The sequence below is a fragment of the Saccopteryx leptura genome, chromosome 7, assembly GCF_036850995.1.
Source record: "Saccopteryx leptura isolate mSacLep1 chromosome 7, mSacLep1_pri_phased_curated, whole genome shotgun sequence".
NCBI classification, from domain to species: Eukaryota; Metazoa; Chordata; class Mammalia; order Chiroptera; family Emballonuridae; genus Saccopteryx; species Saccopteryx leptura.
This window is the reverse complement of record NC_089509.1, coordinates 86565307-86853664: the sequence shown is the minus strand read 5'-3', so window position 1 is coordinate 86853664 and position 288358 is coordinate 86565307. Positions and strand designations below refer to the sequence as shown.

Below are 288358 nucleotides of genomic sequence, written 5' to 3'. Positions count from 1 at the left end.
GTCTTTCTTGAGGAAGCCTGACAAATCGATGATTTTCTACAGATTTTATATTTTTGAAGGTTTCTGAAGTAATTAATTCATCAGCTTTTTTTTTTTGTATGGATCCTTTTTTTTTTCCAAGCATTTGAAGTGCTTTAATAGATCTTATCATGAGTTTTTCAGCCTTTATTATGTCTATATTTTTTTGCTTGCAGCACATTTGAAAGAAGAGTAATTTTGTTTAAAATATCAATCATCAATGCCAAATCAGTTATAAAATATATACTTTCAAGATGGGCAGCCATACCTAAGTACTTTTTATTTGAATAAAAATAGTGATGTATCCCTGAATAAGCAGAGCTAGGCTTGACCTTAAACTATACAGCTCATCTTGGTCCCAAAACTCAAACAATCTTTATAATTTCTTTTTTTTTTTTTTTTTTTTTATTTTGCTTAATCCCTTTACCTTCTTTTTTTTTTTTTTTTTATAAATTTTTATTAATGTTAATGGGATGACATTAATAATTCAGGGTACATATATTCAAAGAAAAACATGTCTAGGTTATCTTGTCATTAAATTATGTTGCATACCCCTCGCCCAGAGTCAGATTGTCCTCCGTCACCCTCTATCTAGTTTTCTCTGTGCCCCTCCCCCTCCCCCTAAATCTCTCCCTCCCTCCCTCCTGCGTCCTCCCTCCCCCCCACCCCTGGTAACCACCACACTCTTGTCCATGTCTCTTAGTCTCGTTTTTATGTTCCACCAATGTATGGAATCATGTAGTTCTTGTTTTTTTCTGATTTACTTATTTCACTCCGTATAATGTTATCAAGATCCCACCATTTTGCTATAAATGATCTAATGTCATCATTTCTTATGGCTGAGTAGTATTCCATAGTGTATATGTGCCACATCTTCTTTATCCAATCCTCTATTGAAGGGCTTTTTGGTTGTTTCCATGTCTTGGCCACTGTGAACAATGCTGCTATGAACATGGGGCTACATGTGTCTTTACGTATCAATGATTCTGAGGTTTTGGGGTATATACCCAGTAGAGGGATTGCTGGGTCATAAGGTAGTTCTATTTGCAGTTTTTTGAGGAACCACCATACTTTCCTCCATAGTGGTTGTACTACTTTACATTCCCACCAACAGTGTATGAGGGTTCCTTTTTCTCCACAGCCTCTCCAACATTTGTTATTACCCGACTTGTTGATAATAGCTAATCTAACAGGGGTGAGGTGGTATCTCATTGTAGTTTTGATTTGCATTTCTCTAATAACTAATGAAGATGAGCATCTTTTCATATATCTGTTGGCCATTTGTATTTCTTCCTGGGAGAAGTGTCTGTTCATGTCCTCTTCCCATTTTTTTATTGGATTGTTTGTTTGTTTGTTGTTGAGTTTTATGAGTTCTTTGTAAATTTTGGATATTAGGCCCTTATCTGAGCTGTCGTTTGAAAATATCAGTTCCCATTTAGTTGGCTGTCTGTTTATTTTGATATCAGTTTCTCTTGCTGAGCAAAACTTTTAATTCTGATGTAGTCCCATTCATTTATCTTTGCCTTCACTTCTCTTGCCATTGGAGTCAAGTTCATAAAATGTTCTTTAAAACCCAGATCCATGAGTTTAGTACCTATGTCTTCTTCTATGTAATTTATTGTTTCAAATCTTATATTTAGGTCTTTGATCCATTTTGAATTAATTTTAGTACACGGGGACAGGCTGCAGTCGAGTTTCATTCTTCTGCATGTGGCTTTCCAGTTTTCTCAACACCATTTGTTGAAGAGGCTTTCTTTTCTTCATTTTGTGTTGTTGGCCCCTTTATCAAAGGTTATTTGACCATATATATGCGGTTTTATTTCTGGGCTTTCTATTCTGTTCCATTGGTCTGAGTGTCTATTTTTCTGCCAATACCATGCAGTTTTGATTATTATGGCCCTATAATATAGTTTAAAGTCAGGTATTGTAATGCCCCCAGCTTCATTCTTTTTCCTTAGGATTGCTTTGGCTATTCGGGGTTTTTTATAGTTCCATATAAATCTGATGATTTTTTGTTCCATTTCTTTAAAAAATGTCATAGGAATTTTGATGGGAATTGCATTAAATTTATATATTACTTTGGGTAACATGGCCATTTTAATTATATTTATTCTTCCTATCCAAGAACAAGGAATATTTTTCCATCTCATTGTGTCTTTTTCTATTTCTCTTAGCAATGCCTTGTAGTTTTCTTTATATAGGTCCTTTACATTCTTTGTTATGTTTATTCCTAGGTATTTTATTTTTTTTGTTGCAAACGTGAAGGGGATTATTTTTTTGAGTTCGTTTTCTAATATTTCATTGTTGGCATATAGAAAGTCTATGGACTTCTGTATGTTAATTTTGTATCCTGCGACCTTACTGTATTGGTTTATTGTTTCTAGTAATCTTTTTGTGGAGTCCTTTGGGTTTTCGATGTATAGGATCATATCATCAGCAAAAAGTGATACCTTTACTTCTTCTTTTCCAATATGAATGCCTTTTATTTCTTTGTCTTGTCTGATTGCTCTGGCCAGCACTTCTAGCACCACGTTACATAAGAGTGGAGAGAGTGGACACCCCTGTCGTGTTCCTGATTTAAAGTGGAAAGTCCTCAGTTTTATGCCATTTAATATGATGTTGGCTGATGGTTTATCATATATGGCCTTTATTATGTTGAGATATTTTCCTTCTATACCCATTTTGTTGAGAGTCTTAAACATAAAATTGTGTTGTATTTTATGGAAAGCCTTTTCTGCATCTATTGATAAGATCATGTGGTTTTTGTTCTTTGTTTTGTTGATATGATGTATTACGTTAACTGTTTTACGTATGTTGAACCATCCTTGAGATTCTGGGATGAATCCCACTTGATCATGATGTATTATTTTTTTAATATGTTGTTGTATTCGATTTGCCAGTATTTTGTTTAGTATTTTAGCATCTGTATTCATTAGAGATATTGGTCTGTAGTTTTCTTTTTTTGTGCCATCCTTGCCAGGTTTTGGTATGAGGGTTATGTTGGCCTCATAAAATGTGTTTGGAAGTATTGCTTCTTCAATTTTTTGGAAGACTTTGAGTAGAATAGGAACCAAGTCTTCTTTGAATGTTTGATAGAATTCACTAGTATAACCATCTGGACCTGGACTTTTATTTTTGGGGAAGTTTTTAATAGTTTTTTCTATTTCCTCCCTGCTGATTGGTCTGTTTAGGCTTTCTGCTTCTTCATGACTCAGTTTAGGAAGGTTGTATTGTTCTAGGAATTTATCCATTTCTTCTAGATTGTTGTATTTGGAGGCATATAGTTTTTCATAGTATTCTACAATAATTCTTTGTATATCTATGATGTCTGTGGTGATCTCTCCTCTTTCATTTTGGATTTTATTTATTTGAGTCCTGTGTCTTTTTTCCTTGGTGAGTCTTGCCAAGGGTTTGTCGATTTTGTTGATCTTTTCAAAGAACCAGCTCCTTGTTTTATTGATTTTTTCTATAGTTTTTCTGTTCTCTATTTCGTTTATTTCTGCTCTGATTTTTATTATCTCCTTTCTTCGGCTGGTTTTGGGTTGTCTTTGTTCTTCTTTTTCTAGCTCCTTAAGGTGTGAAGTTAAGTGGTTTACTTCGGCTCTCTCTTGTTTGTTCATATAGGCCTGAAGTGATATGAACTTTCCTCTTATTACTGCTTTTGCTGCATCCCAGAGATTCTGATATGTCGTATTTTCATTTTCATTTGTTTGTATATATCTTTTGATCTCTGCGCTTATTTCTTCTTTGACCCATTCATTTTTTAAAAGTATGTTGTTTAATTTCCACAATTTTGTGGGGTTTTCCCCCTCTTTTTTACAGTTGAATTCTAGTTTCAAGGCTTTATGATCAGAGAATATGCTTGGCACAATTTCAATTTTTTTAAATTTGCTGATTTTGTCTTTGTGGCCCAACATATGGTCAATTCTTGAGAATGTTCCATGTACACTAGAGAAAAATGTATACTCTGTCGCTTTGGGATGAAGTGTCCTGTAGATGTCTATCATATCCAGTTGTTCTAGTATTTCATTTAAGGCCACTATATCTTTATGGATTCTCTGTTTGGATGACCGATCTAGAGCTGTCAGCGGTGTATTGAGGTCTCCAAGTATGATTGTATTTTTGTCATTTTTTGTTTTAAGGTCAATAAGTAGCTGTCTTATATATTTTGGTGCTCCTTGGTTTGGTGCATATATATTAAGGATTGTTATGTCTTCTTGATTCAGTGTCCCCTTAATCATTATGAAATGACCGTTTTTGTCTCTGAGTACTTTTTCTGTCTTGTAGTCAGCATTATTAGATATGAGTATTGCTACACCTGCTTTTTTTTTGGGTGTTGTTTGCTTGGAGTATTGTTTTCCAGCCTTTCACTTTGAATTTATTTTTATCCTTGTTGCTTAGATGAGTTTCTTGTAGGCAGCATATAGTTGGATTTTCTTTTTTAATCCATTCTGCTACTCTGTGTCTTTTTATTGGTAAGTTTAATCCATTTACATTTAGTGTAATTATTGACACTTGTGGGTTCCCTATTGCCATTTTATAAATTGCTTTCTGTTAGTTTTGTATCTTGTTTGATTCTTCTCTTTTGTTTTTCTATCATTTGTTTTTGTTTGTTTGTATTCCATACTTCTTTCCTCTGTTGCTACCTTTTTTAAGTCAAGTGTTTTTGTGGTGGTTTTTTCAAGGGTGGTTACCATTAAGTAATGAAAAGGGTACCTACCATATTCATTGTAGTACCCTTTCTTATGAGTATTTCTGCGCTTCATCATCCTTTGCTACTGTTAATCTTCATCCTTTCTCCCCTTTTTTTTTTCTTTTGTTGTCACAGTTTAAGTTTGGTTTTATTGTTTTCTTCGTGGAGCTGTTACTTGTGGTTATGTTTTCTTTTGTTCTTTGAATCTGGTTGGAAAACCCCCTTTAGTATTTCCTGGAGTGGGGGCTTTCTGATGATAAATTCTCTCATCTTTTCTGTATTTGTGAATATTTTTATATCTCCTTCGTACTTGAAGGATAGCTTTGATGGGTATAGTATTCTTGGCTGAAAGTTCCTCTCTTTCAGGGCTTTAAATATTGGGGTCCACTCTCTTCTAGCTTGTAGAGTTTCTGCTGAGAAATCTGATGATAATCTAATAGGCCTTCCTTTATATGTTGTATTCTTCTTTTCCCTGGCTGCCTTGAGAATTTTTTCTTTGTCATTGGTTTGTGTCATCTTCATTATGATGTGCCTTGGAGTGGGTTTGTTGTGGTTAAGAAAACTCGGTGTTCTGTTTGCTTCTTGAATTTGAGGCTTTAATTCTTTCCACAGGCTTGGGAAGTTCTCATCTATTATTTGTTTGAGTATATTCTCCATTCCATTTTCTTTCTCTTCTCCCTCTGATATACATATTATTCTTATGTTATTCTTTCTGATGGAGTCAGACAATTCCTGTAGGGCTTTCTCGTTTTTTATTATTTTTGAGTCTCTTTCTTCTTCTCTCTGTTGTGCCTCAAGTTGCTTGTCTTCTATTTCACTGATCCTGTCTTCTATCTGGGCTGTTCTATTAGCTAAGCTTGCTACCTCGTTTTTCATCTCTTGAATTGAGTTTTTCATTTCTGTTTGATTTGTTTTTATAGTTTCAATTTCCTTGGTAATATATTCTTTGTGATCGTTGAGTTGTTTTCTGATTTCCCTAAATTGCCTTTCTGTGTTTTCTTGTATATCTCTGAGTATTTTTAAGATTTCTATTTTAAATTCTCTGTCATTTGGCTCCAAGGCTTCCAATATGTTAAATCTTTTCTCCATAGATTTTTCCACATCAATTTGCGTTACCTCTCTGTCTTTTGTATCCATAATGTTCGATTTCCTTTTTCTTATTGGCATCTGAAGGTGGTCTTGATGATAGTGTTAATTAGAATTAATAAAAAATAAAAAGGAAAAAAAAAAAAGAAAAAGAAAAAATGAAAAAAAAAAAAAAAGGAAAACACTCCACAAAAAAAAAGTAATAATTTATTATTTCCCCCTTTTTTCTTTCTTCTCTTCCCCTCCTCTCACCTCCTTAGGGAAATATCGTGATGACCTGTGAATTATATTATGCTAAATGGAACAAAAACTGCCTATAATGGACGGCCTGATTTGGGGTGAAGAGTTCAAGGGGCAAAAAAGGGATTAGGGACCTACTAAATACAAAAAAAAAAGGGGGAGAAAATCTTAGACAAGCATAAAATGATTTGCTTGTAAGTGATGGTCGACTAAGAGATATAATGAGAGGGATGAGAGGGAAACAGAAAAAAGGAGAGAAAAACTATAATTAAAGAAGAAAAAAATAAAAATAAAAATAATAAGTAAAAATCTGTTGTATTAAGTGGAGCGAAGACTAAATACAATGGAGACTTTGGGTTGGGAGGAATGCTAGTGAGTTAAAAAGCAATGTAAAAAGTGCCCAAAATGCCACAAAAACAAACAAATAAAGAAAAACCAAGAACAAAAGCAGAAGAAAAAAAAGAACAACAACAAAAAACCCACAAAAACTTGAGTCCCAAATTAAATAATTTGTTCGTGATTGAGGCTTAAATGGGAGGAAAAGTAAAAGGAGAAAAGAAGAAATGAATAGAAAGGAAAAAATAAGAGTAAGAGAGAAACAAAGGAAGAAAAAAAGGAAAGGAAAAAAAAACAAAAGGGGAGAGAGTGAGAGTTAAGGGTTTTGGAGTGTAACCCTAAAGGAGAGTTAGGATGAAGAAAAGAAATAAAATGTAACACTCATGGGTAGTGTAGTTCAAGAAAAGGGTAGCATAAGATGGGCAGAGAGTAAAAGGACTGAGGTGGAAGAAATAGAAATAATAATAAAGGCAATAAAATAGAAGAAAGAAACAACAACAACAAAGAATTAGTGGAACAAGTTATAAAGCCTGTGGATTTTTCTTGATTTTGAGAGGTTAACTTCTTCCTTTTTTCTTTTCTCTCCCTCTTTCTGGTCGATGACTCTATACCCCAGGTTCTGCCCCTATGTCACTCTTAGGTAGGAATTTGCAGTTGATGGGATTCTATGGCAATGTCATATAATTGGCTTTAGTCTCGCTGGTAGTCAAGGCTTGTTGGCGTTTGCAGAGTCCAACAATGAGAGAGTTTGCTTTCCTGGAGTCTCCTTCCTAGTCTCCCCTTCCTGAATTAGCAGCCTGATGATCCAGCTATGAGGCTGCCACTGCTTCTGTCTGGGGAGTAAGAGGCTCAAAGAGCTGGGAAATCCCCACTCTATCCTCACTCAGCGCAAGGCTCTGGGTAAGGCTTTGGCAGTCAGAGCCTCCAGCGTAATCAGGTGGGGCTGGGAGTCAATTGTTGTCAAGGTGACTGTTCAGCGCCTATCATTCAGTTGGACCACTCAACCCAGGCTTTCCACACTTGGTAGCCTGTTTTGGCTGGGAAGAAGAATCACTAGTCGCTGTTTGCTTTATGGATCTTAATATCTGCCAAGTCCCTCTTGTTAGGAATATCCCTGAATATGGAGGCTCTGTCAATCAGAAGTTGCCCCCGCCCCTTTAGCGAAAGGCACTGAAAAATATCACGCCTCTTGTCTTGGATCGCTGAACTGGGAGAGATCTTATCAATTAGAGCCCCGTGGGTGCGTAGATTTCGTGGGTTAAGCTAATTTCAGTGATTGGATCCGCAGCTGTGCTCCAAAAAGAATTTCAGGCTGCCTGCGCCTCCCCTCCCCCAACGCTTGATTGTTAGCTTGAATGGCTGGGTGAGGTGCCCCGCCCCCGGAGAGAATCTCCTGACTAGGAAGGACAGCCTTGGCGCCCGCGCGGCACGGGGCGTGCGCCCGGTTTCTCAGCACGCCAGTGGACGGGGACCACGGCACGGGGCGCGCGCGCGCAGTCTCCCAGCACGCCAGTGGACGGGGACTGGGCGCGCACACGGTTTCTCAGCACGCCAGTGGACGGGGACCGCGGCACCGGGCGCGTGCGTGGTTTCTCCGCACACCAGTGGCCGGGGACTGCGGCACGGGGGTGCACGCGGTTTCTTAGCACGCCAGTGGTCGGGGACCGCGGCACGGGGGTGCGTGCGGTTTCTCAGCACGCCAGTGGACGGGGCCTCTCTGGATCGCGGCACCGGGCGCGCAGTTTCTCGTCACGCCAGTGGTCGGACCGCGGCACGGGGGGCCGCGCGCCGCGGCCTCTCAGGGTATGCTGGGATGGCCGCCAGTGCCCAGGCTGCACGTGTGGGTTGACTCACCACAGGTGTACTCCCTCCTGGGCAACAGTCCCTCTGCTTTCAGTGTGTGTGTGGAAGTCCGGAATGCTCCAAGGATAAATTTTTCTGTTTCTAGTTGATAAATTTGTTGAGATTTTGGGGAGATCTGTCGGACGCGCTGCTCATGGCGCCATTTCCGTGACGTCACCTCAATCTTTATAATTTCAATTCCAAGTTGTGGATATTTTGGTAAGTTCTATTTGGTTGTCATCAGATTGATGAAAATAGTATATATTTATTAATAAATATTTTAAAATGATATACTTGCTTTATTCCCATTATTGAATCATCTAAAACAAGATGGAGGCAATGGTTTAAACAGTGCCATGTTATTATGTGTGGAAACTCTTTTGCTATCCTGGTGCTCACTCCAGGTCTTCTCCCAAGCGTAACGCTGGCACCATCGGAGCAAAATCCTAGTAAATTTTTTTCTACATACTTTTTAGTAAGCCCAAGATTATTTAAACTTTCCATAACTGAAGAACATATGGTCTCTGCATCTTGTTTTCCAGTTCAACTAGCTCAACAAAAATTGTTGGTGATGTAACTAAATCCTCAACTTTTAAGAAAAGTATAATAACTGGTTTGCAAGATGTCATTGAGGCTTTTCAATAATCAAACATTTTCAGATTATTTTCAATAATTTTAGTAAATATTTCCTTTTAAATTTCTTTTGCAATGAAATCAGCTACTTTCACAGCAGCTTTGCATGAATGTAATTCTGTTCCCATATCTAACCCATTTTTAATTTGCACTTCTATCTCATCTTGTGTGTCTAAAAATGGTTTACATCAGTGGTCCCTAACCTTTTTTGGGCCATGGACCGGTTTAATGTCAGAAAATATTTTCACGGACTGGCCTTTAGGGTGAGATGGATAAATGCACAAAATAAAATTATGCGACCGGCGTAAAAACTGTGGTTTTTAAAATATAATTGTCGAACTTATGAGATAAGCATCAACAGTGAGTCTTGGACGAATGAAACAGAGGGAATCTGGTCATTTTTTAAAAATAAAACATCGTTCAGACTTAAATATAAATAAAACAGAAATAATGTGAGTTATTTACTCTTTCTCTGTGGACCGGTACCAAATGGCTCAAGGACCGGTGCCAGTCCACGGCCCAGGGATTGGGAACCACTGGTTTACATCATTTTGCCAGGCAGTATACTGTATTAAATAGTCTACAAGTAGTACTTCAATATTTTTCATTCATTGAATTTGTTACTTTGTTATTAAATCCTGCTCACAATTTTTTTTAAAGTTCTCTTTACAAATGTTATGAGATTTTAATGGAAACTGTTCTCTCATTTTTTTTTCTTAGAGAAGCTTGTGCTTGTTGTGCCTCTTTATTTTTCCCTGATGCCTCAATATGAACACATTTCCATTCTTTTGACACATAAACACTTACTTTCTTCTTTTATAAAGTCATATTTTGCACAATATTTGCAACCTTTTTGTTAGAAATTACCAGTCTGTCATATTTTTCTTTAAAATTGTTATATTGTTGCACTGTCCAGCATTCAGGGAGACTATATTCAATTTTAGAGTTATTATTTTTTATTTCAATAACTGACATGCTGTTTTCTTCAAGTTGGAGTGGTTGTACTTCTGTTTTGTACCATCCAAGGCCAATTCTGATATTATAGATTCTGATTTTCCTTTCTTATTAAAAAAATCTGTCAAACTCTGTTGCCTTTTCTTCCTTTTAAGGACTACTACAAAAAATCACTATGTTTTATTTTAATATATTATAATAATAATATTTATTTACAGGCATTAATATTCTTTACTGAAGATTATAAGATATTGTACAAAAACTTATTGAAAAATGCATGCATCAATAACCAAGTAAGGACATGTAATAAAGAACACAAAGTTTTATAACATAGTTCTACAATCACCAGAGGAAATTACAGAATAAAGAGTAGGCAATAATTATAATTGGAAGAAAAAGAAAAAATTGTAAAAGATAAGCCAATAGCTGGGACAAGACAAAAATATCACAAAAATAGGCTGTTATTGCTCATGTAGAAAAAATATCATCATTCAAACAATATGTATAAACTACATCAGTATCAGTATTTAGAAATATGTTATTTCAACAATAAAGGAGAAATATAAAGGGAACAAAAGAATATATAATCACAGATCCTGCAAAAAAAATAAAACATAAAAATATAAAATACCAACAATGGAAGTTACATGGCAACAGATACATAGAATCACAATAGAAATTAAATTTAAACATAGACAAGAAAAGAGTACAAATTATTAAGACATTACACAGACAATAAAAAGTAATAAACAATAAGTATTATAAAAGCTGCATAATGATAAATTATTTATATTGATATCAAGAGGCAGTTTGTTATATTCCCTCATCATTCTCTTTATGGCACTAAAATAACCATAGTTTCTTCTACAGAAAGTCACGTTAAAAACTTTCTTTCTCTTGCTATGACTTTAATAACATGGAAACACAGGGTCTCAAGAAGAGCAGGACACCCAACAGGATTATTACACAGTTTTTATCTGAAATTTAAGTTAATGATCCTTCTCCTATGCAGTAATGTTGTAGGTTAAGTACCTGAATAAAATCATCATAAGGTACATCATAAGTAACATGGCCACGTTTATAGAATACCAATTTTAAGAACTTGTGTTGTACTCTTTCGATGCTATTTTGATGATTCTTGTAATATGGGTTCCAAACTCTTGCATTAAATTCCGAGGTAGATCAAATCAAGGAACAGTACAGGATTCTTAGTACATTAATGTTCCAAAAATCCTTTGTGAAGTGATAAACAAAACCTAACATTTTGATGCTTTTGTTAACAATGCCTTGAATGTGCAGTGCTTTAGAGCATTTCAGCTTGATCTTTATTGGATACATTTTGTTTGCAAGCTGGTTTACTCAGTCGATGACCTGTAATCTCAGATACATCGTCAGAATCCATCTTAGGAGCAAAAGTTTTACTTGTTCAGTGTCCTCCATTTGATGTGATGGTTCCCCAAAAATAAAAATTATTACCTTGTTTGCTCTCAGATGTCTGACTTCAAACTTAGGAGAACAATTTATCTACATGTGGTCATATCATAAACTTTTTTTTTTTTTTTTACAGGGACAGAGAGAGAGTCAGAGAGAGGGATAGATAGGGATACAGATAGGAATGGAGAGAGATGAGAAGAGAGAGGGATAGATAGGGATACAGATAGGAATGGAGAGAGATGAGAAGCATCAATTATCAGTTTTTTGTTGCGACACCTTAGTTGTTCATTGATTGCTTTCTCATATGTGCCTTGACCGGGGGCCTCAGCAGATCGAGTAACCCTTGCTGGAGCCAGCGACCTTGGGTCCAAGCTAGTGAGCTTTTTGCTCAAGCCAGATGAGTCCGCACTCAAGCTGGCGACCTCGGGGTCTCGAACCTGGGTCCTTCCACATCCCAGTCCGACACTTTATCCACTGTGCCACTGCCTGGTCAGGCCATATCATAAACTTTTATAAACAAAGCATTGTGCTTATACTATTGATAAACATCAATCAGAACATACATTATCTTCATTTTACTGATACAAAACTAAATTTTCTAGGCTGAATTAATAAATGACACAGGCTATGCAAATTAAATAATATCAAATAATGTGTATGATAAACCTGTTTCCCATACCTATTTGCTCACGGGAAAGTTGTGAGCATTCATCCATGGCTTCCAAACTAGGTGATAACCCTTGAAATCTATATTTCTATTGGCTCATTGTTTCCTGGCTTTCTATTGATTTCACAATTCAGGGAACACCAGCACACTCATAATATCTCAGGGGAATTTTGAACATAACACAAAGCTGAAACAAATGACAGCTTGTCACCTGCCGGTTACTTGGCACCTTTTGTCTTTATGTTATATGTTTGTTTACTAAAGTAACAAATATGAGGGAACTAAAATGCAGTATATCATCAAAGATATAATAAGTTTTATGAAATGAATAAAAAAAATATTATAGGCACAGTTTTATCAAACTTTTTTCACCTATGGACAGAATGAACATTACTATATAGGCACTAAGAATACACTGTTGCACAAAAGAATGTTAAAAAAGAGTAAGGAATATAAATTTGTGACTTCCACATTGGGTGTCTGCCCAGGCACCTATCTTAGAGAGAACCCTGATTACAAGTGCCATTTTAACAACCAGTTTGCTGAACTCAACAAAACATTAGGTATTGGTTCTGCCCAGCTGGTGCAAACTTGCTAAATCTCACCACTGGGTGTAGGGAGCTCAGGGAAGAAGTGATAATGGAAAGTCTTTCCCTTTTTTCAAACAGAGCTATAGCAGTGATAATGAACTACTACTTGGAGACCAGATGACATGCTCAAGAGGAGGCAACAGCCCTGGACAGCAGATCCAAGGACTGAAGCTCTGTCCCCAGCCTTACTCAGATATTTATTAGCCAGTACAAATAACTCAAGGAAGCAGACAGCAGAAGTTTTCAGGGGGTAAAGGACAAGCAACATGCTGATTCCTAATCTCTGTTCTGAGAGCCTAAACATTTCTGTTACTGAATCGTATCCTGCTATTTTCCTGTTTCCAGCAGAGGGCCAGGGAGGCCCCTGAACTCGAGTCTGCTCTGGGCTTTTGCCCTAGGACGCCTTGCTGTCTCTGATTGTTTACCTTAATTTTTCAAGTCTTTACAGCATATTCTTACATATCCCCCTTTTTTATTTTGGTAAAAATTAACAGAGAGTAAGGTGGTTAGGTGGTTGCAATGGAAGGTGAAGGGCAAACATAGAGAGAAACAGGTGTTTAAGGGTTATAGGCATGCGTGTAGTTTGCAAAACTTCTTCAGCAAGCCTGGTTAGAAGTTTTAAAGTGTCCCAGGTGATGTCAGGCACACCCTGAGTGCTTGGGAGAGAGTTAGGTCTCCTCCTTTTTTTTAGGTTCATTTCTGGAGGTGGATTCACTATCAGCTTCTGAATCTCTGGAACCAGTTTGCTTTCTAGGGGCTGGTACCAATTCATCATAAGGCTTCATGTTTCTCACTGGTATTCAAAAAAGACCTATTGATGACAAATTGCAACATTCCCCTCACCCCCAGGTTAGTAATTTGACTGGACTCTGCCACTCAGGGCCAGCTAATATATCCCAGTCCAACAATATGAGAGGCTTAGGTTGTTGCTTGGCTGGTACAAAATTTTTCTCAGCTGCAATAAGTCTAGATGAGGAAATGTTCAAAAAATTAGGAGTAAAAAGAGACTTGTACGATTGTTCTTGTGGGGTGAGTCTCTCTTCCTGACCCCAACTTTTTTTGTTTGTGTAGTTGGGGCTTAAGAAGGCTATTGGCTCCTTCTGTATTGCTTATAAGTTTGAAAGTTTGGGTGAATTTTTCAAGCTTCTAAGGCCCCTAAGAATGTTCTAATGTTCTCTTTTATTTTTCTTTCATGACAATCCTTTTTCTAAATCCTTCCTCTTTTCCTTTCCTCACCTTTGTCTATTTCTCAGTTCCCTCTCTCTCTCTGGTCATTTTTTGTTTGTTTGTTTGTTTGTTTGTTTGTTTGTTTGTTTGTTTGCACAAACCATTTATAACCTGCACAAATCTTCTGCAATTTACACAAAATTTTTTTTACCATTCGGAAATAACCAACTTTCAGGACAATTTACTTTCTTCCTTTTCTGTCCAAAAGTACCTCCATACCTTATGGCTTTTATCATTAAAGCCCTACAATTTCTTTCTAATTAATCAGAATTCTCAACTTCTAATAGCTTTAACTTTCAGTGAGGGCTAAGTTAGAATTTGCAATTTTAGATTGATACTTTAATGAACATGTTTTATGACCTATAGAAACAGACTATTTTATTGGTAAACTGATATTTTAGAAGACATAACAAAGATAACAGCAACTTTTTTTAAACCTAGGGAAAAGAAACATATTTTTTGTTAAGAACTTCGAAAGACATTAATTAAGTTAAACTGGTAATGATATAAAATTTTAAAAAATTTAATAGCTCTATATTTTACAGTATTAATAATAATTGAAGATAAGGCAAGACTATTTGTCTTTGGCAGCCTTCCAAGATGACTGAAGAAAAGGGAGGAGAAGGGCTAGAGACCCACTTGGATTTTAAAAGTGTCCTCATTTATTTTCCTCTTTACATTGAGGTCCTGGCATGACCCCTTCCATTAAGAGGTGTTAATTCTCCTACTCTCTCAGGATTACAGTAGTTTCTAGGTCTCTAGCAGAAGGCTTTAAGATTTTTAAAAGACCTGGTTTCTCTTGTTTCTTTCTCCTTTAATTACCCTTAGTTATTTTTATTTTTTTCAAACACCCAAATTAAGATGATATTAGTTACAGTATTAAGTCTAGTTTGAACTTGGCCAGGTAATTTGTGTAAATGCAAGAATAGCAATTGATCATATTGGCTTTTAACAATCTGATTTGCTGGAACTTTATAAGGAATTTTTAGATTGAGTTTTAATTAGCCTCTCAAGGGACACACAAAAACCAAGCTGTAATCTTTCTGAAAACGTCCTTCTTTGCCACAGTTGCAACAGGTTTATGGCCTTGGTCACAAATTGTCTCCTTTTCCCAACCCCCAGGTCCCTCCTGAAGGCCTTGTCTCAAGGACACTTCCCAGAACCTTCTCAAGGCGGGGGGCCTTGCTTAAGGGTAGAAGAGGGTTAGATGAGGGGAAGGTTAGTTTTTAAAGGGGCTCTGGATTTAAAGGAGCCCTGGACCCAAACCAAACATTCCAGCCTTTTATTGTTTAAGGAAAAGTGGTGAAGGTCTCTTCTTCTGTAACTACTACCTGTTGGTTAGGGTCAGTGAAATATATAGGGGGAGGGGCTAGCCTGAGCGTCAGGCTAGGTGGTGAGAACAGTTTTTAAAAGCTCCTTCCAATCCTAAGGAGTCATTTCATATCCTATCTCAATTTCTTCAACCACCCTCTTGGTAAAATTGCTTTCCAAATTTTCTAAGTTTAAACTTCCTTCCTTTGGATACCAAGGGCATTGTTTTCAGATCATGAGCAAGAGGGCAGTTAAATTGTGATCCGATATCTTGCAGCTTGGAGGAGTCCCCATAGCTGTAATTTCTGACTCTGCTGCTCAAGGGGAAGGTAATTCCCCATGATGAAGGAGAGATGAAGGGAAAGGGAAATCCCCTGGCCTGATCCCTAAAAGTGACCCCCGGGGCAAACATTCAAGAGCTTTCCCCTGCTAACTGTGTCCCTTACTAAATGGGATAAGCAGACATCCTTTTCCTTTGTCAGGCTTGGGGAGGTTATTATGCCTGGTTCCCCAGGTGGAAAACAACTTGTCACTGTGACAATGAATGTGTTGGAGTAGCGAGCCTTACAGTTGGTTCCAGATCCTCACACAGGGCACCACTTCTCAGGATGACAATGAACTACTCGGAGACCAGATGAAATGCTCTGAGGGACTGAGGGGAGGCAATAGTCCTGGACAGCAGATCCAAGGACTAAGACCCCATCCTCAGCCTTACTCAGGTATTTATTAACCAGTACAATAACTCAAGGAAGCAGACAGCAAAGTTTCCAGGGAGTGAGATAAAGGACAAGGAACATGCTGACTCCTAAACTCTGTTTTGAAAGCCTAAACATTTCTGTTACTGAATCTTATTTTGATGTTTTCCTCTTTCTAGTACAAGGACATAGAGTCATATGGACTCTCTTCTGCTCAGGGCTTTTGCCCTAGGCCACCTCAATATCTCTGAGTATTTGCCCTAACTTTGCAAGTCTGCACAGCACAGTCCTACACAGAGCTGCTTATTTTCATTTAGTTATTCAAGATTTGGAGACCTGAAGATGGCAGCAGAGTAGGCGGACACACAGACCCCCAGCTCTCACCACCAAACTGGAAACAAATCAATTTAGGAAAAATCAGTGTGAAAAACCAACTCTGGACTACAAGAACAGCTCTCAAAAACCAAGGAGCAAAGAAGAAGCCACAACAAACCTGGTAGCACCTGAATCTCCCCAGCTTACAGGAACGGAGGGGGGGGTATGAGGCTGAGAGCCCAGAGGGGATCTCACTCCAGGGAAAAGAGCAGAAAATACTGCTCACAGCCACTTGCCTGGCGACCAGGGAGTGAGTTGTGTTGAAAATAACAACTTATCTCCCAAATGGAAAGGAGAGAGAGAGAGGGACAGACTGTGAGGAGCTAAGGAATGCAGGAGACGAACTAAAAAAGCTGACTCATCCGTGCTGAAGGTGGCCATAGCTGGGGGAGGGACTGACCCTTCCACAAAACAGTACTGAATTGCTTCCAGATCAGAGATCTCCAAACATCTCTCCAGCTCCAATCAGCACAACAAGACACAGCTGTAAACAAGAAGTGGGGAGAAGGAGCAGTAACTCAGGTCTCCATGGAGAGCTGAGATACACCTCCCCCTACTGAAGCTGAGAAAACATCCTGCCCCCAGAGAGATTAGTTGATGGAAGAGGTCTTCAGAGTCTCAGGTTATACCCATCACATTCCTGGATACAGTTTCAAGGAAGCCCCCTGCTGAGATCAGTAAACAAGACTATCACCTGTTAAGAAAACAAACAAATCAAGACTTCAAAGCTGCCCAAATCCGAAAGTGGATTACAAATAATAGCTGATACCAACCCAAGAAGACCTAGAAATAACACAATTGAAAATTGGAGGCAGACAACACCAAGCCTAGACTCAACCAACTGTACAAACAAAACACTGACAATAAGAAGACAAAAAAGTACAATCCAAATGAAACCACAAGAGAATCCTTCAGGAGATAAACTGAGTGATATGGAAATAATAAAACTTCCAGATGTGGAGTTCAAAATAATGACTGTAAGGATGCTTAGGGATCTTAGAACAACAATGGATGGTCATTATGAACACCTAAATAAAGAAATAGCAAGTATAAAAAAGAATCAGTCAGAGATGACAAATACAATATCAGAAATAAAGACCACAATGGAAGGAATTAAAAACAGGATAGATAGAGCTGAGGATCAAATCAGCGAGTTGGAGGACAACTGGAACGAAGGCATGAAAGCAGAGAAGAAAAAAAAAAGAGACTCAAAAAAACTGAGGAAACTCTTAGAGAGCTCTGTGACAACATGAAGAGAAATAACATCCGCATCATAGGGGTTCCTGGAGAAGAAGAAAAAGAACAAAGGATAGAGACTTTGTTCAATCATATCATAGCTAAAAACTTCCCTAAATTAATGCAGGAGAAACTCTCACAAGTTCAAGAAACACAGAGGACTCCATTAAAGAGAAACCCAAAGAAACCTACACCAAGACACATCATAATTAAAATACCAAAGCTAAGCGATAAAGAGAAAATATTAAAAAGCTGCAAGAGAAAAAAAAAGCTATCACCTACAAAGGAGCTCCCATAAGGATGACATCCTACTTCTCAACAGAAACACTTGAGGCCAGAAGAGAATGGCAAGAAATATTCAAAGTAATGCAGAACAAGAACCTACAACCAAGACTATTTTATCCAGCAAGGCTATCATTTAAAATCGAAGGAGAAATAAAAAGCTTCCCAGACAAAAAACAACTCAAGGAATTCATTACAACCAAACCAATGCTGCAGGAAATGTTAAGGGGCCTGTTGTAAACAGATCAAAGTGGGAAAAGAATATAGCAAAAAAGGAATACAGCTTTAAAGAATAAAATGGCAATAAACAACTACATATCAATAATAACCATAAATGTAAATGGTTTAATGATCCAATCAAAAGACATAGGGTAGCTGTGTGGATAAGAAAACAGGACCCATACATATGCTGTCTACAAGAGACACACCTTAGAACAAAAGATACACATAGATTGAAGGTAAAAGGATGGAAAAAACATTTTATGCAAATGGAAATAAAAAAAAAGCTCGGGTAGCAATACTTATATCAGACAAATTGGACTTTAAAACAAAAGATATAGTAAGAGATAAAGAAGGCCACTACATAATGATAAAGGGAGTAATCGAACAGGAAGATGTAACTATTATAAATATCTATGCACCTAATATAGGAGCACCTAAATATATAAAGCAGACTTTGATGGATTTTTTTGTTTGTTTGTTTGTTTGTTTTTGTATATTTCTGAAGCTAGAAACAGGGAGAGACAGTCAGACAGACTCCCACATGCGCCCGACCGGGATCCACCCAGCATGCCCACCAGGGGGCGACGCTCTGCCCCTCTGGGGCGTCACTCTGCCATGACCAGAGCCACTCTAGCGCCTGGGGCAGAGGCCAAGGAGCCATCCCCAGCGCCGAGCCATCTTTGCTCCAATGGAGCCTCGGCTGTGGGAGGGGAAGATAGGGACAGAGAGGAAGAAGAGGGTCAGGGGTGGAGAAGCAGATGGGCGCTTCTCCTGTGTACCGTGGCTGGGAATTGAACCCAGGACTTCTGCATGCCAGGCTGACGCTCTACCACTGAGCCAACTGGCCAGGGCCGACTTTAATGGATTTAAAGAACAAGATCAACAGCAATAATATAATAGTAGGGGATTTCAATACCCCACTAACATCACTAGATAGATCCTCAAGAAAGAAAATTAACAAAGAAACAGCAGACTTATTGGAAACACTAGATCAACTCGATTTAATAGATATCTTCAGAATCTTTCACCCTAAAGCAGCAGAATATACATTCTTTTCAAGTGCTCATGGTACATTCTCTAGGATAGACCACATGTTAGGGCACAAATGTGGTCTCAACAAATTTAAGAAGACTGAAATCATATCAAGCACCTTCTCCGATCACAACGGCATGAAACTAGAAATGAACCACAACAGAAAAGCTCAAAAATTCTCAAACACATGGAAACTAAATAGCAGGTTGTTAAATAATGAATGGATTAAGAATGAGATCAAAGAAGAAATAAAAAAATTCCTAGAAACGAATGACAATGAGCATACAACAACTCAAAATTTATGGGACACAGCAAAAGCAGTACTGAGAGGGAAGTTCATAGCACTACAGGCACACTTTCAGAAGCTAGAAAAAGCTCAAACAAACAACTTAACCCTGCATCTAAAAGAACTAGAAAAAGAACAGCAAGTAAAGCCCAAATGTAGTAGAAGGAAGAAAATAATAAAGATCAGAGCAGAAATAAATGACATAGACGCTAAAGAAACAATACAGAGGATCAATGAAACTAGGAGCTGGTTCTTTGAAAAGGTAAACAAGATTGATGAACCTTTAACTAGACTCACCAAGAAAAAGAGAGAGAGGACTCAAATAAATAAAATTAGATATGAGAGTGGAGAAATAACAATTGACACAACAGAAATACAAAATATTGTAAGAAAATACTATGAAGAACTGTATGCCAAAAAACTCGACAACCTAGATGAAATGGACAAATTCCTTGAAACATACAATCTTCCAAAAATCAATCTGGAAGAATCAGAAAACCTAAACAGACCGATTACACCAAATGAGATCGAAACAGTTATCAAAAAACTCCCAACAAAGAAAAGTCCAGGGCCTGATGGCTTCACAACTGAATTCTACCAAATATTCAAAGAAGAACTAACTCCTATCCTTCTCAAACTATTTCAAAAAATTCAAGAGGAAGGAAAACTTCCAAGCTCCTTTTATGAGGCGAGCATAATTCTAATTCCAAAACCAGGCAAAGACAACACAAAGAAAGAAAATTATAGGCCAATATTTCTGATGAATATAGATGCTAAAATCCTCAACAAAATATTAGCAAACTGGATCCAACAATATATGAAAAAAATCATACACCATGATCAAGTGGGATTTATTCTGGGGAGGCAAGGCTGGTACAATATTTGTAAATCAATCAATGTGATTCATCACATAAACAAAAAGAAGGAGAAAAACCATATGATAATTTCAATAGATGCAGAAAAAGCATTTGATAATATCCAGCACCCATTCATGATCAAAACTCTCAGCAAAGTGGGAATACAGGGTACATACCTCAACATGATAAAAGCCATCTATGAGAAACCCACAGCCAACATCATACTCAATGGGCAAAAATCAAAAGCAATATCCTTAATATCAGGAACAAGGCAGGGGTGCCCCCTTTCACCACTCTTATTTAACATAGTCCTGGAAGTCCTAGCCACAGCAATTAGACAAGAAGAAGTAATAAAAGGCATTCAAGTTGGAAAAGAAGAAGTAAAACTATCATTATTTGCAGATGATATGATATTGTATATAGAAAACCCTAAAGTCTCAGTCAAAAAACTACTGGACCTGATAAATGAATTCAGCAAAGTGGCAGGATATAAAATCAATACTCAGAAATCAGAGACATTTTTATACACCAACAATGAACAGTCAGAAAGAGAAATTAAGAAAACAATCCCCTTCACTATTACAACCAAAAAAATAAAGTATCTAGGAGTAAACTTAACCAAGGACACTAAAGACTTGTACTCAGAAAATTACAAAGCATTGATAAAAGAAATCAGGGAAGATACAAACAAATGGAAACATATACCGTGCTCATGGTTAGGAAGAATAAACATCATTAAAATGTCTATATTACCCAAAGCAATCTATAAATTCTATGCAATACCAATTAAAATACCAATGACATACTTCAAAGATATAGATCACATATTCCAAAAATTTATATGGAACCAAAAAAGAACACGAATAGCCTCAGCAATCTTAAAAAAGAAGAATAAAGTGGGAGGTATCACACTTCCTGATATCAAGTTATACTACAAGGCCATTGTACTCAAAACAGCTTGGTACTGGCATAAGAACAGGCATATAGATCAATGGAACAGAACAGAGAACCCAGAAATAAACCCACAGCTCTATGAACAACTGATATTTGACAAAGGAGGTAAGGAAATACAATGGAAAAGACAGCCTCTTTAACAAACAGTGTTGGGAAAATTGGACAACTACCTGCAAAAAAATGAAACTAGATCACCAGCTTGCCCCATTCACAAAAATAAACTCAAAATGGATAAAAGACTTAAATGTAGGCTGTAGGCTGACATCCTTAAATGTAGGATGTCATAAGCATCTTAGAAGAAAACATAGGCAGTAAGCTCTCCGACATCTCTCACAGCAATATATTTGCTGATTTATCTCCACGGGGAAGTGAAATAAAAGACAGGATAAACAAATGGGATTATATCAAATTAAAAAGCTTTTTCACAGCTAAAGACAATAAGAACAGAATAAAAAGACAAACTACACAATGGGAGAACATATTTGACAATACGTCTGATAAGGGGTTAATAACCAAAATTTATAAAGAACTTGTAAATCTCAACACCAGGAAGACAAACAATCCAATCCAAAAATGGGCAAAAGAAATGAATAGCCAGTTCTCCAAAGAGGACATACAGATGGCCAATAGGCATATGAAAAAATGCTCAACATCACTAATCATTAGAGAAATGCAAATTAAAACCACAATGAGATATCACCTCACACCAGCCAGAATGGCGCTCATCAACAAAACAACACAGAATAAGTGCTGGCGAGGATGTGGAGAAAAGGGAACCCTCCTGCACTGCTGGTGGGAATGCAGACTGGTGCAGCCACTGTGGAAAACAGTATGGAGATTCCTCAAAAAACTGAAAATTGAACTGCCTTTTGACCCAGCTATCCCACTTTTAGGAATATACCCCAAGAACACCATAGAACGGCTCCAAAAGGAGAAATGCATCCCCATGTTTGTGGCAGCATTGTTCACAATAGCAAAGATCTGGAAACAGCCCAAGTGTCCATCAGAGGACGAGTGGATTAAAAAGCTTTGGTACATATATACTATGGAATACTACTCAGCCATAAGAAATGATGACATCGGATCATTTACAATAACATGGATGGACCTTGATAACATTATACGGAGTGAAATAAGTAAATCAGAAAAAACTAAGAACTATATGAATCCATACATAGATGGGACATGAAAATGAGACTCAGAGACATGAACAAGAATGTGATGGCAATGGGGGTGGGGGAGTGGGGGGAGGGGGGTGGGGCGAGGAAGGAGAGAGGGGGTGGGGGAGGGGAGGGGCACAAAGAAAACCAGATAGAAGGTGACAGAAGACAATTTGACTTTGGGTGAGGGGTATACAGCACAATCAAATGTCAAAATAATCTGGAGATGTTTTCTCTCAACATATGTACCCTGATTTATCAATGTCACTGCATTAAAATTAATTTTAAAAAAAAGAAATGAAGACCAATAAGAAATGAAAAAAAAAGATTTGTTTGAAGTCAAGGTTGTGGTGCTAAGGAGATGTTTGAAAAACGTAGGCTAAGCGATGCCCGGGGCGAAGATGAGAGGAAGGGCTTTCCATCTGAACCTACTGTTTAAGCTAGTTGTCTAAACTTTCCATTTTTTTTCTTCCTCTTCTATCTATTGGGGCTACAATAATTTTAATACTTTTTCTCCCATCTTTTTAGTTTTTCTAGGCTGGGCTAATAATTAAATTAGCACAGAGAGATTAACAGGAGAATATCAAGGTATAATACCTGCATATGGAAAAAGCACATAAGCGTGAAAATTCCAAAGACAGAGGCACCACTGGGTATGTAAGACACTTTGGACAAAGATGAAGAAAGTGAAAGGGGGTTTTAAGATTTCAGAAGTGAGAATGGATGATTTACAGATGGTTGAGGATAGTGGAACATACAAGGCAGGAGACTTCTTGCTGGGCAACTCAGAAAAAAGGGGGCAGAGGGGGTATCTAGCCAACAGACCCCTGTTTGAAGCCCTTTATTTACCATACTTAATTCAAATTAGGCTGAGGTGGCATCTTAAGATCTCCTTCCTGAAGCAGGTTTCTGTCTGAATCTCTTGGGCAGAGAAAGGGGAGGGTCAAAGGCTCCCTCTGAGTCTAGTTTCTTAATAAACAGCTTAAAATCAATATCCTAAGAAAACAGCTTCAGCAGGGAAAACATTGATTCCCTCATCTCCTTTCTGTCAACACCAAGATTTCAGGTCAATCTAAGCACATTCTCCTCAATTTCTGAGTGCACTCAGGTGTGCTACCGCATTGATTGTCCGAGGCTGAGCTGGGAGCTGTGGTGTGAGCAGAGCCGGGAAGGGTCCCTCTCGTGCAGGCGGGTGGAGTGAGGCTAGGGCGGGGCAGGCTTGCTGGTCTGCAGCACAGTCCCAGTTTGGCTGATGATGGTTGGAGGCCAGGAAGCTAGGACTCCTGGATGGCAGTGATGGAGCCAAGGCAGGTCCCCTCCGCTGCCCACCACTGACCCCACAAACACACAGTGGCTTGCTTTCAGTTCAGTCACCCTCCCTGTCACCTAAGTTCAGGAAGTCATTGTTATCACTGCATCCCAAATTCAAGATCCTGACCAACTCATTCATTTGTTGTCGTTGCTGGTTTTCCCCAGAGAGGTTATGTGAACGAGTGGAGCGGGCTGGGTGTAACTGGAGAGCTCACGCTGCACTTTATCTAGGGGACTAGGGACAGTCCCCACTCACCTCTAAGCAAGACTGTAGCCATCCAGGAATAATTATCTTCACATAGTTCATGAGAAGCCAGAAATCTTGTTTGTTTGTTTTTTATAATTTGAGATTTCTTAATTTCAAAACATTGACAACTAATGAAAGACTGTGTGGGCTTTTAACTAATGCTTGTGTAGGAGACGATTCCTTCATTTCTAATTTCTTTTTTTTTTTAAAGCTGTCCTGAACAATGCATCAGATTTATCAACTGAAATATGTTTGCCATGATGAAGACCTAAATTTCAGAATATAAGGTCCTGGCTGGTGGCTCAGTTGGTTGGAGTGTTGTCCCAACATGCCAAGATTGTGGGTTCAGTACCTGGTCAGGGCACACACAAGAGTCAGCCAATGAATGCATGAATAAATGAAACAACAGATTGATGTTTCAGTCTCTGTCTCTCTGTCTCTCTCCCTTTCTTTCTCTCTAGAAATCAAATAATTTTAAAAAAATTATTTTCAAAAAAATAGAATTGAGAATATAAAACGGTGGTGGAAAGTCTGCTGTAAGAAAAGGATGTAGGAAAAGGCAGTCTTTTTTTTAAAACAAAGTCTTTCAGAATCTGAAAAATTTGGTTTCTCTCCAGGGCAGAGGTGTGAAACACAAGCCTGTATTATATAACTACTCTCCTGGGGTCTGGAAGGCTCTAAAACGGGTTATTAGTGCTGGAATAAAAAGCTTAGCCTTTCTGGGTAGAAAGTTTCTTACTCTGGTGCCTCTGAGACACCTCTAGTGGGGAGTACGTTTGCTGACATCAGGGATGATAGAGTTGGTGGCAGAAAGGGGAGGTGCAGAGGGCTGAGAGATCCTGGAAAGGCCCCAGGGTAAGCTGGCATGGCAGAGGAGCTGGAGGTGAACCTTGCTGCCCCAGCTCAGGACCCAGGGCAGCTTTGGTGGAACAATAGAATTTCGCCCTCCCTCATCTTAAAAAGTGGGATGTTTAGCACTAAAAGCCATGGAGGGACCTTGCTTGGCAGTTCCTTTCCATTTGCTTATTTGGGGATATTTCCTTTGACTTTATATTGGGGTGTCCTGCAAACACCTCCAGCCATTCTCTTGCACTGGAGGAAAGAAAGATACAGCTAATCATGTTAGGTTCTTCCATTCTCTCCAGAAGAAGAACATGAATTTGTGTAGACCTCAAAGAATAAAACAGTACAGGAAGATGCTTTCAAGTGAAGATATTAAAATTCAACAGCTTTCTGGATCCATAGGGGGATCTTAATCAACACAAGAAGAAGCCCCTCTTTGCCAGCCACCTCAGGTCCTTTAAAACGTCTACTGACAATATGGTTGGATAATACTTTTATTATCTCTCTGACTCCTATTCCCACCACACACACCTATATTTTCTCCAGTTTCTGACTTATTCCTTATTTTAGTTGCAGCCACTTCATTTTGGGCTTATGCTCACAGATGATACGGAACAGAAAATAGAGGAAGAGGAAGGACCTCTGAAGTCTAGGGCAGTGGACAAGTGAGTAAGGCCCAGCGCATAAGTGATCGTTTTGGAAGGATGTATTGTGGCTGCTGGCTGTGAAGACTGGATTCAGGATAGAGGGTGAGAAAAGGGAATTCTATGGACATGACCAAATTCCAATCAGGTTTGTGGGATGGGAAGGATGAGGGGCCCTGGAGGACAGCGAGTGAAGCCACCTGCTTTGGGAGCTACAGAATGGTCCCACTGAGAAACAGATAGGGACTCAGGAGAGGAGGGGGCCTGGCAGAGGACAGAGAGTTAACTAGTGGCCTGATGGTGCGGACTGGAAGGGAGGATGACAGGGAAACTAACAAAGGGAGACCCCCCTCTCTTTGTCATATAGGTTTCTCTTGAAAATTAACCATAATCCAGGGAAAGAAGGTACTCAAAACGGACTGCAATTACATTTCAACCAATTCTGTATAACAGAGACACAACAGAAGAATTAAGTGGATTAAGAGGAAAAAATGAAAGCTCTATTTCTTCTCCTTCTGAATTTGAGGATCAAGATACGCTGCTGGAGCCTGACCAGTGGTGGTACAGTGAATAGAGCATCGACCCGGGAGATTGAGGTCTCAGGTTCGAAACCCTGAGGTTGCCAATCTTCTTTTCCATTAGATCCAGACTTGGATTCTGACCCCCTTGCTCCACAGAGCTCTATCAGAATCATTCCTAATCAAATGCAGTTGGAAGCTTCCAAGTGTTTTTATAATTCTAATTCTTAAGTGATAATGGATCCCAAAAGTTAAAAATTTGGCATCAGTACTAGTAACTTTAATTGTAATGAATAGGGATATGTAAGGGTTAGGAAATAGTTCATCTGCTTGCTATTCTCTCCCTTAATGGCTTCCTGGCCTTTACTTTAAAATGTAGCAAAAAGTTTACCTTTGTAGGAATGTCAGGAAAAGCTTATATTAGGCAGGGACCTGACAATTAAGGAAGTTTAAATCACAAGAGTTGTTTATAAAAGCTTACCCACAGGATTTACTGTGAAAAGGTAAAGCCTATAAATTAATTAGATACTCAGTGCACCAATCTTAAATCTTTACTTGGTTTCCTAAGAGAACAGGGAGACTTTTCACGGAAATCCCCAGAGGCGGATGGTCTCAGAGGCTTCAGGTCCTGGCTGATCCTGGGATACGCCTGACACCAACTGTCCTGCAGATTTACCAAGGACACTAGATGGGACCATGCTCATTGGGTCTGTGCTACATCAAAAGAACTTGCAGAGGAGATGTTTCTGCTGCTGAACCCCACCTCTTCTTGCATGTTATGTGACTTACTGCACGGACTTTTCTCCTTTTTTTCCTGAACCCTTTAAAAGCCACCAGCACCAGGAGAGGGTTAAGGCAGTTCTTTTGGACAGGAGTCACCTGCCTTCTCAAGTTGCTGCAATTTGATGACACACCTTATATCTACTTGGACCTCATCTCTCTTTATTGGCATTAAGGGCAGCAAATAATCCCGAATTTAACTTTGTTTTCTGGTTGCTTAAGTTCTAGGCATACCCATCTTCGTGCACCTGTGCAGATGAGTGTTCATATATGTGCATGTGTTTGTGCATGTATGTGGGTCTTTCATATGTGTTATAATGTTGCTGAATAAATCCACAACACGGTTATGGGAAGAGAATCTGAAGATGGTGCTGTGAGTAAGATAGGGCCTCAGGTCAGTGTAGGAATATGCTCTGAAAATATGCAGAGTTAGGATGACAATTAGAAACAGCAAGGTGACCTAGGGCAAAGGCGTGAGTGGAAAAGAGTCCAGGGGCCCTTCTGACCTGCACTAGAAACAGTATGTGCTGGAAACAGCAAAACAGCAGGATAAGATTCAGTAACAGAAATGTTTAGGCTCTCAGAACAGAGATTAGGAGTCAGCATGACCCTTGTCCTTTATTTCACCCCCCGAAAACTTCTGCTATTTCCTTTCTTGAGTTATTTGTACTGGCTAATAAGTATCTGAGTGAGGCTGGGGACAGGGCTTCAGTCCTTCAGTCTGCTGACCGGGGCTTTTACCTCCCCTCAGCCCTGTGGAGCAGTTTATTTGGTCTCTGAGTAGTTCATTGTTGCCATGACAGGTCATATATTTTTTTTAAGCTATTATTTATAAAAAATAATCCCAGTAGCTCTCTGAGGCCTAGAACATGGAGACCAAATTCTTTTGCTCAGTGTGCAAAGCCCTCCAAAATCTGGGTCTGTTTCTGGTCTCTGTTTTGTTCTTCAAAACCAACTCCTGCTCCAACCAAACTACTCTTCTCATCATTCTTCTGTCTTAATCTGGCATTTCTCCACTGGACACCTTCCACTGGCTTCCCATAACAGAAGACAAAATCCATAAGCTTTACATGGAAGGCCCTTGGGGTCGGCACCACCCCTTCTCTGAGCACATCGTCAGCCACTTTCTCCCTTGCTCACAATCTCTGCCCCATTGACCCTTTCTGTCGGGAGCCGATCCACTAATGCTGGCTAACTAGGTCACAGCAGGAGAAGATCCACAACTGCTGGTTGACAAAGTCACAGCAAAAGAAGATAGAGTCACCGCAGTAAAGACCAACAGCTGCGGGTTGACAAAGTCACCGCAAGGAAAGGCACAACGATACTTCCCCCTTTAATCTTTTGAATTAATCTGGCCTTATATTCCCCCCTTTTCTGGGTGTGTGCTATTATTTGTGGCACAGGGATAATAGTACCGTGCTTTCCCTGTAGATTTGTAGTAATTTCTTTGGAAATGAGACAGAAGGTGTAAGTTCCACAGAAAAGCCTGTAAGCCCCTTGATCTGGGCTCGTAAACATAAGAGGCTGGCTATGATATCCCTCATAAAGGGTTAAGTTTGTAGGAGAATTTCTTCTTAATCATGTTAGAAAGAATAGATTGTGACTTGTGTATGGGTAGAAGGCAGTGGCTGTGCAGAGCACCTTTCGGCCTTCACTTAATTCATCATTTTTCCTCCCTAGCCTTTTCAGGTGATAGAGTAGAGAAACTTTCCTTTCTTCTTGCTTACCTGACCTGCAGATGGTGGAACACTCTAAGAAGAATATAGTTAGAACTAAACTAGTGTGTGAATATAGTAAATGAATAAAATTTGACTAGACAATAGAATCTTAGGTAAGGTGTTATGGAATGGCCCATTGCATGGCCTGGGATGGGAACGCAGTCAGCAAGAAAAGAATGTTTTGCTAAGAGAATTGTTTTATGACTGAAGGCAGTTGCTGGGCTTTCTCAGTGAGACACTTTCATGAGGTTTGTATACCTCCCCAAAAATTTCTTTCTTCAGATAATGAGAGGTATGGGGGGGCATCCATAGAAGCAATAGCAATTAATGTCTTCTGAAATTATGTTGCTACTAAACTATCTTGCGAGTGCACTCTATATATCTTTAAGTAAAAGTTACTCTTAATGTTATGTCAATTTCTTAATGGGCAAGCCTTTTGTTATCTTGTGAGAAAAGTTAGGACACTGCATAAACTCAAGGCCATTTGCCTGAGCAAGCGGTGGTCCTTTGCTAGTCCTTAATGATTTTGTCTGTTAATCTCTCTCTGCCCCTTGACTCACAACAACAGTAAAGTTGAGTTATTAGTTAGTACTAATCCTTTAAAAGCTTTTACCGATGTTATCGCTATTCAAGTTATTTTTTAATTGTACTTTGAATGATTTTCCACCTGATTTGTAATTTATAGATATAAATTAACTGTTATCTGGAAACATGTAAACATAGTGAAACAGAAGCAATGATTAATACCATGTAATTGTAACTTGGTATGTGTGTATAAAAAAGGAGCTGTACTAGCATTTGGGAGAGATGCCTGGCAGTAAATGCTAACTAGAGAATAAAGAGAAAGAAAAGAATTCGGCTCTCTCACTCGAATTTCGCCGACGCTGTCTCCTCCTGTGGGACCCCTGGATCCCCCCCGGGGCTGGACCCCGGCACCTTTCCCTGTGTTTTGAATGTGCTGATTTTTTTTCCTGTCCCAAGTCCTTGGTGCATGTTATGTATTTTGCTTGACCTTTTTTCTCAGACTTTGGCAGTATTGGTGCCTTCTTGTTATTTGGGTCTGAGCTCTTCCTTGAAGATGAAGTCACACCTCCGCCATGCTCTCTTCTTCCACCCTGTCTCACTGTCTTTGTAGCTTTCATTACCGCCTCACATGGTAGTACCTTATTCACCTTATGTGCCTTTTCAACCGGAATGTAAGCTCCAGGGACATTTTTGTATCCCTGAGTCTAGAATGGTGCTTACCACATAGCAAATGCTTAACAGATATTTGTTGAATGACTGAAGAGGCTCTTCCATGTCTGTAAGGACAACCCTGTTCTTGTCCTGCTGTGATTGCCCTTCTTCTCTCCCTCAAAAAACAGCATCAAATGCCCCTTCTGTCCTTTTCCTCAATGGCAAAACACCTGCATATTCAAACAATCACTTCTTTATTTTTTATTTAATAAACCAGGAAACTAGTTCATAATATTTTTAATGTTTCTCATTTTTCCAATTAAGTAATATGCTCCTGGAGGTTAGAATAGCTAGTTGTATCTCCCACAGTGGAGAATGACAATTTGTTAGAATAGCTAGTTGTATCTCCCACAGCATGAATGACAATTTGTTCTTTGCAGGAGTTAATAAATGCTTGAATGATTATCTAAAATACTTTAATGAAGAAGGTATTGCTCCCTCACTCATTCACTCATTCATTCATTCACTCACTAGATATTGAGTGTCCACCTTGCACCAGGCAGTATGCTGAGTGATAAGGAAACAGTAGAAACAAGATCTACAGGGTTTTTTTCCTCCAGGGAGTTAATGGTTAATAAGAGAAAAAATGAACTTTAGATTAAATATTTACCATTGTGAGAGGAATGGATTACAGAGAGGAGATATGTTTCAGGAAAGGAGGTCAGGGAAGGCCTGAGGAAGGGACAGCTAGGCCTGAAAGATGAGTAGGAGTTGATTCGGTGAGAACTGGGAATGGAGGAGGGACAGGCCTGGGAAGGAGAGAGTGGAGGTGAAGGCCCTTCTTATAGCTGCTTGTACTTAGGGGAAAACGGATACAGGGACTGCCTTAAAGGATCCACTATCTCTTCACCATCTCCCTTTGCCCCTTAACAGAGGGAAACCAGTGAGCACAAAAGCACAGACTTCCCACTTACAGTAGCAGGAACGATGCCAACGAAGAACATGGATCGTGGTGTTTCACAGTATTTACAGGAAGAAGTCTTCCAGTGTCAACATAAAATACAAGCATTTAATGTAGAAGAGTACTTTGGAGTTCTATAATCAGATTATGGTATTAGAGTTAGAAAACATAAAAGTACTTTAGATTAAGGGAACTAAATATGTTAATTTTTGGGAAACTGAACACTGACTTTGAACTATTTTTAAGAATGTTTTTAAACCGGAACAGAGCAGAGAGACCAGAAATAAAGCCACAGTTATGATCATTAATCTTTGACAAAGAAGGCAGGAACACACAATGAAGTAAAGACAGGTTCAATAAATGGTTTTGGGAAAATTGAACAAGTACATACAAAAAAGGGAAACTTGACCACCAACTTACACAATACACAAGAGTTCTCAAAATGGATAAAAGACTGAAATGTAAGTCACAAAACCATAAATATCCTAGAAGAAAACATAGGCAGTAAGATCTCAGACATCTCTTATAGCAATGTATTTGCCAATACATTTTCTCAGGCAAGGTAAACAAAGGGAAAAATAAACAAATGGGGCTACCTCAAACTAAAAAGCTTTTGAACAGCAAACAAACTATCAATAAAATGAAAAGACAACCCACTGAATGGGAGAACATATTCACAATGATAATCTGATATGGGGTTAATATCCAAAATCCTAAAGAATGTATAAAACTCAACATTAGGAAGACAAACAATCCAATTAAAAAACAGGCAAAGAACCTTAATAGATACTTCTCCAAAGAAGACATACAGATGACCAATAGACACATGAAAAAATGCTCAATGTTATTAAGCATCAGAGACGTACAAGTTAAAACCACCATGAGATACCACCTCATGCCTATTAGAATGCTTATCATCAATAAACCAATAAATAACAAATGCTGGTGACAATATGGAGAAAAGAGAATACTCATGCACTATTGGTGGGAATGCAGAAGCATGCACCACTGTGAAAAACAATATGGAGTTTCCTCAATAAATGAAAAATGGAACTGCCTTTTAGATAGTGATTCTACTTCTGGGAACGTACTCTAAGAATCCCAAAACACAAATTTAGAAAATATATGCACCTCTATGTTTATTGCTGCATTATTTACAATATCCGAGATCTAAAAACAGCTCAAGTGCCCATCAATAGATGAGAGGATAAAAAAAGCTATGGTGCATTCAGACAATGGAATACTCTGTGGCTGTAAAAAAGTAGAAAATCTAACCATCTGTGACAACACGGATGGACCTGGAAATTATTATGCTAAGTGAAATAAGCCAGTGAGAGAAAGACAAATACCATATGATCTCACTTATATGTGGAATCAAATGAACAAAGTAAACTGATGGACAAATAGAAACAGACATAGGCACATGGAACAGACACAGCTGTCAGAGGGGAGGGGAGTGAGGGAACTGGATAACTGGATTACCCAAAACACCTACATGCATAGCACATGGGCCTAGACAACAGTGTGCCGATGGCCAGAAGGAAAGGGGGATAAGGGGTAGGTGGAGGTGGGCAAAAAGGGAGAAATGTGAGGATGGAAAGAGACTTTGCTTGGGTCAAAGGGTATACGATGTGGTGTGCAGATGGTGTTTATTGAGTTGTACCCTGAAAACCCGTGAGATTTTCTGAACCGATGTCATCCTAATAAATTCAATCAATAAAAATAAAGTTTTCAATGTTGTTTCAACCAGGGAAACTTTTATTTGAATGGAATCTTATGAGGTGTGTGGAAAATGAAATAGAAATGTTACTGCTTAGTTGAGTGCACTGGAGATGAGGCCTGAAGTCCTCGGGTTTTCTCTCCTTCAGAAACCCCAGGGTGTAAAAATCACTCATGGCAGAACGAGCAAAGGGTTGACCACAGTAAGAAGGCAGGATCCTGTCTCTGCCCAGTGTTTCTCTCAGATCTTTTCAGACATTGGAAGCATACAACCATGGCTTTCTTTTTCTCTTTAGTGAAAAGGGAAGACTGAATTTCTTCACTTTTAAATGGATAGTACTGGGGGACGGGAGAAACTCCCATCTATTGACTCAGGAGTTTGTTCATTTGTATAAGAAAGGTCCTATGAGTTAGTTACATCAAAGAACCTTGTTACTCTATGACAGAATATTTGAAAATGACACTGCCCTCCCCCACAACTCAGTCAAACCTATTTCTGGAGAACACAGTGACAAATCCTGCTTGCTGATATAAATGGAAAAGTACTGGCCACTATTTCCATGTCCCTGGTTCTGAGTTCTTCAAAAGCTGCACATAAAACACAGGTGAGCAGTCTGAGAGTGGGACAATTTTGAGGCTCTTGGTTTGGTTATTAAATATCCACTCCAGACACTCCATTCTCAACCTTTTGACCAAGAGCCTTCTTCCCTCCCCTCCCAGCTCTAAATGTTCTGCCTCTGCTGAGCCAAGTGGCAGTTGGGCTTATGGGAAGCTGGGTTCCTGTGAGGCCTTGAGTCCTCTCCAGTGTCCAGAAATTAGCACCCTGAAAACTGTGAATCTGGAGGAAAGCTTGGCCCTTTCGGGTGTCAATGGGGCATGAAGAAAGTTTGACATTTGAGTGTAGAGGAGGGCAGGAGTGCCAAATGAGTTGCCGAACTCCCTCCTGCCCTGGGTCTGGGTGAGTATGAAGAGTGGGCCTGGAGGATAGAATATCTGGCCAGAGAAGAATGTCATCAAGCCTTAAAGAATTTGAACTTGCTTGAGACCTGCAATCCTTTTTTTCTATTCTATTTCTCCTTTTGCAATGCGAATGTGTATCTTATGCTTGTCCTACCATGTATTGTGGAAGCCCATAACATGTTTGATTTTTTAGGTTCATAGTTGGAAAGCAATTTGCCTACATACAAGGCCATGAATTTTGGGGGGGTCTAGGAATGGAATGTTGTGGTCTGATTGCTTGTGCCCTTCCCATATTCATGTTAACTCTTAACTCCCAACGTGATGGTATTAGGAAGTGGGGCATTGGGGAGGCAATTAGATAGAGAAGACAAAGGCCTCATATATGGGATCAGTACCCTTATAAAAGAGACCCTAGAGAGCTCCCTTGCCCCTTGCTCCAAATCAGGGCACAGTAAGAGCATTGCAGTCTGTGAACCAGGAAGCAGGTTCTCACCAGACACCAAATCTGCTGGCAATTTGATCTTAGACTTCCTGGTCTTTAGAACTGTGAGAAGTAAATATTTGGTTTTTTAAATAAGTCACCTAGTAAATGGTATTTTGATATAGTCCTAAATAAACTAAGATGAGACCCCCATGATGCTGTAGATCTTTAAAACATTGCAAATGAAAAGAATAATTTTGATTCTTTATTATAACTTTTGGTGAAAATTTACATCCTAAAACATGATCTGAAGTGACCAAAACCAGAGAATAACTAAAAGATGCTAAAATTATTCTTGACATTTGAGAGCCAACTTATATATTGCTCTGGTTTGAAAATTTTAAGGTCAATCATTAACTCTCATTTCCTAAGGAAAACATAAGATTAAGACACACGGATGGACCAAGGTGTAAATGTCGAAGGATCATCTCTGGGAATCTGAAAAAAATCAAAAGAAGTAAGAGTTTTTAAAAAATGTTGTTATATTGAACAAACAAAATAGACACAGACTCGCAGAAGTAGAGAACAAAGTGATAGCTTAGATGAGGAGGTGTGGGGATGGGTGAAAAAGGGGAAGAGATGAAAGTGTACAAATTGGCAGTTACAAAATAGTCATGGGGATGTAAAGTAGAGCATAGGGACCATAGTCAGTAGTGTTGTAATAACTATGTATGTTCTAGTTATTACATCTAGTTTCATCTGGGGACCACTTTGTAAGTCATAAACGTCTAACCACTGTGCTGTACACTGATATAATATTGAATGTTAACTATAACTAAAAAAATAAAACAAAACAAAACAAAAACTTATTAAATAGGTCAAAGAAGAAAATCTGTTTAATCATTGCTATAAAATGAAAGTTTCTACAGTTCAGAGCCATTAAAATTGAGAGTCTCTTGTCCCTGTCCCTTTATAGGGCCTGGAACCTGGTCATGACCCCTGAGGTGCAGCCAGCCTCCTGTAACCATGAGCCGGGAGCCACACCCAGGGGGAGTGGAGCAGGAACATGGAAGCAGCCTAGGTCCCTCTTGGAGTCATTGGACCACCCTGGGCTCCAGACCTTCTGCTTCTTTCAGGAAAATAAATTCTTTTTTGTTGAAAAAAATTGTTGTTATATGAAAAATGTTGTCATTCAAAAAAAAGATTTTTAAAAAGGAACAAGTCAATGTCCACTTTATTCTTACCAAAATTATATAATTTTCTTATTTCTTTAAAACCTTGAGTCATAAATCTCCTCATTCTCATAAAGTAATGCTTGGGATAAAATGCATCTTATTCAGAAGCCGTGTAACTTCAAAGGCACAGAGTGCAACCTAAATTTATACCAGACTCATCGAGGGCTGCAGTGAGCAGTGAATAGAGGAATAGTCTCCGGTAGAACTTCAAGACGCATCTTTAGCAGCTGGACAGTGGAATTATGTTCTTTCACTGTGTGCATAGTGATATTTTCATTTAAATTATTCTTATTAGTGTGTGTAACAGACACTTTCAGAATAATTGTCCAAATTAGATATCTATTTAATCTAATTTGATTTTTGAGGTAATTAAATACATCAACCACGTTTTGACCAAATGTTTAAAGAAATGACCTACCAGGCCCATGTGCAATTAGCACTGACTCAAGTGAGTGTGCTTCTCTGTGGGGCTGGAAAGAATCAAACCATCATATAAAGAGGTTCCCTCACTTTGCAGTTGCTTCAAGACATACAGGAAGTAGCAAGTGGAGGAAATATGAGATTTTTCACTAGACAAGATGAACCTGCCTTCTAATTTTGTCACAGTTATCCAATTCAGACCAAGAAGTGAAAACCCACGTGAGGGGATTCCAACAGGAGCCTCTCCTCACCACACTTACCATGTCAGTAAACTGATCCCCACAAGCCATCCTAATGGACTCAGCAGTTGCTGGGCTATTTAGGGTGAAGGACTTGGCCAGCCCCCTCTCTCTTCGGGCAGCAGTCACTGCATCACGGATGGCGAAAAACACGGAGGATCCCATGAACATTCCAGCCTCGCCCAGTCCCTGAGAGGAGGGCAAAGGCCATCAGAAAGGCATGGTTCATTTCAGAAATGCATGGTTCATTTAGGACTACTAATTTGTGTTCACACGCACACACACACACTCCCCCCCCCCTCAGGAACACACATCTGACTTGAGAACTCTCAGAATGGAGTGCATCTGAATGGCCAGAATCTGCCCCCACGTCGATCTGCGTGCGGGAGTCCTCTTCTCCTCTTCAGAGCAGTTAATGAAAATGCCCGAGGACATCAGGACAGCAGAGTAGCTAGAAATATCTGTACCTCTCACCAGGTCAAAAATATCAAAGGTCTTGGTGCCATCTAGAGCAGTGGTCCCCAACCTTTTTTGGGCCACGGACCAGTTTAATGTCAGAAAATATTTTCACGGACCGGCCTTTAGGGTGGGACAGATAAATGTATCACGTGACCGAGACAAGCGTCAAGAGTAAGTCTTAGACGGACGTAACAGAGGGAATCTGGTCATTTTTAAAAAATAAAACATTGTTCAGACTTAAATATGAATAAAGCAGAAATAATGTAAGTTATTTATTCTTTCTCTGCGGACTGGTACCAAATGGCCCACGGACCGGTACCGGTCCGCGGCCTGGGGTTTGGGGACCACTGCTCTAGGGAACTCCAACAGCCTCTAGACCAGCAATTTTCAACCAGTGTGCTGCTAGAATTTTTAAAACATGCAATAGCTATGACCGGGCCAGTGCAGTGGATAAAATGTCGTCCTGCAGTTCCACGGTTGCTGGCTCCATTCCTAGGGCACAAGCTCGACTCTGAAGGTGCCAGTTGGAGCCCCAGTCAGGGCACTTGTGAGAAGCAATGAATAGCACAGCTAAGTATAATAAAGAGTTGATGCTTTTCTCTCTCTATTTCTCTCTCCCTCTTCTTCCCTTCCTCTCTCTCAAAAAAAAAAAAAATGCAATACCTGACTATTTCACTAACCTCTTGCTGCAGTGCCCCTGAATAAATAGTCAGGTATAGAATGTTTTAAAGTTTCTGTGGCACACCAGTGTGCCATGGCATATTGGTTGAAAATCACTGCTCAAGACCATTTGTATTTAACCCAAACCAAAACAAAAAAGCGTCAATCATTGTAACTGAGCTTAAAAGACAGTGAGGTGGTTGCCTCTGGAGGGTGGGATGTTGAAGTTCTCATACGTGCTAACTCCTCTGGCCTGTGTTTGAAGCTTTTGAATGACCAGTGTGGGAGGCATTATATTTTGAATAGTTCACCAATGCTGCTTGTACTGATTTTTCTTCTTTCTTCCTTTAAAGTAGTCCTGTCCTTAGTCTGTGTCTCGGGCCTTAGTAGAGAGATGGGATAAAGCAGATAAACTTTTTACCCTGAAGCATATGTGGAGGAAAAGGTGGAGCTGGCAGAAGGTGGGTTCTCCTCTGAGGTGAGGGAGAGGGAGACACCTCTGAGGTGAGGAGGAGGGAGAGAGCAGGGCGGTCTCATGCCCTGTGTGGAGCAGAACTGGAAGAAAAACAGCTAGACCCTGAGAGGTAGGATTTTGTCAGAACAGTCTTTAGAGAAATCCCTGGACAAAGTCTGGTGCAGAAGTGGAGATGGGGCCATTCATGTGGAAAGTCTCACCTTCCTCCCAACATTGACCCACTCCTGAGAAAGAGAGGTAATTCCCTGAAAACCTGAGGTTAGATTGCCATCTGTCTGGCCAGATGTGGATTCAGAATAACACTTAAGTTGGAGAAGTTGTGGTTTTTTTAGACTTGTATTTGGGAATTTTTGCCATAAGTCTATATGGGTCAGTTTGACCCCATGGTTTCCAGGAAACATAAGTCAACACCTCATATCAGTGGATACTAGTATCTCAACGCAAATCAATCTTCATTGAGAAACTAGTCTGAAAGCCCATTCTGACTTGGGCGGGGTGTAAGGAGAGGCTGCATGAGCAAGAAAGACTTGAGTCTGGAGGACATGCAGGGAGGGAGCAGAGAAGGCGCTGGGTGATGAAATTTGCCTGCAGCTTCAGCTGGATCTCACCATGGTACGTAACCTCATGAACCTCATTACTTCTTGTTTGATTTAAATATGTTTCACGATCACTCTCAAGAGTGAAGATGCTACTTGCGCTGCTGAAGGCAGTAAGCACCACTCTACGGTGAGTTAGCTTTTCTTTTCCCATCCCCTTTGTGAGCTGCAATTCCAAAGAATAAGCGAATTCAGGGAGCAGTTTCATTATTTCTCGATGGAGTTGGTGGTTATGGGATAAACTGTGCTCCCCTCCAATTCATCTGTTGAAATCTTAGTCCCGGTACCTCAGTATCTCAGTATTTGGAAGTGTCTTTAGAGAGATAACAGTGAAAATGAAGTCTTTAGGGTTTCTTATAGGAAAAAGAAATTAGGGCATGCACAGAGAGACATCAGACGTGTGCGCACAGAAGGGTGATCATGTGAGGACACAGCAGGAAGGTGGCCGTTGCAAGCCAAAGAGAAGACTCTGCAGAGATAAGACCTTGATCTCCGACTTCTAGCCTCCAGAACTGTGAGCAAATACATCTCTGTTGTTTAAGTCATCGCATCTGGTATTTTGTTATGGTAGCCCTAGCAAACCAATAGAGAGGTCTTGAATTCTTACCTTGGATGAGTAGATGGCGATGGGATTTCGGGAACGCACAAGGGTGACATAGAACTCTTCTGGTATTTGAGTGACAGTGGGGATTTTGTAATCATCTGGACTCCGAGAATAAAGCACACCTTCTGGGGAGTATTTCAGTTCTTCTGTGGTATAAAATCCCATGCCTTGGGTAAATGCTCCTTCAACCTACAGGCAAAAATTTCACAGTATAGTATAAGCATATGATGTTGGTTGAAAAAATATTGCAATGTGATGGAAAATGGAGCTTGGAAGCATAATAAGCCATTCTTGAAGGCCTTATGAGGAGCTTGACAAAGTGTTCTTCAGGATCTGGCCCTTGTCATCCAGCCTGGCTTCCTCCTTAGCTCTTCTGGCCCAGGTACCAAATGGTCCAGGGATTCAACACTTGTCAAAGTTTTGGGTAAGTCTCCAAGCCCCCTAGAGGCGTTCAGACCTTCAATTTTTTGTAAAGACAGCTCCTGCTGACTGTCTTCACTGTTCCCCACCTCTGTTTGTCCACTTGGTAAACCCCTATCCCTCCCCAAGTTCCAGCTGAAAAGTAACTGACACTTTGGATGCCCTCTAGGGTACTGCAACAGCCTCTAGACCAGCAATTTTCAACAACTGTGCTGCAAGAATTTTTAAAACATGCAATAGCTATGACCTGGCCAGTCATGGAGGGTGAATCCTCCCACTTCCAGCCCCACACGGATTTAAGGACTGCTTCCTTCAGGCTCAGTGTATTTGAACCCCTATCAGGTGGCACTTAGAGGATATTTTCTTAGTTCACATCTTTCTCTCTCTCTCTTGCTCTTGTTTCACTCTCTCTCTCTCACTGGTTGGTAAGATTTCTGATTCCTGGCACCTTGTATTCTGTTTCTAGCATGGTGCCTGGTATATAAATTCTCAATAAATGTTCATTGAATTGGATGAAAAAGAAGCTAAACTTAAAGAAATGTGAACTAGAATAAATGGAACCAGGACACTATACTTATTATAATATCTGGATTTATTTACTTTTTTATATAACTTATGATGAAGATTAGATCAATCTTAACATGGTGGGTTGGAAGAAATATTTTAAATAAAAGCTATGTTGAGTCCTATTTATAGTCTATTTTGCTCTTAGGGAAAAATATTTAAGGTTCCATTTAAAGGGGTATCTGCCTCACCTGACCAAGCAGTGAAGCAGTGGATAGAGTGTCGGATCGGGATGTGGAGAACCCAGGTTCAAACCCCAAGGTCGCCTGCTTGAGAGCAGACTCACCAGCTTGAGCGAGGGGTTGATGGCTTGAGCGTGGGATCACAGACATGATCCCATGGTCGCTGGCTTGAGCCCAAGGTTGCTGGCCTGAGTAAGAGGTCACTCGCTCTGCTGCAACCCCCAAATCACAAACATATGAGAACACAATCAATGAACTACTAAGGAGACTGAGGAGCCACAACTAAGAATTGATGCTTCTTATATCTCTCCCTTCCTGTCTGTCTGTTCCTATCTGTCTCTCTCTCTGTCTCTGTCACAAAAAAGGGGGTATCTACTTCAAGGTTAAATCATTGAAGGAGAGTTACACTTTGCATTTTATTGAATTGTAAAGTTACAGAATAAAATAAACAAATTTAAATGCTAAATTTGGATATTTCCAAATGCTTGTCCCCAAAGAAAAACATCAAAGTCCAGGAGTTCCAGTCTAACACTGGTTTTCTTTTCTTTCCCAATGGGACAGATGTAGTGTTTTCCTCATTATAACATTCCCCTTTTTGCTTTTACTTAAGCAATAAAGAGGCAGGAACAAGCTGGTAGGAGGGAACAGGAAGGGGAAGGAGGGTGGGGCTGAGTCTAGCTGGGCTGATCTCACTTGACAGATTTAAGATGAATGTCAGGTGACGTTCAACATGCAGATTCTAAGTCCCAGCCCAGCAAACTCATGATGGAGCAGTCTGGGCCTGGGTGAGCACAAGAATCCACATTTCTGGTAAACATTATAGATGCTTTTGTTGCAAGAGTCTGAGGATTGCATTTTGAGAAACACCAAGGAACCTAAAAATTTGTTCTTTAGAAAGCTTATCGGTCAATCCAGGCAAATCAGTTCCTTAGGCCTTAGGAAGGTGGGACACTGTTGGCAGATGAAACCAACATGTCTGTTGGGTTTGATGCCAAGCTCCTCAACCTGTGCAGCTATGCTGGTCAACTGTGGACCAGCTGCCTCTCCTCACCTGGGAGCTGGTGGGTGGGTGTGGGGTGAGCTGATGCGGCTGGCCATTAGTCCCACTTTGAGTAACAAAGCTAGGAGGGAAAAGAAAGCACCAACAGCTGGAGAGGTTTTAACTTAAAGTTTAAAATTTTGGGTGTGTTAAAAATATATTTACTTATGAGATAAAAATCAGAAATTCAGCCAAAGGGGAAAATTGTTTTTAAGCATTTTTTTCCCTTATAATTCTCTTAATTGGTCAGTTTAAATTCAATATTAGTAGAAATATTCATGTAGCTTTATTACTATGTATGTATGTAATATTCCCTAATTATAAACATTAATTCATTATCACTGAAGAAGAAACAGAAGACATGGAAAATTATAAAGCAGAACAAATTTTACATATTTCTGCCACATAAATACAACAATTATTAACTTCTCTTTTTTTTCTTTTTAGCAGAGAGAGAGACAGACAGCAGACAGAAAGGAAAGGAGAGAGATGAGAAACATCAACTCTTAGTTGTGGTACCATAGTTGTTTGTTGATTGCTTTTTCATATGTGCCTTGACCAAGGGAGCTCCAGCCAAGCCAGCAACCTTAAGCTCAAACCAGAGACCTTGGTCTTCAAACCAGCGACCGTGGGTAATGTCTAAGATCCTATGTGCAAGCTGGTCAGCCTGCGCTCAAGCCTGGTGATCTTGGGGTTTCAAACCTGGGTCCTTAGCGTCCCAGGCCAACGTTCTATCCATCACATTATCTACTGGTCAAGCATTAACATTTTCCTGAATTTTCTTTAAAATTTTTATCTTATTTTTCTCTGTGTAATATATGAAATGTATTGCAGAATACTTGTACCAGGTATAAACATTAGTGGAATTCTGGGAAATAACATTCTGCATGGAATTGACCGACAGTCCCTGTGAAGTTCTCTGATACCACGCACCTGCCCAATGTCCAGGGCTGGGTTTATGCTGAAAGCAGCATCCATGAAGATGTCAGTCCTAAGGAGCTGTACCAAGAGAAAATATATGATAAAAGATATTATTTATTTAAAGTAGATCTTCACTACAATTATATACCTGTCCCTGGTTTTTTCACAGGCAGGATCACGTTGATTATTATTTACAGCATAGAAATATCATGTCTATGTTTTTATTCTGTGAATACAATGAACACTGGAGATGGTGAACACCAGTGTGACCCTTACCTTGTGAGCCCCAGTCAGGCAGTCGACCTCAACCTCAGAACAGGATGCTCCATAAACAAAATAGGGGTAAGGATTACCTTCCTCCTTCTCCCAGTCCATATATGTCTGGTAGCCTCTGAGAAGAGAAATCAGGAGTGAAGGAAAGGCACTTCCCCACTAGTGGTCTGATCACCTGTGGCGCTGTGGGTCCTAGAGATGACCAGAGCTCCCGTCCCATGGCTGAAGGCCTCTTCCCCTCCCTACAAGGGGGCACAGTGGTCAGAGGTGTAGGAGGACCGGTGCTCACACGGGAGAAGGTCCATTGGTGTCTGAGCGCTGCCCTGCAGCACACAGTCATTGGGATGGGTCAGAGGTGGTATCACTCTTGGTTGGTAAATACCTGTGGCCCCAAGGAGTGCCCGGGTCTCCCCCAGATCTCCTCCCACACCCAGGACCCACAACTGGAGGGTTAACACAGGGCACAGCAGAGCTCCAGTGCTCTGCAGGTGTCTGTTCAGATCGACGAGCATATGCCACCCCTGCCCAGTGTACTCTACCCCACAGTGAAAGCGTCCTTTACTTGAAATATCCAGTAGTTGACAGGTTGATAGATTCTTCGTAGGCTGTTGTGATCTGGAAGAGATGATTGGTTACAAAGTCAGATATGTTTAGGGAAAGTGATGAAAAATCCATGCTGAGCTTGCCCCCTGTTGTTGGCACCAAGATCTGCACATTCATCTCGAGTGAGGTTTATGCTTTGTACAAGCCTCAGGTCATGTTCAAGAGCAGTGCTGACGGCAGCTGCTAGCTGTGCTCTGCGCACCTCTACTTTTGGAGTTGCACGGAGTCAAGGTTATTATTTTTAACTTTTTTGGCTTTTTGCATTAAGGAGGAGCCAGGCCATATTCATGTACACAGGTATGTGTGTATGCACATACAAACACACACATGTGTATGTACATATATATATGTGTGTGCATGCATGTATGTATGTATATATCTTGACCCTGCCTTTTCCCCCCCAATTTATTCAATTGGTTGTCTCGGTATCTTATATCAGCTTCCCTGGGTAGAGCTGGAAATAATAACACTAATGGTAATTGAAATAATAATTATTAAAAACAGAGTAATCCTTTGCTATTAGGACTGCTATTATCTCCATCGCCCTGGTGGGAAACCCAGGCCCTGAGGCGTGGGGGAAGTGCACTCCCACAGCGCGGGGAGCCACAGAGCTGGGCCAGCAGCCCGGGGGGGCTGTTCTCTAGAGCCAATGCTGTTATCATGCTCTGAGAAGTTAAGCTCTTAACGAAGCCTCTTAATGAACACAGACATCTCTGTCGCTCTCGTTTGGAAAAGCAGAGGTAAATGCTAAGGCATGCTTTGTGTCTTGAATGAGCACCAGCAACCAGATCACAGGCCTAGGACTTGGGCCTGTCTGATGTGTTTGCGTTTCCCTGGCAGGGCTGACGGGAACACTCACCCAGTCCTCCCATGTCCCCTTCGGGTTTTTCCTGATGACTGGCTGAAGACGGTCCCTGAGAATTTGGCAGGCATTCTAAAAATAAATGTTTGAAATGATATCATAAATAAAAGGCACAAGGAATAGCAAATTGTTCAATATTTAAATCAGTTCAAATGTAGGGTTCTTAAACTTGAGCATTGTCTGGAACCCCTTTAAGTGAAACAAATATTCCTGTGGGTCTTGCATTGTTAAAAAAAATTTTATTTATTTAAAAAAAATTTTTTATTTATTTAGAAAATTAACTTTAATTTTCTAATTAAATTGAAAATTAAGTAGGGTGACATTGATCAATAAGAGTACATAGGTTTCAGGTAAACATTTCTATAGCATTTGAACTTGATTATGTTGTATACCCATCACCCAAAGTCAAATCACTTCCTGTCACCTTGTATTTGTCTCTCTTTATACCCTTCCCCAGACGCCCTCCTCACATCCCTCTCCGTCCAATCCCCCTCTCCCTGAGAACCACTTCACTTTTATCTATGTCCATGAGTCTCAGTGTTTTTATTATAATGTTTACATACATGGTAACATAAGACTAGGTAGAGCCTTTTAGAATTATAGCTCTTTTATGACTATAAAACAAAAAAATCAAAATGACAAAGTGTACAGACCAATCTACATACCAATAAAATTCAAAATCACATTAATTTAGTTGATTGACAATGGTGTTTTTCTGAAGCTACACTCCTGCTTGGAATGTGGAACAGTCCTGACCGCTGAGGCACACATACTTCTGTGTGCAGCGTGCCTGTTATGGGCCAGTTAAAGGGTCGTTTCTCTCCACCTTTGTTGCCATTAGATTTTCATTTGCACTTTATGCCGTGTCACCACCTACTCTTTAAGAAAACATCATTTCCGTGTGAAGTCCCGCTTATTGCCTTGACACAAAGTATACTTCATGGTCCCAAATGCAGACAAGGACAGCTCATGGTAGCACTTCCCTTATAAAGGGGTCATTCTGATATTGCAAACGTGCTGGTCTTTATTGAAATGAAAATAAAAATTCACGATGAAATCTCGATCCCCTGAGATTACATCTGCAGACCGCTGGGTGTCAGTGAGCCCAGCTTGGCTTCCTCTCTTAATTTAAATACAAATCTCATTACATGTGTACCCTTACCTTAATCATCTCAGCTTCTGAACACCCTACATGCCCTCTCTTGGTTTCTGTGTCTTCTGTTCTATCATTGCCTCTTTGGGAAATGGTCTATGGCTTCTCCCACAGGAGGGATGCCCGCACCCATACATCTATCTCTGCTGCTTCATGCAGTCGTCAGTGACTGAACTCATTAGAAATGGGCACTTTCCCAGACAGTGCCACATCCAAGGCAAACTCAAGCAGCACCGTTCCTGCCTGTCCAGATACCAGATGTTCCTCCTCTTATCACGACCTGACAATATATTCTTGTGCATAACTTCATGCTCAATAGCCTAGTGGTCTCCTAAGATATCTTCTCACTTTAGGAGAACATTTGTCGTTCTTTTGTGACATATGAACTCCTTTTTGTGTGTGGAGTATCTTTCGCCTTATATTCCTTAGAGAGTTGTTTTTCCTTGTTGAAATAAAACTCCAAGTGTCATACACTATTTTTTGTGGCTTTTTCTGCGTTATAGAAAATTGCAAAATACACAGAAGTAGAGAGAATAGGACAATTTCCCCCTAAACCTTTTATCCAGCTTCAACAGTGAGCATTTCTAGCCCGAGCAGCCTGTCCAACCTCTTCTTCCACCTCCCGCCAGTGCTCCAGCCACACTGACCCCTTGCAGCTCCTCAAGCACAGGGGGTGAGTTTCTGCTACTAAGTACCCACACGGATGGCTCCTTTTTTTGCTGCATTGAGGACCAGGCTCAAGGGTCACCAATCAGTGTGTGGCCTGGTCTCTCTGCTGCCCCAGCAGGCCACGCTAACATTTGTACTTTCTCTTTTCATAGCCTCTATTATTTTGATTCATGACCCCTACCATTATATATTTTTTAAATTTTTCTTTATTATTATTTCATGCCTTATTAGTTATTGATGGGAGATTAAAGGACTCTTTCTGACTTTTACGCTAAGGATGAGATTGGCACAATAGGTGACAAATAGTCCCTTATTCCAATGGGGGTTCTCTACCTTCTCAGCAGATCCTGCAAATAAACCCACAAGCTGTTCCTCACCCACCTCAGTGGTATCAAAGGGTTGAAACTGAGGAGACTGAAAGGTTAGAATTAGGGAGAAGATTCCACCGGAAATGGCGGTTGGTGTGCCGGGATCAACCTCTCAGGGAGGAGGGGCAGGAAGGCTTTCTCCATCTCAAGCCCAGTGAGAGACACAGCAAAGCCACCCAGAGAGCTTGACAGGAACCCCCTGGAGTTGGGGGACCCTACACACCTGCATCATCTTTTTTTTTTTTTTTTTTTGTATTTTTCTGAAGCTGGAAACGGGGAGAGACAGTCAGACAGACTCCCGCATGCGCCCGACTGGGATCCACCCAGCACGCCCTCCAGGGGCGACACTCTGCCCACCAGGGGGCGATGCTCTGCCTCTCCGGGGCTTCGCTCTGCCACGACCAGAGCCACTCTAGCGCCTGGGGCAGAGGCCAAGGAGCCATCCCCAGCGCCCGGGCCATCTTTGCTCCAATGGAGCCTTGGCTGCGGGAGGGGAAGAGAGAGACAGAGAGGAAGGAGGGGGAGTGGAGAAGCAAATGGGCGCTTCTCCTATGTGCCCTGGCCAGGAATCGAACCCGGGTCCCCCGCACGCCAGGCCGACGCTCTACCGCTGAGCCAACCGGCCAGGGCCCTGCATCATCTTCTGAACACAAGACTATCGGTGAGAGACAGCCTGCAGCAGCGCAGGCTGGTCGAGGACCATCTCTGGGGGGAGGGATGCTGTATCCCCACTGACCGGACGGCCTTCAAAGGGACAGGTGTCTGAGCAGAACCTGTGGGGTGGGTGCTGTGTGGGCTAAATTTTTCTATATTATTGAATCCTCTATATTTAACCATTTCAATTTAAGAAAAATTTATGAAGACAAAGCCAAAATGGAATCAGTTTTTTTTTTATTTCCTGCTCTCTTTACTTTGTGGTGTTTAATACTTAGTTTTTAGACATAAACATATTAATGCTTGTTGATTTACCTGGTCCATTAAGTGTTACATTTGATTTGGAATTATTTCAGATTTTTCTAAAAGACATTTTTCTTTTATTGACATATCCTGGTCTTTACTCCCACATAAATGACTTAGAATTTAAAAGAATTCTGGGATCTGAAATTAACATCTTCACCTTCTTCACATGATGGACAGTCTATGTCAAGGCTGGAGCCGCTGTTGTCTTTGCTGTCATCAAGACCTTAGCATGTTTCCTTTGGAAATCTGCAGCTATGGTTGACTGACAAAGAATCTAGAGCCTTGGGAAGTCTTATGGAGCCTCAAAAGCTCTTCATAATTAACCCATCACGGAAGCCCATTGAAGAGCTGCAGGCCTGAAGGGCGAACAGAGGACAAGCTGTCGCTCCTTTCCCTACAGGGAGCACTCTCTGAATTTGCTGGACACAGCTTTCTCCAAACCAGACTGTGGAAGGCAGTGTGTGGAAAGGCTTCATATTGAGATTTTCCACATTTTTAGACTTCAGATGAAGAATTTTATGTCTCACAGATGGCCTAGTGATATTTACATTGTCCTAAAAGAAATTTTTATGTTGTTAAGTTGAACTTTACCCATTGACTTTGAAACAATCTTATTTTTATACATATTTTTTTATTGTGTGCCACTATCACTACTATTTCCAAAACCGTTTTCATTACTCCAAACAGAAACTCTAACCATTAAGTTATAACTCCTCATTTGCCCCTCCTCCTGACTGCTGGCACCCTCTAGTATCCAAGTTTTGAAAATTCCCCACCTACAAGGGCTTTCTGCAAGGGGTGAGGTACCTCAGTAGAAAGAGGCTGGGAGTGACCTGGGGCTTAGGGTGGGGGTGGGCAGGTTACAAGTGGTTAAATCCATAGGAGAGGCACCGCCCACATCATGGTTGTTCTGAGAGACTGTCTAAGGAGCTCACAATGGCATCCACAAGGGAAGGCGACAAATACAACAAGGCCAAGTGACACTGAGCCAGCCAAGAAAGTTCTGCCTTTCTTCTGTGCTCTCTTTCCTGGACTTTAATGATTTTATTTATTAATTTTACAGAGAGAGGAGGGGGAGTGAGAAGTACTAAGTATAATATTAGTTGATTCAGGTTAGTTGTTCATTGTTTACTTGTCATCTGTGACTTGACCAGGCAAGCCCAGGGTTTCGTACCAGTGACCTCAGCGTTCCAGGTCAGCGCTCTATCCACTGTGCCATCACGGGTCAGGTTCTTTCTTGGATTTTACAAGGAGCTGAAATGAAGGCTAAAGAGCTTGTGTGTGTGTGTGTGTTTGGGGGAGTGCAAGGAAGGAAATGGAGAGAAGGCTCCCCACCCCCTTTCTACCTGCAGGCCCAAACTGTTAAGTAGTAGAGACACTGCAAGCTGAAATATGTTTTGGAATTTAGGACTAGACATTTTAATTATTGAATGAGATGTTTATGCAAATAAATGTGATCAATGGGGTTTTAATTATCTTAGAGTGGTTAGAGCAATGCCAAGTAGATTTTATTTAAAGGGATAGACGAAGAAGCACACACAGGGAGCTTCAAACACTTGAAGTCTCAACCACTTAGCAGAGTGACCTAAAACCAGCCACTTGACCTTTCCTGGCCTCAGTTTCAGTTCCCGTATAAGAAGCAGTGGGACAAGGTTATTTCCATCACTGTCACTGGATGACTGAGACATGAAAGAAAAGTCACCTGCACCGCTCTCCCGAAGATGTCTGCTCCCATGGATGCTGCTGTGAAGGTGGCATTGGGCACCGTGACAGTGCTTGTTTCTGACAGGTGTATATACGACATGGGGATGTTCAGTTCTCGACTAGCCACCTGCCAGAAGCAGAAGAGAAACACTGTTGATGTCATTGACTCTGAGTCTCCCTCCCCGCAAATTAAAAACTTTTACATTCTCTCTGTCTTTTTCTCTTTTCGGAAGATGGGGGGGGGGGGGAGACAGACATACAGACAAACAGACAGGGACAGATAGACAAGGAGAGAGAAGATAAGAAGCATCAATTTTCATTGCAGCACCTTAGTTGTTCATTGATTCCTTTCTCACACATGTCTTCACTGGGAGGCTCCAGCTGAGCCAATGACCCCTTGCTCAAGCCAATGACTTTGGGATCAAGCCAGCAATGTTGGGTTCATTCCAGCAAATTTTGGGCTCAACCTGGTGTCCATGATCCTACACTCAAGCCAGTGACCTCAGGGTTTCTACCCTGCTTTATGTAGTGTGCAACTACCTGGTCAGACTACATTCTTTTTTGAACAGAGTATAAAACCTGCCATTTATTTAGGATAAACATTTAAGGTAGCATCTTGGGTCTTATATGTAGACTATGAGTTTAAAAATTTTAAACAACACTGTGAAAGATACCTTTTCAGAGACAGGTGGCCAACTATTTGCTTACTTTCATACCAGTTTCATAGAAGCCACATGTCAGTACAGTCACTCTGGGACATCTGGTTTAGTATGACGCATACAAGCCAGGTCCCAGTCTTACTGCTTTACCTTCATCTTCTCCTCATGGTTTAGAGACACTTAGCAGATTAGGTTTTTCATGGGATACTTTGTAGAAACAAGGGTTTTGTTTAAAAGAAGCAAGATCTGGCCCTGGCTGGTGGCTCAGTGGATAGAGTACTGGCCCAGCATATGGATGGCTGAGCGTATGGATATCCTAGGTTCGATTCCCAGTCAGGGCACGCAGGAGAAGCAGCCATCTGCTACTCCCCCACCATTCCCCCTTCTCTCCTTAACCCCTCTGGCAGCTAGTGGTTTGATTGCTTCGATTGTGGCCCTGGTTGCTGAGGATAGCTCCATTGGAGCACATCAGCCTAAGTTGCTAAAAATGGTACTCAAATACTGGCTTCAGATGGGTTTGCTGAGTAGATCCTGGTTGGGGCGCCTGTAGACGTCTGCCTCACTATCACCCCTCCTCTCATCTAAAACAAAAAACAAAACAAAACAAAACAAAAAAGAAGCAAGATCTGTTCAAAGAAGACTGGATGTTTACAGTTTCCTAATTTCAAGTACATTATTAAATAATATTATTTCCTTAAAGAAAATATCTTCTGCCTGACCAGGTGGTGGTGCAGTGGATAGAGCATTGGCCTAGGACTCTGAGGATCCAGGTTTAAAACCCATGGTCACTGGCTTGAGGCCAAAAGTTGCTGACTTAAAACCCAAGGTCACTAGCTTGAGCTCCAGGTTGCTGGCATAAGCAAGGTGTCACTGGCTCGGCTGGAGGCTTCTGGTCAGGGCATGTATGAGAAGCCATCAATGAACAATTAAAGTGCCTCAACTACAAGTTGATGCTTCTCATCTCTCTCCCTTGCTGTCTTCCTCTTTCTGCCTCTCTTTCTCTCCATCTCTCTCGCTAAAAAAATAAATAAATAAGGTAAAGAAATCTTCTATTTCTCATTGAGAAAAAAGCTTTGTTACCACCTACTCACATCTTTTATTCAAATTTCATATTGAATAAATTTTTATATAGTATTAAAAAAAGGGAAACTTTCTTATTGCAAATAATCTCTTGCGCTTTCAACAGTATCAGAAAGACTTCATTGAATTAACCCACATAATGGCCTATCATATGGTGTTTCTAAGAGGTTTATGAATTCTTTTTTTATATACATAAATTTTTATTAATTTTAATGGGGTGACATCAATAAATCAGAGTACATATATTCAAAGAAAACATGTCCAGGTTATCTTGTCATTCAACCATGTTGCATACCTATCTCCCAAAGTCAGATTGTCCTCCGTCACCTTCTATCTAGTTTTCTTTGCGTCCCTCCCCCTCCCCCTTCCCCTCTCCCTCCTTCCCTCCCCCCCCCCCATAACCACCACACTCTTGTCCATGTCTCTTAGTCTATTTTTATGTCCCACCAATGTATGGCATCATGCAGTTCTTGTTTTTTTCTGATCTACTTATTTCGCTCCGTATAATGTTATCAAGATCCCACCATTTTGTTGTAGATGATCCGACGTCATCATCCCTTATGGCTGAGTAGTATACCATAGTATATATGTGCCACATCTTCTTTATCCACTCATATATATATATATATATATATATATATATATATATATATTTTTTTTTTTTTTTTTTTTTTTTTTTTTTACTGTGATTAAAGCCTTTAAGCAAACTCTTGGCCAATACAACAAGAATCCATATGAATTCTGAGAACATAATTTCTCATCCTATTAAACACATTTATTTCTAATGAAGATTTGAATTAACACTGTATAGCTTTCAGCAGTTGCCATAAAGATAAAAATAGTTTATCTTTGAAAACTGAAATTACAGTTTTCAGAAGACTTATGGACTTGGTGCTTCAGAGTGCAGGAAGGACACTATAACATATTTTCTCAATTCTAATACCCACTTTCATCAGCTCTCTGTATTCTTATGTTCCTGATATTAAAATGAGTCTTACAATTGACCTGTGCATTTGGTGTAATGGTATTTCTACTGCTCAACAACAACAACAAAAGCCGGTAAAACTGACTGTACAGTTTTACTCTTCCACAGTAGAGAAAACGGATACTTATCTCACCTGGGCCATTTTGGTGTAGAGGCCTTGTCCAATTTCACAGCCTCCATGAGTCAACAAGACAGAGCCGTCAGTATAGATGTGGACGAGAGCAGCGGCCTGTTGGGGATAATTGTAATACCACTGTGGAAACCCATACAGCTAGATGTTGCCGTGCTTTTAACTTAGGTTGCCAGATGAATGGTTTGCTTCACTGAGTCACCCTCTTATTGTTTATACTGGAGAATAAAGCCATTATTGTTGGCCATAGACAACCCTTTTCAATGACCCCAGACTTGAACACCTCCACTGTAGGTCAAAGTGGTGGCTCACCTCCACTCCCACCATCTCCTGCTACTGGAGGCCTCGTGTGGTTGCCTCGGAAGCTACCTCCCCAAACACCACTCATAGAATATTTTATTATTCATTCTCCTTGAACTCAAAAATTAATTTAAAAGCAAATGGAACCTGAATATGTAAATTTCCAGGCAAAGTCTCCACTGGATCCTAAAGGGAGCTGGAAGAAATTTGAGATGTTTTAATAGTTTACAAATGCCGCTTGCCTTCAGAACCAAATTCCAGTTTGGTTTAAGGTTGGAGGTGGAACCACAATACCAATTTTTGTGTGTGTGACAGAGACAGAGAGAGACAGAGAGAGGGACAGATAGAGACAGACAGACAGGAAGGGAGAGAGATGAGAAGCATCAATTCTTTGTTGTAGCACCTTAGTTGTTCATTGATTGCTTTCTCATATGTGCCTTTACCGCGGGGCTACAGCAGACTGAGTGACCCCTTGCTCAGTCCAGCAACCTTGGGCTCAAGCTGGTGAACCTTGCCCAACCAGATGAGCCCATGTTCAAGCTGGTGACTTCGGGGTCTCGAACCTGGGTCCTCCAATCCCAGTTTGATGCTCTATCCACTGTGCCACTGCCTGGTTGGGCCTAACACCCCCTTTTTTAAGTTCCCAAGTGATTTTGATGATTCACCATGTTTGGAATCAACAGATTTAGTCCCAATTCTTCACGTTGTATGTGAGGGAATAGAGGCCTAAAGAAGAAGAGGCGTGGCTAAACCCAGTGCCTAGTTTGTGGTAAAGTCAGGAATGGAGCCCGCAAGTCCTAACTTGAGCTCAGAGTCCTCCACATCTACGCTCTGCTGCCTCCTTCAGATTCACTGCTCTTTTCCCCTCTATGCGGCTGGGCTGAGGCTCCAGCAACCAGACTGATTAGAAAGAGAAGGAGGAGGCTGCACTATGTCCAGTGGTTCTGAAAGTCTTTAGAACTTGTCTTTAAAAATCCCATCACATGCTCATGCGCATGGCCCAGAACCCTGCATCTCCCCTCTGGGAACCTCCATCCTCCTGGTGATGCCTGTGTTCTTACCACTACAAATTCAAAATATCAGCTAGTTTAGCTACACCCATCTCCTGGGTGTGAGACTGTAGTCTCAGGACCAGCAAGGTCTCTACAGGAACTTTTAAACTTGGTATTTTCATCTCATGATCACCTAACAAGAGTAATAGATGAGCATATTTACCGGTAATTGCCACATCCTTTCAGAGCCCACGTTAGACTTTATGTAGATGATTGTATAAGTACCTAGGAGGACTACTTTCATTGGCGTCATTGGCGGAGCATATTAGAGACCAGAGCTAGGACAGCGAGTCATCACACCTTACACAAACACTTAAGATTAAGACTTAGAATCACTCAAACTGCAGCAGCAGCCAGGACCACTATCCTTTGTGAGTGAGGGTTCAGTTTTGGAAAAGTAGCATCACCCACCATATTAAGTTAATGTTACTATATTGAAGACTACTGGCATTTTTATACTACTTTTATTTAATTTCCTAATTCATTAGTGTTTTGTAGAGTTATGAGAGCTAAGAAACTTATTCTTTGTTATTATACATAGCAGTAAAAGAACATTAAAATAAATAATTTAAGCAGTGTTGGGAGTCCACAGAAATTTTCTTTTCACTTGGGGTTTGAATGTTATTCTGGCTTCAGAAATATTCCCGGGTGGAGAAGGACTGATTATCTGCTCCGGGCATGAAGCACTTCTGACCTCGCCCACCCTCCCTATCATTTTGCTTTCGACCTGGTTAGTGGAATCCAAGGAGTGACCAGAAGGTAATTTTGATAAGAGACAGCTTAGGCATTTCTCACTGACACCATGAGGGGACCTGTATTTATTCTTTTGTGTAGGTTTATTTATGGGGATATTTCAAAGATTGATGGCACTAGAAATAAGTAAGTAAGTAAGTTAGTAAATGGTAGAATCAGAAACAGGAACTCACAATAAACTGTTTAAGATAAAACTAAAAAGAAGGCACAGTTGTCATGAAGCCTCAGAATTATAATTCCATGTTTTTGCATAAACAGAGAAGCTCTGTAAATAGAAAAGCTCTGTCTTCAAATGACCTTACTATTGTCACTAAGGAATTATGAAAGAGAGAAAGTGATCCTCTTTTCCCCAAAATCCTTTCATGGACCCCATACCTTAATGCTCATGTTTGGGGCCCTCCCCAAGGCCAGACCCCCCTGAGCTGGACTGTATCAGATGATTGCTCTCTGAGGTCCCTGGCACTGTGTCACACCAGGTCTTCCCTGATACTAATGGTCTCTGATGTTTGTCTGAACCCGTTTTGTTTTCTCTCATAAGAAACTCTCCTAGTTTTTTCTTTCTCCAGAGACGAAGACACCTTCATTTTCATGTCTGGTGGTCATGTCTGCTAGTGGCTCATAACAGCCTTTTTCTAACAGCTAACCATGAAGAGAAGAAGAGCTTTTTCTGGGAACTCATCTCTCATAACCTCACCTGATTGTAGTAGGTCTTGAGCATCGCAACAGTAAATTTCATGGGGACCACAGCAAGTCCCCTCTTCTTCCAGTAATTATTTTTGTTAAATTCCTCAGCATCCCTTTTCCTAGCATAGAAGGAAGATTTCTCCAGACACTCTTTCCAGCATCTTCGCAAGGGCTCTGGATTAAATATTTCCTTGTAGGCTGTTCTGCTAATTCTCTTATACATGTTTATTTCTTTAACCTGTAAGAAAAAAAAAGCATTTCAAGGATATAGGCTATTCCATATGTGAAGCATGTGTTTTTGTTATATACTTGATATAAAGAAAGTCTTTCTTAAAAAAGAAACAACTATTTAAATGGCTGTAAATATGCAAGTGCAGATGTAACTATGTAAATTGAATGATAACAATAACAAAACTACTACTGAACACTATATATGCTCCAGGTTGTATACTAAGTGTATGATCTCAATCAACCTTATAATTACCCTGAGAAATAGTAGGTATTTTATGAGTGTTGTGAAAAATTTTGTTAGTGTTGAGACAATTTTTTTGAATCAAACGTTTTTTTTGTTGTTGTTTGGTGTTTTTTTTAGTGAGTGAGCAAGAGTCACAGACAGAAAGAGGAAGAGACAGGGGCAGACAGACAGAGAGAGAGAGAGATGCAAAGCATCGACTCATTGTTGCAGCACTTCAGTTATTCATTAATTGCTTTCTCATCTATGGCTTGACTGTGGGGCTCCAACTGAACCAGTGACCCGTTGCACAAGCCAATAACCTTAAGTTCAAGCCAGAGACCTTGGGCTCAAGCTAGTGACCTTGGGCTTCAAGCCAGCAACTTTTGGGCTTAAGCCAAGGGTCATGTCTATGATCCCATGATCAAGTCAACAACCCAGGGCTCAAGCTGGTCAGACCATGCTCCAGCCAGATGAGTCTGTGCTCAAGCTGGTGACTTTGGGGTTTCAAACCTGGGTCTTCTGCATCCCAGACCAACACTCTATCCACTGTGTCATTGCCTGGTCAAGCCTGGCTCAAACTTCTACACAATGTTTCTTTATTCTTTAACAGTTTTCAAATTGGCTCCGCTTAAATCTGAACTGTGGTAGAATGTTTGCACAAATGGCTGTAATAACACCAATCTTCCAATACATGCTCTTGAGTGTTTGCACACTAACTCTGGAATTGGTGCGGTGACTTGCTTTGGCAATAGGACAACACATGCAATGCAGGCGTAGACTTGAAAAGTGCTCATGCATGAGGACTTGGCATGTTCTTTCCACTCCTGGAAAATCTATGAATCACCATGAGAACTAATCTGGGCTAGCCTACTGAAGAATGAGAGACCCTGGGGAGTAGATATTAGCCTTCCTAGCTGAGGTATTGTTTAGACTAATCAGTCAATGACCATCAGACATGAAAGTGAAACTGTCTTAAACCATAAAACTCTAATTTAGCTGACTCAGATTAGAAAAGCTACGCATTTGCTGACCCAGAGAATAAGAAATAAATACTATTTGTTATTTTAATCCACTAAATTTTGGTTAACTTGTTAGATAGCAAAAGCTTACTGATACATAAATAATCTACTTTATTTCTTTGAATCTTACAATCTGACACAATTCTATATGTAGGTGCTCAAGATATACTTGAACCAATAATGTTAGAGTTTTGTTAGGGGATTTCACCCGATTACCTACCTCTTCAGGGAGTAAGTCCAATTGAGAAGCCACAGCAGTGATGTAAGTTTCAACTACCACTGAAACTTGGGGAAAGCCAAATCCTCGGAAGGCAGTGTTGGATGGCAAATTTGTTCTGCAAGCACTACCTCGGCACCGGTAATTAGGAATATGATATGCATTTTCAGATCTCAGCACGATAAAGTCTATCACCTAAATTAAAACAAAACAAAACAAAATTTCACATCTATCAAATATTCAAAACCACTTATCTAAATTTTATCTCTAATGCAAACCTTTCACAGAATGTATTCAATTTATAAGATAAGCCTGACCAGGCGGTGGCGCAGTGGATAGAGCATCGAACTGGGATGCCGAGGACCCAGGTTCAAGATCCCGAGGTCTTCAGCTTGAGTGTGGGTTTATCTGGCTTGAGCAAAAAAAGCTCACCAGCTTGGACTCAAGGTCGCTGGCTCGAGCAAAGGGTTACTCAGTCCACTGAAGGCCCACGGTCAAGGCACATATGAGAAAGCAATTAGTGAACAGCTAAGGTGTCGCAACAAAAAACTGATGATTGATGCTTCTCATCTCTTTCCATTCCTGTCTATCTGTCCCTATCTATCCCTCTTTTTGACTCTCTCTCTGTCTCTGTAAAAAATAATAATAATAAAATTTAAAAAATCAATTTATAAGATAAATATTCATGCAAATCAAGTATGGCACACACAACTCAACTGGTAACCTACAGGAAGGACATATTTCTTATTTACCGTCTCAGACTCATCAGGAGTGCACCCTCCATTGATATAAAGTTCAAGATCAGCAGCCTTGATTACTCCATTGTTCATGAATCCAATCTGCAAAGTGATATAATAAAACCATTTTCTTAGTAGTTTTTACACCAGACCATGTTGTATACAAATACATCTGATCAGAACTGTCAGTCCGTGCATAGCTTATGAACATGACTCGATGTGACAGTGAACAGAGGAACACTGAGGATGGTACCCAGGCTGACCATATGATCCCAACAGAAAGTTCTAATTAGCTTTAGTAGCATCCAAATATCCTCTTCAATTGTTATGATATTTAGTAATTGCCTTTACTATTGGTTGGTTATCACTGGACAACGTTGTAGGCAATTTCCTGGAATTTTTGTTCTCACTCACTTTGTATTTTCCGAGGAGTGGGTGGCGGCCAGCAGTTATCAGCATGTCATCACCACGCTCTAGAACAAACCGGATTGGGCGGCCAGTCCTACAGGAAGTGACTCTGTTAATACACTGGATGTTTCTTAAAGTTGTAGAAATATGGAGAAGGTGAAAGGGGACTGGAAATAGTCTAGCTTAGTGGTTTTCAGTGGGGGAAGTAACATCTTAAACATTTTGGAAGTTTATTGTGACATTAAAATATAAAAAACAAATAATTACTATTATCATCTACATTAGTTGTGTCTGAGAATTTTGATGTTGAAATAATTCATTTTTTGCTTACAAGTTACTTTATTTTTATTTTTTTATATCACATTAAGGCATTATTATATTATGATGTCATTTTGGATATTAAAGTGGGCATTAAAATACTGGCCATAGGGGGAGTGTGAGGCTGAAAGGATGGAGAACCAATGCTCTGTTGAGCTCTGCCCCCTCTCGTTCACACTCCCCTTTCATAAAGCCCACCAGGGACTCCCTTGGCTTCTGCGGGAGTGCTCCCAGGGCCTGCACTCCTGCACTTACAGCTCAGTCTTTGTCATTGTTGGAAAGCGCCAATGAACTCAGATGCTCACAGGTTTCCTTTTCATAGCTATAGCCTAGGATGTGTTAAATTTTTCCTGAACATACTTAATGAACTTTGGAATGTAAAAGGTTCACAAAATCATGGCTTTTACTATGTCTGGTTATTCGATCCGGATGACGTAGAGGCTAAGTGAACATTCCCAGGCAGCAGCAGACCCTGCTGTGTTTCATGACAAAATGTGTCCCATGTAAGGCTGGGGTTTTGACTCTCCCTCCATTCAGCCACCTCAGCTTGATTTATTTTAACAATTTGAAACAGACATTTTAAAGAGTGAAAGCCAATGCAGTTCATGAAGAAATAATACATAGTTATATCTGTGCAACCAGTCAACATTTATAATGATTACATTTGTTCTACACAACTATCTTGTGAAATAGGTAGATATTACTTTCTTCATTTGATAGGTGAGAGAACTGAGGCGACTTGTCTACAGTAACCTTGTGAGTGAGTGGGAACTTGAACACAGGTCCTCTGGCTCCAGGTCCCGTGTTCCTTCACCCACATGCTAACCACACCCTTTGGAATGAAAGGCTATGACCAGTGGAATAAACACTGGGCTGTAGTGCTGGAAGGATGTGAGTGGTCCCCGCCCTGCTAGCACTTCTGACATTGATAGCTGTCACTGCGGCTCTTACTTGTGGGCAGCCACAGCACCGACAGCTCCTAGCAGAGAAGGCTTAGTTGCTTTTCCCCCAAATGCTCCTCCGGTTCTTTTCATGTGGCAGGCGATTCTATTGCTTGGGACATTAAGTGCTGCAGCCACAAATTCCTGAAAGAGGTAAGTCCGCAAAGCCACGTAAGTGCAATTGAATAGTTTACTTCCTCATCCATATACTTCCCTCTGCCTAGTAAAGGAAATTCAGTAAATCAACAAATACAGTATGGACAGACTGTGCAACCATCATCACAATATAATTTTAGAATAGTTTAAGCATTCTCAAAGAAACCTTGAATTTATTAATCAGTCACTTCTAATTTCTCCCAAACTCAATTCCCACTAATGCCCCAGCACTAAGCAACTTCTAACTTGCTTTGTGTCTCCATATATTTGCCTGTTACTTAGCATTGTTTCTGAGCTCCATCCATGCTGTAGCAGTACTCCATTTCATGTATGGCTGAATAGTATTCCATTGTATAGATAGTATCACATTTCTTATCCATTTATTAGTTGATGGACATTTGTTTTGTTTCTACTTTTGGCTACTGTGTATAATGCTTTTATAAGATTTCACGAGTACATTTTTTTTTTGGACATATGTTTTCATTTCCTTTAGGTAGATACCTAGTCGTGGAAATGTGGGTTATAAGGTCATTCTGTGGATTAAAAAAGAAAATCCAACTGTATGCTGCCTACAGGAAACTCATCTAAGTAACAAGGATAAAAACAAATTCAAAGTGAAAGGCTGGAAAACAATACTCCAAGCAAATAACATCCAAAAAAAAGCAGGTGTAGCAATACTCATATCTGATAATGCTGACTACAAGACAACAAAAGTACTCAGATACAAAAATGGGCATTTCATAATGGCTAAGGGGACACTGAATCAAGAAGACATAACAATTCTTAATATATATGCACCAAACCAAGGAGCACCAAAATATATAAGACAGCTACTTATTGACCTTAAAACAAAAACTGACAAAAATACAATCATACTTGGAAACCTCAATATACCGCTAACGGCTCTAGACCGGTCATCCAAACAGAGAATCAACAAAGATATAGTGGCCTTAAACAAAACACTAGAGCACCTGGATATGATAGACATCTACAGGACATTTCATCCCAAAGTGACTGAGTATACATTTTTCTCCAGTGTACATGGATCATTCTCAAGAATTGACCATATGTTGGGCCACAAAAACAACATCAGCAAATTCAGAAAAATCGAAGTTGTACCAAGCATATTTTCTGATCATAAAGCCTTGAAACTAGAATTCAACTGCAAAAAAGAGGAAAAAAATCCCACAAAAAAGTGGAAACTAAACAACAGACTTTTAAAAAATGAATGGGTCAAAGAAGAAATAAGTGCAGAGATCAAAAGATATATACAGACTAATGAAAATGACAATATGACATATCAGAATCTATGGGATACAGCAAAAGCAGTGATAAGAGGGAAGTTTATATCACTTCAGGCATATATGAACAAACAAGAGAGAGCCCAAGTGAACCACTTAACTTCACACCTTAAGGAACTAGAAAAAGAAGAACAAAGACAACCCAAAACCAGCCGAAGAAAGGAGATAATAAAAATCAGAGATGAAATAGAGAACAGTAAAACTATAGAAAAAATTAATAGAACAAAGAGCTGGTTCTTTGAAAAGATCAACAAAATTGACAAACCCTTGGCAAGACTTACCAAGGAAAAAAGAGAAAGAACTCATATAAACAAAATCCAAAATGAAAGAGGAGAAATCACCACAGACACCATAGATATACAAAGATCTATTGTAGAATACTATGAAAAACTTTATGCCACTAAATTCAACAACCTAGAAGAAATGGATAAATTCCTAGAACAATACAACCTTCCTAGACTGAGTCAAGAAGAAGCAGAAAGCCTAAACAGACCTATTAGTAGAGAAGAAATAGAAAAAAACATTAAAAACCTCCCCAAAAATAAAAGTCCAGGCCCAGACGGCTATACCAGCGAATTTTATCAAACATTCAAAGAAGACTTGGTTCCTATTCTACTCAAAGTCTTCCAAAAAATTGAAGAAGAAGCAATACTTCCAAACACATTTTATGAGGCCAACATAACCCTCATACCAAAACCAGGCAAGGATGGCACAAAAAAAGAAAACTACAGACCAATATCTCTAATGAATACAGATGCTAAAATACTAAACAAAATACTAGAAAATCGAATACAACAACATATTAAAAAAATAATACATCATGATCAAGTGGGATTCATCCCAGAATCTCAAGGATGGTTCAACATACGTAAAATGGTTAACATAATACACCATATCAACAAAACAAAGAACAAAAACCATATGATCTTATCAATAGACGCAGAAAAGGCTTTCGATAAAATACAACACAATTTTATGTTTAAGACTCTCAACAAAATGGGTATAGAAGGAAAATATCTCAACATGATAAAGGCCATATATGATAAACCATCAGCTAACATCATATTAAATGGCACTAAACTGAAGCCTTTCCCCCTTAAATCAGGAACAAGACAGGGTTGTCCACTCTCTCCACTCTTATTTAATGTGGTACTAGAGGTTCTAGCCAGAGCAATCAGACAAGACAAAGAAATAAAAGGCATCCATATCGGAAAAGAAGAAGTAAAGGTATCACTTTTTGCAGATGATATGATCCTATACATTGAAAACCCCAAAGAATCTACAAAAAGACTACTAGAAACAATAAGCCAATACAGTAAGGTCGCAGGATACAAAATTAACATACAGAAGTCAATAGCCTTTCTATATGCCAACAATGAAACAACTGAGAACAAACTCAAAAGAATAATCCCTTTCACAATTGCAACAAAAAAAAAATAAAATACTTAGGAATAAACATAACAAAGAATGTAAAGGACTTATATAATGAAAACTATAAACCATTGTTAAGAGAAATCGAAAAAGATATAATGAGATGGAAGAATATTCTTTGTTCTTGGTTAGGAAGAATAAATATAATCAAGATGGCCATATTACCCAAAGCAATATACAAATTTAATGCAATGACATTTTTTAAAGAAATGGAGCAAAAAAAATCATCAGATTTATATGGAACTATAAAAAACCCCGAATAGCCAAAGCAATCCTAAAGAAAAAGAATGAAGCTGGGGGCATTACAATACCTGACTTCAAACTATATTACAGGGCCATGACAATCAAAACAGCATGCTATTGGCAGAAAAGTAGACACTCAGACCAATGGAACAGAATAGAAAGTCCAGAAATAAAACCACATATATATAGTCAAATAATTTTTGATAAAGGGGCCAACAACACACAATGGAGAAAAGAAAGCCTCTTCAATAAATGGTGCTGGGAAAACTGGAAAGCCACATGCAAAAGAATGAAACTGGACTACAGTTTGTCCCCTGTACTAAAATTAACTCAAAATGGATCAAAGAACTAAACATAAGACCTGAAACAATAAAGTACATAGAAGAAGACATAGGTACTAAACTCATGGACCTGGGTTTTAAAGAACATTTTATGAATTTGACTCCAATGGCAAGAGAAGTGAAGGCAAAAATTAATGAATGGGACTACATCATTCTAAGAAGTTTTTGCTCAGCAAGAGAAACTGATAACAAAATAAACAGACAGCCAACTAAATGGGAAATGATATTTTCAAACAACAGCTCAGATAAGGGCCTAATATCCAAAATATACAAAGAACTCATAAAACTCAACAACAAACAAACAAACAATCCAATAAAAAAATGGGAAGAGGACATGAACAGACACTTCTCCCAGGAAGAAATACAAATGGCCAACAGATATATGAAAAGATGGTCATCTTCTTTAGCTATTAGAGAAATGCAAATCAAAACTGCAATGAGATACCACCTCACACCTGTTAGATTAGCTATTATTAACAAGACAGGTAATAGCAAATGTTGGAGAGGCTGTGGAGAAAAAGGAACCCTCATACACTGTTGGTGGGAATGTAAAGTAGTACAACCATTATGGAAGAAAGTATGGTGGTTCCTCAAAAAACTGAAAATAGAACTACCTTATGACCTAGCAATCCCTCTACTGGGTATATACCCCCAAAACTCAGAAACATTGATACGTAAAGACACATGCAGCCCCATGTTCATTGCAGCATTGTTCACAGTGGCCAGGACATGGAAACAACCAAAAAGCCCGTCAATAGATGACTGGATAAAGAAGATGTGGCACATATACACTATGGAATACTACTCAGCCATAAGAAATGATGACATCGGATCATTTACAGCAAAATGGTGGGATCTTGATAACATTATACGAAGTGAAATAAGTAAATCAGAAAAAAACAGGAACTGCATTATTCCATATGTAGGTGGGACATAAAAGTGAAACTAAGAGACATTGATAAGAGTGTAGTGGTTACGGGGGGAGGGGGTAAAGGGAGAGGCAAAAGGGGAGGGGGAGGGGCACAAAGAAAACTAGATAGAAGATGACAGAGGACAATCTGACTTTGGGTGATGGGTATGCAACATAATTGAAAGACAAGATAACCTGGACTTGTTATCTTTGAATATATGTATCCTGATTTATTGATGTCGCCCCATTAAATAAATAAAATTATGGAAAAAAAAAATAAATTCATTTATAAAGTTAAAAAAAATAAATAAATAAATTCATTTATAAAGTTAAAAAAAAAAAATAAGGTCATTCTGTTTTAACATCCTGAGGAACAGCAATCCATTTTCCGAAGTAACTGTGATATTGTGTATGCCCAAAAGCAACATAGAAAGGTTCTAAATTCCTACATCTTCACCAACACGTTATTGTCTGTCCTTTTCATTATAGCTGTTCTAGGCGGTGTGAAGTGGCATTGTTATGGTTTTTATTTGAATTTCTTAGTAATGATATCGAAGATTTTTCATGTGCTTATTAGATATTCACAGGAAATCTTGGGAGAAATATCTATTCAAATCCTTTGCTGAGCCTGCTTTTTATATTGCTCCGGGTTCTGGGCTGTGAGCTGTGGGTACCAATGTCCTGATTACCCCTGGAAAATGCCTGCTGGTCTGGAACTGACTGGTTGTGCTCTAAGACATGTTGATGGTCGATATTAATGGTGACCTTAGGACGTACACATTATCTGTCAGAGCCTCGAGACACATACTGTCTACTAAAAGGGACATCAGGGGTGATTTTTGTCAGCTTCCAAAATTTACAGAAAATGATTGGATGTAGATCATGTAGCTGCTTAGGGGCAAAACAAGTATCTCCTTACTCTTCTGTTCAGCTAAGAATTTGCAACTACGGAAGCTGCAGCCACTTCCCTGCTTAACAACAGTCCACTACCCTTTCAGGTTTTTTTTGAATGCCAGTTGCTAATTTCCTCCTCCCACTGAACTGACCTACTTTTTTAGGACCACATGGTACCAGCTCACTGTGCTCTACCAGAAAACCCCCAGCTTCTCCTTTCAGTGAGGCTTGTCCTCACTCCTCTCGCTGGTGGTAATTATTTAAGTATTTCCCTGCATCTGGCACTAGTCTAGGACCTACCACTCCACATTTCAGGAGGGAATATCAATAGATTTTCTTTTCTTGCCTCAGGGTGACAATACTTTATCATTTCTTTCTCTTTTTTTTGAGCAGTTTAGTCTTTATTAGTAAAGGTGACCACATGTGGATGTATTTATGTGCAAAGTCCAAAATGTAAAGCAGTAAGGTATTTGACAAGCTGCACATGAAATTCAGTTTTCAGAGTTCCTGGTCGTGTAACCTGTACATAACGTAATATAGACATGGTCTTGTATAGTAATGCATTAAGAAGGAATACGTAGAAATGTCTCAACAAAGAGCTACAGGGCTGGACAACATCACAACAGCCAGAGATAAAGTGGACCATGTCACACCAGACAGCTAGAAGCCGGCCAATATCACAACAGGCCAGGAAATGTCACAATATGCAGCTAGGGGCCAACCTGTACCACAACAGGCCCAGAAGTATTGCCAGGCAGCTGTGGCCTGGCTGGTATAGTGACAGGCCAGGGGATATGCAATAGGCTACTAGGGGCCAGCCAGTGTTGTGACCAGCCAGAGAGTGCCAGGATAGCTGGCCTGTATCACGACAGACTTGGGAGTATCACAATGCTTTGTATGCCAACTACCAGAAAGGCCTGGCATTCACATGCTATTGTGCTGGAATAAAATATCTTAGAAATGTAATGACCTTACAGGTGCATCACATACATGGACACATTCGTAGAGAGGAGCAACATAAAGGAGCCATGAAGAAAATTTAAACACACATGTACTACCAATTCACAGAGAAAAACAATGCAGATGAACCACAAGGGGACATGTAGATGTCACACTAAGGTGTTGACCTCCCTGAAATTAAGTTTTACATCATCAATTGTTATAGGGTAAGATGAACTTTGCCTTGTATTTGAAAGGAAGCAAATATTTCATATATTTTTAAAAGGTCTGCCCTTTTAAGAAAATGTTCGCCCACTTTTCTCGTTCTGGAGGTCAGGGAGAGTCAAGTGCGCAGGGAGTGTGAGACGTGGGAGTGGGAGAGATCACAAGGTCCCCGGAGCGCAATGCCTGGCTCTAAGGGCCTCACCCGCAGAGTCATCTGGAGTCTCATTTTCCAAAACACCCTATTACCTGCACATTGGTTGGATGCTGTGTTCCAACGTGTAACACCATTTCTTTATCTTCTTCTTTTGGGATAGCCAGGATACTTTGTGTTTCCATGTAAAAATGTTCCTGTCCTTCCACGTGGACCTCGCCTGAAAAGCATAAGCAAGGGACAGTGTTTACTTGGAAGTCCCACATTGGAGACTCTCAACGGTGTTTGGTTTATAAAGAGCAAGTTGTTTCAGCTTATGGAGAACTGGACTTTATATCATTTGGCTAAATCTCTTTTCCTAATTAATCCTCACTATGCCAATCAACTGTGTAACCATGAGTAATTCATCCCCTTCTCTTGGTGTCAGTTTCTTCCTCTGTCTAGTTGGTGGTGAGATCCGTGATGTGCTGGACCCAGACAAACAGACAACCTGGCACATATTCAGGCTCTGTCATCTCCTTGCTCAGGGAGTTTACCAAGTTATTAAAGCCTCGTTTCATCTGTAAAATGTGGGTAATAATAATAGTTACCTCCATTAGGACACATTAGGATCATTGGGTCACACTGAGGATAAGTAGCTTGCTAAAGAACATAAAGGTTTGCCTGACCAGGCGGTGGCGCAGTGGATAGAGTGTTGGACTGGGATGCAGAAGGACCCAGGTTCGAGAACCCAAGGTCACCAGCTTGAGTGCGGGCTCCTCTGGCTTGAGCAAAGCTCACCAGCTTGGACCCAAGGTCGCTGGCTCCAGCAAGGGGTTACTCGGTCTGCTGAAGGCCCACGGTCAAGGCACATTTGAGAAAGCAATCAATGAACAACTAAGGTGTCGCAACGAAAAACTGATGATTGATGCTTCTCATCTCTCTCCATTCCTGTCTGTCTGTCCCTATCTGTCCCTCTCTCTGACTCTCTGTCCCTGTAAATAAATAAATAAAATAAAAATTAAAAAAACAAAAACAAAAACAACAAAAAAAAAACATAAAGGTTTAAAATGGCAGAACTGTTCCCTACCCATTTTATAACCTGTTCTTACTGGTTCATCTGAGATTTTTGACTCGTTTAAAACAACCTAATCATTTTGCTGGCTGTACCAAGAGAGGTATTTGGACTTAGTTTTAAATACTGGAAGACAATATTTTTATTTTAAATCTAACCCAAAGATTCCTGTATAGTTAAAATAAGTGAATTGTTTTGCCAGGATTCAAAGGATTTCTTGAAATTATTTCTTGGGTCAATGAATGTGAGTCATGCAAAAATCCTCAAAAAAACACAACCTTTTGTTGTTAGTAGGTAGATACTGACTTTAAACCCCAACTTATTTAACAATTTCATAGTTTTTACAGTATACTAGGTATTGTTCTAAGGTATAGCACTTAACAGATAATTAATTCATTTTATCCTTATACAAGTCCTATGAAGCAGGTATGAGAAAAATGAGACATAGAAAAGTTAAGTAAGCTGCCCAAAACAACAAAAAATAGTATCAAGATTGGAAAACATAAATGAAACTGTTATGATATGCTTGCATACATAGAAAACTCCTGAGAAGGTATGAGACTATTAAAATAGTTAATAAAGCAAAGTTCTTGGATATATCATAAATATACAAAAGTTGTGTTTATATATATTAGACACAAAAAAGTAAGAAATTAAATAAAAATATCATTTCCAGAAGCATCATAAAACATCAAATGCTAGAATAAATACTAAGGAAGATGTGCAAGATCATTATAGTGAAAACTAAAAAATTACTGACAGAAATAAAAGGAAACCTAAATTAAAGGCAGGGTCAGATGTAAAGAAGAACAAAAAATAAAAAATCCCGAGAAAAACAACAAAAAACTAAGGAAAACAAAAGTCAGGTCTATTATGTTCATGGATTATAACTTAATATTGCTAAGATTTAAATTCTCTCAAATTTATGTTTTTTCAATGCAATTTTAGATAAAACTCCAATGAATTATAATTTGTGGAAATTAATGAACTGATGATAAATGTATATAGAAATGCCAAGGACTGATAATAGCTGAGGTCATATTGAAGAAAGCATATCAAAGGGCCCTTATACTATCTGATTTCAAGACTTATAATAAAGTTACAGAAAGTAAGATAGTGTGATATTAGCACAAAAATATATAAAAAGATGAGGAAGATGTAATAGAGTTCAGAAATAGAATAACGCATATATAGAGACCTGAAAAACAATAAAAGCTGCATTGCAATTCAATAAGGAAAAAATATGGTCTTAAATAAATGGCTAGGTTAATTGGATATCCATTTGAAAAAAACCTAAATGTTGACTTGGCTTACACAATACAAAAAAATTAATTTGAGGCCCTGACCAGTTGGCTCAGCAGTAGAGCATTGGCCCAGCGTATGGAAGTCCCAGGTTCAATTCCCAGCCAGGGCACACAGAAGAAAAGCCCATCTGCTTCTCCACCCTTCCCCCTCTCCTTTTTCTCTATCTCTATCTACCCCTCCCACAGCCAAGGCTCCACTGGAGCAAAGTGGGCCTGGGCACTGAGGATGGCTCCATGGACTCTGCCTCAGGCACTAGAATGGCTCTGATTGCAGCAGAGCAACAGCCCAGATGGGCAGAGCATCACTCCCTGGTGGGCATTCCGGGTGGATCCCGGTCCAGTGCATGAGGGAGTCTGTCTGTTTGCCTTTCCTCTGCTTCTCACTTCAGAAAAATACACACACAAAAAAATTAATTTGAGATGGATCATAGACCTCAATGTTAAAGCTAAACATTTTTTCAAGCTTCTGGAAAAACCACATGTAAATATCTTCATGACCATTGGATGCGGAAGTATTGCTTCATGTAACAAAAGTACTAACCATAAAGAAGACTGATAAATTTGATTTTATTAAAATTAAGAGCTTTGTTGATGAAAGGAACCTTGAAGACAATGAAAACATAATCTTCAGGGTAGGAAAAGATATTTGCATTATCCATACTAACAAAGAATTTATATCAAAAACATAAAAACCTCCTATAAATCAGTATGTAAATCAATTATTATATTATTGATCATATCAAAATTAATTAGATACATTTATAATTAATGATTCATTTTACTTTTATTAATTAAAAACAGGAAATAGACTTGAGGAAACACCTCACCAAAGAGCATGTAAAAATGTCAACATACACATGAAAAGGGTTCGACATCATTATTTTTTTTTTTTTTTTTTTTCATTTTTCTGAAGCTGGAAACAGAGAGAGACAGTCAGACAGACTCCCGCATGCGCCCGACCGGGATCCACCCGGCACGCCCACCATGGGGCGACGCTCTGCCTACCAGGGGGCGATGCTCTGCCCATCCTGGGCGTCGCCATGTTGCGACCAGAGCCACTCTAGCGCCTGAGGCAGAGGCCACAGAGCCATCCCCAGCGCCCGGGCCATCTTTGCTCCAATGGAGCCTTGGCTGAGGGAGGGGAAGAGAGAGACAGAAAGGAAAGCGCGGCGGAGGGGTGGAGAAGCAAATGTGCGCTTCTCCTGTGTGCCCTGGCCGGGAATCGAACCCGGGTCCTCCGCACGCTAGGCCGACAACATCATTATTTATCAAAGAAATCTAATCAAATCCAAAATGAAGTACTACTATACACTCATCAATTACATAAAATTAAAGATATTGACAATAACAACAGAACAATGAAACTTTCATAATTGTTAATAAGAATAAAATTGAAACAATTTCTTTTAAAATTTGGCATTAAATACTAAAGGCAAATATATAAAAACAGTAATATTTGGCAACTCTATTCCTATTTCTATTGGAAATGAATTATGTTCACTAAAAGACATGTATAACAGTGTTGACACATTCAACCTGTAGAGAAATTTTATGAGTTTATTGGAGCAAAACTGATGACATTGTTGGGAAGCAATATCTCTAATGCTCCAGAAATAACAGTTTTGGGTCCTGGCTGGTTGGCTTAGTGGTAGAGTGTTTGCCCAGTGTGTGGATGTCCTGAGTTCGATTCCTGTTCAGGGCACACAGGAGAAGTACCATCTGCATCTCCAGCCCTCCCCCACCCCTTCTCTCTTTTTCTTCTCCTTCTTGCAGCCATGCTTGATTGGTTTGAGAGCACTGGTCCTTGGCACTGAAGTCTCTGCCTCAGATACTAGAAATAGCTTAATTGCAAGCATGACCCCAGATGAGCAGAGCATTGGCCCCAGATGAGCAGAGCATTGGCCCCAGACTGGGTTTGCTAGGTGGATTCCAGTTGGGGTACATGAAAGAGTCTGTCCTTCTATCTCCCCTCCTCTCACTTGGAAAAGAAAAAAACAAAGAAATGACAGTTTTGCAGTTTCTTATATACATTTGGAATTAAGAATGGAATGTAAATAAAATTACATAAGAATGGGAAAAAGCAAGGAGGAGATTGATTACAGCAGGGGTCAGAAACCTATGGCTTGCGAGCCAGATGTGGCTCTTTTGATGGCTGCATCTGGCTCGCAGACAATCTTTAATAAAAAATAATAATAACGTTAAAAATATAAAACATTCTCATGTATTACAATCCATTCATTTCCTACCACTCATGTTCATGGTTGCAGTTGGCTGGAGCCAATCACAGCTGTCCTTCGGAACAACACCAAATTTTTATTGGATAATGCGTAACTTACACGGGTTGTTGTATGGCAATCATGGAATTACATTTTGAAATATGTGGCGTTCATGGCTCTCTCAGCCAAAAAGGTTCCCGACCCCTGCATTACAGGCTAGTTAACAAGATGTGCTTTCTTGAGGGTGTTAAATATCTGAAGGGTCTAGAAAATCCCAATGCACGAAAACATTGGATAGGGCTTGCTTAAGGCAAAGATAAAACTTTTACTAAAGAAGGTATATGCCTGGGTTATCACTACTCACCATGTTTGGAATTTACAATCAGATCACCCTGTGAGATTACTTTTGGTTACATTTATTATAGCACCCTCTTTTTGACCACAACAGTGTTTTTGAAACTTTATTCATAATAATCCCTAGTTGAAACCAACTCAAAAGTCCATCAACGGTAGAATAGATAAGTAATTTGTGGAATATTTATACAATGAAATGCTCCTGAACAATGAAAAACAACTACTGATCTATGCAACAACATGGATGAATCTTCTATACACAATGTTGAATAAAAGATGGCAGCATTGTTCACAATAGCGATGATCTGGAAACAGCCTGTGTCCATCAGTGGACGAGTGGATTAAACAGCTATGGTACATATATATACAATGGAATAGCATGAGGCCATGAAAAAGAAGTAAATCTTACCTTTTGTGAAGACATGGATAGACCTGGAAACTATTATGTTAAGTGAAATAAGTCAGGCAGAGAAAGAAAGATATCATATTCCTCACTCATTTGAGGAATCCAATAAACAATGTGAACTGAGGAATGGAATTGAGACATAGGATGGATCAAAGGGACCAGAGGAAAAGAGGACAGAGGAAAAGGGGATGATAGGATGGGATAATCCTGAAAGGAAGGGGGACAAGGGAGATGTTGAGGGGAATGTGGGGGAGGGGGGATGCATTTGGGGTGACACTAGAATCTATGTAAACACAATAAAATAAAATCAATAAAAAAAGAAGTAGACACAGAAGAAGTTACACTCTACTTTTCATTTATATGAAGTTCAAAACAGGTAAAACTGATCTACAGTGATGATAGTTAGAATAAGACCTTTTGGAAGGTTACTGAGTGAGAAGGGGCACAAGGAAGCTTTCTAGGGTGCTGAAAATGTTCTATATCTTGAAGTGGGTAGTATTTGCATAGATTTATATATATATATAAAATTTCATCAGGCTGCATTCCTTTATTTATAAGTCTATTTAGTTAACTTTATTTAAAAATCATACTAGGGTTGAGAAGTTCTGCCTTAGATTTTCAGTGTTACTTTTTGGCTCAACATCACTTACCTTCAATGATTTGATCAACATATTTGAAGGCTTGCTCTACGTTGCCTTGCTCAATTTGTTTATCAGTGAAAAGAAATGAATTGTGTTCTAGGGCTTCCTGAAGGGAAGAAATAAACAAAAACTATATAAATACACACACACACACACACACACACATTCTAACAAGCCACTCAAACCCATCAAAATGCCATGCTCCTGTTCTATCAGATCTTCACACACACCAAGACAATCTGAGCAATCTGGAGTCACAGAAATTGGGTTACAATGCTTTACAGGCATTGGTGACTACTTAGTCTTGTGCAGGGCGTGGAGGAAGAGCTGGGGGGGAAGCAGGGCCAGGAACAAGGATTTACAAAACACAATCCTATCCTCTGGTTTGCTGAGTGATTACCTCAGGCAGTTTGGTATTAAGGTGCCAACTTTGTGGAGAAGGGGCAGATAACAGATCAAAGAGAGACCGAAAAGGAGGAGCCTGGTGAGGCAGGGAATGCTCTGGAATGGCCTGTGTAGGTGACCTAAATTAGGTGCTGAACTGCACAGGATTAGGACAGTTCAAGAAGAGACGACCAGGTATCATTTGACATCAAAGGCACCTCATATGTAGTTTGAGGTTAAAGCTCAGCTGAGGGGCCAAGATGAGAAAAAGGCCAGGCTGGCTGGGGAGAGGTTTTCTAACAAGAAGCAGTAGGATGAGCTTCAAAGGTGAAGTGAGGTTAGATATAAAAGACCTTGAGTTCCATAGATAAGAACCTCATCTAAGGGATAGTGTGTGTGTGTGTGTGTGTGTGTGTGTGTGTGTGTGTGTGTCTTTTTAAGTCATGTGATGAACTTTGTGGCTTAGAAAGTTAATGTGGTAGGTAAATATTTTTAAATAAAATCCAAGAGCTTCTTTAAGTGATTATTGTAGTAAATCTGACAAAAAGGTGGTAAGGTCTGGGCTGGAGGGTGGGAAGGGATAAAAGTGAGAATACAAAGAAAGGGACAACTTAAGAGGCATTTTAAAGATAGCTGGAAAAGACTTCCCAAATGTTGGGAAGAACAGGGGAGAATCAAAGAGGTTGATGGAGACTGTATCCACTTGGCCGGTTTCATATTGCTTATGCATGCATCTATCCCTCCACCACACCATTTACTGCATACTTACTGTGCATTTAGTGCTTGGCTAAGCACCAGAGATATAACACCATGAACATGCTTTTGACCTTATTAATAACAACAACTAAAACAAAATAACAGCTAACTTTTATTAAAGCATCGCACATCCCAGGTGCTGTTTTAAGCATTTTATGTGTATTCTCTCATTAAAACCTTATGATGGTCTTTTGATATAGGTACTTTCATAGTTCCCATTTTACAGATGAGAAAGCTGAGATATGATGAATTTAAGCAACTTGTCACAGCTCTGATTTACTAGCCTATTAAATGAATCTGAGTATTCTATCTCCAGAGCTTGTGCTCAAGCAGGAATTAGGTAAGAGACAGAGAAGGCCCAAGCTGTAATTCGGTAAATGTTCTGAGTTTCACAGTGAGGCCATAAGGACCTTCCTCTGGAATTATCTATCTGTACATGAGCCTATGCTTTGACAAAAGCCACGCGAGGAAAAGAGGACACAGGAAGGAAAGGAACACCAGGCAAGAAAATTCTCAGTATTATGTCCAAGGTACAGAGTGCGGAAGCTTTCTCCCTAAAACTGTAGGTGACTCTGAAAAAAGTACAGTATAGACAGAGCCCAACTTATACTATTTTGTGACTCCCCGGATTCAATTCTGCCCAAAGTACACCACCCTAGTCATTCTTGAAGATACAAAGCAGCCTGAATACCTCTATTGTGATAATCTTAGGTTCTATGTCTTCATAAGCAATCTTCACTGTTTTAGCGGCGTTTTTTGCATGCGCATAGGTATCTGCAGCCACGGCACAGATGATCTGACCCACGCAAATGACCTGCAGAAAACCCACATGCATGTAATTAGCTAAAACATAGAATCACTAAAATGGACTTACTGTTTCCAAATTTTTACATTTACCCACTGCGTTCCTGTGACTAAAAAAAACATTATTTTCAGATCTGGCCGGTTGGCTCAGAAGTAGAGCATCGGCCCAGCATGTGGAAATCCTAGATTTGATTCCTGGCCAAAGCACACAGGAGAAGTGCCTATCTGCTTCTCCACCCTTTACCCTCTGCTTTTTCACTGTTTCTTCCCCTCCTGCAGCCAAGGCTCCATGGGAGCAAAGTTGGCCCGGTCGCTGAGGATGGCTCCATGGCCTCTGCCTCAGGCACTAGAATGGCTCCAGTAGAGTGAAGCAAAGCCCCAGATGGGCGGTGCATCACCCCCTGGCAGGATGCAGGGTAGATCCCAGTCGGGTGCATGCAGGAGTCTGTCTGCGACCTCCCTGCTTCTCACTTTGGAAAAATAAATAAATAAATAAGTTAATTAATTAATTAAAACATTATTTTCTAACTACAGAATAAATTTAAAAGAAAGGCTTGAGTACGATTAAGGAGTAAAAGAATTGAATGCAGATATAAGCTATATCTGGCCTTTGATTGTCTTCTGCTGCATTCTTCCCCATTCCCAGATCACCCATGGTACTCCAAGTTCTCCTGAAATTCTTGAAGTTCTGAAGGTTCTTTTATTGCTTCTATGTTGTCCTATATTGCTTCTCTGACTTTTATAACTTTTCTTTAGAAGCCTTCCTTGAGAGGGATTATGGTTTTTGTTAGAAGCTCACAAGGGTCTACAATTCCAAATAAATTTGAGCATCACTGAGGTGGAGTCATTGGTTCTCTGAATGTATGACATGCCATTTTCAGCAAAGTATTTGAATCACAAGCTGCATACAAATCACACACCTCATTCTGTGCATAGAGAACCTCTCCGTGATAGTTGTTATCTCCCGGAACATCGTCTGCGGTGATCACATCAACAACACCTGGAAGTGCCAGGGCTTCTGAAACATCAATGGATCTAGGAGAGGAAATTTTAAAGTACACATTAAAGTTGCAAAGGTAGGTTCAGGGTAACACACAAATGATTTCTCAAACATGGTAAAACTACAATGGACCTCATATAAATCATGGGGCAGTATTCTACGTTGGTGTTCTGACTCTTGGTCACAAGTTTTCTTGTTTTGTTTTTATCTTAACTACTTTCAAAAGACTGAGTCCCATCCAGAAAAAGAAATAAACACTCTTAAATTGACATAAATATTCAGTAAGTTCTCAATTTGTTTATAACATTGTTAACGCATTTCAGTAACTTCTAGGAACATCTTTGATTTCCTTACGTGATCTTTGCGTGAGCTCTGGTGCTGGTAACTACAGCCAGGAAGAGTTCTTGGGCGATGGGGGGCATGTCATCAACGTACACAGCTTCCCCGGTGGCGTGTTTAATGGCTGACTGGTGCATGATTGGGTGGCCGATTGGATCTTGTGGGGGTTGGTGGGGATCCACACACTGTTAATGAACAGAGCATGTTATTTTACAGCCGGATAAGCTCCTGCACTGAAAATTGGGTCGGATATATCTGGTTTAAATGTAAGTCATGAGAAGCTAGAGGCAATTGTGTATCCATATCCATGAGTGAGAGTTAACAAATATCCATTGAGAATTACAACAAAGACTATATTCTTGGTTACAGCCTCTTCCCCTCATCTCTCCAGGCCCCCACTTCTCCTTCCCTAAAGGAGACATTGTTCCTGTCCTCGAGAACTCTACAACTTTGTTGTGAAATAAGAACACATACATTAAAATAATATGATCGGTTTCACAGAGTACTAGAGAATAATGCACATAACTTATATGGTGCAAGGTAAATACAGTTTCCTGGGAGACTCAGGGTGGCTGTAATAAAACAGGGAAGACTTTTTAGAAGTAGTAAATGTTGAGTCGGGTTTCAAAAAATGGACCAACACTGGCTGGGAAAAGGAGGAAATTTTAAGCTACAAAATTGAAATTAGTGAAGAAGAGATATTCACAATTGAATTCTTTGTTTAGTCCTAAGTAAAAGCATAAAAGCTAAACCAAAAATGTTGTATGGATGACATTGGGTAACATCAGCTTGGGATAGTAGACTTTATCTTTACAAGTAATACAAAATATAGCTATTGAAAAAAAAGAAGTACATGCATAATGTATACATCTGAATGAATAAGCAGATTAGAAAACCAAAAACGCTACCCACCAACCTGGAACATCTGAACTCCTTGGGGTGTTTCTATGGGGAAATTTTCTAGAGCACTCACGAACTTTTCTGAAATATCAGGAAACTTCTGGGGATCCTTAAAAGAAGATTATTATCACATTTAATTTTACAATCTGAGTAACTATCTTAAAAAAACGTATATAGAAATAGGGTTATCTGAGAAATTAGATTCCAGTTCTGCTGGGAGAGAGCCCTGAGCTTCAAGTTTCCTAGGTCGGTAGCAGTTGTTTGAAGAACACTACATCTACGTATGCACACCATAAAGTGAATGTTACATCCAGGAAGTAAAGAGTTTCACATCACAACAAGGTCACCTTTTCTAATGAGTGGAAGTATGCACACTTTTAAATAGACTCTGTAATTTCAAATCCACACCAATCTCCTGGGCATGTATCTCAAAGACACAACCGAGGGAGTGGACAAAGATGACTTGTGAGCCATGCACAAGGATTTCTAATAACAGATGATTTGTGATAGTGAAGAAACTAAAATTAAACTAAACACCCAACCACAGGGAAATAGCTAAACAAATGATGATATATCCACAAGATATAATATTCTGCAGTCATTAAAAATGATTTTATAGAAGTGTATTTATTGACATTGAAAAATGCTCATGAAATACAGTTAAGTGAAAGAAATAATTACAAAACTTTGTTTACAGTATGATACTTTATTTAAAAAATATAAAAGCATACATTCAAATGTTAATCATAAGATTACTAAATTGGTGTTGATTTTTTTTAATTTTCCTTCTCTGTATTTTAAATTATTTTCTAATGATAGAATATATAACATAACAGAATATGTGATATGTTAGAGAATATATGATAATATACAATAGATATAAAAGAAATATATATTTAATAGATTACAGGGTGGGGCAAAGTAGGTTTACAGTTGTGAGTATGTGAAAGTTTATTCTTGTATTATTACTTTTAAATTATTGTATTATTTTTATATGAATACCTGTAAACCTACTTTTACCCCATCCTTTATATACAATAATATATTAGATACATACTGATTATATTTTTAATTGTGGCTATTAATGTTTTTTATTGTTATTGGTCACCCAGAATTGGGGACCTGGCTCCCTCTCCAGTGCAGAGAACTGAGAAGCCACAGCGAAGTCTGAATGTGCTTTGGGGAGGCTGGCGGGACCTGTGCTGGGTGGGTGTCCTGGGGGGTGCAGCCCTCGGAGCTTTCAGGGAGGGTTCGGCGTGGGCCCATCCTCTGTCTTCCTCCCCTGTCTGGGTCCTCAGGCTGAGAGTTCCTCACTGCAGGGAGCTTCTCCTGTTCCCCAGTATGTCCTGTCACCTGTGGTGTCAAACTGGGAAGAACTGGTTTGGAGCTAAGCAGTCTGGCACCCCGTCTTGACCTTGACACTTGTGTTACGTCTTGGACAGGTGGCACTTCTCTCAGCAGTGGCCTCCTCATCTGTGAAATGGGGTAGTAATTGGCTTTCTTGGACAGCTTGTAGGCCAGGAGAGGAGGAGGCACACAGTCACAGACAGGACATCCTGCTCTCAGAAGCTCATACTTTACCAGAGCAGAAAGACATGGAAACCAACACTATATTGTGAAATTAAGTAAAACAGTAAGAGCCCTAAATCCTTTTAGTGCACACCAGGGACTCAGTTCCTTTCTCTCACTTTCTTTAAACTTCAAGAATGTTTTTTCCCCAATGAACTCCATGTCACTGGCTTGGGAAGTTGCTGAGGGTCAGTTTGAGGGTTGCAAAGTTCCTTCTTTCTTCTATCAGGGAGGCTGCGGAGCTCAGAGGTCCTTGTGGGCAGAGCACGGACTCTCTGGGCAGAGATGCCCAAAGCTGCCTCTTCATGGGGTCTGTGTTCCTATCGCTGCCCATGGACGCTGGGTGTCACAAGGCCTTGGAGAAGTGGTGGACCGCTGTGGGCACCTCGGCCCTCCTCTTCAGGAGCCATTCATTCATTGATTCACTCAGCCATCCAGCAACCTATGGGATGGTTCATTTTCTGTCCACCTGCCTGGGGTATATTATATCCACAGAGCTGGTCAAACATTGTTTCTGGGTATGTCTTTGAGGTTTTTCTTGATGACAGATTAATATGCTGAAATATTATGTAACACATAATAGAATATATAATAGAATAGATATGATACTACTAATAATAAATAATTTTAAAAAGGACTGACTGAACTAAGATAGTAGAATTCTCAGCCATACAAGAAATGTGGCTGTAGTCATTTTCCATTTTTGAGTCAGCTGATAGGGGTATCAAGGGGACACTCAGTCATGTGGCCATATTTTAAGAAACTACTGTGGAAGTCACTTTAAACTAGGCTAGGAAAGAAAATAGTTAACAAAAATCTGGAAACAATCTAAATGTCTAAAAATAAGGAATAGAGCAAATAATAATCCATGTTTCCATAAACTTGCCATGCAACCATATGTCATGATGTCACTGAACAATATTTAATGACATTGAAAGATGTATATGTTACTAAGTGAACTAAGCTATACTAAACAGTTCTATTGATGGCTGTATGTGACATATCTACATACACATCCATAGGGAAGGGTTTAGAAGGATACACACAAAAATAATAATAGTGGTTCACTATGGGGATAGGATTACAAATTACTTTTCTCCTCTTTTTTGGCTTATTCACATTTTCTAAATATTAATATTGGTATTATTTTAACAAAAATGTTATTAAGTGAGGAAAGATGTTATAATTAAGGGTGGTTTTTTTTTTGCTACTGCAGGTCAAATTGCATATTAATATTATTCACACCAATTATAGGGCAAATGGAGTAAGGAGGTGGCCCCCTTCTCAGCCCAGGAGTGAAGGAGAAGGGAAGGAGAGGAACGCAGGAGGGCGAAGAGGAAGCTGCACACCACGCTGAGGACACAGCCCCGGTACCCACGCTGTAGTATCAAAACCAGGCAGGGGAAGGCCTTCATGGGCGGACTCGCACTCGGAACGGCAAGGCACCCCGAACTCCAAGAAGTCGCTTACCATTTTATGCAGTCCTCGCCTCACTTTGAGGTAGAATTTGAAGAGTAAGCTGATGAGGAGGGTTCGCTTATATTCTACCATGCCGCCCTCAGCGTCCGGTGGAATGTGAATCTCATCCAGGACCAAATGGCACGCATCACTCAGCATCTGGTCATCCCACTGCCTGGAAGGAAAGATGTCAACATTTCACAGGAGCGGCAAAGACAGACTCAAGTGATGGAACATAGGAAGGTGGACAGCAATCTGTATCCATCTTTGAACTCAACTCAAATGTTTCACTAGCTTTCTTTAGAATCTGATGCAGTGGTTCTCAAATTTCCTTACCAAGTTCCCCTTTATTATTTAAATCTTTTTTTTATTATTTTTCCTTTTTAATGGAGATATACTTGACATATAACATTATATTAATTTCAGGTATATAATATAATGATTTGATAGTTGGATACTATATAATGATCACCACAATAGGTCTAGATAACACCCATCATCACACGTAGTACTAAGTTTCTTTCTTGTGATTAGAACTTTTAAGATCCACCCTCTTTTTACAACTTTTACATACATAATAGTGTTATTAACTATAGATACCATGCTATACATTAAATTCCCATGAATTATTTATTCTATAGCTGAAAGTTTGCACTTTTACCTCCTTCACCCATCTTTTCCCCCTCCCGAGCTGCAACTACCAATCTGTTCTCTGTATCCATGAGTTTAGTTTTTGGGTTTTTTGGTATTCTATATATGATTCAGGTTATGTGATATTTGTTCTTCTCTGTCTGACTTATTTAACTTAGTATAATTTCTTCAAACTCAATTCATATTGTTGCAAATGTCAAGATTTCCTTCTTCTCATGACTGAATAATATTCCATAATATTGATATAGCACATCTTTTAATACATGCATCTATCAACAGACACCTAAGTTGTTTCCATATCTTGATTATTCTAAATAAATGATGCAGTGAACACGAGAGTTCATATATATTTTGGGGTAGTGTGTTTATTTTCCTTGGAAAAATAGCCAGAATCACTGGATCATATGGTAATTCTATTTTTAATTTTCTGAGGAACCCCTATACTATTTTCCACAGTGACTACACCAAAATACATTCCCATCAATAAAGCCTAAATGTTCACTTTTCTACACACTCTCTCCTGCACTTATTAGTTCTTGTCTTTTTGATGATAGCCATTCAAATAGGTGTGAGTGATATTTCATTGTGGTTTTGATTTGCATTTCTCTGATAATTAGTGATGTTGAGCACCATTTTGTGTACCTATTGGCAATCTGTATGTTTTTTTGTTTTGTTTTGCTTTGCTTTAGTTTGTTCTGTTTTTGGAAAAACATCTATTCAGATCCTCTGATGATTTTTTAATTGGATTATATATTATTTTTAGCAGGAGAGAGAGTGAGAGACAGACGGACAGGAAGGGAGAGAGATGAGGAGCATTAATTCTTTGTTGTGGCACCTTAATTGTTCATTGATTGCTTTCTTATATGTGCTTTGACCAGGGGGCTCCATCAGAGTGAGTGATCCCTTGCTCAAGACAGTGATCTTGGACTCAAGCCAGTGGTCTTCGGCTCAAGCCAGCGACTGTGAGGTCATGCCTATGATCCCACGCTGAAACTGGTGACCCTCTGTTTAAGCTGGTAGCCCGCACTCAAGCCAGATATGAGCCGGTGCTGAAACTGGTGACTTTGGGATTTAGAACCTGATTCCTCAGCATCCCAGGATAACGCTCTATCCACTGCACCACTGTTTTATTATTTTTTAACTTCATGGCCTGGGAATGTTGATTTACCTCAAATAGCATGGGTAACAAAAGTACTGAAATCAAGAATCCCAAGGTCTGGGACTTTATCTTGTTCACTGCTGTATCTCCAGCAACTGGACCGCGTCCGGCACACACACTATGCAGGTAATGACTGGTAAACGACTGAATATTGATTAGAGTTGTGAGGTTTTTCACAAATAAAAGTTTCTATATCATGCTTTGGAAGCATCGATTTATTTTAGTAACTGAGAAAAAACTGATATTAAGTTTTAATTGTTGACAATGAATATTATTGGTGAACAAAAATTATTGTGTAAACACTAGTTAGGAGAATTTTAAAAATTTACTCTCCAAATGAGAGTGACAAGAAGACAGCCATTTAACCATTTGGACAGCCATTTAACACATTCATCCTTTTTATGTGTTTAAGGAGATTTTCAGGACTCTTAACACTGTTATAGAAATATTTACTTACTTTTCAGGTTAATTAAAAATGAAAATTTGAAGGTTATATCTATTTACTGTATTTCCCCATGTATAAGATGTATGCACCCTTTTCAGAAAAATTTGGGGTCTAAAAACTGGGTGCGTCTTATACAGTGGTTGTAGGTTATTTTACTTGCATTTCCCACTTTTTCGCGCTTGTTGCCTTTTTTCCAAATTTCAGGCCTCCAAATTAAGGTCTGTCTCATACATGGGAGCGTCTTATGCATGGGGAAACATGATATAATAACTAGTATATTGATCTTATTACAGAAACTGCAGTAAAAGAATCATTGTACCTTAAAAGACATTGGTCTTGGAGTTATTTTTATTTTCTTTATACTTTTTTGCAGTACTTACATTTTTAAAAATAACTATTTATGTATATTTTATAATCATAGAAAATTTTCTTAGTGCTAGTTCATTCAAATATTAAAATAGAAATGTCTGACTCTATGTTCTAGACGTGTTGTGACATACCTCCCAATGAGCCGCTTGCAGGTTTCATTTGCAGAGATCACAGTGGGGCCGACACTTCCATAGAATATTTTAAGGTCCTTGATTGTGTCTGTGCCATCTTCAAACCTCACACTCATCCCGGCATTGATACTGGCAAAAGCATTCTGACTTTGGGGCATTCGCTGTCCCGATATAAAGTGCCACTGGAAATAGAAAAGCCCTCAGAACGTTTAATGCTTAGCTCTCCTGTCTGACAAACAGAAACGGCTTAGATGATTCTTATAATGAAAAGGATCCTGTAAATGCACTTGAATTCTCATGGTTATTTACTCTAGTGCTGACTATATGTGAGTGCGGGCCTATATGTTTGATTTATATTAATATTTAATCTTTATTAATATTTAATTGTCATAACAACTAAACTATTTCCAAATACTCGTGAGGAAACTGAGAGGTTAAGCAACTTACACAAGGTTGCATAGTTGCATAGTTAGTGACAGCTGGGGTTCAAACCCAAGCAGTCTGGCTCTACAGTCTACACCAGGGGTCCCCAAACTACGGCCCGTGGGTCGCATGCGGCCCCCACCACAATTCTGGAAGGGGCACCTCTTTCATTGGTGGTCAGTGAGAGGAGCACATTGACCATTTCATTAGCCAAAAGCAAGCCCATAGTTCCCGTTGAAATACTGGTCAGTTTGTTGATTTAAATTTACTTGTTCTTTATTATAAATATTATATTTGTCCCCATTTTGTTTTGTTTTTTACTTTAAAATAAGATATGTGCAGTGTGTATAAGGATTTGTTCATAGTTTTTTTATAGTCTGGCCCTCCAACGGTCTGAGGTACAGTGAACTGGCCCCCTGTGTAAAAAGTTTGGGGACCCCTGGTCTACACTATCTACTTCCAACTTCAAATCAGCACAGTTGGCCTAGGGCAAGTGACTTAAATGCTTGCTGGGCCTCCTCCAGCCACCTTGCCCTGCTGCTTGGTCTCTAAGCCCCCACCTCCATGCTGTCCTCCCACCTTCTTCCCTCCTCTGATCTATGCTGGATTCCAACTGCTTTTCTTCCCCTTTGAACATCATCAGGGGAGGGCTCGCCTCATCCCTGGAACTACTCCAACTAATTGTCCATTTATTTCCTAAGATGATTGAATATTTCCTCTTTCAAGCCCTCCCTCTATGATTTAGAGAACTTTGAAGAAGGACTCTGTCTCTTAGAAACCTGGGTAGTGTCTTCTGGATTTAGCCCTGTGCCTGGTTTGCAGAGTGGGAGTGTGATAAGATGTCAAGGAACAACAAAACTGTTGATACTGGTATTTCAAACAGAAGAGCCAGGCCCTCATACTCTTCCTTTCTTTAAAACAAAAACAAGCCCAACCTGTATTCTGTAACATTTTATATGCTTTCTTTTTTTAACAACTCTTTTTTTTTACTTTTTTTTACAGGGACAGAGAGAGAGTCAGAGAGAGGGATAGATAGGGACAGACAGACAGGAATGGAGAATGCTTTCTAATAATCATCTTTCTGAGCACTTAGCTTCTCTCCTTATCCTAGAAACTAAACATAAGTATTTCATTTCCCACTAAGGTGGCGACAAAGCAAATACCCTAGGAGATCTGGAAATGTCTTTGATATGTAAAACACCATTTATCTTTACTGTGTTGATATGTAAAACGACATTTATCACTACTGTGTTAGTATGTAAAACATTTATCACTACTGTGTTATCTTGTAGTCTTAACATGTAGGAATGTTTTTCCTTTTAATATATCCTATAGATAAATGTTGCAAGTTTATCAGTAAATAACTTTTGTATCGTGCACCCCCTCTTTCCCCCAACCTGTGTGATCATGTCTATATAACTAGCCTCAGAGCTATATTCGAGGCTGCACGATTTGGGTAGGCTGTACCCCGTGTAAGTCATATATGTAGGTGGGCTTATTAATAAATCTCCTAAAATTTCTTCTGTATCCTGCCTTGATCTCTCTGTGTAACCCATGGATTGAGCTACTTTGGAACAGGAGGTAGATAATAAACAAATAATTTTATTTAAAATGTATGGTTAATAGATGTTGTATGACTTGGAAGTATTTTATGATGATGAACATTTAGTTTACCAGAAACTTAATATAGATGAAACTGACAATAGTTTGACTCAATTTTGGCTAAGATGCATATTTATCTGAAAACAAAAATTCAGCTTATCTCATAAAAGATTCTTCTTTTGCAGAGAGATAAGGGCCACAAAAACGCTTTTCTGTTAATTAAAAGAAAAAAATTATATAATAATGATGAACATGTAACACTGAATGCAGCCTAGAGTATATTCATCTTTATAATAGCATGGTCACTGATTTTATTCTTTTTTTTTATATAGTGAAAGGGACCATGAAGACAAAAGTGTCTAAGATCCACAAAAGCCCCAATGTGGGCCTGATGAAAGCGAATGAAGCAGTCATCTGGGAATCTACTCCTTCCTGAGAGCAGCCCCCACATTCTCCCTGCAGCGGTTGGTTGGAACCAGAGATGGCACTGTCCCGGGAAGGCTGTGTGTGGCTTCTGCACGGGGTACAGGGTAAGTGGGGCTCCCTAGGGGTGAGGGGTGGGCCAGGGAGCCCTTACCTGAGTAGAGTAGGGAATATAAACAGATAACATGATCTCTTCTGACTTAAGGCTGGCTTCAGGTGATCTCTCAAGGAAATGGCCGTCTAAAGGAATCTGCCGTTCTCCTTCTATCAGAGAAATGACCTTGATTAGAATGAACTTATCAAATTGGAGACTGTCCACCAAAGGGCTGATGTGATGTATCTGGGGAAAAAGAGAGTGCAGGCAGGGAGCCAGAAGAGGTGGGTTCGAGTTCCGGGTTCCAAGCTGCGTCACCTTAGGCAAGTCACAGAAACTTTGGGACTCTGGTTCCTCGTTTGCAGATGAAAGAGTTGGACCAAATAAGCTGAAAAGTATTTTCTGGTTCTTAGAGACCTTTATATGTCTTTTGCAAGTGTTAGCCTTGAAGTACTTTAAAGCTATATAGAAATAACCCAGTTTCACAAATGGGAAATAGGTAGAATGTATTTCAGAAGTAGGAGAACTGAGGCCCAGAGGTCAGAGAGGTTAAGTGACTTCTCCGAAGTGCTACAGATGGGATGAGTGGCAGAGGTCAGTAGCCCCATATACAGCTTTTTTTTTTTTTTTGCCTTTAAGCAGCTTACCCTGCTCTCTTACTTAATCCACGTTATTTCTAAATGTGATTTTAATCAAAGCGAGAGTATTTTACAACAATATCCCTATAAATAATATGTATTATTTTTATTTCTTTAAGTTTAAACCATTTTCCTTGACAAGGATCAAGCTGTTTTTGAATAAAGAGAGAGATAGTGAGTAATATGCCCCACAAACTTGATTTTGTTTGAAATGAAAAGTCCTATAATGAAAATCCACCTTTATGAAACTCTGACATCAAATATGTCATAAAAATTTAAAACCACATAGATACAGCTCATATATTTGTAAAACTGCTTTTGGATTCTGCAAGAATATGGCCAAATAGTTAAGAAAAATGGTCATGTGCAGTAACTTCCCTGATCTACCAGATATAAAACATCTGGAGAACAGGATAATCAATCTCAGTTTCATTCTTATGTTTGGGGGAATGTAGCAATAGCCCATATATTTGGTCAGTCTAAGTTAGAGATACTTGGTTTATGGAAGGAGATACCTAACTGACAGTGATAATTATAACTGAATGCCTAAACGTTGGTCTCTTACCTTTAGATATCAGATTGATGATAGCATCTCCTGCTGCTAAAATTGGATTTAGGTCAGAATAATTCAGCCTGCTCACCACATGTCCTCCTAAAGTCTAGATAAATAAAAATGACATTATTTTTTTAAAGCTACACTTAATCATTCAACAATTAAGGAATTATGTATACAGTGGTCTCTTATAAGCTTGTAAACCTCCTCTTTGCTTCATAGAGAGATGTGGCAGAGCTTTGGGGCAGCTAATTAGATTCAGACAACACATCATTCAGATTTTCACCCCTGAGTCCAGTTCAAATTCATTGCTTGAGAAGATAATCCTTCCCCATGTGTAATGAGGAGGCAAATTTCTTTGACAACAAGCCCTAGTGTGAGTGTTCAATAACACCAAGGAAAGTGGATACTGGAGTCTGAATAAGCTCTAAAGAACTGGGATATGAAACATTCATTTTCAAAATGTTTGCTGTGTTGTTGTGCAATAAAGTTCTTCTCTCGGCCAAACCGTCAATAAAGCCGCTCAGACGTGGCCTTGAATGAAGTCTTTTGAAGGGAGCTAAGAAGACAAGATGATGAGATGAAAATGTGGTCCAGAGAAAGGGATAGCAGATGCCAAAGGTGAAAACATATGATGGGTTTTGAGAATCGACAAAAATAGGATCAGAGACAATTAGGAGAAATGTGCCTTCCTCCAAATCCCACAGAACTACCCATCATATGTGGAATGGACAGTGGTTCAAACTGGTTTCTCTGAAATATTAAGTAATAAGGAAATCTCACTAATTAGATAACTTGGGGACAACCAAGAATTGACATTTGGGGTACACATGTTTAGAAACTGACCTCAGTGCAAAGGTCTAAGGGGAGAACCATCCATGAAAAAGTAATTTGGAAATGTCGGCTCTTGTTTACTAAACCTTGGAAAGACGTATTTCACAGACTGTTAGACCTGGACAGGATTTCAGAAACAGTCCATTTAGTTGAACCTTATCTTTTAAAATGAAGAAACAGTGGCTTAATGAGGTCAAGTGGCTTTTCCAGGATCATACCACTCATAAGTGACAGGCTAAGATTAGAAATTGGGCTTCTTCAGACTCCAGGATCATAATCATGTTTTATAATATGCTGCTGCAGGCATATGCTCACTCCACACACACACACACACACACACTTATACTCATGGTGTAGAAATGTATTCGACACTGACTTGGGTTTCCTCTTTAGAGCAATGTTTGCTAAACTGAGCAGTACTATATGACTGAGTATAACTAAGGCTCATTTTATATAACACCAAAGAACGTACCGCCATATTCCTAATCTGGGCTCCGGCAAGTGTCTTCAGATGCTTCAGGAGGGCGCGGTGGGTCTGAGTCTTCGCATTCGGTTGCTCCGAAACAATAAAATGTAAGGCATCACTCAGCTGGGCAAGGCTGTAGCCCGCACCTATTGTCACCCCTGAAAATAAGATACTGGAATGAAACCTGACAGTGAACTTTATTTTTTTTATTTTTTTTATTTATTTTTTTTTGTATTTTTCCGAAGCCGGAAACGGGGAGAGACAAACAGATTCCCGCATGCGCCCGACCAACCGGGATCCACCCGGCACGCCCACCAGGGGGCGACGCTCTGCCCACCAGGGGGCGATGCTCTGCCCCTCCGGGGCGTCGCTCTGTCGCGACCAGAGCCACTCTAGCGCCTGGGGCAGAGGCCAAGGAGCCATCCCCAGCGCCCGGGCCATCTTTGCTCCAATGGAGCCTCGCTGTGGGAGGGGAAGAGAGAGACGGAGAGGAAGGAGAGAGGGAGGGGTGGAGAAGCAGATGGGCGCTTCTCCTGTGTGCCCTGGCCGGGAATCAAACCCGGGACCTCTGCACGCCAGGCCGACGCTCTACCACTGAGCCAACCGGCCAGGGCTCTGACAGTGAACTTTAAAAGACACATGGGCTGCATGGAAGCAATCTTTCATATATAGCTTCTCTTTTCATATTCACTTAGAATGACAAAATGCAAAGGGAAAAATTATTTCTGGCAATTACCATTATTCCCAAATATTAGATACAAAATTCTTTCTCTCAGTCATGTATACAGCCATAGATGTCACGTACAATCTATGTACATATCAATCCGAGTATCTGAAATTTATTAGTTTATTTCCAATTTAGTGTTTTTCCAGAATGTTTTGATAAAATATCAAAATTTCAGCCAAGATTTTATACGACTTTCACAAGATCACTAAGCCTAAGTGAGAATTGACCTGCAAATTCACACTGTTTGCTTTTCTACTAGAGCCTTCTCTTCTGTCATCAGAACAAGAGTAGACATCCGACTGTACCTTGGGTGGGTTTCGTCAGGGTGTGCTTATATGAAATGCATGATGTCATCTAGTTTATGCATTCTTTTGCATAATTTCTGATCCGGTGTTGCTATTCAAGAGTCCCCACACCAAACACAAATATTCACCATTTCTTACATCCCACTCCATCTCTGCATTTCCACTAATGTAGTCCACATGTCCCCTGCCCATCACGGTCTGCTCTTCATACCTCTTGCTTCCCATAATGATGCCTTCTGCCTGGTGTTCAACTCTCTTTTCTTCGTCTCCTTCCTGTTCATCCCCATTTTCCCGCTGGGTGCCTACAACAATCCTCTTTCCCTTTCTGTCCACTTTTGTACACCATCCAGGTGCTGTTTGTCTCCCCCCCCCCCCAATCCCTAGTCTCCAAGTTACTCTTCTCAGTCTCTCTTATGTCCCATCCCAGAACCGACCCCAACTGTCCCGCCTACACAAACCAACCCCCATTCTCCAGGTTTCTAGCCCAATGCCGACCTCCCCACGTCTGGGGATTGCGGGCTTCACGTGCCAAAACAGAGAACACTTCACTGCTGCCTTCGCTGTGAGCCTGTGGCGAAAGTGGTGCGGCAGGCGCGGAGCCCGGAGCTTGTAAAAGCTGCTCGGGGAGGATCCGTAAACCAGGAGCGCGTCTGGGAGGGCTGCCGGGTAGGCGAAGAGGATGGCGGCTGCCTCTCCAGCACTGTGCCCAGGGGCCCTCTGCCTCCCAGTCTGCAGTGGTGGGCCCAGTGCCACATCAGGATCCCACCAGCCACTGATGCTGCAGCAATCCAGTTTATACATTCTTAAAGGGGGCAATACCACTTCCAAGAAGGTGAAAAAAATATTGCTCTTTTCATGAGCAAGAACAGATACATTGTCTGTCTGTGGTTTTAAAATTTTACAGAGGGATGATTAGAAAAAAATTCCTATTGCCCTTGGAGAGGCAACAGTAACAAGGTTGAGAAACACTGGTTTCATTCTAGAGGTCCTAGCTCCCCAACCCCTGCACTCCACCCTCACCAAGTGCCTCCACACCTTCCTTCCAACCCTCTCCAGTGCAAGGCCGGCTTCCCCCTGCTTCATCTCTACCTGTGAGTTCTTTGGTGTGGATTTTCCAGTGGGTGAAGAAATTAATGGTCTGACTTAAGATTAGCAGGTCAGAAGGGAAGCAGACAATTTTCCATTTGACTGCTATTTACTTATTGAGGACAACTTTATTTTATGTAGCATTTTTAGCTCCCACCACCTGTAATCCATTCAAATGTTAAGTTTTGGTAATGGATAGTGGAAGCTAGCTTCATTTGGTGCATTATGTTGGAGGAGTACTTGACTAAGAATAAGAAGACATAGGATCTAGTCCTCACTTAACCAAATGTTAGCTGTGCAAAGTTGGGAAGTTTCTTCAGCCTTTGACACAATGTCTTCTTTAGAAGAACAAAGATACCAAGACTACCTGCCATGACACCTCCCAGGGTTGTCCTGAGGATCAAAAGAAAGAAGATGTATAAAAGCACTTGGTAAATTTTCAAAAGAATGCAAAATAAATAAGGTTGTTCTTCATAGTTAAACGTTCAAATTTTGTAGGCCAGATTGTGTGTGTGTGTGTGTGTGTGTGTGTGTGTGTGTGTGTGTGTGTGTGTGTATGAATATGTGTGGGTTTAGATGAGTTTTCAACAAATTTGTGAATCGTGGAGTAATCTCTATCTAGCAAGACCCTTTCCTACCGGCCAGACAATGTCTTAAGTCCTTTTCAGTCAGTCTTCCCATGCCTGGTTGAACTACATGGCATCTTACCACCATTATGGTTCCTCTGACAATATAGTACTCAATGACACAACAACTGAGTGGGTTAGTTTGAAAAAATTCAGTGAAAACACATAGTAGATGCTCAATAAACACATCAGAATGAATAAACGAGGTCAGATAATCTATGAAGTCCTTATATCAGCCCAGTGTATATACTTAACTGTTCAACAACAGCCAATTATTGCATCTCATTAGAAAGAAAAGTACATACCATTATCTATGCTGTCCACAAAATACAGTTCTGGAAGCCCAAGTGGAGATACAAATACTGGATGGAATACATTTCCGAATTTAATGTCACGTCCTTAAGGAGAAAAACATTTAAAGTAATTAGAAAAGCACGTCTTGGGTGCTAATAGACGTTGCTTACTGATAATCCAGAGTGAAAATTGTGACACAGATGATGCAAAAGAAAACAACAACAACGTATTTGAAAAACCATAGGTATCTGTTAATAAAAATGAATTGCACCTATAAAGACTTTTAAAAGAGACCCAAGTGTTTGGGTTACCTAATGAACATACTTTAAAACCACCCACCCACTGTAGTGTTCCCCATCACAAGAGGAGCTTTGGGGTAATTGGCTTTCAGCTCCAGAAGGTCGTTGAAAGTCACAGGGGTAATCCAGGTAGTCCTCTCCCCTTGGAACGTCAGCCTTTTCTTGTGTGGGTCTTCCGCCATTCTCTGCAGAGAAGCAAAGCCAACAGACTTTCAGGTAAGGTTGTTGGACTACGTACCATGAGTATATACTCTGCTCTATGTGTCCAAATGGCTTGCTGGTAATTTTAGCTTTCTGAGGTGACCTAACTTCTAGGGAACAGGAAAGGGGACTAGTTTGAAAATGGATTTTTAAGTTTTGTGTGGGCACCATTGAATAAACACCATAATAGGTCTCTTCCCATTAACACCTGCATCTAGAGCAGAGCAAACTCTATATTTGAGAAGTAATTTTGTGAAGAGGAGGCAGCATGACATGGTGAAAGTGTCTAAAACGCCAGGTTTCTTGTTCTACTTCTGTCCCAAGAGTGACTCAGAGGGACCTCATCTTCAGGATTAGATTTCTTTCATGGAATGAACATTGCTCACAGGCAAAGTTATCCTTGAAAGAATTCCTTTAATCATCACCAGGTTTATTGAATGTGGTTTTTTTTTTACAACTCTGTAGATATTTATACACACATATGCACATAACAATAACTATATATAGACATTATTCTTTAAAGAGTAGATGTGTTCAAGTTCTCACACTCTGAGGGGTGTGCAGAGACTGAGACCCTCTGAGAAGCCCATAGAATCATATCACTGTTCTCATGCTCTCTCCAGGGCACAGTCATGGAATAGAAGGATGGGTATATCACACTATTTATATTATACTCTCCCTTTCTTCCACTGAGTTGAAATCAAAGAGGTTAAGAGTAAGAATAGCAAAATTCTATTAAAATAAGTATCATCTGATTTTTATTTTACCAGTTTTACAAAATGCCTTAACTATGTCTCACAGAGTAGCTCCGTGACATTGGATAAGGTACCTACCCACTCTGAGCTCAGGATCTTCAACTGAGGAGGTGAACCGAAGCATCTCAGAGGTCCTGGCAGCCCCACTCTTCTGAGGCAAAGCTGTCTGCTTCAACTTATTTATAGTGGAGCTGAATAAGCTCCTAAAAATGGGTTGTGTACCGGACACAATTCCAACTTTGAATGTCTAACACTCAGTAAGTCCACAGGGTAATACAAAAAGGATTCTACCACATTACGTTATGAAAGAACAAAAGTAAAGCATCTTACTATCAGTTCAGGAGGGAATATAGGCTCCTGGGACGGGTCCAAGGGCTGGAATTCGTCTTCGTTGTACAGTTTGGTACACATCTCCACAAAACAAAACAACAGAAACGACTTCAGAGACACTGAGAGATGTGCAGGAAACTCTGACTGTGGGACTTCAGAGTTCGGGTCTAAACCTCTGACTCCTCAGCCTCACATGGAGCTGCCAGAGCCACAGCGTGTCCCTGAGCGGAACTTTTCCCACCCACAGAGGACCGTGACAGCTTCCCTGGCAGATTTACTGAACCCTGGGCTTGCTCTGTGGGTGTCAGGAATTGGGTGTTAAGATTCTGTGCTGAATCTCAGGTATTATTTGTGGATATTTATTTGCCATGAGCACAAGGATGCACCACAGTGCTCGATTGGGGGCGGCGTGCGGTAGGTCAACCCAGATCAGGCACAGAAGGTTGTGATGCTTCTGCAGGAAAACAGCCTTCTGTGGTGACTGGCCCCTGGAAAGGCATGGGCTTGCTGCTTTGGGGGACTTTTTAAGGCTGTTTATGCCCTGGATTCATTGAAAAGAATAGAAAACTAGAGTAAATTTGGGTTTCTCTGGGTATTTTTCAGACAACTCAAACTGCAGTGGAACCCCACACACTTACTTTTTCCTGTTTATTCGCGAAGGATTTTTCTTCTTGATCCATGCAACATTTTCCTGATCCTTTCATTCCACAAACAGTTGATTCCTTAGGAAGTAATTCAGTTTAAAACAAAATCATTGGTTGATTCTTTAAATACTAACCCAGGTAGGTACCTGGCAGTGCCCAGACCCCACAGGATCTGTGGAGAAAGTAATAGAGTGTGTCCTTGCCCTCAGGAACTCTGTAAATGGGTGGGGTGGAGGACAACGTATTGTATCAGGAACGGCTTGGGGAAAAGGCAGGCATGTGAACCATGCTCATGAAAGGGCCACGTTAATGGTCTCACTCAAGTCTCAGGAGAGGACAAAGAGGGTTAGAGGAAGATGTGGTCAACAGCTAAGGCCTCCTACTAAAAGTGAGGTAAATGAAATGTAGTTAGAAGGTAGTAATTTAAAATCTAAGAAAGATGGTCCTTCTTCATTGTAATGGTTATAACAGTGTGTATCTTTAATGAAGTCTCGGGGGGGGGGGACTGCTTTCAGACTTTCTACACACACATATAAAGAAACTGAAAACTTGAGTTTATTTGGATGCTTTTGTAGCTGTTCCAAAGTATTTGGATAATTTAAGTCCCAGATCATTCTACTTTAATTTTCAGGACATTTCAGGTAGACCCAAAGTAGTGTTTTAAGCCCGAATTCACTAGTCTGTTACTGCAACTCAGATGAATAATTTCATTCTTGTCTTCCCTGTTCAGACAGAGCCTAAGAGTCTATGGACATTCACAGACCAATGATTTGACTTCATACATGGGGACAAGGAGACCTGGGTTCTAGTTCCTGCTTTAACACATACTAGCTGAGGTGAGTTTATTAAATTAAGAAAATAAAATACAGTTCAAAGAGGTTTGATAAATTAAATATGCGATAGATGTGCACTGCATTTGACACATAGGAAGAACCAAAGTGATGGTTAATACTCTTCTATATATATGTATGTTTATAGTATATATATACTATAGAGTTAAGAAGGGATTTAAATTTTGTGACAATGGTAAGTACAATAAAGTAACTAATGTAAACTGCTGAGTGTAGGGACCCAGAGTGAATGAAACAATAATATCTATCTTTGTATAGATTTTGTCTCCAGAAAAATAATCACATAGTATTAGGTTGAATCATATGAAGTTGTTGTTTTTGTGGATCAAAAATGGTGGAATATTGGCCTTTCATATGGTTCAACTTTAATAGCATCTTACTCAAGATTTAAAATAAACAGACCTGCAGTTTTTAAAGTGTTTTGATTTGTTCATTACTAGCCTAAAAGTAGTTTCTTTCTTCAAAAAAAGTTAGAATTTGGAATTAACTTATGTCCCTTGAATTGTTTTGGTCAACCAAAATTATATACAGTTCATTTTTATCATACAAATGGCTGCTGGCAGAAATAACCTAACTGAACTCTTGTTGAAAGTATGTCTCCTCTTAATATCTATATTTAACTTTCTGAAAACTTCATACAACTCTAAACTACCCCCACACGCTAAATCACTCTTCCACCTTCCTTCATCCCAACTCTTTGATCTCTCAACTTTGAAGATGACGTGAATTTCTTCCTCACTACATCCTCCTTTATCTGGAGGGTAGAATTCTGCACTCATTCCTGAACGTTCTGGGTTCACACTCCCACACTGGTCTAGTCCTCACTGCCTCCTGCCTAGCATTCTGCACTAGTCCATGCTCTCATTCCCCTCATGTCTTTCCAGGCTGATTCTTCCTGAGTCTCCTCTGTGTCTTTCCTTCCTGCTCATTAATTCCTTTTCATTCCTGCTCCTTCAGATCTGATCTGCATGGTATAGAGGATAGATTGAGCTCTTAATAATTTGCTTTTCAGTCATGGTTTAGTTGTTTCTTAGACTATATTTCATTTTCTTCAATAGAGTTTGCATCTGTTTAAGTCATAAACCATACATTTTACTTCTTAGGAAAGTGCCTAATTTAGGACTAAAAAAGATAGATGCAAGAAGTTTATTAAAAAAATACTAACAGTGGCATTCAATAAACTTCAGTGATTAGGATGGTCAATATGAGGTTATTGGAGAGATAATTAAGCACAATGCATGATTATTCAAAGGTTTATTAATGTATTAAGTCAACTGAAAAAATTTATATACATATTTTTTATTTCAACTTACCACGCTGAAAGTTTTTCCACTTTCTACGATGGGACGGTATCCAGTACAGCGACATAAATTACCTGATTAAGAGAGAGATCAATTTTTAATGAATGATATAGAAATATATTGCATATTTGTGCTTCATGTTTTCAGTAGAAAGCTGTATTAGTTAGATTCTTTTTGTTTCCCCCAGGAAAAAATAGCTTTTCAGAACAGGGATCTTCTTCAGAAATATATCTTGTGATTATATTTTCTTCCTGAAATATCCCAAAAATCACTATAGTTTTTTCCAATGAACTCTTCCTGCCTTATTTCTCACCCTTGTCCTAACTCATGTATCCTTCCACCCGTCCTTCCCATAACATCTCAGATGTGGGCCTTTGCTAAGCTTTATTTATGCAACCTCTTCTCTTTCAAATGCCCTCTTAGGGAAAGTGTGTCCATTAAACAGGGCCCAGCCCCCTTTCTCCATGGGGTTTGCTCTAACACCCCAGTGGTTTGTAAAAGCTTTTTGAATTCTTCATTACTGGCCTAAAAGTACCATAATTTGTACTACCTAGTGCAGAACTGTACCATTCACTTACTGGATTCTTCTGCAGAGCTGTCATCAATGTGCCAAAGTAGGGTCATCTTTGTACATGCTTAATCTCCCTCATTGGTGCTTAAATTCTTGGAGAAGGCAAAGAATGTCTTAGATGCTCTTGAACCCACTCAGTACAGCACAGTACGTGCTCAATAAATACCTGGTATTATTTTAATCAGTCAGAATTTTCAAAATGTGTTGGAAAAGATGAGGAAACCACTGTTTAATCAGAAAGTATACTGCTCACAAACATTAGGGGATATTTTATCATTAATATTATAATAAATAAAAATTAGCAGATATTAATGATAAAAATATCCCCTAATGTTTGTGAGCAGTATAATTCAAATTTTATAGCTGTAGAAATATTTATAGATGTTTTACTAGCATGGAAAATATTCTTATATGATACTGTTAAAATAGTATATATAATGTAAAATCATATATATAATAGTCACAAGTATTTAAAATAAGCAAAAAAAAAGCTATGCATAGAGAAGTCTGAAAGAAAAAAATATGTTTGTGGTTATCTCCTGGTGGCAGAAATATGAAGGAGGTTTCCCCTTGCCTTTTAATATTTTATAATAGAACTGTGTTATTAAAATTATTATGTTTAAATATAATTTTAAATTGTCAGTAGTAATGTATATGTGTGAGTTGGGCAGGTTTAGGCACCCACAAGTAAAGTATTGTGTGGAATTTGCTGCCAACGAGTCACGTGGAAACTTGGTTAATGGGTATAATCCTGTTTTTTTTAGAACAAGAATAGTTTAGAGAGAAGCTGCATGGACAATAATGGATTCAGATTCTATAATCTATTTTCCATTTGCTAAGAAGAAAGAATATAGAAAATGTGTGACTTAAAAATCTGTCTTTGGAACAAAGAAAAGGAGTTGAAATGTTTAGATACATGACTATAGCATGAAATAGAATGTTTAACTGTCAACAGGCACTTTCTTTCGGATTAACTGTAAATAAACATTAAAGGCTAGAGAATGCTAATGCCAGACTTGTTTTGTTTTGACCTTGGCCACATAATGAATGCTAAGTCTAAAAGCCCTATGAAAAGCCTACCAAGGAAATACTGATAACATCCATTGCAAAAAATTCTTCTGATCCTAAGGGGGTGTAAAGACTACACCAAATGTAAAGCCAGCAGCCAGGGCCAGGGCCGCCATCACAGCAGCCGCCCGGCTGCCCATGCAGGTTCGCATTGGATTCGGACAGTCGGTAAAGAAACAGCGGAGCCAAAAGCTGATGGGCCATAGTCTTTAATTCTAGCTTGCACCCGGCGGGCAAGTAAAAACATACACACTGGGCTCCAAAACCCAGTCACATTCAATGCTCACAAAGCCACTGACTTATCCGAGTTTCCTAGAATCAAAGGTTTCTAGCTCACCAGACTTATTCACCTCTGTTTCCCCATCTCCTTCCTTATCCCAGATACAAACTCTACACAAACTGGCATCTCACTCAGCACTCCGCCATCTTGGCTGCTTCTCCTGGCCTACTCCACGTGACCTCCTTCTGCTCTCTCATGCTAACCTCAGGAACCAAGAGTGCAAACTCTCATTCCATCCCCATTTTATAGTGTAGAAATCCAAACCCTTCATCCAATATACAAAACAGGGAAGTCTCTAATACAAAGTCACCCTCTGAGGCATGATAGGATTGTACCGCCCTACATCAAAAAGGGTAGGAAAGGCTTAATCCCAAAACCAAGCCCCAGGCTAAAGGATTCTGCCTGCCTTTAGCCCACCCCAACACACATTAATATCACCTGGGCGACGGCCTCCTCGTGTTATCTTTAACAAAGTGAGCATAATACATTTTATCTGCCCAACAGGGGGGAAAAAAGATTTAAAAAATTGTTTTTCCTGGCCCTGGCTGGTTGGCTCAGTGGTAGAGCATCAGCCTGGCGTGTGGGAGTCCCGGGTTTGATTCCCGGCCAGGGCACACAGGAGAAGCACCCATCTGCTTCTCCACCCCTCCCCCTCTCCTTCCTCTCTGTCTCTCTCTTCCCCTCCTGCAGCCAAGGCTCCATTGGAGCAGCGTTTGCCTGGGCGCTGAGGATGGCTCTGTGGCCTCTGCCTCAGGCGCTAGAATGGCTCTGATTGCAGCAGAGCGACGCCCCAAGATGGGCAGAGCATATCGCCCCCTGGTGGGCGTGCCGGGTGGATCCCGGTCAGGTGCATGCGGGAGTCTGTCTGACTGCCTCCCGGTTTCCAACTTCAGAGAAATACAAAAAAAAAAAAAAAAAATGGTTTTTCCTTAGACTTGAAGGGAAAGATAAGATTAAATGAAGTGTTGATTTATATCAGTTGACCATTTTGGAAGGTAGATGCCATACCTAATTGCATTTTTGATATTTACTTTATAGTATTGTTTTTCTAAAATATGAACATAAAGGCTATCAGTGTGGATAGCATTTATAATTCTAGAAAAAGCCCAAGCAAATTCATTGTAAACCTATAAACTCTTCAAATTATCCACACCTAAAATGAGGTTATCGACTTTATTCATTAATTTAGCCAGACTTTACAACACTGTCTCCTGGTGGTTGTATTGTGAATTACAGGCTAAGAATCTGGGAGGAAATAGTTTATCTCTACAAGACTGTGTATATTCAAAGGAACAAACGAAAAGCAAGGCAAATTACAAGATCTGATGTTTCAAAGCTCTATATACCTCATTAATGTGAATTATTTCACAGAACAAAGATGACCTTTGCTCAAATCCACTCAGGTCTGGTTAAAATTAAAATTGAAACCATAAGGCAAAGTTTTAGCAGAATTTAACAAGAAACTGAAAAATTTTGAGTAAAGAAGTTGTTGAAAGATAAGAGAAACTATTAGAGATTATTTATATACCATTACTATAAAACTTACATTGAATTTTAATTTGTATTAGTCTACATCTTTTCATCATAAAACTAAATTTCTGTCTAAGTCTTTTATTTTTTAAGCAAGAAAGACTGAGATAGAGAGACAGACAGAGAGGGGGACAGATAGAGACAGACAGACAGGAAGAAAGAGAGATGAGAAGCATCAATTCTTCATTGCGTCCTCTTAGTTGTTAATTGATTGTTTTCTCATTTGTGCCTTGACAAGGGGGCTTCATCTGAGCCAGTGACCCTTTGCTCAAGCCAGCAATCTTGGGTTCAAATCAAAGACTGTGGAGTCATGTCAATGATCCCACACTCAAGCCAGCAACCCCATGCTCAAGTGGGATGAGCTCATGCTCAACCTGGTGACCTTGGGGTATTGAACCAAGTCCTCTGCATCCTAGGTTAATGCTCTATCCACAGCACCAAAGCCTAGTCAGGCTGTCTTAATCTCTTTATTAAAAGAACCAAAGAGCTTTCTTATACAGGAGTCCTCGGGTTACAACACAGTTCTGTTACTATGACAGTGATATAACCCAAATTTTGGTGTAAGTCAAATCATACCCTAGCCCAGTGGTAGTCAACCTGCTCCCTACCACCCACTAGTGGGTGTTCCAGCTTTCATGGTGGGTGGTAGTGGAGCAACCAAAGTATAAATAAAAAGATAGATTTAACTATAATAAGTTGTTTTATAAAGATTTATTCTGCCAAACTTAGCAAAAATCTGACATAAAGTACTTGGTAAGTAGTTATTATTATATGCTTTAACTTGCTGTAACTCTGCTTTATAAATTTTCTAAAGTAAGGTTACTTCCCTATTTTATAAATCACCATTACTGTGGAACCGGTGGGCAGTTAGGAAATTTTACTACTAACAGAGATACAAAAGTGGGAGGTAGGTATAAAAAGGTTGACTACCCCTGCCTAGCCTAACACAAATGGAATATATATGCATTTAACAGTCCAAAATGGCATAGGTAAGCATACTGGGGACAGCAACTTTCTCATTCATATGCCATATGCCATGTAACTATATATTCTTTTACTGTGCGCAGCCAAACTATTCAATAGTTCACCTATGTAGTCCGTAAGTACGACACTAGTGGTGAAAGCTGAAACACTTACATCTCAATTTTCTAACGTTTTTATGAGAGTAATTATCGTAAACTCGAAATGTACTATGTGGAGACTGTCGTGACACAAGGACACCCTGTAATATGTAAATGTTTGCTTTTACAGCTTTCTCCTAAGAACTAGTGACAAGTTACTTTGAAACTAGTTGATTTTGTTACAGGAAACCATATCTGTTAACATGAAATGCTTTTTTTTTTGTAGAAAATTGTTTGTTCACTTTAACTTGGTAGCTATCTGTTATATGGAATTAAAATGTTCACCAACCTTATTTGTGATAGGTAATTGCTGTCTATGACCTTTTTGATCTCATAATGAACTCAATCAGAGCATTAAAAGGTAAGGTATCTGAAAGTCTATTGTCTTTGTAAAATTAATTGAAGTAAGTAGAGTTAATAAATGATTCTAACAGATTAAATTAAAAATATGCAATAAAATCTCATTCTTTCACACTACCCAAATTTCTACTTATAGAAAAGATTGCATTAAAAGTATTATAAACAATCCATGTGGATGCTTTTGCAGAGTCACAATGGACTCTATTAAAAGAGAAAGTTTTGTGATGAAACCCATATTGCCCCAATATTAGGCATTTCTGCTGACAAAATGAAGGCAGAACTTTCTGGGAAGGACTTGGGTAAAGATAGGCACCAAAGAAAAACTCCAAAGCTATACACAACCTTTTCTAATGGGCTGGGATTGCTTCCTCTAGTTGTTTGGGTAATTTCTACCTTAGGTCTTGTCTGTAGAAGGCTAAGAAAACTCACCTCCAAGTGCGTCAGTTATTTGCTCAGAGGTGGGCTCTGGGTAGTTCCTCAGCAGGGTGTAGATGGACATCACCATCCCTGGGCTGCAGAAACCACACTGCGTGCCGTGACATTTGGCAAGTCTTTCCTGGGGAGAAATGGTACATTATTTATGCTTTAAGCCTGTTATTTCCTTATCATGGGCAGCAGACAAGAGATAAAGAGAGTGAGAAATGACAATTTATTTTGTCTACTCTATACACAGAACCTAAACCATGAAGATATAAATGAGAGACATGACTGGATTCTTCTGTGCGTATCTGATCCATATGTCTCTCCCAGGGCACTCAACCAGCTGTCTCAGCATTCTTCAAATAGCATGACCTCTGAGATGAAAGTCATATACTTTATACCTAGCTAAAATGCCAGACATTCAATAATATTTCAATAACTGTGTATGGTACTTAATGGGTACCAAATTATTGAGAGGATCACTTTGTAAGTTATGTAAATGTCTAACCACTATGCTGTATACCTGAAACTAATATAATATTAAATGTCAACTGTAACAGGAAAATAAAAAAGAATTACTTTAATACAAAAATGGCATATTTACCCATGAAAAATAATGTGGATTATAAAAAAAAGAAAGGACAGACATTGTTTCAATACTATAGGGAAATATGCTGTGTTGAATTTATTGCTAAATGGCAAGTTGTTTTAGAAGTGGCTTATAAACTTGCTGTAAATGTGATGGTAAATGTTTAACAACTGGATCTCTGGGCAAAAAACTCCCTCATTTTTGTAGTTTCTACCAATTTAGTTGTGCAAATATTTTCAATAGGGCTGATGTCCAGCTTCCAATGTGATGTCATTGAATGTGGATCTAGGAAGAATTGCACAGTGATACACCATTCTGAGGCATTTCCATTAAGTAGATACAATAGGCAAATAATCTCAAGAGCATAAATAATAGTAAAATAATTAGGAGATGATAAATGTTGATATTTATTAACATTTTTAACATTACTTATTTAATTTTAAGTTTGTATAGTTTGTTAATAATGGCTGTGTTTAAAGAATGGCTCTCAAAATTCCTGAAAATTTAACAATCGTCTCTCAGAGGCTACTACAAGCCTGTTCCAAGGCACTACTGAACAAATCTACTATAAGTACTGTCAAGACTTGAGAGAGGCTTCCAGTCAAGATGGTAGAGTAGGTAAAGGCCATGCTTGACTTCTTCCATGACAACATCAAAATTACAACTATTTTATAAAATAGCTGCCACCAAAAACCACATGAAAATTAGCTGAACAGAATTCCAATAACTAAGGATATAAAAAGGAAGAAACATTGTGACTGTTAGGAAGGGCAGAGATGCAAAACGATCTGGTCCCACACTTATATGTGGTGGTGAAGAACAGGGTGTGAAACCTTGGCTGTGGAGGTTCTTGCTAAGGAGCAAAGGGTCCCAGTCTTGCACAGGGCTCCCCAGCCCAGAGCACCAATGCTAGGAATAGGAGTCCCTATAATATCTCACTGTGAAAATAAACAGAGATTCTGTCCAAGTGAGATAGAGAAGTGCTGGAGATCCAGGAATCATCTTAAAATGCCAGACCACAGATTTATTGACAAACACTTGTCCTAAGTTACACTAAAGGAAAGGCAGCTTGAAAACTGCCAGAGACATACAAGTAGTAACTGAATTGTCTGGCTTCAATATGAGGGCTAGAGGGGAAGCTCTCTCCTGGACAGAAGTACTGGAGTGCACACTATTGTTCCTTTTTTAAGCTCTCCCTCCACATAACAGGCTGTTGGGCACCACTGTTCCTACTTCAAGCCCTTTCTGATTCCAGCCTTCTGGTACAGGTGGTGCCAAATCTGAGTCTCCATAAAACTGGCTAACAGTGTTCAACTCACCCTGGTGGTTCACTGAGAATCTGCCCCACTCAACTTGTGCACAGGCTTGAATCTCTTCCAAGAAAGAGGTTTTGGCCTTCCTTATGTACTTTCCTAAGATCTTTCCAAGGTCCACAAACCCCAGAGAAGCAGCATCTGGTCCTGGAACTCCTCATACCTCTGGTACTAAAGCAACTGGCCTTTGTTTGCAGCTTAGCCTCTCCCAGGCACCTCTAAGCCCAGAATAGGTGGCAACCATCTGCAAGTCAATGTGTAGTTTCTACCTGGTGGCTTTGTGCTAGGCACAAGAAGTGATTGATCTTGGTCTGTATCAGAGATCCTGCCAAGAGGTTCCAGAAGCAACACACCTAGTTTCAGACCACAAACAGCATCAACCAATTAGCTATACAACCAATAGACCCAAAGGGTGGACATGACAGACACTTGAGCCCTGTTAAAGAAAACTGTTCCACGGCGTTAAACCCTGAAAAACATTTTGCTTGTTGTAGTCATTCCTTAAAGCCAGTTAGTCTCCGGTTATTTGTCCTACTGACATCACAACAGCAAAGGAAGTTCAACTACAATAGAAGAGTACATACAACCCATACAAAAAATACCACTGGAGTACCCAGCTCAGCTGACCAGGGAGAATGTACCATTGGGACCCACAAGACACTCACATAAAGCCACTTTGCCAAGACCAAGAGATGTAACAGACCCACCCCAAGTATAGAAACAAACACAGAAAGGCAACCTAAATGGCTGAGGAAACAAAGAAAAATGTCCTAAATAAAAGAACAGGACAAAACTCCCAAAGGAGAACTGAACAAAATGGACACTAGTAATCTACCAGATGCAGAGTTCAATACACTGCTTATAAGTATGTTCCATGAACTTAAGAGAAGAATACATAAAGTTAGTGAGAACTTCAACAAAGAAATAAGAAACATAAGAATGAAGATAAGAAAACATAAAAAAGAACCGGTTATCAGCAGTAGAGTAGATGAAGCAGAGGACTGAATCAGTGATTTGAAAGATGATTTAATAAAAAATACCCAACCCGAACAGCAAAAAGAAAAAAAAAAGAGATCTCTGGGACAACATCAAGTATACCAACATTCATATCATAAAGATACCAGGAAAAAGAGAGCTCAAGGGATTGGAAACCTATTTGATAAAATATGAAGGGAAACTTCCTTAATCTGGTGAATGAAATAGATATATAAGCCCAGGAAATGCCAAGAGTCCCAAACAAAATGAATTCAAATCAGGCACAACAAGGGACATCAATTAAAATGCAAAAGGTTTCAGACAAAGAGGAAATCTTAAAAGAAACTAGAGAAAAGCAGTTAGTTATATACTCCCATTATGTAGCTCCCATAATACTATCAATCTGATTTCTGAACAAAAACCTGTCAGATCAAAAGGGACTGGTGAAGAATATTGAAAGTTACATAAAGTAGAAACCTACAACCAAAACTACTCTAGTCATCAAGGCTATCAATTGAAATCAAAAGAAAGATAAAGAAATTTCCACACCAAAAAAAGTAAGGGAGTTCATTATCACCAAACCAGTATTACAGGAAATGTTAAAGGGACTTCTTTAAAAAGAATAAAAATGAAAAAGATAAAATGGCAACAACTACCTACCTATCAATACAAGATTGGGTAGCATTACTTATATCAGACAAAATAGATTTTACTGCATAAAGTAAAACAAAACACAAAGATGTACATCTCATAACAATAAAGAGGTCAATCCAATAAGAGAATATAAACCATATGAATATTTATGAATCCATCATAGGAAGTCCTAAATATATAAAACAAATATTGACAGACTTTAAAGGAGAGAGTAACAGTAATATAGTTACAGTAAGGAATTTAACACTCCACTGATAACAAGGGCTAGATCAACCAAACAGAAAGTCAATAAGGAAACAGCAGGCATAAATAACACAATAAATGAGATTATTTTATTGATATTATTAGAGGATTTTACCCCAAAGCAACAGAATATAATCTTTTTCAAGTATAGACAGAACATGTTCTAGCATAGGACACATGTTAGGTCTCAAAACAAGTTTCAATAAATTTAAGAAGATTGAAATATCAAGCTACTTCTCTGATTAATTATAAGAAAAAAACTAAAAAATACACAAATGAATGGAGGCTAAATAATATGCTACTAAATAATGGATGAGTTAACAATAAGATTAAGGAAGAAATAAAAAGATACCTTGAGACAAATAAAAAATATATATATAACAACCCAAAATCTGTGAGACACAGTGAAAGCAGCCTTAAGAGGAAAATTTGTAACAATACACGCCAACCTCAAAAAAAAAAATCTCAAAAAATTATCTAAACTAATACTAATAAAACTACTAAAAGAAGAACAAATAAAGTACAAAATAAGTATAAGAAAGGAAAGATAAAGGTCAAAATGAAATTAGAATCTAAAAAGACAATACAAAAGATCAATGAAACCAAGAGCTGGGTCTTTGAAAAGATGAACAGAATTGATAAACCTTTAACCAGATTCATCAAGAAAAAAAAGAGGACCCAAATAAAAAAGATAAAAATTGAAAGACAAGTGACAATACACCACTGAAATATCAGGAATTATAAGAAAATATTATGAACAGTTATATGCTAACAAATTGGGCAACTTAGAAGAAATGGATAAATTCCTAAAAACATACAATCTTCCAAGACAGATTGAAGAAGAAACAGAATTTCTGAACAGACTGATAACTACTAACCAAAAAAATCAGTAATCAAAAAATTTCCAATAAATGAAAGCCCTAGACCAGATGGCTCTCAGGGATATTTTACCAAACATTCAAATAAGAATTAACACCTATCCTTCTCAAACTCTTCCAAAAAATTGAAGAGGAGGAAAGGCACTATGCTCATTTTATGAAGCCAGTATTACCATTATTTCAAAGCTAGACAAAGGCATTACAGAAAACAATTATAGGCCAATATCCTTTATAAACATAGATGAAAAACTCTTCAACAAAACATTAGCAAACCAAATTCAATATTACATTTAGAAACATCATACACTATGATCAAGTGAGATTTATTCCTATGAAGCAAGGTTGGTTCAATATCCATAAATCAATTAACATGATATACCACATAAACAATATGAAAGATAAAAATCTTATGGTCATATCAATAGATGTAGAAAAACATTGGCAAAATATTGACTTTCCATTTATAACAAAACCTCTCAGCAAAGCAGGAATATAAGGGACATAGCATAATATGACAAACCCATAGTTAATATTATACTCATTGGGGAAAAGTTAAAAGCATTGTCCTTAAGATCGTGAACAATACAAAGATGTACACTTTTACCACATATATTCAACATAGTATTGGAAGTGCTGGCCACAACAGACAATAAAAAGAAATATAAGACATCCAAATTGGAAAGGAAGGAGTAAATCATCATTATTTGTGGATGATATTATGCTATAATAGAGAACCCTAATGAGTCCACCAGAAAACTATCAGAACTGATAAAAAGTAAAGTAGTGGGATACAAAACAAGTATTCAGAAATCGTTTGCATTTTTATACACCAATAACAAACTATCAGAAAGAAAAATTAAGAAAACAATCCCAATATACGATTGCATCAAAAATACCTAGGAATTGGACATCAGAATAACGGCAGCATGAGAGATACCCTTGATTTCTCCTTGAAATTTCAACAAATTGAACAGCTATAATTCAGTGAAGGAACCTCAGTTGGCCTCACAGGCTTGCTTGAAAGTTCTGCAAATCCAATCGACTAAATGTGGGAAGGGTGAAAACAATGCTGGAAGATAAGAAGCATTTGTGGTGGGGCTCCAGAGAGAGGAGAAAAAAGACCCAGGAACTACTGGGTCTTCTTCTGTACCAAAGACAAGAGAGAATGAGGGGAATTTGGTATGATATCAAACCAAAGCAGCAGAGCTTGGGGTCATCATTCCCATGACCTACCTAAATCCTGCACTCAGACAGAGATACAAAAATACAAATTTCAGCCCCCACAGACTCCTGGATATGGGTTCCCACCCCACATGGGTACTGAGAGTGGCAGAGACACACCCCAAAGCTGAAAAACTGAGGAGCTCTGTGTTTGGTCCCCTGCTTTGTTGGGAGATAAGAAGTAGCACTCAGAGGTCTAAGATTACCATTGTTAAAGCTATAAAACTCTCACAATAAGTACCATCCATCATTGCAACTGCAAGCCCACTTTTACCTTTGCAACAGCAGAGCTCAGCCTGGGATTTTACAGAGCTAAAATTTGTAATCCAATGCCACCTACTTGAAAAAGATAGAAAACCTCTTGGAATTTTTTTCTAATTTTTTGTTTTACTTTAGTTTTTTGTTGTTGTTTTGTTTATTATTTTTTATTTCTTTTTTTATAGTTTTCTTCTTCAATTTTTTTCTTGTTTTTTTTATTTTTCTTCTGAAGCTGGAAACGGGGAGAGACAGTCAGACAGACTCCCGCATGCGCCCAACCGGGATCCACCTGGCACGCCCACCATGGGGCGACGCTCTGCCCACCAGGGGACGATGCTCTGCCCCTCTGGGGTGTCGCTCTGCCAAGACCAGAGCCACTCTAGCGCCTGGGGCAGAGGCCAAGGAGCCATCCCCAGCGCCCGGGCCATCTTTGCTCCAATGGAGCCTTGGCTGCGGGAGGGGAAGAGAGAGACAGAGAGGAAGGAGGGGGTGGGGGTGGAGAAGCAAATGGGCGCTTCTCCTATGTGCCCTGGCCGGGAATCGAACCCAGGTCCCCCGCACGCCAGGCCGACGCTCTACCGCTGAGCCAACAGGCCAGGGCTCAATTTTTAATGTTAATTTTTTTGTTGTTGTTGTTTTTTGCTTGATTTCTTAACAATACAACTCTCAAATGACCTCAAGGCAGAAAAAAAAAAGGAATACCATGACTCCCAAGAAATGCAGTTCAGGAAGAAAATGAATAATCTCTAGAAAAAATCTCAATCACATGGAATAATCTCTAGAAAAAAATCTCAATTACATGGAATAATCTCTAGAAAAAAATCTCAATTACATGGAAACCTTGGAGTTAAATGATAGAGAATTCAAAATTCAAGTTCTGAAAATACTCAATGAGATGCGAGAAAACAGTAATTGGCAACTTAATGAGCTCAGAAAGCAAAATGAATACCTCACCAGGAAGACTAAAACTTGAAAATCAAAGATGAAGAACTCAATACATGAGTTGAAAATAAGTTAGCAAGTTTAGCTAGTGGAACAGGCCAGATAGAGGAGAGATTCAATGACATCAAAGACAGGCAACTAGGGATGCTACGGAGGGAAGAAGAGAGAGATTCAAAATTTTCAAAAAATAAGAGAATGCTATGAGAATTTTCTGACTTAATCAGGAAGAGCAATATAAGAATAATGGCTATTTCATAAGAAGAAGAAAGGGAGAAGGGAATGGAGACCTATTTAAACAAATAATTGGTGAGAACTTTCTAAGCCTAGGGAAAGAGTTAGATCCTCGAATCCAAGAAGCAAACAGAACACCAAGTTACCTCAACATAAACAGGTTTTCTGTAAGGCACACTGTAATAAAAATGTCAAATATCAATGACAAAGAATTAAACCTTAAGGCAACTAGGAAAAAGAAGAACTTAATATATCAAGGAAGGCCCCAAAGGTTATCATCAGACTTCTCAGCAGAAACTCTACAAGCCAGAAGACAGTGGACCCAAATATTCAAAGTACTAAAAGAGAGGAATTACCAACCAAAAATACTATATCCATCAGAGTTGTCCTTCAGATAGGGGAACCCCAAAGTGAAAATTTGGTTTCAGTAATAAGTAGCTTCTCAGTTGTAAGAATAGGAGATCCATAAGGGTTAGGAAATAGTTCATCTGTTTGCTAGTCTCTCTTAATGGCTCCCTGGGTTTTACTTTGAAATGTAGCAAAAAGTTTAACTTTGCAGGAATGTCAGGAAATGTTGACATTGGGAGGGTCCTGACAATTAGGAGACTTTAAATCACAATAGTTGTTTGTAAAAATCCTAGCCACAGACCAGGCGGTGGCACAGTGGATAGAGCGTTGGACTGGGATGCGGAGGACCCAGGTTCAAGACCCCGAGGTTGCCAGCTTGAGCGCAGGCTCATCTGGTTTGAGCAAAGCTCATCAGCTTGAACCCAAGGTCGCTGGCTTGAGCAAAGGGTCACTCAGTCTGCTGTAGCCCCATGGTCAAGGCACATATGAGAAAGCAGTTAATGAACTGAGGTGCCACAACTACAAAAAAACTGGTAATTGACGCTTGCCTGACCTGTGGTGGCACAGTGGATAAAGCGTTGACCTGGAAATGCTGAGGTCACAGGTTTGAAACTCTGGGCTTGCCTGTTCAAGGCACACATGGGAGTTGATGCTTCCAGCTCCTCCCCCTTCTCTCTCTCTGTCTCTCCTCTCTTTCTCTCTCTCTCTCTGTCTCTCCCACTCTTCTCTAAAAAAAAAAAAAATGAATAAATAAAAAAATGTTTAAAAAAATCCTAGCCACCTAGCCACAGGATTTACTGTGAAAAGTTAGGGCCTATGTATTAATTAGAAACTCAGTTCACCAATCTTAAATCTTTATTTTGTATCCTAAGAAAATAGGGAGTCCTTTCACAGCTAATTCCCAGAGGCACCAGGTCCCAACTATTTCTGGGAGACCCCTGACTCTGGCTGTCTTGAAGATTTACCAAGGACACCAGATAGGACCATGCTGATTGGGCCTGTGTCACATCAAAAGAATTTGCAAAGGAGATGTTTCCACAGCTGAATTCTCACCTTCTGCATAATGTTATGTGACTAAAAGCACTGACTTTTACTTTTTTTCTTTTTCCCTTGAACCCTTTAAATACTGGCAGAACCAAGAGAGGGTTAAGGCAGCTAAGTGGACAGGACTCTCCTGCCTTCCAGGGTACCAGTATTTCTGAATGAAAGATACTCCTATATACTCAATCTGGTTCATTTATTTTGATTGGCTGAATGCAATGAGCTGCCCCAAACCTGGTTCTTTCTGGTAACATATTAAATGTGAAGGAGAAATAAAAACTTTTCCAGACATACAGAAGCTGAGAAAATTTATCACCAGAAAACCCCTACTGCAGGAAATACTCAAGGGGGGTTATTTGTCCAAATACAAAGGACAAAATAACACAAAACTACAAGTAAAAGCTCCAACAAGGTTACAATATAAACAAGGATAATTTGTGACAACAAAAACATAAAAGGTGAGAGGATAAAGGTCTGCAATAGCAAAGGAAGATGGAGTGCAGGAGAACTGATAAAACAAAGAACTCTTATATATGTGAAACTTTTCATCTACAATAACCTAACAGTAACCACCCATGAAAAAAACAAAACTGAAATACATAGCTTAAAAAAAAAAATAGGGGAAAAAAGCATGTAATACCACCAAGCTAAAATAACTGACAGAAACACATTGCCATTGCTTTAAAAAGTTCTGTAGACTTTAGTAAACACTTTGTCATTTTAGCTGTGTTTTGTGGTAGCATGGTGCTCAGTTACTTGTGAGACAGTTGGGGAGCACTTGGGAGTGTTTGTACACATAGTAAACCTATTATTCAGAGATCAGTATTTGGAAATATCTTAGACAGCTAGTGTTTCCCATAAACTTCTAGTTTTCCATTTCATTTTTTTTTCTCATCAAACTGGACTGTCCTTGTTTTAATTTAAATGATCACTAATCATCAGAGAAATGCAAATTAAAATCATAATGATGGAGCTGAGAAGTTAAGATATATTAAAATCAATGAATAAATTTTGGTTGATACACCAGTCTTTGAAAAGAAGCCTAGCTTTGAAGCATGGACTCTCACAAAATGAGAACTTAAAAGTACTAAGGATTTCATAGTTGGTGATCTCTTTGGAGTACCTTAGACTATGTGGGATGCCCATATCAACCCTTCGTCCCAATCAGAGTATGCTGTTACCTGCACGGGATGAATCCTGGTTTTGATGCTTCCTACACCTTCTGCTGTAGTGACAGCAGCTCCATGCAGAGAGCAGATGGGCACCAGGCACGCTGTAACTGGATAATGGCTGTGATGGAATTATGTAAAGAGAACAAGCTGGAATTATAGAAAGTGGGGGGCATAATTCAGGGGGTAGTTTCAGTCCAGGAGAAGCATGAGACTGTATTTCCTTAAGAATATAGAGAACATTAGATATAAAACTATAAACATCTGGAAGTTTTCAACAAAAGGCTTACATGTGGCTGGCATAGAATATTAGAAAGAAATGGAGCCCTGGCCGGTTAGCTCAGTGGTATAGCGTGAGCCCAGCATGTGGCTATCCTAGGTTTCATTTCTGGTCAAGGAACACAAGAGAAGCAATCATCTGCTTCTCTACCCACCCTTCTCTCTCTCTCTCTATCTCTCTCTCTCTCTCTCTCTCTCTCTCTCTCTCTTTTCTCTTCCCACAGCCATGGCTTGAATGTTTTGAGCATGTTGGCCCTGAGTGCTGAGGATGGCTCTATGGCGTCACATCAGCTCTAAAATAGCTCAGTTTCTAAGCAACAGAGCAGCAGTCCCAGATGGGCAGAGCAGTGCACTGTATGGGGCTTGCTGGGTGGATCCCAACTGGGACTCATGCAAAAGCTTGTCTCTTTGCCTCCCCTCCTTTCACTTAATTTAAAAAAAAAAATAGAAAAAGAATGAAATACATAGATAGAATAATAGTTTTCTGTAAGGTCTCCAGAGATCCTCATTCTCTATTTGATCCCCCTCATTCCAGGGAAAGGAAACCTTGCTGATCATAAGGTGATATATTGATTTATGTAAACCAATGTGGGGTAGTTAAGTCAAGTGGTTCCCAACTGTGCAAAACATTAAAAAATACAAATACTCTGGTTGAATGCTAGCCCAGTTAAATATATTCTGATGGGAAGAAAGTCTGTGGGAAAGACCTGGAGCGTAGGAAGCTGCAGGGAGAACCAGCATGGATTCTGTGTGAATGTTACAGACACCTGGAGAGAGGAGAGGAGGAGTGTATAGGAACAGAACAGTGGGAAGCTCCACATCCTTTCCAGATGTGCACATGCATGGCCTTAGCCAACACAAAGGATACCGGATCTTCTTGTTCTTGGGGTCATATCTTGACACCATAACGGTGCAGGCACCACAGCCTCCTCCCCCACAGCCGTACTTCGTGCCTGTGAGGTGGACTGGAAGGAGGAGAGTCAAGGAAAAGAGGGGTCCCAGGGGACATGGGGAAATGGCGCTGCGGTAATTCTGCCCAGAGCTGCTTCTGGCTGTGCTCACTTGGGAGTCCATGATTTTCAGCTTGCTCCTCACATAGATGCATTTGTTCATTTTGAGATGTCTTGAGAAAGCAAGGAGAAGTGTGTAGATTTACAAGTGATATCAAGTAGCGCATCAGCCTAGCATGTGGAAGTCCTGGGTTTGATTCCTGGTCAGGGCACATAGGAGAAGCGACCATCCACTAATCCACCCTTTTCCCTTCTCTCTCTCTTCTCCTCACACAGCTATGGCTCAAATGGTTTGAGCAAGTTGGCCCCAGATGCTGAGGATGGCTCTATGACCTCACCTCAAGTTCTAAAATAACTCAGGTAGTGAGCAACAGAGCACCGACCCCGGGTGGGCAGAACATCATCTCGTAGGGGACTTGCCAGGTGGATCTCAGTAAGTGTGCATGCGGGACTCTGTCTCTCTGCCTCCCTACCTCTCACTTAAAACCAAATTCATTAAGAAGTGATATCAGGGGAAGTGATAGGGTATGCTGACCAACAGTGATATTTTGAAGCTGGTAAATGGGAAATTGCAAAGCCAGTGAGGAAGGATTTGTCCTGTTGTTTGTTTTTTGTCTGTTTGTTCGTTATGCAGGGGAAAACCCAGTTCCTGGAATAGTGAGTGGAACAGGGTAGTGGGGGAAATATTGGCTAGAGTAGGAAAATGATGGGTCAGAAGTCATCACAAGGGGTTCAGTAGAAAAGGTGGCATCAGGTATATATAATTTATTAGATAAATTCGGAGAAATAAAGTGATGTTTGGAGTGTGTGTGTTGGGAAGTAGGTGTGGGGAAGAAGTAAAGACACTGGGGAAAGAGGGGATAATGTTACCTGTACGACCTGGAATCCCGGAGCCTAGCACAGTGCCTCCTTTGAGTGATGATATCAATAACAATATATTTTTAATTTATTATTTTGAAATTATATCACACAGAAAGTTGCAAAAATAGTAGCAACAGTCCTGGTCCCTGTTCCCCAGCTTCTGTAGGATGTCCCCAGTGCTGACATCCCTATGACTACAGCACAATATCAGGACCTGGGTGTCAGTTGTACACTGATAACCAGAACAGAACTGATTCAGATTTCACCCAATTACACACACTCATATCATCTAAGATGGAGCTGTGTAAACACTGCCACCATCACTCCCTCGTGCGACCCCTTTTTAGTGGCACCCAAAGCCAGGAAGCTCTCTTTGAGTATTTATTGGGGGTCCACTGGACCACTGGACCACTGGAGGTATTGAGGAGTGACAGGTGAGAAAGGCCCAGGTCTGAGGTGGGGATCTGGGAGTGCATTAGGTGTTCTTTGGAGAGTTGAAATGTTTATGAAACCTTGTTTTCTTCAATAAGGTTATGAAGAGATATGGGTGACAAGTCAATGAAATGCCCTTGTGTGAAACTATTGTCAGTGGCATGCACCCCTGAGCAGTTGGCCAGACATTTTTATATTCATGCTCCCGAATATGAATCAGTCATCAGGGTGACCAAGGGCTTCCAAAGTCATGAAGTTATTTTCCACAGAACCCCCACCTCCCGAGGGTTCACTGGAGGGTTCTCTTGGTTTTGCTCAGGTGAAAAGTACAGCGAATAAAGTACAAATCTGTCACTGCTAGGTGCATGCTCTGAACTCCAGCTAGACTCTACAAATTGACCAGGAAGTTGTTTACCCAGAACAAACACAGAGTGACTTTCTTCCGAGGTGTTAGTTCTGAAGTTCCCTTTTTAGCACCCAGTCCAGATTCATTGCAGTGAAACATAAGGATACGGACTCTCCTCAGGTAGAAGAGCAGGTTCACTTCAGGGTCGGCACTCTTCTCTGTGACCTACAGTGTGACACGAGAGAAGGGCTTTAAGAAGGTAACACGGAAATGTCATGGCAATTCTGCCCATGGTTTAGAGGGCATGTTTTTGATAGGTGGTGGCTTTACAGGAAAAATAATAATACCAAAGAAAATCTCACATTTGGAACCAGAATTCTGAAAATTTTTTGGAACATTGTTTCAATGTCTCTGAATTTTCTGGGGCAAAGGTAGGTTTGCAGGTGTATGTGAAACAGAGTTGGTTCTTATATTATTATTTATTAATTATTATATTATTTTCCATAAAAACATATGTAAACCTACCTTTGCCCCATGCTGTAGAGTATATGACAATGATAAATTCCAGGAAAGATGCAGATGGGGAAGCAGATATAAAGGTTTTGAAATTGATTCAAGACAATCCGTAACCATTGAAAACCCTAAAACAGGCTAGCCAGAGGTTTCCTAAGGGAGTCATGCGATCTTAAGGAACTGTGTTTAAGGGAGCCACCCTGATCTTTCCCCCTCCTCCCAGTGAAAGGGAGGTGCAGAAGGGAGCATGAATCTCTGCCTGCCTCCCACTCTGCATTTCAGGCTGTTACTCCCAGGAGGTCAGAGCTGACACAGGAGATGAAAGCTCCCTGCTCTCCCTGACCCAACCAGCTCCCTTCCTGGGTACAGTCAGGCAAGACTAGAGAAAACTGAAGAGAAAGTTACCTGAAATGGTAGCACTGAGCAGCAACAAAAAAAAGGACACCATTCCACTAAAGGTATTCCTATTTTTGTCACCCCAGAAATGCAACAAACCACATTAATTTTTAATAAAATGCCTCCTGTTTCCAAGCCTCTTTCTGAGTCTCCAGAAGACCTGAGGAGCCAGAAATGAACCCTGCACCCATCATGGCATTGGACAATTAAGATTCCAAATGAAGAAGGAGAAAACAAGATTAGGCTTTGGGAAATTAGTCAAAGACTGCCAACTGCAATTTGACAAATATGTAGTATTCCCAGCCATTTAATAAATGTTTCAGTAACCATATGAGAAATACTACATAAGTTGCACTCACAAAATTGTACAGTTGTCTTCTGATTCCATTAATACTTTATAGACACCAGAGAGAAAGTAGTCCTTTTCAGGTAAGTTTATGAAAAGGGGAGCCACCTAACCAGTAATCAGAGGGATGCAGAGAAAGCACACAGTAAGGCAACACTCCACACCCATCAGATTAGCAAGCCTTAGAAAGTCTGACTCTTTCAAGTATCGGCACATGACAGATTTGCAAATCATAAATTGGCAAGAAAGCACTTATCATGTGATGCCCTATGCAGGAATCTGGAAGCCACCTGGCAGGGCTTATATAATTGGCATGCTGTAATCTTATGTAGAGATCCTCTTGCCAGTGTTGGTAAGGAGGCACATGGTAGGATGTCCACTGCAGCATTTCTTGGGGTAGTGGGAAGTTGGAAGCATCTCATGTGTCTATCACTAGGGGACTGGATACGCAGAATGAAGGATGAGCACAGCCCGGAGAACTATGCATGCAGAAGTAACAAACCAGGGGTGCAAAGAGCAAAATGGTCAGATCTCAAAAACAGCAGTGAGTCACAAAAGGAGCAGAAGATGTATAAATCACAATTTTACTTTGTACATTGAGAATATACACACACTCCTGCACGGCCAAACACTCTACAACCCTTGAACAACACAGGGGTTGGGGTGTTGATCCTTCTGCACAATTGAAATTTTGTGTATAGCTTCTTATTCCCCCAAAACTTAACTATTAATAGCCCACTGGTGACTGGTGGCCTTACCAATAACATAAGTAGTTGATTAACATACAGTCTGCTTGTTATATGTATGCATTTATTTATATTGTATTCTTGCAATAAAGTAGGCTATAGAGAAAATGTGATTAAGAAATTCAGAAAAAAAAATACATTTAAAGTATTTATTGAAAAAACAACCACATGTAAGCGGACCAGTGCAAATCACACCCATGTTATTCAAGGATCAACTGCATATATTCCAAGGATAAATCTATATTTCTCAATAACTGCACGGAAAGTAATGGCAAGGATATATATTTAAAATGCACAAGAGTGGATGTATGTGGAAGAAGAAAATAAAAAGAAAATATAAAAAGCATAAGAAGAGCCTCGTCCAGACCATGATGATGACGCGCCATTGACGGAGGCGTGTGCTTTGCTCAACTCTGTGCTCCTGGCTCAAAAGAAAGGAAAAATAACCACAAAAATCACGATGAACACACCCAGATTATTTTGCCATCTATAACTTGTCTTAGAAATTTGTAAAACAGAGAAAGGTAAACACACCATATGGGGCAGCTGTGTTCGGTTTGCTCGCGGCATTACCAGGTGTAAGCACTTTGCCTGAGTAGTGTGTGACCTGGCCTCGTGGCAGTGCCATGTGCGTATGGCCTATATAAGGCTATGGGTGTTTGCGCCCAGGGGGATTGCAGATGTTCGGATTGCCCGCCCACCAGTGTGAGGGCCATTTTGCTGTTTGTTTGCCTGAGAGGCTGTTTCCGCTTCCTGTGTGTTGTGAGACTTTATTAAACAGGATGGCCCAACCCTTTGGGCTCTGCAGTTTTTTCTACCATCTGCCCGAATCCAATGTGAACCTGCTTGGTCTTGGCCACTGGCAATACACACCAAAATACCATTGTGAATTCAAAAGATTGGAGACTTGGAGAGGGAATCATCATTCTGTGATATTAAAGATAAGTGGTTTTATTTACCAGCCAAGGCAAAGCAACACAGCCTGTTTACCTGGAACTCGGATACATTCTTAGCATTTGACTTTTTATTTATTATGAATAATCACTCAGCAATTTCTTTTCTGATATTCCAGATGGCTTTAGGCCATTCAAGATCCAGACTTAATGATAAATAGTATTGCTAAAGCCATACTTTTTCTTTGTTCTTTTCTTTCTCTTTCACTTTTTGTTCATAAATTTCTTAAAAATTATGTTTCCCTGCTGTTTGATAGACAAGATTCCCAAGAATTTCTGCTTTGCTTGAAGTGCTATTTCTTCTGGGGAAGTACCTCAGTAATCTGGTTCAACTAAGGCTTGAGAAGCAAAATCATAGACATCAGCTGAATTTTCAACACTATTTCCTATTTTAATATTCTAATAGTTTTTTTCCTAATTGTTCCAAAGCACCTCAAGCTTTTTATTGATTCATTTTGCCCATACAAATACAGGCTTGAGAACAACTGAGCATTTCTTAGTTACAGCTTTTCTGCTAGTACAGGCTTGAGAACAACTGAACTTGAGTTGCCACACTTCCTCCACACTGGAGAAAGAAAGTAACTTCCATTGCTCAAGAAGAGGTGCTTGCATCTCTAAGTTAACAGGTTAGCCTGAGTGGATTAATTGAGGCAAAACCAAATTATTCTTTGCTATTATCATCTTTAATGTTACACGTGACTTTTTTCTTTTTAAGTGAGAGGAGGGGAGATAGAGAGACAGACTCTCTCATGCAACACGATGGGGATCTACCTGGCAACCCCATCTGTGGCCGTGCACCAACAAGCTATTTTTAGCACCTGAGGCAGTGGCTCCAGGAAGTCATTCTCAGTGCCTGGGCGATGTGCTCGTACCAAACCAGTCGAGCCATGTCTGGGGGAGGAGAAGATAAAGAAGAGGGAGGAGGAAGTGGAGGATAAGCAGATGGTCGCCTCTCCTGTATGCGCTGAGCCGAAATGAAACCAGAGACTTCCACACTCTGGGTTGATGCTCTACCGCTGAGCCAACTGGCTAGGGCTCGTATAGGCTTTCTATTAGAATAACATTGGTGAACCCAAGTAGAGCTAATATCCAAGTAAAGAGGAAAATGACATAGTTTTTTCTACCAATGTCAGAATTCACTCCCATTGTAATCTAACAAATAACAATGAGAGTTCCTTACTAATTCCAAAAGAAAAGTTAAGAGCAAGCAAAGACACCCATGTTTTCATAATTTTGCACTAAACTTGAATGGATGACCCATGTCCCAGTTCAAACCACTATATATGACTTGAAAAAGAGAGAAGACAGAGGTTAAATAAGAAATGGCATCATAAGAAAAAAATCAGCTTAGTTTTTGTCTGTGGTATGCAAAAATTCATATTAATCATCTCATAAACTTACCTTTTTTCCATTCACAAAAAAAATCAGCTCATCAGAATTGGGAGAAGACATCATGTCAGCACAATGAAAGATTGTCCTAAAGAGCTGATATTTGACAGCCAAAACCTGGATGCCAATCAGTTTTTGGAAAGCCCAAGCTGCAGCAGTGCCTTATAGCCACACTGCCAGATAGAGGCACCAATCAGGGCTGTCTGTCCGCCCAGCCCACAACGCACTTCAAACAGCTCTTGGCAGCACCCTGTTTCCTTCTTACCCAGGAATGAGTCAAGTCAGCATCTTAGCCGGTCTCCTTTGGAGTCCAAGACTGGTTTTCTAGGAGAATGTGTTTAAAGCCAGGGACAATAAATAAAAAGTGACTGTTACAGAGGCTACTACTATTTTTAAACTAACCAAGCCATCAATCAATACAACACTATTAAAACTCGTGAGACTAATTCTCAGGTTTGTTTGTTTATTTTTTGTTTGTTTGTTGCATTAAAGGGAAAAGGGAATCCCTTCTTTCCTCAGCATGCTCTTTTTCTTTTAAATTATTTATTTTATTTTATTTATTGAATTTTAGAGGGAGGAGGGGTGTCAGGAGGGAGAAACATCAACTCGTAGTAGTTGCTTCCCATATATACCTTGACCAGTTAAGCCTAGAGTTTTGAACCAGTGACCTCAGCACTCCAGGTTGACGCTCTGTTGGCTATACCACCACAGGCTAGGCCTCAGAGTGCTTTCTTTCTTTTTTTCTCTCTCTCTCATTCTTTCTCTAGCATTCCCATGCCTTTCCTCTCCCTTTCTTCTCTCAAGGCACACACATTTCCCTTTCTCTCTCCTAACCTCCAACAGCCCTTCTTTTGCCTCTGTAACTTGTTTCCTGAGCCCACGCAGCCCAGCTGCCTCACTTCTTCCATGGTTCACTTCTTCTACCTCTGTGACTCTCTAAAGAAATTTTTACTTGTATTTGAACAAAAAAAGCAGGGGGGGGGTCAAAGGGAAGATTCCACCAGCATGCAACTCAAACCTTCATAAAAATGTGTCTTTAAAACTCAAGTATAAAAACTTGAAACTATTCTCTTTTCTTAATATATTTTGGTACTCCTTGTTTCTTCAAATTTAAGGCTTCAAGATATCAAGCTACTTAAAACCATAAACATATACATATACCATATTTCCCCATGTATAAGACTCACCTTAATTTGGGGGCTTGAAAGTTGAAAAAAAATGTATTACATAAAGTTATTAAACTCATTTTATTCATCATAAAATTCATACAACTCCTTATCCCATGAAAAAGTGGGAAATGAAAGTTTTAAAAAATCTTTGACCACTATATAAGACACATCCAGTTTTTAGACCCCAAATTTTTTGACAAAAGGTGCAACTTATACATGGGGAAACACGGTACATCTACATAGGCTTACCATTTGCCAGAGACTGTTCTTCAATTCTACAATAACTTGGTAAATATTATCATCATCTTCTCTTTAGAGATGAAGAAACTGAGGCACAGAGACCTTAAGCACCTTGCCCCATGTCACACAGGCAACAGGTGGCAGAGGTCTTCTACAGTCTGTGTCCTTAACCTCCAGGCGAAAGCATGATAGGAAATGAGGCCAGAGGAGTCGTCAGTGGCCAGAGTATGTAGGGAAGTCATCAGAGGTTTTCTGGGGTGTGTGTGTGTATGTGATACCATCTCACTTAAGGTTTTAAAAGATTGCTTTGGCTACTTTGCAGAGAATGAAGGGTGGGGGCAAGAGTAGGAGGAGAGAGCAAATTAGAAGTTAGGACAGTGGCACAGTCAACAGATGATGAGGCTTGGACTAGCGTGACAGTGGAAGGAATGGGAAGAAGGAGCCAGATTTGCTAACAGATTGGATTTGAGGGGTGTGTGTGTGTCTGTGTGTGTGTGTGTGTGTGTGTAGGAGGAGTCAAAGATGTCTCCACAGATTTTAAGGTGAGCACATGAGTGGGGCTGTCTTTTACATTATCAATTCTATTTGGACATGTTAAATATGTGAAATCTGAGTTATAACATTCAAATGGAGGTGGTGAGTGGGTTGTTGGGTATTCAAAGCTGCCTTCTTTGTTCTCTCTCTCTTGAGAAGAGAGAGGGCTCCATGTTTGGGGCAGAATTTCACTGCAGAGATTCCAATCCAGCCTTCCTTGAAGTCCCAAGTTCTAACGTGACCAACTGGGCAGTGGGACTACACACTCCCCGACATTGATTCCTCCACAGGTCGTCTCTGAGGGCTCCTTGCCAAATAGTTTACCAATAGAACAAAGAAAGGATATTTTTTTTAAGTGAGAGTAGGGGAGATAGACTCCTGCATGTGCCCTGACTGGAATTCACCCGCCAACCTCCATTTTGGGCTGATGCTCAGACCAACCCAACTGTCCTCAGTGCCCAGGGTTAACACTCGAGCCAACCAAGCCACTGGCTGTGTGAAGGGGAAAGAGAGAGAATGGGGAGACAGAGGGGAAGAGAAACAAATGGTCATTTCTTTTTTTTCCTTTTTTCTTTTTTTTTTGTATTTTTCTGAAGCTGGAAATAGGGAGGCAGTCAGACAGACTCCCGCATGCGCCAGACCAGGATCCACCTGGCATGCCCACCAGGGGGCGATGCTCTGCCCATCTGGGGCATTGCTCTGTTGCAACCTGAGCCATTCCAGCGCCTGAGACAGAGGCCACAGAGCCATCCTCAGTGTCCTGGCCAACTTTGCTCCAATGGAGCCTTGGCTGTGGGAGAGGAAGAGAGAGACAAAGAGGAAGGAAGGGGGAGGGGTGAAGAAGCAGATGAGTGCTTCTCCTGTGTGCCCTGGCCGGGAATCAAACCTGGGACTCCTGCACGCCAGGACGTGGTCACTTCTTATGTGTGCCCTGACCGGAGATCAATAGTGGGACTTCCACAAGCTGGGCGCAGCTCTATCCACTGAGACAACCAGTGGGAAATGAAAGTTTTAAAAAATCTATGACCACAGAGAAAGAATTTATTTTAGCAGAAGGAAAAATTTGTGTAGAGTCAAGGAAGTTTAAAATTGCATAGTATGTTTCAGAGATTTATAAGCTTATTTTATTTTTGCATATGAATCGCTCAGGAATGAATGACAATAATATGAGTATCAAATAAGATCATTCAGCTGTTAAAACCATTTATTTGCCTGAAAATATCCTTGTTCTCAGGGAGCACAGGGTGTGTGTGTTTGAGTTCAGTGGGAACTCCAAAGTACTAGATGAAATTATATTTATTTCAGTGTGGTAGGATAATGAATAACTATAGGAAAAAAAGGTAACTTCAAGAAATGGTAAGTGGCCTGACCTGGCAGTGGAACAGTGGATAGAGCGTCGGACTGGGATGCTGAGAACCCAGGTTCGAGACCCCAAGGTCGCCAGCTTAAGCGTGGACTCATTTGGTTTGAGCAAAAATTCACCAGCTTGGACCCAAGGTTACTGGCTCAAGCAAGGGGTTACTCAGTCTGCTGAAGGCCCGTGGTCAAGGCACATATGAGAAAGCAATCAATGAACAACTAAGGTGTCGCAACAAATAACTGATGATTGATGCTTCTCATCTCTCTTTGTTCCTGTCTGTCTGTCCCTGTCTATCCCTCTCTCTGACTCTCCATCTGTCTCTGTAAAAGAAAAGAAAAAGGAAAAAAAAAGAAAAAGAAATGGTAAGCAATGTACTAAACAGGGTAAAGGGGATACAAGCTAACTTAAGAGACTAGTTTAGTTTTGGGTAGTCAGTGCCTGAGAGCATTTGAACTAAGTCCTAAAGAGAAAGCCTGTTAGACAGGCCAAGAGTCTCAAGTTCTGGGTGATTCTGACTAAAAGCTATTTTTGCTAAATATTAAAATGTAGCACAGTATTTTTCAGATACTACTGTAAACAGGATAATCTTGACAGAGACCCAGCTGAATAAGTGTAGCCAACTGCAAAGAACAAATCAATGTGTAATTAACCAAATAGTGTATGTAAGCAATGGCCAAGCCTTCCTTTGGAAAGACAGAGCTTTGGACCCAAATACCTTGTCTCCTTTGCTTGCTGCAAGTAAGTAAAACTATCTAATGAAAACCACATCTCATTCTTGAACAGAACACCCCGACCAGTGAACCCCTTTAGATTGGTAATAAGTCCACCAAGAGTAGACACAGGAAAAGAGCAGCAAGTAGAGTGGCCTCAAAGGAGAAATGAGCTGGTTGTTGAAAGGGGAAAGAAGGCCTGGGTGGTTCAGCATGGAGTACAGAGGAAGGTGATATGAGAGCTCAGAGAGATGACAGGTGCCAGGCCAAGGGGCTAGGAGGGCCCCAGATGGAAAGAAAAGCCATTGGAGAGTTTTGAGCTAGGATGTAACATGAGTAATTTATATTACGTCATTCCACTGTAGAGACAATAAGTTATTGCTGGTAAGAGGGAAACACAGAGACCAGATCTGAAACCATTTCTCTGTACCCCACAAGATGTTGATGGGGCTTGGATGAGGGTATAGAGCGGTGACATCAGAGATGAAGGGAAAAACGTGGTATGAATTTTGAGGGTAGAACCCGCTAGATGAGTTTATAGATTAGCTGGATGTGGAGAGAACATCACAAGGCTGCGTCCCGGATCTCTGGCTTGAGCACGTGGGTGGAGATGGTGCCATTTGTGGGGGTAAGAAGAGTGGGGACATAACACTGAGGATCAGGGCAAGAGAACCAAGATCCCCTCTTGGGACTATTCAGTTTGAATTGCTTGTTTGGTTTAAAGTGCACATGTCAGTTGTATCTAGGAATCTGGAGGTCAGAGGCGGGGCCCAGACTGGAGATACAAATTAAAGAGTCATCAACTCATAAGCAAAAGTCCACGGAAATTGTAACTTATGGGGGGGAGGGGAGTCACACTTCTATTGTGACAGGAAATACTTCGCTGATGTGCTTCCACTTTGCCAGGCTTTCCCCCACTCTTCAGGTATCATTTGGGGCATTCCATGCTCGCAGCCTTCAGAGTGGGGTTCTTATATCAGGAATACAAAAAAAAATTTAGTCAAAGTTCAGATTGAATTTTAAACAGGCCATTCGTGACTTTTGGTTAAGATGGTAGAGTAAGATAAGTGCGATACTCGTGTCCTCTCACACCCACAAGAAAATTACAACTACATTACAGAACAACCGTAACTGAGAGCTGCCTGAAATCTAGTTGAACACAAGTCCTATAATTAAGGATATACAGAAGAGCCACGTTGAGGCTGGTGAGAGGAGTGGAGATGAGGAACAGGCTGGTCCCACACCCACATGTGGCGGTTAAGAATTGGGAGGGACATCTCAGCTGCAGACATCCCCCTGAGAAGCCAGGGATCACAGCCCCACATCAGGCTCCCAGCCCGGGGTTCCAGTGCTGAGGAGTCCCAGTAACTTCTGGCTGTGAAAACCAGAGGGGACTGTGGCTGAGTGAGACAGAGGGCTGCTGGAGTTCCAGGTGTTCCTTGTAAAGGGCCCCCACACAAACTTACTCCCTGAGAGGCTCACTTGCTCTGGGCTCCAGTGCTGGAGGCTGGGGGGTGGGAGGGTGCAGCTTGAAAGGCTCCAGTGACATATGGGAGGAACTGGATTGTCTAGAATCAGGTCTATAAGTGTAAGCTTGTTCTCTCTTTCCAAACAGCTTCAAAACAGCTTATTTTTGTGGATAAATTAAAAGGATTCTTAGTTCTTTTGACATACTAAATGTATACAATACTTACTTTAGCTAAAGATAAACTAAGTGATTTTTTATTTGCTATAGCATTAAACATAGGAAATTAACAAGTTCAAATCATGACAAATATTTATTTGTCGTATAACTTCTTTTTAATATAAGTTATAATAAATATAACTTCTTTTTAAAAAATGATCTTCTAGGTTTAACTGTCTATTTTAGAACTTTTGACATTAGTGTCATTTTTTGAGGTTTCTAATAACATGAGTAAACTGCAGTCACTTTAGAAGTTAAAATTCTTGAGTTTAATGGGAAGTAGACTTTTACCAAAAATGAAACAAAGACTTCTCCTCCCAGGAAACAAAATAGCAGACAACATAGTGTGACAGAGAGAGCCTGGTGACCCCGGAGGCCCTAATGGCCCTAGAATGGGAGGCTGCCATGGCTTCCATGGAGTATTTGGCAGTAGTATTTTGGGCCAAGGTCACAGCCAAGGCCACCAACTCGTCAAGACAAGGCCAAGGCTAAGGATTGGATCCACCATCACCGAGCTGGGCCATCTGGTCCAGGATATAAAGACAAAGTCCCTGGAAAAGATCTATGTCTTCTCCCTGCCCATCAAGGTACCTGAGATCACTGAATTTGTTGTGGGCCATCCCTCAAAAATTAGATTTTGAAGATTATGCCTGTGCAAAAGCAGACACAGGTTCAAGGCATTTGTCACCATTGGGGACTAAAATGGACATGTTATCTGGGGGTTAAGTGCTCAAATGAAATAGCCACTGCCGTTTATGGGGCCATCATCTTGGCCAAGCTCTCTGTTGTCCCTGTGCTGCAAGGCTACCAGGGAAACAAGACCGGCAAGCCCTACACTGTTTCTTGTAAGGTCTCACCACTGTGGCTCTAAGCTTGTGTGCCTCATCTGTGTCCCCACGGGCACTAGCATTGTCTCAGCTCCTGTGCCCAGAAGCTGCTGTGATGGCCAGTATTGGCATAATGGCCATCCTGAGCAACTTCTCCAAGGCCACCTTTAATGTCATCTCTAAGACCTACAGCTATCTCACCCCTGACCTCTAGAGAGAGACTGTTCACCAAGTCTCCTTATCAGCAATGCACTGACCATCTTGTAAAGTCCCACACCAGAGTTTCTGTGCAGAGGACCCAGGCTCCAGCTGTGGCCACCACATAATTTTATACAAGAAAAATAAAGTGAATTAAGTCAGTTAAAAAAAAATGGAACAAAGAAAAAAAAACTATAAAAGGCAAAGAATATTCTTCAGATGCATCACATTTATACACAATTATTAAAGGTTTGTAGAGTCTTTTAAAAATAGTACATAAGCCTGGTGAGTGGTGGTATAGTGGATAGGGCATCGACCTGGTATGCTGCTGACCCAGGATTGAAACCCCGAGATCACTGGCTTGACCGTGTGCTCATTCGGCTTGAGTGCAGGCTAATCAACTTGAGTGCTGGGTCGCTGGCTTGAGAATGAGATCATTAACTTATCCTTTGGTTGCTGACTTGAAGCCCAAGGTTGCTGGCTTATACAAGGCGTCACTGGCTCAGCTGGACCCCCCTCACAACCTAGTCAAGGCACATATGAGAAGCAATCAATGAACAACTAAAGTGCCACAAGTAGGAATAAAGTCTAGTGTTTCTTCCCTTTGTGATCTTGTCTGCAAGTTTAAATTTTTTCTTTAATGAAAGCTAAAATAAGTAAAAGCAAATTTAAATTAGTATAAAGTTATCTTAAATGAATGGGACTACATCAGAATAAAAAGTTTTTGCTCAGCAAGAGAAACTGATATAAAAATAAACAGACAGCCAACTAAATGGGAAATGATATTTTCAAACAACAGCTCAGATAAGGGCCTAATTTCCAAAATTTACAAAGAACTCATAAAACTCAACAACAAACAAACAAACAATCCAATAAAAAAATGGGAAGAAGACATGAATAGACACTTCTCCCAGGAAGAGATACAAATGGCCAACAGATATATGAAAAGATGCTCAGCTTCATTAGTTATTAGGGAAATGCAAATCAAAACTACAATGAGATACCACCTCACCCCTGTTAGATTAGCTATTATCAACAAGACGAGTAATAGCAAATGTTGGAGAGGCTGTGGAGAAAAAGGAACCCTCATTCACTGTTGGTGGGACTGTAAAGTAGTACAACCATTATGGAGGAAAGTATGGTGGTTCCTCAAAAAACTGCAAATAGAACTACCTTATGACCCAGCAATCCCTCTACTGGGTATATACCCCAAAACCTCAGAAACATTGATACGTGAAGACACATGTAGCCCCATGTTCATTGCAGCACTGTTCACAGTGGCCAAGACATGGAAACAACCAAAAAGCCCTTCAATAGAAGACTGGATAAAGAAGATGTGGCACATATACACTATGGAATACTACTCAGCCATAAGAAATGATGACATCAGATCATTTACAGCAAAATGGTGGGATCTTGATAACATTATAAGGAGTGAAATAAGTAAATCAGAAAAAAACAAGAAATACATGATTCCATACATTGGTGGAACATAAAAATGAGACTAAGAGACATTGACAAGTGTGTGGTGGTTACCAGGGGTGGGGGGAGGGAGGACAGGGGGAGAGTTAGGGGGAGGGGGAGGGGCACAGAGAACTAGATAGAGGGTGGCGAAGGACAATCTGACTTTGGGCGAGGGGTATGCAACATAATTTAATGACAAGGTAACCTAGACATGTTTTCTTTGAATATATGTACCCTGATTTATTAATGTCATCCCATTACCATTAATAAAAATTTATTTAAAATATAAAAAAAAAAAAAGTATAAAATTATCTTAAATTACAAAGGTCATTTATTTATTTATTTATTTATTTTGGTTTTCCAAAAAAATCCAAAGATGTATGTAATGTTCAAAATCTAGTACCCAATGTAAGTATAGGGAAATTGAAGAAGGATTTTATCTGTAATAAGAGTAAAAAGCTAAACACGCCAAGTAAAACAACTTATATTTAGACTATCAAATTCTTCATTTTACAATCTCTTCTTTATTATATGCGGCTTAAGTGTCTGTTTGTCGCCGATAGCTTATTGGTTGCTTGCATAACTGTACTAGCCAATGGGGTGAAGTTGCCATGGCATTCAAATAGTCCCGCCTTCTGGCATGCCACCTCACAAATTGAGGTTAAAGATTGGAGCAATTATTATGCTGTTAAGAAATCTTAACACCAGAAGGGGTCTTTGCAATGGTACAAGACTAGAGGTTCTCCAATTGAAAAATAATGTCATAATAGCTAAGTCTTTGACTGGCTCCTCTAAAGGTGAAATACATGTCATTCCAAGAATTGATTTGGCTCCATCTCAAACAGTGTTGCCGTTTCAATTGAGACGTAGACAATTTCCTGTAAAACTTGCCTTTGCTATGACCATCAATAAGTCTCAGGGCCAAACGCTTAAGCGTGTTGGCATTTTTTTACCTGAGCCTGCATTTGGACACGGTCAACTTTATGTTGCCTATTCAAGAGTTCGTGAAAGAACGGACGTAAAATTAAAAATAATTGATGGTCCTCTGCAAGGCGAGCTTAAAAATGATGGAAAGATCTACACAAGAAATGTTGTGTACAAAGAGATCTTTGACATGTGAATTAACATTTTATTATTTAAATCATCTTTATTTATTGAGCTAGCGGTGGCTCTTAAGAAATGTACCACCAGTGGTTTCCTTCATTGCACTCTACTTTAAGCAATTAAGCAAGTAGAAGGGGGAAACCCCGTGGGGCAGTAAGCAAAGGGGCATCCTCGCCGCCTGCCCTGGGTAATTCAATTTGAATTAGCAGACACCTTTGCACAAATCATTTTAATTACAATTTATAATACAATATCTAGAACAGCGGTCATTTCGTATGACCGCCGGGCTTTCTAGTATCTACATAAGAGAAAATGTACAGATGGATAACTAGAATTTATCTAAAAAGTGAATATGTATTACCCAAAATAGAATTTCCCAATTTTTTTCAGTGCTTGTTCATTTAAGACAAACCAAAAGCACAAGATGACATCTTCACAGAGTAATTAGTTCAAAAGATATTTTCTTAGCTTTAAATCCTTTCATTATATATGCGAAGTATCATGGAATAAGTCATTAACATCAAGGGGATGACAGTTTAGGCAATATAGCCCATAATATTGTTAATAATTATGTACGGGGTCAGGTGGGTGCAAGACTGATGAGGGGGGTCACTTTGTAAGTTAAATAAATGTCTAACCACTATGTTGTACACCTGACACTAATAATATTGTCAACTATAATTAAAAAAAAACTTAAAGGTCATTAAGAGAGGGACGTTTTCACTGTTAGTCACCTTAGCTTAGTTCAACGGAGTTGTTAAATTTAAAGCAGGCATAACAACTTTGCAGTTTCAGCTGAGGGGTGCAATGCTGGCGGCTGAGGCCAGGCGGGTCCACATTGGATTCAGGCAGACGGTAGAAAACTGCGGAGCAGGAAAGCATCAGGCCATTACATGTCTATTGGAGGCTCCCAAAGACAGGTGTGCAAATAAACAAAGGAAAACCTTTTTGCAATGAAGGGCAAAGGATCAGGAAAACCACGCCTTGCAGAGACGGGAGAGCGATCTGGGAGCATCGCCCCCAAGGGAAAGCACCCACAGCCTTACATAGACTAACCACACGTGGCGCTGCCAGGAGCTTACACATTAATCAAGCAAAGTGCTTGCAGCCAGTAAACCAGCAAGAAAGCCTAACACAGCTGTTTTCCCCACATTCCACCCTTTAGGGTTGCTCAGCTCACATTCTACGTGACAGGTGTCTTCTGCAATTGTCCCTGTGCGAGAGGTTAGGTACGTTATAGAAAGAGACTGCCCCTACAGCATAAGTTATACAATAACACAAAGGTGCCCTTCACAATGTCTCCCTGAGCACTCTGCACAGAGAGTTAACTGGAGGCCCACTTCTAGACCCCTACCCCATGGTAGGTGGGAGGGCGTGTATCGTCCATTTTGTCCATTGAAGAAAATGTCCTTGGTGTGTCCCTGCAACTGGATGGGAGCAGCTTCCCGGTGCAACAGGGCTTTCACAGGTGCCCTGTGCCCCCCATCAGGGTCTCTCATAGTACTTTACACAAGCAGTGGATGGCAGGTTCATCCAGCAAGGGAGCCGGTGCCCCCTCTGGTCACTGACCAAGACTCCATTACACTGCTCAATGATCAGGCTATAATTGGCAGCCCAGCTGTCTATGCAAACCACTAAGATAAAGGTTCATTACAGGCAACTAGCCAAACAGCTCTTTATTAACAGGTCTCAGCACCTTTCCAGAAGCTCTCTCCCCATTGCCATAAACCCCATCCAAACCTCTCAGCAAGCATGCAGAGCATGGTGGATTCAAAGACACTCAAGACCTGTGCCACCTTGACAGTTCTCTTATCTGCTGCTTCTGCTGCTGCAAAGAGCACCTATTATGTTCTAAGGCCAACACCTGCTGCACATTAGAAGATACATTACTGATTTCACATAGGGCCTCTGCCCCTCACCCACCCTTGTTAGATGGGTGCTCGGCCTTCCCCCTATTCAAACTGGGATAATGGGTCTTGAGGGATCCTCCTTTTCCATAGCTGTCTCCAACAAGTAATCTTGCAACTCAAATGCCAGCCATTTTCTTGGCCGCTGCCAGGTCCATCTGCTTCCCCTGGCTGAAACTTCTGTTATGTCTTAAGCTTCTGCCAAAACACTAACAGGCCCTGGCCGGTTGGCTCAGTGGTAGAGCGTCGGCCTGGTTTGCGAAAGTCCCGGGTTTGATTCCCGGCCAGGGCACACAGGAGAAGCACCCATCTGCTTCTCCACCCCTCCCCCTCTCCTTCCTCTCTGTCTCTCTCTTCCCCTCCCACAGCCAAGGCTCCATTGGAGCAAAGATGGCCCGGGTGCTGGGGATGGCTCCATGGCCTCTGCCTCAGGCGCTAGACTGGCTCTGGTCACGACAGAGCGATGCCCCAGATGGGCAAAGCATCGCCCCCTGGTGAGCAAGCCAGGTGGATCCCGGTTGGGCGCATGTGGGAGTCTGTCTGACTGCCTCCCCGTTTCCAGCTTCAGAAAAATACAAAAAGAAAAAAAAAAAACAACAAAAAACACTAACAGGATTTTATTAGACCTACCATCTAATTTCTCCCTATCTGCCCCAGCCACAATCAAATCTACCCAGAATTTTGTTCAGGTAACCTTTACAGACCCATTTCTCTTATTAGTCAGTGTGTGGGGGGCAGCATGGCAGCAGCCCACACAGCCTTACGATTCTGTGCTGCCTCTAGCTCCCCCAAATCTGCTACCAACTGTGTAACTGTGTTAATGGGACATCCCACATAGGGGCTCAAGATAGTCACTCAAAAAGGGCTGAAAGGGTGCTACAGAGAATAAAGTCTCTCATCCCGGCTGTAAATACTTCCCCATCTGGCCCACGGGACCTTGGGTTGAAAGCAGCATTCTTCATACCTAGTTCCCAAAGGACCAGGGGAAGCTCACGATAGGACTGTCACTGACTCACTGCCCCTGGCAAGTCTCCAGCATTCTGCCAGACTGTACAAATGGCAGCCATTACCTGTTCTAATAGGGTATGGTATCCAGGGTTGTCATGGCAGTTCTGAAGATGATGCCTCAAGGGGAAGTGTGTGGTAATGGCAACCAATTTCTCCATCTCTGTTCTGGAGAGCATGATGCCATCCAACCCTATGTCCCACAACCACAGCAAGCAGGCTGCCAGGGGCTCAGTGTGTTTCTTCCTGAATTGTGCCCCCAACTCCATCAGCTCTGCCTGTGTGTTGGGTCGGATCACAGTGTGCTCCACTCCCTGTGTTTCAACTGATTGAAATGTCTCTTCAGTGGTTTCTCATTCTCATTTTTTTTGCAGTCCCATGAATGATTTGCACTGCATTGCATCTATGGGAGATAACAAAGAAGAGTTACTATCAATATAGTGCAATTCTTCACACTGAGTCATTGATATTAACCATTGCTCCTAGAATTCCCTAGGACAGCATAGATTTCAGACACCACATCCTAGTGTCTCAATAGGATGGCTGCCCTTCTCAGACCATGTACCCTGACCTGCTCAGAACAGGTGACCACCATATAATAGAGTCCCTCGCATGCATATCTAATCTATCTGTGAATTTCAACTTGAACTTGGGACTCCTCTATCTGTTTTAATCCTCACAAGAACGAACAGACCTATGCTGGAGGGTTATTTTAGATTAGTTTAACCCCTGCAAGCAGGCATGTGCTCTTTAAATTCTCCACCCACTCCCAGCCAGAAATTTGGTGGGTATGTTACAGGAGAATGATTTCAATATCTAGATACTCTGTGTTCTAGACTTTATGGACAATTTAAAGGATTTTTAAAGGTTTTATGTAAATGATTTAAAAATAAAACAGTTATAATATATTTGATGAAGAGTCTTGTTCCTATCTCTAACCCTCTGTCTAGGGTCAACCCACTCATACCAAAGATGGCCACCATGGGAAGTTTCTTGTATGTTCTCTCAGAGTTTCTACAATACAAGCAAATATAAATATATGTGACCCTTCTTTGCACAAGCATTTTTTCTTTTATGTATCAGTATAAATTGAAGATCTTTCTATATGTCCACACAAAGAATGTCCTCATTATTTTATATTTGTATATATATATTCTGTACATATGTGTATATACAGATACACAGAATTCCACTGTATAGATGGATAGACAGTTATTTCCAATATTTTACTATTACAAACAATGCTGCAATGAATAATTTTGAAAACACATTATTTTGAATATATTAGAGCTAATATGCAAGATAAGTTCTCAGTGCAGGTTGCTGAGCCAGAAGGAAAATGCGTTTGGAATTTTGATAGTGCTAAATTTCCCTTCATACGTTGTCCCATCAGCAATAGAAGAGAACACCTATTTTCTCATGGTTTGCCAATTGCTTGTCAAACTTTTATATTTTTTCCAATTTGATAGGTTAAAAATGGCATTTCATTGTAGCCTTTAATTTTAATTTCTCTTATTAGTAAGAAATTCTTCTATTAGTAAGAAATTTCTTCCTATACATAAGAGCCATTTATATTTTTGTCTTGTGATTGTTTGCATCCTTTGACCACATTTTTTAAAAGATATTATTTATTGATTTTAGAGAGGGGGGAGAATGAGTGACAGAGAAGTGGGAGAAGAGCGAGAAGCATCACATAAGCCTTGACCAGGCAAGCCCCGGGCCTCGAACCAGCGACCTCAGTGTTCCAGGTTGATGCTCCATGCACTGCGCCACCATGGGTCAGGTCACTGACTACTTTTCTACTGCCTCTTTTTTTTCTTGATTTTCGTATTTTTTTTGGAGGGGGGAGAGATTTTTATATGCTAAAATGTTTAGCTTGTTGTCTGTAGTATCATTTGCAAATATTTTTCCCAGTTGATGCTTATTATATTTTTCTTTAGGCAGAAGTGTGTTATATTATATAATTAAAATTGCTGATCTTTTCTTCTATGGAATTTAGAGTTTGAGTCAAAGATAGAAATAGTATGAAGAAATTCTCTGGTGTACAGACATGTGTTGCAGAATTGGGCACCTGAAACCTGTATAATGATGGTAACTAGTGTCACCCCAATTAAATTCAATTATAAAACCTAATAAAATATATCTTTTAAAAAGATTCTCCATGGATTGTCATGTACATTAAATTTCATTTCTGACATTTTCATTTTTAGTCTTTTCATTTTGGTTTATCTTGGTGTAGGGTTTAGTATATTAAGGTTAATTTTGATTATTCTTTTTTTATATTTTTTTAAATTATTTATTTATTTATTTTAATATTTTAATGAGGACAAGGAGGGGAGAAGGAAGCATCAACTCCCATATGTGCCTTGACCAGGCAAGCCCAGGAATTCGAACTGGCAACCTCAGCATCTCAGGTGGATACTTTATCCACTGCACCACACCGGTCAGGCTATTTTGATCATTCTTGATTTTCACTTTGAACCTGATGCCAAGTGAGATGCAATTTTACTGTATTAATTTGTGGACAAATCCTCAGTGTCTGTCCTTAGGGAGAGGAACAGAGGGTCCAACAGGCTACCCGACCTGGCCAGCGTCATTCAAAAACTTCCTATCACTGTGACTCCACTAACAGTGCTATTTCCCTCCTCAGTGTAGCAATCAGGAGTGCACAAAACAGCAACAACAACAACAAACCCATTGTAGATGTACTCTGGGACCTGATAAAAAGTGCAGAAAAGCCCAGAAAAAAAAAGGACACTCCTCACAGTTAGGGAGAGTGAGCCGGTCCCGTGTGGAGCAAGAGAAATCTTGTGGGAGGAGAAGGACCAGGGCAGGTGGAATACGGGACAGGAGCTGAGGGAAACAAACTTCAAATTTAAAAATGTTAAAGGTAAGGATTTGAGCTCTCAAATTTGGAATTTGGGGTTTCCCCTTAGGGAAACTAGAAGCGTTTCAGGTCTGCTTAGGGGCAGTGCATGTGGTTGAGCATACATGTATATATAGCTGAGAGGGTGCGTTTCCAGCTAGTAGTGACAGAAAGAAAAGCAGACCAAAACTTTTAGAAGAAAACATGTTTTCCAGTCTGTGCTATCTCTGCAGCAGCTGGAAAACGTCACACAAGATACAGGGGTTTCACAAATAGCATGTTAACAACATGCTTTGAAGCTTCTGGGAAGAATCATGACCAAGAGACAGATTGGATTCTATTGAATGTCCACAGTCACAGGCTCCATGAAAATGTATTCCGGCAAGGACCCTGTCAGCTGGGGTGGTGTACTCGGGATAAAGTTTGTGAGGTTACTTGTACGGTAGAGCCTAAGGCTGGTTTCAGTACCGGCTCTGCCACCACTAGCTCTGTGACCTTGTAACTATGCAGAAACCTTATCTTCTTTCATCTGGCCTTTTATTTTTATTTGTTCTGTTTTGACTCAAACTGGCCTCGCCCAGCAGCCTGACTCACCCACCTCCCTCTCCTTTGCTTAATCAATAAGCCCTCAGGACAATGAGCCCTGGACAGGACTACTGGTCAGCATCCAATAGTCTTAAAAACATGGTCCTGAGTCTTTTGACTATAGAGACAGAGTTCTCAATCCAAGAAAAACAATGTCTTAGCCTCAGTTTTGTTTTAGCTCTGCACCCAGGAAAGTGGAACAGTCCCACAGAAAAAATTCTTGTGAAATTGTACAAAATAATTTCAGGGCTGAACTCAGGATCAGATGCAAAGATCAATTACCCTCTGCCCTAGCACCAACCAATTAGTAGAGATCACAACCCTAACTCCTTTAGTCACTATGGTTAATGACCCCACCCATCCACTCACCCACAACCCATTCCCTGGAAGCCATCGGGGAGCCAGCTTTGAGCCTTAGCTCCCCTGTGACTCTGGGCAGGGTGCCATCTCCTTAATAGATCCTTACTTTTGTAAGGGGCTAAATTAAAATAATTTCTTGCAAGGGCTGAGTCACAGAATTTCCTGCAAGAAGTTAAGGCACTGTAGATAACTAAAAGCTTAGTTCACAAACCTAAATCTTTATTTTGTTGTCTAAGAAATACAGGGAGTTCTCTTGCAGAAGTTCCCAGAGGCATCAATACTCTGTTCCTGGGAGACACCTACTCCCACTGCCTTGAAGATTTACCGAGGACACCAGACAGTACGTGCGGATTAGGCCTGTGTTACATCAGAAGAAGTTGCAGAGGAGACGTTCGTGCAAACCAGACCTCCACCTCCCACACACTGCTACGTGACTAACTGCATAGACTTTTTCCTTTTACCCCTTAGCCATTACTAACAGCCCCTGAACCCTATAAAAACCGGCAGCACCAGGAGAGTAGGGAGACAGTTCTTTTGGACAGGAGTCGCCTGCTTTCTCAAGTTGCTGCTATTTCAAATTAAAGATACAGCTTAAGTCGTCTCTCTTTATTGGCATTGGGATGACAAAGAACACCGCCTTCAGCTTTGCTTTTCCGGTTTCACTTTCTTGGCTGAAAACTCCTGTTCATGTCTCATTGCCTGATGCCATAGGTCGTGCAGAAAAGGGTGTTGTATAATAACTCCCTGAAAACTAATCTGCAATGCTGCTGGATAAACGCAGGTTAAGGCTGATAAAATCCATTTACAGTGTAAATTTTACACCGTCAGTTAAGCTGGTCCTAGAACTAACTTCTCTAGGGGCAGCTGAAGACGAGTGCCGGTAACGGGGGTCTGAGTACTGGGTGAGCGACTACGAAGTGCCAACAGGTCTGAAATGTGAGACCCAGAGGTGGGTGGAGGCACCACAGGCTGAAAGGGGTGGAGCCTGGAGACATCAGGCTGGTGCGGGAGTGTGCGGGACTGTGCCCCCTGGAGGCAGGGGGTGTGCGGGACCCTGTGCCCCCTGGAGGCAGGGGGTGTGCGGGACCCTGTGCCCCCTGGAGGCAGGGGGTGTGCGGGACCCTGTGCCCCCTGGAGGCAGGGGGTGTGCGGGACCCTGTGCCCCCTGGAGGCAGGGGGTGTGCGGGACCCTGTGCTCCCTGGAGGCAGGGGGTGTGCGGGACCCTGTGTCCCCTGGAGGCAGGGGTTGTGCAGGACTGTGGCCCCTGTAAGCAGGGAAGAGAGCTGATTCAGCCAAGGCTTTTGCACTGATCCTCTGATTTTACCTTTCATCCTCCCCTCTCACCTTCTCCTCATTTCCAACCCCCAAACCATGCAGATAGTAGACATGGTTGCTGACATTTGCTGAGAAATGCAGTTGAGAATTTCTGACAGTTACCTAGTTTCATTACTCTCCTTTGCCTAATTTACTGACGAAAAAGATACTCAGTGAAAAAGCCAGATTTAAGCGCCAGTGTTTTAAATGCCAGCTTCCTGCGGAGACGGCTGCCCAACTCACTAATTACCTAGGAACAGAGGTGCTGCCATCCACTGGGCTCTGATGGTGTGGGATGCCAGGGTGCTGGCTTGGAGAGAGGCGTCAGAGATACCGCCTAGCCAGTGACCCTGATTACCCGCTATGACTAAGGAGATGAAAAGATCTGATACAACATCTGTCTTCTTGCTGCACTTCAAAACCTCAAAAACTGCCTCAGAAAAAATTCCATTTTCCTAACACTGGAACATAAAATCCAGGGACGCAAGACAGACAGCCTCTGCTGCCCCCTGCTGGTGGACTCCTGCTAACCCTAAATATTTTATATATAGTAAAATATATATTTAAGAATCTATTTTTGTATTTCAGAATTGTTAATCCAGTTTCTATCAGTGAAGGGAGTACCCACTCAGGCACTTGTTCTTAGCTCCCACTAAAGAATTCAGTTCTCCCTGGCCAGTTGGCTCAGCGGTGGAGCGTCGGCCTGGCATGTGGGGGACCGGGGTTCGATTCCTGGCCAGGGCACATAGGAGAAGCGCCCATTTGCTTCTCCACCCCCCCATCCCACCCCCTCCTTCCTCTCTGTCTCTCTCTTCCCCTCCCGCAGCCGAGGCTCCATTGGAGCAAAGATGGCCTGGGCGCTGGGGATGGCTCCTTGGCCTCTGCCCCAGGCGCTGGAGTGGCTCTGGTCGCAACAGAGCGACACCCCGGAGGGGCAGAGCATCGCCCCCTGGTGGGCAGAGCGTCGCCCCTGGTGGGCGTGCCAGGTGGATCCTGGTGGGGCGCATGCGGGAGTCTGTCTGACTGTCTCTCCCCGTTTCCAGCTTCAGAAAAATACAAAAAAATAATAATAATAATTGAAAAAAAAGAATTCAGTTCTATGCCCAGCTCAGCTGACAGTGGAAATAGATTTTATCAGCCTTAACCTGCACCCATCCAGCATCACAAATTAGTTTCCAGGGAACATCACACATTTTTCTATATGTCTTGTGGAGTTTTAATCCTGGTTCTTCTATTCATTCACTGTAAAGCATATTGAAATAATTATATTTCTTTGAGCTGAGATCTCTTTATACAATAGTGTATTTGTCTCTGTCAATGATGTGATTTGTGATTCCGAGGAGCCTAGGTTTTTAGAGAGTTTGAAGAAAGAAAAGAAACTAATGCACCTGAAGTTTTTAAATCAATTGGGTCAACATTTAGTCTGCTGTTATTGTTTTCATCCAGGCATGTATAAAACATTTGCTGTAAATTCTATTTTTATGATGTTGAATTTCATTCAAGATAAAAATAAAGCAACTGGCCTTGGCCAGTTGGCTCAGTGGTAGAGCGTTGGCCCAGCGTGTGGAAATCCTGGGTTTGATTCCCAGCCAGGGCACACAGGAGAAGCGCTCATCTGCTTCTCCACCCTTCCCCCTCTTCTTTCTCTCTATCTCTCTCTTCCTCTCCTGCAGCCGAGGCTCCATTGGAGCAAAGTTGACGGGGGCACTAAGGATGGCTCCATGGTCTCAGCCTTAGGCACTAGAATGGTTCTGGTTGCAACAGCGCAATGCCCCAGATGAACAGAGCATTATCCCCTAGTGGGCTTGCTGGGTGGATCCCTGTTGAGCACATGCAGGAGTCTGTCTCTCTGCCTACCTGCTTCTCACTTCAGAAACACACACACACACACACAAATAATAATAATAAAAATAAAGCAACTAAAATAAAAAAGATGAAAATAGACCTCATATACTTCATAATCTTGTACCTTTCTGGAGGCAAGAATGAAAACAAAAACTAAAACTTGTTCTGGCTTAAGATTTGCATTTGTTGCTCCAGCAAGAAAATGATTATTTAAAGGAACTTGCTGTGTTCCTTCTGTTAAGAAAAAAGAAAAAGCCTTTCTTTAAAGGTGCCATACCTAGTGGAACACTTTTATACAGTATTAAATCCAGCAGTATTCTTATTTTAAAAATATATTCTGAAGTTAAAATCAAATTTAAAACTGGCCACATATACAATAGAATACAATAATGTCTTTCTGAGGCTGCTCTTAAAAATTCCTCTCCAAGAAGATAAAAAGATATGTACAAAATTGATGATTGTTTACTAAAAGATTTATAGGAACCTTATGACTGATACCAGGGCAACCAGAGTTTGAAACTTTACCATCACCCTTGGGCCCTTGCTGAAATCCAGATGTCTGTAGTCATCAACCACTTTCTGCCACAAATCCCTTCCATTCCCTCACCCTCCTAGCATAAAAGAAGCCTGAAATCTGTACTTTGTCAAGAGAGTTGTTTAGGGTGTTAGTCTGCCATCTTCCCAGCTTGCTGATTATCTGAATAAAGTCATTTTCCTTATCACTGGATTTATTGGCTGTGTACTGTGAGCAGTTTGAGCTTCCACTTGATCACAATACTATCATGGATCTTCCATGATCTGTTTATATCTAGAAGTTTCTTGGGACTCTGCCTTGGAAAAAATAGTCTGCCTGTGCTCTGGCTAATGAGAGGCACTATGCCATGGTTACGATGTGTGATTTATAAGGCAGGATTATCTGAATTAGTGGGTAAATGTGGTAACAATGACAGACAGGTGAGTGTGTTGTGGGAGAGAGCAAGCGGATGAGTTTGAAGAGTTGAAATGTCTCTAGAGGGATGACGGTAAACATGGATGTGTTCATGAGAACAGTGACTTTGACAAATGAAATACAAATGACAGCAGTGACATCATGAAATGATGCATGAAAGACAGCCATAATGTCATCTGGTTACAGTGGTACCTTGAGATACGAGCAGACCAATATAGAATTTTTTTTTAAGACACGAGCTGCGACTCAATCCATATTTTTGTTTGAGATTCGAGCAAAATTCCGAGATATGAGTTGTGATTCAGGAAGCTGCTGCTAGTTGATGCGTTGGCACACGGGTCCTGTATTGGCAGCACAACACCAGCATCTCTTTCTTTCTCACGTGTTACCTGCAGAATCAAGTTGAATCTCATGCGCTGTACTCATTCTTGCATCATTTTTGCATTTTTTACTAACTTTTTTGTGTGTGCTATCATGGGGCCGAAGAAAGTGAGTGTAAAGGACAATGGTGAGAAGAAGAAGAGAATGATGTCAATAGAAGTAAAGCAAGAAATAATAGAAAAACATGAGCGTGGTGTACAAGTGATTGAACTGGCAAGGCTGTACAACCGCAATACATCTACAATTTGTACCATCCTTAAACAAAAGGATGCCATCAAAAGCGCAAAACCAGCAAAAGGAACTACAATTCTGTCTCAATTAAGGACAAATATCTATGAAGAAATGGAGAAGCTTCTGCTGGTGTGGGTGACAGAGAAAGAGCTGGCAGGAGATACAGTGACAGAGACTGTAATATGCGAAAAGGCACATATTATTTACGGCTATTTGAAGAAGAAAGAACCATCAACCTCAAATAGGCAGCAGAAGATACATTTAAGGCAAGTCATAGCTGGTTTGAAAATTTCAAGAAGAGATCTGGCATCCACTCACTGGCGAGGCATGGTGAAACAGCGAGTGCTGACATTAAGGCAGCTGAGGAGTACATCGCACGTTTTGCTGCACTTATCAAAAAGGAAGGCTACATCCCCCAACAAAAGGACACTCCTCACAGTTAGGGGAGAGTGAGCCGGTTCCATGTGGAGCAAGAGAAAATCTGTGGGAGGTGAAGGACCAGGGCAGGTGGAATATGGGACAAGAGCTGAGGGAAACAAACTTCAAATTTAAAGATGTTAAAAGGTAAGGATGGGTGGAGGCACCAGAAAGGCATTATGGTCCTCCCTCATTAAAGTCTGGTCATTGAAGTTGCTTATGATACAAATATCTGAAATTAAGCAACCTATTGCTCACTTTTTATCAGGTCCCAGAGTACATCTACAATGGCTTTGTTGTTGTTGCTGTTTTGTGCACTCCTGATTGCTACACTGAGGAGGAAAATAGCACTGTTAGTGGAGTCACAGTGATAGGAAGTGTTTGAATGACGCTGGCCAGGTCTGGTACCCTGCTGGACCTTCTGCTCCTCTCCCTAAGGACAGACACTGAGGATTTGTCCACAAATGAATACAGTAAAATTGCATCTCACTTGGCATCAGGTTCAAAGTGAAAATCAAGAATGATCAAAATAGCCTGACCTGTGGTGGTGCAGTGGATAAAGCATCCACCTGAGATGCTGAGGTTGCCAGTTCGAATCCCTGGACTTGCCTGGTCAAGGCACATATGGGAGTTGATGCTTTCTTCTCCCCTCCTTGTCCTCATTAAAATATTAAAATAAATAATTTTAAAAATATATAAAAAAAGAATAATCAAAATTAACCTTAACATACTAAACCCTATACCAAGATAAACCAAAATGAAAAGGACTAAAAATGAAAATGTCAGAAATGAAATTTAAAGTACATGACAATCCATGGAGAATCTTTTTAAAAGATATATTTTATTAGGTTTTATCATTGAATTTAATTGGGGTGACACTAGTTACCATCATTATAAAGGTTTCAGGTGCCCAATTCTGCAACACATGTCTGTACACCAGAGAATTTCTTCATACTATTTCTATCTTTGACTCAAACTCTAAATTCCATAAAAGAAAAGATCAGCAATTTTAATTACATAATATAACACACTTCTGCATAAAGAAAAATATAATAAGCATCAACTGGGAAAAATATTTGCAAATGATACTACAGACAACAAGCTAAACATTTTAGCATATAAAAATCTCCCTCCCCCCCCCAAAAAAAATATGGAAATCAAGAAAAAAAAGAAGCAGTAGAAAAGTAGTCAGTGACCTGACCCATGGTGGCACAGTGCATGGAGCATCAACCTGGAACGCTGAGGTCGCTGGTTCGAGGCCCGGGGCTTGCCTGGTCAAGGCACATGTGATGCTTCTCGCTCTTCTCCCACTTCTCTGTCTCTCATTCTCCCCCCTCTCTCTAAAATCAATAATAATATCTTTTTAAAAATGTGATCAAAGGATGCAAACAGATCACAAGACAAAAATATAAATGGCTCTTATGTATAGGAAGAAATTTCTTCCTAATAGGAGAATTTCTTACTAATAAAAGAAATTAAAATTAAAGGCTATAATGAAATGCCATTTTTAACCTATCAAATTGAAAAAAATATAAAAGTTTGAGAAGCAATTGGCAAGCCGTGGGAAAATAGGTGTTGTCTTCTATTGCTGATGGGACAACGTATGAAGGGAAATTTAGCACTATCAAAATTCCAAACGCATTTTCCTTCTGGCTCAGCAACCTGCACTGAGAACTTATCTTGCAGATTAGCTCTAATATATTCAAAATAATGTGTTTTCAAAATAAATATGAAGTGATAAAAGAAAAGAAGCATTTGATTTGTTTTTATTAAACAAGAAAAGCGAACAACAAATCAAAGAAAATTGTTTGGTTATGCAAACGAGATGCAAAACCAACTTTTATTTCATTGGTGAAAGTGCATTATACAAAAGACTGAAAGTACTGGAGTATCTGCACGTTCCCTGATCCCCTAATTGTCCAGCTTTCTGATGATTTACATCTGCGTCTTCTCTTTCAGGAGTTTTGGGGTATCGTCCCCCAGGATGTCCTGCAGTTGGGCTGGCTGAGGCTAGCACTTAGGGACAGTCCTGAGAGGGAGACACCTTCATTAATAGTCTGTAAGCCTGGAAAAAAATAAGACACATGGGGAGGAAGGTTCGAGTGGGCATATAATGCAACCTTTCTCTTTCTTAAATGTTGCATATTTTTCTGGTTGTTAAAGTAAAACATTTGCTGTATACTATTTTGTAATTACAGGAAAGTGGAGTAAAGAGAGTAAAAATAACTTAGAATCCTTGAAAAACTACTGAAACCATTAGGATCCTGTATTGCTCTGGGACAGAGAGAGCGCCCCTCCCCGGGTGCTGTGTGTCCACCTGCCTTCTCCCCTCACTCTCAGCCTCAGCGCTGTTTTCCATCTCGGCCACTTGGCACACTCTGTGTCCACCATCTTGGCCTGTTTACTGCCACTGACCCTGTGATCTCAGCTGAGAGAAGCCTGCCCTACTCCCCGCTAAAGTCAGGTCATCCTGTTCACCGCTCCTCTAACTTCATGTACCTCTCCTCTGAGCACTCGTCCCAGGTGCAGTTTTACAGTTTATCTGCGTGATTTTTTGAGATTGTATGACATCTGTCTTCCCTGTAAGATCATAGAATTCATGAGGGCAGGGTCTCCCCTACCCCAAAAAAGATTGTATTCCCAGTGTCTAGTACAATGTTTGTGTTTTGTTGTTGTTCTTGTTGTTTGGGGTCTAACTTGAACAAACCCTCCCTATCTTTAAGTTTGAACTTGAATTCCACACCTCTTCTCTCATGCTTCCATTAATTCTCTTCTTTCATTTACTACCAGATTTTTATCCAGTTCCCTATAATTGGTACTGAATCAATCTTTAATTGAATCATAATCTTTCTCCTTTTTTTTAAGTGAGAGGAGGGAAGATAGAGAGACAGACTCCCATATGTTCCCCAACCAGGATCCACCTGGCAACCCCCATCTGGAGCCAATGCTCAGATTAATGAAGCTATCCTCAGTGCCTGAGGCCCACTCTCAAACCAATCAAGTCACTGGCTGAGAGAAGGGAGGAGAAATAGAAGGGGAAGACGAAGGTGAGGGCATAGAGGGAGGGGAAGAGAAGCAGATGGTTGCTTCTCATGTGTGCCCTGACCAGGAATTGAACTCAGGACATCCATGTGCTGGGCTGATGCTCTATCCACTGAGTGAAGGGTCCAGGACCTTGAATCATAATCTAAAGTGACACTGTAAGTCAATGTTGACCCTTCTGCCTGCCTCCCTTGCACCTACTCTGTGTCAAGCTCTATTCTAGAGGCTGAGAGTACATACAAGATCTCCTCTCTCATAAAGTCAATGTTCTAGTAGCGTAAGACAGCCCTAAGCAGATAAGTGAATAAATAATGTAATTTCAGATATAAGTACTATGAAGAATTAAAGCCAGATGATAGGGTAGGTATAAAAACAGAGGCTTGAAAATATTATACTTCCTGGTAATTACATCAATGGTGATTACAAAACATTGCCATGCCAGAAGTCAGTGCTTAGGGAAAAATCTCAATTAATAAATTCCTATGTTTTGTTTTTTGTTTGTTTTGTTTTGTTTCATTTTGTTTCTGCAGCCAAGAGAGTAAGGGTTTATTATTGAGGAAATGGCACCAATCCTGGAGTCACAAGTAAGATAGTGATCAAAGACTTGGCTCCCAATGGTCTCCAGGTGATAGGTTATATAGGGGAAAACTCATTAATTTTGGTAGCTGAAGGTGTTGGGGTTGTGGGCTGTACTGATTGTTTGGGGTGAGGGTGCGGAGTAGTTGCTCATTGGTGAGATTCAAATCACTTAACAACCAGTTCTCTGCCTAATGACTGTTTTGAGTATAAAAAAAAGTTATACTGAAAGGTAGTTCATTATATTTCATACATTTAATACTTAAACAAGAACAATAAAAGAGGTACACAAAACTAGATTATATTATAAGAAAGTTTTAAAATATTAATAAAAATATTAAATAATACTTGTGAAAAAAATAATAAAACTATTATTAAATAATAAAAATATTTTTATATTGCTTCATGATTGTCATTCTCACTAGCAATTTTCTTTGCTTCTATCCAAGCATCATTGGTTGTGTGATTTATCTTTAACCATCTTTTCACTGTAGAAGATCCCATTCCTTTAGAGGTAGGCCGATTAGACTAATAGTCATTATGTTTGATATATTAGAAACAATTAGGTGACTTACCTTCTCTGAACATATTACATTCATCTTTGAAAAGCCCCTTTCCGCTCTGCTGAACTTACAGCAATTGTTCTGACAATATTTTTAGCTCTTTGAACACTTTCAGGAATTGCATAGTTCTGGGAATTTTTCAAAACATTTTTTCCACAAAATCTTGATAATCATTAATATAAATTTGGTAATTAAAAATGTCATTAAATACAAACAGTTGTTTTTCAGTTGCTTTCTATGGAACTAGTATTTCTTCAATATTCCAGTAATCTGGCTACAAAAAATTGAGAAATTGTAATTTATTCCTATCTTGAAATTGGCTTCAACTTGCTTCTAAAGATTCACAATCCATTAATCTTTTTTTCAAATTCATTAGGATGTTCTAAAAGTCTTTCCTGAGGAAACCTGTCAAATCGATGATTTTCTACAGATTTTATATTTTTGAAGGTTTCTGATGTAATTAACTCATTAACTTTTTTTTCGTATGGACCTTTTTCCTTTCCAAGCATTTAAAGTGCTTTAATAGATCTCATCATGAGTTTTTCAGTCTTTATTATGCTTATATTTGTTGCTTGCAGTGCATTTGAAAAAAGAGAAATTTTGTTTAAAATATCAATCATCAATGCTAAATCAATTATAAAATATATGTTTTTGAGACAGGCAACCATACCTAAGTACTTTTTATTTCAATAAAAATACTGATGTAGCGCTGGATAAGTACATCATACAGCGAGGCTTGACCTTAAACTACAGCTCATGTTAGTCCCAAAACTCTACCAGTCTTTATAATTTCAATTCCAAGTTGTTCGGATATTTTGGTAAGTTCAATTTGGCTCTTATCAGATTGATGAAAAATAATATATATCTTATCAATAAATATTTTGAAATAATTTACTTGCTTTATTCTCGTTATTGAATCATCTAAAACAAGATGGAGGCGATGGTTTAAACAGTGCCATATTATTATGTGTGGAAACTCTTGCTATCCTGGTGCTCACTCCAGGTCTTCTCTCAAGTGTAACACTGGCATCATCAGAGCAAAATCTTATTAAATATTTTTCTAGGTAGTTCTTAGTAAGCCCAACATTATTTAAACTTTCCATAACTGAAGAGCATATGGTCTCTGCATCTTGTTTTTCCAATTCAACTAGCTCAACCAAAATTGTTGGTGATGTAACTGAATCCTCAACTTTTAAGAAAAGTATAATAACTGGTTTGTAAGATATCATTGAAGCTTCAAACATTTTCAAATCATTTTAGTAAATATTTCTTGTTAAATATCATTTGCAATAAAATCAACTATTTCACAGCAGTTTTATGTGAATGTAATCCTATTCTCATATCTAACCCATTTTTAATTTGCATTTCTATCCATCTTCTATGTCTAAAAATAGTTTACATCGTTTTGCCAGGCTGTGAACTATGTTAAGTACTCGATAAGTAGTACTTAAATATTTTTCATTTATTATATCTATTACTTTTGTTATTAAATCCTGCTCACATTTTAAAAGTTCTCTTTACAAATGTTATGAGCTTTTGATGGAAACTGTTCTTTCATTTTTCTTAGAGAAGCTTGTTGTGCCTCTTTATTTTTTCCTGATGCCTCAATATGAACACATTTCCATTCTTTTGACACATGAACACTTTCCTCTTTTATGAAGTCATATTTTGCATGATACTCACAACCTTTTTGTTAGAAATTACCAGTTTGTCATATATTTTTTTTAATTGTTATATTGTTGCACTGCCCAGCATTCAGGGAGACTATATTCAATTTTGGAGTTGTTATCATTTTTTATTTCAATAACTGACATGCTGTCTTCTTCAAGTTGAAATGGTTGTGCTTTTGACTGTTTTGTACCATCCAAGGCCAATTCTGATATAACAGATTCCAATTTTGGTTATTGAAAAAATCTGTCAAACTCTGTTGCCTTTTCATCTTTTTAAGGGCTACTGCAAAAAAAAAAATTAAAAATGCTTCACTTTAAAATATTATAATAATAATATTTATTTACAGACATTAATACCCTTTGTCAAAGATTATAAGATATTGTACAAAAACTTATTGAAAAGTATATGCATCAATAACGAAGCAAGGACATGTAATAAAGAATGCAAAGTTTTATAACATATTACTACAATCACCAGAGGAAATTACAGAACAAAGAACAGGCAATAATTAGAATTGAAAGAAAATGGAAAAATTGTAAAAGATAAGCCAATAGCTGGGACAAAACAAAAATATAACAAAAATAAGTTGGTATTGCTCAAGTAGAAAAAATATCATCAATCAAACAATATGTATAAACTACATCAGTATCAGTATTTAGAAATAAGGTATTTCAAGAATAAAGTTGAACAAAAGAATATATAATCACAGAGCATGGGAAAAAAAGAAAAATAGAAAGTACCAACAGCCAACTAAATGGGAAATGATATTTTCAAACAACAGCTCAGATAAGAGTTTAATATCCAAAATATATATATATAAAGAACTCATAAAACTCAACAACAAACAATCCAATAAAAAAATGGGAAGAGGACATGAACAGACACTTCTCCCAGGAAGAAATACAAATGGCCAACAGATATATGAAAAGATGCTCATCTTCATTAGTTATTAGAGAAATGCAAATCAAAACTATAATGAGATACCACCTCACACCTGTTAGATTAGCTATTATTAACAAGACAGGTAATAGCAAATGTTGGAGAGGCTGTGGAGAAAAAGGAACCCTCATTCACTGTTGGTGGGAATGTAAAGTAGTAAAACCATTATGGAAGAAAGTATGGTGGTTCCTCAAAAAACTGAAAATAGAACTACTTTATGACCCAGCAATCCCTCTACTGGGTATATACCCCAAAAACTCAGAGACATTGATACGTAAAGACACATGCAGCCCCATGTTCATTGCAGCATGGTTCACAGTGGCCAAGACATGGAAACAACCAAAAAGCTCTTCAATAGATGACTGGATAAAGAAGATGTGGCACATACACACTATGGAATACTACTCAGCCATAAGAAATGATGACATCGGATCATTTACAACAAAATGGTGGGATCTTGATAACATTATATGGAGTGAAATAAGTAAATCAGAAAAAAACAAGAACTGCATTATTCCAAACATAGGTGGGACATAAAAACAAGACTAAGAGACATTGACAAGAGTGTGGTGGTTACGGGGGGGGGGGGGGGGGAGAGGGGAAGGGGCACAAAGAAAACTAGATAGAAGGTGACGGAGGACAATCTGACTTTGGGTGATGGGTAAGCAACATGATTGATTGACAAGATAACCTGGACATGTTTTGTTTGAACATATGTACCCTTTTTATTGATGTCACCCCAGTAAAATTAATAATAAAAAATTAAAAAAAATAAAGATTAAAAAAAAAGACAGTACCAACAATGAAAGTTACATGGCAACAGATACATAGAATCACAATAGAAACTAAATTTAAATATAGGCAATAAAACAGTATAAATTATTAAGACATTACACAGACATTAGCAAAGTAATAAACAATAAATATTATAAAAACTGCATAATGATAAATTATTTATATTGATATCAAGAGGCAATTTGTTATATTCCCTCATTATTCTCTTTATGGCACTAAAATAACCATAATTCCTTCTACAGAAACTCACATTAAAAAACTTGTTTTCTCTTGTTATGACTTTAGGAACATTGAAACACAGGGTTTCAAGGAGAGCAGGACACCCAACAGGATTATTACACAGTTTGTATATGAAATTTAAGTCAATGACCCTCCTCCTATGCAGTAATGTTGTTGGGTTAAGTACCTTCATAATATCATTGTAAGGTACATCATAAGTAACATGGCCACGTTTATAGGATATTGATTTTAAGAACTTATGTTGTACTCTTTTGATGCTATTTTGATGATTCTTGTAATATGGGTTCCAAACTCTTGCATTAAATTCCAAGGTAGATCAAACCAGGGCACAGTATAGGATTCTTAGCACATTAATGTTCTGAAAATCCTTTGTGAAGTGATAAACAAAACCTAACATTTTGATGCTTTTGTTAACGATGCCTTGAATGTGCAGTGTATCTTTAGGGCATTTTAACTTGGCCTTTATGGGGTACATTTTGTTTGCAGCTGGTTTACCCAGTCTATGACCTGTAATCTCAGATACAGCAACAAAATCAATCTTAGAGAGCAAAAGTTTTACTTATTAAGTGTCCTCCATTTGATGTGATGATTTCCAAAAATTAAAAATTATTACACTGTTCTAAGACATCTGTCTTCAAACTCTCAGGAGAACTTCTTGTCCATGTGGAGTCACATCATAAACTTTTATAAACAAAGCACTGTGCTTATACTATTGATAAACATCAGTCAGAACATACATTTTCTTCATTTTATCAATACTAAACAAAATTTTCTAGGCTGAATTAATAAATGACATAGGCTATGCAGATTAAATACGATCAAATAAATAATGTGTATGACAAACCTGTTTGTCACAGGGAAGTTGTGAGCATTCTTTCATGGCTTCCGAAATAGGCGATAAGATAACCCTTTAAATCTATATTTCTATTGGTTCATTGTGTCTTAGCCTTTTATTGGTTTCATCCTTTGGGGAACATCAGCACACTCATAATATCTCAGGGGAATTTTGGACTTAACACTCAGCTGAAACAAATGACAGCTTGTCACTCCCTGGTTGTTTGGCACTTTTTCTCTTTACGTTATATGTTTGTTTACTGAAGTATCAAACATGAGAAAATTAAAATGTAGTCTTTCATCAAAGGTATAATGAGTTTTATGAAATGAATAAATTAATATTACAAGCATAGTTCCATCAATTTTTTTTCACTTATGGATGGAATGAACAGTACTATAGGTGCTTAGAATACATTGTTGCTCAGATGAATGTTAAAAAAGAGTAAGGAATATCAGTTTGTGACTTCCGTATTGGGCAGCTGCTCAGGCGCCCACCTTAGAAAGAACGCCGATTTTAAGTGCCATTTTAACAACCGGTTCACCGAAGAAAAAAGAAATTAGGTATCGGTTTTGCCAAACTGGTGCGAACCAGCTGAATCCCACCACTGATTGTATTTGTCCTGACGTCAGCCCCGGCGTTGTTCTGTGTGGTTTGATGAAGATGTGGTCTATGGGGTCCTTCCATTCCCGTGGGCCTGCGGATGACACAACTGGGAAGATTGCTGTGAACCATATAAGTAAATGAATCTTATGTTTATAAGAATCTTGACCTTATAAATTACTTCTACTACCTTTTCATTCCACCCTATATTACAATAATGAGGGTTTTTTTAGGGTGAGTTTTTTAAAAAGAAAATATTTTTATGGTAGTTCATAATTGCTTACATATCTAAGAACACAAAGGCAAAATAAGCAATGTGGAAACGTTTTAGATTGTTTTATCAACACATTAATTCAATCAGCAGAGGGAGCTCATGCTTTAATTTTGAAAAAGTGAACAGAAAGCAAGTCTCTTGTAAAAAGAATCCGAAATAGCCTATGCAACTCTCATTTTAAATAAGGTTTCTTTTCAGTACTTCTTGGAACAAAGACTATTTAATTAGGTTCATTATATTTTCATCTGCTTAAATAGATGCGACTGATGAATTCATTTTGAGGCAGAATTTTCTTCAATAAAGTTCTGTTTTGCTTACCAAATAGGCTAATTTAGAACAGGTATCCCAGCTCGGGAGTCTATAGATCTAGAAAGAAGATAACTGTCCACACATCCAACTTTCTGGAGCTTTTTACATTGGACTGTGAACTCAGAACATAAATTTATTTGACTTGTTTTAATAAGACTATGATTTGACCTTCAACACTTGCATATAGAGGCCATAGAAAACATCTCACAATGTTTTTTGAGATTATGAAACATATTTATGTAAGATTTCAAAGGATGTTTGCTATGACATAATCTAAGTTCAAAGGCAAAGTAAATGAAGATTGAGGGAATGAATTAATCTCTCAGATAAAGAGCCAGAACCATGATTTTGAGTCAGCAGCATTGAAAACACAGGTGAGATCAGCAGCTCTAACAGATGGGGTTTTGTGTGTGTAATGTGCAATTTTTCAGTTATCTGAAGGACAAAGTAATGACAAAAAGGGTTGATTAGGTTGAAGTTTCACTGGTGTTGTCATGCTCTTATCATACATTTAATTAGTACAGTTCTATAAGATAGAAAGCAACATTAAAAAACAATTATTTTCTTATTATTGAAGTCAGACTTGTAAATAGTAAATATTTTTAGTGCTTGCAACTTTATATCTAGCTTTAAAATTATTGTTGTGCAGCTTCTAAAATGGATTATTTTTTATCTTTTCCTTCTTTAAAAATTCTCAAGTTCTCCTTAATTAAAATTAAAAATCACCATAACTTGCCCTGGCCGGTTGGCTCAGTGGTAGAGCATCGGCCTGGCATGCAGGAGTCCCGGGTTCGATTCCCGGCCAGGGCACACAGGAGAGGCGCCCATCTGCTTCTCCCCCTTTCCCCCTCTCCTTCCTCTCTGTCTTTCTCTTCCCCTCCTGCAGCCAATGTGCAAAGATGTCTCGGGCACTGAGGATGGCTCTGTGGCCTCTGCCTCAGGCGCTAGAATGGCTCTGGATGCAACAGAGCGATGCCCCAGATGGGCAGAGCATCGCCCCCTGGTGGGCGTGCCGGGTGGATCCTGGTCGGCTGCATGCGGGAGTCTGTCTGACTGCCTCCCCGTTTCTAGCTTAGGAAAAATGCAAAAAAAAAAATCACCATAACTTGCTTAATGCAAACACAGTACAATTTTGAAGACATCGCTTAGATTGTGAAGGCAGACTCCACTGATGATAAAGAAGTGGTTTGCAACCTTTTTACACTTGGGGACCGGTGAAAATAAGAGAATTACTTTGGGGACCTCTAAGGTAGAAATCACCCTGGGCATAAGGGGAATTTGACTAAGATCATTGGGTCTATAACCTTCATACAACATCAAGGTGGGCAACTCTTTCATGTACCAGTCTGCGGACTGAGGGTTGGAAAACACTGTGATAAAGGAAAATAGAAATGTCAACTAGCACACATCACTTCTCTCTGTGATTTTCTTTGTATACATCTATGTTTTCTACAATACTATCAGTTCCTAGGGAAGAAATCATATGTTTTCCAGCATTGATATACAGCATATAGCCCAATGCCTGACAAATGCTTAATGACTATCAAATTAATAAACAAATGAGTGTTTTAAATGCTTTTATTCTACCTGTACTTTTCAGAGCAAGGCTGATAGAAATAATTAAGACCTAAATTGTGAAAAAATGTTTCATGCCTCTCCTTGTAGGATGCCTTTGGGACAGCCACTGAAATTGGTTTTGCTGAACTGGAGAAGGGAAAACTGGAGAAATACGTGGTCACTGCTTCGGCCTGCGACAATGCCGTGAGCGGTTTAACAGAGAGTGTGGGAGCTGTTCTCCTCTGCTGCTGGCGGCAAGGGACAGAGCCCTCCTTGAACGATAGAGGTGGTGAGAGATAGCTGAATGAGTTTCTGGGTGAACAAACATTTGTTGAGCCCCAGCTATGTACAAAAAAATTGAGTCTTAAGATAGGATATACAATCTTTAGCAGGATTTTCTGAATTTAGGAGATATTCTTTTCAAAAGACCAGATAGGTTTCAGCATTACGTTGCAAAACATGATTTCCTCCATCCTCACGACTGGAGGATTTGGTTAGTGTCAAATTGCTTTAGTTTTCTTTAGCAGAACCATCTGCAACATAGGTATCTTGTTATAATAAAAAAAAAATGTACCTTTTCTCATGTTAGCCTCTATAAATAATTCCAAAATCCTTACAGGAAAGATAGTAATTGGATGGAAAACACCCTTAACTTTGTATCAGGCCCAGAAAGGTAAAAGAATTATCATCAATAGGAAAGAAGCCAGCTGGAGTTTGTGTTGCAAATAACACAGTGGTCTGGAATTGATTGTTACAGGCCTAATAAACGAAGTGAAGAAAAATTATGACAAATGAGGCCTGTCAGCTTCATTCTAGGAGTTACAATGAGAGGCCAAATTGGTCTTTAGGAGCCAGAGATCTTACTTATACAACAAGCTGGCGGTTAGCTGGGCAAAGGGTAAGTTTGAATCACCAGGTATGTGTTTTGATTTGTGAGTATCTGCTATCACACCTCCTTTCACTGATTTCTACTTTCAATATGGGGAGTAGAAACAGTGGCTTCTTTGTTGTCACTGACAGAGGTGCTCCCTGCCACAAGAGGAGCTTCAGGGTCCTTCCCTTTCAGTCTCAGAAGGTCATGTAGGGCTCTTAGCTGATCCACGTAGTAGTTCTCTCTATGGAAAATCTGAAATTTCTTTTGGGGATCTTCCGCCATTCTCTGCGCTAGATGAAAGCAGACTTAAAGGTGATGTCGGTGACAAAACACGTGGACTTCATTAAAGCTCACAGGCTGAGCGGAACTGAACAGAACCCTCCATGGGTAACAAAACAAAGACAGATACAGAACAGTGGCCTCATCAATCCAAATATTTATTTTCCATCACTTCTGGCTTAAAAATAATAATAATAAAGTGGATTTTAATTAAATTTTAACTTACAAACAAACAAGAATCTTATGTGCCAGGGATGCGATTTTTAATGTCAAATTCTCAAGTGAAGAAATAATTGTTGGCTAAGTTAAAAATGATGATAGAACATTGACAGAATTAATTGTGTGAGCACTGGGGTATGCGTGTAATTTGTTATCAGGTAAGATTATAGAGTGGAAAAACACTGAGTACTCCAGGAAACAAGAGACCCAGTTTCTAAACCCAGTCTGGCCACAAAGTAGCCAGGTGAATTTAGGAAAACCTTAGAATTTCTCTAGGCCTAACTTTATCTGTAGATTTGGGATTTGACTAGAAGCTCTTTTGGCTCTCAGAGGCCATATTTCTGTGAGGTAAGGCTGCCTGTTTTACTAAACCACAGAAATATGGTAAAAGCCATAGAATATGCAACTCTAAAGGTCCCCAGTGGGGACCTTCTCCTCACAGACCATTGCTGTTCCTCAAAGAAAATAACAGTGAGGGGGAGTGACCTGGTCAAGATGACACAGATAGTGAATGTGCATACGACCATGAACTTGAGGGCACTAGGCTTCCCGCCCAGAGTCCTCTGACGAAATGACTCTATGCAACTGGAAAAATCATGGTGTAAACAACTTCTGCTGGTTAATAATAAATAAGATAATCATTTCTCAAAGGAATTAAATTAGTTAATATGTTTGAAGTAAAATTTTATGATACCCTTATAAAATATTTTATGCAATGTTCTTTTGTTCTTTGTGGGAGCCATCAAAAGGACTGAGCTTTTGGTGGAGTTTTCAATAAATCATTTCACATTGTGTAACCACAGAACCAACTCAAAATGGTCCTGACTGGTTTAACAATATACTGAGTTGCTCTTCAGAGGCAATAGACCAAAACAGCATGTTATGCAGTCGAAGCATATGCAGAGGAGAAAACTTTGACCTCCTGTTGCTCTTGGGACTAAAGTCTCTCTCTCACACCCACACACTCTCACACACAGACATTCACTCAGAACCAGAGTTCACTACCCCTTCCCACCCCCCTTTACATACACCTGCAACAGGAAGATTGATACATAACCAGAACTTAAACACTAGAACCCTTTCAGAAGTGGAGGGTTTATCGTCCAGAAAGGTCCAATGCTGACATCCCTTACCATAAACGGCCAAGTTCCAAGGTCCTCACTAATTAAAACCGAACACACCAGCATTTCCACATGTGTTCCCTTAACCCCTGAACACCTTTAACCTAGTCCAGTGAGCACAATGGACCTGAGGCACCATTACATCTCCTACAGTCTCAGTTGCTGCCGTATTGATCAACAAACCTTTCCTTACTCCAAACTCTGATTTTTCAAGTTTGGACTTTCAAAGAGCATTGGGCACATGAATTTGGGTCTGGTACCAACAAAATAAACTCAACATTGAACAAAAATTATGGTGGAAGCTGCTTAGCTGACTAAAGCAATAGAAACTGAACAATTAAGGCAGATTGGCTAAGTGAGAATTTCTTTATCATAAGGATTCTGTAAATGTTTTCTTTTTTTTTATTATTTGTATTTTTCTGAAGCCAGAAACGGGGAGGCAGTCAGACAGACTCCCACATGTGCCGGACCGGGATCCACCCGGCACACCCACCGGGGACGATGCTCTGCCCATCCAGGGCATCGCTCAGTTGCGACCAGAGCCACTCTAGCACCTGAGGCAGAGGCCACAGAGCCATCCCCAGCGCCCGGACCAACTTTGCTCCAATGTAGCCTTGGCTGCGGGAGGGTAAGAGAGAGACAGAGAGGAAGGAGAGGGGGAGGGGTGGAGAAGCAGATGGGCGCTTTTCCTGTGTGCCCTGGCAGGGAATCGAACCCAGGACTACTGTATGCCAGGCGGACACTCTACCACTGAGCCAACTGGCCAGGGCCTTGTTTTCTTAAGTTATGTGTTTTGTTGGAAAGAATGACAGAGATATAGAATAACAGAGTCCCTGAAAATCAATCAAAATCTTCAGTTAAAGAAATAATTTGCCTGACCAGGTGGTGGTGCAGTGGATAGAGGGCTGGACTGAGAAGCAGAAGACCCAGGTTCAAAACCCCGAGGTCGCCGAGTTGAGCACAAGGTTGCTGGCTTGAGCATGGGATCATAAACATGACCTCATGGTCACTGGCTTGAACTCAAAGGTCACTGGCTTGAGCCCAAAGTTGCTTGCTTGAGCAAGGGGTCACTCGTTCTGCTGTAGCACCCCGGTCAAGGCACATATGAGAAAGCAATCATTGAACAACTAAAGTGATGCAATGAAGAATTGATACTTCTCATCTCTCTCCCTTCCTGTCTGTCTGTTCCTATCTGTTCCTCTGTTCCTTTCTCTCTTTCTTTCTCTCTCTCTCTCTCTGTTTTAAAAAAAGGAAGAAGGAAAAGAAATAATTCATGTTTCTCTTATCAGGATAGGCTAGCAGTTCTGTGTATAGTTCAAAAACTCCTGAGGGTCCCTGAAACCCTTTTAGGGGTCCCAAGGTCAAAACTGTTTTGTGATGAAAGATGTTACTTGCCTTCTTCCTTCTCTTTCTCTCATGAGTGTACAGTGGACTTTTCCAAAGTTGCATCATGTGGTATTGTGACTGGCTAAATATAGAAGCAGTGAAAGCTGTTTTGTTTTTAGCTAGTATTTTAAAGATTTGAAAAATTTGTAAAACAATGCCTCTCTTCTCACTGATTTTTCTTTGGAAAATATAGTTATTCTTCATAAACCATATGTTCTTTATGTTAATGGGTCTACTCATGCTATTTTCAAATAAATAAACAAAGGTTTAAAATATTTCCCAGGTTTAATTTCCTTTTTTAATTTGAAAATTACATTTAGTGCAGTAACATTGGTTCACAAGAACACATAGGACTTAGGCAAACATCCCTATAGCATTTGAACTGTTCATTGTGTTGTATGCCCATCACCCAAAGTCCAATCATTTTCCATCACCGTATGTTTGGCCTTCTTTACTCCCTCCATGTTTAATTTCAAATACTACTTATATCAATAGTGTTTTTAAAAAAATCCAACCAAGTAAATGTGAAGATCTACTTTGCCTTATTATGTGATTCGTAATAATCAGGCTGCATCTCATCTGGCAACTGGAAGGGTGTTCTGAGTACAAAATGGAAGATTTTTATAGCAAGAAGGGTGGGGTAAAGGGGATATAGACAAAATTTTAAAAATAATTACTCTTGGGACATTCGGAGGGGAAGAGAGGGAAAGGCATTTTATCATGCAGACTGCCTCTTCTTTCTGTTGTGGGTGGAGAGGGCCCATGTGACAGATTACTTTATTGGTGCTTGACCAGAAAATTTCAAAGTAGTTGCTCAAGGTTATATTTATGGAAGAAGTTGAAGTTGCCATTTAGATCAAGTATTAAATCTAGGTTGGTTGTCATGGGCTTTTAGCAAGAGTGAAGCCATTTTGAGCCTGTGGTTTTCTCTTAAACAATAAATATAACCCACATAAACAAAAGATCTTTAGGGTTCTTATTAATTTTTTAAAAGTATAAGCAGTCATGAGATCAAAAAATTGAGAATCACCATGCTAGGCCATGGTGACACAATGATGAGAGCCACAATTTCCTCATCACGATCCAGCAGAAAATGCCCTACAGGAGGACAGAATGTTCTAGTGAAAACTTTCTGAAAGAAATAGAGAAGGGGTTCCTCCATCAGTGCTTTAGACCCTACCCCTTCCATCTTATTCAGCATCTCCCACCCTATCCCACCTCTTGTTCTCTGCTCTACTCACAGATCCCGATTCAAAGGTCATATTTATAACCCTCTTCACATTCTGTTGTTGTTACCAACATCTGTCTGCATCCTCCACTGGACTCTCAGCTCCTGAGGGACAGGCAGCACGTCATTTTTGTATCTTAAGTGACTAGCTCAGTACCAACCTTTGGGAAGCTACTAATGAAAGTTTGTGAAACAATTATAGGTACATGCAAGAGATGCCTGGAGGAACAATTAAAAAAATAAAAGGAGTAAGGCCAGTAGATGTTTTTAACCTGGGACAAGCTGTCAGGTAAGTGAGATAAGGTGCTGGTGGCTACTCTCACTTTATTATGGATTGACCACTGGCTTCTCCTTGGATTAACAAAGATGCGGTGTGCCAGCATCGTGTAACTGCCCTGCCCGGACACAGAGGGAAAGGAATTCCACTAGATGGATAGTTAAGGACAAGGTGGTTGACGCAGGGAACAGGTCTTAGTAGGAAAAATGCCTTTCAAAGGTCCCTGAGGGTGAGAGTAGAACCAAGGTGTCCACGGGGCAAACTGATTTTAAGCCAATTATATTTTGAGTAAGTAAAATTTTCTGTGATAGATATTAAATCCTTTTTCACCTTGGCTTTGTTTTTTTTCAATGAAAGGAAAACTAGAGAAAGAAGTTATAAGGAAGAGTGCATTCATCCCTGAAGGTGTTTTGCATTTTTCTTCTAACTTCCAGGGTGTGAAAGAGGCTGGGAAGTACCCACTGGGGGTGAGCGGGTGGGACTGTTACTCCCTCACCATCAGCATAAAGAGAAAAATGAGTCAGGAGAAAAGGACATACCATTAGTTCAGGTGGAAATATACACTGCTCACAAAAATTAGGGGATATTTCAAGATGAATGTGAAGCGAGAAAACAGCCCCTAATGTTTGTGAGCAGTGTATGTTACTGGGTTGGGTCCAAAGGCTGAAGTTCTTCTTTTTCACTTTAGTTATTCACTGATTGCTTGTCGAATGTGCCTTGACCAGGCAAGCCCAGGGTTTCAAACCGGTGACCTCAGAGTTCCAGGTCGATGCTTTATCCACTGTGTCACCACAGGCCTTAAATTCTTTTTCATACAAGTTGGTACAAATCTTATGGAGAAAAATGAATGTTTTAATCTTCTGGTAAGAAGAAAATGAAGGGTTGATAAGCGTTATGGTCATTGATAGCCAAGGATCGAGTGTCTCTAGTTTGCAAAACCCTGGGCTGGAGCAGGTGGTCGCAGAGGCTCCTTGGAACAGGGGCGGGGAGGGAGTGGACCCGGCCCAGATCCACGTGGAAGGCTGTGCACGCGGTGGCAGGAAGAAATCAGGAAGACGGCCTTGACTAAGGAGGAGAGACTAGGAGGAGACAGTGTGAGAGGCAGGTCAGACCAGACTCCAGAAAGTTTTTAAAGGCAGCCTTGGAGTTTGAGATGGTGTTTGGGGCCAGGGCGAGCCGCTGAGCATTGCTGAGCCCGAGTTTCGTTGCTGGGAGATTAACTGGACTACGGGATGCAGCGGTCCCCAACCCCAGACCTGCAGACTCCGTTGCATTTGTCACCTGGGAAGCTTTGTAAAGACTCAGAGCTATTCCTGGGTCATACCACAGGAGGTGCCAATGCAGTAAAACTGGGGGAAATCCCAGGCAATTGCATTTTTTAAGAGTTTAAGGAATTCTGAGACATTTGGGAGCCTTGCCATGGTTGGGTTTTATGGGGAGGTGTTGGGAGGAAGGAGACCTTGTCATCCTGGCCTCAGAGTGGAGGGAGATGGGTCTGGGCCAGGGCAAAGTGAGTGCAGAGGAAGAGCAGTGGAGGAGCCCGAGGGCTGGTGTCTGTTACAGTCAACAGGCCCTGGTCATGGGGGAGAAACACAATCAGCGGTGGCGCCAGTGATATCCGCATGAAGTCAGGGGAGAGGCTGGTTTAGCAGAGTAAGAGCAGCGGTGACAGTGGACTCAGGATTAGGTACGTTAAGTAAGAAAGGATCCAGAGAGAGCAGAAGTAGACAAGGATTTGGGAATCATTTATAAAGATATTACCTGAAATCTCAGGGATCCCCTGGTCGGCAAACTGCGGCTCGCGATCCACATGTGGCTCTTTGGCCCCTTGAGTGTGGCTCTTCCACAAAATACCACGTGCGGGCGCTACCTTCATAAGGAATGTACCTACCTATATAGTTTAAGTTTAAAAAATTTGGCTCTCAAAAGAAATTTTAATCATTGTACTGTTGATATTTGGCTCTGTTGACTAAGGAGTTTGCTGACCACTGACCCGGCTTCAAAAGAACTTAGCGAGAAGGGAGACCAGGAGACGAGGAGGACAAGTGGAGATGAGAGCTGGCTCTGTGAGAAAGGCTGTCTCATGAATGGGACAGCTACGCCCAATATTATCCCATGTCTAGGAATGATAGGAAAGCAGATCTCAGATCAAATAAGAACTGGCTTTCTGAAGCAGAGCTGGCCCAGGGAACCACTGAACCCGTCTCTCTCCATTGGCTGCTACAGTTCCAGAGAAGCTCACCACTGCCTTTCCAGTTCTAGCAGGAGCTAAACCTGCTTAGCTGACCCTCTGCAGGGAGAAGATGCAGGGAAATTACAGCGGAAGAATGAGTACTGGTTAGATGGAGCACTTTATTAGATCTCTTGGAATGTCATTTTTGATGCATGCAAACTGCCATCCTGTAGTTCATTCTTAGTTATATTTCTAATGATGTCAGAGACATCAAATGTGCTTTGAAGCAATTCTACTCCCAACTTTGTTTTTAGGCCCCAGGTTACTGGGACCCTGTTCCGGGTCCCAACTCTGGTCTCCATGTGCCATACCCTCTCCAAGGGAAAAGGAGTCCTCAGGACCAAAGGGACATTCCACTCTCTGCTAGTACCCAGCCACAATTCTACTCACAGCTAGTCTTTTAGCCACAAGCTGTGGGCACAAATGACCTCAGAATTCCCTGCCCCCATGGCCCCAAACAGTGATTCTGGGGCCAGTGTGGGCTTCTGCTCTAGTGCTTCCTCCTAGAGGGAGCATGAAAAGAACTCAACTCAGATGTGCAACTCGGAGCGCACGCCTAGGACTGTGACGTGGACAATGGGCAGAACTTGACGTGTGAGCTGAGGTCCAGTCTGTGATGGGATCAGTGCTGGGGCGGGAAGCAGAGAGAACTAGGCATCTTCAGTTTGCACGCTTGCTTTGGGTCTCATAAATGTCAGTGGCAAGCGGGCCCAGGCAGTGATATTTGGAGAGCAGGATAGATGCCACTAGATACACAGCCACGCCAACCTTTAGCATTTCCTTTTCCTCTTTCCAGTGTAAACTGGACAACCAAGTGAGCTTGGCTCTTAGAGGCAATTCTGTTTCTGCTGTAACTACATCACCCATTGGAATTTCTTTCTGTCTAAACTTTTTTTTGGATAGGCAATTATAAAATTAATGTGTGTTGATGTAAAAAAAATCATGTAGAGCTGCTGTAAAATCTAGAAAATATGATAAAATAAAATTTATAACCCAACTGTCTAAACTACCATTAACCTTATGTCTATTTTCTTCCATATTTATTCTTGCTGTGTATATGTGCTTATATTATATGTATAAATAATGTTTTTCTACAAATTTGGCGGTGCAGCATTCAATTTTTAAATTATTTTGCTTAAAATAGTTTTACTTGCCTGGCAGGTGGTGGTATAGTGGATAGAATATTGACCTGGAATTCTGAGGTTACCAGTTTGAAACCCAGGGCTTGCCCAGTCTAGGCACATATGAGAAGCAACTGTGAGTCGGTGCTTCCCACTTCTTCCCACCGCCTTTCTCTCTCTCTTTTCTTTAAAATAATTACATAAAAATCTTTTAAAAATTATTTTTACTTTAAATTCTTTTAATATTACACAGAAAAGATTTTTTCAAGACAGCTTAAATTCCAATCATATGGGTATGTTATGACTTATTTAAGCAATCCCCTGTTATTGAATGCTTACATTATTTCTAAGTTTTGTTATTATAAGTAGCATTGTGACAAAGTACCCTACGTACAATAAATCTTTGACCTACCTCTGATTATTTCCCTGGGGTAGATTCCTGGCAGAGGAATAGCTGGGTCAAAAAGTTATCTATGCAGAAATTTTAAATCCCCGGACACTCTCTAATTTCTGTTGCCTTTGAAGAGCCATCACTTGCCTAGATTCATTCTAAGAGTAATTCCAAACACCAGTTATTGGGAAAAATTGGCATTTACTAAGTAACTGCTGTGTGCTTGGGACAAAATGTACATCATTTATGAGTATCGTTTAGCCTTCCCAATAACTTCCTTGAAGTATTATACCAATTATACCAAAAAGGAAGTTAAACTTGAGCTGGAAAGTTTCAGGTCTGGGACTCAAGCTGGGTACTTTCTTACCAAAAGCGGTCTCACCACGCTGGTACTGTCTTTGACTAGTGTCTATTTTCTGCAGGCGCAGCATGGGGGAGCCCTTTCTTCCAGGAAGACTTGGGTTTGCAGTGGCTGAGGGTCCATGAAGAAAAAGGGATAAAAGAACTGGGAGAAAGACAAGTGCTTTTCAATCTTCCACAAGCCCCTTGACCAGTCCCCCAAGCCTGTTAGTCAAGTTCATCATGATACAGCAACACGATGCACTGAGGCCAAATATGAAAAGCTGCAGATAAAGGAGGACAGAAAAAGGAAGATCGACACTAATTTCTATCTTAGGCTTCTTTTCTTCTTGATCCAAGCAACATTTCCCTTCCCTATTCATTTGGCAACAAGATGAACTCAAAGGGAGAAAAATGAGGATGGCTAAAGTAGGGAATTCTGGCGTTATAAAATCCCAGGAGAAGTAATAATGATGATAATGATAAAATTAGTAAGGATGGCAAGTTACCAGTGGTAGTAGCTGCATTCATTGTAGCAGAGGTTTTATTGAGCCCTCAGTATATGCTTGGCCTGCTGTTTTGTACTTTACAAGCATAACATAATTTAATCCTCCTAATCATAATCTTTTTTATAGATAATGAAATAGAGGCTTACAAAGGTTAAGTAAGTTATCAAACTATATAGCTAAAGAATGGCTGAATCAGAGTTTGAAGGTATACATTCTTATAATGAATCTTGTCATTGTCAAAAAGAACTTTGTATTGCCTCTAATTATTAGTAACAACTACAATCTCCTGGTTGTCCATCACATTCCAATGTTGCCCATTCATTAAGGCATTTCATCCCCAAAACAACTCTCCAGAGAAAGGATTGGGGAGCAGGCTGCCCAGAAAGGACTGACAGGCCTGGAGGCCCTGGAGCCTCCTGAGTTAGAACAATATCCAGTCAGCTGCTGCTGAGACCCAGGGCTTGGCTCCGCGGAAGGATTCTTCCTGCTGCTGAACCTACCAGCCCTCCGTCCATTCAGCCTGGACATCTGGCACAGGCCCCTTCTCTGTGCGTGTTTGACTCAGTGTTCTAGCTGCTTATGAAATTTTTAAATTCATGAGGAAACTGAAAATGAAATATAGGTGACAATAGAAGATACCTAGATTCTATGATACATACTTTCAAATAAATAGCGAATGAATGAATTAAAAAATGAATGAACAAATAAATTAGGAGATCTTACTGCAATTTGTCTTGCTTCTCCAGCTCAGGTAAAAATAAATGCTAATATTTATAACTGCTAGGCACCAAAACAAATGTTGTACATGGATTATTTATGTCAGCTTTGTTTGCAAAGCCCTCTTGTCTCCACCCTTTAATCTTTCCTTTAGACATATTTTCTTACGTGTCCCTTTTTGGCATCATCTTAACTCTTTCACACTTTTTTACATTTCTTTTTAACAATTTAGGAATCCAAACATCTGATATATAACTTCAGCAGTTTCTAAGTTATATCTTTGCAGGAAAAAGATTATATTTTTTGAATGAATGATTCTATCTTGTCTTTTTTAGCTACTCACCACAGGTTTTGTTCTGAGGAGGGTGGAGACAGTGGGAAGTGGAGGGCCTGAAATTAATGTGCTATGGATGTTACAGATTGCTTAGTGACTATTGATTCCACGCAATGTGAAAGATGGAAATGGTCTCTCCTCTCTTATCCATAGAGCATTAGTACTAATCACAGATGGAATCACATTCAGAGAGGACATAGGCACTTATTTCACAAAATGTTTCACTTTGGCTGTGACTCCACCGATGTGCTGCTGAAATGACAGTGTGAGAAATAGTTTCCTCTGTGATTTTCCCTATCACAGAGCTAGATGGTAGGAAGATGGCCTAATCCATTATCACTTAGAATATGCTGTTCTATAACCTTCACCTTCAAAAAAGCCATTACGGTGTTACCTGTCTGTATTTCTGAGAAAAATATCTAGTTACTCTCATTGAAATGGGCAAAATAGTAAACCTCTGAGCCTATAATGCACAATATTGTGCTTTCTTTGAAAACCAATTCCACATAATGGGTGTGAAACCTTGCTGTTTAATCCAGAAGTGCTGGCTCAGCAGCTGTCAGGTGTTTGGTATTCACGGGACTAAAGCTTCCCCCACTCTCCACAATGGGTCTGTATTTGGTACAGCCGCACACATTACCTGGGCAGACATAAACACGCATGTCTCAACCCAAAGCCCACTTCTCTGCCCTTGCCATGTCTCGCCCCACCCCTCCAAAAAAGAATTATAAACAAAATCCCAGTAGTTTTTCTAGATTGGAATAGATTTCTGGGTACACTCTGGGGAAGGGTGCAGAACAAGTCATCTGTGAAGAGGAAGGACAAAGGACAGAAGAGACCTTTCAAGAAGAACAAGTCATGAGCCAAAGATGTGTGCATCTTACAAGCAGAGACTCTGACTACTTTAGTTCCAGGCTGTCTTTTCAAGGATGTTGATATAGTGAATAGCCTTGGAAGACAAAGACAGTGTCACCTTGTGGAAGATGATCAAAACTGTTAAATATAATGAAGATAACATCACCTTGGCTTACCACCCATTCTAAAAGATTTGAGTTTCCTGATCTTAGGATGCCTTTCCTGTTAACACAACCCATTGCACATTCAGGTGTCAACTGGCCCTCTGCACATTGCCTTGTGGGAACTGGGGCTCAAGAAGCTGCCATAAATGTTACTACTGCAGCTAAGCTATTGCTGTAAACAATAAAGTCCTTTATCTCTGACCCAGGAGTCTTATGTCTTCTGTTAGCATCCATCAAACTGTGTCAGGCTATCTTGTTAGCTTGTATGTAGGGTGAAATTTCAGACCCTTTAGAGTTCTTGACAATCACTAGACAGTATTAAAACTTTTATGACATTGGAAGGACTGACACTGACACAGAAGGATGATCTCTTACAAAGCATGAGAAAAGAGTTTGGGGGGCATGGCTTCTAGATATAGTCAGAATGCCATTCTGTTATAATTATTTCTGTGTCTCTTCTGACCAGTGATTCTCACTCTTATAAGAGAAGAGTGAGAACCGACAATTCTGTGAATATATACTCAAAATCACATATAAATATACACACATTTTGTGCAATATTTTAAACATTTGTGGGCCCCTTAAAGACATTAATTGGCTGTACATCAGAATCCCTGGTTTGAACTGATACTACTTAAGAGTTAGAATCAAAATCATACTACTCACAACATACTGGCACTCAACTAATGCTTAGAGAAGGGCACAGGAATACATTTGAGAAATAAATAAGTAAAAGAGAAGACTGAAAACTTCGGGAGTATAGTACTCCAAAATATGAAACCAAAGAGGACACTAATTTGGGGGGGGAATAATAAAGGAGGTCCCGATAATTCTCTAGGACAAATAACAATGTAAATGATTTCAGGAAGATAAACAGATTCAGACAAGGTGACTAAGAACATTGATTCTACAACCAGATTATCTGGGTTCAAATCCTGACTCTTCCAATTGCCAGTGACGTGATCTTGGGCAGCAATTTAACTATTCTGTACTTCAGTTTCATCATCTGCACAACTGGTACACAGTACCTACCATAGTATGATGCCTACTGCCTAGGAAGTACTCAGTGAAAGACAGCTGTTATGGTAGTGTCTCGATATTAAAGCACGGGCTGTGGACTTGTAATTTTGGTGTTTTGGTGTAATAATGCTACTGCTGTATAGTAAAGACCACCAAAACCTAAAGGAATAAGACCAACTAATGGGTTGCATATTGACAAAGTTAAAAAAACAACAAAGGAGGCAGAGACTATATGATCCTAAAATATAAACTTGAGTGGAAGTCCAGGAACCTCACAGGAAAGAAGGGATTAGAGACCATTTGAGTCTTAAAGAGAAACAACCAGAAATTTGCCTATGGCTCTCTCATACATCACACTATGCCCCACAGTGCTTGCTGAAGGTAACTGGCCAGATTCACTTCTTTACCCACTTCCTTTATTTTTCTTTCACCTAATCATTTGATCCTTGGCCTTCCCTAGCTTTTGATACCAGCCTGCCTTTAGCTCCTCAGTTTTTTGGCAAAATGCTGAGATTTCTACTTCTGTCTTATTGAACCAGCGTCCCCTGTTGGAACACCACCTTCAGCATCCTCTGCAGCCCCAGTGTGGGATGTCTTCATACCTCCAACCCCATCTTGCCAGTTCAAACAACATCTAGCTTCCAGGTGGGTCTGAACAACACAGGCCTCTTGGTCCAACAAAAGGTATGGGTGGGGCTTCTTCAAAGCAAATTACAAACCTGGAACAGGGGGAGGACATAGCTGGGCAGGGATGTCTCAATTAGCTAAGCTTGAGAAATCCTACCTCTTCTAAAGAAGCGGGGCCAAAAAGTTCTTTCGTGGCTCAACAGTGAGAGGAAAATCTGAGGGCGATGGCCATCAAGCTGGCCACAGAGTCTGTGACACAAGAGTCGTAGAATGTTTTGGAAGAACCTGTTTGGGTTCATAACAAGAGAAGAGGGAAAATGCTGGGTGTTTTTATTTTGGGCTAATTTCAGAAAGAACAGAGCTATAATCAACCCCTTCTGGTTTATAGGAAACTGTAAACAGGAAAGTTACCTTAAAATGCATAGAACGCTTTCAGAGAATATAAGTATGGATGAGGAAGAAATAAGGAGTTGGGGGGCACTGTAACTAGACGGCTCTCGGATCAGCAAAGACAAAGGATGTAACAAATGATGGGAGTAATGGGCCAAACTGTTGATGAAGCAAGCGTGTGGCACAGAGCAGTGCCAAGTTAGCGAACGCACCAGAGAGAAATATATTTTATGGGAAATACTGTAACTATGAAATGTACCTGAAAGAGAACAAATACATTACTCAATAGCTAGAGGATGATCTTAACAAATGCCAGAAAGAAGACAGACCATCTTATTTTGATTTTTGCTTCCATATTTCTCACCAAAGGCATGCTTCATAAACTAAAGTATCAGAAAGACTCAAAGCCGAAGATACAAGACATTTCAAGAGCTCACTTAGCCTCTTGAAATTTGTTCAAGGGGGCCCTGGCCGGTTGGCTCAGCGGTAGAGCGTCGGCCTGGCATGCAGGGGACCCAGGTTCGATTCCCGGCCAGGGCACATAGGAGAAGCGCCCATTTGCTTCTCCACCCCCCCCCTTCCTCTCTGTCTCTCTCTTCCCCTCCCGCAGCCAAGGCTCCATTGGAGCAAAGATGGCCCGGGCGCTGGGGATGGCTCCTTGGCCTCTGCCCCAGGCGCTAGAGTGGCTCTGGTCGCGACAGAGCGACGCCCCGGAGGGGCAGAGCATCGCCCCCTGGTGGGCAGAGCGTCGCCCCTGGAGGGCGTGCCGGGTGGATCCCGGTCGGGCACATGCGGGAGTCTGTCTGTCTCTCCCCATTACCAGCTTCAGAAAAAAAATAATAATAAATTTGTTCAAGAGGTCAGATTGCTCAAGGTGAGTTATATCTCATGACCTGGAAATAATCTGTAGATGATATTGTGAAACTAGAATTAATAATCTTTTTGAGATATCGCAGAAAACCAGGGAAGTGCTAGAACAGTGCAGACAGGCAACCATTGATCCTGATTTTCAAAAAGATGGATTCAGATGAGGTCAACTTTGCTCTCAGGCAACTTTCTGGATCTGTTCTGGGATGAATTATTGATGGGAGGGCCTAGAGCACTGGTCCCAAAGGGGAGACAGGGTACTCAAGAAAACCAACCTCATTTTCTGTTGAGAAAAGAGTTCTAGACTGAGAAACTAGTCAGTGTCATCGACACAGTACTGGGGCTTTCCCAAGGCACTGGACAGTGTCTGCCCACCCTCTGTGGAGGAGATAGAGAAAGGTAAACGCATAATGCCAAGAAGGGTTTGTACTTACTCTGAGCAACAGTTCAATGTTAACAGTATTGATTAATTTTCTTGTAGTTCTCCACTTGGCTTATTCTGATCAATATTTTAATCAATGATTTGCCTTCAGAGCGAAGGCAATGTTTACCAGCTTTGCAAATAATAAAGTAAAAGTTTAAAAGAATCTTGAAAGGATAGAATGCACACATAAAATTTAGTAAGAATTTAAAAGTTTCCAAAAGGACAAAAAGAGGAAACACCACTTAAAAAGTCATGAGGCATTTCAAATAATTGCCAGTTTATGAGTCATAAATGATTTTTTCCTAATTCCTAAGAATCTCTGATGTCATAAGCATTAATAGTACTCAAGTGACAACTGTAGCACCAACAGCCACAATGAAAAATATTAACAAACCAAAAGGTCATTGCTTCTTTTGGTTAGTTCTAAGTACATAATTAAAAGATATTTTAAGTCCTACTATTTCCAAACATCATTCCAATAACATGGCAATTGCATCGAGTCGCCCATGCAAAGACTGTTTCAATAAGCATATGCTACCTAAACATATATTACACTAAAACGAGCAGAAACAGTTGGTATGCTGCCAATTTCCATCGTAGTCATATGGAAAATTCACTTTACTTTCTGGCTGGCTGCCTTAGTTTCCCCTCCTGCTAAACAGGGTGGATAACACTTGCCAACACTGCTGGAGAGGCATGGATCATAAAGAGCAACAAATCAATCTTTGTCAAGCCCTTTGGCTTAATTCCTTGGAGGGAAATGCTTAAACACCCTGCTCCTCTGGCTCAAGACAAATCTCATTCTACAGTGTAAGAGGCTCATGACTCACCACCCAAGCTTCCCATCACCTGCTCTCTGGTTCCGTAGCAGAGTGTAGGTGCTCATCACCATACCTGGGGTGCAGGGCCTGCGCTGGGTGCTGTGGCCTTCAGCAATTCTTTCCTAACAGCAAAGAACACCGCCGATCCAGCCTGAAAGCTGAGGGGCTGGAAGCTCTCAGAAATGAATCGGAGGCTCCTGGCTGGTACTGCCAATGGTGGCACAGGCCTGGCAGGTCCCAGCTGGGCGCTATGATCTGTTCACATTGAGGATGCCAAGGGACGCTTTCTGGGAAGAGACTCCATGAAGGTAGTTGGGAAAGGAACTCATCACAGTCAACCCAGGGCTTACCTTCAATGGTAGGGCTTGGATTCAACCAAGACACTGAGTATAGATCTGCTTTTATTTTATTCTCTCCCTCATTCTGCTACCTCCTAAGGGGAGGGAAGAACTTGAATTGTGAGGATTTACTGTAAAGTCTTCTGTCCATAAAGAAAGTCCAGCTTTTTTACTTCTCATTTCTTGTGCTAATGTTGGAGGGTTCTCTGGTGTTTCATTCACTTTGTCACATTTTTTTTTAACTAAGGCATCTTTAATACATGAGTTTTTAAAAATCCTATACAAATCCAGCCCTGAGACTAATGTGTCCAGCTGTTTGCCTCTGATGGTATGAGGGGCTTCATGGGGCAATAAGACAAATAGGCTGGTGACATTCCTCCCCTCAGCCTCTGGCCCAGTGGTCTGGCAGCAACCTTTATGGCACACTAATTCCTTCTGGTGTGGGAAGTACTTTTAGAACAAGACATAATAATCCTTACACCCAAAGTGTTTATAACTTACTATGGGGGATATTCAACACAGACAGTCTTCATTAAAGACTATTACATAGCATGCTAAATTCAAATGTTCAAATCACAAAAGTATTTTTTTTCTGGCTAGAATTAGCAGCATACCTGTTTACACAGACTAAACATAGACTGTGTAGCCTTGTTTTTCTCATTTTATTATAGGAATCAAGATAAATGTGAATTATCTGCTTTCAGTGTCTTTGTGCACAAGAGCCAAATAAAAATCTTTGCCATGAAGTAGGATAGAAGAAAAATTACACAAATGCAAGAAAGATTGCAAAGTTTCCAGTTTCTTATTTGTTTTGCTTTCCCAACAAACACAAGGACGCTGTTTTTCTTCAGGTAGAACAACAAATTGAGTCCAGGGTCTGAATTACGCTCAATGACTTGTGCAGAGGAAATAATTCTATAGCATGAGGCAGTTTTCTGGTGGCCCATTATTTCTGAATGCATAGTTAAGAGTCATTTAGGATATGTTTGTCGATCTTGTTTGCCTGAGTTGCTCAAATACCACTCTTTGCAATTATAAAATAATATAACACTGTATTATAGTTAGTTTTATTTCATCAGGACCAAGGTTTGGCTTTGTTTTAGAAGATAAACCAGCAAGAATCTGCATTCTAACACAACACTGGTTTGAGGTAAATAATAAAAGGTTATGAAATATTGAATACTTATAAACTTAAAAATCTTGAGGTTACACAGTTGAGTAAGAACATTTTAATGCTCATTGCTACCTGCAGAACATGTTCTTTGTTCTTCACTGACATTTGCAAAGTTAAGAAAACAAGACCTTGGCAACAGTAGATAAAGAGCATTATTTCATCACTCACAGGACAACACTGGCACAACCCACTGCCACTTCTGGTTAGTGAAAAGATTTTTGAAGACTTGCTACCTCCTTAGGAGGGGGAACACGGCACAGGGGAAAGAGTACAATTTTGGAAGCAGATAGATGACAAGCAAGGTCCCTCCAATGCCTGCTAGCTGAGCAATCTTGAGTCCGTTATATATAAAACTGTGCTGAGCCTCCATTTCTTGTACATCCCCGTGGCGGTGCAGGCTTCGTTTCAAATTGGTTAACTCTTCCCCTTTGTCAGTGGTGCTGAAAACTAAAACAGGGTTGCCCTTCAGGTGGAGTGTCAAGGACAGTGAAAAGCAAAGAGCATGTCCCATTTATGAATTACGTTTTAGGCAGAGGCGGATTAAGGTCGGTTGAGGGCCCGGGCGCAGAAGAAAATATTGGGCCCCTTAAAAAAAAAAGAGAGAGAGAGAGAGGGAAAATAAAAATAGATGTTAACTATTTTTTTAAATAAATAAAAAATATGATGTACTATTAATGTTAAAATTGCACATATGAAACCTAACTTGATGTTGTTAGAAAAAAGTGTAAAGCTGTGGTTTTGCGGGGCCCTTCAGAAGTCGAGCCCCAGGGCGCGTGTGCCGTTAAATCCGCCTCTGGTGTTAGGAAAATCTCAAAAGTTGAAAGCAAAAGTGGCCAGAAAATTATTTTGCCCGTTCTCGTAAGTGATACAAGAATCTCTGCTTAAAGGAGCAACATATTAAAATGTAAACTAACTGTGAAATGTATTCCTAGCTTTCCGGTATGGTTTCCCTTCTATTCTTGCTTATCAAAATTTTGTAATTCTTTGCAAGTAGCCTGAAGGTTTTACTCTCATGTGTGTTTGTGGTGTTGGTGGTGTTTCAAGGAGGCAGAAGGGAAGAAGGGAATAGGGAGGAAGAGAGAGATGAATAAAATTGTAATAAAGAAAAGTGGATGCCTAACACTTAGATGAATACAAACACAATTACAAAATGTAGTCATAAGTCTTCAACACAATCAGGTGCTTTCCATCTAAGGATCCTAATACCTTTTATAAGTAGATTCCCTCTCCTGTGTGTGCTCTCTCACGCACTCTCTCTTTCTTTTCCCCAGGAGAACTATAAATATGAATTGATATGAGTTTTTCAGTCAGAGAGCAAATCACCAGCTCACACACTCACCACCTGAATAAACATCTACTTTTCTACCATGGTTCCTTTCTCTCCACGAATTTAGAAAAGGCAGTGTGGCAAACTCTACCTTTCTTCTGTTCACAAAGAAAACAACTTCATTTGACTTCTTAGAATGGACATTATGCTAAAATAATTGGCTGAAAGTTGTGAAGTCTTATAGAAAGTCCCTATCGCTGTATCCACCTGAGAAATTTGCCAAGATGCTCTAGTGGAATGACGGACAGCCAGCCACGGGGGGTAAGGTGATTTTGTCCTGTCCCCTGAGTGTGTTCCTCCGATCAAATCCTGTCTCCCTATGCTGCCAACCCTCTTATGTCGCTATCATCCTCCGCTAACTCCAGTTTCCTCCTCCTTTATGCCAATTTGGTATTTCAAATCCCAATCTTATTTTTACACAATGCACACTTCTCCCTGCCCTGGGGTGAGCCACTGGAATAAAATTTCTTAGAGTCAGCAACAAAAGCCTTCTTTAGTCAATGAACTGGAGCTGAATCATGTAAATGTAATGAATTCAGGCACACTTGCAGGTGTTACGTGTGTTTGTTTACTAACTTTTAAATTTAAAAACTAATGCATTTTTTAATTTAGAAATGAAGTTTAATGGGGTGACATTGGTCAACAGGAATACATAGGTTGCAGGTAAACATCGCTATAGCGTTGGAACTGCGGATTGCGTTGTGTGCCCATCGTCCATTTTCCATCACTGTTTACTCCCCTCCCCCCACATTCTTCCCTCTGGTAACCACTTCACTTTTGTCTAATGTATATTTTTTAAAACTAAGAAATGCAAAAGCCTATAAAGTAAAAAGTGAATATCCTTTACAGTTCATATCACTAATAAAATTATTTAGAAAATTGCCTTTCACTAGACAGTATCATTTCTGTTGGTGGATACAAGCCAAATCTGAATCATAAGCAGTCATCATTTTCTATTCCATTCAGCTGGATAGGTTTAAGGGACAGAGTAATGGAGAATATCTTTGAGAGGAAGCCAGTTAGTGTTTATACCATTTAAAAGATGATTTCTAAATTGCTTAAGCATATTTATCAAAATCTAAATGGGACATTTAAAATCAGCATCGTATAAAAGCAATACTGTGTGAAACGATTTCTGAACGGTGCAAATTTGTCTTTCAGACCTAGAATCTTTGAGCATAAGAATGGCATAGATTACTATTCTGAAAGATTCATCCGCTTTTCTCCAGAAGTTTGGGCTTGATTCAAATGGGTATATTCCAAGGAACGTAGGATCCAGGTTTGTCTCTTGGAATCTAGAATAAAAGGACAAATTTGTAAGTTTGCGTTTGGAAAACGTCTGTGGTGGGTAAAAAATAGCAGAATATAAAACAGGATAAAAACCACTCAGAGGGTGACAGGAACAAAATGAGAGGTCTTGCAATGACAGCACGACAAGTGTGGAGGAACCTAGGGGAAGACGAAGCTTCAGGTGGGACAGAGCCCCTGTGAGAGTCATCATCCCATCTTGAAGACGGACAGATCAAAAGTGGACCCGGGCTGTGTTTCTCCAGAGTGAAGAGGTGATTCACGGGCTTAGGAATAGTCATAAGAGGGGCCACAACAGCCAGGATGACAGGCAGTACGGAGGGGGTCTCCCCTTAATATAGGAATAAACAGGAATAACTTGTTTACAGTCAGAAAGGTGACTGGGAAGGACATGAATTCCTCCCAAAATTAAAAATCCCGTCACTGTTTCGGTGACCAAGGAGAGCTGAGATGTTTGCTCGACAGGGATGTGGATGTAGGTGGGACTGCTGCCACTGGGGGTTGGAAAAGGGCCCTTCGAGGGCATGCAACTCAGATCAGGAATTGCACACACTCCAGTGCCTAACTGGCGTGGCCGGAGAGGTACTGCTGGAGCGGCCCATCTCCTTAGCCTGGGTGTCATAGGCTCAGGGCACGGTTTCTGAACCTCTATTCCGGACCAATGTGTCCTGGGAAGAAAACAAATCCAGGAAGGAGCATACATCTGATGATAAAAAAATAAACTTTCCTTTTTGAGTGGGACAGAACCGAACCCCCGTGCAGGCCAGCCAGGGCCAGGGTGGTGGAAAGATGCTATTCAAGGGTAGCTCTGCTCTTCTGCTCAAGTGCCCTTGGGATTCTTGTCACCTTTTCTTCCATGAAAAACAGCTATGGTGGGTTCATAAAATTTGACCACAAGAACAGGGGGCAAAAATTCATAATTTTATGAGCAGAACATACCATTTTTGTGAACTTGTCTTCGCAGGCCATTCTAATCCTCTCCGGGGTCAGTGGACTATTGAGCATAAATGGTCCAAACAGGCCTCTCTCCTGCCGTGCAGCCTTCACCGCGTCATGGATGGCAAAGAACACCGAACACCCCAGGAACATCCCGGACTCTCCCAGACCCTAGCAGGGGAACAAGTGAACTAGATTATGACTCTCTCTCTCACTACATATATATATATGTGTATATATATATATATATATACACACATATACATATATATATGTATGTATGTATATGTATATGTATATGTATATGTATACAGGCAGTTTCCAGCTTGCAAACAACATGGATTCTGTAGGTTTATTCTTAAGTTAAAACAGGTATATTTACCTATTAGATGCAACTTAGATGGATGTTTGTCATAACATAGTATTCAGTTTTACATTTCTGCACATATAAATACTTAAACATTTTTGAACCTACAGAACCTATCTTGTTCGTAACCCAGGGACTACTGGTATTTATGTATGTATGTGTGCATCTATAAGTAATATGTGCATATATAAAATATTATATATATATATATGTATAACTTTTTCCTTAAAAAAAAGTAGTTTATTATTTAAACCCAATATTCCCATTCTTAGGATTACAGTTTAAGAAATGATTCCAAACAAAGGAGATATAGGTATAATGATGATTATTGCAAAGCAAAAATTCAGATGTAAGCTGATGGTAACACCAGTTTGTGTAGGAGTCTGTGGCATATTTTTAAAAAATTTATAATGTTGTTAAATTATTTTATATTTTAAATTATTTATTTTTTATTTAGAAAATTAATTTTAAGAGGGTGACATTGATCAATAAGTGTATACAGATTTCAGGCAATCATCACTCTATCATTTGAATAGTCGATTATGTTGTATATCCATCACCTAAAGTCAAATAATTTTCTATCACCTCATATTTGTCCCTCTTTATACCCTTCCCCCAGCCTTTTTCTTCTACAATTCTGGTAAAACCCCCAAACAACCAAGAGATGAATGTAGCTTTTCCCTCCCTGCACAAGTATACATAAATATGCATTTATTCATAGAGCATAGCTTACCTTAGATGAATACAGGGTATTTGAGTTTTCAGATGGAGGCAAGAAAGAAACATGAAACTCTGTGGGGGTGTCCCGGATGGTGGGGATTTTATATTGGTTTGGACCACGAGTGTACAGGATACCCTGAGGAGAATAATGCAGTTCCTCAGTTGTATAAAGTCCCATGCCTTGAATAAATGCACCTTCAACCTGAGGCAAAAGAAAAAAAATTAGAATTTCCATGCATGCGAAAATACAGTCAACAGTAGCATTTCAACTTCATGCTATTTATCTGAATATTTATAATACAGTGCAAAAGAGATTTCAGCATGTCTTGGAGAATGTCTCTGAGAGTTTACTTAAAAGTTTACCTAAAAGCATGTCTAAACATCTTATGAACACTAAGTTCAAAGTCAAAGGCCTTGAGTTCAAATCTTAGCTTGACCTTAAAGTATCAAGGACTCTAGAAGAGACCTCAGAAAGCTGGTAGCTCAAATGCCCTCGTTTTTTCTTCCAGATGAAACTCTCTCTGACTGATGTGTTCGCAGACCCCGGCATACGAGGACAGGCTCTCAAGGCTCTAGAAACGGTCATCACGTCCTAACGTCCTTGTTCCCGAGCTGGCTGGCCTCACGTCTCCAGACTCAGTTTCCTCACTTGTAAGAAAAAGGGTCTGAACTGTGTGTTCCCCAGTTCTTAGATGTGCTAGACTTTTGAATATTTATGTAAAATGGCTTGTGATCTTTCAATCTTGTCAATTACCTTATATTTAAATTAAAACGTCTGTGGGCAAAATAGACTATCTATCAATACTGCTGCTGTTGTTTGATCTTTGTTATCCCTGCCCAACTTCAAACTCTTTGAGGTGAAAGCCCATCATACGCCCGTGGCTCAGCACTTAGCACTGCATTTTAATTCTGCCCCAGATGTGTGGGGCTCACCCCTCACCTCTACGCTTAGTCCTCCCTCATTCAAGCTCCCCAGTCACAGGCTGTATGTTTCTTCAAACACTACCCAAAACACTTTTGCCTGCTTCTCTCTTTTTTAGAAAGATAGGGGGGGGGGAAGAAGGGAGGGAGGGAGGGAGGGAGGGAGGGAGGGAGGAAGGAAGGAAGGAAGGAAGGAAGGGAGGGAGGAAGGAAGGAAGGAAGGGAGGGAGGGAGAGAGAGAGAGAGAGAGAGAGAGAGAGAGAGATGAGAAGCATCAACTTATAGTTGTAGCACTGTTGTTGTTCATTGATTGCTTCTCATACATGCCTTGACTGGGGGGCTCCAGCTGAACCAGCAACCTTTGGGCTCAAGCCATGGGATCATGTTGATTGTCCCACGCTAGGCTGGTGACCCTGCACTCAAGCTGTATTAGCCCATGCTCATGCCGGTGACCTCGGGGTTTCAAACCTGAGACCTCAATGTCCCAGGTCAACGTTCTATCCACTGGTTAGTCTGCCTTCCTTTTTTAATCAACAAGAGAAGTGAGTTCTGTGGCTGGTCTGAACAGAAAGATTCTGACTACAGGGGTAGAAAAGTAAGATGATGCATAAGCTAGATGGGATGTTTCTCCCGAACATCCCTACAGCAGTTTTGGCTTTTACAAAGAGAAGTGAAGGAAATCAGTCACACATACCTGGCCGATATCAAGGGCTGGATTTATACTGTAGCCAGCATCCATGACAATGTCTGTTCTGATGTTCTAGTAATAAAAAAAAAAAAAGCAAAATTGTTTACTGTGATGAACACAACTTAGGGAGAGAAAGCTGAGAAATAGTTCCCACCAGGATGGCATTGATATAGAACTTTTCTTTGGGCTACATATTTCAGGAGAAAGAAGCAATATTTTATGTCACGCAGTTTATTATGGATAAATTTCAGAGTTATACAAATACTCCTAACCAGCTTAAGCACTGATTATTTTTATTGGAAATAATAAGAGAGAAAAAATATTTACTTGACTTTGATTCCAGCTGAGTGATGTAACATACTGAATTTAATCCACTACGATGAGCATGAGATAAAATGTCCACGGTCCTTGTGATCCTTGTTGGAAAACTTTGTGGCAACCATATAACCCAACACCCAGAGTCCAACTGGCTGCCCGATGTTTACTGAATCATAGAACTCACGGTGCGTCAGCAAAAATGACTTTCAACTGTTATCTGCTGTTCTAGATTTTTCATTTTTAGAGCAGAAGAGAGAATAAATCTAACATTGAAACTTGGTGACTAAAAGTTCTCTGAAAACCTACAAATGAGGAGGAATACAGCAGGCCCAGCCAGGGTGGGGCTAACACTTTTGCTCTCCAGCAAGTTTGTACCTTCTTTTATGTGACATACGGTCTCATAATGGCCATGACAAACAAATTCTACTTAAAATTATTAATAGAACAAAGGAAACCTACGAGTGTCCTTATTTGAAGAGGGACTTTCACCTAACATTTTTCTTATGAAAATTAGATAGTGAGCTAGAATGTTCGACTATAAGAAATCTTCAAGCACTCGCCTCTCTTACTTGAAGACACAATGAAATATAAAGTTCTCTTTGACACCAGTTAGTAAGGTTGGCGCCTCCCATGAGACAAGCGGCCTCAAGTGGAGAGCAGGGGAGGTACTCTCAAGTCTGCAGCGTTTATGAGGGTTTTTCTTTCAAAGCTGTGAGCTAACTACTGTTTCTCATTGGCCTTTGACTGAGTTAGAGAGAGGGGCTTTAGTTGTCATTGCCAGCCTCTGAGATCTCCAGCCTCAATGGTCTCTACGTCCTGGTCTCATAAGGATGAAGCGTTGGCTTGTCCCCTCTTGGTAAAAATACCAGGGTTGGTTTATGTGACCATTAGGATATGGCAGAAGTAATAGTATGTCATCCCAATATTAAGTTATAATTAGTCTGGTTATACTATATATAATCTGTCTTGTTAGCAGAGTATGGATACTTATGAAATCCTCAAGAATGTCATGTGATCACTGTTAGATTCAGGGAGTACTGGGGCTGCCAAAGAGTGTAACTATTGAAGGAACAGGGAGTGTTGCAAAGAATGTAACTATTGAAGGAACAGTAAGTGCTGATATGGCTCCTGTGAGGCTGAGAACAAAGAAGGTCAGAGACCCTTATCAGAAGTTTATGTTTGAAATTCGCCACTAAGCTATGCCGGCCCCTGTTGCTATGCTGGCCCCTGTTGCTATGCCGGCCCCTGTTGCTATGCTGCGTGTGACCTCCCTAGCCAATAGCTAAACTGCCACATCTGCTTCTGTCCTATGCTTGCTCACTTAGGATATATAAGGGCCTGGCTGTAAGCTCCAGGTGCGGCTCCCATTTACAGCTCCTGTGAGCACGGTGTCTCCGGACATCTCGGGAGTTCGCCCCTGCACAGGTTAAACTGGCCAATAAAGTAACATCTTAACTCCTGAAAGTCTCCGACGTTTGTTCTCGTACCCGGTGGATGCTACAATCACATGTCACAAAAGCAGTCACCAGGGCCAGTTGTCCCAACAGTCTACATGAAAGCCCCCTTTAGGCTGTGTTTCTTCCCTGAAGTAGCTTCTGTCCTTATTCCCTCTCAGAGGGCCAGGGAAATAGAGAAGAGACCACTGGTTGTTTTCTGTGAAAGCAACCATAGCACCAGGGCAATGGCAGAGCTTCTACTTTCTTCTGGTAACACAGAGAAATTATCTTTAGGTCAAATACATGGTGCTTCCACAATGCTCCGATAGATAGGAAACATGGAATTCAGGTGTATCTAGAAGACCCAACTGGTACTGACCTTATAAGCTCCTGTCAGGCAGTCTATTTCCACCTCGGAACAGGCGGCTCCGTAAACAAAGTATTCGAAAAAGTGGCCTTCGCCTGTTTCCCAGTTCATGTTTGACTCATAACCCCTGGAGAAAAGAGAATTCTTGAGGAATGATGTTATGTGATTATCTCTTAATTGCAGATGTGATCACTAAACAGGCCCATTAGGAGCTGAACTTGATCCGTATGTGCTGTAAGCCAGAGGAGAAGACTTGGACAATGATGTGTCAGCACATAACACACACAATATATGTGTTGAATAAATCAGTCCTTACTTACTTCTTATTAAATCTGTCTTGTTTGATAAAAAGCATCCAATTTCTCCCTACCAATGACTCCTTATGCCTGGAAGTTAACTGTCACACTATGATTATCCATCCAATGGCTTTGGCCTAATATTGGCTCAGGTAATCCTATTGTCATCAGATTGGGGAATTCCACTTGTATTTTACACAGAACACTACTTCAAAGACTCACACTGGCCTGTTTATTTGTCTTTCTGGCTCTAGGATTTAGCCCCCTGTGTGAGGGATCAGGCCAGTAGCTGTCTCTGTACTGCTTTGAGACTACTCCAATCTCCCCCATCAGCTCATCTCTAAGGACACCAAATGAATGTCGCGGTCAGAGAGAAGCATAGGCCAGCAGCTCGCTAGCACATTCCACCCTTTTTCCCTCTGCTCCCCCAGCCTGGAGGTGGCCCTGACAAATGCTTCCGGCGCCTACTCCTGATAGCCAGCCAGTGCCCTGGCACACCGGTGACAGCTGGCAAAGTGCAAAAACCAGGCAAGCCTCTGGATCACCCTGCTCTCTGATGGCTTTCACTCTCCATTAAATAACTAGATAAATTAGCTTCCAAAGGATGTGAGTTCTAGTTGTTCCACATCTTGATAACACATAATTATTGTCAAACTTGTTTTCTTTTGCCATCGAGAAAGTATAAATGGCGTTTATCTTTTTATGGGTTTGATTTGCATTTTCAAACTTTGTTTCTTCACTTAAAGGATACACTGAGGTTTTCACAAAAGGTCAGCCAGTGCTGTGGGTTCCTGCCAGTCCTCTGCACTAACCCCAGAGAACCCTCTAGAACTAACTACTCAGTATGATCTGAATCATCAATTCAGCTGTATTTTATTTGCATGCCTACTTTTCCCAATAAAAGCCTTTCTGGACACGCAGATAAAATAGCAGCTAAATGTTCTTTATATCAGTGGGTCACTCGTAGGCACAAAATCAATTGGTGCCAAAACCGCAAACAGAAGTGAAAATGTCCCTCAAGATGCCCTTGCTATTTTCCATAGCACGTGACCGGAGGCACTGTTTACCTGAAGTATCCAGTAGCTGAGAGACTAATGCTTTCCGCAAAAGCAGCCTGCGCCTGTGAAAGAAGGGCATCATATGACACAATAAGGATGTCTAAAATGAAAATGACTTGAAACTTCAATTTTAACTTTAGTACGTGTTAAATCAAGCTCTCAGCAGTGATGACCAGGCAGAGCCCACATTAATGTATTCCTGTCGGCATTCTCCATCTCCACAGGCACTTGTGGTTCACTGCCTGCAGTAACAGCAATCGTTCAGTGCCTCTCACTGTGGTCGATGAGGCCACCGGTGCTACACTTACAGCCTGGACTAGGCGGGGCAACTCATATTCTGCTTGTAACAACTTTCACTCAGTCATCTGGAGAAACTAAGCCTATTAACGTGGAGCATTTCAGGAAATGGTGGATGGTTGGCTGTTTAGTTTTAACATCATATATCCATAACAGTCATAGGTGAGGGGTAATGTTTTGCTAAATTGTACCATTTAAAGCAAAAGTTCTCCTCATTTGGTAGTACAAACAGTTGACTAATAGGGAAATGGGGGTTAGGTCCAAGTCCTCAAGTCTGAGAAAGAAAATCTGAGAAGTATAATCATTATAGAAGAAAGTGGGCTGGATGGCAGCATTTCATGCCAGGGGAACACTGACCCTTTCGTACCGCATCTGACCTCTGTGAGACGGTGTTTCTCCAACCAGACCTTCTCAGCCTTCCTGGGCCCTGGGCCCAGGCAGCACAGAGCAGGGAGCAGAAATAAATATGCCCCAAAGGACTGAGAGCTCCCTAAATATGAATTATGGAATGAGTCCTAACTCTATGGAACAGAAGAAACCATTCTGAGTAATATTTCCCAAGTGTTATTTCCTCCAGACCAATACTTTCTATGTGACATTCTATAACAGTCATCATGGCACATACTCCTAGCCTTTATTGATTTCCATTCCATATCATCTGGTACTTTAGAGCCTATTGCTCTGAAAACTCTGTTCATTGACTTTAGAATGTGCGTTTTCTCTGCCAACTACAACATAAGCAGATCAAAGGGAGCAGTTGAAGATTTTCATCTCATTCCAACTATTGGTTGAATATATACCCAATGGCTTGCTTTCTTATTTCCAAATAACTGTTTACATGGTTTTCAGTTTTAAGGAAGAAGAAATGGGAAGTGTTTTCTTCCCGTTTTAGGAATAGTGGAACCCAAAGAAAGAGAACAAACAGATTTATAGTTATTATCTAGAAAATATCTAGGTTCCATAGGGAGAAACTTTAATTAATTATTGCTTAAAATAAGAGTTGTGATAGAGTATAATCAATAATATTGAAGTAACTATGGTGTCAGATGGAGACTAGATTTATTGGGGTGCTCACTTCGTAAGCTATATAAATGTCAAATCACTATGTTATTAAAAAAGAGTTTCTACTGTATAATTTCAATTTTAAAAAACTGTAGACCAAGCAACTGATCTCTAGTGACAGAAAGCAGATTTATATATTTGGGGATCGTGGAATGGGTATGGGAGGGAGGGAGAAGTGGGCATGCATTACACAGGAACACTACAAATCTTTTGGGAGTGATGAATATGTTCATTATTTTAACTGTGTTCAAGGCTGCATATGCATATACATATCACAAAACTTTAATTATACACTTTAAATATGTGCAATGTATTTTATGTCAATTATACAGGTTTTTAAAAATTAAAAAAGTAAATATATTAAAACATTTAAAAAAAGAGTTCTGAGGCCCTGGCCGGTTGGCTCAGTGGTAGAGCGTCAGCCTGGCGTGCAGAAGTCCCGGGTTCGATTCCCAGCCAGGGCACACAGGAGAAGCGCCCATCTGCTTCTCCACCCCTCCCCCTCTCCTTCCTCTCTGTCTCTCTCTTCCCCTCCCGCAGCCGAGGCTCCGTTGAAGCGAAGATGGCCGGGCGCTGGGGATGGCTCCTTGGCCTCTGCCCCAGGCGCTTGAGTGGCTCTGGTCACGGCAGAGCGACGCTCCCTGGTGGGCAGAGCGTCGCCCCTGGTGGGCGTGCCGGGTGGATCCCGGTCGGGCCCATGCGGGAGTCTGTCTGACTGTCTCTCCCCGTTTCCAGCTTCAGAAAAATACAGAGTTCTGGACAGACTAACCATCGTTTTCTCTGATAGAGGATTTTCCCAAATGTGAGAGTTCTTCCATCACATCATAACAGAATTTAAACATGCGGAGACTTTCCAAAGGGCCTCTACTTATCACCACGTAACTGCAGTACTTATCTTTCACCCCCCTCCCCGTCTTTCTAACAGAACACAAAGCGATTCTCACCCAGTCCTTCCACGTGCCTCGAGGGTTCTTGCTGATGATGGGTTCAAGGCGCTTTAGGAGAGTTTGACAGGCATCCTAGGGATTATTTTTTAGTTAAAATTATTATCATAATTTTGTGCAAACACCGATATCAAAAACGCATGCTATGTGCCATTGCAAAGGCTTATTTAAGAGACGCAAGAACATGGAAAAAGAAGGAACCAATCCTATAAGAGGTAATGTGACAGACTTCACGGGGAGGGTTGAAGTGCGACTGCCTAGGATGGGCGCCATGCTAAGAGGTAGGATTTGCCAGAAAAACTGTTGGCAAACCACCAGCCAGTATTCGTAAACAGCATTGTCAGATTTATTTTGTGAGAAGGTCACTCCGACCACAGGAAAGCAGAGTGAAAGGCAACGGCACTAGGGCGGAGAGAGAGCCTGCCGCGTGCTGGCAGCAGAGGTGAGTCCGTACAAAGCAGCCGTATTACCGGAACACGGCAGTGGATAGACAGAGGCGGATTTGCCTCGAGTTGAAATGACCTGCCGACCACTGAGCTGTCAGGAGTGATGGAGAAAGAGAGGTGGGTTTCCAGCTCAGGAGAGTGACTGGGTGTTATACTGCCCATTGAGCCTGAGGCTGGGGGAAGGGCAGTGTTCACCGAGATAGAGTGGCAAGGAGATAAGAGCTGGATTAATTCTCAAACCTTCTGAGTGCCACCCACACGTTGGTCCTGAAGGCGTTAATGGTTTGTACACCACTGCAACGATTCTTACCTTGACTGCCATCCCATTGAAATCTGCCACCACAGATCCTCCGGAGACATTTGCATTAGGGATGGTTTCCGTGCTGGTTCCACGCAGGTGGACATTGGACAGCGGCATCCCTAATTCACGACTGGCCACCTGGATTTTAGAAGAGAGCCCCCCCCCCCACCAAATACTTTGGTTGGTCACAGAGCCATGAATGTGCCCACATGGTAGAACATATGTGAAGCCCTGATATGCCCAGTGGGGATTAGTGGGCAGAACCACAAAAAGTTTCTCCTTATAAAAACCCTGTAGCTAGTCTGGACCCCAAGCCCTGAGCACATTTTCTCTTTTATCAGGAAGAGAAAGAAAGGCCCCAGGCCAAGGTAGAAAGAAGTGCTTTATGCCTTTGTCATCATGAAATCAACACATGTGAGGCCTCGCCTACACTGCATTCTGTAGAATTCTAGAAAAGCCAGCCTTATCGGAGAAGAGATGTCTTATCCATATTTCCAGGAAGAGAAGACTTCTGAGAAAGAACAATGGCCTTGTCAAAGCGGCCGCGCACACAGGACCGCAGGAGGGGAGGGTGCCAGGGCCGCGCACCCAGGACCGCAGGAGGGGATGGGGCCAGGGCCGCGCACCCAGGACCGCAGGAGGGGAGGGTGCCAGGGCCCGCACCCAGGACCGCAGGAGGGGATGGGGCCAGGGCCGCGCACCCAGGACCGCAGGAGGGGATGGGGCCAAGGCCGCGCACCCAGGACCGCAGGAGGGGAGGGTGCCGGCGCGCACACAGGACCGCAGGAGGGGAGGGTGCCAGGGCCGCGCACACAGGACCGCAGGAGGGGAGGGTGCCAGGGCCGCGCACCCAGGACCGCAGGAGGGGATGGGGCCAGGGCCGCGCACACAGGACAGCAGGAGGGGAGGGTGCCAGGGCCGGGCACACAGGACCGCAGGAGGGGAGGGTGCCAGGGCCGCGCACCCAGGACCGCAGGAGGGGAGGGTGCCAGGGCCGCTGGCCAGCACCGGGGCTGACGGGCTGCTTTTTTCTTCTTGCTTTCGGTGCTGGGGAGCAAAATCACATTACTAACTTCAGCTGATCCACAAGTCTCCTCTTTCTGCAAGCAGTACAGCTTAATAGAATTTATTCATAGCTGTGATAAGGGCAGGGTCCTATGGAGGCTTTCTGTACTGTTGACTTTCAGAAGATCGTCTACACAAAATGCATAAGCTTAGAAAATAAAGGTCTGGTGGCCCACTAAAGAAAACACTGAAGTCTCACCCCCAAATGGAAACAGATATGACCAGACAATTCTCAAGTGACTAATAACATGAAAGAAAAATATCTATTCAATGTCTCTCTAATCAGAAAAATGCAAATTAAAGCAATAAGAAGGCAGTATCAATCACCTATTGATTTATTTAAAATTTGTAAACAAATCGTAACATACGATGTTGGTGAGTGGTGTCATGAGATGGCTACTTTCTGAAAAACAATTTAGTAATATGTTTCAAATGATTTAAGATACGTTCTGTGACCAGTAATTCCTTTTATGAGAATCTATTCTAAGAAAATATTCATTGATTTGATCACGGGTTTATGTAAAAATATTCACTGAAATGTTCATCAATCGGGGAAAGTTAAATCAATTATATCTACGCCCACATGCAGCCATTACACATCATGCGTGCAAAGAATTCTTAATGGCAGGAAGAAGTGCTCACTCTATGTAAGGATAGGTGAAAAACAAGGATACAAAATTATATAACCAGCATGTTAGCAATTTTTGGAAAAAGAAAATAGTCAAGAAGGGAAAGAACCCCAAATAGCGATTATTACTAAATGATGACATTGTGGAAGATCTCCTAAAAAAAAATAATTATTTGCTTCTTACAAACATTTTATAACCTATATTATTACTAGTATGGTTAGTAATGTAAATAGTTTGGGGAATGGTTAGATGGTTAGTAAAACAGAAACAGTACCTAAAAATCTAAAGTAAATGAGCCAAGAGAAAACCAGTGAGGTTTGGTTAGAAACACCAGATGTGATTTATATTATCAACTGTTTAAAGCCCTTACTATAAAAAGCCAGAGATAGCACAGCACATCACTTTTGTTGTTCAGCAAAGGTTTCAAAAAGACAACCCACTTGTTATTCTATCCACAGAAAGCGGCAAATAACCCCACAACCTTGTTCAGCAAGAAGACAACCCGAGACTCTTCTGCCACATTCTTTTAAAAGGGTCGGTCACAAACCGGCTTGTTTACCCAGTTTCTGCTAACAGCTTACCAGTTTAAGTAGTCAAAGCTAAAGTCTCCTCTTCTTTTTATTTTGGAACAGAGAATGCCCATTCACAGTTTCTTTCTCACATACATATCTATAAGCACACATACAAGTTCATCCGATTATTGGCATTCTTACCTGAATCATTTTAGTGTGGACCCCTTGTCCCATTTCGATTCCACCATGAGTCACCAGCACAGACCCATCCAGATAAATGTGAACCAGGGCAGAAGCCTAAACAAAAAAGATACAGTTTCCATGATCTTTTTGGCTGATATTATCATATGTCTTTTCAGTTAAAAAAAAAAAAAAATCTCCCTGGAAAGGATCCCCTCTCTTCTGTCTCCTGCCAAAATTTACACAGACACTTTTCCTATCGCCCGGGGATCTCTGAGCAAAGCCAGCGCAATGCTGGGGCGTCTCAGGATCTCCCACGAGAGGCCAGACTGCTGCTGGACAGCTTGGAGTCTGGGGCAGCACTGTATTCCTTAAGCTATTATTTCATCATTGAGACTTTCAAGCTTACTGGTACCTTTCAACGATGCCCTGACATGGGTGGAGCAACAATTTAGGTTTGGGACCTTTGGGGGAGGCAGAAGGGGTGTCAGTTTTAACATGCAAAGTTAAATGTAGATAGTTTGGGTAACAGGGAGAAGAATTATTTATGTCAACACACATTCTCACAGTTGTAGGTTGTTATAAAGAAGCAAAAATGAAAATCCAAGTAAGAGGAAACAGAAAGACATTAATTTTTTTTTTCACTGCAAAATGAGCTAAGCCCACTCTAAATTATCTTGGCACAGAATTACAGAGCTTTAGTTGAAGGGGAACTTGGAAGAAATCTTATCTAACTGAACAGCTCCCCACAGGGATCCAGAAGGAACCAAACTGCTGACAGAATCAAAGGCTGCTGAAACCAGAAACATCCAAACTCTTAAGCCAAACACATTTTACAATTAACAACAGTATGCCATCTTGCCAGTCTGCTCATGCTAACCTACTAGGGGGTATGGAGCTATCTCAGGAAACTGCAGAAAACAAGGATGGCTTCTTCACTTTGAGTCTCCAGTGTAAGAGCAATAGTAACAGCATATGGTCTTAAGAAAATGCTTCTGACGCTGCGGTTCAGGAAGGGCCATAAGGCGTAGCTTTGCAGCCGTTCCACTGGGAAGTGCCATGCCCAGATGTGGTCTGGAACTGCCAGGGGTCACTTAAAGCTCTTTCAGTTAATTTTCTTAATACCTAAGTTTCGATCCAGAGTGACATAATTATCTAGGATTTGTAAAGGCAGGGTCTACAGAAAATTCTAGTAGCAAGCTAGTTTCCATTTAATAAAGCTAAGATCTTAATAATTATTACTCACTGAAATTACTTATAAACAGCCCTGGTCATAAGCCCAAATCAATGGACTTTGTATCAATTGCCAGGTACATTCCAAAGGAAGGATTGCATTCCTAGTTCCCCAGAAGGACCTTAATAGCCACCCGTGGGCCATAGTTCACATTTGGAGAATTGCCTCTTTACCACTGTCCAGAGGCCTGCATTACTCCAGCAAATGGCAAGCAGAAGTCTCTAACATTTAAAATAAGACACTTTGACAGTAAAAATGGTTTCTGTTTACCTGGTCACATGTGTGAACTAAGGATGCAATGGGAAGATAGGGACATAAGGGTACCACCCTTTCTTCAAGGACAAAGGCACATACATTCGCAGCCCAAAGGAGAATTTTAGAACCTAAAGAAAGGCATCTAGCCATTATAATCAGCTCAAGGGCCTTGGGAAGATGTAGCGGAGTGTGTTTTACACTCTATTGACACACTACTCTTGGAAACACTGCCTTATGTTCCTGGCCATTTATTCTCAAAACAGTAAAGATAAGGAGTGGCATTCTCTAAGAGAGCCAAGAGCTGGCTGCCCTAAGGTTGTCCATTGGGTGCCAGCTGCGGTGGCTGCTCGGGGCCCGTTCTATGGCACTTCATTGCACTCTCCTAGAATGTGAGCCCCTGAAAGGGAAACCACTGTCCTAAGGCATCCTCTGGAAACAACATAGTATCTCCTACTGAGTAAGTGCTCAATAAAAGTTTGATTAGTGAATGTGCATCAGCATGGACATTCAATCTGTTTCTCAAGCTTATAGACCGTATTTGGTCTCTCTGGCTCAGCTAGCTTTTCAGAAGTTGTGAGTGAAATTCGTAGCTGGCTCATATGACTGAGTGATAATTACAGTGCATTGTGCATTTCCTACAGTGTGTGACCCTGCTGGCAGCGAGCGGCAGTCTGCTTGCGTGTCTAGGGCAGCATTTCTATCAAAGACTGCTGAGTAATTTGTTCCTTGTGCTGCTGCAATCTCCTTGGGCCATTTGAAATGTCAAATTTGGTTCAATTAAGTGGCATCACCGGATAGTTCATTGTTAGCACCACAAAAGATAATTCTACAAAGCTTCATCTACAAAATCGGCACAACTGGAGTCTTAGAACAGATGGTTCCACAATAGAAGCTGGGGACTTAGTCTGTGAAATTTAAGTCTTCATGCAGTGCCTGTTGGTATTGGTGAGAAGTTTGCTTTGGTCCCAAAGATTCCCAAATGTCTCAGCCATTCCAACATTTGAGTTCCTACCCTGCTCCAGGTTCCACACTGAGACATTGGGATTGCAGAAGTCAATCAGATACTGTGTGTCCTTTGGTGTTGACGGTTAGGAATTAAATATAATGTAGGTGAGCTATGTTTGACCCCTCAGCTGTTGGGAGCACAGGGGCTACTTCTGCTCAGGGAGGCAGCGTGGAATGATGGGGCACATGGGATCTGTGTCCCGACAGTCCTGAAGTCAAAGCCTTGTTCCGTCACTCACGAGGCTGAATGTCCTTGGGCAAGAGAGTGAATCTCTATGGTTTATAGAATAGAATCACAACTCCCCAACAGACAGGGATTCAATCAAGTGCAGGAAAAGAAATCACCCAGCCTAAGGCCTTATACGTATTAGGTGCTCTGTTATCATTTCCTGTCCCTCTCCATTTGGTTTGCTTCAGAGTAGACTTTGAGCATATGGCCTATAGGAGGCAGACTGACCGATCTCAAACTCTTTGATATTAAGCAATGACAACCATTAGATAGAGACAGCTGCCATGTCTACCACAGCCTAATGCCCAAAGATTTCCACACAATGATGGAGATTGCTTTCCCTGTGATCTCAGCCAGCCTGTTAAAGGACAGGTAGCCTGGACTGACTGTTCGCTAGCTGCCAGAGAATCAGTTTACCCGAAAACTATGTGCCCAATTTCCCTGCTCACTATCTTTTTTCTAGTGGTACTTCCTCCCTCTTCCATCCTTTTGAATAACTTTGTTTTCGCCTTTATTCCGCAACCAAAGCCTCTTGAGTGTCTCCCTCTATCAAGTATTAGCACTTACATGTTTTTTTATACTGCTTTTATGTGAGTTCAAGGGAATCCTTTCCTTATGTTTCTGATATAACTCAACCTAGTATAGGCACACTGTAGACTCTTAATACTGGATGTATTTGTGAATAGCTGTCTCCCTCATCTGGGTAAAATGGATGTAGATGACTACACATTTCTGCATATTTCCGTCATTACAAACAGGCCAGAGATGAAACACCTGTAGTAAGATCACCACCTGTATTGTTTCATTGCCTCTCTGAGTTAATCTATCTGCAGTCAAAACTGCATGAAAATGATTATATTAAAGCTGAACCAGGATGGGTAAGATGGACAGATGACAATGGGAACGAGGGAAGGATCTTCCCACATGCTTTTCTTGGCCTCCACCGCCTCCTCAGCACCCAGCTCACCCATCAGTGGCCCTCACAGCTCCACCCCATTTATCCCTATTCTGTCATCACTCAACACACTTGCCACACCTTCCTCATGGCTCAGCCAAAAGTGTGAATTCTGCAAAGGAGAGTGACAATCGTTCCGAGGGCTCTGCTATCTAATCCACAAATAGGTGTATATATGTGTACATATACGTAAGCATGTAGATAACAGGGGTCCCACGTCACTGCTGTACAATGAGCTAGAAGAGAGCAGTCCTTCGCCAGCTGTTTGGGATAAAGTTCATTCAAGAATGAAGAAGTGGAAACAGCAAGTGAGATTTAGCAAACAAGCAGGGAGTTTATTTAATCAATTAAAAAATTACACTACATGAATAGCTTTTTCAGTCTTTTCCTTCACATTCTTAATGTCTATGAAGTGAAAGAATTCCTAAAACTGTGTTATTCAATTATTCAAATGATCTAATTTTCTGGGCTTAGTTTACCCACCAAGAAGGGAGAGACAGCAAGTAACTCGTAGCTTCCTGTTTCTGTTTCATGGTCCATAGACACAGAATCATGGAATTGAAAGTGGAGAATTGGCGGTCATTGGTCCCACCTTATTACATTATATTTGAACAATCTGGGGCCCAGAGCGAGTTGACTCAGCTGTTCAATGCTAGGTCCAGGAGTAGAGACTAGGTCTCCCAATTTCCCAGGAAGGTTGCTTGTCAGCAACCCCGGGAATGCAGGCAAAGATGTCCTTGTCTCCTCTGGAGAAAAGCTATTTTGATTGAGCACAACTCTGGTGAAGTATTTAGCGATCAGGTATTGCAAACATACGACTAAGTCACCTTAATGGAAAATTTCCTGAACATCTTTTGAATTGTCTGTTTACAGAACTGACCTGCCCAGCAGCTCGTGAGCCAAAGCCAATAGGGTACTTCATGGGAACCATGGCCAGCCCCTTCTTCTTCCAGTGATTCTCCGAGTTGAATTTTTCCACAGCCGCTTTCCTCAGGGAGTAGGAAGACATGGCCATGCATTCTTTCCAACACTGGATTAGAGTCTTGGCATTAATCTCTTGCTTGTAGTGCGTCTGATCAATTCCCTTGTACAAGTTTACCGTTCGAACCTATAAAAGAGAAGGAGATGAAAAGGGTGGGGGTGAGGACTCTTGGCAGACAGACTCTTCCAACCACTGTCCTCCTAGTCAAAATTTGCTCATCCTGTATAAAGACCCAAACTGAGTTCAGTGTCCACCTTGTTGAAGCATGACATTCTCTTCTACCCAGAGCCTCTATCAAGTATTAGAACTTACATGTTTTTCATGCTGCTCTTCTGTGAGTTCCAGGGGAAGATCCTTTCCTTAAGTTTCTGATATAACTCAACCTAGTGTAGGCACACTGTAGACTCTTAATACTGGATGTGTTTGTGAATAGCTTTGGACAGGTAATTCTGAATTTAATTTCCATGCTACATGATCTACATGATTCGGATTATTCAGATGCTGAGGCAAGATAAGATCACTTACTTCCAAATAGCAAAGTTTGTTTAAATATAATCTATAACTAGGATGAAGAATAAATTAAAAGATTCCACCCCAATATGTTTGAAGCACCGAGTAGAATTCTTCCTGAATTCTCAGAATGGGAGACTAAGACCCACAGCTGAGAACAAGAAGTCAAATACTTCACATTCTCAGTTGGGAAAACTCAGCAATTGAGGCCAGCCATCTCCTCAAGGCTGACTGGGGCCATTATAGACATATAGTCTCCCCACTCTCCTAAAAACATCCCAGATTATTATTAAAAATGACTAAAAATTAGTGAGCTATGCCATTTTGGGTCAGGCAGGTTTTGGGTTTTTTTATTTACTGATTTTTAGAGAGAGAGAAGAGACAGAGACAAAGAGAGAAACATTGATTCACTGTTCCACCTATTTGTGCCATCACTTGATTGCTTCTTGTATGTGCCCTGACCAGGGATTTAACCCGCTATCTTAGCATGTCAGGATGATGCTCTAACCCAGTGGTCCCCAACCTTTTTTGGGCCACGGACTGGTTTAATGTCAGAAAATATTTTCACGGACCGGCCTTTAGGGTGGGGTGAATAAATGTATCACGTGACCGAGACAAGCGTCAAGAGTGTCTTAGATAGATGTAACAGAGGGAATCTGGTCATTTTTTAAAAATAAAACATCGTTCAGACTTAAATATATATAAACCAGAAATAATGTAAGTTATTTATTCTTTCTCTGTGGACCGGTACCAAATGGCCCACGGACTGGTACCGGTCCGTGGCCCGGGGGTTGGAGACCACTGCTCTAACCAACTGATATACCCAGCCAGGGCCAAGGTGGTGCTTTTAAGGGTGACTATTTTTTCCTCCAGCCTCCCCAGGGATGAAGGGAGGTCATTATCTGATTTTCTTCCCTAGTGCTACCAAATGTGACAGAGCACCTGGGAGGGAGAGGCCGTGGTGAGGTGGCCAGGGAGGGAAAAGCAAGGATCCTCCACAAGTTCAAACAGCACAAAGACGATGGTTCCCGCCTATGGTCACAGAGTCTCACAGTGGGGGAAAGAAGTTAGATGAATTGAGGACAGAGGCTTTCTGAGGACTGCTGCAGCATGGGCAGAGGAGTGGGCATCAGGGGAAAGCTGCGTGAGGTGCCAGCTGAGATCAGGTGAGACTGAACGCCCCCTCAGGGGACTGTTGACTTATCGAGAGAACTGGCAGAAATGGAACGTAGAGACAACATACTTGAAAAGTGGCTACATCTACCAAGGAGAGGCAGAGAACTCCCTGGGAGAAGTCACATGAGCAGATGGCATCTGTCTTCCTGGTCCTCCTCTTCTTCCCTGCCCCAACAATGCAGCAGAAGGCACAGGGGAGAAGGGGTAAGAGAGCACACCTAGTCCCCCGACCCTAGCTCCACCCAGGATCCTGGGTGAACAGGTGCAAGGAAGAGAACAGAACTTGTTCATGACGGAGTTGAGACTTACTTCCAGAGCTGAGAGGAGACCACTGTCAGAACTGAAACTTTATGATGCTGCCTGAGATGTTAAAGAAGCAGGGGAAAGAGGTTGTGACAAAGCTTGTCGGTAGCAGTTACGTCCCCAACCATGGAGACTTCTCACTAAACAAATTAAAATGTCATGCTTACTCTTCGATATCTTCTTGTTGCCAGGATTTCTGAGAAGGAGGCTGCATAACACAAGAATCACTGAACTTGGAGACCTGGCTCTGCATTAACTAATGAATCGGGTTACCTGGGGCAAATCATTTAGCCCCTATGTACCTCACATTCCTGATTAAAAGGACCGCCCCAATGGCCCTCCCACCTCTACAATTCGCTATCTTTTGTACATGAGACTATTTTAGTGTTACCTGCTCAGGGGACAATCCACACTTAGCTGCAACCTCCGTGATACAGGATTCGGTGATCAGCCCTGCCTGAGGAAAGCCAAACCCACGCAGAGCCGTGTTGGACGGAAGGTTCGTTCTGCACACACATCCTCGGCAGCGCAGGTTGGGAAACTTGTAAGCATTGTCCATTTTCAGAAGTCCTATGTCTAACACCTGGGGAAATTCAGAGTTGGTGTGATGAGACCCTTATCCTTCTGCACCTGTGTCACCATCCTGAGACCCCAGACCAAAACCAGGTCAGAAATGACCGACCTCCACTCCATTGCACCAAACATGCTAAAATAGACCCAAGTCTCCATTTAAATGCATTTTGATGTAAAATAATATTTAAGAATTAAAATAATTTTTCTTTTGAAATAATTTCTTATTTTCATATTTTAGAGTGAATGTATTCCCCCCCCCCCAGGTTTCAAACATTTTCAAAAGCCTGTGAAGCATTTATATACCCTAACTCAGGAGTCCCCAAACTTTTTACACAAGGGGCCAGTTCACTGTCCCTCAGACCGTTGGAGGGCCGGACTATAAAAAAAACTATGAACAAATCCCTATGCACACTGCACATATCTTATTTTTAAAGTAAAAAAACAAAACGGGAACAAATACAATATTTAAAATAAAGAACAAGTAAATTTAAATCAACAAACTGACCAATATTTCAATGGGAACTATGCTCCTCTCACTGACCACCAATGAAAGAGGTACCCTTCCAGAAGTGCGGTGGGGGCCGGATAAATGGCCTCAGGGGGCCGCATGTGGCCCGTGGGCCGTAGTTTGGGGACCCCTGCCCTAACTACTGACTCTACAGAATGTAACAAATATAGATAATAACCTAGAAAACAGGAAAAACATGTTTTGGCATTTGGTCTAACGCATTGGTTCTCAACTAGGGGCAATTTTGCTCTCTTTTCCCCTGGGACATCTGGCCATGTTGGGAAACATTTTGGTTGTTGAGTGAAGTAATTATGCCACCGGGATCTGCTGGGTGGGGCACATATACTGCTCAACATCTTCCAATGCACAGGACAGCCCCCACAACAAAGAATGCTCCAGTCCAAACTGTCATCAAGGCTGAGGGTGAGCTCTAACGCTTGCATCTGGGAAGGAGCTGTAAGTGCAAGGAACATGGCGAGAACACACCGAGGCAGACTTAGACCTGTCCCTGGGCTCACGCTGGGGGCACAAGGAACATGTGGCTCTCCCCACGAGCAGGGTCTTATTGCTTTTATAAATTAAATATTATTTAGCTATTGAAATTTTTCTGAGTAAAAAAAAATTTTCTAAGTAAAACCATTCCAGAATGTGAACTTGCTCCTTAAAATACTTACAAGTTGTGACTCATCAAGGGTCGCACCTCCATTGCAATAATGCTGTATGTCCAGGGCCAAGATTCTGCCGTCATTCATGAAACCAGCCTGGGGAAAGAGGGCAGACTTTTACACTAGTGCTGGAGGCCAGGTCTCTCCCAAGTGTGCTTGGTTACTTGTGAATCCTCTACACATAGGTAGCATGGCATTGGACTTGGTAATGATTTCTTGGATATGACATCAAAATCAGAGGCAACAAAAGAAAAAAACAGATAAACTGGACTACATAAACATTAACAATTAAAATTTTCCCAAGAACAGAATAACAGGGTGAAAAGACAACCTAGAGAATGAGCTAAAATGTCAATATTTGCCACTCCTGTATCAGTTAAAGGATTGATGTTCAGGGTGTATAAAGAACTCTTTCAGCTCAACAACAAAAACCCAACCATCTGATTTAGAAGTGGACAAAAACAAGAACTATTCCAAATCTAAAGATCTGAAACATTAGAGCCAAAAATTGCATTCATAACCTTTGGCTTCCTCCCAAATGAAACAGCAACTCAATGGGTACAACATTAAAACATACTCATTAAGTGTTTCCCAGGGTGCCAAAGTTTCAACCAAAAAAGGGAGGGACTTGAATAGACATTTCTCCAAAGAAGAGACACAAGTATCTGATAAGCACATGAAAAGATGATCAACATCACTAACTGTTAGGGAAATGCAGATCAAAGCCACAATATACCACTTCACATCCATTAGGATGGCTACTATAAAAAACTCCAGAAAATGGTAAGTGTTGGTGAGGATGTGGTGAAATTGGAATCTTTGTGCACTGTTAATGAGAATGTAAAATAATGTAGCTACTATAGAAAACAGTACAGTAGTTCCTCAAAAAATTAATAATAGAACTACTATATGATCCAACAATCCTACATATAGCAGCATTATTCACAATAGCTGATGGGTAGTAGTAACTCCATTGTCTATCAATGAATGAATAAATAAATAAGATGTATGCATATACAATATAATAAAATTATTATTAAGCCTTAAAAAGCAAAAAAAAAAATTAATACATGCTATAATATGGATGAACTTTGAGGCCATTATGTTAAATGAAAGAAGCCAATCACAAAACAAATACCATGTGATTCCATTTATATGAGTAGTCAAATTTATAGAGACAGGAAGTAGAATGGTAATTTCCAAGGGCCTTTGGGAGAGGAAGGAATGGGGAGTTATTACTTAACGGGTACAAAGCTTCAGCTTCATCAGATGAAAAGAATATCAGATGGATGCTGCTGACGATTACACAACAATGTGAATAGTTAATGCCACTGAAACGTATACTTAAAAATGGTTAAGATAGCACAGTTTATGTTATGTGTATTTTGCCACAATTAAAATAAATAATTAAAAAGGAACAGTAAGACTATCACCATACTGTTATCTATGTCTATGTGCTTTCTATTTTTAACTTTTAAAAATTATTTTATATATGTATATTTTTGCTTAATCCCTTCATCTTCTATAATCTGGTCCCCCAGCCTCCCTCCCCTCTGACAGCTGTCAGTCTGTTCCATGTGTCCATGTCTCTGTTTCTATTTTGTTTGTCAGCTTAATTTGTTCATTAGATTTTACATATAAATGAGATTGTGCCTGACCAGGCGGTGGCGCAGTGGATGGAGCGTCAGACTGGGATGCAGAAGACCCAGGTTTGAGACCCCAAGGTTGCCAGCTTGAGCACGGGTTCATCTGGTTTGAGCAAAGCCCACCAGCTTGGACCCAAGGTCACTGGCTCCAGCAAGGGGTTACTCGGTCTGCTGAAGGCCCGTGGTCAAGGCACATATGAGAAAGCAATCAATGAACAACTAAGGTGTTGCAATGCAGAGATCATATAGTATTTGTCTTTTTTTCTGACTGGCTTATTTCACTTAGCATAATAATCTCCAGGTCCATCCATGCTTCCCAGTCTCTTTTGCACTGAGGTGGCAAAGTTCTGGCCAACAACAGGTAGACAGAAGTGAGGCCCACCGCTTATAGATCTGGTGACTAAAACACCCCCCACATGACACTCCATGCTCCCTCTCCCTCAGTCTGTGTCCTTTGCAGAAGACCCAATGGAGGACTCCGAGTCCCTAGGGCTGTACTATCCAACAGAACCTTCTGTGATGTTCTAGAATTGCATGTTCAATATAGCAGACATTAGCTACATTGAGCACTTATAATACAAAGCTAATGCAACTGTGGAACTGAATTTTAAATTTTATTTAAGTTAGTAAATTTAAATTTAAATATATCCATAGGTGCCTAGTAGCTTCCCTGTTCAACAGTGCAGTCCAAGGGAAAGCTCGAGTCCCTGCATGATGTTGGGGGGCAGGTCCTCTCTCCTTCACCTTCTCCCCCTCCCCAACCCCCGCCGGTTACATTTAGCTATTACTTGGGCAAGAAGTAACACAATAAAGGTTTAAATCCCTGAGAGTTTTTAGTTGTTACAACCATTAGCCCATTCTGACAAGTTAAACTTATTACTTATAAAGTAAAAAGATAATTAGTTTCTGCTATGGAAAATTTTCTGGGACAGTCTTACAAAAATACCCCAATATATTTAAATATGAGGAACTTGTTGGCAAATAACTATAATTTCACACAACACTGATGTTTAGAAATCATTCTATTTTTAGCTATTTTATATGTGGGAATAGTATGATTATCAGATCTATTTTTGTGGATACACTCAGATGTTTCCCAGTTATTCACTCAGTAGCAGCCAGTACCACCTAGCACTTTTCACAAATGGTCATCCTTGAGCCAAGTAGAAAAAGCTTCATTGTATGAGTCAGTAATCACGCAATTAGCACAAGGAATAGAAAGTGAAACAGAAGCACAATTTGTTGATTTGCTCAATGTTATTCCCCATTAGAGTAGCCAAGAGCCACCCACTGCATTCATGAAATATTATAGTGACAACATGAATCCTTCCCTTCCCTTTTTCTACTCACTTTGTACTTCCCAAGGTAAGGGTGGCGGCCCGCAGTTATTAACATGTCTTCTCCACGTTCCAGAATGCAGCGGACTGCACGACCATGTCTAGAACAGGAAAAAGCAAGGGAGGCAAACTCTTTAACTAAGTGGATGTTCCCTGGGCTTTACGTAACTCCTAGTGATAGCTTAAATGGCGCCCACACATATGATAGAACAACAGAACCATTCCCTGAGCCCAGGCTGTGCTGATCTCGGGCACCCACAGTGGCCTCCCCTCTCTTTGTGTCAAGACACAACAGCTGGCATTCACAACTTATGGGAGGGAGGGCACAGGTGCCAGAGGTTCCAGAGTATTGCTCTGAGGGTATATCCCACTGTGATAACAACCTCCACAATGGGCAAATAGTCCAAGGACCACATTAGGACAAGTATCCGCCACTCTTTCCGGGCCTGTTTGTGTTGCTCTCCAGGCACAATAGTACTTTTACTGTGGTTTGTATTCTTTTCAGTAACGGATTCTCAATTTGGTTCTTACAGTGCAGTTTAAAACAAAGCTGTTACAACTGGCAGCTTGTTTATGTGTGTGTTTATTATAGGTGATTTTAAATAATCTTGACCCACATTCTTCCTTCTTAATTCTGATATGCTAATATTCAGCAGGACCTCATATCCATAGTAAGTCTATTTAGGAGTTTTTCTCCACTTACTTGTTTGCTGCAAACGCGGTGATGGCTGCCATGAAGCCAGTTTTAAACGCCTTCCCCCCAAAGGCTCCACCAACACGCTTCACGTGACACATGACCTTGTTAGCTGGGAGCTTCAAAACTGAAGCAACTATGTCCTGTGGATGATAACAGCTCTTATTAATTGGACCCATCAGCAGCAAGGGAGTTGGGACAGCCCTTACATGTTTCATTCTATAACATTGTATATGATGCACAAACTGCACAGTTATGCCAAATTACGGGCTAATTTCCAATAACCTAGGCATGCATCCATGCTGATCTCAGTGGTATTTGGCTGCAGTGACATCACCAAAACTATCAATTAATACTGAGTAGTCCTTTCAATAGCAACGAGGTATTTCTGTGCTAATAATTTTTAATAAATTTTCCCCGTGAACTATATCCTTTTCACACTAGTCCCAAGGAATATGTTTCCTGAGCAGTGAGGCATGGTGGTCTTCCAAACCTCTTTCCGATTAGGTCTTTTCCCTGCCCTTTCTAGCTCTCCACTGGAGAATGCACTCTTCTCGCCTCTCACTTGGATTACTGCTACAGCTCGCCAATAGACCTTCCCTGAATGCAGGTCTTCCTCTTTTTTGCCATCCTACTGTTTAGAGGTCAGCTAGTCTTAATAACTCATTTTTATAGATAGGGAGTCTGAGAGGGGTAAAGTGATGGGCCCAACATCACACAGGAAGTGAGAAGCAGAACAGGACTGGAATGGAGTTTGCCTGACCCTTCTTAGTGCTCCACCTTCCACAGGCCTCGTTCTCCACATTCCCATCTGCTCTGACAACAACACTGCTCTCTATGATCTACTAAATCAGGACCCCTCTGCTTTGTTCCCTTGCTTTCATCGTGATGCTTAAACTAGATGCCCCTACAGTGCATCCTCCATGCCAGCTTGGGCAGTCCTGGTGCTCTCCCTCCTTTCTTACATGCATGATGCCTGGTATATAGGCAAAAAGTGTTTGTAGAAGGGACAGGTGAAGGAATGAATGAATGAATAATGAGTGGTATTTGACCTTGGTGTGGACAGCTTGGGAATGACATCTCACCATTTAGAGAGATCTCATTCTCAGTATAAATCCAAACTAAAGACCTAATTTCATGGGACTTTCTGGATGATTCTAGCTCTTGGCAGCCCTCTGTTTCCTGAATTCTTCCAGGTCTGTAAATTCTGACTCAGCTGGTTTACACGAGGTTGCATTCTCCCCAGTATAGTTTCCTAACTGCTTCATGTGAGTTGGGTACTACAGACTTTGGAGGGCAGGCTTTCCTCTTTTATCTTTTTTATTATTTTTTTTAGTTTTATCGAGAAATGATTAACATATATCACTGTATAAGTTTAAGGTATACAGCATGATGGCTTGATTTACATATATTGTAAAATGATTATTATAATAGGTCTAGTTAACATTCATCATCTTGACCTGTGGTGGCACAGTAAATAAAGTGTTAACTTGGAACGGTGAGGTCACCGGTTTGAAACCCTGAGCTTGCCAGGTCAACAAGAAACAATACTATGAGTTGATGCTTTTTGCTCCTCCATCCTTTTCTTGTGCTCTCTCCTCTCTCTAAAATCAATAAATAAAATCTTTTTTTAAAAATTCACCATCTCATATAGATACAATAGGAAAAAAAGGAAAAGTAATTCTCTTTGACTCTCAGAATTGACTCTTTTAATAAATTTTCTATATTATCATTCAACAGTTTAAATGATAGTTTTCACTTCTTTTGTATTCTTAACAGTGTCAAGAGTATAGCAAAAGAGACCTGCTGATTCTGTAATTGTTTTACACTTACAGACACACAAACAGAAGGTCTCTACTCTTATAATACTAATTTAAAAGCTTTAATATAGTGTGGTTATTAATATCCAACTGGCATGGCTATTAGTATTCCAAATTCCTTCAGTTTCTGAAATGACACTTTTGTCTCAAATTGCTCTTGGTATATTTTTCTGGCAGAAACCATTCAGCTATGTCCTCTCCACAGTGGCCTTATATTACCTGTATGCCTTTGGGATACTGTGTGGACACATAGATATCCATTTCTTGATCCTCTCCTCTGGGAACAGCAAGCATGCTTTGGGTTTCCATATAAAAATGTTCTTGACCCCCCATATGTATTTCACCTATTGGAGGAAAATATAGCATAATCAAGAAGGCTGTCAGAGAGGACAGGTAGCATCCCCAGATGTTTTCTTATTATGGACAAATTCTGACAGTGCTTCTGCTGGGGCAGTAGGCTGCCTGGGGAAGGGCCACCAACAATAATCTTTAGCTTTCTTTATACCTGCAGGTTTAAAGTAGAGTTCTGTTGGGGAATCTGTCACGCTGGCCAATATAGTAGATCACATAGTCCTAGGGAAAGGTGTCTAAAGTCAAAATAGGATGACAAGGAGACTTCTAGTTCTAAGACAGAGGCACGTTTCCCTGTTCCTTATGCTGACAACCCTAGACATTATATATAAAAAGAAACATCAGAAGACTTTAAGAGAGAGAGAGAGGGAAAAGAGACCAGCCAGGGACTCTGGAACCCAACGAACGATACAAAAGTGAGTTCAGTGGGTTATGCTGCTATTGTTCACTTCACATAGCCTATACTTGGTACCAGAGGAGCCAGAAACCCCAAAACACTAGCAGACAAAGACAGGAAAAAAAGTCCCAAGAAAAGCCTACTTTCTCTAGATAAAGAACCAGGAAAGGAGAAGCCTAGCAAAACAGAAAGCATTTATACAAAAACTACTCTACTTCAGCCAAACAGTACAGAAAAAACTGTCGATCTATCTTTATCTGCAAGAGTTGAGTGGACAGCTTAGAGTTACCTTATCAAATTATAATGAGGTACCTCAAGCCCTCTGTTGGGGTGGTGTCAGTGGAAACCATATGGGGAGCCCAGACCTCCTCCCTCTACCAGGCAATAACAAGGTATCACCCCTCTTTCTCCACCAACACAGGGCCTGAAGAATTCTGGTAAAATAAAAGATTTAAATAAGATCCAGAGCCTTATAACATAATACCCCAAATGACCAGCATACAATAAAAATCATTCATCATACCAAGAATTCAACTCTAATGAGAAAAGATAATCAACAGATGCCAATGCTGAGATGACACAGACTGTGAAATTATCTGACATGGATTCTAAAGCAGACATCATAAAAAAAAATGCTTCAATGAGTATTGACGTGAACACATAAATGAGAAAAATAGAAAATCTCAACAAAGAAACAGAAAATATAAAAAGATCCAAATGGAAATTTTAGCACAACCACCACCAAAATATAAAAGGCTTAATGGATAACCTCAATAACAGAACAGAGTGAACAGAAGAAATTATCAATGGACAAGAAAATAGAACAACAGGAATTTCCCAACCTGAACAACAGAGAGTAGATTGAAAAGAAAAGGAACAGAAACTGAGGGACCTGTGTGACTAAAACAAAACATCAAAACTTGGTATCACTGAAGTCAAGCATTGGAAAAAATAGTAGCTGAACATTTCCCAAATGTAGTAAAAAATACAAATGTTCTAATTCAAGAGCAGAGTAAATCCCAAAGGGATAAACCAAAGAAACCCATGCCAAAACATCAGAGTCAAACTTCTGAAAACTAAACACAGAATGTCTTGAAAGCAGAGAAAGAAAATATTACATCATCTACAAGAAAAAAATATTTCAAAGGGTAGCAGATTCTTCATCATAAACCATGAAGGTCAGAGAAACTGGTACGCCATCTTCCTTCAAGTGCTACAAGACCTATCAACTTGGAATTTTATATCCAGTGAAAATATCCTTCAAGAATGAAAAAGAAATCTAGACACAAGGGAAACTAAGAGAGTTTGTTTTCAGCAGACCTATTCTAAAATAACAAATGGCTAAGGAAAGTTATTAAAACAGATAAGAAAGATTAAAAAAAGATTTTAGAACATAAGGAAGCCAAGAGAGCAATGGAAAGATAAAAGTACAGGTAAACACCATCGACTTTCTCTTCCTCTTGAATTTTTAAAATTGTGTTTGAAGTAGAACTACAACATTGCTCCATGTGGTTCTCAACGTATGTAGAGAACATTTTAAAGACAATTATATTATAAATGAAGGACAGTATGTCTGGACCAAAAGAATAAGGGATGTTCTATACTGTATCCAAATGGGGTTGTCCAGAAAATGTAATGAGGATGAAGATTCAACAAAAAGTTCTATATATTAGTTATCCATGTACTTGTCACCACTTTTAAAAATCTACAGTTAATGTGGATGAGAACTAATCACTAAATGTCAAATAAAGTTATAAAACAAAACAAAACAAAAAAACTCACTACTGATAAATCAAAATGGAATTCTAAAAATGTTCAAGAAATTCATTGAAAGGCAAGTAAAAAATTAAAAACAGAGGTTAAGAAAACAAAACAGAACACATACTCACTTCGGCAGCACATATACTAAAACTGAAACAATACAGAGAAGATTAGCATGGCCCCTGTGCAAGGATGATTTGCAAATTTGTGAAGTGTTCCATATTTCTTGATGGACACACAATGCAATATGCAGATCATGAATCATAGAAATCTTCTATACATGAAACTTCTATGATCCTATTAACCTAAATACATGAAACTTCTATGATCTTATTAACCTATGTCACCCCAATATATTTAATTAAAATTAATTTTAAAAACACAGAACCCAACTATGACAGTCATCACACTAGGAGGGAAGCAGAACTTTTAAAAAATTAAAAATGTACCCAATAATGGTGATTTATAAATTGTTTGAGGAAGACTCCCAAGGAAAATTTTTGTAGTGGAGTCTGGACTTTCTATCTTATCCAAAATCTGAGTAAAGAAAGGGTACAGAAGGCCCTGGCCGGTTGGCTCAGCGGTAGAGCATCAGCCCAGCGTGTGGAAGTGCCAGGTTTGATTTCTGGCCAGGGCACACAGGAGAAGCGCCCATCTGCTTCTTCAACCTTCCCCCTCTCCTTTCTCTCCATCTCTCTCTTCCCCTCCCACAGCCAAGGCTCCAGTGGAGCAAAGTTGACCTGGGCACTGAGGACAGCTCCATGGCCTCCACCTCAGGCGCTACAATGGCTCCAGTTGTAGTGGAGCAATGCCCCAGACGGGTATAGCATCGCCCCCTGGTGGGCATGTCAGGTGGATCCCGGTTGGGCGCGGGCGGGAGTCTGTCTGCCTGCCTCCCCCGCTTCTCACCTCAGAAAAACACACACACAAAATAAAGGTACAGAAGAAGAATGAACAGAGTCTGCTTCATTTATAAGATACAAAAATTAAAAGGTCAAGGACTCATATCTCAATTTCAATTTAAGCTTTAATTAAAGACTACATTGAAAACCTCACTTATTAGTAGGCTCAAAATTCATGGTTTGCAATATTAATGATTTATACCTCAGATTTTATTTTGTTAAATAGTTATTTCATTTAAAAACTACAGAATTAAAAAATATATATTAGAGCTTTTTCTGCTTAAACCTGTCAGGTAGGCAAGTCCTAGAGCCGTTACGTTGCGCTGCCCACCCACACACGCCTGCATCCTCTCCTGACTCTGGGGTGTTGCTCTCCAACTCTCTAAGCGGGAAACCAATTTGTTCAACTAATTCCTGAAATAGAAATTTTATCCCAGTATAGGTTTAGGAGTGATTCCTTCGGGCATATTTACATTTTAATAAGGGGCCCTTAAAGAAGGAAAAGCCGTGAAGATATGAAGGCGTTTATCAGCATTCTGCCCAACAGGACAGGTTGTGGGAAGATAATCTCAGTCCTAGCGCTTCCAGGTCTCTTGCAAATCCTGCAGCAGAAATTGTCATCTACCTCGCCAGGGTAAAGCCCGTCCCAGCTAATGACGTTTTAAAGAGATAAATGAGAAGCAGTTTAATGCGGAGGAGAGAACGTGCTAACTTCAGAGTTGGGGAACTTAGATTTGATTCCTGCTCAATCACTTGCCTCCCTGGCCTCGGCTGGCTCATTTGTAAACAGTGTTCTTTAATGCCTATGACACCAGGGTTAGAGAGGGCTGAAATCTATCTATCTTCACAGCTGGTAAGAGAAAATTATATCACTCCTTTCAAGAATGCAGTCTAAGACTTGATGTAATGCTTCACATATTTTATTTTTGAAGTGTTCTTTCTTTCTTGGACCACCTATTTCCCTAAGGGGCAGATAAAGTGCTCTTACGATAATTACTTATTACCTCACATTGAAACAAGTGGTCCAAATTCTTAAGACAAATGACAATTGTAGAGTAAGAAAACAAACAAACCTCAAACTAGTGAGTTAAGAGAATGAAAACAAAAGAGTCCCTTTTAAGCCGTCTTAAGCACTGTACTCCTAGAAATTATTACAGATGTTATACTTGTTAGCAGGGTATGATGCAGGCAGCATGTCAGCATTCAAGTGAGAGACAGAATGAACAAATTACGTAACTGAAGTAAATAATTAAATACGATGTAAGGAAAAATACAAAAGTTAAATTACTACACAAAAACTACTGCGACAAGAGCAAAGGCAGGGACATATTATGGCACAAGTCGGGGAACCCCCTAATTATTGCTCTTTCCAAGATGTCCATTCCATAGACTCTCCATGCAAAATATGCTCCCTATTTTCCCAGGAAAGAAGCCCACCCTCTGAGTGGACGCTACATTTTATTCATCCTAAAAATCTCCTGGACCACTGTTGAAACTGGTCAAAAACCAGATTTCTGAAGTGCCTTGCATCCCCTAGCTCCAGAATCCCAAGAAAGGGGCACAGGTACTCCAGTGAGGTTTCATAAGCATCTCACAGTGAGAATAAATGGGAAACGCTGGGTTTGATAAATACACGCCTGCCAGAGTGTTAGCCCAACAAAGATCATCTTTTCTAGAGAAGAGCAGCAAAAACATCTTCATCTAACAATAATTATGGATCTCTTCCTATGTGCCAAGCACACATTTATTATCTCTTATAATCTTCACAATGGATCTTTGAGATCAGTATTATGTTATCCATATACAGGCATATTTCATTTTATTGCATTTTGCTTTATTGCACTTCACTGATGTTGCTTTTTTTTTTTTTTTTTTTTACAAATTGAAGGTGACATCTTCCACTAGCAAAAAGGTTACAACTCACTTTACTGCAGTGGTCCAGAACTGAACCCACAATATCTCTGAGATATGCCTGTATATGTTTTGGAAGAAAGGGATAAATAAGAGAAAGGTAAGAGAAAGAAACATGGGTTTCAGAAATCATAAAAAAAAAGCTGTCAATTCCACGGCCAGCTTTGTCTCTTAGTAGTTGTTGTATGACCATGGTCATGTTCCTTAACCATTCTGAGCTTCAATTCCCAACCTGCAAGGTGGTTGTGAACAGAACAAGAGAAGACATTTATGTAACAGTTGTGACCACAACTGCTTCTCCTTCATCACATTTTTTCATGTAGTTTTACCTTCAAGAATTTGATCAACCACTTTAAATGCTTCATCAACATTCCCACATTCCAATTTCCTTTCTGGTGCAAAGTAGGAGTTGTGTTGTATAGCTTCCTAGAAAGAGAACAGAAAAGTGAGGCCAGCTGGACATGGTCTCCAGCCCGATGGCAGTGGCCACGTGCAGTGGGCATCATTTGAGTCTGGGCAGCATTTCTCCTCTCGCTCTGAAATGCCACACACTTTCAGCATGACTGCACTGCTGAGCTAAGAACCAGACTCCAGAGAGACTCCCCACAGAGCAAATACAAATGTCCTCCTCTAATGAAAAGAAATAGAGTAAGCTCAGAAAAGACCTGGCACCTACTTGGTCCCAGAATGGAACTGATCTTTTCTGGGCAGATTATTCCTTCATTCCACAACCCATTTTCTGTAGCCAAGGTCACACAGAGCTTGGGCTCTGGACCCTATTCGAGTCATGTCTGGTTTTTCCATTTACTAGCTGTTGACTGTGGTCTACTACTTCACTTCCCTGAGCCTCACCTGCCAAAATGGAGGTGTAGTTGTGCATAAAGCTCCAATAGAGTGGTGGAGAGGATAAAATGAAACAATGCACATAAAGAAGCTTACACAGCTCATAATCCGTGCTCAAAGTCAGCTGAAGACACTGATAAGGATCATGGCAGCTCTGCCTGTGTCCCCGGAGAAAGCCCAAGTCCAATGGGCTTTTTCCTCCTTGGTTCTTGTCATGCTCACGAGAATGAATTCAGGTGATAGACACAGTGCAGCGTCCCAGCAAAACAAGCAGCTTATTAAAGCAAAGCTATACACCTGGCATAAGGAATAAGTGGGCAACTCAGCTAGTCTGAGTGCCCTGCTTGTTGGGGTCTTAGGAGTTATCTACTCTTCTTTTCAAGGCTTTGTTTCCCTGTTATTGAGTCTAAGGTATGGGGTTTCAAGGATCCTCTTCCTTTATATTGGGACCAACATACAGGGTTTCAAGGCCATCTGGACAACCGGTGCTTTTGTTCTGGCAGACCTTAAGCTGCTGACTCCTTCCTTCAGTAGGTGAGATGAACTTCGCTTTGCTCCCCCCTCTCTTTTTCCTGCCCTGATTGCCGTCTACCCTACCTAACACATCTGCCAGCTCCACGAGCCTGCTTTGGGGAGATGAGCACACCATTTGCATAGGGCAGTACTGTAGAGCCCCTGGGACCTCCAGTCTTGAAAGTAAAATTCCATTACAAGCCCAGCATTGGTATCACCAATCCGATTATGCACTGGTTCTTATTGGCTTCTCCAGGGTTCCCAGTGAACGGGTACAGTAGTGGAGACACATAATCTGGGATGCAGCTACAATAATCTAGGTTGGCTTTCCTATCTATCCTTAGGAATTTACCTTGCTGTAATAATCCCTGTGTCAACAGGAAAATGTGACATGCCAGCTCCTGAAGCATTATCTACCATGGATTAGTGCTCATTCATGAAATTCCAACCTGCTGGCAGTTGGGGGTTCTCTAACTCTGGTTCCTTTCAGCCACCCCAGGAGGCATCTATCAACATAGCTTTCAGGAATGTTCTATTGCGATCCTGCCAGTTCCTCCACTAAAAGGCAGCCGGTTTATTTTTACTGTGGGGCCCAGTCTCTTTGATATATGTTTGCTGACTGCTTCTATTATGTTACTGACTAGCTGTGTCACCTTGGGTAACCCTGTGTTTTAGTTTTCTTATCAGAACAGGGGTAATGAAAGTTTTTAATCTCATAGGATTGTAGTGAGCATATAGTGAGTCAACATAGGAAACCTGTTTAGAACTATGCAATTCCATAGTTAGCTCCGTGTAGGAATGAGCTATTATTGTTGCTCATGATGACTGATAAGAGAGTCTGGTCAAGAGCATATTTTTCTCACCAAGGTCATTGGCCTGATCCTTTGAGCCAATAGTTTTCCCATTCAAACTATTAAACACTCTAAAAAGCATAGGTTAGGTAAAACCTTAAGAGATTAGTGACAGAGACACACTTGTTTTTATCCTCTTATGATTAATAACACACTTTTCTACTGGAATCAATGCATGTGATTTTCTTAATCTAAGACTCAGATATTCCACTTAAGTTTTATAAACCTTATTTTTAAAAGTTTAATCTCATTCCCACTTCACTTGCTGCTTGTTTTTTTAATAACTTTGAGCTAATTTACTGAATATTTTCTTGCGAGGAAAGTGATTAAAAAAGAACTTTAATGTATAGGGAGCTGGGCATACTTCCCAGCTATAAATGACTTTGATTAAATCCAAATCTAGCTCACTGACCTTGGATAATGATAAAAAAACACTCGGTAGCTCTACTCTACACGTCAGAGTTTAATATTGGTGCTGGTGTTTTCTGGAAGGCAATTAGAGGTCTGCTGACTAGAGTTGGGAAGGACAGAAAGAGAGTATTATCTATTTGCTTATTTGAAATTTTATTTGGCTGGAAGGTGGGGTGAAGGGAGGGAAGAGAGTAAGCCATTGGCATTGGACAAGGGATTATAAACCATTTTTTGATGAAGCATTATGTCAATAATTTCTTATAAAAAAGTAATTCTGACACTAAAATAAAATGTTGGTGAAGGCGTATACTGAACTAAGGCAGCAGGCACCGTATGAGTGACAAGGGCCTAAGAAGGGAACATGTCTGAATTTGAAACTGGCCAGGAAAATTTAGAAGGCTTAATCGCTCTTTAAATCCAGTTAAACTTTTATACTTCGTTTTCTTGACATTTTATTTTCATCTTAAAACACAGAGGACATTGTTCAGAAACAAACTCTGAACTCTGAATGCCCAGGCGTAAAGCAACATGAGGAAACATACCCAAGGCCAAGTACTCCTGGAGGCACCAAGCTTGGCCAAGCCCGGCCCTCATGTTCTGCATCAGGGCATGCCAGCGCCCAGAGAACAACTGCTCTGTTATGCTGTGAAGATAATATTGTATTCCCAGAGTACATGGTATCTGTGTGTGTTGAAACTAATCTGTTCGTGTTCCTTTCCCAACTTTCATGCTTTTATTAGTAAACTATAGGAATAATTGCATAGAGGTGCATTGTAAAACCTTTATAAATTTCAAACTCTTTTCTAAAAAAATAGGATAAAAAATGTAATTCTCCAACTTGTTTAAATTGTCAAAATGCCTGAAGTCACCATAGGATCTACTTCTCATACTCATTTAAGATATGCATGAAAGGATCTAAAAATCGTGTCTCCACGATTTACTTCCTAGAGCATCTTGTTGGTTCCCACTGTGTGCCTGGGTGAGGAGTGTCTGCGTGAGTCTGAGTGAAGGCGAACACAGCAAGTTCGCACCCAGCTTCGATGGGTTCATGGAACTATGGCAAAATGACATATAACAAAACCAATATTACCACAAACCAATTGATGATAGAAACAAGAGTTAAGTTCCTAAGGCATCTCATCACCATTATCACAAAAAAAAAAAATGTTGAATGAAACAATGTTATTCAAGCACATGTTATACAGAGTTATAGAGTGTTTCTCCTCCCCTGGACCTTGTTGGTTATCCACCCAGCATCCCTCTTACCTGTCCCCTTCCAAACAATCCTCAGATTTCTGTTTAGGTCTCCACCACTCCCCCATAAAGCCCATATACTTCAAAGAAATCTGACCACCCTCAGTAACCAACAGCTCTCTGTTCCTCTGGTCAATCAATAACTCCAAGTTGGATATGTGACTAAGTGGCCTGATGAGGCTGGATTTCAGGACCCATGGAATGTTGGGACAATGCGTTCTCCTTTGCTTCTGGAATGTGAGCTGGAAGCCCCTGCCTGCCATCCTGTGACCACAGAGGATGAAGCCTGGGCTGTGGCAGCAGGGAGAAGAGGCGGAAGATCAGGTTTCTTGCTTGAGACTTGTTTGGAGGTTCTAGCAGGGGAGCGCAGCTACTCGTATACCCTTGACCGAAGAACGGTCCTCTCCTCTAGCGGGGAAGGTCGTCCTCTTCAACCGAGCGCGCAGCTTCGGGAGGGATGCACATGGAGCAGTGAAGGAGGAAGGGGACACCCGCCTAGCCAGCCAGATCAGCCGAATCAACCCTGGCGATCAATGGGGTGACAGATGTCACAGCCAGATCGCCCTCACATCCAGGTTTCTTGCTAACACTAATATAATTTGGGGCAATCAAACCTCTATGTTTTAGAAGCAACTTTGTGTCAGATTTCCTTTCCTGTTACTGCAGTCAAAGCATTTTTATTGACACACCACTGAAATCTGCTCTTCTGGCACCAGCCTTGAACTCATTACCTCAATGGTGAAGATCGCTGGCTCCACATCTTGGTAGACAATCTTCACTCGCTTCGCAGCTCTCCTTGCCTGCACCTCGGAGTCCGCGATCACGGCGCAGACCAGCTGGCCCACACAGAATGCCTAAAACACAAGGAAGACCTTTGTGTTCAAGAAGGCCAGGCCCCAGGGCCTCTCCTCTCGCTCACTGTTCTCCTTCCTCCCAGCACAGAGCTGGACACATGTAGTAAATGACCCCTTCACTTGTGTCTTAACCACAGTGCCATGGTTGACAAAGGGTTTGGTAGGATAGTACACTTGTCAGAGTTGACCTGCTGCCCTTCCGCACTGGGGGAGTCCGGGTCTTTTTGCTGCATCGTTGGCAGGGGCCACGAAGAGGTCAAGAGTGATGCTGCCTCCTGGACAGCAGACTCGGGCTCCATCCAGGCCCAGCCTACAGGGCTGCTCGAAGGCCAGCTGGTGCCTATGAGCATGAGCAGAGCCATTCTGAGAGGCAGCTGTGCCTTCACAGATAGGGAGCGCCCGGAGGTACCACCCGTCTCATCCAGAGAGGAAGGAGGGGGAGTGAGTGATGGTGCAGCACTGCCCGTGGGCAGGCCTCTCCCCCAGCCGCGGCGGAGCACAGGCTTCCCGTGAAGAGACCTGAGGCCGTGCTGGCCACCGTGTGACCCCGCACAGAACATTCATCATTTCACCTGTGGTGGGCGAGGCAGCCTAAGGAGTTTACACAGGGAGCAGGGCACAAAGTTTACGGAAAACAAAAAAAGATCAAGGCTCCAAGAAGATAAAACATTCAGGCCTGGAAAAAGTCACCTTGACCATTTTGGTCTCTCTCTCATCTTATCCCATGATCACAATGAAAACTTAATCACTTATTTTTAAAATCTACATTAGACTAGATCTTTTCTACAGGGAGCATATAGTAGTTTTATCATCTGGGAAAAAAAATGGTAGTAGAAGAGTTTAAATCCAGAAAACACACACATGCAAAGTGTTTGTTGGGTATGGGTGGGTGGGGGCGGTAGGGAGATTAATGGCAAAATGTTGGTAATTATTGAATCTCTATTTTTGTGCATGTCTAAAATTTCTACAATGAAAATAATTTAAAAAGGCATAGGTGCCATAGACAAATGTTAAAAAAGAAATTAAACTAACAAAGGCAATCATTTACAGTGGCTCTGTTCTCTGCTCTCCATTGATGACTGGTTTTACCTCTGGCATAGAGACACCGTCCCCAAGAGGCTCATAACCAACAGGCCCACATCTCAAAGTGTGGGAACTACCATGCAGATTGGAATGATCTTGCTTGTTTAGTTAACATTTATGTAAAGGCCACAATTCTCCTTGTCTTCTGCCAATGCCACACCATGATGTCTTGGGGGAGTTTCAACCTTGACTGGAGACTCTCAGTCATCAAACTTTCATCTTTATCAACTAAGTCTGCCAGCAAGAGCTAGAAGTAGCTCTTGTTTCAAATGATGATGCTCTTTTGGGTAAATACAACTGAGAAGACTGAATTCTGCACAAAACCTGCTGAAATGTCTTTGCTGCATTTTCTGATAACTAAAGATATGGTAGCCAAAGTTTTAATCACTTAAAACTTTCAAATAACAACAATGCTAGCATTGTTTCTCTACTCATTTACCCTGCCACATGTGAAGCAGTGTGTGGACTAAACATATGAATCAGACATGGAATCTCAGTAAAAGACTTTTATCAGGTAGGGGGAATATATAAGTCATAAATAAATAAGCTTAATATAAATAGAAAGTTCATTAAAGGTCTACTTTGCCTTCCCCTCTAAACTTAAGCTCTGTGAGAACAAGGACCACACTGGTCTTGTTCAGCTACAATGAGCAGCCACAAGGTCAAAATACCTGTTGACCTTGATCTCAAACTTGAACGAGGAGTCAATTTGCCCAGTGAATAAACAAAGGGAGACTGGACTCAATAGCCCTGCAAAACTCCTGCCCTCCAGACCCGAGGCTGCATGGATTCATTGCCCTTTGTTGACAAACTGCTTTGCAGTTGCCTGGAACAAGGGATCAGCTCTAGTTTCTATCTCTGCCAGAGCAAATACTGAGAGATGTCAGGTTCAGTGACTTCAGAGTTGCACTTTATTGTGTGTGCCACAGAATGGATGTATTTTCCTGCCCCTGCCCCCCAAATGAGAACTAGGGGGCCAAGACAGAGTTGAATCCTAGTAAATGAGATCATAGAATAAACTAAGGGCCACCCCAGAAAGCAGAGAGTGAGGAAAGTACCCAGAAAGTATCCAAAAAGAGTGAATAGCAATTGATCCTGCAAAGTTTCCTGTACAGAAGGGCACCAGGCTCGCAGAGATGGTGAGGGAATGTTGCCTAACATCAGACCAATAATCAAGGCATGTGAACACCAACTGTCCTGGGGTCTCCCATGAACTCCTGTCTCTTTCCTTTTGTAAATATAACTAATAGTCATAACTATACACACACGTACTTATATAAGTGTTTTCTCGAGATTTCATGTATGATCAATCTATTAAAGTGACCAATACATTTGTTTACAAAGGTAACTGATCATTACAGCTCTCTTGATTTTTCAGCTATCACTAACTTCCCACTTAGATGTCAGTGAGCTCTAACATACAAGTTATATATTAACGGTAATGCTTATGTGTCTTGTAAATATTTGATTAATGTGTTCCTGGCTTGTGTTTTTGTCAAAGTGTGGATTATAAGAAAGTGTATATATCTCATATTTGTATATTTCTGAGGGGAAGAGTCATATTTATTTAATGCAGGAGTATTAGAAGTGAAATGCAATTCAACCTTTTTATACCTACCGCCCACTTTTTTATCTCTGTTAGTAGTAAAATTTCTAACCGCCCACAGGTTCCACAGTAATGGTGATTTATAAAGTAGGGAAATAACTTTACTTTATAAAATTTATAAAGCAGAGTTACACAGCAAGTTAAAGCATATAATAATAATTACTTATCAAGTACTTTATGTTGGATTTTCACTAAGTTTGGCAGAATAAATCTTTATAAAACAACTTACTCTAGTTAAATCTATCTTTTTATTTATATGTTGGTTGCTCCACTACCGCCCACCATGAAAGCTGGAACGCCCACTAGTGGGCGGTAGGGACCATGTTGACTACCACTAGTTTAACGTATTTTACACAGTGTTAGTTCCATGCACCAGGGCATACATGAACAATCCAATGTGAAAAATATGCCCGTTAGAAACATGGCAGTGTGAATGGATGAGTAAAGGTGAGTTTAGAAAGGGAGAGAGAACTCCTGGATTAAAGGATAAGAAAAGGCTCCAAGGGGGTGACATCACTTGAACTTGGATTTGAACTTTGGACACACTGACTGGAGCAATGGCAAGAGATTCTCAGAAGAAAGATTAGCAAATAAAAAAGTATCATTATTTTCTTTTCATTTGTTCTTTCATACTTGTTAGCAGCACCCTTTCTTACTGCTAGAGAATATGAAACTATCAAGTATAGTACCTTCTATACAACTAGTCAACTTCTTTACTTACGTGAAAAACAAATATATTTGAATTCATTCATCATTAGAATATAGCTTTTTATAATAAACATTCAAAGAATATTAGAATCATTTATGATGTGCCAGACATGATACTATCTTTAAGAAAATCTTAAGTGCCATTTTGAAGTAAGTTATTATTAAAACAGAAAGCAAAAATGCACTACCTTATCTGACTCCAGAAGTTTCTCAGGGTCGCCCAAAAAAGAGAAGGAGTTTACGCCGTGAAGATGTTCCTCAGTCAAGACGTCCACCACGCCTGGCAGGCTGAGTGCTTCCGAAGGATCGATAGACCTGCATGATAGCACACGAGTCAGGGCCCCTCAGAGCAGCCCACAGCCGAAGACCAAGGAGAACAGGCTTCATTGGAGAATGAGATATAAGAGAGTTAAGACATGTCAAAAACACTCCAACGGTTCAGTGCCAGACAATTGGGGAAACTTTCCTGGGACAATGTAGTTATTAGCTGGAAGGACAAACTGCAATGAATCTTAAAATTTCTATTGCATTTCACTTCTAATCTTCCTTGACTATCACCAATAGCTTACCCTCCTCATACCATTACTGTCCACTAATGGGACTTAGATGTGAAGGCAATCATTAAAATCTACTGGGTAAGAATTTTATCACTTACACAATCTTAGCATGAGCTCTTGAACTTGTTACAAAAGCCAGGAAAAGTTCCCCTTCCATTGCAGGCATGTCGTCACAGTAGATGGCTTCACCTGTAGCATGCTTAATACCAGACAGATGCATGATGGGATGGCCAACTGGGTCTTGAGGAAGCTGCTTTGGGTCTACATTCTGTTTAATCAATAACCAACATATCATTTTTATAATCATATTATACACATCTTCCATAAGACAGTAGATATATGATTACATCTAAACCAGAACACTTTTGAAAATAAAAAGTTATTATTATTAAGAGCAATACCAGGACAATGAGCCTACTTTAATGATTCAATAGAGAAATTGGGATATGTATAGCTATGAAGTTGTTCTTATTTTTCCCCACTTTTTTGTTTTATTTATTTATGTCAGCGGTTCTCAACCTGTGGGTCGCGATCCTGGTGGGGTCGCCTAAAGCCATCGTAAAACACATAATGCATATCAGGTATTTACATTCCGAATCATAACTGTAGCAAAATTACAGTTATGAAGTAGCCACCAAAATTATTTTTTGGTTTGGGGTCACCGCAACATGAGGAACTGTATTGCGGGGTCACGGCATTAGAAAGGTTGAGAACCACTGATTTATGTGTTTGTTTGTTTTGTGACTGAGACAGAGAGAGGAATAGATAGGGATAGACAGAGAGGAAGGGAGAGAGATGAGAAGCATCAATTCTTCGTTGTGGCTCCTTAGTTGTTCATTGATTGCTTTCTCATATGTGCCTTGATGGGGGGTGGGGGTGGGCTACAGCAGACTGAGTGACCCCTTGCTTAAACTGGAGACCTTTGGCTCAAGCTGGTGAGCCTTGCTCAAACCAGATGAGTCCGTGCTCAAGCTGGCGACCTTGGTGTTTCGAACCTGGATCCTCCACGTCCCAGTCTGACGCTCTATCCACTGCGCAACCGCCTGGTCAGGCTCCACTTTTTTGAATATAGACCACAAACATCTCTGATACAAATTCCATTTTTATAAGTAAATGAATATAAATTTTCCTCCCTGGTAACATAAAATCATGTCTTTTTGCTAATGCTCAGGTATTTCTTTGAATTTTACTATCAAAATTATTTTACTGTTTGAATCTAAGCATGGCACATATATTTTGCAGGAGAGCACAAGGACCTCATGACTATGTTTATGGAAAATGTTAAGAGCATGTCATCAGCCAGAGAGCTCTTCTTTTCTATTTTGAGTGAAGAAGTCTAAGAATAAGTGTTAGGCTTAGACACTTCTGATAAAGAATAAAACCAAAGGAAGATACATTTTGAGTGATGATCGACTAATATTACTCTTTCTTAGAGATCCATGAGGTAAAATGTCTTGCTCCTGGTTCTGTAAGTACCTTAAATATGTTTCATTAACCAAAGCAGAAATTAAGGAACACAGTCTCTCCCCCAGTGTTTCAGCTTTCCTGGTTGGTTGGTTATTGGGGGAAGAAGAATTGGAGGAATAAAGAAAGAAGTTAAGAGACATGATGTAAGCCAAACTCAGAGACTGGGGTGAAGGCTGTGGCTGGGAGGGGGCTGGTGACGGGAGTGTGGAGGTGGAAATTCCAGGAAAACTGCCAACCACGCAGCCACTCTCTAAAGGAGGCGGCAGCTCTGGGTCTACCGCTCTGCCCAAGGAGCTGCCCGCTAAGCTGTGCTGGGCAGTCCCATCCACAACTCACGGGGTCAGCCTTGGGTTTGAGTGAGCCAAACTCCTGGGAGCTCTCCCTGGAAGACTTGGGGGTAAAGGGAACACAGGAGGTTGGCTAAGGTGTGGCCTGGAAAAAGCTGTGGAGGGCTCCTCTTCTCACTCGGTCGGTTGCCCCACACTGCAGTGCTCGTGCCGCTCGAGAGCCCTGGATGGGGCAGGGACTTCTTCTTGGAAATGAGCCTCACAGTGCCAGGCCACAGCATACGGCCGGAGAGGAGAGAGAACACATCACCAACAGAACACACACTGCCTAAAGCCTTTCCTGGGGGAAAAGGAGCCAGAGAAGCTGATCTTTTTCCAATGCAGCATCATTTAAGGCATCTGAGGGGGAAGAAACTTAAATAGTTCTGTATTTGATTACCAGAATGTGCAGCTCGAGAAAACCTATGCAGTACATATTGACAATAAATGAGACACTTGATTCCACCTAAAAAGGGCATCTCATTTCAATCATAGCAGCTGATTTTCCAGAGTCAAAGCCTTCCCTGGTCCAACGAAAGCTCTCTGAAGTTCTTCCTTGTTCTACGGAATCAAAGGGAAAGACCCTTGCTGACTAGGATCCCACTGATTAGCTGACGTTTCTTTTCATACAGATGTCTTACTCTCTTTTCCTTTCTGAACATTTGGATTTAACTGCGCAAAAACCGTGAATGGGGAGGGCCATCATGCTTACGATGGGAACTTTATATAAAGACAACTGAGAAGAACACACTTCTCCAATATCCTCTGCTGCTCATGGGACTCCAGAGGCTGGTCCTTGCTCACTCCAACCCGCTTGAGGGATGCCAAAAATAAACCTCTGGTTTGCACTAGTTCAGAGGCCCCCGGGGGGCGCGGGGTGAGGAGGGCAGATGGGGGGCAGGCCTGGCACATGATGCGGGGTGAGGAGGGCAGATGGGGAGCGGGCCTGGCACATGGGCTCCCGGGCGCGGGGTGAGGAGGGCAGATGGGGGTCAGGCCTGGCACACGAGGAGGGAAAAGGAGAGCAGCCTCTGTGGTTTGAAAACATGTTTGTAATTTTTATGGTTATTTGGAAAATGAAAAGAGAATCCTACTGCTTTCATAATACAAATGACAATAAATAAAATATCAGCCAAATTTTGGCTGACAGCTGTATAAAGAAAGTAGAGTCAACTTTAAAATTAACTTGGCATACGACATATAGGATGCTCTGAATTTATTCCTATTTTATGTAAAATCCACTATTTCATAATAAAATACATACTGACTGATAAACATTTATTGTTTTAATGTCCATATTTGTTTCATTTCGATGTAAATTTTAATTTTGTAGTTACTATAATGGAATGCACAAATAAAGACTATGGGCTAAGATTTGGGGGGGAGTTCTTGTTGCTGTTGTCATCCTGACGTCATAAGATAGAAAGCAGAAGATTATCAAGAAAAACAATTGAGAACTTGGTCCAAGCATCATTCAAGAACAGTAGATATTAGGCCATGCAGGGAACAGGGAAAAGGAGAGGAAATGTTACATAGTGGGAGTCAGGCATGAAGAAGGCTTTGCACCAGCCTCTGTGCACAGCAGTTCCACTGACATAACTCACTGCTTCCCCACCACCAAAGGCTCTCAGCAGGTAGGTCTCTTTTCCCTCTCCCCTGGGGAGCTGTGAAGGTGATCAAAAGACAACAGGGAGTAGGAGGGCTCTGTTTGGTGTGGTTTTCATGTTTCAGGTGATGGGTAGGGATCAACTCCCACCGTCAAGTATCCTCCAAGTGCTACACCATGAGGCTGTGTTGAGCTCTCAACTTGAACATTTCAGTGAAAAATCACCTAAATTTCTCTCTCTCTTTTTTTTTTTAATTGTAGGAGGCTTCTTCCTTCCTGAAGCAAAATTCCAGGTAATTCAGAAGCTTAGACACTAAGGAAACACTTCTGTAGCTATCTATAAAGACACTGGGAGTTTTCAGGGATGTAACACTTTTTACTGTAATAAAATACACAGCATTGGGGGGTGGGGGATGCCTTTTGAAACTCACTGTGTGAGCCTTGCCAAATAATGGGGGGGGGGATCCCACAGTATATCTTTGCCCTATTCTATAATCAAATACAAACTTGATTATTTTAGCTGAAGACATAACATGTTATTTTTGGTTGCCAGCTCTGGTAAATATCCTGGTGAAAGAGGTTGTACTTAATAATTGCTTCAGCTTCTTTTGCCACTAAAGAGCTGATGGAAGAAAGAATGCTGTACTGTCAAACAGATGATGTCCTGACCTGTGTCAGAATGCTTTCAAAGCAAATGAACTGACTTGGGGACAAAGTGCTCGTCTGAGGACTGAATGAAGTATTTCCAGCAAGGTGTGTGTGTGTGTGTGTGTGTGTGTGTGTGTGTGTGTGTGAGAGAGAGAGAGAGAGAGAGAGAGAGAGAGAGAGAGAGAGGGAGAGAGAGAGAGAGAGAAACCACAGGAAAAACAAACAAAACTAGCTGTGTGGGAGATACACTGCTTCTAAACCTGGCCTTGCAATCTACTTGTAAGGTTGCTACATTACTATGAGATTATCACTTTTCTTTGAATGATTGGAACACCCATTAATTTGTTGTGGTTCATTTCCAAGGTTTACTCCATTGTCAAGGTTAGGTATTTATAAACCAAAGGTTGCAGCTGCCATATTTTGCAGATCCCTAGGGAAGAGGGCAGCTGTTTTTAACAGTCAAAATAATTCCTTTCAATAGAGTTTGGTGTATTTGAATTTTTGAACATATTAAACCTAAACCCTGAAGGGTATACATGAACTTCAGTGTTCATTACAACATACTGTAAGCTTTTATAATTAAATCCAACAACTCAATCAACATTCTTGACTTAGTAAAACGCTCAAGGTAAAGTTTTTCAATAATACTTTCAAGGAAAAACACATTGAATCTTATCCAGTTTACCAATAGGATGCTTCAGGTGATACTTTTATGCTGTGGCAGAAAATTCCATTTGAAAGTTATCAGGAATTCTCTTCTCCCCGATAGTCAGCCTTCACTATGGAGCTTGAAATCGCTATTAGCGCTAACATTTGCTCCAACTCTAAAACATAACTCACAGAAAAACCAGTTGATGAATGGGGGTGGGGGAGCCAAGTATATTCAATATTATTCAAACAAAATCAATTAGCAGCTCTTTTAAAAAGCATTACTTCATTTCATCAACTTCCAGGGCCTGTGTTTGCTGCTCCTCTGAAAATAAAATCAAAGCAGCCCAAGGCCCTGACACAGGGTGTGACTCGGGTGGTGCTCCGACTTCCACGCTGCCAAGGGTGGCAGCACGTGGCAAGCTAGCCAGCTCATCCTCGTCGACGGGGCAAGGCCACGGGGCTAAACACACAGCCTTCAAGATCAAAACGGACATTGTTTTAAAACTACGACTGGCAGCTTGGTTTTCAGTCGTAATTCTTCATTGATTTTGATATTTTAATTAACACTAAGGAAGGCTGTGCATTCACCAGAAGGGGAACTTGGGCTTAGAAAGCTCGAGAATCCTGCTAGGTCAGTGGGAGTGTCTGAGTGAAGGAGTTACAGACCAGAGTCTTCAAATTAAGGAAAGAAAATGCCACTAACCTGGTACTTAAGTATACTCCAGTGATGTCTAGAATGAAGATCTTCTAAAGCACTCTCATACTTGTCTGCAAGGCTGGGAAAGCGAACAGGGTCCTAAAAACAGTAAAATCGTTATAGATATTTAACATGTGCCCAGGTGGTCCTGGAAGGGAGGCTAGCTAGTATGGATCCTAACAAACAACTCTAATCTGAAGTCTAACATTTATTGAAGACTCCCTGGCCTCCAGGACACATGCCCTGGGAGGTCCACACTTCATGAAGAGCCAAGTGAAGAGCGTACATCACTGACTTCCAACATCTCTATGTTTCCTCATGATTCTCTCATGTTAAGTTCTAAATGCTTTGAGGACTCAGAAAAACCAATAAGACAGGAAGATAGAAGCTAAATAAATAAAATGGAAAGGAATAGAATGCTTAAGCCAAGAAAAACTCAGAGCCAAAGTACACCATTGCAAATGTGCATAGAACCCTGCTCTCACCACCTGGCAACTTAAGAGACAGGAAAACACAGAAGCTGCATCCCAGCCGCAGCCCCGCAGGAGGAAGCATTCTGGGGTCTCAGGAAGAACACTTCTTAGAACAAAGGGCAATGGGTCATTTGGGTTTTTATCCAATGCTTTAAACAATATACCTAATGGTTATCTTTTACATTAGAACAGCGGTTCTCAACCTGTGGGTCGTGACCCCCACTAGGGTCGCGACCCACAGGTTGAGAACCGCTGCATTAGAATTTCTTAATAAAAAATTAAAGCCAACAAAGGCTATTATTTTTAATAGTAGAGGGATACTGAATAGAAGAAGTTGATTGAAAGTATAAGGCTACCAGGCAGAAGCTTTGAATTAGACCACTTAATTTACCCCCAAAAAACTATATTAGTTTGCAATTAATTGGAGGAATCTACAATGGACTTTATTTTTTTTTCTCTTGTGATTACCTGGTGATACTATGGCATTTATATATGATTTTAAGCTTTTAGTCTCAAAAATTTGATATAACTGTTTTTGTTCTTAGTTGTTCCCATGTATAATGGGAAGATACACTCAGAAGCAATGATAAGAGAAAATTGTGTGCCCCTTATTAAAAGTGATCATACTAATTTCTATACCACATAAAGAATGCTCTTGGCTTCCAGTCCAGGCTTCCAATTGATGGTAGCATGGGATTGATGAGGCCAATACAGTTCAAGTTCCCTTTGGGTCCAGCAAATTTATTCAGAGAAATCTTTTAGTTTTGTGTCCTCCCTAGCCAACAATCCTGTAACTATCAATAATAGTTTGTCAAAAGGGAGACCAGGCCAAAAAATTCTTGGATGATTGCTACTGTTATTGAGACTAGTACTGGGTCGTCTTCATCATGTTCCTCTAAAGCCCTGGGGATCACAGTAAGAAAGCCCTGGGAATCTCAGTAAGAAGCTCATTTCCTATGATGGCCTGTTTCACAGTAACCTTGTAAAAGTGCTGCCACCATTCATCTCACAGGTAAGAAAAATGACGCTGAACCCGGAAGACGTGCTTCCCTGAGGGGAAATAGATTTACATCATTAACAAGGTTTCTGCACACCACCGAGACAAACATAGATCAGAAACAAATTACCTGAGTGGTGTTAAAATCCTGCACAAGTCTGTGCTCTACTTGCAATTCTTCCCTAAAACTTACGAGCTGTCCACAGACAGCCTGGAGGCTTCCCAGCAAGCCCAGGTGTTTCTAACCGGGTTGTCTTGTCTGTGCTACAGCTTTTGGCAGGGAGTTGCTGCCTCCACTCTGGGTATCACCATGGTCTCTAATACCAGGGAAGCTAACACAAGGATGGTCAGTTCCACTTACCATCCTCTTTAAAATCTGCGAAACTTCCAGGTAGAACTTGAAGAGGAAGCTGATGATGAGAGTCCTCTTGAACTCCACCTTCCCACCCGGAGCTGAGGCTGGGAGGGAGACTTCGTCAAGAACCAGCCTGCAAGCTGCATCCAGCATCTCCTCATTCCAGGGCCTGTGAGAGTAAGAAAGGAAGACTCCTTGCCTGACAGGACTCATCACCTCCAGGCTCAGCTAGTGTGTAAGACAAAGAGCTACAACTTAACCCAAGAAATACGAGCACAAGCTTCAAAGTCGGGCAACCCACGTTGAAACCACAGTCCACCACCCTCATGGCGTCTGGAGCAGGCCCACCTCTTCGTCATCCAAAAGAGGGAAATAATAGTGGAGCTCACCACGTGAAATGGTCATGAGAAAGAAATGACAACCTAAGTTAAGCCCAAGGGCGACAGACCCCTATCTCACTAGAATGTTTACTGCAAGACAGGTTTTTGTTCTAAGCACCTTATATATATTCATTCATTTAAACCTCTCAACTGTCCTATGTGGTGGGGATGATTGTCCCCTTCCCACAGAGAAGGAAACTGAGCTATTTTAATATTAAGTAAGCTGACTGAGATCACATAATTAATAGGGGTTGAACTGAGATTTGAACCCAGGCCTTTTGGCTTACTCATGGTTATGTTTTTAACTATTACTCTCTACTACTCAGGTAATGGTAATTGATACTCAGTAAGTATTCGAGAAATATTGGCTATTAGTATTGCCTAAAGATATAAAAAGTCAGGTAAGCAAATGCATTTAGCAATTTATAATAAAACAAACTCCCAGCTTGACCAGGCAGTGGCACAGTGGATAGAGCATTGTACTGGGATGTGGAGGACCCAGGTTCGAGACCCCGAGGTTGCCAGCTTGAGCACGGGCTCATCTGGCTTGAGAAAAAAGCTCACCAGCTTGGACCCAAGGACGCTGGCTCAAGCAAGGGGTTACTCAGTTTTCTGAAGGCCCATAGTCAAGGCACATATGAGAAAGCAATCAATGAACAACTAAGGTGTCGCAATGAAAAACTGATGATTGATGCTTTTCATCTGTCTTCGTTCCTGTCTGTCTGTCCCTATCTATCCCTCTCTCTGACTCTCTCTCTGTCCCTGTAAAAAAAAAAAAACAAATAAAAAACTCCCACATTCTGTTTTTCATCATGGTAAATTATTCTCGCAATAAAGAATGCAAATGCACTCATTTTGCTTAATGCATCTATGTGCTATTGGGATATGGGCTCTCTCTCTCTCTCTCTCTCTCTCTCTCTCTCTCTCTCTCACACACACACACACACACACACACACAACACACACGCACATACAATTCCCACTTCAGATTTCGCTAAAATCAAGACCTGTGGAAATAATTATGAAGTCCTGTTGGAATTCCACGGCATTAAATAAAAAGGTAGTAAGCATTGTCTAGTAACTGCATGTCACCAAAAAAGAGCTGCCCTATAACTTGGAGTCTACGGACATGATGTCATACCTTCCGATGAGTTTCTGGCAGGAATTCTTTGCACAGATGGTGGTTGGACCAACACCTCCATACGAGATGGATAACTCTCTAATGATGCCATCCCCTTCTCCGAAAAGGACTCTCATTCCTGAATTGACTATTGCAAGCGCATTCTGTTGCCGCTGGGCTTGGCGGAAAGCTGACACAAACTCCCACTGAAAGCAAAAGGTAAGTGGCACATGTAGAAACACACCGAGCTTCTAGACAGCTTAGGTTGCCTCATACATCCTTGTCACACTCTGTTATGAGTTGAATTGTGTCCTCCCAAAGCTGATGCATTTAAGTCCTAACTTCCAGTACCTTAGAATGTGACTGTATTTGGAGACAGGGTCTTTAAAGAGGCAATTAGGTTAAAATGAGGTAATTATGGTGAACACCTGACATGGTGGTGCCCTCATAAGAAAAGAAAATTTGAACACTATATAAACAAAGGAAAGACCATGGGAAGACACAGGAAGAAGATGGTCATCTACAAGCCAAAGAGGGAGGCCTTGGAAGACACCAGCTCAGCTGAACCTTGACACCAGATTTCTAACCTCCGGAACTGTGAGGAAATGCATGTCTGCTGTAAGCCACCCAGCCTGTGGTACTGTGTTATGGTGGCCTGAGCAGACTAGCACATCTGCCAACTCAGGCTTGGTTATTCCTTTTCTTTTTTAAATTACTTTTGTTATTTATTTATTTATATATTTACTTATTTATTTTATTCAGTGAGAGGAGGGAAGGCAGAGAGACAGACTCCCACATGTTCCCCAACCAGAATCCACCCAGCAAGCCCACTAGGGGGTGATGCTCTGCCTATCTAAGGCGTTGCTTCGTTGCTCAGCAACTGAACTCTTCTTAGCGACTGAGGTGGAGGCCATGGAGCCATCTTCAGCACCTGAAGCCAGCTTGCTCCAATGGAGCCATGGCTGCAGGAGAGGAAGAGAGAGAGAGAGAAGCAAGAGGGGGAAGGGTGGAGAAGCAGATAGGCACTCCTCCTGTACACCCTGACCCAGGACATCCACACACCATGCTGATGCTCTACGACTGAGCCAACTGGCCAGGGCCAATTATTCCCTTTTTATAGATGAGGATTCAAAGCTCAGGATGAGTCAGCAATTAGTTCCAGGTCACAGTAGATTTGGAAACAAGGATTCAATCTTGAGGCTAACTCCAAAGACATTTTTTTCCATTATGTTCTATGACAAATGTATTTTTTTTTTTAGCTTCTTTCAAACCCCAAGGTTTAGGTAGAGCTATATTTTCAAGTCTTATTTAGGAAAAAGCCTCATAGCACAAAGATTTTTTTAGTAAGCAAGTAACTTTAAGGGAGAGAGGGAGGGAGGAAGAGAGAGATGGGGCAATGAGAAAGGTCTCCTGATTCCAGGAATAATAGAAGATTGCATAGCACAAATAAAAATGACAGTAATTACTGTAGATTTTTAGCAACCTCAGCATAACAATTTTATTTTATTTTTCATTAAGTCAAGAACTTTTATCTTTTCACTTAAAAGAAGCACTTCACAGCTTCTCTTTAGCATATCCAAATTGCCAGCATCCCTACTCTTGGGCTTTGGGGCCATTATTAAGTAAAATCAGGGTTACGTGAGCACAGGCACTGTGATAGGGCAGCACTCGATCTGATCATCTAGACAGCTACTAAGTGACTAACAGGCAGGTAGTGTACACAGTGTAGATACACTGGACAAAGGGGTAATTCACGTCCTGAGCGGGATGCAGTGAGTTGGCACAAGATTTCATTATACTACTCAGAACAACATGCAACTTACAATTTATGATTATTTCTGGAATCTTCCATTTAATATATTTGGACCACAGTTGACCACGGATCACTAAAAATGTGGAAGTGAAACCGCAGGTAAGGGGGACTACAGATTCACAAATCCTCATAGCTCTCCAGTAAACACCACACGCCTTTTCTTCACCAACTACGTGTTGGAATTTACCAGCTGCAGGCTCACAGGTAAAACCAGAAATCAGAGGACCATGCTCACCTTCCTCGTGTAGGGGACGCTCACTGAGATCAAGATTTCTTCAGGCTTCAGATCAGCACCGGGGCACTTTTGGAGAAACTGCTCATTCAAAGGAATGTGTCGTTCTCCTTCTGTGGAAAGAAATGATACTTTTCCCTGGAATTTGTAGTATTAAACAATCAAACTCCCAAATTCTTGGGAAAGAATTCTACCAAATAACTGAGATTGTTTGGGAAAAGAAGTGCTCTTCCCATGCTTAATAAATCTTTCACCTAGAAAGACATTTTGCAATGTTTCTTCCCATCTAGGTCCTACCTTTCCTTTCCTTTTTTCTTCTCTTTTCTTTTCCTTTCTTGGCTTATAAATAAGAATAGCTAGCGGAGTAGGCCAGAGGTCAGGAAGAATAAGACCTTAGCAGTCCTCTTCCTGAACAGCACAATTCATTTCGAGCCTCGTAAATAGGGAGTAGATATTAATACCCCTTCTGATATTCCAAACAAGTTATCAACAAACATGTACTGTTTCTAATCAGGACTCTACTAGGTACAGTAGTGAATAAATTGCCTTTAATGAATTTTTATAATAGTGAGGTGATATTTTATTTGTTTATATTTATATCTTTTTCCCAGCACCTAAAGAATTTCTGGTATTTTGGGGGAGAAACTGTTTAAAGCTCTAATGAAATATGACTTTTGGATGAAATCTTAGAAGTTTTTAATTGTTATATTTGCATACAAACCTCTTTCTCATTATATGACTTTTTTGTGTTTGTGACAGAGACAGAGACAGAGAGAGGGACAAATAGGGACAGACAGACAGGAAGGGAGAGAGATGAGAAGCATCAATTCTTCGTTGCGGTTCCTTAGTCTCCTTAGTTGTTCATTGGTTGTTTTCTCATATGTGTCTTGACCAGGGGGCTTCAGCAGAGTAAGTGACCCCTTGCTCAAGCCAGAAACCTTTGGGCTAAAGCCTGCAACCATGCTCAAGCCAGTGACCCCACACTCAAGCTGGATGAGCCTGCACTCAAGCCTGATGAGCCCGCACTCAAGCCAATGACCTTGGGGCTTTGAACCTGGGTCCTCAGCGTCCCAGTCTGATGCCCTATCCACTGCGCCACTGCCTGGTCAAGCAGTATATGATTTTTTAAAGAGGATGTTACATAAATTGATAATTCTGAATGCAAATCTTCCTCCTTAGAATAATTTTGTGGTTTTCATGATAGGAAGAGTAAGTATTTAACAACGCAGATAATAGAAAGCTAGTCTATATTTTTAAATTAAAAAATAAAGATTTAATAGACCAATTAGAATTTCCTAAAAATTGTTGACCAAGCTAAAATAAGAGAAATAAATGAAAAATCCTTTGACTTAGTTTCAAAAACAAAACTCAAGTAATAAATATAAAATTAAGCCTAATCATTGTTCAACAGAAAAAGGTCTGGAGACTTTCAATCCATGACAAATTAAGCATGAGCACATAGCATGATGTGGGAGCCACCATACTCCTGAACCACCCAGAGAAAGTCTTCAGCAAAGGGCGCAGTTGTTCTCAATAGCACGTAGTTCTCTCCACCGCTAGGATCACATCCAGACACGGACAAAACAAGTGTGGTCAATGTCAGGTGACCATTATGGGAATTTATCTAGCACAAGTCCTCAAAAAGAGATAAAAACATGGGAATTGTGTAGAATTAGGACCAGACTGACTAGCTTTCCAGCATCCAGAAAAGCAGAGAGAATCATTAATAGTACAGTATATAGAATAGTCATTTTCGGAACTTGACTTCCTGTATCCCCAGAGAGACCCCGGGTAGAAGGAGCAGATTTAATAATCTTCAAGAAGGGGCCGTCACTTACGTGTTGAGAGCAAGTGGAGGGTGCAGTTGCCCACAGCCAGGAGGGGATTCAGATCTGAATCGAGATGCCTGCTCACGATGTGGCCCCCTAAAGACTTTTTAAAATAATGCGTTATTTTCACCCCAGTTATGTAATTATAAAAGCACAGGTGATAAAATAAGAATTAAGCGAGGCTTTGGAGAACTATTCTGTCTGCCTGTTCCAAAAGAATGAAAATGTTGTGATTTGTCAGGGACAGTCATTGACAGGACACACACCAGTTACTGTCATCAAATATTTATACATACAGCCATGTTCCTGATTTGGGATCCAGCCAGAGTTCCCAAATGCTTCAATAGGGCATGGTATGTCTGTGTCTTCTCCTCCGGGAGCTGCAGGATGGCATCGGCCAGGATGTCCTTCACCTGAGCCAGGCTGAGGCCGGCCCCCAAGGTCAGCCCTGCAATGAAATCATTTGTAAGTAATACAGTGTGATCACTGCTGACCTGGAAATGTCCATTAGGTTTCAGAGTGCAGACTCGGGATCTTCATACTGGATACACGCTGCCCTGCTCATGGGCAGTGACAGTGGCAGTGGTGATGGAAGTGGTGTTGGTGACAAAGGTTGTGATGGCGGCTGAATGTTTTGAACATTCAGTGTGTCAAGCACTGTATTGAATGCGCCACAGCCTCTCCTTGAATCCTACCTAACAAGTCTTTGAGATATTATTAGTCCTATTTCACAGATCAAGAAACTGAGACTCAATTAAGTAACGTGGCTAAGTTTTTGCAGCTAATATAATGACACAGTCGAGAATTATGCTGTAGAGACAGACTCCAGTCTCACATTTATATTGCTTCTCATCATTGCCACTAAGACAACTGCCTTTACCTGAACGGGGGGGAAAAACCCAGTCTGTCACATACTTGCTTTGCTCACTGCTGTGATCCTGGAGAGCAAGGACTGTGTTTATTCACCTGCATCTTCGGTCCGGTACTTGGCAGAGTGTCTTTTATTGAATAGCTGCTACACTTCTCCGATATGGGACACACGGAAAGTTCTTTAGAAAAAAATCTGACTTTTCAAACTATTAGTATGTCATCTAATTATACAGCATTTGTCCCTGAGCCTCCTCCAGAAACTTATCATTCTTATAAGAAGTGAATCTCTCTGAATATTATAATTATAAATAATTCTTCTGGTTATCTGCAAGGCAAGGAAAATAAATTGATTAATGCATTTTATTTAAGACAACAGGACCTTAAGAACTCACCATCAGATGCATAGTTTACAACATTCAGTTCTTCAATTCTATCAGGAGAAATGACAACCGGGTGAAAGACGCCTTTAAATTTCACTTCAGGCCCTAAAGGGTTAAAAAAAATGAAAAGACCAAGATAAAGGGGGCTAACTGACTTGTTAATTTTTAAATTGGGATGAAAAATGATGCCTTTATATATATAAAAACACTGTATCTTTCTACTGGTCAGTTCATTGCCAAGTCACACAGGCACAGACAGAATAGCCAGATGACGTTTCACTGCCCCGGAGGACCCTTTGGACTTGTTAGCCTTAAAACTTGACTGATTAATCCTAGCAATTTAGAGCCCTTTGGTAGGGCTCTAAGAGACTCCTCAGAGAAGCAGGAAGTAGAACTGATTTTACAACGGACACAGTAGAGAGACCCTATAACTACAGCGTACCAGCTGAGAGGAAACAGAGCCATTTCAAATACAAGCCCCAGATCAGTCTCCACGTGGAAAGGCAGGACAGCCATTACTGGAACTGCTACTCCTGGTTTGTTAGGCAGCAGACCTCCTGGGTGCAACTCTGTGTACTGCTCCAATAGGGACAATAGCAATTTACTTATGTAATGGAAGTTGTAAAAGTCTTTTAAGCAATGCTGAGGAAGTCCACGCTGAATCAGGCTGGTTTTCCTCAAACATGCATATACAAGGTTCTTTTCCCCAAAGCACTTTTCCTAGGTTTCCTCATAAGAAGTCCCTGGGGTTCGGCATACCTGTAGAGGTGTTCCCCATGATGACAGGGGCTTGAGGATACTTGGCTTTAGCTTCTATAAGTTCCTTCAAGGTCACTGGGGAAATCCATGTCATTCTGTCACCAACAAAAACCCTGGTCCTCTGTAGTTGTTTCTCAGCCATCATCTATTGAAACACCAATAGGGATTTGAGATTATTTTATGATACTATCTCCACCTGTTTTTGCTCTATCTTTGTAGGAACAAAGAAAGGAAATAGAGATTAAAATTAAATTAAATTAATTAAAATGACCTCACAGTACAGCTTCACTAGGAATCAGAATAAAACGGTGACAATATTTTACTCCGGGAGTCAGTCCCAATGCCTCCTTTTGGTGCTCTTATATTTCAAAAGAGTTCATTTCGATGTTTAAAAATATTTTAACATGCTTCATTTTGTCAGAACATTCTAGTGAAGAACAAACTCAGTTTTTTACTGGAAATACAAAACATATCTAAATCCACAAATGTTGTGATGTCATTTCATAACATTTTTTATAGATACTAAACTGCTGCTTCTTACATTCAACTGCTTCCTCGAGGTGACTCTGCCCCTCACTGCCCCATCTTTGCCTTGACCCCAAACTTTATAGACCCGGAATTAAAGATGACAGATAGATATTACCTGTTTGCCAATCAGCCTTTGAGAGGATCTGTAAGGAAATACCTTTCTACCATTTTACCATGAATTCTTCTAGGATGAGCTCAACTTTGCCTTCACTTACCATTAACTCGGGAGGAAAAATCAACTCCTGAGTTGGATCCAGTGGTAGAAACTCCTCTTCTGAGAAGAGTTTTGAACGTGTCTTAAAAAGAGAAAGCACCAAAAGTTATTGTCATCAGCTACAGCCCTTTAAATCCTTTGTGGAATGAAGTGAGAAGAGAGACATATAGCCAGCCAACAGATCAAAAAGCAACTGGCCAGCCAGAGTCCTGGGCTCTAACACAGACCCGGTCCTCAGTAATCAGTGCATACGGCAGCGTGCCTCCAAAGCCCACACTCCCTGAAAGTCCCCTTCGGAGTCCGGGGAGAGCAGAGGAGGCAGGCAGCGCGCCAGGTACAGCTGAGAGCAACACCACTTCCCTGAGCGGCTACCTGTTCTTTCATCCTCCTAACCTCTCCACTGCACTTCTGGCCCTTGGAGAAAGACCTGAAGGAGGATTTTCCTTAAAAACTAAGAAACATGTGGATAAAACGTCGACCTGGAAATGCTGAGGTCGCCGGTTCGAAACCCTGGGCTTGCCTGGTCAAGGCACATATGGGAGTTGATGCTTCCAGCTCCTCCCCCCTCTCTCTCTCCTCTCTCTCTCTCTCTCCCTCTCTCTCTCCTCTCTAAAAATGAATAAATAAAATAAAAAAAAATTAAAAACAAAAACTAAGAAACACTAAGGCATCGATGTGTTTTCTCTCCTACAGATAGTTGTACTTTGAACGACAGTAATATCTGGAATAAGGAACGAAGCTGATAGGGTGTGTGTGTGTGTGTGTGAGAGAGAGAGAGAGAGAGAGAGAGAGAGAGAGCCAGACAAAAATGGAGTAAGGATGGAAGAGGGGACATGTTGACATACCTCAAGCTGACTTAACTTGGGTAGCCATTTATTCTTCCTAAAAGTCAGTTGATCTGTGATCATGCCTGAGAAACCCTTATAAAAATTTACGTTTCACTGACCTTATTTCCTTCCTCAAATTCCGGTAATTCATTTATTCCTTGATTCAAACAGCAAACCCCATTTTCTTTACTTTGACAGCAGCCAGAGGTCTAGTGGGTGAAAAAAACAAGTAACCAAGAACCTTATTGCTGATTCTACTAGGATTTTCTCCAGCTTTATTGAGGTATAATTGGTAAGTAAAATTGTATACATTAAAGTGTACAATGTGATAACTTGATGTATGTACATTTTGTTAATTGGTTACCACAGTCAGGTTAATTAACACATTTGTTACCTCACATAATTACCATTGTGTGTTTGTGGTGAGAACACTTAAGGTCTATTCTCCTAGCAAATTTCAAGTACTGTACACAACACAGTAGAATTAACTATTGTCACCATAATTTAAAGCTCTTATAATAAAGTCTGGCAGATAGCAATAAATATTAACAATGGTTTGTTTTTAATATTAATATTTAATTAGTAATAAATATTAACAAGTATTATTATCATCACTCCATTCTTATTTGTGATGTACTGATTTCATAGTTTAACTTCCAAAGTGCAATCTTATGTCCTTCGTTTCAAGGTTGTTTGTTCATCTATTCATTCCACAAAAATTGACTGCGTATTCAATCAGTGAATGGTGACCAGCCTTGGAGACGCATGGCTCTACTGTCACCAAAGGCTGATGAACAGACAGAAGAGCAAATGAGCGATCCCACCACAGTGTGACTAGTGCTGGGATGGGGGCATGCACGGAGGGCTGCACAAGCACAGGGTATCTGCCTCAGACAAACAAGGCAGGAACAATGACCCATGGCCAATATCAAAGTGTGTGGGTGCTCATTGCCCTGACAAACAGGGCAAGCCCGAGATCAGATAACCAATAACAATTACAGACCTTGAGATAAAAAGGAGCCCTGAGTCAGTACAAATGTCTATTCTCCTAATCATACCTGACAACCCCTACCATTTTTGTCATTGAGGAAAACTATACTCAATAATATATTCCTTTCTACTCACGTTACAGAAAGTCTTGCAGGCATCAATTATGGGCCTATATCCAGTGCAACGGCACAGGTTACCTGAAGGAGAAAACCCCGGCTCCGTTAATCAACGAAAGAGAGGCACAGACTGCGAAATGCATGAGGGAAATAATGCCCCCATCTTAGAAGGAAGCTTTGTTTGACATTTCAGTCCACCTAATCTACAAAGTCAGATTTTTTTCACCAGCCACTTGGGATATTTGGTTGATATATATAGTTATTGCAAAGAGTAAATGAGATAATTTTACATAACATTCAATGCAGTGTGCAGCACATGGCAGGTGTCTAATATTAATGTTCATCATCATCATCATAATCATTATTTAAAAATAAAAGCACACACATAACCTACCGCCAAGGGCATCAGTTAGCTGATCCAAAGTGGGCTCCGGGTGGTTCCTGAGCAGCGTGTACATGGACATCACCATCCCAGGGGTGCAGAAGCCGCACTGCGTGCCGTGGCACTTGGCGATCCTCTCCTAGAAGGACAAGGTCAGACATGCAGAATCTCAGGCCCACCCCAGACCTACTGAATTACCCCTGCCTTTTAACAAGGTCCCCAGGCAAGTTGTATTCACATTAGAGTTGGAGAAGAAGCCCCAGAAAATCCTTCTCATGCTTAGGCTGAGTGGCCATGATTACTGGTCTTCACCAGCTTTTGAGTTTCATTCGAGGTCACCAGGGGAGTTAAAAATTTTCCAAAAGCAGCACCTAAGATCAATTGATTGAGACTCTCTAGGGGTATAACATGGGCATTTATTTTTTAAAGATTTCCAGGTGGACCCTGGCCAGTTGGCTCAGTGGTAGAGCACCAGCCTGGTGTGTAGATATCCAGGGTTTGATTCCTGGTCAGGGCACACAGGAGAAGTGACCATCCCAACCCCTCTTCCTTCTCTCTCTCTCTCTCTCTCTCTTTCCCTCCCACAGCCAAGGCTCCATTGGAGCAAAGTTGGCCCAGGCGCTGAAGCTGGCTCCATGGCCTTGGCCTCAGGCACTAGAATGGCTCCAGTTGCAACGGAGCATCGCCCCCTGGTCAGGCACATGCAGGAATCTGTTGCTCTGCCTCCCAGCTTCTCACTTTAGAAAAATCCAAAAAAAGATATTTCCTAGGTGGTCTCAATTTGTAGTCTCATATGGGAATCACTGAGATAAAGGTCACTCCCTGGAAGTCTTTCAGAGAAATGAACTGAATTATACCCAAGTTCAGGGGGAAAAGAACCCAAACAAATAACAAAAATAAACCTCCAAGTATTTCCCAAGTCCCTTTATCTGCCCTAATGCACATAGAAGTTTGTTTACAAAGAGCCACTATTGACCCTGAAAACAATCAAGAAGGAAATATTGCCTTTATTTTTCTTCCAACCCTTTTCTGCCCCAGCATGTTCTCCTGGGACTCTTAACTTCAAAAGTGCAACCCTGTTTTGGAAGCTGTCTTCTGTTGACATTGCAACCAGGAGCTTAGCAACAGTTACAAAAGGAAAGTAAGTATTTTCATGCCTGTGGATAGTGAAGTCTCCCAAGGGTATCCAGGCAGAATTCACTCCCTCGGGGTAATGAGGTTTCATAGAACATAAAACCCAACATTTCTTCAAATTCAGAGAATTTGAAATTTGGCCATTTTCTATGTTACCCCAATCATTTCCCTCTTCAGCCTTCTGCTCATAAATGACGTTCATCAACTAGGTACAGAATGTTAACGACAGTATTTCTATGGCAAACATAAATTATTGAAAGGCTCAGAAGTGAGAGGTGTCCTTTCACTTGAGGCAAAGTTCTAAGAAGGTGCTGCACATTAGGAGAAAAGACAAAATTCAATGACAATTCTGATTATCTGTCTTTTGAACAAGCTCTAAATTGAACAAATCTTTTTGGTAGCTAAGATTTTCTTTCTTTTTTAGAGAAAGAGAAGAATAGAGGATGGGGCAAGGAAAGAGGGAGAGAGAGAGAGAAAGAATCAAAGAGTGATCAACTTGTTCCACTTATTTAGGCATTCATTGGTTGATTTGTATGTGTCCTGACCAGGATCGAACCCACAACCTTGGTGTATTGAGACGATGCTCTAACCAACTAAGCTACTTGACCAGGGTGGTGGTTGAGATTTTCATTCAATTTTAAAATCATGTTATTTTCTACTCTATAAAAAAGGCAATAAAATTATACTCTTCAATGCACACAACTCTCATTTCTTTGTAAGGTTGAAAGATGTAAAGTGGAGAGTAGATAGGTCCCATCTAATTAGAACATAGAAAACAAACCCAGTGGTTTTTTAAAAAGAGAAAGTCCTCTTGTCTTCGGAAAGCATCTTCCCAAAAAGTCAGTCAGACATCCGCACAGCCCAGGTTTCAGTCCTGGTCCCCAGCTGAGTTTCACTGGTGGCTGACCAAGCAGGAGGACCCAGACTGCTCTATTGAATCAATCTCAGGGACTCGTCGCAACAGTAATGATTTTCCAAGCTCAGAAATCCTATGCAGAAGAGCACCCCTCACCTGAACAGGATGAAGTCTGGTCTTGGTGCTTCCTATGCCTTCTACTGTTGTGATGGCAGCACCATGCACGGAACAGATGGGGATCAAACAGGCGTTGGCTGGATAATGCCTTCAGAATGCAAAAGAAAAGCACAACACAAATTACACGGTATCCAATGGGAAAGGGGACCGAACATTCACCGAAAACCTCCAATAAGGAAGGTTTTGTATAATGTCCCAGGCTTTGTATATACATTTTATCCTTAGCTCATGTTCATTTTACAAAAGTAGAATCTGAGGGTCAGAGTGATTTGCTCAGGGACACAGCTGGAGCATCAGAGACAGGATTCAGTCAGACCTCCAAATTCTAACTCCAGAACTGTTTCCACTAACTTTGTTTTGTTCTCCTGAATGAGGGGCTGACACGTTCCTCTCTAATCACATGTGATTAATCACCTCGAGCACACTCCACCTCCTAGGCAGGTGCTGAGCCAGGCGCTGGTTGGGGAATAAAGTGAACGTGAAATTGTGCTTCAGGAGAAAGAGGGTGTATGATACAGAACTCCTCAACCCCACAAGCCTGTTTGAGAATGGCCAACTCAAAACCTCTCCTAAAATGTCCTCACTCACCAAACAAAACTACCAATGGCCAAGAAATACATGAAACACATGTTCAACCTCAAAATAACTGAGACTAATTCAAATTAAGCAGTGAGAAACACCACTTTTGTCAAAGAAAATTATAAATAGTTTTTTTTAAATTGTCATATGCACTATTAGCAAACGTTTGAAAGAGAGAAACTCATGTAATGGTGAATAAGAATGTAAATTGATAAAGCTCTCTGGAGACATTTCACTGGAAAGCATAAAAACCTCTCAGCTGCATACAGCCTTTTACCCTGAAATTCCACCTGTATGCATGTACTATAAACGATCACAGACATAAATATATATATATATATATTTACATATCACTGACACATTGATTATAATAACGAACAAATAAAAATCTAAGTGATCACTATTTGAGGATTGATTGTGGTGCACTTAAGTGATGGAACATACACAATCATTAAAATTATATTTATATTTCAAAAGATATTCATGAGAAGTTAAGCAAAATACATAGGCTTCTAAATGATATATGCAGTATGCTTCTGTATGTACACACACAAAAGAAAGATTAAAAGGATATTAATCACTTATAAATACATGCAAATATTTATTGAGTGCCTACTACATGCCAAGGAGAGTTCCAGATGCTAGGATTCATTGAATAAAATCCTTCCCCTTGTAGAGTGTACACTTAGTGAAGGGGAGATAGATAATACTTATGTACACAGACAATACATATATAAATTGTGATAGTGAGAAGTGCTAAAAAATAATTAATATAGGCTAAGGTAATAGGGAATTTCAGAGGTGAGATGGGGGGGTCGCTACTAAGGGGTGATCAGGGAGGGCTGAGAATGTGACATTTTTGCTGAATCCAGACATGAACAGTTGCGGGGAAAACATTCCAGGTAGAGGAACAACACATGTACAGACCATGAGGCAGAAATGAGCTTGGGATGTTTAAGGACAGAATGAGGGACAAACAAATAAACAAACAAAGCCAATGAAGCTGGAGCATTGTGAAGGCGGGGAGTGATAGGATTCAAGGTTGAGAGAGAAGAAGGAACAAGGTATTGTAGATAATGATAAAAGACAGGAGGGACAGGAGTCTGAATATTCATTCCAAGGCAACCGATTGTTCAGGTCAGATGTATAAAGTTGTAAGAGACCCTTGACTCTCATTCTAATAAGCTTAACAAGTCATATAAGATTTATGGTCATGGTTTTAAAAAAATTCATGAGATGCAAAGTATGTAGAGAAACTTAAATGAATTAAACTCTGTTAAGTGCAAACCCTTCATAAAGGAGAAAAGATACGGCTATTCTCATCTTTAACTGAAATGAACAGAGAAGAAGCACTCTGCTCTAGAGAGTAGTAGCATGAAACCAGACCCAGTTTCAAACAACTTTTTATAGTTTTAAGAATTTATTATAAAGGCAATTTAATTTATTTTTTATTAAATATTTTGGAGTGACATTGGTTAATAAGATTGTATAGGTTTCAAGTGGACATTTCTATGACACATGATCTGTATGTTGCATTGTGTGCCCATCACCCAAAGTCAAGCCACCTTTCGTCACCATATATTTGGCTCCCTTTAACTCCATCTTCTCCCCCATTCCCTTTGGTAACCAGCAGGTTATTGTTTATGTTTGAATCTCAGTTGTTAACAAACTTTTAGCAGCTATGTGTGGGCTGATGTAATTAAAATAAATTAAAATACAAATCTGGACTCACTGTTGCCAAACTCTTTCCCGCCAGACTTTGAAGTTTAATACCCCAAATATGAGAGCAAGGAGGGAGTGCTTAAAGAAACTGTCCAGGCATATTGGCTCTTAGACAAGGAAGACTTGGAGAGAGCAGGAGAACTGAGAGAAAACCACAGGCACTCCAGCTGCACAGAGTGTAGGACAGTTGCCACCCTCCAGTAGCTTAAAGACAGATGGCATGGCTGCAAGAGATCTCCCAAAGCATAGCTACTGAGAAGAGTAGGAACTCTCAGTGACCAAGAGTAGGCAGCCAGGCTGTAAAGTTGAGATGGATGTCCCAGGATTTAGGAAACAGCTGGTTTGGCTGTGGGATACAGGTAGACCTCTGAAATCTCACCAGTGCTCACATCCTTTGCCATCATCTGAGATCTATGGAATGATGTAAAATGAGCTAACATATGCATAGGTGGTGTCCCAGAAAGGGGGGGGGGAGTGTGAGAGAGAATGGATATTTGAAGAGATAATGGCTTGAGAAGTTTCCAAAGCTGACAGAAGACATAAACCTACAAATCCAAGAAACTTGGCAAACATGTAAACTTATACTTAACGTCTTCTTTATACATGAAAGAGAAACTGTTGTGATCTGATTTATATTTGACCAGATCTTTCTGAGTGAGGTATGGAGAATGCATTTTATGGGACAAGGGTGGTAGCAGGGAGATCATTAGTAGGTTGTAATAGTATTATAAGAGTGTGGTGACGACATTATCCTTCCCTGCCTTTTCAGCTCTTCTTTTCTTCCCTAGCCAGCACAGGGAATCAGACAGCCTTTTAACTTTCAACAGAGGATCTTTAGTTATTTGTTATCCTTACTGATGGCACATTTTTAATAATCTATTTATATTCCTGAGATGATGTTTGTCTTGTTCATCACTGTGCCCCCAGTACCTAGCACAGTTCCTGTCACATAGTAGGTACTCAATACTTATTTACCAAGTAAAGGAATAAAACAAAGTTTAAAACTACAAAAATTCAACCATATGTGTCCTTTGCTGCAAGGTACCTTATCTTCTTGGTAATGGGATTATATCGTGATATCATCACGGTGCAGGCACCACAGCCTCCCCCTCCACAGCCATACTTCGTTCCCGTGAGTCGGACTAGAAAAAGTACAGTTAAGGATAATGTTTTCCACAGTTTTCTTACCAGAATAGTACTGATCTTAGGAGACAACACTATTAAATACTTAAATATATACAGTGGTACCTTGAGATACGAGTTTAGTCCATTCTGTAACAGAGCTCGTAAGTCGGTCAACTCATATATCAAACAAATTTCCCCCATTTAAAATAACTGAAATAGATTTAATCCGTTCCAGCCCTGTGAAACACCCTCAAAACATCCTAAATTATGAAAAAAACATGTTTTTAATTAAGAAACACACATGTATACTTTACCAATGCATAACAAAATATATGAAATGAAAGAAAAAAATGTTATTTAGTACTGTATTCTTACCTTGGAGACAGATAAGTGCGGCTAACAGAGGTGAATGGCGGAGGAGGAGGGAGGGAGAAAGGGATGCAGGCCTTGTAGACACGTAAATTAAAACTGCACTTTCTTAACACTAAATGTAAACTAAAACTGCATTTTCTTTACCTTAAACAACACTAAAACTGCACTTTCTTTACTTAAAATGAAACCACAAAAACTGTAAAAAAAAATGTACTTTCTTAACTTTAATCTTAACCTAAACTTAACATTATGTATTTTTCATTTAATCATCACCTGTTTTTGCCTTTTTGGCTGCACTTTCGCTTGCAGGACTTTTGAATAAAAATCTATCCAAAGAGGTTTGCTTTTGCCTGCCTTTTAAAATGTTACAGAAATGTGACAAACAAGTATCATTAAAAAGTGCTGAAGCACTACCAGTTGAAACTTTTTCTGGGTGTTTCTTTTTAATGAAACTTGAAAGCTTCTCCCACATTCCACATTACCGGCATGTCTTTAATTTCACTTGTAAAAATCACTTCCTCTAACTCTACCTCCTCCTCGCTACTAATCTCTTGCAGAAGCTCCATATGTTGCATCATCTGTAGCTCCTTCAACTCCTCAGTTGAGAGTTCCTCCTCATGTTCTTCCACAAGCTTGTTTATGTCACCCTCATCTACCTCCAGACCCATCGACTTTCCAAAGGACACAATCTCCTCCAACGCTTCTATCTCAGTCTTGGTCTCTGATTTGAATCCTTCAAAGTCCCTGTCTGCAACAACATCAGGCCATAACTTTTTCCTTGCCGAGTTCAAGGTTCTTCTTGTAACCTCTTGCCATGCCAAGTCAATACTGCGTAAACATATCACAGTGTTGTAGTGATCTTTCCAAAACTCTCAAAGGGTTAGATTTGTATTCTCAGTCACCTCAAAGCAGCGGCAGAACAAGTACTTTGTGTAAAGCTTTTTTTTTTTTTTTTGTATTTTTCTGAAGCTGGAAACGGGGAGAAACAGTCAGACAGACTCCCGCATGCGCCTGACCGGGATCCACCCGGCATGCCCACCAGGGGTGATGCTCTGCCCACCAGGGGGCGATGCTCTGCCCCTCCGGGGCGTCGCTCTGCCACGACCAGAGCTACTCTAGCACCTGGGGCAGAGGCCAAGGAGCCATCCCCAGCGCCCCGGCCATCTTTGCTCCAATGGAGCCTTGGCTGTGGGAGGGGAAGAGAGAGACAGAGAAGAAGGGGGGCGGTGGAGAAGCAGATGGGCGCTTCTCCTATGTGCCCTGGCCAGGAATCGAACCCGGGTCCCCCACACGCCAGGCCGACGTTCTACCACTGAGCCAACCGGCCAAGGCCTGTGTAAAGCTTTTTAAAGTTGGAAATGACCTGCTGATCCATAGGTTGCAAGATTGAAGTCATTTTGGGTGAGAGGTAGAGGACTTTCATGAATTTGAACTCATCAAGAATGTCATCTTCAAGACCAGGTGGGTGGGCTGAAGCATTATCAAGGATTAGTAATGCTTTCATTGGGAGTTTATTTTCTTGAAGATATTTCTTCACTGCAGGACCAAAGATGAGATTTACCTATTCAATAAAAAACTGCCGCATAACCCATGCCCTAGCATTGGCGTGCCACATAACCTGCAGTTTTTCTTTAAGAATCTTGTGGGTCTTAAAGACTGGAGGATTTTTGGAATGATACATTAACAGTGGCTTTACTTTACAGTCATCACTAGCATTTGCACACAATGCAAGGGTCAGACAGTCCTTCATGGTTTTATGGCCTGACAGCTTCTTCTCCTCTGTGGTAATGAAAGTCCTCTGGGGCATTTTTTTCCAAAACAATCCTGTTTCATCACAGTTGAACACTTGTTGGGGGATATAGCCTTCCTTTGTGATAAGTGCAGCAAAACGTGCGATGTACTCTTCAGCTGCCTTAACGTCAGCACTTACAGCTTCACCATGCCTCACCAGCGAGTGGATGCCAGATCTCTTCTTGAAATTTTCAAACCAGCTGTGACTTGCCTTAAACGTATCTTCTGCTGCCCCTTTTGAGGTTGACGGTTCTTTCTTCTTCAAGTCACCATAAATAATATGTGCCTTTCGCATACTGTATTACAGTCTGTCACTGTATCTCCTGCCAGCTCTTTCTCTTCACCCATACCAGCAGAAGCTTCTCCATTTCTTCATGGATATTTGTCCTTAATTGGGATATGAAGATAAAGATGCATGCTGAGCGAGATGGTAAAACAAGGTATAAGGAGCTTGGTTCCCTGATTACATTGTGACTCTGCTTTTCTAGACCTGACGTACCTACTTTGGATTCTTTTATGTGAGTATGACAGCTATGAGAATGTGCCTCTCACATGCCCTCTTCAACAGGGAGAGTAACTGACCAAAAGACCCAACAACTGCACTTTGAAATCTATGACTCCAGGTATCCCTCCCCATTTCCTTTCACTCAAGCATTTCTTTTAATAAGATTCTTGCACATTTAAACCCATTTTTAGGTCTCTGCTTCCCAGAGAAACTGAGCAAACACAATGAAAAAGGAACTATCTTCTATCTTGGTTATTGTTCTTGGGATTTTCTGTGACTCACAAGTGAACCATATTTGAAATATTACACATTAGTACCATGGATAACCAGAAAATCAGTGTTTATTATTTTCATGTCCAAAGATCTTGAATGACTTTCAGAAGATAGTTATTGATGCTTTTTGAGTGTGTACTCTTTTGAAAATTTCACTCTATCCAGGAGAAAAAAAAATGTACAAACTCCCACTGTCATATAATTTTATATATAATTTTATGAGGTTTACAGTACTCTAGAAATCCACTGGAGTTCATGCCTAGCAGGTTTTTAATCCATTCCTTAGATGACTTTTATTTAGAAAAGATTTATAAGGTATCACTCTCAGGTTTAATTTCTCCATCGTCTTTTTTTTTTCATTGAATTTATTGGGGTGACTCTGGTCAACAAAAGTATACAAGTTTCAGGTACACAATTCCACAACATATCATCTGTACACCACACTGTGTGTGCACCACCCCAAGTCAAGTCTCTGTCCATCACCATTTATTCCCCCTGTACCTTTTTGCACCTCCTCCCACCCTCCCCTAGCAAGGTGATTTTCCATTGTTCTGTTACTTTCATTTCAGGAGATTTCTGTGCTCTCTTTTTCTGATGGACATGATGACTAGTCCTCGAAGACAGAATGCCAATATTGTGACTCTTAATTCTAAAGGATGCTTAATTAAACTCTTTTTACATTCAGTGTTTTTATTCCCATTGCTAGTTTCTTCATTTGTAATACAATATATTAACTGTCAGAGAGAGATTGGAAAGAACTTGGATCTTCTGACAGTTATAATTGTGCACCGCTTTTAAAACAAAGATGTAGAAATTTCTCAAAGAACATAAAACCATAATAGTAGAGACTCAGTGTAGCTCTGAAAAGATATTTGAAATATCACCTGATGAAGTTGTCAGAACCCCACTCCGTGCACACACACAAACACAAAGCAAAGGATACGCTTCTTCCTCAGATATGGTAATAGCATTGTTTCAGGATCAACATTATTTTCTAGCACCTATACCGGAAGGAAAATAAAGAGTTATGCACACAAACTTGAGAGAACTAGCGTTATTTCCATATTAGCAGACCTATGTTACCTTGATGTAAATACACATTAATTAACTCGCATTCACATATGCAACTTGATTGAATGTTTATAGAATATCTGTGATACACAAATCACTTCTCTTAAGTGTAGACTGAATCTGGGGCCCCGCCATCACTTCGTCACTGTCCTTGGTCCTGAATCATCACTGTTCTCTAAGTGGTTGTTTCTACTAATACAAACAATAGTGACTTTTGCAAAACAAAAACTCCTGTCCAGCTTCTCCAAGTAAAGAAATATATATTAGTAGAAAAGAATAAGAGAAAGAGAGAGAGAGAGAAGAGAAGGAAAAAGAGAGAGGCTTCTGGAATAAATAGCTTTTGAGAAACTGAAATCATTTTTTTTTAAAGACTCATTTGCTTATTATGCTCAAAGAATAAGTTTCCAGAAATAGGTCACAATCAACCATGGACCCCAAATAAAAAGAAGAGAAAACAAAAGAGAAGATAAAACACGCATGTCTAGTGACACAAAGATGTATCAATATGAGCAAAGGCACCTAACAAGCAAGTCTGTGGGTGCCTCACAGCAGCACATCAGTAAAACAGCACCCAAGAGATGAGATGGTATGGCTGAAATGTCACAATTGGTTATGTTTTGCAAAGTAATAAAGTTTCCTCTTTTTTGTTTAAAAATTAGGATTTCTTTTACATTTACAAATAAAAGCATGGCTTGTTTCACAATTTCAGAAATAGAGTTCCTCCTTCACCATATTTCACTAATTTTTTTTCTGGTAAATTAATTTTCTTTCTAAAAAATTTTTCTACTTCTGGAAAGTAGATGAGGAGGAGACATGTGCCTCCTCACCCTTAATTCTAAGGGGCCAAATTCTAGGCAAAGAATACATGTGCCAATTGCCTAGGTCAGGTATATGCCTTAGAGGAGTCTGCAATATACTAAGGGAGATGTGATTTTGTGTGTGTGTGTGTGTGTGTGTGTGTGTGTGTGTGTGTGTGTGCACATGCACGCGCTTATACTGTAATACAGGGCAGTGCCCCAGGCATCCCAAGCTTAATTAACAGTCAAATGGAACTTTTTATTTTACTTCTTGCCTTCTTTTCCCTAACTTGTTTAATATCTTTACCATCTGCTTAGGTCATTCAAGATTAGAAATCTTAGCTATTTTCCACTTTTTCTTTCTTCCCATCTGCCACAAGGTCACCAAGTTCTGCTAGTTATACTCCCAAAATGATTCTCTAGACACCCTTCACTTCTACGACTGCTCCCTGAATTCAACCCTTATTACCTCTTGCTTGAACAACTAAAATAGCTCCCTAACATGTACCCTGCCTCCGTTCTTGGCACCTGTGATATGACCCTCTATATACCACTACCAGAGCAACCTCTCTAAAATCCAACTCTGATCATCTCCTGTATCTGCCTAACTTATCACAGGCTCTTGACTGCTAACTGCCATGCTGAGAATTCCTTAATCACTTGGGTGACTTGTTAAGATGAAACCCTGTGGAGTCAGAATTACTGGAAGAGCGAAGCAGAAAACATAAATCTTTACTGAGAACATTGAGTAGGTCTTAGGTGAATTTATATTCGAGAGTACCTGGAATACAAGAAGGGATTCAAACTTCTTGGAATAGCCTGCAAGGCTTCTTTGATAAACATCCCATCATCTCCTGCCACTCAAGCCATGTGCCTTGAACTCCACTCACATGGGGGAACCAGCCAATCCCAGCAGTACATGGACCTTTATCCTTCACTATATGTGAACACAGACTTCCTTCTGTCCTGAAAGTCCTCCATTTCTTCTAGCTTAATAGAATTTTATGTCATTCAAAGCCTCTCTTAAAAATGCTCTCCTGTTGGGGGCTTGTTGCCATCTTATATCCCACTCTGCTCCAAGAAGCCATTCTTTTCTGTGCTCCCATGACCAGTGTTTACACATACTTCACAGAAAGTTTTACCTTGCATCATAATTATTGTGATATACAAGCAAGCCTCTTTTGATCCCTGAGAGAAACTATCATCTACTATTCTTCTTTGTGGCAAATACTGAACTAGGTGTTGATGAGATATCATAGGGACATAATACATGTTAATTAATTTAAATTAATAAGTTGAACATGGTATGTACAATTAGCTATGAGAACACTAAGGAGGAAAGAATGATTTCTCACCAGCTGGGACATCTGAACAGAAGAAAAGAAAGACAAGTATAGAAGTGCCACTAATGGTGGCAGGAACTATTGGTTGTCTAGTCCACTATTCATTCTCCCTTTCTGCTTGCTGCCTGAAATAGGGATGAAATGGCTGGAACTCCAGCAATCATTTTAGACCATAAGGCAACATATTAATAGCAGCAGAGGAAAAAGAAATAAGGAACCTGGGCCCCAGATGACATTAAAGCTTCTGGACTAACCCTGTGTCTCTCCTCAGATATCCTTTCTTTAAAAATAAAAAAGTGATTTATCTCATTTGAACCACTGTTAGCTTTAAATTTGTACCATTTCTAGCTGAAAATAATTCTAATTAATACATATGTTGGCAAAGCCACAGAAACTCAATTTTAATGGAGAGACAGGATCTGGGTAGCCTAGATAGCAAAGAATAGTATTATAGGTTTGAGACATATTTTTAGAAGGAATTAATGGAAGCAGCAGGCCTTGCTTGTTTGGGTATTTGTTCCAGATGTTTCAAGAGATCAGAGTTTGGCTCAAAATGCCACTGGCTTGAAATATGTTTATTTTTCTTGATTTGGTGCAAGTCATATTTGGAGGAGGGACTAAGGAGGTGGAATCTAGCATGCAACCTCCCCTGGGAAGTGCTGGAGTGAAACAGGGAGGTCAGGATTAAGATAGTGGCTGGGGTGTGGGAGGGGGTGGAGAGGGCATGAAGAACAGAGCTACTCTCCCTGACTCTGGTTTGGAGACATGATACCATTCCTCGGGTCAGGGTCATCACATGTTCTTGTCTCAGGACAGCCTTGGGTGTTGCAAGAACAGTCTGTCCCTCAGTATTCCCACCAGCCTTTTGGGAAATTTCAAGTTCACATTGCACAAGGTTGAGAAATCACTTTCCTCTGTGCAGGGCTGAGGGTCCTGGCCAGATCCAAGACAGAGGCAGGAAGAAGAAAGAGAAAGGAGACCAGGGGGAGAGAGAAAGGAGGTAACAGAAAGGAAATAAGGGAGGGAGGGAGGGATGTAGGTGTGAAAGGACAGATTGGCAGGCAGAAGAGGGAAGAAAGAGGTGTGTATTGCGGGACACTGTCAGTGGAGAAGAACAATAGCCAGTGGTGGGGCTCAGATAATTTAACAACCAGTTCTCTGCCCTAATGACTGCTTTTGTTTTTAGTATAAAAAATAGATATACCAAAAGGTGGTTTATTATTTCATGTATTTAATACTTAAATAAGAACAATAAAAGAGGTACACAAAACTAAATTATAAGGAAGAGTTATAAAATATTAATGAAAAAGTATTAAATAATACCTGACCAAAAAAACAATAAAACTGTTACTTAAGATATCTCCATATTACTTCTTGATTGGCGTCTTCACTTGCTATTTTCTTTGCTTTTATCTGAGCATCATCGTCTGTGTGATTTATCCTTAACCATCTTTTCACTGTAGTAGTAGGATCCCATTTCTTTAGAGGTAGGCTGATTAGACTAGTAGTCATTGTGTATGATATATTAGAAATGGGGGTTCTTGTCTCTGAACATACTATGTTCATCTTTGAAAAACCCCACCCTAGAAAGAACCCTGATCACAAGTGCCATTTTAACAACTGGTTCGCCGAACTCAACCAAAAATTAGGTTATCAGTTTCACCAGACTGGTGCAAGATAGCTAAATCCCACCACTGACAATAATCCACGGCAGAATTAAAGCAGAGAAGGAGGTCCCAGGGTACAGGCAGTGAGGACACTTCTGCCTGAGCTTCAGGCTGCTTTAAAGTTCATTTTCATTGTTGGTTTTTCCTGCCAAAGCCATCTCCACCCTCACCACTTTTCTCTGAATTACAGCTGTCCCAGCAGCCCAGAAACATCCTCTGGCAGGCCTGTAAACCAAAACCCCAGGAAACACTAGCCTGTCCAGATTCTTATGTTGATATCAATTCCGTTCCTTTTGTTGAGCAAATAATGTGTCGGCCCCCTTGATACTTCTGGGCAGGTTCTGTCTCTATGCATGAAGTCCAGATATTGAAAATCATCAAATGTTTACTGTGTGCCAAGTACCCTGCTAACCATTCTCCATGGGATTTAATTTTCACCCTAATTCCATGGGAGAATGCATTGTTACCATCCATTTTGCAGAGAGGAAAACTGAGGCTCAAAGGTATTAAATTAAGCAACCTGCCTGAGGCTCCTGAGCTGCTGAGTGGCAGAGCAGACAAGGCGGGATTCAAACCCATGTCTAAGGAGTTTGAAAGCACACATCTTCGATCTCCACACCTCACTGCCACATCGGATGGCGTGCCTTAGTGCCAGAGCTGTGTTAGAGAGCAGCATCTAGGATACATGATTTGTTCATGGGTCCTTCCCCCCTCAAACTCCGTGTTAACCAAGAAATCTGTTTTGGGGGGCCCCTGGTAGAGCAAGTCAGACTTCAGAAATCTCTCTACAATTAAATCTCTGACCAATGGACAATGGCTTTAGACCAGGGGTTGGGAAACTTTTTGGCTGAGAGAGCCATGAACGGCACATATTTTAAAATGTAATTCCGTGAGAGCCATACAATGACCTGTGTACGTTACTCATTATCCAATAAAAATTTAGTGTTGTCCCGGAGGACAGCTGTGATTGGCTCCAGCCACCCACAACCATGAACATGAGCGGTAGGAAATGAATGGATTGTAATATCTGAGAATGTTTTATATTTTTAACGTTATTTTTTTTTTTAATTAAAGATTTGTCTGCAAGCCAGATGCAGCCATCAAAAGAGCATCTTCTGGCTCATGAGCCATAGGTTCCCGATCCCTGCTTTAGACCCTACCCAGTGGCACCTTTTGGAAACTTGGAGGGATTTCACAAAAAGACCGCAGGCCAATCACATCACTTATTCTCCTAATTGGCTTCTATATTTCCTTTCAAGGGCAAATTTTTAAATCCACACATCATGCTCTGCTCAACTTCAAGACCCCTCCTCCCTGCTGCTTTCTCTCTCACGCTTTTCCCAACAGCCCCTTCCCCCTGAACCAGAAACTTTATTCTAATTTTACCCATGTGACAATCAGGATTTCTTGCCACAATTAAAGCACACACTTAACAGATATTGGAAGGGAGGGGAACAGATATGGAAAGGGAAAAGGTGACGTGATTTCTTTTCACAAGGTAATTGCAAAATCAACCTCTCTATAATGTACTTTCCAAATGACCTCAGGATATTTGGCTTATAAATCAAGCCCATAGATAAGAATCGGCTTATCTTTTTTAAAAAAATCAATAGAGCACTAACTGTTGTTAGCCATTATGTTAAAAATCCCACTGCAATTTGTTTGGGAGTTGGGGGGGGGGGGTGAGGGAGGTGTCCAGGGTGGGAAGAGAGAAGCTAGACTCAAACCCTCATTTCCTTGTTTAACCAAAACCCTTACAATTGCCTACAAAGCCGAGCTAATCTGGCCCTGGCCAGTCTCCAGCCCCACCAACCTCCTTGCCATCCTGCGAGCATGCAGAAATCCTTGTTACTGAGGACCTTTGCACCTCTACTCCCTCTGCCTAAAATACTCTTCCTCCAGATGTTTGCATGGCTTGTTCCCTACTTCACACCAGTCACTGCTCAAATGGCACCCTCTCAGAGAGGCCGCAACATCCATCCCAACTGAAGTATCAGCTCCTGCCCACTCTCTGTCCCACTTTTCTTTTTTATCTTAGCAGTTATCACTGTCTGACATTATACATTCCAGCTCATTTGTATGCCTGTTGTCTGTTTCCCGGCACAATGTAAACTCCAGACAAGTCGGGATTTTGTCATTTCTGTGCTCTGCTGTATCCCCTGAGCTGGGGACACTGCCTGGCATCAAGTAGACCCTTAACAAAAACCCGATTAAATAAATACTCATTATCACTCTGTGAAGGTCGTAGTTTCATTCCCTTTTAACAGAGGAGCTGAGGCTCTGAGAGATTAGGGGGTCTCAACAAAAGTTAAAGCTGGACTTGAACTCTTGTTTGTTTAAATAAAAAGGCCAGGGTTGTACTTACTATACCATTTGGTTATGCAAAAGAAGAAAACGTGACATAATGTTAATACTTTCCCCCACTGCCACATGTCATTCTTGCCGCAGCCTTGCCAGGGGATCCCATTACAGAAGAGGAAAAACAAGCTGCTCTTATCCAGTGTGGAAACCAGACAGCAGGGGTAGAGGCGGGTTTTATGGGGCCTAGAGCTTGTAGTTTGAGGTGGGGTGGAGGGGAGTCCTCTTTAAGAAAAGTAATACAAAACCACAAATGCTAATTTAACCTCAGGGCCTTTGAACAGGTCTCACATGGGAGGCCCTGCTGCTCGACCTCCATTGACTTCCTGGCCAGTCCCTCCTGCCAGCCGGGGAAAGTGCTGTGGCTTCTGTGGCCCAGAAGCAGGGGTCACAGGTGGCTCTGAAAGCCCTGGCACTGTGGAAAGGTAAGTAGTATGGCTTGGTTGTCAGCTCTTAAGGAAGCCCCTCAACCTTCCTTCCTCGGTTTCCTCCTGCAAAATGATGCCAATATGCTGGGACAACATTAAGAGTGAGCAGAATCTAGGACTGTGTGTGGTGGGGGAGAGGGGGGAGGCAGGGGGAATCGGGAAGTGAGGGTGTTTTAAAGGATGCCAGGGATTTCGCTTCTCCCGAACGACCACGTTGCCTGAACTGTCCCGAGGATCTGCAGAGCCAGCCTGGCTTCTGAGGAGAGCACAGAGGCCACGCCAGCAGTGGACCCAGTGAAGACAAAGTCCCGGAGCCCAGCATTGGTTCAGCTCTGCCAGGAACTATCTGTGACTTCAGAAAGTTATAATTTTATTATCTGGGAAAGGATGGGAGTGGTCTGAATTAGTTCAACGGGATGGTCCTGTCCCAACTCTAAACTGCTCCCTGCTCATCCAAACACACTCCCAGAGCTGAGGCTCTGCTGTCTATAGATTGCTCTCAGTCTGTTGAAAGACATTCTCCTTTCCTTTCCGGTGGGGTTTTGACGGAGGGATTTGGGAGTGCTGACCTCGATGAGTACGAATGACTCTAGCTCTCCTTGTTTACGGGATGGGGCGGGGTGGTTATCAGCCTGTGCGTCCTGGACTGAGAGGGGAAAGGAACATCAGAAAGGTGGGGGCAGTCCTTAAACACTCATGCCTTCCCTGCCCCGGGGGTGGAAGCGGGGCGCACAGGCAAGTCCGCCCTAAAACCACAAGTTCCGTGCGCGCATCAGAGCTCTGAGCACGGCGGGGTGGACAGGAGCGCTCCCCGCGGTTCCCGAGGGTCTGGGTGCCCCGGCAGTCCCGCGGGCGTGCTCACCTTGCGGCCGTTCACGTAGAAGAGCAGCTCGGCCGCCCTGTCCATGGTGGTGGCACGCAGGTTGCTCGGCGGGGACTCGAGATCCGAAGGCACTGAGGAGATGTCGCTGGCACCTGAGACCCCGGCGAGGCTGCGCGGGCTAGTGAGACCGGGCTGCTGGAGCCGGAAATCGAGCCAAGCCGGATGGGGAAAGTCCTGATGAAGGTCAAGTTCGGCGAGCGCCTTCCAGTTAAACTCTTCCCCGCAAAGTTAGGACGTCGCTGGAGCGTCCCACCTGCACTGTCACCCCCTTGCCCGCAGCGCTTAGCGTCTGTGCTGCTCCCCTGCCTCTTAGCAGGTGCTGCAAGTCGCGTGACGGTCTCTTGGGCCGTCTAGTATCATTACCTATCTTAAGTGGTTTACCAGCTAGATTGCCAGGCCCGGAACAATTTTGTTTTGTTCTGGTGTTTTGTACTTCCCCTCCCACCACGCCTGCGGCAGTCACGAGCCTTTTAGTTAATAAACAATCACGCTTGTTCCAACTACACAGGAAAGGAGCTTAAGAACAACAAATGGTTTTACAATTTTATCTGTTTTATAATTATTCAAGTTTATTTTCAAAATCAAGAGCTACCTTAATATGTAAATAAACTTTAAAAATAGTTTGATCACTATTAACAGTTTAGTAAATCATGACAAAGTTTATTTGCTAAATATCAAGAGAAGTGAAACATCTTGTAAAACTTTAAAAACGGAAAATGCTGAAAAACATAAAAATAAAAATCACCATAAACCAACAACTTGGAATTTACCAGTTAACTTTTTGGGTCTATCTTCACACTTTGAAATCTACACTGTAATACCTTTTAAAAATTCAAATGGAACAAAACTAGTTCTTTCCCAGACTTATTTTACATAATACTGGAAGTTTGAAGGAGGAGAGAGAAACTTCCAGCCTCCTGTTTGCTTCCTATTCCCGAGCACCACGTTAACGGTTCCCTCTGGCAGGAACAACCGCTTCAACAGCAAGTTGGCTCCGGTTGGCAGCTTTTTCACATTCTCGGTTTTGTCATAGCCCTTCAGGGTAACAGCAACGCCCAGTTGCACGCCTTCCCCGGAGTCCTGGAACTCTACCTCCAAACCTTTCAATTCCATCCTTTCCTTTTTGTTCACTCGGCCCCAGAGGTGGTGAGTGCTCCCCACAGTTACTTCCTGATATTCTACTGGGCCCTTTTGCCTTCTCAGTTCTTGTCAGTTCTCTGGTACATGGTTAACAATTTATAGAGTAAGTAGGTTTCTGCCCTTGGCTGGACCCTAACTAATACAATCTCCATCAACGCCAAAAGTCACTGGACAAAATTAAACGCTTATTTCTGATTTTTTTAAAAACGCACTCAATAAAGGAATAATTGTTCTGAGGTCACCGGTTCGAAACCCTGGGCTTGCCTGGTCAAGGCACATATGGGAGTTGATGCTTCCAACTACTCCCCCCTTCTTTCTCTCTCTCCCCCTCTCTCTCTCCTCTCTAAAAAATGAATAAATAAAATTTTAAAAAAAATAAAGTAATAATTGTTAAATACTTTAATGTGATTATAAATACACATTAGCAGCTTAGAACTCAGTGTCATTTATTTAATGAAGTAAAACCAGAGGCATTCCCATGAAAATCAGGAAAAGCACACAGGAAAACCTACTATTCCCACCACTTGCTTCACATGTATGTACTCAAGGCAGCAGCCAGGCAATTAGACAAGAAAAGGCAAAGAGCAGCGTGAGAGATGAGGGAAACAGAGGGAAAGCTAGCTTGGTTCTCAGGAGATACGTCTGGAAAATACTACAAACAACATAATAATTAATATACAGAAATCAACAGTCTTCATACAGGCAAATCATAATCAATTAGAAGAGAAAATCAAAGAGAAGATTCCAAATATATTACTAAGATAAACAGTAAAATACCTAGGCATAAATCAAGAAATGCGTGAAACCTCTGAGGTAAACTTTACAATTCCCCTAATGTCTCTATAATTTAAAAAGTTTGGTAGTGGGCATAAAAAGACAGACTAGACAGAAAAATCGAGAAATAAATTTAAATGCATATGGGAATATAACATTTTTAAAAGGTGGCATTTCAAATGAATAAGTAGTGGAAAACATGGACTTTTTAATTAATGAGGAGTCAGGTTGAAAAAAGGCCAAATTGCATTCATACCTCAAACCATACAATTGAACACAATCTACATGAATCAGAAATTTAAATGTAAAAACAGGAAAATGTGTTTATAATCTTTGAACAGTAAGAACATTGATTCTTACTGTTACCAAATATCACCAGTAACAAAGTAAAACGCTGATAAACATGACTACCTAATATGGAAAATAATTTGCATAGGAAGGGAAAAGAAGAAAAGACAAATCTCATGGGAGAAAAAATAGAAATAAGCAATAGGAACAAAAATATAATTTCAGAGAATGACTCTGGAAGTCCAAAGGCTGAAAATAATTGAAGAGAAGGAAATGGAACAAAGAATGTCAGGGTGCCAAACTGTGTCAGCTGTTTCTTTAAGAAAAGAAAGAAAGAGCCGCTGGCCCCAATTCAACCCACACTGTTGATACTATGAGTAAGTTCTGTGGGACGCTGTACTTCTACAGCAGTTCTTCTCAAAGTTTGGTACTGTTGGAATCCCTGGGAATCCGAAAGACCAGAGTAACAGGCTTTATTGAAAGGAAGAAAGGAACCCTGCCGGGCACTTCTTTGGGGGAGAAGAGCGCCAGTTACAGATTAGGGGTGAATTATATAGTGTTTGAGAGAGCCTGAGGGGATACTGAGGCAAAAGTTCTGGTATGTCCAGAATGCTCCTCCTTGGGGGGCTTCGAGCATGTGGGTGTTGAATCAAAAGTCCTGGTATGTCCGGAGCCCCTCCTTGGGGCGGCTTGTCAGCTTTTTGGAATTCCTCTGTCTCAGGGGCGATAGTCCAGTAAGGGTGAGGTCTGACAGATAAGCGGAACATCAAGAAGGCAGTTTGGAATACACATATCTATCATTTCTCAACTCTGTGGTTACATATTTTTAAAAAGGCAGTTATTAATTTTATAATATACAGTAAGGGGTGATGAGGAGAAAGGGGAGAAAAAATTGGAAAATTATTGATTCTTCTGGAGAGAACTCAAGAAAAGAACCTTGCCAAGCCAAGTTCCTCATCCAGTTAAGGAGGTCGTCAATTTCCATGCTGTGGGAAGTCTGAACCAGGCGATGTCCTCAAAAACCTGAATGAAGAAGTAGAATAATTTTGTGAGGTAATAATTGTTAGTTGCTTGCTGCGAATGCGGTTTGAATAGGGTGACATGGTGATACATGGTCTCCTGGATGAGCCTCTTGAGACGTGCTGGTCTGGTTCCTCTTGAATGAAAGGACATGTGGGGATTTTTAGAGACAGGGAACCTGTTGGTGTAAGTTTTAGAAGGACTGAATATGTGTTGTTTAAAAGGAAGGGGGTTTGGAGAACATTCAAGACGGAACTTCTCGGGCTGAGGGGCAGCTTCTTCCTGCTGTCATCCCTACCTATTTGATATTTCCCTCGTGAAGTTCTCCTTGGGAATAGGAGTGTAGGAGCATTTGTTTGTAGGTAATCCTAGAGATTTCTCTCATCCGGGCCTGTAGGAATTTGATTTAAAAAAAAAAGAGGCAAGTATTTGGAGATCAGGAATGCAGAGATAAGGAGGGTTGTGTAGCTGGGGTGAAAATTCTTTCATGGTAAAGTTAGAGATATTCTTTCCTGGTAGCCCTGGAGAGAGCAGTTAGTTTGAGCTAAAAGAAATGTTTCATGTCCATTTGTAGGCTCTTCTTCAGCCAAGAAGACCCAGCAATCTTATCCCCTTACTATGTGAAGGGTAAAAAGACTGACAAGCATTAAGAGGTGATTGCTATTCATTCTCTTAGTTCTTCAGGGATACGGGAGAGCTTTAGGGTTAGGGGACCTGTAGGGGTTGAAAGATAGGATTTAGGAGGTTTGCTGATATAGGGTTTCAGATTTTTTGTTTCACGAGGGCAGGTTTCAGGGTTGCTGTGTAGGATTAGGTAGATTTTTCCAATTTTCTGATTGGCGAAGGTCTGCATGCGGTTCTGTAAGAAACTAGTGAACAAATGTAAGAGGCAAGGTCTAAAAGTTAGAAAAACAAATAGGAGAGTGAGTGGACTAATGGAAGGCAATTGTCAAGATACCCAGGTTGTGCGAAACCACTGACTCCATGTTTACGAATTCGCTGGGCTTCAGAGAGAGAGAGAGAAAGAGAGAGAGAGAGTAGGAATTAAAACAGGGCAGTGTGGCTAGTCCCCCTGTCCCTAGATCTACTTTTATAGAAATTTTTAAAGCAACAAGAAGAGAAATTACCTGTATAGCTTGTTTGGTCCTTAGATTGACAGATAGTATACTAGAAACTGGAAGAGGCTCATGGGGTGGGATTAGGTTGCTATTTGGGGTGAGACAGATTAGGGTACAAATTTCTGTACACTTAGTAAAGAGACACATATAGGTGTTGGTCTCATACGAGTAGAAAGCCCCTGATTGGGTGAGGTAGGCTGAGAGGTGAATAGAGAATAGAAGGACAAGGGGTCGGTTTCGTTTCTCTGTTTCTGAGCTCCAGATGGTCAGGGTAGAGGAAAGAGTCGTCCCAATAAGTGGGGAGAGTAGAGGATTGTTAGCTAAGGTGACTGATTAAACATTCTTTGAAAACCAGTTTTCTAACTGTACAACTTCTTTTTTCTCGGTACAAATCTCCTACAACCTGCACAAACCTTCTACAACTTACTTAAACCTTCAGTTTTCATGCACTTTCTTATCCAGAAATAACTGACCTTCATACCAACTTGCTTTTCCTTTTTATTTCAAAAGTATTTCCATACCTTATACCTTCTATTATCAAAACCATACAATTCCTTTCTAGTCAGAACTCTTGATTTAAAAATCTTTAACCTTTAGTGACAATTAAGTTGACTTTTTTTTTTTTTTTTTACAGAGACAGAGAGTCAGAGAGAGGGATAGACAGGGACAGACAGACAGGAACAGAGAGATGAGAAGCATCAATCATTAGTTTTTTGTTGCGCGTTGCAACACCTTAGTTGTTCATTGATTACTTACTCATATGTGTCTTGACCACAGGCCTTCAGCAGACCAAGTAACCCCTTGCTCGAGCCAGCGACCTTGGGTCCGAGCTGGTGAGCTTTTGCTCGAACCAGATGAGCCCGCACTCAAGCTGGCAAGCTCAGGGTCCCGAACCTGGGACCTTTCGCATGCCAGTCCAATGCTCTAGCCACTGCGCCACTGCCTGGTCAGGCAAGTTGACTTTCTTTTTATCCTAGTTTCCCTTTTCCCAAAGCCTGATTAAAAGAGTCCTTAGTTTTTTCATATATTTGCCATATGTAGACCAACCAGCTTCAGGTTTGTGGTTGGAGTAAGGCATGTCGTTTTTCTATTTTAGCAGCAGTGGGAGTTGTCAGGGTCATGGTGTGTGAACCTGTCCATGTGAAAGTCAGTCCTTGGGTGATGTAATGCTGTAAGTGCCTCTTGGACAGTCTTTGAACACTTTGCTGAGTAACCTTTAAATCCTGCAAGTACTTAGGGAAAGGGTGGTTACATTTCTACACTTTGCAGTTAGAGTTTAAGTCCTAGTGACTACTGCTTCTAGCTGGAATTAGCAGCAGGTCCCAGACTACAATAGGCATGGGGCATTGAGACAAGAGGAATAAAGGAGATGTTATACATTAAATAAAGTAACAAACTCAGACTGTCAATACCCACAGTAGAGATCTTTGAAGGATAAATAAAACTCAAATATTCAAGCGAGGCATAGTAGATGGCCCCTATGTTTACGAGAAATGAGATCAACTTATCTGCTACTTGGAAGAAATACCTTAGGCTTGTGAACGATGTCCTTGGGCCTTCAGTGGCAATTCCCAGCATGCTGGGCAAGGTCAGGTCACAGGTAGCTGGAGCAGGGCTAGAAGAGACTGAACCCTCCCTCCATGGAGCAAGGGGGCAGCTTACCTTCTCATGTCCCTCTTTCCACAGCAGAGGTGTGCCCCTTGACAGGGCCAGGAAGCCTGGCAGGCTTCAGTTCAATGACCTTTCTTTCCACTCTGGAGCAGGGCCCTGATGGAATTCTATGAAGCCCTTTAAGGGCACTGGAGCCAAAAGCTGGTATTTCCTGACTTCTTTTGGGCCTTATTTGCCTTTTCTGTCACTTCCTTTGGCCATTATAGACCTTAAAAGCCATGCTCAGAAGATCTCACTGAGGGGCTTGACTAAGAGCAAAATTGGGAATTCAGTGTTTAAAGAAGCCTATTAGACCGAGGAAAGAAAAGATTTGATCTGTGGTGGTAGGTGGTTGGAGACTGTGGAGGGTCTGAGTTTGATCTAGGGTGAGACTTCAGGTGGTGGGGATTAAAGTAATGCCTAGATAGACTAGGGACTGAGAATAAAGTTGAGCCTTAGCAGAGAAGACAGGATATCACTTCATAGCAAGGAAGTTAAGAAGGGTGGTGGTGTGTCTCCTTGAAGCAGGCAGGGGCTGCAGAGGAGTAGGTTATCTACATATTGTAAGAGAGGACTAGTTTTGAGATTGCATGCTACTAAATTCTGAGCTAGTGCCTGCCCAAACAGGTGTGGGCTGTTTTTGAACCCCTGGGGTGAGACAGTTCATGTAAGTGCTGGGCTGCATTAGTGTCCAGGTAAAGGCAAACAGAAAGTAAGAGTCAGGGTGTATGTAGAATGGTAAAGAAGGCATTCTTGAGGTCTAGGACCCTGGAGTGGTGTTTGAGAAAATGTGTGACAGTAACTTGTAGAGATTAGGGACTACTGGATGGAGGGGAATTATTCCCTCATTGATTAGGTGTAAGGCTTGTACGAGGCAATAAGCCCCTGAAGGTTTTCGAACAGGAAGGATGGGGGTATTGCAGGGAGAGTCCATGGGGATGTGTAAACCTGGTTTAAGAGGTGGGTAATTATTGGTTTAAGGCCTTAGAAACAGACACAGTTACGCAACAAAGACTTTACATAAAAGTTATGAATTAAGGAATGTAAATGTGAGCGTTGTTTCAATTCAAATTATATTAGAGATATTTTCTGACAAAGAGATAAGACAGATTACTTACTCACATAGCTTAATATACAACTCTGCTTTTTTAAGTTTTTCAAGATGGCAGGGAGTTGCCAGCATAGAGGGGAGGAAGAGAGAAAGTAGATGGATGAACAGAGTGAATAGCTGGATGGAAAGAAGGGTCAGAATCTGCAGGAGGAGGAGGAGGAAGAGGAGGAGATTAAAGTATTGGTGTGGCGCCATGTAGTCAGAGGAATCAAAAGGATTTAGAGCTCTGAGGAGAGGGGAGAAGACAGGGGTAGTGGAAGGTACAGTCTCTGAGGTGGGGGAAGGATGGGTCGAAGAAGAAAAAAGACAGCCGAAGCCAGTGGGGTGGGGGAATGGGTCAAAGAAGAAAAAGGGACAGAGCTGTCCATCTGTAAGGAGGGAGGAGGGGTTTAAGAACACTGTGGAGAAGGAAGGAGCCCCTGGCCAGCAGGGGAGGAGAGTGTGGTATTGCAGGTGAATGAGAAAACAGGTTTCTATGAAGGGAGGGGGCTTTCTGGAGTGAAAAAGATTCGCAGAGGGACCAGAGAGGGGTCCCGAGAGAGGGGTGCCCTCAGGGGTCAGGCAGGAGAAGAGAGTTGGGAGTCCGCGGAGAAGGAAAGATTAGGAGCAGAGGTTTTAGGTGAGGTTTCTTTGGCCAAAAACAGCCTGCGTATAGAAGGTACAGAAATTAAGGACAGGAGAGAAGGGAGTAGAAAAGCCTGCATGTAAGGAATTTCTGATGCCCTCCCCGTCCGGTGGCAGAAATTGTCAAGATCTCTTAGGATATTGTAATCAAATGTCCCATTCTTAGGCCAATGGGAGTCATTGTCTAGTTTGTATTGGGACCATGCTGTGTTACAGAAGATTAATTCCTTCGGTTTGAGGTCTTAGGGACCAAGTTTGGTGAGATTTTTTATGAGACATCCTAGAGAAGTCTGGTCGGAAGGCTTAGACTCTGAGGAGCCCATAGTGGAGACAGGTGAGCAAGAGGGGGTGTCCCGCCTTTTGTCACTGTCCCAAGAAGAGAGAATCTCCGTGTGGGGGAGTCGTCCCTGTTAGAGGTCGTCACCACCTGTCAGGGAACTCCGAGGATGAGAAGTCCGAGAGAGTGGAGAGGTTTGGCTAGGCGCCTTGTCTTCCGTGCAGTCCACTGAGACTGAAAGTCAAACCCTTCAAAACGTGAGGCGTGTCAGAGAAAACCCGTCCGACCAGGAAGGGGTGTTTTTAGAGAGAAATTTAGAGGCCAACTGGGGAAGGGGAAGGGAGAAACGCCTTCCCTTCTGGTCCAGGAGGGGTTCAGGACAGGGTTAGACTGCTGGCCAATCGACCTACAATTACACGTCCAAACAGAATCAGGGAGTAAGCCCGAGATGAGCTGCTGCTGCCCATTGCTTCCCTGGTTGTAAGTTTGGGTGGCAAAGAGGGGTCGTCCAGGCAGTTAGTACCCTGTCCCAGGTTTCAGCACCAAATGTTGGAATCCACGGGAATCCGAAAGACCAGAGTAATAGGCTTTATTGAAAGGAAGAAAGGAACCCTGCCGGGCACTTCTCCCGGGGAGAAGAGCGCCGGTTACAGACTAGGGGTGAGTTATATAGTGTTTGAGAGAGCCTGAGGGGATACTGAGGCAAAAGTCCTGGTATGTCCACTATGCTCCTCCTTGGGGGGCTTTGAGCATGTGGGTGTTGAATCAAAAGTCCTGGTATGTCTGGAGCCCCTCCTTGGGGTGCTTGTCAGCTTTTCTGAATTCCTCTATCTCAGGGGCGATAGTCCAGTAAGGGTGAATTCTGACCGATAAGCGGAACATCAAGAGGGCAGTTTGGAATACACATATCTACCAGGTACTAGAATATCTGCTCCAGAATTATCTGAAATGTTTGCTATTCTGGGCCCTCTCTTTCAGCTGTCAGCTACTGTCTTAAGAAAGCTTTTACGTCGAGGCAGAATAGAATCTGATTAGTCATTTGAATATGTAATAAGTCATGTTCATTGATCTCAGAAACGAATAGGATTTATTACTTTTATCAGATTAATAAGTGATCTTTAAAATAAAGTTAGAAAAACCAAATTCAAAAGAGCCTAAAAGGTTAACCCCTCAGCCAAGTCATCAGATAACACATAACAGAAGTAATATAGAACTTAATACTTAAGTAATTACTGACCAAGTAATTCTGAAAGCATGAATGAATGAAGGGTGAGAGAAAACTGGCCAGGACAGAAGACTTTTAAAATCTTAAAGGTGTTCATATATATTGAATGGTTTAAAAACAAAACTAAACAAGTTAGCTTGATATATAACAGGATAACCACTGCAAAAGTATTTATAATACATTTTATTTAGCTATTGTTTATTTAAAGTTGATTAGGTTGAAAAAGCTGAATGAGTAGGAAGTTATAGGATAACCAAAATGATTTTAAATTTTGTAATAAAATTTAATATTACAAAACAGCTATTTTATGCACATATATCTAAACATAGAAATGGATAAATCAGTAACTCCATGAAAAAGCAGAAAATAAAACAACAAATACAAAATGTTTTATCATGTATTTCCTCTTCTTCTAGTGATGTCCCTGCTTTGATTCATTATGGTTTTGGAATTCAGAAAAACCAGAATCCAGAAATTCACCTCATCTTCTCATCTTGCTGCAAAATAAAAAAAAGGGGAAGATTAATAATAATAACAACCCCAAACAAACGCTTGTGCCGTGAAGCATGAAAAAAATTGCTGCATCACACTTATGTAGAAAGCAGTTTTCTCAAACCATGAGCTGTGCCATGTCTGAAACACTCTGTGGTAGTGGGAATTATAAATATACTTTAAGAAAAAATAATTACATAGACTTTATACATTAGATGCTTTACTACAAGTTTTCTTTTAACTACAAACTTTAACATACATAATATATGAAAATGTGTAATTTTGGATCAACCAAATGCTGAAGTATGTAGCACCTAAGAAATATTACGCCCTGGCCGGTTGGCTCAGCGGTAGAGCGTCGGCCTAGCGTGCGGAGGACCCGGGTCAATTCCCGGCCAGGGCACACAGGAGAAGCGCCCATTTGCTTCTCCACCCCTCCGCCGCGCTTTCCTCTCTGTCTCTCTCTTCCCCTCCCGCAGCCAAGGCTCCATTGGAGCAAAGATGGCCTGGGCGCTGGGGATGGCTCTGTGGCCTCTGCCTCAAGCGCTAGAGTGGCTCTGGTCGCAACATGGCGACGCCCAGGATGGGCAGAGCATCGCCCCCTGGTGGGCAGAGCGTTGCCCTTGGTGGGCGTGCCGGGTGGATCCCGGTCGGGCGCATGCGGGAGTCTGTCTGACTGTCTCTGTTTCCAGCTTCAGAAAAATGAAAGAAGAAAGAAAAATAAAAAAATAAAAAATAAAAAATAAAAAAAAAGAAATATTACATCTCAGACACCCCCAGTGTCCTTTCTGATCACAGCCTTCTCCTCCCCCAAGAAGTAACCACTATCCTATGTTGTATTAGTCACTTGCATTTCTTTACAGTTTTAACCATCTGTATATAACACTCCTAAAATGTATATTGATTTTAATCTATGTTGGATCTTTCTATAAATGGAATTATTCTATAGGTGCTTTTCTATAACTTTTTTCACTAAATACCTTTAGTCATTTTCAAGCCTCTTCTTTATTGAAACATTAAACATTCTAAACTGTGTATTCTGTATCTGATTCTGCTATCAGTTGCTTTTGCTAGTATTTATTCTCTTGTATGGGTAGTGTTCTTTGCTGTGAGCTGGCTGCTTCATTTTCCTTGCAACTTCATTTGTGGAAAATATGTTGAGATGAAGGAAAGCTCCCCTTAAAAATATTTGCATTAGCTTCTAACAGACAACAGAGGGCAATACAAGTTATGGGTATCACTAAATCCTCTGTTTGACGTTTTTTGTGACTTCCAGATATTGTGAATTACAGCTGCAACACATGAAGGTCTGATTTTGGTTAGGAATTCTCAGAAGATATTGTGCTCCTCAATTCAGTATCAGAGTTATTTCCTGGGGCTTAAAAAAGCTGGTGGGAAGGTTATTTTTAGTTTACTCCTCTATTTGAGAGTAGCTCAACCTTATGAAAGGAGATCTACTATTAGACTCCTCATTTTAGCTAACCCCTAGTATCTGCCTTCAGCCCCCAGCTCCATATTGCTGTGAATCTAATGCTTAGGCTACTGCTACAGGTAAAAGCCCATTTCAAGCTTTACTTACCTTTCTGGCTTCCCACTCTCATCTAATCTGAGCTTTTTTACATCTCTACTAGCTAACAAATGCATTCAAGAGTTTGTTTTCTGTTTAATATTTTGTCCAGCAATTTTATTTTTTCAGTAAGAGGGTTCATCTATAAACCTAGTAGGTAATGTTGCAAGAAGTACAGTTTTATTTATTCTTTATATTGGGGGGGGGGATGAGATACATACATATGATTCACAGATTAAAAGGCATAAATGGGTAGATAGAGGTCTCTTTTCCTCCTCTGTATCTGTCTGCAGGGCTAATGATACCACTGCCTTGGGTAATCAGATAGAATTTAATTGATTTTTTCAAAAGAGCTACCTATTCTAAACAATACATAGCAAAATGTTGTAATAAAAAAGCATCCTATTTTAGTTTAGATATACTGGGCATGTAGATTATTTGGTAGTTTAGTTGGTAAATTTTTTAAATGCAAACTCACAATGTACATTAGTACCTTTATTATATGTGGCTTAAGTGTCTGTTTGTCGCCGATAGCTTATTGGTTGCTTGCGTAACTGTACTAGCCAATGGGGTGAAGTTGCCACGGCATTCAAATAGTCCCTCCTTCTGGCATGCCACCTCACAAATTGAGGTTAAAGATTGGAGCAATTATTATGCTGTTAAGAAATCTTACACCAGAAGGGGTCTTTGCAATGGTACAAGACTAGAGGTTCTCCAATTGAAAAATAATGTCATAATAGCTAAGTCTTTGACTGGCTCCTCTAAAGGTGAAATACACGTCATTCCAAGAATTGATTTGGCTCCATCTCAAACAGGGTTGCCGTTTTAATTGAGACGTAGACAATTTCCTGTGAAACTTGCCTTTGCTATGACCATCAATAAGTCTCAGGGCCAAACGCTTAAGCGTGTTGGCATTTTTTTACCTGAGCCTGCATTTGGACACGGTCAACTTTATGTTGCCTGTTCAAGAGTTCGTGAAAGAACGGACGTAAAATTAAAAATAATTGATGGTCCTCTGCAAGGCGAGCTTAAAAATGATGGAAAGATCTACACAAGAAATGTTGTGTACAAAGAGATCTTTGACATGTGAATTAACATTTTATTATTTAAATCACCTTTATTTATTGAGCTACTGGTGGCTCTTAAGAAATGTACCGCCAGTGGTTTCCTTCATTGCACTCTACTTTAAGCAATTAAGCAAGTAGAAGGGGGAAACCCCGTGGGGCAATAAGCAAAGGGGCGTCCTCGCGGCCTGCCCTGGGTAATTCAGTTTGAATTAGCAGACACCTTTGCACAAATCATTTTAATTACAATTTATAATATCTAGAACAGCGGTCATTTCGTATGACCGCCGGGCTTTCTAGTAAATACTAAGAGTGATGGCAACCCAGCTGCCATCTTTTTCGTTTTGGATTGGGAATGGCATGCAGCATATATATCACAGCTCCTGAGAGGCCCTTGTGAGAGTAGATCCTGACTGAAACTGCATGCAATATATTAGGAAGTAATCACCATAGATATTGAGGATAGGAGTGGCAGGAGTTATTAGGAAGGTAATACAAATACGTTTTTAAAAGTCTTTTTCTCTTAGTTTCCAAAATCTGAACATGACAAGAGGACATTTTTAATAGTAAACACCCTACTTCACAATGAATATAGAATAATATTGGTATTTATGTACCAAATAGTAGAGCAACTACCTTTATGAAGCAAAAACTACAGGAGATTTATGCAGACAGATATGATCACAATAATAAGAGTTATACTGCCTGACCAGGCGGTGGCGCAGTGGATAGAGCATCGGACTGGGATGCAGAGGACCCAGGTTCGAGACCCTGAGGTCGCCAGCTTGAGCGCAGGCTCATCTGGTTTGAGCAAAGCTCACAAGCTTGGACCCAAGGTCGCTGGCTCAAGCAAGGGGTTACTCGGTCTGCTGAAGGCCCGCGGTCAAGGCACATATGAGAAAGCAATCAATGAACAACTAAGGTGTTGCAACGCGCAACGAAAAACTAATGATTGATGCTTCTCATCTCTCCGTTCCTGTCTGTCTGTCCCTGTCTATCCGTCTCTCTGACTCTCTGTCTCTGTAAAAAAATAAATAAATAAAAATTAAAAAAAAAAAGAGTTATACTACTCTTAGTACAAGACAGATAAAGTAGACAAAAACACCAGTTAATAAATCTAATGAAATAAGGCATAAAAATTTTTTCATTGATGCTGAAAACTCCATTGATTTTCATGATTCTAACATACAATAGACACTAAGGAATACTTTCTTAGTATGATAAATTATATATACATACCTTAATCCTAAAGCCAGTATCTTAATGGGGAGACAGTAAAGGTATTTCCACTCAAGTCAGGAAGAAGGCAAGAATACCCACTATTCCTGCTACTATTCAACACTGTACTTGAGAAATTTAGTCAATGAAATTAGACAAGAGAAATCAATCAGAAGCATATGAATGTGTAAAGAAGAATTAAAAGTATCTCTATATTATAGTATTCCTGGAAAATTACAGAGAATCAATGAGATAGAGAATAAAAGAATTTAGTTAAGTAGTAAGTTATAAACTTACACAGAATTCAACAGCTTTCATACCTATAAACAATAAACATTGAGCATGATATTCATGTCCAATTTACACATTCATTTACAATAGCAACAAGGAAGACTGAATATCTACAAATAAATTTAACAAGAAATGTATAAAACCTATTCAGAAAAATTTCAAAACATTTCAAAAAGATACAAAAGAAGACTTAAATAAGGTAGAAAGACATTTCCTATTCTTATGCAGTACAACTCAATGTAGAGATAATAATTTTCCCTAAATTAATGTATAAAGTCAATGCATTTCCAATAAAAATACCAAGCTAGACTAGTGGTTTTCAATTTTGCCCTCCAGGTAACATTGTGTAATATTTAGAGACATTTTTACTGTTATAAATGCACTAGTGCTACTGACATCTATTGAGTAGACACCAGGGATACTGCTAAACATTCTACAATGCACAGAACAACCTCACACAACACAGAAATATACAGCCCAAAATGTTAGTAGAGCTGAGGTTGAGAAACACTGAGTTAGACAAGTCAATACTATAGTTCAAACATGTAATAACAGCTAGGAAAACAGTGAAAAAAATTATTAGTATTATCCCTTTATACCAGACATTATAAAGTCTCTATATTAAACAGGTAGACCACTGCAATAGAATAAAAAGTCCAGCACTAGACACCTCAAAAATACATTACAAAAATTTAGAGTATGATATGGTTGACATCTCAAATATTTGAAATAAAGATGCAAATAAATAAATGGTGCTGGGACAATTTGGTAGTCATTTGGGAAAAAGATAAAATTAGATCAAATCTTCATACACTACAAAAAAACTCTAAATGGACTAGACATTTATGTAAAAAATTAAACTAGAAAAGTACTAGAAAAAAATACGGGTGAATTTTTCTTTAACCATGGAATAGGGAAAGGCATTCTAACTATGACTCAACATTCAAAGAAAATGAAAGAAAATATGGACAAGTATGACCACATAAAAATAACTAATTTTTTTTGTGTGACAGAGACAGAGAGAGGGACAGACAGGGACAGGCAAACAAGGAGAGAGATGAGAAGCATCAATTCTTTGTTGCAGCACCTTAGTTGTTCAGTGATTGCTTTCTCATATGTGCCCTGACTGGGGGGCTACAGCAAACCGAGTGACTCCTTGCTTAAGTAGCGACCTTGGGCTCAAGCTGGTGAGCCTTGCTCAAACCAGATGAGCCCGTGCGCATGCCGGCAACCTCGAGGTTTCGAACCTGGGTCCTCCATGTCCCGATCTGATGCTCTATCCACACTGCACTACTGCCTGGTCAGGCAAAATAAAAAATTTTTATATAATTAAAAGCATATGTCAAAAAATAATTGATAATCTAAAAAAATACTGACTACTCATAGCACAAGGACTAATATCCCTTATAATGAATTCTTAATAACTGAGGAGCCAAGACCAGAAAAACAATTAAAAGTAGGAAAAAAATAGGGCCACCAAAAAAATTATACAATGGCCTCCAAGCATGAGGAAAATACTTACTCACTAATACAGAAATGCAAATAAAACACTGAGATACCATTTCTTGGTGATCAGACTGGCAAAAAATTTAAAATATGACAACATATTCTGTTGATCAGGCAGTGTGGAAAGAGTGCCACATGCTGCTGGTGGGAATGCAAATTCATACTAGCCTCTGAAGGGAAGTGTGGCAGTGCTTAACAAAACTATATATCTGTGCCTGATCAGTGGTGATGCAGTGCATAAAGTCCCAGGTTCGACACCCAAGGTCACTGGCTTGAGCAAGGGGTCATTGGCTCAGCTGGAGCCCCATCCCAGTCAAGGCACATATGAGAAACAATCAATGAACAATTAACATACTGCAACTACGAATTGATTCTTCTCATCTCAGTCCCTTCCTGTCTCTGTCTCTCTCACTAATAAAACAAACAAACAAACAAACAAAAACTATAAACAGTGTGTCTGTAAAGTCATGGTACACTTTTGACTGATCACACAAAAGCAACAAAAGACGATAGAAATGTGAAATCTGCACCAAATAAAAGGAAAACTCTCCCAGTTTCATACCTATTTAGTGCAGTTTGATGTGGGCTCACGCACAGATTTTTTAGGGCTCCTTAGGTAGCTATCATGTATAGCCTCTACAGACTCATCACTGACTGATGGCCTACCAGAACGGGGTTTCTCCACCAAACTGCCGGTTTCCTTCAACTGCTTATCCCACCGAGTAATGTTATTCCTATGTGGCGGCGCTTCGTTATAAACATGCCAATATTCATGTTGCACTTTGGTCATGGATTCGAATTTAGCGAGCCACAGAACACACTGAACTTTCCTCTGTACCGTCCACATCTCAACTGGCATGGCCGTGGGCCGCTCCGCTGTATACACAGTGTTATGTCATCATCTGCACATGCGCACATGCTGCCACATCATCCTATGGAAACTGGGAGGGTTTTCCTTTTATTTGGTGCATATTTCACATTTCTATCATCTTTTATTGCTTTCCTGTGACCAGTCAAAAGTGCACCATGACTTTACGGACACACTGTATATGCTCATTTTTCACCCCTATAAACCCATTTTTAGAAATTTACCCTGAAGACATTCCCAACAATATGAAAAGATATATGAACAAGATTATTCAATGTAGTATTGTTTATAATTGCAAAATATTGGAAAGAACCTAAATTGCATATATAAGAATGTGATTAAATAAACTATAGTACATCTATACACAATTGAGTACTGTATAATCTATCTGTTAAAAAAGTGGAGAAAATCTCTATGAATTGATATGGACTGATTTCCAGAGCACAGTGTGAAATGAAAAAAGGCAAAGCCCAACAGAGTAGCTAGAGTCTTCTACCTTTATGTAAGAAAATGAAGGATGTATACATATACCTACTTATCTGTGCAAAAGAAATAAAGAAAAGGTAAACCAGAAACTAAAGAAATTGGTCACCCACCAGAGGTGAGTGAAAACAGGACAGAAAAAAGGGATAACGGGAATGGGGTAGCAGAGAGGAGGAGCTGACACTTCTCTGCATATACTGTTTGTATAGCTCCGACTTATACAACCCAAGAAATATTTCACATATCCCAAAGTAAAGAACAAAGCCTACCACAATGTGGAGGAAAAAATGAAAAACAAACAATAACAAATATACGTAACTGAATAGCAAATAAATATGTTCTAAGGGTTGTTGAGGAAAAAAAACTAACCAAAGACAAAAAGAACTATATCTAAATGTTGTAATTTAGTTAGTAAATATATTTCCCACAGAGATTTGGATTAGCCATTTTGAAACTACTTTATGTGCATGCTAGAAATATAATAAGTAAATATAAATAATGAGAGCCATGCTTATCACTGATAAATGGCCAGACTCTAAGGAGGACCTTCCTTCCCCCAGGATCCCTGCCTCCAGTGTTCATGGCCTTGTATAATCCCCCCTCTTTAGGTGTGAGAGGAGCTGGGACTTGCATCTAAACAATACAATATGGCAAAGGTGATGAGATGTCTCATTTTTGAAATTACAGTTCGTTATAGAAGATTCCATCTTGCTGCAGAATTTGCTCGAGTCTTTCTGTAGCTAGCTGAGTATGTGGCCATGTTGGGAGGCCCAGTGGCAAAAAGCTGAGGGTGACCTCTAGGAGTAGAGGACAGTTTCCAGCCAACTGCAAGAAGTTGAAGCCCTCTGTCCTGAAACTGCAAGGAAATGAATTATGTCAACAATCTAGTGGCCTTAGAAGCCACTTCTTTCCCAATGGAGCCTCCAGATGAGCAGCAGCCAGCATAGCACCTTGACTGCAGCTTTGTGCGACACCAAGCAAAGCACTCAACTACACCAAGTCCAGATTGCTGGCCCACAGAAATTGAGAAAAGATAATAAATGTATGTTGTTTAAGCTATTAGGTTTATGATAATACTGTTATGCAGCAGTAGATAACTCATACAACAGAATATAAGCAGTGAGAATATCTAGTGCTCAGATTTTGGTTTTTAAACAAAAGTATTCAATAAGGGAACCAGGATCTTTGAAGAAGTGACTGACTGATTTAGGGGCTGAGGCAGGAAAAATTTCTGCCCCTGGAACATCTTATATGTCAGAAAGTAAGGAAGTGCTCAAAATTATATGAGGTCTTGTTGAAACAACACAGAAGCCAACCTGAAGAAACTTCTAATAGCCAAAGTTGGAATGAAATAAATGAGGGAAAGGGAACAGCTCTTCTCTACAGATCAAGTACTGTAGAAGAAAAGAGGGAAGGAGAAATTACCACTAGGCAAACACCACCGTAGAATTATTACAGACAGGCTCCACCAGAGGATGCTAAAATTAGTGGGTAAAGGTATGAGTAGAAACAGGACACACACACTCAAAGTATTATAGTTCCCCCAAGGCTCATTACCTGTACTCAAAAAGACAATACCTTTTTAGTGAATAGTACCCAGCAGACACCAACTTACTCTAGTAATCAGACATACCGACATAATACAATACAACGAGGACATACTATTTCTGTGGAACTCCTGCCAAAACCGCATAACGCACTGTAATCATGAGAAAACATCAGACAAACCAAACAGAGAGATAATCTACAAAACCACTTTAATATCATCGAAATACTTACTCTCTGAGACTTGGCTCTTTGAAATGGAGAGGAGCACACCTTCTCCTTCGGCTTGGCAGCTCTACAGATAGATCTTCGGACTTATTTTCAGATTTAGCAGTGTTATTTGAAACAAAATTGGTATTTGTCAAGTCTTGTAGTATTCTGCCACCTGAAGAGAATATTTTTTTCACAAATATTTGTAACCATGTAGAGATGTAGAAATAGATACGGGATATTTAGAGGTATGCAAATCATTGGTAGCAAATTTTTAAACTTAACAATAATCAAGTTATAATTTTAATTACAATAATAGAACCACAATTATTTGTAAATCAGTTTTTCTCCAGCCATAATTAGAAAAAAAACTTAAAATTCGAAACAAACTATCAAAGTAGCCACATTTTAATTCTGAAATCACATATAGGCTGAGAAAAATTCTTCATTGTTCAACTACAAATTACTGCATCCATTCAATCTTTGTCACTGATTGGTCACTTTGTGAAAAGCACCATGAAGAATACAGAGATGAAAGATGGCTCTCATGCTCTAACATGTCCTCTGACTCTGGACCTTTGTATGTCTTTTGCTTTAGTAGTCCTTTCACCAGAAATAGCCTTATCCATCAAAATCCTAGTGTCCTCTAACTTGAAAAAGTATCTGCACCCTCATGTCTATAACAGCATTATTTACAATAGCCAAGACATGGAAACAACCTAAGTGTCCATGGATGAATGAGTGGACAAACTTGTGGTATATAAATATAATGGAATATTATTTAGCCAAATAAAAAATGAAGAAATCCTACCATTTGTGACAACACAGATGTACTTTACAGACATGATGCTACATGGAGTAAATCAGAGAAAAATAAATATTGTATGATCTCACTTATATGTGGAATCTTAACACAAAACAAGGCCCTGGCTGGTTGGCTCAGTGGTAGAGCGTCGGCCTGGCGTGCAGGAGTCCCGGGTTCGATTCCCGGCCAGGGCAAACAGAAGTGCCCATCTGCTTCTCCACCCCTCCCCCTCTCCTTCCTCTCTGTCTCTCTCTTCCCCTCCCGCAGCCAAGGCTCCATTGGAGCAAAGTTGGCCCGGGCACTGAGGATGGCTCTGGTTGCAACAGAGCGATGCCCCAGATGGGCAGAGCATCGCCCCCTGGTGGGCGTGCTGGGTGGATCCCAGTCGGGTGCATGCGGGAGTCTGTCTGACTGCCTCCCCATTTCCAACTTCAGAAAAATACAAAAAAACCCCAAAAAAACAAAAACCCATACTCACAGAAAAAGAGTTCAGACTTGTGGTTACCAAAGGCAGAGGAAGTTGAGAGAAGAGGTAAGTAGCAAAAGGATGCAAAAATATACAAACTTCTAGGTATAAGTACTAAGGGTGGTATAATGTACAACATGATAACTATAGGGAACACTGCTGTATGATATACAGGAAAATTGTTAAATGAGTAAATCATAAGAGTTCTCATTACAAGGAAAACAATTTTTTTTTCTTCTTTTATTGTATCTATATGAGATGATGGATGTTAGTTGAACCTATTATGGTAATCATTTTAAAATATGTGTGAATCAAACTATCATGCTGTACACTTTAAACTTATACAGTGATATATGCCAATTATTTCTTAATAAAACTGGGGGGGAATCCCTGTGTTCTATATATTTATACATACAGTGATATGGAAATGCCTGATGTTAGAAATTTTCTAATAATAAAGGAATATTTATAAGATCCAATGTTAAGAGAAATAATGTGAGATAAGTAATGTTTTAGAGTATGATTTTAAGTATATATTTAAGAACCCATAGATTCACGTCTATGCATATGCATATTGACTGCTGTTCTGCTGGGTGGTTGTTTTTCCTACTATTTTCTGATTCTCTACTTTTGATTTCTTGCAGTGAGTGTTATTTTAATAACTAGGAGAAAATAAAAAGTAAACATTAAGATAAAAATCCTATCCTTTAGGACCTAAAATGCTACTTATTTCATGATGTCATTGCAGGTTTCTCTAGTCAGAATTACTCCCCATTAAATCCCTTAGCATAATATGTATATTTTATTCAAAGCATTTACTACATTTACCACTGTATTTGTAACTTTTACATGCAGGTCTTCTGAGGAAAGGGAGTTGACATTGTTTAATTCTAATCCTCTAAAACACCTAGAATAATATTGATCTCATTAAATATACAGGGTGGGGCAAAAGTAGTTTACAGTTGTAAGCAAAAGTTTATTCTCATATTATTTATTATTGTATTATTTTTCCATACAAACAACTATAAACCTACTTTTGTCCCACCCTGTATCGTTATAAAATCCTACCCTAAAGAAACTTCCAATTGTCTTTGATAAAATCAATCCAGCACAATTCCTTATTATATAAATATATATACATTTAAAACAACTCAATTTCTTTCAAACATTGAAAACGACAACTATCTGCCTAATGACATCAGACAACTCTGTGGGAATTGCCAATCTGTTTTTTTAGGTTATATTGATAAATGTCCAAGACATTCTCACTGTGATCCTTCCAAAGTATTAAACTTTCTTGAAGTTCTTTCACATTGTTTCTATAGCTCAAGCTAGTTAAGTTTTTTAAATTTCATAATAATATCAGTTATAACAGGAAATACTTTATGAGTTAAGTGGGAATAAAACACTTGTAAAATTTGGTCACTTCAGGTATTGACCTACCTATTTCTGATTTTTTGCTAGAAGAAATATGCAAAGGTCTTGAACTTTCACGAACACTGTTAAGGGAAGAATCGTCTATGGTAGGTGAATATATCTGAGACAAAGATTCAAAAACCTTGGTATAAAAGTCTGCCTTAATTTCCTTATTTTCCATTTTTTTCCCTGCACCAGCGTGTTCAGATTCAAGCGGCATTCTCTTATTGGTGTCTGATAGTATCTTCATTACTTCAGGGCTCTCTGGAGGAGCTATTACTGTCTTCCTTTTCTTTGCTCTGGATGTCCTCTTATTCCCTCTTTTGACCTGGCACTCTCCCTCCACCAAGGGGGTGTCTCTTTCGTTATTCAGAGTTGCAGTGCTTTGCTTTGGCTTCTTTTGTGGTCCCATTTCGTTACCAGAACCAGAATCTGCTTCATTAGTAACATGTTTTAAAGCTGATTCTAAGGAGAGAGATGTCTGTGAAGAATCTGTTAATTGAAAAATAGGTTTGGTTTTACCTTTTGTTTGACTTTTCTTTGCCTTGCCTGATTTTTTCCCATGCTTTGTAACTTCTTTGTAAGGATTTGAAATTTGCTCACAATCTTCCTTTTCATTACTATTGATTTCCATACATTGTCCACTGATAATACCTTGGCTTTCAAGTTTCTGTTTAGATTCATTTATTTTAAAATCAAGATTTGGGTAGCTTTCTTGGTTATGCATATCTTCATTGTTATCTCTATATATTTGGTCCATTTCAGAAATTATTTCTGTCTTCTGATTCACTTTCTGCCTAAGATTCTTATTTATTTTTGAATCATTTTGTTGAGTATGTTGCATATCAGTTACATGCTTTTTCAAAGCCAACATATTCAGGGGCTCATAATCATATACATTTCCATTACCTCTGGTGGAAAGGTAAGCTGTTTGAAATTCAATTGTGACATCTGGGTTTTCAGAAATTGTTTCATTATCCTCTTGGGTTAGGAAAAAGTAGTTACCATTTTCTGGGTCATGCACACCTTTGTTATTAAACTCATTTGTTTGGTTTGCTCCTAAAATTATCTCTGTCTTCCGACTTCCTTTATCTCTACGCCTCTTATTTATTTTTGATTCATTTTGCTTTGCACACGGCATATTAGTAACATGCCTTTTCTTCCCCAAAATGTTTCCAGCCTCATAATCACAGAGGTTCCTATTATCTCTGGTGGAAGGATCAGCTACCTGAAACTCATTTGAATCTTCAAGGTTTTCAGGAATGATTTCTTTATCCTTCTGGGTTAGAGAAAATAAGTTATCCTTTTCTGGGTCATGCACATCTTTGTCATCATTCTCATGTATTTGGTTGAGTTCCGAAATTATTTCTGTCTTCCGACATACCTTTCGCCGAGGCTTATCTGTTTTTGATTCATTTTGACAAGTAGTTTGTATATCATGGATGTGCTTTTTCACTCCCAAATTACTTTGAGTCTCACAATCATATAGGTTTCCATTATCTTTGGTAGAAAGGGCAGGTGTTTGAAACTCACTTGAATCTTCTAGGTTTTCAGGGATTTCTTTATCCCTCTGGGTCAGGAGGAAATGGTTACCATTTTCTGGGGAATACATACTTTCGTCATTATTTAAATGATTCACTTCAGAAATTATTACTGTCTTCCGATTTATTCTCTGCTTAAGATTATTATTAACTTTTGATTTATTTCGCTGAACAGGAAACACATCAGTGATTAAGTCTTGCAAACCCAACATATTGTGGGGATCACAATCACACAGGTCCCCATTATTGCTGGTGTACAGAGCAGGATTTTGAAACCCATTTGACACTTCTGAGTTTCCACAGACGATTTCTTTATCCTCTTGGGTTTGGATGGAAAAGCTACCTATTTCGGGGCCATGTGCATCTTTATCTTTATCCCCATATATTTGGTTCATTTCAGAAATTACTTCTGTCTTCCGATTTACTTTCTGTCTAAGTTTCTTACTTACTTTTGATTCATTTTGCAGAGCAGGTTGGGTATCAGAGACATGCTTTTTCAAATCTAACATATTTTGAGTCTCATAATCACATAAATTTCCATTATGTTTGGTAGCAAGATCAGCTGTTTGAAATTCATTTGTGACTTTTAGGTTTTCAGAAATGATTTCTTTATCCTTTTGATTTAGGAATAAGTGACCTTTTTCTAACTTATGAATCACAAATGTCTGTCTAGAAGCTTTATTTTTATTATAAGCTAGAGAACTTTGACCCATATCAAATTTACTCTCCTGCTGTAATTTATCTGAACTTTGGAAGAAAGAGTATGTTTCCTCTTGCTCATTTGTTACATGTATTCTTTTCTTCTTGCTATTCTCTGTACTTTGTCTGTCATCTTGATCAAGGTCATTATGAAGGATTATTGTCTTCAGAATGTTCGACTTAGTCATCTGTTCAGTACTGAAGATAAAATTTGGATCTTCTGAATCTCCTTTTCCATTCAGGCCAATGGATCTTTTTTCTGATTCATTCTCAATTTCTTTCTCAACACTCATATCTGAACTATTTTTAATTTGTCTCTTCAGTCTTTTTCTCTTTTTTTCAGAGCTTGAATCTTTCACTTTCCTGAAAGTTTTGATTCCACAGTCATTTGGTTTTTTATTACTTTTATTTTTAGTGCCTGTTGAAACTGTAACAATTTGGCCTACTTCACTAGCAGTTAAATCCATGTCTGCATCATACACAGTTTTCTGCCACTGAAAGTCATCATTATTCTGAACTTGATTCATGCACTTTGCAGTAGGTTCGCTTGCAGACTCAGATGAGTCAGGAAGGCACTGTATGTTCCTTTGCATTTTAGTATTCACTTCATCAGTATGATCATTTATCTCATTCCAATTTAATTCTGGACTTGAAATCCATTGTTGATCTACACCTGTCACACAAGAATTGCTTGCAGGATTATTTGATTCCAGAAATGATGTACGTCTTTTCCTCTTAGTTACATTACTAAGAGGTAGTTTCTCCTTTCTGTGGCTGATAAACTGGGAATTTTTCATCTCACTTGTTAGAGAACTCTTGGAACTCTGGCCTGAGTGAGAATAGCTTTCTATAAAATAAAAAGAAAACAAAACTCAGAACTAAGTAATGGTAAGTTTATTATTTAAAAAAATTAGATTAGAAATCAAGCTGTTTCACAGAGGATTTCTAACAATATATTCTGTTCAGATATTTGTATTATAAAGAATCTACGCTGATAAAAATAAGGTAGAAATGATGAGAGTAGTCATAAGTCACATTTTACATTTTTATCAATGGAAAATACATATATACTGAGAATTCACTCTGCCTTGGTCCCAACATAAAGTGGGGTATAGCCAATAGTAGAGTCACTAACATACCCTTCTAAAGTGGGATTTACCACCCCCAATAAGAGTGATAACTCTGATAAAAATTACTACTAGACGCCTGTCAGCAGACAGCTCAAGTTTCTATAAATTATACACAGATACACTCACATAAATTTTTAGAAAGAAAAAATAATTCTAAGCTCCAAATTTAATATAGTTATGGTTCCATATACTAATTGTGAAATCTATGATAATATGTAAGCCAGACTATACTGCAAAATTATTATTTTGAAATACTATGTAAATAAAATGTATCATCATTTTCTCTTGTTCAACCATTATGCTTTTTGCTTTACTACTAAGTTTTTGCTTTACTACTAATTGGTTATGATCTTGAAAAAGTCACTATACTTATCCCCAATTTTCATATTTATAAACAGGAGAAGAGGAAACTATATATCTATAAACAGGAGTATATGAAACTAACATAGTATCTTTCAATTCGAAAGCTAAGATATCAAGAAAAGCTCTTTTTAGGCTAGCTCATTTCTAATTATTGCACCCAGAGTAACAGTATCAGGCCACTGTGGATCTGATATTTGTCAGAACATTTACTTTTAAATTTTTCACCAGCACTTAAAAATAGTAGAAGTTAGCATATCTGTAACATAAGAGATCTAACTTATTAACTGTTAATTCACCATGGTCATCAAGAAGAAAATCTGATGAAATTATTTAATAATGATAACTCAAAATGGATTTTTTTTAAAAGTCTCACCTTTTGGAAGTATATCAACAATAGAAGACACATGTTCTGAATCATCTAAACCACACACATTTTGATTGTTTTCTTTAAGACATAACAATTCTAAATTATTCTGAGTTGATGAAGAATGTGCTGTTGATACCAAAGAAGGAATATCAGGTGATGTCTTTGATATAACGTTGTCACATTGCGTTTTTGTTTTCTCTTCATCTTCATCATCATCATCATCATCATCATCATCATTTGAAGTTAATGGAACCCTAAAGGCAAATGGGAATGAATGAAAAATTTTGTATTTTGTAAAAATTATTTAGAAAATTACATGGCTAGTTCTTTCTTTATTCCATTTATTTAAGATCCAACCACAAATCCCTTCTGGTACCTTTTTGTGTTCAATGAAGACAATTATAGGTAGGAAGTAGATAAACTCAGAATAAAACAAGAACACTGATCTTCACAGCCCAAGTACCTCCAAAAGGAGATAACCGATAGACTGGTAATCACTGGTTGGGCTATTAGGGGAGAGACGGCCAGCACATGAACTCAAATAATAGTGATCTTTTCTAGTTTTGGTCTATTACAAATATGCTTTTTGAAATGTATGGACACATTTTTTGGGGGTATGTACCTAGTAGAATTGCTGGATTTATATACAGTATTTGACGTTAGGAGAAACTTAAGAGCATGCTTATTGTGTTCCCGTTATTTCATATGCTTACTCTTGAGTTTTGCAGATTTTCCTTCTCAGATTAAAGAAGTCCCCTTGTATTTCTACTAGTTTGTTGATAAGTTTTTTCACAAATGGCTGTTGAATTTTATTAAATGACTTTTCTGTCACTATTGAGAAGATACTACTTTACTTTTTTTCCTCTTAATGAATTTTTTAAATCCCAATCAAAATGCCAGAAGAGAATGTATATGTGTACACCTGTGTTATGTAAACTGACAAGTTGACTCTAAAATTCACATGGAAATGCAAAGACTCAGAATAGCCAAGATAATATTCAAGAACAAAAATATAAATAAATAAAATGGAGATTCACACTATCAAATACCAAGGCTCAGAATAGTGAGTTCAGAAACAGATGCATACACATCCGGTCACACACCTGACCTTTGATATAGATGATACTGTCATGAAGTGGGGAAAAGATGGTCTTTTTTTTTTCAAATAAATGGTGTGAGGTCAACAGGATTTCCACAAGAAAAAAAATAAATTTAGACCTTCCCCTCACATTATACCCCAAATTCTAGGTAGACTGAAAATCTAACTGAAAGAGAAAATAATAAAGCTTTTAAAAAAAAACAGAGGAGAACAATTAGTAAAGATTTTCTTAAAAGGAAACAGAAAGTAGTAACCATAAGGGGAAGTGGGACTAATAAATATAACTATATAGATACATATATTGGATTTTTAATGGTCTAAAGACACCATTAAGAGGATGATGGGACAAGCCAAAGTAAAAGATATTTGTGATGCACAAAGAATATATATATAAAGTATTTAAAAACCTGCAAATCTTTAAAAAAATGATAGTCAACTCAATAGGAAAATAAACATATAAACAGATGCTTAAATTTATATAGCATATATGAATTCAAATAATTATCAAGAAAATTAAAATCCCAATGTAATACTAGTACACATCCCCAAAATGGCTAAAATGAAAAAGACAGACAATAACAAGTGTTGTTAGAGGCACAGAACAACAGGGATTCTCATATATTGCTGCTAGGAATATTAATGGGTACAAACCCTTTAGAAAACTGAGTTTCACCTAAAACCAAATCCTATATGTAAACCCAGCAATTCTTCTCCTAGGCACCTACCAATAAACTGTGCACATACATTCTGAAAGGCATATACACAGTAGCACTACTTGTAACAGACCAAAACTAAAAGAAAATCAGAAAGATGAAGAAATTATGGTACAATCATTCAATGAAATACTATATAGCAATGAGAATAATTATCTACTACTACCAATACAGATGAGTTGTACAAACACAATGCTGAGCAAAAAAAAAACAGACACAAAATTCCTATTTACTGTATAATTTCCTTATATATGAGTTCAAAATTAGACAGATCTAATTATCTATGATATTAGAAGTCAGGGTATCTAACCAGGCAGTGGCGCAGTGGATAGAGTGTAGGACTAGGATGCTAAGGGCCCAGGTTCAAAACCTTGAGGTCACCGGCTCGAGTGGCTCATCCAGCTTGAGCACGGGGTCACCGGCTTGAGCGTGGGGTCATAGACAGGACCCCATGGTCACTGCCTTGAGCCCAAAGGTCACTGGCTTGAAGCCCAAGGTCTCTGACTTGAGTCCAAGATCGCTGGCTTGAGCAAGAGGTCACTCACTCTGCTGGAGCCCCCAGTCAAGGTATATATGAGAAAGCAATCAATGAACAACTAAGATGCCACAATGAAGTACTGATGCTTCTCATCTCTCCCTTCCAGCCTGTCTGTCCCTGTCTGCCTTTCTGTCTGTGTGTCACTCTCTCTAAAAAAAAAAAAAAGTCAGGATAACATTTATCTTTGAGTGGTTGGTGAGTAGAGACTAGGAAGTGTCTGTGGTACTACTGGTGATATTCTGTTTCTTGGTCTGGATAATGTTATATAACAATGTTCACTTGTAAAAGTTCACCATGCTCTAAAGGCCTTTGCATTTTTCTAACATGTACGCTACACTTCAAAGAAAAATCTACTTAAAAAGTACAATGAAATTTTATAGAGGGCTAGTTGACACTTGATTTGTATGTTTATGAAACAATGTATGTCTAATGACAGCCCAGATATTCTTAAAAAGAACTAACTAAAGGAACTACAAGACAACAAAACGTACTATTTTAAAACTGCAGCCATTAAAAGGTACTGGTGCAATGTGGTGCTAGTACAGCAAAATAGGCAAAACAATGCAGCAAACTAGAAAGAATAGAAAGCAACAGTATATATAAGAAATTTTTACTATGGTACAAATAGCATTCAATATATAAGTACATTTACTTGTGCACTTAAGTAAAAGCAATAAACCCAAAAGTTATATAACCAAAAGAACACTGAATAAGAGACAGAGGATTTTGGTCAATGCTGTTAATTCAGAGTCATTTTATCTCTTTGGACCTCAAAGATTGTCTTTAAAATGACAAGTTTGAAATAAGGTGTTTACTATGACTTATAATCAAATTAATCAAGAAATAGGAATTTTGGTCAGGAGATTAACAACAACAAATTTTAAAGGTTGGGCAGTTTGCAGGTTAATTAGAAAAAATTATCAGGTTTAGCCAGCAGGAAACCTGAGGTCAGTGGTGACCTGAGGGAAAAGAAAGAACAAAACAGTATCAGGATACTACAGATGAACTTATTTATTGAATGAGGGTAAGTTTCCTAGGAGCCCTGGAGATGCAATGTGAGCAAGATACGACAAATCATCTCATTCTTACCTTAGTAGGCAGCTATAGGTTAACAAAACTCAAACATTACATAACACATACAACAATTGTGTAATATACAAATCTAACTACTACTCTACGCCAAAGTAATTTAAACTCATGTAACTAAAGGTCCATCTGTGCTTCTTCCTTCTCTAGTCTATGGGAAAGCTGAATAATACTTTAAAATATAAAACTAAATTCTATTATATCTTTAATTTCTTTTACTGGGACAATGCTAACAAGTATTTCATTACTTATTTTTATATGTCTTTCTATGTTCCAAGGAAGTTGATCAAATAAAAACCTTCAAAGTGCAACTTAGGTAGAAGTGTGCAAGTTAATATTTAACCTTAGGTAGAAGTGTGCAAGTTAATATTTAACCAAGTTTTGAAGCAATTACCTTGCAAATGGAAGCTGCATAGACTTGCACTGTTTACTAACCCGTTTATTCTTGCTGGCTGGCAGTGGGAAGGGACTCTGATGGAACTATTTTTGAAAAAAATACAGACAATGAAAACGAACAAAGTTTCTAATCTCATTAAATCATGTTTGATATTAAAGTACCAAATTATACAATAATGCCAATAGTAATAGAACAAGTCTTCCACTAGTCTTTAATAGTTCAATGGAAATAATGTGATAAGGTTAAACAGTTCATCTTTAATCATGTCATCCAAAGATAATAACCACTAATATTTTGGTATATAATCTCCCAAACTTTCTTCTATGCATATGAATACACATGTGTGTATAACCACACATTTACAATATTTCTACATATACAGCATTTTTTATTAGTGGCTGGGTAGAGGGTCAACCTAACTGATACGTGGATTTTGACTGTGTGGGGATTGTCCAGCCTAACCCCTGCACTCCACATTGTTGAAAGGTCAACTGTCTATAAAATAAGCTCACATCTACATATATATTACATAATATATTACTGGATTTTGTACATGTTTTTTATTAAATTTATTAGCATAACATTGGTTAATAAGATTATAGAGGTTTCAGGTGTACATTTCTATAATACATGATCTTCAGACTGCATTATGTGCCCACCACCCAAGGTCAAATCATCTTCTGTTGCCATATATCTGGGCCCTTTACCCTTTCCCACCCCACCACACCACTACCATTCTTAAACGGTCTTTTAAAATTGTCTGGGTGACTTTAATGCAGCTTTTAAATTTTTGCTTATATATATTTGATAAATGTTCACGTTTTCTGGACATGTTTTAATTATTTAATAAAGAACATAAAATTAAGCAACACACAACCATGCTTTCTTTTTTTTTTTTTTTTCCTGAAGCTGGAAACGGGGAGAGACAGTCAGACAGACTCCCGCATGCGCCCGACCGGGATCCACCCGGCATGCCCACCAGGGGCGACGCTCTGCCCACCAGGGGGCGATGCTCTGTCCCTCTGGGGCGTCGCTCTGCCGAGACCAGAGCCACTCTAGCACCCGGGGCAGAGGCCAAGGAGCCATCCCCAGCGCCCGGGCCATCTTTGCTCCAATGGAGCCTTGGCTGTGGGGAGGGGAAGAGAGAGACAGAGAGGAAGGGGGGGGGGGGTGAAGCAAATGGGCGCTTCTCCTATGTGCCCTGGCCGGGAACCGAACCCGGGTCCCCCACATGCCAGGCCGACGCTCTACCGCTGAGCCAACCAGCCAGGGCCAACCATGCTTTCTTATTACAGTGCTATGACCTGCAACAGCAATGGGTAGGGCAACGCATGGATGGACCTGGATGGAGGGCATTATCCTAATTGAAACAGGCCAGTCAGCGAGAGGAAAGTACCATAAGATTAACTTATAGGTGGAATCTAATGAAGAAAATAAATGAATTAACAAAATAGAAACAGGCTCACAGACATAGAGAACAGACTGACAGCTGTCAGAGGGGAAGAAGGTTGCAGGGCTAGTTGAAAAAGGTGAAGAGATTATGTCAAAAAAGAAAAATAATAAACCTCATCAACACAAATACGGGATTACAAGAGGAAAACAGGGTGGGAGCATAGTCGAGGGTAAAGGGAGGCATAAATGGTGATGAAGGGAGACTGATCTGGAGTGGTGAACACACAATACAATAGCCAGATAATGTACTATAGACTTGTACACCTGAAACCTAAATAATTTTATTTACCAGCATCACCCCAATAAATTCTATAAAAAAATTTTTAAACAAAAGAAATTATAAGAAAAAAAGGAAAATTAAGAAAATACTCAATATGCTTTTGTTTTGATATAAGAAACAAACTAAAGCAGTTACCTGCATGAAGTGTGGAGAAAAGAGGAGAATGGAGAAGAAAGGAGCAGTGACAGGGCAGCAGCACGTGTGAGACAGTTCTATACTTTTTAATATTGTTCTGATATTAGAACCACATGTCTGTATTACCCATCTTCCTCCCCTCCCCCAACTAAAAAGAAAAGGAATTTCAAAACCTGATATGCAAAAGGTAGTCTGTTAAATAATCAGTCCAAGAAAGTAGACACCAAACTTATATGCCGTTCCCCCATCCTTCAGCTTCTGCATCTACTTACCCTCTGCTTTTTACTTTTCCTGACTCCAGATGCTGATCTCAGCCCTCTTCAAGTTCTCCAAAGAGAACCATACAAAAAAGCATCTGAGAACAATGTTGACTTCACTAAAGGTTTTTTTAAAAGACAACGGAGGGAAGTTGCTTTAAATCACATAACTCACAACAAACAGTTGAGTGACCTTAAGGGCTATCTGTTCTCCAAAGTTCCTTGAGGTGTGGATTATATGATCTCCCCTTCCGCATCTTGCCAATTAGCTTCTTTCTCTTACTCTCCAAATTAATTCCTGCACTGATTCTACACGTCCCACTGCTATATCTGACACTAGTCTTAAGCAATTTATTCAGGGCAATTCAATTCAGTGCTATAATCTCATCAGCAAAACAAAACCACTTCCCTGACTCCCACTACCCACCCACTCAGTGAAAAGTATTTTTTTTTCTTAGCTAAATGTGTAAGGCACAGCCCCTCTGCTCACTGGTTATTCTGGTTATCAAATTTTTACTGCTAGCAACTACAGCTCCTGTAAACATTATTTCACAGGGACATTTCCACAAATCCTTTCTTCATCCAAATGTGAATTTAGACAATAAAGTACATACTCTTTGGCTAGCTTCCCCGCCCCCCCCTTTGGTCAGCTTTTATAAAAACTTCGGACGAAGCAGCTAAACATTGACCACATAGGTTGAAGGAGTTCCTATCTTCTTATCACAAAGACTGAAATTAAGAGACTTAAAAATAACTTCAAAAAGTTTCTTGAAGGAGAGATTTGCAGAAAATTTAGAAAACACAGGAAAATACACACACAATAAAAAGTAATGATAGCTAACTTTTATTGCACCCATCCTATTGCCAGAACACATGCTAGAAGTCACATTCACTTTTACACTAACTCTCTATTATTCACACCTTGCAGACGAGGACACTGAGGTTCAAAGAGGACACTGAAGGCCAAGGTTAGAGAACAAGGAAGTAGCAGAGCTGGAATCTAAATATAGACAATCCATGCCTGACCAGGCGGTGGCGCAGTGGATAGAGCGTCAGACTGGGATGCCAAAGACCCAGGTTTGAGACCCCGAAGTCGCCAGCTTGAGCGTGGGCTCATCTGGTTTGAGCAAAGCTCACCAGCTTGGACCCAAGGTCGCTGGCTTGAGCAAGGGGTTACTTGGTCTGCTATAGCCCATGGTCAAGGCACATATGAGAAAGCAGTTAATAAACAACTAAGGTGTCGCAACAAAAAACTGATGATTGATGCTTTTCATCTCTCTCTGTTCCTGTCTGTCTGTGCCTACCTATCCGTCTCTCTGACTCTTTCTATCCCTGTCCCTGTAAAAAATAAAAAATTTAAAAATTTTTAAATAAATAAATATAGACAATCCCATTTAAAAGCACTACACTGCCTCCAGAGCTATCAAGAAATTTCTCTACAGTCACACCTGTGGTGGCGCAGTGGATCAAGCGTTGACCTAGAACGCTGAGGTCACCAGTTCGAAACCCTGGGCTTGCCTGGTCAAGGCACATATGAGAACTGATGTTTCCTGCTCCTCTTCCCTTTCTCCTCTCTCTCTCAAATGAATAAAGTCTTTAAAAAAAAAGAAATTTCTCTACAATTGAAACTTCACTGACTTTTCTTCAGTTTATGTATCATATATATGTTGCCTTCTCATTAGTTATTCCTTCAAAAATTATTTTTCTTATTTAAATAATTGAGTTAATTTCACAGATACCTGGTCCTTCTCTCTTCCTGATTTTTCTACTGATTTTCCCCAGGCTTAGTTATAAAAGCTTTTAAACTATTAATCTCAATGTTTTATCTACCATGTTTGATTTTCCCAGTCTGTAATTTACCTTTTATTTTTATGATTTTTAGCCTTCTAAAAAAATTATTTTTGATAAAAATCCATCAATATCTTCCTTTATGGTTTCTGTTTCTAGGTACAATAAAGCCTCTCCCACCTAATGAGAATTCATTTGTAATTTCTTCTCATTTTATATGATTTCTCTTTTTACATTTAAATCCATCTATAATTTATTTTAGAAAAAGCATAAAGGAAGATCTTTTTTCTCCTGTTTTTCAATAATACAAATTCCTTCCTAATTTGAAATACTACCTTTCTACTAATGTCTTTTATGTTTTCTAGTGTACTTAGACAATATTTCGTTCTACTAAGCTGTCTAATCCTGTCACTTTTAATCAAACCCTGACTTTTATATAAAAATTTCAATAACCAATTATACCAAATGATAATGTTCTGTTAGTCCATTAAATTATCATCATTCCTTTGCACAAAGTTTAAGATATGAATCTCTAACTTTGATACTACTTAACTAACCTCAATTATTCTCAGTAATACTAAAAAAATTATACTATTTACACATAATTCTACTTACCTCAGAAAGAGTGCTCATTTCAATTGCAGTTATCAAGTTATTGTTTATGTGTGCTTCTATTTCTATAAGCTTCTTATTCTGCATAAGTAAAAGACCACTTTTAATCAATCAAGATTTGGAGTTCATTATATCATATATTCATAAATAAAATCAGTTGAGACTTAGAAAATAATTGAGATAACATTGGGCCAAGAATTGAGATCATGTTAAGCTAAAAAGGTACTAACTGTACAGTTCAAATAGACACACACATACACTTTAAATACTTTTGAACTATCAATCATAAATTTTTTACAAACATTTTTCCTATCTTTTTATAATAAAAATACATTACATGGCAAGTGTATTTAGTTTGTCGGCCACAGGACTTTAACCCTCAAGTGTAGTAAGTGATTTTTTCCATTATTAAATTAATTTCTACTAATTTTAAAGTTAGAGCTATAGTTGCAGCTTTTCACTAATGTTTGGATCATATTGTCCTGCCTGTGGACAGATCTGGAAATTGGAAGGAAAAGTAAGACTACAATTCTCATTCTGTTGGGCTTGTAGCCAGTGGAATGCTGGGACTCAAGTGTTTGTGCTGGAACACAAACACTCTGGGAACGCCCTTCCTTTCAACTCCTGGAGGAATTAACCCATCTTGTTAGCATGTACTAATGCACCAAGCTTTGCTTATGATAAGCAGTCAAAGGCTAGTCAGGGTATTAAGCCGGTTTGCAGAACCACAGTACACAGAATGGGGACCGAAGACGCCGATCTTCTTACAGTCAGCCTGTGAACGTGCACACTCTTTCAATCACTTTCTCAGCAGGAGATTTGAAAAACATTTTTATAGCTTCTATAATAACAGTTAAAATTTTAATTATAATTTAGAATTCAAACACAATATAGGTTCCATACCAAATTATTTAGCTTTAGGCGAAGAAATGTGTTCTCAAAATTCAGTTTTTCCACTTCTTTTTGCAGTAACATCTTTTCAGTTGTAATTCTTCGAGAATTCTCTTTCTCTCTACTGAGAGCCTGAGCTAATGCCCTGTTGTTGTGCTTTAAAGATATCTTGAAAATAGAAGAATTGTCTGTAAAAAATTTTAATAGTTAATATTGAACTTATACCTTAATAAATGTTCATATTCCTTAATAAAACTATTTTAGACAAAATGCAGTTCACTTTATAAGTTTTAACTGAGGGTTGGAAAGAGAGAGAATGACAATATAAATGTAGTTTTGAAAAAAATGTAATTAGACTTTGGAACTGAAAAAATAAAAGCTAGCTAGACGAATAAGATGTGAGGCATGCAGAATGTGAAGCCACAGTTAGAATAAGAGGACTCTGCTAGACACAGCGTTCTAGAGAAGTAGATCAGTCACAAAACCTGAATATCGATACCTGCTGCCCTTCCTCCCTTCACACCTTTGACTAGGAGGTCGAATGGAGAAGCCGACCCCAAGCTCTAACTGGAGAGTCCCACAGAAATAAGGGTGGCCAATCTGTGAAAAATTTAAAGCCAGTTTCTGTGGCTCCAGAAATGGACAAATTAGTTAATGCTCCCCAAGTCCATTTTTCAAAACATTGAGTGAAAGGGAGCATACTTAACTGTGATGTAGGACAGATCATTCTACCTCCACCCCAAATCCTACCTCTCATAGGTGGGCATCTATCACAATCTAAACCTGACCCCTGCTCTTTACAAGCACTACGGAAACATAATTTAAATCAGAAATGCTTTCCTGTTGGAAGACAAGAAATTTAATTGTGAATTCTTTGGTAAATCTCACCTTAAATATAGTGTGCTCCCTTTGTACACTTAGAACATACTCATATTTTCATAATTTTGATTTATATGCCACTGAATAAAAGTACAGTGTATATATTAAAATGCATATAAAAGCAATAATAATATTTTAAAAATAAAATCAGGGAAAGTCTGGGCAGCTAAAAAACAAGGTCCAAAAAAGTACTTTATCTTTGGCACAGAGAAAACAGTTTGAGACCACCACCTCTGACACAGCTAACCAAAATGGACTAGAACCAGTTTAGGGCTTCCATAGCTAAAGGATAATAAGATTTTCCCACTGCAGTCCTCAAACTTGATCTATTCCTTCTACCAGAGTGTGCGCAATGATCCTGCCAGAGAGACCGCAGGCAGCGGTCCAACATACCTCCTGGCCCTAGAACCTGGGGGATGCGCAGCTTTGGCTGTTTCACTGGCACACAGCTCCCCTTCATGTGTGCCCCCCAGCCCCGCTGAGATGGGTATGATCATCGAGATACTTTTCAAAAGTAATGAAATTTTATATTGGGGAGTTTCCCCTACCCTTTTTATTTTTTTCCCTTCTAACATCTTAATTCCAGAATCCATGCAACCCCATTTCTAAAGTGCTCAGTGCCCTCATAATTTGCTTTGGCTATATAAGACCACCCCCTACGGCACCCTATCTGGGCCAACCACCTCTACATTACCAATCTCCCAATTGCTACGGCATGCCAAAACAATCTACCACTTTTGTTAGCCCTTTTCAGGACTGGCAGCTGCCTTATGCTGCACCAGGCTCACTGCTGAAAATTCAGCAGTCACCACGGAGGGTAAATCACCATTAACACCTACTAATAGGAGTCAAAGGAAAGGAAGGACTGAAAGTAAAAAAGTATCAGTTAACAAGAATAACCATTTTAGTCATGTTTTATACTTGATAAAATAAAAGACCAAATAGTCTTATCAATTCTCCAGGGAAAAGTAAAAATGTAAGTATACTTTAAAACCAATGGCACTTACTTATTATTTTTGTTTTGATTTTGGAGGCAAGAGAAACATTCAGTTTAGCAGTCTTTGACATTCTTTTGTCTTTCATATGTCTCCTAATTCCTGAAGGAAAAAGTGATCCAGTTTCTGTCACTGGGTACTCCATCACTGGGGGTAAAAAATAGGGAGGGAAGAAGAAAGGAAAGAAAGGAAAGAAGGAAGACAAGCAATCATAGTATTGATTAATAAAAGAAAAGGAGTAACTGATACATTCTAAAAAGTAACAATCATAGCAAATGATATAATTTGTACCCAAGTATTTACAGAACCCTTTGTATAAAATTGAAATTATGAATGTAATCAAAGGTATTTTAAAGTAGAATCCAAAAAAAGATAAATGACTTGTTTTTTTCATTTAAACCTGTATTATTATATCAACATGCCAGGAGCTAGGCTAGGCTGGGAACAGAAAAGAGGATATGGTTGTATAAGAATGAATAATTCTGGAGCGCATAATCCAATGTGGGTACACAGGCATTTTTTTTTTATACAATGTATGAAGTGTAACCTTAGAGATATGCATAGAAGAGACATGCCTAATTGTATTTGGAGGATGGGGCTGGAGGATTAGGCAGGAAATCTTAAACTTAACTATTTGTCTATTAGAGTTATAGTATATTTGACAAATAGTGGAAACAAGAAGATAATCACATTATGACAAGAATAATGGATACAATACACCAGTGATCCCCAACCTTTTTTGGGCCACGAACCGGTTTAATGTCAGAAAACATTTTCACGGACCGGCCTTTAGAGTGGGACGGATAAATGTATCACATGATCGAGAAAAGCGTCAAGAGTGAGTCTTAGACGGATGTAACAGAGGGAATCTGGTCATTTTTTAAAAATAAAACATCGTTCAGACTTAAATATAAATAAAACGGAAATAATGTAAGTTATTTATTCTTTTTCTGCGGACCGGTACCAAATGGCCCACGGACCGGTACCAGTCGGTGGCCCAGGGGTTGGGGACCACTGCAATACACAATGCATAGAAAGTGATTAACTCTTCCAGAATGCAGAAAAGGATCAGAAAAGGTTTTACTTAGAAAATACAGTTGATGTAACCATATACATTACTTGGACAAGACCAACTCCCCAAGCCACCACCCTCCTCTCGAAGCCTCCTTGCCTCCATCTGCAGAGCTCTAGAAGAAACCCTATCACCTGCGCCTGCCTAACCTCCAATACTCAGCCTCTCCACCACTACCCACCTTCCGAGTTCACAGGACTCATCTCACTAGGCCTACAAACTCACCACAAGGATCTCCAGACTCCCAGGTCACCGTCATCTCCCTCACCCTACTGTCCCTCCAGCTCTGCACATTCTCATTTGGTCTTGCAGTGGGGTGAAAAATGGCCCCCCAAAGATATAAGGTCCCAATCCATTTCATTCTAAATGTAATGTGAAAAAAGGGTCTTTACAAATGTGACTGGGGATCTTGTGACGGGAGATTATCCTGGATTATCTAGGTAGGCCTCCAAATGCCATCATTAGTATCCTTACAGGAAACAGGCAGAGATTCAAGTGATGGGGCCAGAAGCCGAGGGTTGCCAGCATCCACCTGAAGCATTATCTAGGTAGGCCTCCAAATGTCATCATTAGTATCCTTACAGGAGAGAGGCCGAGATTCGAGTGATGGGGCCAGAGCCAAGGGTTGCAGCATCCACCTGAAGCTGAAAGAGGCAAGGGATAGATTCTCCCTTACAGCCTCCTGAGAACTACAGCCCTGCAAACACCTTGATTTCAGCTCAGGGATACTGAGGCTGGACTTCTGGCCTCTAGAACTGTGAGAAAACAAATCTGCTTTATTTATTTATTTATTTATTTATTTATTTATTTATTTATTTATTTATTTATAAGTGAGAAGAGGGGAGATAGAGCATGTACCCCAAATGGGATCCACCCAGCAACCCCCCTTTGGGGCCGATGCTCAAATCAACCGAGCTATTCTCAGCATCCTTGGCCTAATGCCGGGACCAAATGAACTATCCTCACTGCCTGAGGTCAACACTGGGACCAAGTGAGCCACTGCCTGTGAAAGGGGAAGGAAGAGAGATGGGAGGGAGGAAGCAGCTGGTGGCTTCTCATGTGTACCCTGACCAGGATCGAACCCAGGATACCTTCACGCCAGGCCAATGCTCTATCCACTGAGCCAACCAGCCAAGGCCAATTTCTGTTGTTTCAAGCCACCCAATTTGTGGTGATATTTTAGAGTAGTCACAGAAAATAAATCGTCTCCATATCTCACCCTTACTCAACTCGTCAAGTCCACTGGAACTCAAAATCCATCAAAACCTCTAGCCTCAATGTCTTCCATGAACATTCCTTTATCTTCTTGAACAACCTCTCCCAGGAGGATGTAGATTCTCCTGCAGCCCTATTAGGTGGTAGCTGTTATTTCTCCCACAGCCCTCCTGAAGGATGGTACCACATTCATACTTGCAGACAATTCACCCTCCCTCCTCCCTAAAAAATCCCCAATCTTAAATGTAATGTCATTAGACTCTAACACCCCCTTACCCCTTAGGGCTATTGTCAACTGCCAACTCCTGGGTTACTCCTCTTTAGAGTTGACAATTTCATATCCTGGCTCACTGTTACTCCCTGAGAACAATGAAGCAAACTGTAGAGGACTCTCTCAAAACTCTAATTGTAATCATTTACCCATTATCATCTATGTTTCCATTTGCCTTCTTTCATATTATTATGGTGAACTATATATAAATGAACTATCTATCTATCCTTTCATCCAAGGCCAACCTTGCTTTACTTAGATGGGACTCTGTACATTGATCTCATGCCTTCCAACCTCAGCAAAGCCTAACTCCAATTCTCTCCTCTACAACAGACATACTGCTACTTCCTTCATCTTACAACACCCTCACTTGTTCCCTCTTCATTCTCAGACTACAACTCCATCTCTCTGCAGCTTTTTACAGCAAAGCTCCTTGAAAGCTTGTCTGTACTCACAGTTTCAATTTCTCTTGCAAACCTGCTTCACTCAGGATTTCACTCTGACTACAGGGGGTTCTTGGGTTATGAGTCTCAACATACGACATTTCAAGTTTACGACGCTCACTCCCATAAAAACTTTAAAAAATCGAGACGTGTTTTGGCTTACGTTGTTAGCATTGTACCTATAGACTACGTAGGCAGACTAGTTTGGTTGCACACAGCGGAAGAATACACAGTACAGTGTACAGTACAGTGTATTTATGTCCTTTTCCTGTGGCTTGGTTGTGTTTTTATGTTCTAGGTTATAATTTTACAACTGTGTTAGGATAGGTAAGTGACTTAGGCTAGGGTGCGTTTTGACTTAAACCAAAATTCAGGTTACATCACTGTTGCAGGAATGGAACTGTGTCATAACCGGAGGACCTCATCTACTCCACCAAAACTGCTTTTGCCAGTTTCTAGTGATCTCCACACTACAAAATATAATGGTCAATTCTCAGTCCTCTCCTAATTTGACCTATTCTCAGCATTTGATATGGTTAATTTCTTCTTCTTCCTCAAAAACTACCTCTCTTCGCCTGACCAGGTGGTGGCACAGTGGATAGAGCGTTGGACTGGGATGCAGCGGACCCAGGTTCCAGACCCTGAGGTCGCCAGCTTGAGCGTGGGCTCATCTGGTTTGAGCAAAAGCTCACCAGCTTGAACCCAAGGTCGCTGGCTCGAGCAAGGGGTTACTTAGTCTGCTGAAAGCCCGTGGTCAAGGCACATATGAGAAAGCAATCAATGAACAACTAAGGTCTCGCAACGAAAAACTGATGATTGATGCTCTCATCTCTCTCCGTTCCTGTCTGTCTGTCCCTGTCTATCCCTCTCTCTGACTCTCTTTCTCTGTCTCAAAAAAAAAACAAAAAAACTATCTCTCTTTGTGGAGTTTTTCTCCCTACCTGATTGTTTCTTTTCAGTCTTTTACAGATTCTTCCAACCTATAATAGGCTCTCTCCTTGGATTGCTTCACTTTATTTATACTCACTGCTTTTGGAAATTTCAGTCATGTCTAAAGTATCACTCAGCCAAGATCTCAAAAATGTATGGCCTTTCCTGAACTCCCCTGGATTCAAATAACTGTCTACTCATAATCCCACTTGGATAACTAAACCAGACATATTAAACTTAAAATGCCCAAAACTGCTTCACTCAGCGTTGTCCCCATTTCTGTTCATGGCAACTCTATCCATCCAGTTGCTCTGGCCAAAAATCTCACATCCCAATCTACCTTCACAGTACACTTAGAATCTGACTGCTTCTCTGACCTCCACTGTACCATCCTAGACCAAGGCACTAACATATCTCACTTGAATTACTGCTACAGCCTCTTATCCCCTTACTTCCACTCCTGTCCTCACTCAGTGTATTTATTGGTGTATACAATCTAAAATTCTCCAATGGTTCCCATTTCTCTCAGGGTAAACAACCAAAGTCCTTACAATGTTCTAGAAGTCCCTCCATCATCCCCTCTTCTTTCCATTTTTCTAATTTGAACTCCTTCTCTTCCCTAGCCCATTCCTTTCAGGACACACCAAGATCTCCCTATATCTGGCATATGTCAGTGGTTCTTCAGCTTTAGGTCCTTTGTTCAGGTTATTCTCTATAGAGAAAGCTCTTCCTCCTGCTATACAAATGGCTCATTTACTCTCCTTTGAGTCTTTGTTCAAGGCACATACGAGAAGAAATCAATGAACAACTAAAGTGCTGCAACTACAAGTTGATGCGTTTCATCTCTCTCCCTTCCTGAGTGTCTCTCTCTCTCTCTTTCATTAAAAAAACAAACAAAACAAAAACTTTGTCAGGTATCAGATTAGAAAGGGTATCCTGGAGAGAACTGGCATGTGTAAGTGAATAAAAATGAAACATTTAAGAAAATACAAGTGACCTCCTGCTGCTGGAATGCTACTACACTATTTGTTTCCCTTTTCATCAAAACTCCTTTAAGAGTTGTCTATACTTGCTGTCTCCAATTCATCCCCTCCCACTACTATGCAAATTGATCATTCAAGTCACTAAATTGCTGTTGCTAAATCAAATATACTAGTCAAGGTGCATTTCTCATTGTATTTAATCTATCCGCAGTATTTAATATCAGATCATTCTCTCCTTGAAATACTTCCCTCAGCTGGCTTCTATGACCACATTCTCCTGGGTTTTCTCTTCCTTATTAACCACTTCTTCTAAGTCTCTTCTACCCATTCTTCAGCTCTCTAACCTCTTACTATTGGAGTGTCCCAGAGCTCAGTCCTTGGATCTCGTATGTTTTCTACCCACATATACTCCCTTGGGACTATCATCCAGTATGCTGGCTTTTAAATTTAAATGTTGATGACTTGCAGTTTATATCCCCAATCAACTCCAGACCTATTCATCTAATTGCCTACTCCTCATCTCCAACTTGGATGTCTAATATGCAGCTCCAATTTAATATGTCCTAATACATTCCCCACCCCCACCCATCTTGCTCCATTGCATCCTCTCCATCTCACTTAATGGCGACTCCAACCTTCTAGCTGCTAAGGTCAGAAACTCCTTCTCTCACATTCCCTGCCTACTCTATCATCAGTCATGTTGGTCTGACTTTCACAACACAGACACATGAACCACTTACCACTATTGCTACTGCTACCATACTGATCCATGTTGCCTCTCTCTCTCATGTATACCATTAAGACCACTGCCTAAATCCGTGATGGAGAACCTTTTTATAAAAACTGCCCACTTGCAGTGCTGGTCAACCTAGTCCCTCCAGCCCACTAGTGGACATTCCAGCTTTCATGGTGGGTGGTAGCAGAGCAACCAAACAGTGCTGCGATTGGCCCACCATGAAAGCTGCAACGCCCACTAGTGGGCAGGAGGGACCAGGTTGACCAGCACTGCAAAAGTGGGCAGTTCTTATAAAAAGGTTCACCATCATGGGCCTAAGTGGTGTCCCTGTTTTCACATTCTCCCCTACTATCTATTCGCAACCACATAACTAAAATGATCCTTTTAAAACTTAAATTCATGTCACTCCTCTGTCAAAGACCCTCCAGTGGCTTTCCATTTCACGCAGTCATAATCCTTGCAACAGTCTCTAAGGTACTACGCAATTTGATACTTTCCCTCTTCCCCAGCTCTCCATCAGCAGCTCTCCGATCTCTTCATTACTTTCCCTTCTGCTCACTAAGCTCAGCCCCACTGGCCACCTTGAACGTCCCACTGCAGAATCTTTGTATTCCTTTTTCCTTTGTCTTGCTCTTCCTTCAGATAATCACAGAGTTTGCTCACTTCCTTCAAGTCTTTCCTCAAATGTCACTAAGTGAGCTTTCTCAGACCAAACTATTTAAAATTGTACACCTGACCCCACTTCAATTCCTATTTTCTTTTCAACCATTGACTTAACATCTAACATAAAAGTACATAATTTCATTTAATTTATTGTCTGTCTTCTCCTGCTAAAATGTAAGTTCCATGAGGTCACAGATTTTTGTCAAATTTGTCTGTGTACCCCTCATGCCTAGAAGAGTGCCTGGCACCTAGCAGCTACCAGAGAAACATTTTTTTGAAGAAATGACTATGAACAGATGGAATAAATGTCTAATAGTAAAAACTGCCCAATATCGGAATGAGTCTACTTTGAAAGTGTTGAGTAGATATTGAGAAATATCAAGCAAATAATGGTAAGAGGGTTTTAAAAGCAATTTCTCAACAAGGAAGAAACTGAACTAGGAACTTTTCAACCCTAAGGCTCAGTATTTCTTCTAAAGGTTTTGCCAAAAAGAAACTTTAAGAAAAATCTAAGATCACCATCTATTCCATAAATAGTAAAACATAGACACACAGAAACTCCATGCAAACTGTAGCATCTTACATACCTGAAAGGGATCCTAACATAGAAATCTAGTCCATTGCCAAAAAATCCAGCCTGGAAGATCAAATCTCATTTTATTAATTAGGAAACCACAGTTGAACAGCCCTCCCCAATGAATCGGTTCTCAGTTCCTTGGCTTAACAAATGTCACTATCACTCACACACCCAAATGCTCATGCCAGAAATCAGAGAGCCCTATGATCTTCCACATTAATAACCTGCCCAAGTAACACTTTAGGAGCCAAAGCCAGGCCCCTGTAATTCCATTCCAGGGTGACTTACCATATTGAGAATGGGGTGTTATAAATAGTGTTTGGACTATGTTGGAGTCCCAGTTCCAACATTCCATAGCTGTGTGATTCTAACATTGCTAAGTCTCAATTTCAAGATTTCGAAAATAAGAGCCTCTCATTGTAGGGGATAAATGAACTAAGGTATACACGGTGCCTAGTATTGGATCTGACACATAGCCAACACTCACTAATTTTACCTAATTATTAGGACTCTGTATCTCTCGTCTGGCCAGCATCTCAGCTATATCTACATCAGAAATACCTCAGTTCCACATTCAATTTTCCTGAACTGGATCCCTCACCTATAAAAATCATCCTCCCTATTCCTACCGAAATACAATCTGTACATCAAGATTCAGTTCAAGTTCTAGTTCTTCCCAGTCTTTCATCGCTCCTTCGCCTTCAACTCTCCTCCCTTCTAAACGAGCGCTCCGAAGGAGAGGGCTCCTTCAAGAACTCAAGTAAGCGGTCTCTAACGTTCATTCCGCAGCTGTTTATTGGTCGATCATAACGGGCCAGATACTGTTCCACAATCAGGGAGTAGTCAGAAAGAGATATCCCTTCCTTCAAGGAGCTGACCTTCAGGAAGCAGCGACTCAGATGCAAGCCAGCCCCGCTACGAGTCCGGCCGAGCCGTCCTGGGGCGGCGGTTCCGAAAGCCTGAAGGCGGAGGGTGGGCGTGACGGCCGGTCGCGTGGAGCTGGGCGGACCGAACTCAGGAGGGCCACGCCGGGAGGTTCGGCCTGGGGAAGGCACGGATCCCGCCTGACCGGGGACGGTCCTACCAGTAGTCCCAGATCACTGACTTACCGCTTTTCGGCCCGAGGGGACCACCATCCACTCCCGGAGGTCGGCGCCTGTTGCCAGGACTCCTGTTTAAACAACGCAGCCGTTGGCGCTTGCCACATCAGCCAATCAGGTCCCAAAAGGCGGTGCAAAAGAGAGCCGTTACCAGGAAGTGGGAAGCGGAAGGGGCGGGACCTCGCGAAGGACGGGAGGGGTGTGGCCAGGAGAGCCCTGCGGGCCCAGCCTAGGAGAAGGGGCCCCACCCGAGCTGGGTTGTTGGTAGCTGCGCAGTCGTGTGCTGCGTTGATGAAAAATGGAACGATCCTTTGACAAAATTAACTCTATCAGCCAGCTGTCTAAGGAGCTTGACAGCCTCTTCGAGTCAGTTAGAAAGTTTTTGTTGCTTATGACACTGCTTTGAGACTGCCCGTCCACATCCTTACCATTTCTTCTGCTTTTTTGCCCTATGATGCCGGCGCCGTTACTTTTCACTTAAATGCTCTATTTTTCAACTTTGAGGAAAGAACGGCAATGAAATTTCGTTAAAAATCCTGGATCTCATTCAATATTTAGGTTTGGAACTAATGGTCTGTTTTAGCTAACCACAAAAGATGGTGTTTTCCATTATACACAAACTTCATATATATGTAATATAGGTTTAATACAAGTACTTTATATGTAACATAATGTATGTCATGTTACACGTGTAATATGTTTTATATATGCAGTTTCCTTTATAAATGTTACTTCATTTGTAAAATGCAGGTTAATAACAGCATCCAATATGTTTTTATGGTGGTTCCAATCAGCAAACCCTTTTGTTCAAATACATTAATATTGCTTTCTTTTTTATTCATTTTGTAGTTACAATTTCAAAAGCATAACAAATAGAA

General features: G+C 40.4%; 3 protein-coding genes and 1 non-coding gene across 7 annotated transcripts; 1 reads left to right on the top strand and 3 right to left on the bottom strand.

The window, feature by feature from the left end:
* Positions 1-33796: 33796 nt before the first annotated feature.
* On the bottom strand, positions 33797-115151 carry LOC136378581 (aldehyde oxidase 4-like). The gene is made up of 35 exons (XM_066345639.1): positions 115050-115151; positions 110862-110919; positions 108914-109010; positions 107779-107887; positions 97914-98040; positions 92567-92628; positions 90397-90480; positions 89759-89839; positions 88513-88657; positions 88185-88277; positions 85142-85293; positions 83848-83941; positions 82705-82814; positions 80103-80284; positions 77360-77522; positions 74337-74429; positions 73436-73605; positions 73002-73116; positions 71969-72091; positions 70147-70243; positions 64258-64382; positions 57582-57715; positions 56319-56406; positions 55920-56006; positions 55171-55362; positions 53488-53715; positions 50692-50787; positions 47833-47961; positions 42978-43052; positions 42078-42130; positions 41519-41633; positions 41255-41320; positions 38120-38305; positions 35344-35511; positions 33797-33926 (listed from the first exon to the last, which is right to left on the bottom strand). Exons 1-35 carry the CDS (start codon positions 115101-115103, stop codon positions 33873-33875), a joined length of 4005 nt encoding a protein of 1334 aa, XP_066201736.1. The 5' UTR covers positions 115104-115151; the 3' UTR covers positions 33797-33872.
* A 52072-nt stretch (positions 115152-167223) lies between these two features.
* On the bottom strand, positions 167224-243536 carry AOX1 (aldehyde oxidase 1). The gene is made up of 35 exons (XM_066346207.1): positions 243090-243536; positions 235507-235564; positions 231543-231639; positions 228176-228284; positions 226042-226168; positions 225667-225728; positions 224661-224750; positions 223716-223796; positions 222973-223117; positions 222226-222318; positions 221260-221411; positions 220973-221066; positions 219138-219247; positions 217111-217295; positions 215596-215758; positions 213771-213863; positions 208468-208637; positions 208001-208127; positions 204293-204415; positions 200019-200115; positions 194587-194711; positions 192557-192690; positions 191867-191954; positions 188880-188966; positions 187516-187707; positions 185034-185261; positions 180497-180592; positions 178099-178227; positions 177343-177417; positions 175049-175101; positions 173698-173812; positions 171571-171636; positions 169969-170157; positions 168872-169039; positions 167224-167919 (listed from the first exon to the last, which is right to left on the bottom strand). Exons 1-35 carry the CDS (start codon positions 243132-243134, stop codon positions 167869-167871), a joined length of 4017 nt encoding a protein of 1338 aa, XP_066202304.1. The 5' UTR covers positions 243135-243536; the 3' UTR covers positions 167224-167868.
* LOC136379197 (U6 spliceosomal RNA) lies at positions 196997-197103 on the top strand. The gene has a single exon (XR_010746693.1). It is a non-coding gene; the product is annotated as a U6 spliceosomal RNA (small nuclear RNA).
* Positions 243537-252391: 8855 nt separating the features above from the next.
* On the bottom strand, positions 252392-287585 carry SGO2 (shugoshin 2). 4 transcript variants are annotated; one of them, XM_066346209.1, is made up of 10 exons: positions 287490-287543; positions 286391-286440; positions 279503-279637; positions 277629-277804; positions 276729-276806; positions 272199-272284; positions 268375-268622; positions 264296-267355; positions 261606-261756; positions 252392-252834 (listed from the first exon to the last, which is right to left on the bottom strand). In XM_066346209.1, exons 2-10 carry the CDS (start codon positions 286407-286409, stop codon positions 252819-252821), a joined length of 3969 nt encoding a protein of 1322 aa, XP_066202306.1. In that variant the 5' UTR covers positions 286410-286440; positions 287490-287543; the 3' UTR covers positions 252392-252818. The 4 variants fall into 4 exon arrangements, with proteins under 4 accessions (XP_066202306.1, XP_066202305.1, XP_066202307.1 ...); XM_066346208.1 differs by having other exon boundaries at positions 287259-287533; XM_066346210.1 differs by lacking the exon at positions 286391-286440 and having other exon boundaries at positions 287490-287585.
* Positions 287586-288358: the final 773 nt, after the last annotated feature.

What these genes read in the sequence shown, in the direction of transcription:
- AOX1 (XM_066346207.1), bottom strand. Translation starts at nt 243,134, where the DNA reads ATGGACAGGGCGGCCGAGCTGCTCTTCTACGTGAACGGCCGCAAG. An exon ending in TTTTTCCTCCCGAGTTAATG is followed by an intron (nt 223,118 to 223,715) that starts GTAAGTGAAGGC and finishes GTGTTTCAATAG; the next exon opens with ATGATGGCTGAGAAACAACT. An exon ending in CAGCCCTTGATATCGGCCAG is followed by an intron (nt 170,158 to 171,570) that starts GTATGTGTGACT and finishes CTTTTGCCTCAG; the next exon opens with GTTGAAGGTGCATTTATTCA.
- SGO2 (XM_066346209.1), bottom strand. An exon ending in AATCAAAACAAAAATAATAA is followed by an intron (nt 277,805 to 279,502) that starts GTAAGTGCCATT and finishes AATTTTTTACAG; the next exon opens with ACAATTCTTCTATTTTCAAG. An exon ending in AAATGAGCACTCTTTCTGAG is followed by an intron (nt 272,285 to 276,728) that starts GTAAGTAGAATT and finishes TTTCAAAAATAG; the next exon opens with TTCCATCAGAGTCCCTTCCC.
- LOC136378581 (XM_066345639.1), bottom strand. Translation starts at nt 115,103, where the DNA reads ATGATGTCTTCTCCCAATTCTGATGAGCTGATTTTTTTTGTGAATGGA. An exon ending in TCTTCGGGAGAGCGGTGCAG is followed by an intron (nt 43,053 to 47,832) that starts GTGACTTTTCTT and finishes ATTTATTTTTAG; the next exon opens with AATGCCTGCCAAATTCTCAG. An exon ending in GCCTGACTGGGGCTCACAAG is followed by an intron (nt 41,321 to 41,518) that starts GTAAGGGTCACA and finishes CTCTTGGTACAG; the next exon opens with CTCCTTAGGACTGACATCTT.